Source organism: Ostrinia nubilalis, chromosome 1 (genome assembly GCF_963855985.1).
Source record: "Ostrinia nubilalis chromosome 1, ilOstNubi1.1, whole genome shotgun sequence".
NCBI lineage: Eukaryota > Metazoa > Arthropoda > Insecta > Lepidoptera > Crambidae > Ostrinia > Ostrinia nubilalis.
In genome coordinates, this window is record NC_087088.1 from 175,144 (window position 1) to 420,707 (window position 245,564).

The 245,564-nt window shown below is 38.5% G+C and overlaps 11 protein-coding genes and 2 long non-coding RNA genes across 25 annotated transcripts in view; 7 read left to right on the forward strand and 6 right to left on the reverse strand.

The window, feature by feature from the left end:
* Positions 1 to 432, reverse strand: part of LOC135074699 (THAP domain-containing protein 5-like) — a 4,278-nt gene extending 3,846 nt beyond the window's left edge. Inside the window, exon 1 of the mRNA XM_063969070.1 lies at positions 1 to 432. This exon is cut by the window's left edge and continues 315 nt beyond it. The gene's annotated coding sequence lies outside the window, so the exon portion shown is untranslated.
* Positions 433 to 10,837: 10,405 nt separating this feature from the next.
* LOC135074709 (uncharacterized) lies at positions 10,838 to 11,908 on the reverse strand. Its single transcript, XR_010257882.1, has 3 exons — positions 11,506 to 11,908; positions 11,170 to 11,399; positions 10,838 to 10,987 (listed from the first exon to the last, which is right to left on the reverse strand). It is a non-coding gene; the product is annotated as an uncharacterized LOC135074709 (long non-coding RNA).
* A 44,430-nt stretch (positions 11,909 to 56,338) lies between these two features.
* LOC135074877 (putative aminopeptidase W07G4.4) lies at positions 56,339 to 223,092 on the reverse strand. Of its 6 annotated transcripts, none has more exons than XM_063969413.1 (11): positions 223,005 to 223,092; positions 101,319 to 101,456; positions 99,129 to 99,340; positions 97,445 to 97,533; positions 64,860 to 65,004; positions 64,140 to 64,267; positions 62,691 to 62,884; positions 59,035 to 59,099; positions 58,269 to 58,373; positions 57,657 to 58,013; positions 56,339 to 57,313 (listed from the first exon to the last, which is right to left on the reverse strand). In XM_063969413.1, the coding sequence occupies exons 3-11, from the start codon at positions 99,318 to 99,320 to the stop codon at positions 57,047 to 57,049; spliced, it is 1,542 nt and encodes a 513-aa protein (XP_063825483.1). In that variant the 5' UTR covers positions 99,321 to 99,340; positions 101,319 to 101,456; positions 223,005 to 223,092; the 3' UTR covers positions 56,339 to 57,046. The 6 variants fall into 6 exon arrangements, with proteins under 6 accessions (XP_063825483.1, XP_063825533.1, XP_063825357.1 ...); XM_063969463.1 differs by having other exon boundaries at positions 101,450 to 101,495; positions 222,967 to 223,085; XM_063969287.1 differs by having other exon boundaries at positions 101,319 to 101,495; positions 222,967 to 223,084.
* LOC135074717 (uncharacterized) lies at positions 101,829 to 103,510 on the forward strand. Its single transcript, XR_010257884.1, has 4 exons — positions 101,829 to 102,107; positions 102,203 to 102,360; positions 102,723 to 102,779; positions 103,220 to 103,510. It is a non-coding gene; the product is annotated as an uncharacterized LOC135074717 (long non-coding RNA).
* On the forward strand, positions 109,521 to 114,916 carry LOC135074055 (DNA repair protein complementing XP-A cells homolog). 4 transcript variants are annotated; one of them, XM_063968394.1, is made up of 5 exons: positions 109,521 to 109,596; positions 112,313 to 112,541; positions 112,835 to 113,071; positions 113,139 to 113,340; positions 113,421 to 114,916. In XM_063968394.1, the coding sequence occupies exons 2-5, from the start codon at positions 112,315 to 112,317 to the stop codon at positions 113,652 to 113,654; spliced, it is 900 nt and encodes a 299-aa protein (XP_063824464.1). In that variant the 5' UTR covers positions 109,521 to 109,596; positions 112,313 to 112,314; the 3' UTR covers positions 113,655 to 114,916. The 4 variants fall into 4 exon arrangements, with proteins under 4 accessions (XP_063824464.1, XP_063824577.1, XP_063824524.1 ...); XM_063968507.1 differs by having other exon boundaries at positions 112,313 to 112,524; XM_063968454.1 differs by having other exon boundaries at positions 109,529 to 109,609.
* Positions 117,839 to 120,146, reverse strand: LOC135074348 (zinc finger protein 706-like). Of its 3 annotated transcripts, none has more exons than XM_063968720.1 (3): positions 119,818 to 120,146; positions 118,357 to 118,509; positions 117,839 to 118,232 (listed from the first exon to the last, which is right to left on the reverse strand). In XM_063968720.1, the coding sequence occupies exons 2-3, from the start codon at positions 118,498 to 118,500 to the stop codon at positions 118,143 to 118,145; spliced, it is 234 nt and encodes a 77-aa protein (XP_063824790.1). In that variant the 5' UTR covers positions 118,501 to 118,509; positions 119,818 to 120,146; the 3' UTR covers positions 117,839 to 118,142. The 3 variants fall into 3 exon arrangements, with proteins under 3 accessions (XP_063824790.1, XP_063824713.1, XP_063824861.1); XM_063968643.1 differs by having other exon boundaries at positions 118,357 to 118,528; positions 119,818 to 120,141; XM_063968791.1 differs by lacking the exon at positions 119,818 to 120,146 and adding an exon at positions 119,591 to 119,678 and having other exon boundaries at positions 118,357 to 118,528.
* Positions 131,764 to 137,382, forward strand: LOC135075295 (probable malonyl-CoA-acyl carrier protein transacylase, mitochondrial). 2 transcript variants are annotated; one of them, XM_063969727.1, is made up of 4 exons: positions 131,764 to 132,982; positions 133,720 to 133,925; positions 134,498 to 134,718; positions 136,880 to 137,382. In XM_063969727.1, exons 1-4 carry the CDS (start codon positions 132,627 to 132,629, stop codon positions 137,273 to 137,275), a joined length of 1,179 nt encoding a protein of 392 aa, XP_063825797.1. In that variant the 5' UTR covers positions 131,764 to 132,626; the 3' UTR covers positions 137,276 to 137,382. The 2 variants fall into 2 exon arrangements, with proteins under 2 accessions (XP_063825797.1, XP_063825878.1); XM_063969808.1 differs by lacking the exon at positions 134,498 to 134,718 and having other exon boundaries at positions 131,770 to 132,982.
* LOC135074782 (very long-chain specific acyl-CoA dehydrogenase, mitochondrial) lies at positions 139,067 to 152,012 on the reverse strand. The gene is made up of 10 exons (XM_063969196.1): positions 151,725 to 152,012; positions 150,122 to 150,293; positions 149,276 to 149,425; positions 148,389 to 148,576; positions 147,267 to 147,408; positions 146,145 to 146,303; positions 145,238 to 145,384; positions 141,336 to 141,452; positions 140,410 to 140,578; positions 139,067 to 139,692 (listed from the first exon to the last, which is right to left on the reverse strand). The coding sequence occupies exons 1-10, from the start codon at positions 151,790 to 151,792 to the stop codon at positions 139,154 to 139,156; spliced, it is 1,851 nt and encodes a 616-aa protein (XP_063825266.1). The 5' UTR covers positions 151,793 to 152,012; the 3' UTR covers positions 139,067 to 139,153.
* Positions 165,953 to 177,118, forward strand: LOC135074547 (phospholipase ABHD3). Of its 2 annotated transcripts, none has more exons than XM_063968910.1 (7): positions 165,953 to 166,218; positions 166,983 to 167,152; positions 171,259 to 171,475; positions 171,987 to 172,182; positions 173,116 to 173,306; positions 173,854 to 173,959; positions 175,366 to 177,118. In XM_063968910.1, exons 1-7 carry the CDS (start codon positions 166,114 to 166,116, stop codon positions 175,569 to 175,571), a joined length of 1,191 nt encoding a protein of 396 aa, XP_063824980.1. In that variant the 5' UTR covers positions 165,953 to 166,113; the 3' UTR covers positions 175,572 to 177,118. The 2 variants fall into 2 exon arrangements, with proteins under 2 accessions (XP_063824980.1, XP_063825057.1); XM_063968987.1 differs by lacking the exon at positions 165,953 to 166,218 and adding an exon at positions 166,404 to 166,600.
* On the forward strand, positions 194,220 to 197,669 carry LOC135075420 (leucine carboxyl methyltransferase 1). Its single transcript, XM_063969888.1, has 3 exons — positions 194,220 to 194,671; positions 194,777 to 194,960; positions 196,121 to 197,669. The coding sequence occupies exons 1-3, from the start codon at positions 194,453 to 194,455 to the stop codon at positions 196,672 to 196,674; spliced, it is 957 nt and encodes a 318-aa protein (XP_063825958.1). The 5' UTR covers positions 194,220 to 194,452; the 3' UTR covers positions 196,675 to 197,669.
* On the reverse strand, positions 197,659 to 222,044 carry LOC135076884 (integrator complex subunit 9). Its single transcript, XM_063971383.1, has 9 exons — positions 221,847 to 222,044; positions 221,487 to 221,678; positions 219,181 to 219,383; positions 214,636 to 214,825; positions 213,153 to 213,737; positions 211,590 to 211,876; positions 209,857 to 210,227; positions 208,055 to 208,253; positions 197,659 to 197,779 (listed from the first exon to the last, which is right to left on the reverse strand). The coding sequence occupies exons 1-8, from the start codon at positions 221,853 to 221,855 to the stop codon at positions 208,066 to 208,068; spliced, it is 2,025 nt and encodes a 674-aa protein (XP_063827453.1). The 5' UTR covers positions 221,856 to 222,044; the 3' UTR covers positions 197,659 to 197,779; positions 208,055 to 208,065.
* Positions 200,426 to 205,105, forward strand: LOC135074723 (THAP domain-containing protein 5-like). Its single transcript, XM_063969095.1, has 6 exons — positions 200,426 to 200,549; positions 200,784 to 201,028; positions 201,483 to 201,536; positions 201,946 to 202,098; positions 202,570 to 202,656; positions 202,775 to 205,105. The coding sequence occupies exons 1-6, from the start codon at positions 200,449 to 200,451 to the stop codon at positions 202,930 to 202,932; spliced, it is 798 nt and encodes a 265-aa protein (XP_063825165.1). The 5' UTR covers positions 200,426 to 200,448; the 3' UTR covers positions 202,933 to 205,105.
* Positions 223,093 to 236,860: 13,768 nt separating the features above from the next.
* On the forward strand, positions 236,861 to 242,044 carry LOC135076893 (uncharacterized). The gene has a single exon (XM_063971407.1). The coding sequence runs from the start codon at positions 236,861 to 236,863 to the stop codon at positions 242,042 to 242,044; it is 5,184 nt and encodes a 1,727-aa protein (XP_063827477.1).
* The last annotated feature ends 3,520 nt before the right edge of the window (positions 242,045 to 245,564 follow it).

The following is a 245,564-nucleotide window of genomic DNA, read 5'->3' on the forward strand; positions in this document are numbered from 1 at the left end:
AAGAGTTTAAACTTCTGTAGAAGTTGAAACACAGTTTATTTAAAAGAGTCTCTATCTCACAAAAAACATAACACTGAACAGCAAACTTTATCACGCCCGATACGGAGGAACTTAATCAACTCAACGTAAACGACAGAAAAGTTTATTTACAGTAATATTGCACCAAATCTGAGAAAATAACTTCACACGAATCAATTCGCCGGTTAAAAACTCAAACTCAATTGACAGACATTTTTTTTCATTTGTCAAACTAACAATACTACCAACATAAGGACACTAACAATTATTTTTAGTATGGTGGTATTGATCCGCGGGTTCCCCTGCTATAGTAAAATCAATCCAAAATGCACTTTATTGCTTAAGGGATAAGGTTGTATATCAATTGCTACATATAGAGACTAGTTTTTGTATGAGAAGTGTCTACCCACTGGTTCTGACGTGAAGTTGACACTGACAGTGAGTGACTGACAGTTCGACATTACAGTTTTGCTTGTAGCAGACCTAGAAGCTTCAAATTTGGAATATAAGTAGTGTTTGGTGTATGAATCAAGGAAAAACTAAAATATTTGGGGGCACGGTAGTGCAACCGCCAAGTCGAGTAAAATTTTTCAATTTCGGTCCAGTTTTCTAGATACATAACTGCTGTCTACAAAATACAAAAAGAAATGAGATCCCATCAAAAACAATACTTGTCAAAAAAACCAAGTCTCGCAACTCAGTTGTTCTACGGTAAAAAGTTGTGAGATCCATGTAATACCAAGTCCAGGCCAGGAAATCTTTAACGTTTTACATAAATATATTGACTTGGTCATCGCATGAAAACACGTGTAAATTAAATTATTTAGTGCGATGGCCAAGTCAATAATTTATGTAAAACGTTAAAGATTTCCTGGCCTGGACTTGGTATTACATGGATCTCACAACTTTTTACCGTAGAACAACTGAGTTGCGAGACTTGGTTTTTTTGACAAGTATTGTTTTTGATGGGTACTAATTTTCTCCGAAGACCTGCTAGATCGTGACTTGAAACAACCTAGATCGGTATAACTAGCTACATTATTTAATAATATTCTAAACTATTTCCAGCTGCTCCAAACCGCAACTTAGCCTGTTAAACGATTCCGAAAAAAAAATTAAAATTGACTCTTGTAATTGTATTTTAGTTCTTTTTTTTTTTGAAAAAGCGTCGATTACGGTTCTAGAAAGTGATTTTATCGTTAGGTGACATTGTTATCTATTCTCAGAATATGTTAAACCCTTTCTTTCCTATCAGCACATGACTTTAAAACAACAATGAAGTTACACATACCTCGTAATTAACGTGTTTTGCGAATAAGCAGATAATGGTCAGGGGTGGGGGTCAAAAACAGATAAGGATTGTTTATTTGTTTAAAATTTAGTTTGGGCTGTGTAACGTCACCAATAACATTCAACTTTAAATGCGGTTTTTAACTGTACTGAGTCATGACAGTACTAAATGTATGGAAGAAGGAAACATTGAATTTTTGGATAGATCCAGTTTATTCTGTAACCTATTATTAATACCATTGGATAGAGCTTATGAAGCACTTTTAGAATCAGTAATCAGTTTTACGATATCATGTGTAGTTTTTAAAATAATGTGACTTTACCAAATGTATGGAAGCTGGAAACATTTAATTTTCGGATAGATCCAGTTTATTCTGTAACCTAATTATTAATACCGTTTGATAGAGCTTATGAAGCACTTTCAGGATCAGTAACTAGTTTATTGTTATCTTGTATAGTTTAGAAATCATCGAGTGAGATCACTTATCGTTTCCACCCTGTATAGGTACAGTCGTGGTCAACTAATTAGGGACGTTATATGACTAAAACACAAGACCGTCTCTCCAGTCCCAAAAAAAAAACTTTCACGAGGCTTTGTAGCTTGTGCCTATTAATAACAAGTAATTTGGCTAGTATTCTAAATATTTAAAGGCCAGAAAAGAAACTAGCTAGTTGCGATCAATATTTTTAAAATAAATAAATCATTGCCATCTACACATTTATTGACCTAGGGATGGACAACTAATTAGGGACACGTAACACTTTCACTGTAAATGTAAATAAATTGGAAATTATTTAAGTGTTTATTACATAAAAAGTTTTCATTAATAAATATAGAATACAAAACAAAATCATCAAACGTATTTTTATAACCAATATGGTTGGTTTTGTTGGTTATAACCATTTGACATCGGCGCGGCATGGATGCAATCAAATCATTACAGGTTTCTAAAAAAATATTATTCCAAATACCATTAAATGCCACGAAATGCTGATTTTTAGTGCCAGTACGTTGAGCTGCAACTTTTTCCTTCGTTTCATACCATAAGCTCTATAGGGCTTAAGTCTGAGTTGTTTTCGGGCCAATCTAGTACCGTCACTGACTGTTGCGTTAGGAATTATTAAACAGAGTACGCGGTATGTTTTGGGTCGTTATTGTGTTGAAATGTTCATGAGACTGGTAAGACTTCTTCAGCATACGATAGCATCGTTTTCTCCAATATTTATTTGTATTGGAATTGATCAAGTTTAACTTCAGTTCTTTTTATAGGTTACACTTTATGTCCAGAAAAACAGTCCCAGATTTTTATTTTGCCGCCTGTATGTTTCACCTGCTTCTTCGTTTACTTTGGTATCATTTCGGACTTTACAGGTCTTCGCACTTATTGTCTGTCATCGGATGAAATAAGATTTATCTTGATTTCATCAGAAAACAGCACATTTATCTATTGAGCAAAAGCCTAATGTCCATACTTTCTTGCAAACGCCAATCTTGCTTCTTTGTGTTCCATCTTCAGTAGTGGAACTTTTCGAGGAACTCTTCCTACAAGCTTTGCCTCCACCAGTTGCCTTCCGACGGTCCTCGCAGATACTCCAGCAGTCGGTTCTGGTCCAAAAATCTCGCTCTTGATCAGAACGAAACCCTTAAAGGGGTCTCTCTTTGCGAGAGTGACCATTCTGCCATCCATCTTGTGGGGTTGTTTTTATTGGCCTCTTCCTTCTAGGCATACTTTCTGTGGTTTCATGATTTTGAAATAAGCCACTGCATCGTAGATTCATGTTTTTGGAACATTTCAGATGATCTGCAATTTACCGGTATGGCCATCCACACTGATAAAGATTGATTATAACTTAGCGCATTGTTGCTTTTCTTTCAGCCCATTACCTTTAATAATTTGATGAGTTTTTAACTCGCAAGATAAGAATATCGCTTTTCAAATTGACGCCGAAATTACAAATGAACAGAATAAAAGTTATTACTTTTTATTTTTTTTAATTTAGAAGGAAAAACTTAACCGTCCCTAATTAGGTGGCCAGACCGTCCGTACCATAATTACCGATTCATGTGATTTGATTAAGATTTTTTATTAAGTTAGTAAGTTTTTTTGTTGTTATTGTATTCTGTTAAATAGAGTACTTGATAGTCAATATGTTTACAAAGTAACAGCCAGTAATATTGAATGAAGCTCACAATAATAGGATATGAACACTTAGTATTGCTTAGTATTCTATCTGTCCCTAATTAGTTGACCACGACTGTATATGTCAACGTAAAATTGTGAACTCTGTCAGTTTATAATATAACGCGTTAGATTGTAAACTAACAGTGGGTTAGGTTAGGTTAGATTGTAATTTAACTACGTCAGATTATAATCTGACGGAATTCACAATTTTACGGTGACATAATAATATAGGTATATTACTAGCATTTGCTTGTGACTTTACCTGTATCATGGGCTGATTGTATATAATTCACATCTTTTCGTTCATAGCTTCTTTACTACTTATTAGTGTAATGATTTTAGAATGTATATCGTATTTTATAGGTACGATTGGTTGCTTATAAATAGTTATTGTAACAACTTTAGTAGAATTTAGAAACCCATTATTAAATTAAAATACTTTATTTGATTACTTCCTGGACATGTTACAGATATTAGAACGATTTTTTTAATTAATTCTGTATTGTATTCGATTGTCTCATATTATTGTTTAATTTACATTAATTTTAGAATTTTTATTGTATATAATTTGCTATTTTAGAAATAAAAATAAACTAAATTAATAATTAGGTAATGCAATTGACTACTTCCGGGGCACGCCGTCGATAAGTCGTTTGAATTTGACGAATGGAAGGGGAAGCTACCTTTTTGCTGGCATGCCACCGGACAGACAGTTCGATTTGAGCTTTTAAACAAGATGTACTTATTAGTAAGAAGTAATGTTGTAATTATGTAAATCAGTGGTGTAGAAATACAAACTTGAACAAGTCTTCGATTGGTTTTTGTTCACACATCGGAAGCGGGAGTGTGATCCACATCTTCAGCCCACAGACAAAGGTATGTAGCAATATATTTTCAAAAGAACATAGTAAAAATTTTGTACAAAAGACTTTGATAGTAAGTATTAAAAATTATTATTTTTGGATAAAATATGAAATAGCTTATTATTTAGAAGCAATTACTTATCTACTTCGATTTTGAAGTGTACCTATGTTGGAATCTTGTATGCTATATGTCTCGTATATGGTCGGGGCTATTCTCCGGCGGAACGGACATAATACGAAGCACATTTGTATTCGAACTATTATGTTCGTAAATGATGGAGTTACCCTCTGATGATACTAACATAATGAAACTGGTACCTGTAAGACTACGAAGTGAATGTTCGAATCTTGTGTGCTACATTGTGTCTCGTATATGGTCGGGGTTATTCCCCGGCGGAACGGACATAATACGAAGCACATTTGTATTCAAACTATTATGTTCGTATATGATGGGGTTACCCTCTGATGATACTAACATAATGAAACTGATGCCTGTAAGACTATGAAATGCATGTTCGAATCTTGTGTGCTGTAGTGCGTCTCGTATATGGTCGGGGCTATTCTCCGGCGGAACGGGCGTAATACGGAGCACATTGTATTCAAATTATTATGTTCGTATATGATGGGGGCTACCCTCTGATGATATGAACTTGTCGGCGCCGGACACAGATGCTGCAAATTATTATTGATGATTAATAGTACCAATCTTAATATTATGTTATCTGTATAAATCTGTAGAGCGGAAGGTTTGTGATTCCTAAACGTAACACCTGACTAATGCGCAGAAAAAGATAACTGTCAATCAGTTGTGTCATGTCAAGTGTGAGCAGGCGGCTGCGAGGTTATCTTTGAAAGCGTGTTGAGTTTGGTGGAACGTTAAATTGTAGGAAAAGTGATTGTCAACCATCCAAGATATTATCTCCTTGCCCGTTAACCCACGCCAATGGAGATTCCACCCCTAGAGTTCCTTCTGATGGAGACCCAGTGCCTTTATCAGAAGTGGGATTCGAAGGGCACTATTCAAAGGAGATAAATCTTTCAGCATGCACACCTACGCTACGCAACTCATCAAGCTTTACATGGAGGATGCTGGCTCAGACATTGAGAGTTGGTGCAGGTTGACGGAAATTATTGTGATTGACGTAAACTGGAAGGGCCTTTGTGAGTGAGTGAGTTGAGGGGGCCGGGCCAAGGGCGCCCGGGCCACCCTGTTGCCGTGGTTGAAGGGGCTGTTTACGCCCGGGCCACGCTGATGTAATGTTGGTTTCCTGGTCGCATGGCTGCATGCCTGGATCAGCAGTAGTAGTGGTGCGGTTTGAGGTAAATGGTTGAAGGAGCCTTGGCTTATGCCTTGCGCGTCGGGCCATGTTACCTAAACCCTGGTTTCCTGGTCGCATGGCTTCATGCCTGGATCAGCAGTAGTAGTGGTGCGGTTTGAGGTAAATGGTTGAAGGAGCCTTGGCTTAAGCCTTGCGCGTCGGGCCATGTTACCTAAACCCCGGTTTCCTGGTCGAAGGGGCCTCACGCCCGGGCCAGCTGTAATGTTTTGGTTTCCTGGTCGGGCTTCGCGCCCGGGCCAGCTGTAATGGTTTGGTTTCCTGATCGAGGGTCATCACGCCCTGATCAGCTGTATTTATTGTGATTCTACGATATGATATTCGCACGCTCTGTAGTCAGGAATGGACGAGCTGTGATAATGAGAAATTGAATGTTTACAGATGGACAAACCCTGGACTAAGCGCACGAGGCCGTGCGATAGTCAGGCTGGCCGTGTCGGCGCCGGACACAGATGCTGCAAATTATTATTGATGATTAATAGTACCAATCTTAATATTATGTTATCTGTATAAATCTGTAGAGCGGAAGGTTTGTGATTCCTAAACGTAACACCTGACTAATGCGCAGAAAAAGATAACTGTCAATCAGTTGTGTCATGTCAAGTGTGAGCAGGCGGCTGCGAGGTTATCTTTGAAAGCGTGTTGAGTTTGGTGGAACGTTAAATTGTAGGAAAAGTGATTGTCAACCATCCAAGATATTATCTCCTTGCCCGTTAACCCACGCCAATGGAGATTCCACCCCTAGAGTTCCTTCTGATGGAGACCCAGTGCCTTTAAACTTAATACAATTTTATTATACAGACCGATTAAGTGTGTTGGTTTATTTGCGTTAAGGACTAGTTAAGTGTGCATAAGAAGCCTAGCCATGTAGGTGTGCTAGTGAAGCCGAGCCATGTAGGTGTGCTCGTGAAGCCGAGCCATGTAGGTGTGCTCGTGAAGCCTAGCCATGTAGGTGTGCTAGTGAAGCCTAGCCATGTAGGTGTGCTAGTGAAGCCGAGCCATGTAGGTGTGCTCGTGAAGCCGAGCCATGTAGGTGTGCTCGTGAAGCCTAGCCATGTAGGTGTGCTAGTGAAGCCTAGCCATGTAGGTGTGCTAGTGAAGCCTAGCCATGTAGGTGTGCTAGTGAAGCCGAGCCATGTAGGTGTGCTCGTGAAGCCGAGCCATGTAGGTGTGCTCGTGAAGCCTAGCCATGTAGGTGTGCTAGTGAAGCCTAGCCATGTAGGTGTGCTAGTGAAGCCGAGCCATGTAGGTGTGCTCGTGAAGCCGAGCCATGTAGGTGTGCTCGTGAAGCCGAGCCATGTAGGTGTGCTCGTGAAGCCTAGTCATGTAGGTGTGCTAGTGAAGCCGAGCCATGTAGGTGCGCTCGTGAAGCCGAGCCATGTAGGTGCGCTCGTAAAGCCGAGCCATGTAGGTGCGCTCGTGAAGCCGAGCCATGTAGGTGCGCTCGTGAAGCCGAGCCATGTAGGTGCGCTCGTGAAGCCGAGCCATGTAGGTGCGCTCGTGAAGCCGAGCCATGTAGGTGCGCTCGTGAAGCCGAGCCATGTAGGTGCGCTCGTGAAGCCGAGCCATGTAGGTGCGCTCGTGAAGCCGAGCCATGTAGGTGCGCTCGTGAAGCCTAGCCATGTAGGTGCGCTCGTGAAGCCTAGCCATGTAGGTGCGCTCGTGAAGCCTAGCCATGTAGGTGCGCTCGTGAAGCCTAGCCATGTAGGTGCGCTCGTGAAGCCTAGCCATGTAGGTGCGCTCGTGAAGCCTAGCCATGTAGGTGCGCTCGTGAAGCCTAGCCATGTAGGTGCGCTCGTGAAGCCTAGCCATGTAGGTAGGCTAACTATGATGCAAGCATATTTAACCTTGTAACTGAAGCATGGTTATGATCATTATATTGCAATTTTAAGTGAGACACAGCCAATTATATTACAACAGACCGATTGAGTTTGTCGTTGTCTAATTTCGTTATGGAATGTTTAAGTATGCTACGTTCTGGCAGAGATAATTTAATATATTAAGGTCCAATTCGACCAAACGTTTATCCGATAATAACTCCTGGTATAACTGGCACATTGACAGCTTCAGTAAGGGAAATATGACAAATGTTGATTATCTGATGATTTATTTTGAGATTAATATTTATCCTTGTTTTAGCCGAATCCACACTAAGTATATTAATTCGTTAAGATAGTGTCAACCTTCATAAATTTAGTATTTATGCATTATATAACGTACTGCAATATGGATTGTAAACTGGCTATATGCACCTCAGTTACCAGGCTAATTGCGCCTTCAGTTTATCAGACTAGATGTGCCTTAAGTATACGAGGCTAGATGCGCTTGTTGTTTTCCAAACTAGATGCGCCCACAAAGTACTCGTGCAGCCAGAAGCGCCTGTAATTACTCGTACAAAGTTAGACACGTTTCTAATATTAAGCTAGATGTCGCTTTATTATTAATATTGTAGATTTGATAGATCGATCATTAAAGTACATTTAAGCTGTAGGGACAAGTTTATATTAGCACAAACGACTTGAATAATATGTGATCAATCTAACACTACCTACATTATTCTCGTAAGTCGAGTATTTTATCATACGAAGTGTGATCTGATACGCTTCTTCTCAGCACTTGCCAAATTTTTGTCTCGAAGCGCTGGTAGGGCAAAAGTATGTATAAGGCTCCTTAAGCGCAATTAAAGATTTGTAAGTAATAATTAACCGCTTGAGTCCCAGACGGCATTAATGTATGTCATAACAATTGATTATTTATCTATTGTGTCTAGATTCGCGGGCCTTGAAGGATTAAATTAATTAGTCTAAACGAATAAAGATAATTTTATTTTTATTTTATTTTACGATCCGACGTTTTCCTGAGCTAGTAATAAATAAGGTTCGGTTCATAATTATTGTAGTCATATACAGGCAACAGATTTATGTAGTTCAATACGTAAATGCTATGTAGGATTTAGTGGAGCTATGTATGTTCCACCACTAGTGTAGCGGCCATGTGTGCTGTTATGGAGCTATGTATGGGCTAAGTGTGTCCTTGATTTTAATTAGGTATGATGCATTAGCAGCCAAGTGTGCCAATGGGCCAAGTGTGTCCTTGATTTTAATTATGAAGTATTAGCGGCCAAGTGTGCCAATGGGCAAAGTGTGTCCTCGATTTTAATTATGAAATATTAGCGGCCAAGTGTGCCGATGGGCCAAGTGTGTCCTTGATTTGAATTATGAAGTATTAGCGACCAAGTGAGCCGATGGGCATGCGTCCTTGATCCTTGATTTTAATCATGAAGCGTTAGCAGTGTGTCCATAGTTGGTATTAGTTTCTATTCTTAACTTGACGACTAAATTTTAGCCTTTTCAGTTTTTTTTTTGTAATGAATACCCACCTAATATTGACGGGCTATGTATGCCCATTTAGGAGACTTACTGGGTGTGCTTGCTGACTTCCTGTAAGATTTTGCTGGTATGTCAAGAGAGCCATCCAGTCGTCACTGTGCATAAAGGTTACACTGAGTAAAACACAAACATAAAATCTTTATTTGCGAAGAATCAGTAAAATAGTTAAAGTAACAGTGAAATTACCATGATTTGCTTAGAGAGCATAAAATAATTGTCAAACAATAGATTATTAGATTCTGATCTTGATTTTGGATCAAACTTGAGTTTAATATGATATGAACATAGCCCCATGAAATGTTGAGTTGATGCTTGTCGTACAGTTTATTCCGTCGAGAACTTTATTTCACAGTCGAAGACAATGACGTTTGAAGATGAAACCGGTACACCACCCGGGACGCCCGTCAGCCGACGACGAAATAAGCGAACTAAGCCGATGAAGTTGTCTTCGTCGTCCAGTAAGAAGGCGTCATCACGATCGTCTTCCATGGGACGAAGGTCGCAGGAAGAAGCAGTACCACACGAGGTTCGTGACATATGTATCCCACCAAAAACATTCTGTAAAAAACTAGCCAAGTCTCGATGGAGCTGCTTGTTTATCTCTAAAAAGTAATGAAATCTAGACAAAGTCGTGCCAAGTGTATGGTTCCTTACTGCGATTTCTTTATTATTATAGTTAATGTTGTGGGACTTGGCCGTTGAAAGGTGACAAAACCAGGTGCTCCATGACACCATTGCACCAATCTGTCGCCAGAACCGCTACCCATTGACGATGGAAAATTGCCACTTGGAAAACGTTGATTCAACAATAACCAGTCAATTGTAGGTTTAATAAAGCTGCGTATTTCAATAATACTTATGTATGATTATCTTAATAAAGATTGTTCAACGGCCAAGTCACACAACATTAACTATAATAATAAAGAAATCGCAGTAAGGAACCATAGACTTGGCACGACTTTGTCTAGATTTCATTACTTTTTAGAGATAAACAAGCAGCTCCATCGAGACTTGGCTAGTTTTTTACAGAATGTTTTTGGTGGGATTTCACTTCTTTTTGTAGAAAGTGGCAAAATTATTTAACGTCGTCGTTTAATCGACATTTTTTTACGATATTAAACACAAATAAACTCAACGACCTTTAAAATGGACAACGAATCAGAATTGTTTTAATAACATAACCTTAGCGAACCTTACAATATAATAAACGAAATCAACAAAATGCAAATTACACAACATTCAACTTAATCGACGGGGGGCTCTAGAAAGGAAAAAAATCTGGACACCGCTTGCTAGTGCTAGCGCCATCTAGCGGTGAGCGATACAGGCGAACACCACGGTGCCGGAGTAGTATTGATTATAAATGTGGTGTTACTCCAGATCTTCGATTTTCCTAGTTTTTATTGTTTTCCCTTTATGTGGCCATTAAACCCTAACTCTGTACCAAAGGGTTATGCCCACTTAGTATGGGACCTTTGGCCTGAGGTGGACAGACATTACAGCATGTAATTTGTTATTTATTAAATAGTCTATACCAGTAAGAAACAGAATATAAATATCATTTTGTAACCAAGTCCTTAAAAAGAATTTTTTTTGCTTAATACTAGAAAGGTTAGAAGCAAAATAAAACACCATTTTTTTTATTATTATTATTTTAATCTGACTCATGGGTCAATAAAATATTGTCTAGGAACTAGGCAGGTGGAAATACATGTTCCTGATACCTTGCCCAGCTCAAAAACCACAAAATAGTCATAACATGAGCACAGCAACCTACTGTTATTCGGCCAATATAAGGGCAAATGAATCCTCGTCCCTTTATGTGTTTGTTGGGGCTCCACAGCATGTGTAGCAGCTCGATCAGCTCACTGCCATCAGGGATGACATATTTGGTCAGATCCCCGCAGCTGAAACAAAGAAATTAATTATGGTATCATTCAAAATTCATTCTTTAAGATATTGAGATGTGATGTCCATTTTTATCTATCAGTAAGAAGTATTTGTATAGAAAAAAATATACACTTTGTTCAAATATATCAAGCCAATGTCTTTAATAAAATATAATGAAAATAATTATAATAAAACTTACTTGACGAGGTGAAATCTGTTCCATTATTACATTATTTTCGAATATGTGATTCTCTTTCCGTGTTAATATGCAGTATATGGAACGTATTTGTAACAAAGATAATTCACGTTAACTGTGACCAGTGCTAGTGGTTGCTTCTTCATTTGAAATATTATTTGTCCTTGATTGGTGCAGAGCCACACCGTGGCCACGGTCCAACATGAGTGACAACATACACTGCTGTTATCAATCTAAAAAAAAGTTTTATTAGGATTATGGTAATCTACGGTTAAGGTAGTTGATCAAATACATTGTAAAAGGTATTCAACAAGTCCACACGCTCATTCAATAACTTACCAGCTGAGGAGTCATCCACTGACATTATAACCAACTGAACTTAATAAGCTCTAGGCTATGTCGCCTCCTCTGCATCATGTCAGCTATACAATTGATACATATCTTAGGTTCCTCATGAGATTGAAGAATTGCTGGTTGCATTATCCAAAATCGGGCTGGGGTTAACATTGGGGCTCGGGTCGGAGTCCATACGTAAGCCGTGGTCGGCGTTTAGGCAAGGTTCGATGTCCGAAAGTGAGCCATTGGTCATTGGTTGAGTGAGATTCGTAGTTCGAGAGTATGCCAGTGTCATCAGGAAGGGAAGCATCGAGGACCATGGTCAAAAAAATAAAGTCGTCAAAAGGGAAACTTATACAACACTCTTCTGCTTTTATTTTGGCAAAGACTTGGTTTTGAGAACTAAACAACAATCACGATGAAAAATTCAAAACAAAGCGAATGACAGATAACAGCTGTGACAATATTTTCAGTGTTGCCATGCTAATAATGTGGTGATGAATAAAAATAATCGATATAAAAATCGATTGTATTTTTTGATGACTCGAAATAAGGTGTAGGTATAATAAGGTGTGTGTGAAATAAGGTTTCATTTAGTTATTTAAATATTTTTGGTAGTGTTATGGGAATATTAAAAAGGTTTTATAAATGTCATTTTAATGAATACGTATTTAAAAAAATACTAATTGTCGTAGTCGAAAAACAATCGATATGAATCGATTCTTACCGATAAGATTAATTTTGGCAACACTGAATTGAGTGTTAAAGACAGGAAGTTGTAATTATCACATAAAGTACTATTTGAATTGTATTTTTATAAAGGCAAATTGATACAAAGTTACACTAAGTGAATACTTAAAAAATTAATTAAAAATTTTTGGCAAATTCATATTTTTATTAGCAGCTTGTCCACGCCAGGCCAGAAATGAACATTGTCCCTTAGATTAATAAAACCTAGATGGATAGTCTTCATACAAACGCTTCGTCAATAGTGAGGCAAAAATCTTATGTCATTAGTGTCAATTTTGTTGGGGAGTGTAGACAGTGAAGGCGATTTTCCCGAAAGTAGGGAAATTTTTAATACGTTTTTAATTATTTTATAATTAACAAAAACAAAACGCATCATGTACTTACTTATTTATTGAATTCAAAGTACCTACCTAATAACAATAAGATAAATCGACTTAAAAGTCTCGATTTCATAAAAAAGGAAGTGTACTTGTACGGCGAACAATTGGGAAATAAATTTTCTTGTTACTGGTATTATTCCCGTATTTAATTTTTGAAAGCCAAATTCAAGCAAAATACGCGTCGAATTGTAGTACTTACTTATGAAATGTAACACTGGTCACTTACTTTCGTTTTTCGGATGTATTTTAGACACCCTTTCACAGCACAAACCGTTTTAATTAATTAAAATTTGTCGGACGTGTTTACCAATTTTTCACTTTGACAGTTCATGTGACGTTTACGGGTAAGCCGTGCCGGCTTCCTAAAAACTGCCTCACCTTTCGTGCACTGACTATCTATCTAGGTTTTATTAATCTAAGCATTGTCCTTTCAGCTCTCTGAGTTTATGGGAAGTACTAGTTCTATTTTGATGATCATCAGTGAGTGAGTGAGTGTCGTAAATGCGAAACTTTGCTTTCGCTTATCTTCGGAACTAAATGACCTACAGACTTGAAATTTTGGATTTTAAGTATGTGATTATAGCTTACTAGATGACGAAAATTTCTGCGTTCTGGTCTTATCCAGAGGTTCTCAAATAGGGGCCTGAAAATGCGGCGAAATGGTTCCAGTAAAGGATGGTACGGCAGTGTTTGCTTCGCGCTCGACTTGGCGGGGGCACTACCGTGCCCCCAGATAGACTCTTGTGAAAAAGTTTTGAAATTATTCAAATTCAAATTATTTATTGCTTACTGAATGGCAATTTGTAATAGTGTAAATTACTTACAGGAGCTTAAAAACTTAGTTACCTGAGTGGTATCGCAATAGAGTAGGTGGCTATACTGGCTATACTATAAACTATAAACATTGGTTGTAGTAATATTATTTAATAAACAACTTATAAGATAACTTGGATTAAGGTTGATAGCCGACTATAGTAGTTGTTAGATATTATCATATTTTTATGGTCAATTATTGTATACGTTAAGAAGTTATTCTTTCAATAATACTAATAATGTAATTAATTACTGAATTCAGGGCGTAAATGGATGCGCTGTTAGATAGTTGGAATGATTTTATAATATAGTCCGAATGAGAAAATAAGTAGTACAATTCTCATTGCAAAAGTTAGTTAACCTAGCAAGAGAATCATGAACGTTTGAGGAATTTTTGAATCTTAATTCTTGAAAGAATAAAAGCTTACGTGATTATTTTATGACGAACTAGGATGGATAAATAGGCGTGAAATAACAGAACTCAAAGACTTAACCAGTTTTTGGGTCTCACTAAAGCCAGTTTATTTCGCAAATAATCGATCATAGGATCATTCAGCTCCAAAGATAAGTTCTAAGAAATACCGGTAGTGGCAATAATGGACAAGTTTGCAGTTTACCTATTTTTCTTTCAATAAAACTTGAAAATATAAGTAAAACTAATAATAATTGTGAAAGAATCATGAAAATATATCTACAAATACAAAAGTTACAGGACCCTAAAGTTGCGCATAACAAAATAATATTCGCGCCATTTTGATCGGATTAGTCACTACAGTCATTCGGAGTACAAACAGTAAATCACCCCTGGTCCATATCTGTGCCTGGTCCAGTACTTTTGACAGATCCAATTTTTTTTTTTAAATCTAGTGTACGTTTTCACTCAATTTTCTTTCATAGTAAAATTGTGTAACTTTTTTGATATATCCAAGACCTGACCTTAAATAAAAAGAAAAAAAAAAGACTTCGACATTATAGTGTCATTCTCCACAATGCATTAGGGTGATAAGCATTTTGATTAAAAAACTTGAACAGGTGGCCTGACGTCACGGCACCGCCTATGTTTAAGTTCCACGCAAAAATATGGAAGTAAATTAAATAATTAATTTCTCAGTCATTTCTTGTCTGTATTTCAAAAATAACTTCACTGGCTTTTTAGTTTTGGTCTATATTTGATTCCCATTCAGTGAAATGTAATGTTTTCAACATCACGAAACTTCTCCATTATAACTCTGTGGTGTGTTTTAACAGCCGTTTGTTAGATGTGGCCTATGCAATTGTTTAGATTACGAAAACTACGCCTGTGAGTTTCAAAAGGCCTATTCTTTCAATGTCTAACACTAACCGTATTGAAAATGACACTGGAGAAAAACCTGTGCTTAAATTTTTGTAATAAAAACACTCTTTTACGCAAAACTGATGTTGATGTTTGACGAAGCATATTAATAATATTTTTAATTGTTGTAAAAGATTTGGCCAATTATTATCGTTCTTACCTCTAGATTATAAGCTAATATTATAAGCATGAATGTCGATAAGATTGACGTTATTGCTGTGTTAGTGATCAATAATGTACAAGTATATACAGACCACTGACAATAATCAAAACTGCCATTTCCCACGGTTTTAAGGATAGTTCTAACATTCTATTAAGGTCCTGATCAGAATAATTTTCGAAAACTACGAAGACTTTTTGGAACTTCTTGTTACCGATACAATAGGAATACAATACAAGCGTACTAATTTCAGTTTTACCGAGAGTAGTTAATACATAACGGTGCCGTTATGTCTCCTAGTTCAATAACACTTCAGACAAATATTTTTATAGCTAGAACAATGTCATATCCAAATCACGTTATTGAAGTATAGTTTCACAACAGAATAATAATATGGTAGGTAAGACACACTCTGACACAATCGTAGATGCATTTTGTGAGGGACGTTCGTTATACAACTAAAAAAAAAAAAAAAGCTTGTGCTTGTAGCTTCTGTCAAAGTTCGTTGGTCCCTATAAAGTGACAAATTTAGGAAACGATAAGATAGCTGGTGTTACAAGTTTAAAAAGGGAGGGTAAAGTTTATACGACTGTGAATGCGACCAAAAAAATCGAGCTCATGTTGAGGCCTTAGAAAAAGATGATTCCAATTAAAGTACTTACATTGATAAATAATTAACAGTATGCTCTCTGTAGGAGTAATAGACATTAAGAAAGTTACTATGTATAGTACCCAATCAGGTGTGCATAATACCTAAGTTACTTAGGACTAGTTTTTAAGTACAACAAATAAAATTCAGGATTTTTTTTTTTTCTACTTTTTTTTAAACATTTGCACATGATACAACTTATTATTTGCAAGTTGTCAAAAGTTGTTTAAATATGATTCGTATTGTTTCAAAAATTATTGGTAATGATTTTAGAATATCTATATTAGACGTGACTACAAGGCCGAATGTAATGATTTTATTTTTATGAGACGTGTATGCCAGGAGGCATCACGGTGACGGATGGCCGAATGTAATGATTTTAGAATGTATATCGTATTTTATAGGTACGATTGGTTGCTTATAAATAGTTATTGTAACAACTTTAGTAGAATTTAGAAACCCATTATTAAATTAAAATACTTTATTTGATTACTTCCTGGACATGTTACAGATATTAGAACGATTTTTTTAATTAATTCTGTATTGTATTCGATTGTCTCATATTATTGTTTAATTTACATTAATTTTAGAATTTTTATTGTATATAATTTGCTATTTTAGAAATAAAAATAAACTAAATTAATAATTAGGTAATGCAATTGACTACTTCCGGGGCACGCCGTCGATAAGTCGTTTGAATTTGACGAATGGAAGGGGAAGCTACCTTTTTGCTGGCATGCCACCGGACAGACAGTTCGATTTGAGCTTTCAAACAAGATGTGCTTATTAGTAAGAAGTAATGTTGTAATTATGTAAATCAGTGGTGTAGAAATACAAACTTGAACAAGTCTTCGATTGGTTTTTGTTCACATTAGTTTATTAATTTAACTTTTGTTATTATTATGCGCCACAAATACACTTTCGTTCGTTCGTTCGTTCGTTTCAGCCAAGTGACGTCCACTGCTGGACAAAGGTCTTCCCCAAGGTTTTCCAAAATGAACGGTCCTGCGCTGCCCGCATCCAGGCTCTTCCCGCGACCTTTACCAGATCGTCGGTCCACCTAGTAGGAGGCCTGCCCACGCTACGTCTTCCAGCCCGTGGTCGCCACTCGAGAACTTTCCTGCCCCAACGGCCATCGTCTCTACGAGCTATTTGCCCCGCCCACTGCCACTTGATTTTAGCAAAACTGCGAGCTATGTCGGTTACTTTGGTTCTCCTGCGGATCTCCTCATTTCTGATTCGATCACGCAGGGAAACTCCGAGCATAACCCGCTCCATCGCCCTTTGGGTGACCTTGAGCCTTCTTATGAGGCCCATAGTAAGCGACCACGTCTCAGATCCGTATACCATCACTGGCAACACGCATTGGTCAAATACTTTCGACTTGAGACACTGCGGTATTTCGGACGTGAGTATAATATATGGCGAAGCTTCCCGAACGCTGCCCATCCGAGTTGGATTCGACGATTGACCTCTTTCTCGAAGTTGGACCTACCTAACTGGACTGTTTGTCCCAGGTATATAATTGTCATAGCTGGGCACCGTTAATTAATTAATTTATTTATTTATTTAGGAAAACCAGGGTTTTACAGTGTGTAATAATGACATAAGATAGGCAACGAGTAAACCACTTATAGGTTCCCACAGGTAAAAATAATTTAAAAAATTTAGTGAGCCTTTGCACCAGGGTTACTACATACTACGTACTACACTACTATAATATACTACGTATACCTAAATCAACGTATTGGAAAACATTGCCAAACAGAAAAACAATTTAGCTATCCTTAAAAAAACGGTCGCCTAGCTTTCTCCTCGCCACAGCAATGCTAGTACAAAAGATGTCGATGTTAGTCTCCTTGACAAATTCGTTTAAGTTCCTACTCGCCCGCCAGAGAAAACTATTTTGCCTGTAGTTAGAGTCTACCTTGGGGATGTATAGTGGATCATTATTGCGCAGAATTCTTTTTGGAGCATTACATTGAATGTTAGCTAGGAGTTCAGAGCAGTCAATCTCAGCTGTGATAACTTTTATAAGATATGTGATATCGGATATTTCACGCCTAATGGCAAGAGGAAGGATGTGGTGCCTTTTACAGATGTTAGAGTAGTCCGACGAACTATACTGTGATCTGGTACGGTAACAAATAAACCTTATAAACTTTTTCTGGACATTCTCCAAGCGAGAGACGTATGTTTGGTACCTAGGGTTCCAGATCTGCGACGCATACTCAAGGTGACTACGTACAAACGTGCAATATAGTATTTTAAGTGTTTTTACCTTGTTAAAACAGACTGAGCTACGCATTACAAAACCGAGAGCCCTTGACGCCTTTGCTACTATGCTATTTATATGGTCATCAAAAATCAGTTTGGAATCGTGTATCACTCCCAGATCGCGAATGGATGTCTTCCTCTGTAGAGTTTGGCCACCCATAAGGTATGGATACAATTTAGTATTTAGCTTGCGACTGAAAGTTACAATAGAACATTTGGAAGGGTTGAGATCCAGTTTATTGAACTTACAGTATTCAACCAGACGTGACAAGTCAGCCTGCAGGGCAGCAGCATCCCGTTCCGACGCAATTGCGGAGTAGATTTTCATATCGTCTGCGAAGCAAAGAAGGCGGGAGGAGTGCAGACAAGAGTTAATGTCGTTTACAAATATTACAAACAGTAAAGATCCCTGAGGAACGCCGCTAGGGATGGGTATCCAGCTGGAAATGTAATTGCTCACCACCACAGCCTGAGATCTATTTGAGATATAAGATGCGAACCATCTAAGAAGGTCACCTCTGATTCCAATCATTTGAAGCTTGTCCAGAAGAAGGTTGTGATCGATTCGATCAAATGCTTTGCTGTAGTCCGTATAGATTACATCAACCTGCTCACCATTATCCATATTGAGGGTTAAGTAATCATTAAGCAAGACAAGGTTTGACACGGTCGAGCGCCTTCTCAGAAAACCATGCTGAAAATCTGCACTAAAAGAATTTTTTAGAGCCTCATACACCTGATCGTAGACAACCTTTTCCAGTACCTTCGAAACTATACAGAGCTTGGATATGGGCCTATAACAACTGTCTACAGTATTTTTGCGCACGGGTTATGCATAAGTAGTTTATTTTTATTGTTTATAACCTAGAAACAAGAATAACAACAAAAAATTGTTCTGAATTTGCTTTTATGTGTAAAAAATAGAAAAATTCATATCAATGAATGTATGAAACATAAACATAGAGATGATTTAATTTGTTGCCAAATTTTTTTTTTTCTTTCATTCTTTCTAATTATTAAAACATAACAAACATCCATTTAAGATTCATTCTCACAAGAGAAAAATTAAAATAGAGTCCAAATTATTTATTAAAAATTAAAAGTTCTAATTTCCTGTCATGTTCCATAGAAGATTTTTTTCATAAAAATCTAACCCTATCATGCTTTCAGTATACTGGCCTTGGTAACATCGTTTCTCAAATCCCACTATATTTTGATGAAAGCGTGCCCCTTGTTCTTGCGAATAAGCCCCCATAATTATTTATTTATAAACATATCCCAATGAGAATGTGACGTGCATCTTTAGAGACATTCTACTATGAAGATGGAAAATTCAAATCGCTATAACTTTTTAAAAAGCAAATATTTTCGATTTGTAATCGCACTTTTTTATATACATTTGCTTATATAATCAGAATATAATAAGTAGGTAAAATCCATGCGCAAAAAAAAAATTTTTTTTGTTGACCGGTGTCCAATCCAATGAATCCAAACTCGATGCGATTCTGCCGTTTCGTTTAGGAGTTCCTATGGCCACCTCCTGACTCCATCATCAGACCAGCTCAATGGTACCATAACATTGCATTGTCATCGTACTTACATAAGTATACCAAATTTCAGCTCAATCGGTTGGGGAGAAGTGGTCTTAAATTCAGTTGCAAGATTTGTCCCACACATACTAACAAGTGAAGTCAATATAAAGCTTGTAATAATAAAAATTATAATAAAAATAAACTTTTTTAAAAACAAGCTTTTATTCTGAATTTCGAAAGCTTGTATCGCGCATGGAATTTATTCCTCTTTTTCTCTGTTTGCTCTACAAGCTTTCGAAATTCAGAATAAAAGCTTGTTTTTAAAAAAGTTTATTTTTATTATAATTTTATTTTAAACTTTTTAGTTATATCTTAATCTCAGGACCCTGGACATTATCTAACACTAAAGTGCTCAAAAAGACAAATCCAACGAACCCAAACTCGATGAGTTTCCGCCGTTTTGTTTAGGAGTTCCTATGGCCACCTCCCGACTCCATCATCAGACCAGCTCAATGGTACCATAATATTGCATTGTCATCGTACTTACATAAGTATACCAAATTTCAGCTCAATCGGTTGAGGAGAACTGGTCTTAAATTCAGTTGCAAGATTTGTCCCACACATACTAACAAGTGAAGTCAATATAAAGCTTGTAATAATAATAATAAAAAGACATGACGTATGAACTGTTTCATACGTCGCGAGTTGCGGCCCCCCTAAAAAAGCACGTGTTTTCGGATTTTTGCTTTCACACGTTGATCCATACACATCTCCGCTTCTTTTGACACTTTACCTGGGATTCTTCACCTTCAGAAGCAGCACAAATCGTTGCACTATTGCAAGAAGGGCTTAGCAAGCGGGCTGTCGCACGTCAGCTCCACATAAGCCAGTCCTGGGTTACGAAAATTTTAAGACGCTTTCGGGAGACTGGTGGCTTTATCCCGAGACGCAAGTTCTGAACAGCGCCGGTGCACATAGCAGAGGGATGACCGTTTTTTCATGTCAACCTCTCTATGAAATCGTCATTTGACTGGTATCGACTCCAGCAGCAAGAGCTCAGAAATGTTCGTAGGATAGCTGTTAGCGAGTGGACAGTTCGTCTAAGATATAAGCAATAGAATTTAACTCCAAAAAGGCCTGCCACAGGCTCGAAACTGACGGCAGGTCACCGACAAGCACGCTTTCAATTTACGCAAGTAAATTACATTACATTAATTACAAGTAACCCCCGTAAACAACGAGCAAGAGCTTCGTGAGCGCATTCAAAGGGCAGCTCAAGATGTTCAGCAAATTTTGACAACAAGAGTCACAAAAACAGAAGTGAGAAACAGACTACGAGCTTGTATTAGAAGACGGGGCTCACAGTTTGAGCAGGACTTAAAATAATGTACCTAGATAAAATTAGGTGATACAATTATTATTAAAATACTAAGTTTTTCATTGAGACCCAAGAATAGTTGTTAGTGTGACTTTTTTATTTATTTATTTTTTTATGAAAGTATCTTACTAGACGTTTAAATTCAAATAAAAAAATAATTATGTAGTGTTTGTTAAACACCTGTACCTTTTTGAATAGCTAATGAATCAAGGGACTAAATTCTGTAATTTGTACACAACATTCTATACATTTTTTCTTGGAAATTCTTCGTTTAATTACCTAAACATAATTTTTTTGCAAAATGATACATGGTTTTTTAGCTTTTACTTGAGTAATGACGATTCTTTCTTGCAAATTTTAATTTACAATGTCAATCTTATTATTTAGCTATACGAATACAACAAAAAAGTTAACATTATTCCGTATTCTTTATTACAAGGGTACATTTTAACATAAAAACTGGAGTTTTTTTAAAAAATACTTAAATCTTGAATAACTTGGAAATGAACAAGTTTCGGACATGGTGTCATATGACTTAAATGACTGCAAATAAGCTCTACTTTAACCCGAGCTATCAAGGAATGTATCGCTTTTCCTGTCACCCTTTTTATAAGTGTTGTCAGAGTCATATCTTCTTCCAAGTAAAATATAACGACTTTAATAAAAAAAAAACCGACTTCAAATGCGTGAACACAAATAATAAAAATTCAACAAAAAAATAATCGTTCAAATTGGTTGTAACTATTTTCTTTCTTCTTTCTTTCTAAAGTGGACATAGGGATGTTTACCGGAAAATCGAATTTTAAAAATTGTCAATCGATAGTCCTTTGCTCACTCATTAGGTGGACCGACGATCTGGTAAAAGTCGCGGGAAGAGAGAGAGAAGACTTTTTTCTCCAAAACTGTTTACCACCGCCCTGGAAGATGTCTTCAAGCTTCTGGACTGGAACGGATTATATGAGCACGGAGCATAAATATCAACGGCGAGTACATCACCCACCTTCGATTCGCGGACGATATCGTAGTCATGGCTGAGACCTTGGAGGATCTAGGCACAATGCTCGATGGCCTCAGTAGAGCCTCTCAACAAGTGGGCCTCAGAATGAACATGGACAAGACAAAAATCATGTCTAATGTCCGTGTTGCACCCACTCCTCTGAAGGTTGGAGACTCTACACTCGAAGTTGTTGACAATTATCATAGCTGGGCATTAACTCGTTAATCCTTTAATCGTTAATTAACGAAGTTAACATTTCTATTAACGGATTAACTTTTAAGTTAACTTTAAAAAATGTTAACGGACTCGTTAACTTCCGTTAAATTATCCTAAGTCTGTTAATCGTTAATGAAGTACCTACTATTTACCAAAAAGATACAATAAATAAAGCAGCAATAAAGCAGGCACGCTGAAAAACACTAGAAAAACGCGTTCTGACAAGTACGTTCGGGTTCGGGCTTCCAAAACTTCCAGAACCCAAAACAACAGTTTTTGTAACCAGAACGAAACGTTATAAAAATGCTATTTTTTATTTATTTACAAGCTTTATATTGACTTCACTTGTTAGTATGTATGGGACAAATCTTGCAAATAAAAAAGAACGGTCACGCCCCATACAAAAAAAACCCAGACCCGACAGAAACGAGACATACCTCAGTTTTTTTGTCATGTCTTAATTAGTTAAATTATATATTTTTTATATTCGAAATCTATGTATAACACCAAAATAATTACCCTTTGTTTTTGTTCAGGCGTTATCTATTTATCTATTTATCATTAAAATTGGTAAATGTATGTACCTAAATGTCTATTACAGCTGCTATGGAATGTATCTAGGTGACCTGGAGATACAGCCGTATTATACAGGGTGGAAACGATAAGTGATCTCACTCGATTATTTCTAAACTATACAAGATATCAAAAAACTATTTAATGATCCTGAAAGTGCTTCATGAGCTCTGTATCAAATGGTATCAACAATAAGTTACAAAATCCAAAAATTCAATGTTACCAGCTTTCATAATCTGTAACCTATTATTGGTACCTACCATTTGAAAGAGCCATAGGAACTCCTAAATGAAACGGCGGCATTGCATCGAATTTGGGTTCGTTGGATTTATCTTTTCAAACACTTTAGTACTAGATGATGTCCAGGGTCCTGATGACGGAGTCAGGAGGTGGCCATAGAAATTCCTAAACGAAACGGTGGAAACTTATCGAGTTTGGGTTTGTTTGTTGGCTTTGAGATTGAGATACTATAGACTAAGAGCTGGTGAACGCCAGACCTACGTCATTTTATTAAAGCTGAAAGTTTGTCAGCGTATGCTGTTTGTACCTATTTGAATCATTCACTGTATTTAAACGAGCAAGTCAAAGTGTTAATTAGTGACTTTTTACAAACTTCCTTGCAAATTCTTACTATGTGCCGCCATCTACCGAGATGAATATTAGGGTACGGTTCAGCGGCGGACAAATGGGATGGGCGCGTGGGCGATTGTAGTTAAATAGGATAAGAATTACTTCGTTTTTATTTTCTGTATGTAATTTGTTAATTTTTTGGTAGGGTCTTTATTTTAATTACTTAGGTTGGTAGGTACTTACTTATTTGATTTAAATGATAATTACTATAGGTACGTATAATTTTAGTAGAAAGAAAGGTAATTTAATGACTAAGTGACTCACTCACTCATCACGAAGTCTCAGAAACTACAAGTCTCAAAAGAGTTCTCATAGGGGTTAATGGTCTAATCCACCTGGCTTTGACCACCAAGATGATCAAAGTGGACTCCAGTTAAATTATTTTTTTAGTGTTCTTTGATCACCTATAAATAAATCATACCTCTAAATTGTCACATACATGTCCAATTTGTTTATTGCGGTTTTTAGAAATTATCAAAAATGTTACAAATCAAAATATTTATTACAACAATTGGACATGTGACTATTCAGAGGAGGTGTATTTTTGTTTGTAGATGATCAAAGGACACTAAAATAATAATTTAACTAGAGTCCACTTGGCTCACCCAGGACATCGTATCCGTGGGTGATCAAAGGCACATAATAAATTCAAACGACACTAAATTGTCGCTGTAAGTCCACTTTGATCACCTGGCTGAACAAAGCCAGGTGATCAAAGTGGATTACACCTCCTTTTAGAACGTAGGTAGTCACTAAGACGACATTTTGCAAAATTCAACCCTTATGGGAGTTAAAAAGGGGGTTGGAAGTCTGTATTGCAGTCCTCGGTTTTTAAAGTAAGAGACTTGAAAGTTAAAATGTATGCTCACTATGATCTCTAGATTTTGTGGAGGTGTACATATACTGTTCGGTACACTGTGGTACTGTGTACACATCGGTTTGCCGACGATATTGTGGTCATGGCAGAATCGTTGGAAGATCTTGGAACAATGCTCGAAGACCTTAATCGATTTTCCCAACAGGTAGGCCTGAGGATAAACATGGACAAAACGAAGCTTATGTCGAATGTCCATGTTGCGCCCTACCCAGTTTCAGTTGGGAGCTCAATTCTCGAGATTGTCGACAAGTAGGTATGTCTACCTCGGACAAACGATCCAGCTAGGTAGGTCCAATTTCGAGAAGGAGGTCAATCGTCGAATCCAACTCGGCTGGGCAGCGTTCGGGAAACTACGCAACATCTTTTCGTCCAAAATACCTCAATGCCTGAAGACTAGAGTGTATAACCAATGTGTGTTACCAGTGATAACTTATGGCTCGGAAACGTGGCCTCTCACTATAGGCCTTATACAGAAGCTCAGTTGCAGATCGAATCAGAAATGAGAAGATCCGTAAACGAACCAAAGTCGCTGACATAGCCCAACGGATTAGCAAGCTGAAGTGGCAATGGGCAGGGCACATAGTACGCAGAACTGATGGCCGATGGGACAGAATGGTTCTGGAATGGAGGCCGCGTACCGGAAAACGTAGCGTGGGACTTCCACCTACAAGGTGGACCGACGACATCGTAAAAGTAGCAGGGAAGCGCTGGATGCAGGCCGCTTCCAATCGATCAACATGGAAAGCATTGGGGGAGGCCTATGTTCAGCAGTGGACGTCCTATGGCTGAAATGGTGGTGGTACATGTACTGCAAATGTATCATTAGAAATCAACCACGGGGGCTAAGGAGATAAAAGAAGGGTTGGACTATTAAGTTAACTTTAAAAAATGTTAACGGACTAGTTAACTTCCGTTAAATTATCCTAAGTCTGTTAATCGTTAATGAAGTACCTACTATTTACCAAAAAGATACAATAAATAAAGCAGCAATAAAGCAGGCACGCTGAAAAACACTAGAAAAACGCGTTCTGACAAGTACGTTCGGGTTCGGGCTTCCAAAACTTCCAGAACCCAAAACAACAGTTTTTGTAACCAGAACGAAACGTTATAAAAATGCTATTTTTTATTTATTTACAAGCTTTATATTGACTTCACTTGTTAGTATGTATGGGACAAATCTTGCAAATAAAAAAGAACGGTCACGCCCCATACAAAAAAAAACCCAGACCCGACAGAAACGAGACATACCTCAGTTTTTTTGTCATGTCTTAATTAGTTAAATTATATATTTTTTATATTCGAAATCTATGTATAACACCAAAATAATTACCCTTTGTTTTTGTTCAGGCGTTATCTATTTATCTATTTATCATTAAAATTGGTAAATGTATGTACCTAAATGTCTATTACAGCTGCTATGGAATGTATCTAGGTGACCTGGAGATACAGCCGTATTATACAGGGTGGAAACGATAAGTGATCTCACTCGATTATTTCTAAACTATACAAGATATCAAAAAACTATTTAATGATCCTGAAAGTGCTTCATGAGCTCTGTATCAAATGGTATCAACAATAAGTTACAAAATCCAAAAATTCAATGTTACCAGCTTTCATAATCTGTAACCTATTATTGGTACCTACCATTTGAAAGAGCCATAGGAACTCCTAAATGAAACGGCGGCATTGCATCGAATTTGGGTTCGTTGGATTTATCTTTTCAAACACTTTAGTACTAGATGATGTCCAGGGTCCTGATGACGGAGTCAGGAGGTGGCCATAGAAATTCCTAAACGAAACGGTGGAAACTTATCGAGTTTGGGTTTGTTTGTTGGCTTTGAGATTGAGATACTATAGACTAAGAGCTGGTGAACGCCAGACCTACGTCATTTTATTAAAGCTGAAAGTTTGTCAGCGTATGCTTTTAATACATCAGTAGAATTACAGTCTATTGAATATGTTACGGTCAAAGTGATAAATGTGAAAATTATGAATAATCGCCGGTTATTATGAATAATTACCGCATGATTTGGTAAATGTGATTAATATGAGGTCATATATGTGTGTATAAAACTAAATAGGCGGCTTAGGGGTGGCCCAAGGGCCACCCCCGCCGCACCTTAACCTATTTTTCACTTTAAATCAAAACATTATGTTATAGTAGGCATCATGGAAAAGTAATATTATGCAAGAAACATTCCAAATTCATTTTGCCAAATTATATTAATATATGATATCAAAACGTTCAAAAGTTTGGCTGTACACGAACACGTACACAAGATGTTGTTCTCTTTTATGAAATTTGTTAGTATTAAGGTTGAATTATTAAATAATCACTGTTAAATGTGATTAATTTATCACTTTCACCGCGACTCACTATGTGACGAAAGGCCGATCTAGATGGACAATATTATTTGACAATATTAATTAGCTTTAAAGGCGGTATCTATTGATGATTTGACTATATATAGCAAAAACAGTCATAATTGCATTCAGTTTTGGTACATTTAACGCTATAATACAAAAACCAGTATACGTTGATACACGGTTATAAAGAATTACTACCTGATAGGAGGTCAGCTTAAAATGGACATGTTTCTAAGAAGAAAAACAAAGCTGAATTCTTTATGGCAATTGAAAATAAATAAAAAGGATGAGTGAATAAAAATATAGAATGCCATGCCAGCCACTTTCCAGCCAATTTTTACAACAAATTCGGGAAATGTTCATTTCAATATTTCATAACTCCTCCGTTACCTCGTAAGTTTCGTATTTTATCGAAATATTCATTCCGCTTATTTTTTTTCATTTTTGGGATATTTTATCCATTGTTCGTAGAACTCCCTTCGGGATATAAATATTACGTATTCCGAAAAAAAAAGAACGAAAAAAAAATTTTGGCATCAGCTTTACTAAAAAAATTGACAAGGTTCCGCACCAGTCCGCACTTTCTAATTTACTTTGATCAATAGAATATGAATGAGACTACAACATATATAAGTTGCAGCCATGGTACAACAAAGTACATGTAGTTTCTGGTCCAACAAACACAAAGTTCGCATTAAAAATGTAATATCCATCACATTCGACAGCTATGTTTTCGGCAACTGTAAAGTTATTTGCAATGTGAATGAATAAAAATGGTAGTTCTTACCATCAACCTCACGATCCATCACTAACTTTAGCACAATTAATTTTATAAACACTTAAAATAGCGACAGACCAAATGCAGAAAAGTGAATGATTTCTTCATGAATTCCACCCGTAATGACACTTCAAAAATATTTATTAATTTATTGGAGGGTACTTGCACAAAATTATCACCAGAATTGTGACCTCCAGATTGTCGGCTATCGATCTTGCTAGTATTATTGGAGATTTGAGTTAACCCTTTTTGTCCATCTAGATCGGCCTTTCGTCACATAGTGCGACTGTCGGGAATTATTCATAATAACCGGTTATTATTAATAATTTTCAATTTATCACATTAACCGTAACAAATATACAGAAAAAGCCACCGTAAAAGTTAGGCTTACGTAATACCATAAAAGCTGATTTTTATGTATAATATTTGGGCAATGATTAGAAGTTGTTTCGACATCAGCTACACAGTTTTGACAGTTCCAATTCCTTGCCAGACAGTTTTTTTAGGATAGCTGCCAAAGAAACGATGACCCAAACTTCATAATCCACGAACATTCTAACCTATATTGGCAGCATACGCTGACAAACTTTCAGATTTTATAAAATGACGTAGGTCTGGCGTTCACCAGCTCTTAGTCTATAGTATCTCAATCTCAAAGCCAACAAACAAACCCAAACTCGATAAGTTTCCACCGTTTCGTTTAGGAATTTCTATGGCCACCTCCTGACTCCGTCATCAGGACCCTGGACATCATCTAGTACTAAAGTGTTTGAAAAGATAAATCCAACGAACCCAAATTCGATGCAATGCCGCCGTTTCATTTAGGAGTTCCTATGGCTCTTTCAAATGGTACCAATAATAGGTTACAGATTATGAAAGCTGGTAACATTGAATTTTTGGATTTTGTAACTTATTGTTGATACCATTTGATACAGAGCTCATGAAGCACTTTCAGGATCATTAAATAGTTTTTTGATATCTTGTATAGTTTAGAAATAATCGAGTGAGATCACTTATCGTTTCCACCCTGTATAATACGGCTGTATCTCCAGGTCACCTAGATACATTCCATAGCAGCTGTAATAGACATTTAGGTACATACATTTACCAATTTTAATGATAAATAGATAAATAGATAACGCCTGAACAAAAACAAAGGGTAATTATTTTGGTGTTATACATAGATTTCGAATATAAAAAATATATAATTTAACTAATTAAGACATGACAAAAAAACTGAGGTATGTCTCGTTTCTGTCGGGTCTGGGTTTTTTTTTGTATGGGGCGTGACCGTTCTTTTTTATTTGCAAGATTTGTCCCATACATACTAACAAGTGAAGTCAATATAAAGCTTGTAAATAAATAAAAAATAGCATTTTTATAACGTTTCGTTCTGGTTACAAAAACTGTTGTTTTGGGTTCTGGAAGTTTTGGAAGCCCGAACCCGAACGTACTTGTCAGAACGCGTTTTTCTAGTGTTTTTCAGCGTGCCTGCTTTATTGCTGCTTTATTTATTGTATCTTTTTGGTAAATAGTAGGTACTTCATTAACGATTAACAGACTTAGGATAATTTAACGGAAGTTAACGAGTCCGTTAACATTTTTTAAAGTTAACTTAAAAGTTAATCCGTTAATAGAAATGTTAACTTCGTTAATTAACGATTAAAGGATTAACGAGTTAATGCCCAGCTATGATAATTGTCAACAACTTCGAGTGTAGAGTCTCCAACCTTCAGAGGAGTGGGTGCAACACGGACATTAGACATGATTTTTGTCTTGTCCATGTTCATTCTGAGGCCCACTTGTTGAGAGGCTCTACTGAGGCCATCGAGCATTGTGCCTAGATCCTCCAAGGTCTCAGCCATGACTACGATATCGTCCGCGAATCGAAGGTGGGTGATGTACTCGCCGTTGATATTTATGCTCCGTGCTCATATAATCCGTTCCAGTCCAGAAGCTTGAAGACATCTTCCAGGGCGGTGGTAAACAGTTTTGGAGAAAAAAGTCTTCTCTCTCTCTTCCCGCGACTTTTACCAGATCGTCGGTCCACCTAATGAGTGAGCAAAGGACTATCGATTGACAATTTTTAAAATTCGATTTTCCGGTAAACATCCCTATGTCCACTTTAGAAAGAAAGAAGAAAGAAAATACAACCAATTTGAACGATTATTTTTTTGTTGAATTTTTATTATTTGTGTTCACGCATTTGAAGTCGGTTTTTTTTTTTATTAAAGTCGTTATATTTTACTTGGAAGAAGATATGACTCTGACAACACTTATAAAAAGGGTGACAGGAAAAGCGATACATTCCTTGATAGCTCGGGTTAAAGTAGAGCTTATTTGCAGTCATTTAAGTCATATGACACCATGTCCGAAACTTGTTCATTTCCAAGTTATTCAAGATTTAAGTATTTTTTAAAAAAACTCCAGTTTTTATGTTAAAATGTACCCTTGTAATAAAGAATACGGAATAATGTTAACTTTTTTGTTGTATTCGTATAGCTAAATAATAAGATTGACATTGTAAATTAAAATTTGCAAGAAAGAATCGTCATTACTCAAGTAAAAGCTAAAAAACCATGTATCATTTTGCAAAAAAATTATGTTTAGGTAATTAAACGAAGAATTTCCAAGAAAAAATGTATAGAATGTTGTGTACAAATTACAGAATTTAGTCCCTTGATTCATTAGCTATTCAAAAAGGTACAGGTGTTTAACAAACACTACATAATTATTTTTTTATTTGAATTTAAACGTCTAGTAAGATACTTTCATAAAAAAATAAATAAATAAAAAAGTCACACTAACAACTATTCTTGGGTCTCAATGAAAAACTTAGTATTTTAATAATAATTGTATCACCTAATTTTATCTAGGTACATTATTTTAAGTCCTGCTCAAACTGTGAGCCCCGTCTTCTAATACAAGCTCGTAGTCTGTTTCTCACTTCTGTTTTTGTGACTCTTGTTGTCAAAATTTGCTGAACATCTTGAGCTGCCCTTTGAATGCGCTCACGAAGCTCTTGCTCGTTGTTTACGGGGGTTACTTGTAATTAATGTAATGTAATTTACTTGCGTAAATTGAAAGCGTGCTTGTCGGTGACCTGCCGTCAGTTTCGAGCCTGTGGCAGGCCTTTTTGGAGTTAAATTCTATTGCTTATATCTTAGACGAACTGTCCACTCGCTAACAGCTATCCTACGAACATTTCTGAGCTCTTGCTGCTGGAGTCGATACCAGTCAAATGACGATTTCATAGAGAGGTTGACATGAAAAAACGGTCATCCCTCTGCTATGTGCACCGGCGCTGTTCAGAACTTGCGTCTCGGGATAAAGCCACCAGTCTCCCGAAAGCGTCTTAAAATTTTCGTAACCCAGGACTGGCTTATGTGGAGCTGACGTGCGACAGCCCGCTTGCTAAGCCCTTCTTGCAATAGTGCAACGATTTGTGCTGCTTCTGAAGGTGAAGAATCCCAGGTAAAGTGTCAAAAGAAGCGGAGATGTGTATGGATCAACGTGTGAAAGCAAAAATCCGAAAACACGTGCTTTTTTAGGGGGGCCGCAACTCGCGACGTATGAAACAGTTCATACGTCATGTCTTTTTATTATTACAAGCTTTATTACAAGCTTTATATTGACTTCACTTGTTAGTATGTGTGGGACAAATCTTGCAAATGAATTTAAGACCAGTTCTCCTCAACCGATTGAGCTGAATTTTGGTATACTTATGTAAGTACGATGACAATGCAATATTATGGTACCATTGAGCTGGTCTGATGATGGAGTCGGGAGGTGGCCATAGAAACTCCTAAACAAAACGGCGGAAACTCATCGAGTTTGGGTTCGTTGGATTTCTTTTCGAGCACTTAAGTGCTAGATAATGTCCAGGGTCCTGAGATTAAGATATAACTAAAAAGTGTAAAATAAAATTACAATAAAAATAAACTTTTTTAAAAACAAGCTTTTATTCTGAATTTCGAAAGCTTGTAGCGCAAACAAAGAAAAAGAGGAATAAATTCCATGCGTGATACAAGCTTTCGAAATTCAGAATAAAAGCTTGTTTTTAAAAAAGTTTATTTTTATTGTAATTTTTTTTTATTGACTTCACTTGTTAGTATGTGTGGGACAAATCTTGCAACTGAATTTAAGACCACTTCTCCCCAACCGATTGAGCTGAAATTTGGTATACTTATGTAAGTACGATGACAATGCAATGTTATGGTACCATTGAGCTGGTCTGATGATGGAGTCAGGAGGTGGCCATAGGAACTCCTAAACGAAACGGCAGAATCGCATCGAGTTTGGATTCATTGGATTTGTCTTTTCGAACAGTTTAGTGTTAGATGATGTCCAGGGTCCTGATGATGGATTAGGGAGGTGGCCATAGGAACTCCTAAACGAAACGGCAGAAACTCATCGAGTTTGGGTTCGTTGGATTTTTCTTTTCGAGCAGTTTAGTGCTAGATGATGTCCAGGGTCCTGATGATGGAGTCAGGAGGTGGTGATAGGAACTCCTAAACGAAACGGCGGAATCGCATCGAGTTTGGGTTCGTTGGATTTGTCTTTTCGAGCAGTTTAGTGCTAGATGATCTCCAGGGTCCTTATGATGGATTAAGGAGGTGGCCATAGATACTCCTAAACAAAACGACAGAAACCCATCGAGTTTGGGTTCGTTAGATTTGTCTTTTCGAGCAGTTTAGTGCTAGATGATGTCCAGGGTCCTGATGATGGAGTCAGGAGGTGGACATAGGAACTCCTAAACGAAACGGCGGAATCGCATCGAGTTTGGGTTCGTTGAATTTTTCTTTTCGAGCAGTTTAGTGCTAGATGATCTCCAGGGTCCTTATGATGGATTAAGGAGGTGACCATAGGAACTCCTAAACGAAACGGCAGAAACTCATCGAAATTGGGTTCGTTGGATTTGTCTTTCGAGCAGTTTAGTGCTAGATGATGTCCAGGGTCCTGATGATGGATTTGGGAGGTGGCCATAGGAAATCTTAAACGAAAAGGCAGAAACTCATCGAGTTTGGGTTCGTTGGATTTGTCTTTTCAAGCAGTTTAGTGCTAGATGATTTTTTTTGAAGGGACGCGCGCTCTTAGCTTGAAGAGCTTTTACAGCTTCACCGAGCAGAGTGGCGAGTACAGAAGGTACTATAGCCGTTTGGCGATCGTCGGTGCGCGTGCTAACAAGGCCGAGTGTGGGCTGTTCGCGATCGGGCCGTATCGAGCGCATGAGGCGCCCGATCAGTGGCGAACCCAACTAGAGGGTTGCCCACCGCGGTGTTAGACCAAAGTCCAGCCTACGGTGGGCTCACTCTAGTGGGCCCGATTGAGGGGGACTACGGACGCGGCCTGAGGGCGCCACGGTAGGCACGGACCTCGGCTCAGGCCGTGTCCGGGGGACGGATAGGGGAGAACCGGCCTGGTACATGTCTGTACCGTACATGTCTGAAATGCAGGGCCTCGTACTCGCCGGCGTAACAAGCTACTGTGTTGTGGAGTAGTTGGCGTGCTAAAGTCTGTGTTCAGAAATTCGGCAATAGGATCGTCCGGGTCGTCTAGGACATGCCTAGGTTGTCGGTATTGGGCAGCGACATCTTTCTGGGGTGTGTACGTGGCGGCGCTAACGATAAACGCTTCTTGTGGTTGATCGCTTTATCAAAGTAGCGGCGAGAGGCTTCTTTCATAAAGTGATCAATCGATGGGATCTCGAAATCTCTATGGAGATTCGTGTTACGCACGAACCACGGGGCATCCGCGGCTCGGCGTAAGAATTTGTTTTGGAGGGTCTGGAATTTCTTAAGGACTGTGCAGGAAGTGTGAGCAAACACCGGACTGGCGTAAGTCAACACTGGACGGATGCAGGTTTTGCAAATTGTCAACTTATTTCTAAGTGACAATTTACTTTTCCTTCCAACTAGGTGGTAGAGTCGGTGGGTGTAGTGGTTCGCACGGCTCAAGACGCGTCTGAGGTGCGGAGCGAACGATAATCTCTGGTCGAGGGTGACACCTAAGTACTTGGTCTCACTCTTCCAAGGAATAGTTTGGTCAAATAGGGTGAGATGGGTGGGGACATTAGGACGAGTACGAACCGGAGGACGTTTCGCAGACAAAGCCCTAGAAAAGTACATTGCTGCACTTTTTTCGGGATTTACCTCGATACGCCACTTCCTGAACCATTCGCCTAATTGTGTGACTGCGCGTTGGAGCGCCAAGATGACGTAATTCCGATTACGTCCGGACTTGTAGAGTGCGGTGTCGTCCGCAAAGAGGGCTAAATCCGTATTCGGATATTTGGAAATGTCATTGACGTACAATGAAAAAAGAACGGGTGCTAGATGATGTCCAGGGTCCTGATGATGGAGTCAGGAGGTGGCCATAGGAACTCCTAAACGAAACGGCGGAATCTTATCGAGTTTGGGTTCGTTGGATTCGACTTCTCGAGCACTTTGGTGCTAAATAATGACCCAGAGATTGAGATACAACTAAAAAGTGTAAAATAAAATTATAATAAAAAAAAAACTTTTTTAAAAACAAGATTTATCCTGAGATGCAGTTGCACAGTATGTTATGAGACTGTATAATCGGACATTCTCATTTATTTGATGAACCGTATAGAGCTCAGTTATACAAACATGATAGTAAAACTCCCGTTTGAAAATTCCAAGTAGTTTTTGCGGTATACAAATTCAAAGTTACCTATTTTTTTACTTCAAAATTATGCAAAAATATTCTCACTCGTTAACTAATAACATTTAATTCAGAATTGTTATAATACTTCATAGAGCTCTTAAAACTACACGTAATAAGCGCATTAAGTGCTTCGTAAACGCATTCAGTTAATTAGGAAAAATGATTTTAGTGATTTTTGTTTTTATTTTTTTTCTCAATTATACCTTAATATATGCAAACATTTTTAATTGCAAGATATAGTCTGATATTTAATCTAATTGTATAAAAAAAAACAGCTTTAAATTCCGTGATATATTTGAGGAAAATCAAATTGAAAATATGCGCCATATAGAATTGTAAATTTCCCGTCACTTTTTAATAGCAATATTTCTTTTGGATGTTTAAATATCATCAGCTCAATTGTACGAAATTATTGTATTGACATCCGATTTACATAGGTTTCAAATCGATGAGAAAATTATTAAAGGTAGGCTAAATTCGACTTCCTAGATTTGTTTACATACTTTTTTAGTTAGTTACTTACATACAACTTAAGTTAATATAAGAGTGTTAAAAAAAAAAAAGACTCGACTTGAGAACCTCCTCCTTTTTTTGAAGTCGGTTAAAAATAATGTGAATGTGACTTTTTAGAACCTTCAACACTATGCACATAAGAGGCGGGATTTGAAACTTTTTAGACATGAATTATTCCTTCCAAAATTGTCGACTCTAGACGCGTAAAAATTTTATTAAGACGTTTTATGTTTTTTCTCAAATATATCACGGAGTTTAAAGCTGATTTTATTAATACAATTAGATTAAATATCAGACTATATCTTGCAATTAAAAATGTTTGCATATATTAAGGTATAATTGAGAAAAAAAATAAAAACAAAAATCACTAAAATCATTTTTCCTAATTAACTGAATGCGTTTACGAAGCATTTTATATGCTTATTACGTGTAGTTTTAAGAGCTCTATGAAGTATTATAACAATTCTGAATTAAATGTTATTAGTTAACGAGTGAGAATATTTTTGCATAATTTTGAAGTAAAAAAATAGGTAACTTTGAATTTGTATACCGCGAAAACTACTTGGAATTTTCAAACGGGAGTTTTACTATCATGTTTGTATAACTGAGCTCTATACGTTTCATCAAATCAATGAGAATGTCCGTTTATACAGTCCCATAACACACTGTGAGTTGTACTAAAACGAAATAAATAATTGTATGCTTGGTTCAAATAATTTTGAAAGCTTGTAGCGCAAACAGAAAAAAAAGGAATAAATTCCATGCGCGATACAAGCTTTCAAAATTATTTGAACCAAGCATACAATTATTTATTTCGTTTTAGTACAACTGCATCTCAGGATAAAGCTTGTTTTTAAAAAAGTTTTTTTTTATTATAATTTTTATTATTACAAGTTACAAGCTTTATATTGACTTCACTTGTGTAATAATTTTAGAATTTATATTGTATTTTATACGATTATTGGTTACTTTTAAATAGTTATTGCAACAATTTTAGTATTTGTATTGTATTTTAGAAGAACCCAAAAAGCCATTATTAAATTAAAATACTTTATTTGATTACTTCCTAGGCATTTTGCAGACATTAGAATGATTTTAGAATTTATTTTGTATTACATCCAATTATTTCACATTTATTATTTAATTTAATTATTTTAGATTATTATTGTATACATTTTAGTATTTTAAAAATTAAAAAACAGCTAATTATGAAATAAGTATTGCATTTGACTAGTTCCGGGGCATGCCGTCGATAAGTCGTTTTGAACCGGTCGACTTTCACTGATGGAAGGGGAAGTTACCTTATCGCTGGCATGCCGCTGGACAGTCAGTTCGATTTGAGCGTCCAAAGCAAGAGGTACTATTAAGATGACGTCATAATGTCGGAATTGTGTAAATCAGTGGTGCTGAAATACAAGTTAGAACAACCTACAAGAGTGTTTCATTTCAACTCAGAAGTGGTACGTGATCTACAGCTCATAAGGTACGTTTTTATTTATCTGGTTAAAAAAGTAATTGATTTTAAAAGTTTAAGTAGAAAAACGTATGAATATTTCGTTTAATGCATGAAATAGTTATTTTTAAAACGGGGCTAGACGCGCCTCCAGTTTATCAGGCTAGATGCGCCTTAGACTATGACTAAGACTATGACTATGACCATGACTAAGACTTAGTATAACGAGGCTAAACGCGCCTCCAGTTTATCAGGCTAGATACGCCTTAGACTATGACTAAGACTATGACTATGACTATGACCATGACTAAGACTTAGTATAACGAGGCTAGACGCGCCTCCAGTTTATCAGGCTAGATACGCCTTAGACTATGACTAAGACTATCACTATGACTATGACCATGACTAAGACTTAGTATAACGAGGCTAGACGCGCCTCCAGTTTATCAGGCTAGATACGCCTTAGACTATGACTAAGACTATGACTATGACTAAGACTTAGTATAACGAGGCTAGACGCGCCTCCAGTTTATCAGGCCAGATACGCCTTAGACTATGACTAAGACTATGACTATGACTATGACCATGACTGACTTAGTATATCGAGGCTAGACGTGCCTCCAGTTTATCAGGCTAGATGCCCCATTGACTATGACTAAGTAGGAGACATGTAGAGGCTCCTTAAGAACAAAATATTCGACCATTTGTAAGTACTATTAATTAGACTAAACGAATAAAGATATTTTGACTTTTGGCTTTGACTATAACTATGACTATGACTTAGTATAACGAGGCTAGATACTCCTCCAGTTTATCAGGCTAGATGCGCTTTTGAATATGACTAAATATAACGAGGCTAGACGCGCCTCCAGTTTATTAGGCTAGATGTGCCTTGGACTATGACTATGACTTAGTATGACGAGGCTACACGTGCCTCCAGTTTATCAGGCTAGATGCGCCTTAAGGGCCCCATTGTTTAGGATGTCTCTAGAATAAAAAAAACCTTCTATTGCTGACATAACAAGGAAGCCGTCCAGTTGTCACATATGAGTTGTGTGTGTAGGTCGCACTGAATAAAATACAAATATAAATACAAAATCTTTATTTGTGATGCATAAGTATAATAGAAACATGTCACAATGGTATTTTACTACACTTTGCTCAGGGAGCATAATATTAATTGTCAAACAAAAGATTTTGAGATTTAGATTTTTGGAAAAGAAATAAATCAAACTTTGCTTAATATAACATGAACATAGCTTCCATATGATGTTGAGTTGATGCTGGTCAGACACAGTTTATTTCGTCGAGTACTTTATTTCACAGTTGAGTACAACGACGGCTGAAGATGGAGCTCGTATACCGCCAGGGACACCCGTCAGCTGACGATGAAATAAGCGTGCTAAGCGGACGAAGTTGTCGTCGTCGTCCAGTAAGAAGGCGCCACCACGATCGTCTTCTATGGGGCCAAGGTTGAAGAAAAATACGCGAAGGAGCTCATCTTCTTCCAGCTCTACTGAAAGAGCACTCATGAGGTTCGCAAAATTTCTGATAGACTCTAGTGAAGAAAAGTATTTTTTTTATTGGTAGTTTTTTATTGCGCACACATTATTACGCATACCTACAGTAAAATGGGAATATTATTAGCTTATGTAGTAAATCTTTAATAGTAATAATTAAAGGAACTAATAAATTATTCGATTATAACGTAAAAGGAACGTTAAAGTAAATGTGCTATAAAAATATATTTTTTTTTTAAATATTTTTACACAAGTAAAGTGAATTAATTAATGATTCGTTTATTTTCAAATTGTCATCGGTTCGGACTTTCGGTAGGTTCTTTTGCCAAGTACAATATCTTGTCTATCTATAATTCCACTTCAAAAACATATTTCGAATTATTCTGACCTCTGATTACATTAGTCTGACCTAGATAGGTACTTTCTAGGTGAATTAAGCTTTCTCTTCTAATTTAGTTTTCTCAAAGAACTACATCAGTTAGCAACCTCAAATAAACACAATATTATATTACTGTAAGAAGTCATAAAAAAAAACGTCATGCAATTTGTAACTGTAAAAAGAACTTAGTATCTACCTGTACCAAGGTTTAATAGATAGGTTATGTTAGGTTAGGGTCACTTTAATTCATTTTTTTTGGTAGAGCAAAAGATATGAAACGTCAAGGTTCCATAAGAGCAGAAGTTTAAAGTTGTTTTTTTTAGTAGTCTTTCATTTTTTTATGACAATTTTTGTGAGCGCTATTATAATAGCTAATGCAAATAAGAGAATTTTGTCTTTGACTTAAGTTAATTGGCTTAGCTAAGAGAACTACGGACGTCTGTTAGAGGAAATTTTGAATCCTACTACTTGAAAGGATGAACAGTTTACGTAATTATTTTAATGACAGAAAAAGAAAAAAATCTATGAGACTGTTTTGGTAAATGAAAAATCCTTTTAAATGTTGGTAGTGAGTGCACTTGTTGACGCAAAACCGATGCTGAAACTAAGTATAGTTTGGCGGATCATTTCAATATCAATTCCAATTGTAAAAGTTGTGGTCAATCATCAGTCATACCTCTGTGTATAGAGCTAATATAAACAAAAATGTTGATGAGATTGACGCTGTTATAGAAGTGTTAGTGATTGATGATGTATAAGCAGACTTCACTGACAATAGACGATTTGACACCATTCCCCATTAATTAGATATTACAATTTATTAGAGACATTCTGATCTTGAAAACTTAATTAATCTGAAATGACCTGTAAATTACCATTTTTGGTCGCATTGTAATTAAGAAAAGTAGTTTGATTAAATTCACAAAATAGTGACGTCACTTGCTTGTCGTGCCATACAAAATCTATGGGAGTTTGATGTAACAGTTTTTAAAAGTACGTCAATTGACTGGTGGTGTCAACACGTCTATTGGTCAAAACTTCACGCAACTGCAATTTCTCACGGTTTTGAATACTGACATTCTATAAAATTCCTGGTCAGAATATTTTCGAGAGTCACGAAAATGACGGACACAAGTGAATACCAGTTAACATAAATTTCTAGTTTTACAGAGGATAGTTTCTGGTGTTTAGAGTTGCCTTTCAATTTAAATTTTTAAAATAACTTGACACCTGGCGAGCTTAAGGCCGTGGGTTCGATTCCCGCCTTAGGCGGTTCTATATTTTCAAGTGAAAAAAAATATATACAGGGGATGTTTAGATAAACTAATATTTTATAATGCGAATAGCTTTCCGCCGAGGGTTCGCCCGCGTGGAATTTTGTTTGTCACAGTTGTTTGTTTTGTATGTCCTTCCCCGGGACGCAATCTCTATGCCAAATTTCATCAAAATCGGTTCAGTGGTTTAAGAGTGAAAGCAAGTATACAGAGTTACTTTCGCATTTATAATATTAATATAAATTGAACTGGGGGCCAAGTACCGGGTGTTTAAAAGAGCCTTTTTAATTCACAACGGCAAAGGTGAAATCGTTTTTAGTAATTTGTCGCCTAGTCCAATAACACTTAAAGCAAATGTTTTAATAGCTATTTCAATGCTTTTTGGAGCATGTCCAATATGTCATGTAAATCGAATTGTAAAAGACCCCTCGGCTATGGATACGATACGGATTAGTTAGATAAGCTTTATACTCTTTTGTGAAATTATCGCGATTGTATTGCTATAAATCTGACTGAGATAGGACGTATACGTGCAGTCTTTGATGTCAGGATGAAAAATAATGTGCAAATACCACCATTACCACTTATCTCATTACAAAAGGGAAAAGGGTTCAGAAATCCATAGATGACTAACTTGATCCATAGCTGCTTATCAATATTATTCAGAACTCTAAATCATATTTAAGTCAGATCTTGATGATAAAGAGAAAAGTCTTCAAAGTTCTGTAGCAGTCACTTATTACTTTTGTCGACCCACAGACGACCCCTGAGGAAAGACATCTTCAATGAAAGACAACTTCCATGAGTTAGAGACACTAGCTGTGGTGTGTGTGCTAAAAAAAAGGTGTATATCTTTTAGGACTTAAAAGTTTCTACTGGTTATGCTGCCTTAAGAACCACGTTAAAAAAAAAAAGAGAAGAAAATTTTAGTTCCGCGAATAGTCCAAATACCAAAATTTAGTCATAGAATCTGACGACAACCCATCCAAACATCATAATCTCTTCAAATAGCAGATACAGTAAGGTTGATACCAAATTATTTTTAGTGGTCCCACGTACAGCTAGATGGCAAATATGTTGCGCTAATCGTGATGAAATCGAGCATCACAGACATTCAGAAACGCATAATAAGAACACTGTAATTGTACCTACCTATTGGTTTCAAAAACTTGGAAAATTTGTAGAGAAGAAAATTATGTTAAGGCCTTAGAAATACATAATTCTGACGAAAGTACCTTTAGTGTTAATCATAAATTGTGACCATAATTCATTATTTGCCAGATTACGGTTACAAATGGATATAATTGGATATAATATTAACGTTTTGACATGTTCTTATAAACTTACTAACTTTCACATGGCAGTCATGGCAAGATACACTGTAATTAAATTGATTATGTACTAACATCTAATGGACGTGTATTTATGTGAAATAAAAATTTGGATTTAAAAAGAGAAGTTTCCAATATATTCGATATGAGAAGTTTTGAGAAAATTATAAAGTAAAACGATTAATATCTGAATTTCATGCAAATATCCGTTAATGGTTATAAAATAAGTCATTACGAATAATATAGATTAGGTGAAAATGTATAAGTACCTACAAGATTTTTCTCCGTTTCTTAACATTTGTTACTGGTTTAATATGAAGAACATAGTTTCTAAAATGCATTATTAATGTTAAAACACTTGTTAACAAGTTGTCATAGAATTGTTTATCATTCTACTATATATGCTCCATATTGTTTTGAAAAGTAATATTAATGATTTTAGAATAAATCCTTATTAGACGTGAATGCCGGGAGGCATCACGGTGTCGGATGGCCGAATGTAATAATTTTAGAATTTATATTGTATTTTATACGATTATTGGTTACTTTTAAATAGTTATTGCAACAATTTTAGTATTTGTATTGTATTTTAGAAGAACCCAAAAAGCCATTATTAAATTAAAATACTTTATTTGATTACTTCCTAGGCATTTTGCAGACATTAGAATGATTTTAGAATTTATTTTGTATTACATCCAATTATTTCACATTTATTATTTAATTTAATTATTTTAGATTATTATTGTATACATTTTAGTATTTTAAAAATTAAAAAACAGCTAATTATGAAATAAGTATTGCATTTGACTAGTTCCGGGGCATGCCGTCGATAAGTCGTTTTGAACCGGTCGACTTTCACTGATGGAAGGGGAAGTTACCTTATCGCTGGCATGCCGCTGGACAGTCAGTTCGATTTGAGCGTCCAAAGCAAGAGGTACTATTAAGATGACGTCATAATGTCGGAATTGTGTAAATCAGTGGTGCTGAAATACAAGTTAGAACAACCTACAAGAGTGTTTCATTTCACTTGTTAGTATGTGTGGGACAAATCTTGCAACTGAATTTAAGACCACTTCTCCTCAACCGATTGCGCTGAAATTTGGTATACTTATGTAAGTACGATGACAATGCAATATTATGGTACGATTGAGCTGGTCTGATGATGGAGTCAGGAGGTGGCCATAGGAACTCCTAAACGAAATGGCGGAATCGCATCGAATTTGGGTTCTATGGATGTGTCTTTTTGAGCACTTTAGTGCTAGATGATGTCCAGGGTCCTGATGATGGAGACAGGAGGTAGCCATAGGAACTCCTAAATGAAACGGCGGAAACTTATGTAATGATTTTAGAATTTATATTGTATTTTATACGATTATTGGTTACTTTTAAATAGTTATTGCAACAATTTTAGTATTTGTATTGTATTTTAGAAGAACCCAAAAACCCATTATTAAATTAAAATACTTTATTTGATTACTTCCTAGGCATTTTGCAGACATTAGAATGATTTTAGAATTTAATTTGTATTAAATCCAATTATTTCATATTTATTATTTAATTTAATTATTTTAGATTTTTATTGTATACATTTTAGTATTTTAAAAATTAAGAAAACGGCTAATTATGAAATAAGTATTGCATTTGACTAGTTCCGGAGCATGCCGTCGATAAGTCGTTTTGAACCGGTCGACTTTCACTGATGGAAGGGGAAGTTACCTTATCGCTGGCATGCCGCTGGACAGTCAGTTCGATTTGAGCGTTCAAAGCAAGAGGTACTATTAAGATGACGTCATAATGTCGGAATTGTGTAAATCAGTGGTGCTGAAATACAAGTTAGAACAACCTACAAGAGTGTTTCATTTCAACTCAGAAGTGGTACGTGATCTACAGCTCATAAGGTACGTTTTTATTTATTTGGTTAAAAAGTAATTGATTTTAAAAGTTCAAGTAGAAAAACGTATGAATATTTCGTTTAATGCATGAAATAGTTATTTTTAAAACGAGGCTAGACGCGCCTTCAGTTTATCAGGCTAGATGCGCCTTAGACTATGACTAAGACTATGACTATGACCATGACTATGACCATGACTAAGACTTAGTATAACGAGGTTAGACGCACCTCCAGTTTATCAGGCTAGATGCGCCTTTGACTATGACTAAGTATTACAAGGCTAGATGCGCCTTGGACTATGACTCAGTACAACGAGGCTAGACGCGCCTCCAGTTTAATAGGCTAGATGCGCCTTAGACTATGACTATGACTATGACTTTGACCATGACTAAGTATAACAAGGCTAGATGCGCCTTTGACTATGACTAAGTATAACAAGGCTAGATGCGCCTTTGACTATGACACAGTATAACAAGGCTAGATGCGCCTTTGACTATGACTAAGTATAACAAGGCTAGATGCGCCTTTGACTATGACTCAGTATTACAAGGCTAGATGCGCCTTTGACTATGACTCAGTACAACGAGGCTAGATGCGCCTTTGACTATGACTCAGTACAACGAGGCTAGACGCGCCTCCAGTTTAATAGGCTAGATGCGCCTTAGACTATGACTTTGACCATGACTAAGACTTAGTATAACGAGGCTAGACGCGCCTCCAGTTTACCAGGCTAGATGCGCCTTTGACTATGACTGAGTATAACAAGGCTAGATGCGCCTTAGACTATGACTATGACTATGACCATGACTGACTTAGTATATCGAGGCTAGACGCGCCTCCAGGTTATAAGGCTAGATGCGCCTTAGACTATGGCTATGACTTAGTATAACGAGGCTAGACGTGCCTCCAGTTTATCAGGCTAGATGCCCCATTGACTATGACTAAGTATGAGACATGTAGAGGCTCCTTATGAGCAAAATATTTGACGATTTGTAAGTGCTATTAATTAGTCTACTAAACAAATAAAGATATTTTGACTTTGGCTTTGACTTTGACTATAACTATGACTATGAACTATGACTATGACTATGACTTAGTATAACGAGGCTAGACACTCCTCCAGTTTATCAGGCTAGATGCGCTTTTGAATATGACTAAATATAACGAGGCTAGACGCGCCTCCAGTTTATTAGGCAAGATGTGCCTTGGACTATGACTGTGACTTAGTATAACGAGGCTTGACGTGCCTCCAGTTTCATCAGGCTACATGCGCCTTGGACTATGACTGAGTATGACGAGGCTAGACGCGCCTCCAGTTTATTAGGCTAGATGCGCCTTAAGGACACCATTGTTTAGGATAGTCTCTAGAATGAAAAGCCTTCTATTACTGACATAACAAGCAAGCCGTCCAGTTGTCACATGAGTTGTGTGTGAAGGTCGCACTGAATAAAATACAAGTATAAATACAAAATCTTTATTTGTGATGCATATGTATAATAGAAACATGTCGCAATGGTATTTTACTACACTTTGCTCAGGGAGCATAATATTAATTGTCAAATAAAAGATTTTTTAGATTTATTTTTTGAGATTTAGATTTTTGGAAAAGACACAAATCAAACTTTTGCTTAATATAACATGAACATAGCTTCCATATGATGTTGAGTTGATGCTGGTCAGACACAGTTTATTTCGTCGAGTACTTTATTTCACAGTTGAGTACAACGACTACTGAAGATGGAGCTCGTATGCCGCCAGGGACACCCGTCAGCTGACGATGAAATAAGCGTGCTAAGCGGACGAAGTTGTCGTCGTCGTCCAGTAAGAAGGCGCCACCACGATCGTCTTCTATGGGGCCAAGGTTGAAGAAAAATACGCGAAGGAGCTCATCTTCTTCCAGCTCTACTGAAAGAGCAGTGCCACATGAGGTTCGTAAAATTTCTGGTAGACTCTAGTGAAGAAAAGTGCCTATTTTTTATTGGTAGTTTTTTTTTTATTGCGCACACATTATGAAATATTACGCATACCTACAGTAAAATGGGAATATTAGCTTATGTAGTAAATCTTTAATAGTAATAATTAAAGGTAATAATAAAGTATTCGATTATAACGTTTAAATTAACGTTAAAGTAAATGTGCAAAAAAAAAAATATTTTTTTAAAATATTTTTACACAAGTAAAGTGAATTAATTAATGATTCGTTTATTTTAAAATTGTCCTCGGTTCGGACTTTCGGTAGGTTCTTTTGCCAAGTACAATATCTTGTCTATAGATCTATAATTCCACTTCAAAAATATATTTCGAATTATTCTGACCTCTGATTACATTAGTCTGACCTAGATAGGTAGTTTCTAGTTGAATTAAGCTTTTTCTTCTAATTTAGTTTTCTCAAAGAACTACATCAGTTAGCGAGCTCAAATAAACACAATATTATATTACTGTAAGAAGTCATAAAAAAAGTCATGCAATTTGTAACTATAAAAAGAACTTAGTACCTGTACCAAGATTTCATAGGTTAGGTTAGTCATTTTTTTTGGTAGAGCAAAAGGTATGAAACGTCAAGGTTCCATAATGAGCAGAAGCTTAAAGTTTTTCTTTTAGTAGTCTTTCATTTTATGACAATTTGGTGAGCGCTAATATAATAGCTAATGCAGATAAGAGAATTTTGTCTTTGACTTAGACATTGCAAAAGTTAATTGGCTTAGCTAAGAGAACTACGGACGTCTGTTAGAGGAAATTTTGAATCCTGCTACTTGAAAGGATGAACAGTTTACGTAATTATTTTTATGACAAAAAAATCTATGAGACTGTTTTGGTAAATGAAAAATCCTTTTAAGTGTTGGTAGTGAGTGCACTTGTTGACGCAAAACCGATGCTGAAACTAAGTATAGTTTGGCAGATCATTTCAATATCAATTCCAATTGTAAAAGTTGTGGTCAATCATCAGTCATACCTCTAAGTATAGAGCTAATATAAACAAAAATGTTGATGAGATTGACGCTGTTATAGAAGTGTTAGTGATTGATGATGTATAGCAGACTTCACTGACAATGGACGATTTGACACGGATATTGATTCGATATTACAATTTATTAAAGACATTCTGATCTTGAAAGCTTAATTAATCTGAAATGACCTGTAAATTATCATTTTTGGTCGGATTGTAATTAAGAAAAGTAGTTTGATTAAATTCGCAAAATAGCGACGTCACTTGCTTGTCGTGCCATACGAAATCTATGGGAGTTTGATTTAACAGTTTTTAAAAGTACGTCAATTAACTGGCGGTGTCAACACGTCTATTGGTCAAAACTTCACGCAACTGCAATTTCTCACGGTTTTGAATACTGACATTCTATAAAATTCCTGGTCAGAATATTTTCGAGAGCCACGAAAATGACGGACACAAGTGAATACCAGTTAACATAAATTTCTAGTTTTACAGAGGATAGTTTCTGGCGTTTACAGTTGCCTTTCGATTTAAATTTTTAAAATAACTTGACACCTGGCGAGCTTAAGGCCGTGGGTTCGATTCCCGCCTTAGGCGGTTCTATATTTTCAAGTGATATTTTATAATGCGAATAGCTTTCCGCCGGGGGTTCTTCCGCGTGGAATTTTGTTTGTCACAGTTGTTTGTTTTGTATGTTATGTATGTAAATTAAACTGGGGGCCAAGTACCGGGTGTTTAAAAGAGCCTTTTTAATTCACAACGGCAAAGGTGAAATCGTTTTTGGTAATTTGTCTCCTAGTCCAATAACACTTAAAGCAAATATTTTAATAGCTACTTCAATGCTTTTTGGAGCATGTCCAATATGTCATGTAAATCGAAAAAAGACCCCTCAGCTATGGATACTCTCGATAGAGTTGATATTATGACTAAGCCCGGACTTAGTTCCGACATGTTCTGGTTAGTTATATTATAAGCTTTATACTCTTTTGTGAAATTATCGGGATTGTATTGCTATAAATCTGACTGAGATAGGACGTATACGTGCAGTCTTTGATGTTAGGATGAAAAAGAATGTGCAAATACCACCATTACCACTTATCTCATTACAAAAGGGAAAAGGGTTCAGAAAACCATAGATGACTAACTTGATCCAATGCTATGATTATCAATATTATTCAGGACTCTAAATCATATTTAAGTCAGATCTTGATGATAAAGAGAAAAGTCTTCAAAGTTCTGTAGCAGTCACTTACTTTAGTCGACCCACAGACAGACGACCCCTGAGGAAAGATATCTTCAATGAAAGACAACTTCTATGAGTTAGAGACACTAGCTGTGGTGTGTGTGCTAAAAAAAAAGTATGTCTTTTACGACTTAAAAGTTTCTACTGGTTATGCTGCCTTAAGAACCACGTAAAAAAAAGGAGAAGAAATTTAGTTCCGCGAATAGTCCAAATACCAAAATTCAGTCATAGAATCTGACGACAACCCATCCAAACATCATAATCTCTTCAAATAGCAGATACAGTAAGGTTATCAAATTATTTTTAGTGGTCCCACGTACAGCTAGATGGCAAATATGTTGCGCTTATCGTGATGAAATCGAGCATCACAGACATTCAGAAACACATAATATAAGGACGCTGTAATTGTACCTATTGGTTTCAAAAACTTGGAAAATTTGTAAAGAAGAAAATTATGTTAAGGCCTTAGGAATACATAATTCTGACGAAAGTACCTTTAGTGTTAATCATAAATCGTGACCATAATTCATTATTTGCCAGATTACGGTTACAAATGGATATAATTGGATATACTTAATATTAACGTTTTGACATGTTCTTATAAACTTAATAACTTTCACATGGCAGTCATGGCAAGATACACTGTAATTAAATTGATTATGTACTAACATCTAATGGACGTGTATTTATGTGAAATAAAAATTTGGATTTAAAAAGAGAAGTTTCCAATATATTCGATATGGTAGTTTTGAGAAAATTATGAAGTAAAACGATTAATATCTGAATTTCATGCAAATATCCGTTATTGGTTATAAAATAAGTCATTACGAATAATATAGATTAGGTGAAAATGTATAGTGTGTATAAGTGCCTACAAGATTTTTCTCCCTTAACATTTGTTACTGGTTTAATATGAAGAATAGTTTCTAAAATGCATTATTAATGTTAAAACACTTGTTAACAAGTTGTCATAGAATTGTTTATCATTCTACTATATATGCTTCATATTGTAATATTGTTTGAAAAGTAATATTAATGATTTTAGAATAAATCCTTATTAGACGTGAATGCCGGGAGGCATCACGGTGTCGGATGGCCGAATGTAATGATTTTAGAATTTATATTGTATTTTATACGATTATTGGTTACTTTTAAATAGTTATTGCAACAATTTTAGTATTTGTATTGTATTTTAGAAGAACCCAAAAACCCATTATTAAATTAAAATACTTTATTTGATTACTTCCTAGGCATTTTGCAGACATTAGAATGATTTTAGAATTTAATTTGTATTAAATCCAATTATTTCATATTTATTATTTAATTTAATTATTTTAGATTTTTATTGTATACATTTTAGTATTTTAAAAATTAAGAAAACGGCTAATTATGAAATAAGTATTGCATTTGACTAGTTCCGGAGCATGCCGTCGATAAGTCGTTTTGAACCGGTCGACTTTCACTTAGCACTAATACTATAGGTGTGTAAATAAAACCACCGTAGTACTTGGGCTATTGAACTATATTGATCTATAGATTGATCTCCATACATAATACACGGGTTAGACCTTATAGGAACAGTAAAATACTTTAATACCGCGTTCTAAAGTACTACAACGCCATCTATTGAGAATCTTAATAACTACATTATAAACGTATGCGTCCTTGTAGACTCAGAAAAATACTTCATCATCGCGATGTAAAGTAGTACAGCGCCATCTAGTGACGTTGTTTTGAACTTAATATTATAAATGCATCATAATAAAGTATACACGTTAACATTTCCGCCCACCAAGGACATTTAGTGAGAAATGTACTTCAACAAACAAATAAAAATTAGGAAATCCGCCCACCGTGACCTACAGTTTGGTTCACGGTGACAAAACTCAACAATAACATATTAACCAACTAAACTTAACAATGAACTTAAAATTAATCACCATCAGTGGGTAATACACACAACTTAGAAGTAGGTCTTTTTATTGTAGATGACTTAACTTTAATAGTGACTACACGGGTTACATTATCACTACCCTTGTGCTTTTCCACTATTCTACCCATTAACCAACGACTCGGTGGCAAATCATCCTCCTTGATAAGGACAACATCTCCTATATTAGGCTCCGGAATCATGTTGTTCCATTTATATCTATTTATCAAGTTTGATAAATACTCTTTTGACCAACGACTCCAAAAACATTGTAGCATTCTTTGAACAACTTGCCAACGGGTTAGTGAATTAACATTTGACTCTACAAAGTTACTTGCATCGGGTACCGCTAGCAGTGGTCCCCCGATCAGAAAGTGACCCGGGGTTAAAGGTCTTGGATCATTTGGATCTGAACTATCTACAGTAAGTGGTCGCGAGTTCAGGCAAGCTTCCACTTGTGTTAAGAAGGTACACATTTCCTCAAATGTGAGGGTTGTGTCCCCCACTATGCGTCTCAAATGGTATTTAGTGGATTTAACACCACTCTCCCATAACCCACCGAAGTTAGGTGCGTGGGGCGGTATAAATTTCCACTCTGTCCCATGGCCTTCTAAGTATTCCATAATTTCCCCTTGAATACTATTCAATTCCGCTAACTCTTTAGAAGCCCCAACAAATGTAGTGCCATTATCGCTCCATAATTGAGCACAGTGTCCACGCCGAGACACAAACCGTCTAAACGCGGCTATAAAGGCTTGCGTACTCATGTCACTTACGACTTCTAAATGTATGGCTCGAGTGGCCATACAAATAAATAAACATATATAGCCTTTATAGGAGCGATTGCCCCGTCCCTTGGTCGTTCTAACCTTTATAGGGCCAGCATAATCCACTCCGCTATGTAGGAATGCTCTGGCTGGTGTACATCGCACTGTTGGGAGAGACCCCATGAATTGGGTTTGAACTCTAGCATTCTGTCGAACACATGTAACACATTTACGGATGTGTTGTTTAACGAGGCTTTTAACACCTATTATCCAATATGCCTCCCTTAAGTAGTTTATCATCAACTGGACTCCTCCATGCAGGGTATTTCTATGTGCATCAGCTACTAGGAGCTTTGTGAAATGTGAAGTGTGCGGTAATATAATAGGGTGTTTGGTGTTTTCTGGTAACTGCGACTTCTGCAGTCTACCGCTCACTCTCATTATTCCGTTTGCATCGAGATATGGACATAAAGATTTGAGTTTTGAACTTTTCGATTGTAAACATCCTTTGGCCCGCAAATGTAAATACTCTTCATTAAATTCTTCCATTTGCACTTTCCTGATACAGCAAACTAATGCATTTTCGATTTCTTTCTTAGACAAGTAATTGTTACGTGTCTCTCCGCGGTTATAAAACCGTCTACAATAAGCGATTACTCTTAGCAATCTGTTTAAAGTAGAGAAGCGTTGTAATAATGTATCTTCAGTCATCGTGTTCAAATGTACTTTCACAGCTTCTTCCAGAGTTGGTTTTAAATTCTTTGGTCTATTATATGGTATGTTGCGTTCATGAAGAAATTTTGGACCGGAAAACCATAGTTCATTACTTGCCAGGGCGTCGGGCGAAACACCTCTGGAGGCGCAATCGGCAGGGTTTTCTTTTGTCGGCACGTGATACCATTGTGATGAATCCAAAGTCGTCAAAATGTCAGACACTCTATTCGCTACAAAAGTCTTCCATTTACTTGGGTGGCTATTTAGCCATGCCAATACCACTGTTGAATCCGTCCAGGCCTTAATGTTGCTCTTAGGAATGTTGATAACCTCGCTGATCTCAGACAAAAGTCGTGCTAAAAGAGTAGAACCGCACAACTCTAATCGCGGGATGCTTACTTGCTTTATGGGAGAGACTCTAGTCTTAGCTGCCAACAAAGAGACGTGTACATTGCCTTTGGCGTCTACAACCCGCAAGTAAACAACTGCTGCGTAAGCTAACTTGGATGCGTCAGAAGATCCGTGTAGCTCACGCATGTCTTCTCTACCGGAAGTGCCCAGCCACCGAGGAACTCGAACGGATGTGAGTTTAATCAACAAATCCCGGTAAGTATACCATTCACGTTTCATATCATCGCTGATTGGTTCGTCCCAAGTTATGCCAGCTAGCCATAATTTTTGGATGAACATCTTTGCTATAATTATGCTAGGGGCTAACCAACCCAGCGGATCATATAATCGTGCTATTTCTGATAATATTGATCTTTTTGTTTCAGGTCCAGGCGACGCCGTAGGGAGACTCACCGAGTACCGGAAATGATCTTCGCTTCTATCCCAGGTAATACCCAGAATCTTAGTTATATTATCAGCTTTCATATCAATCTCTTTGTTCTTTTCATTTTTTGTATTATCTTGTTCTAACTTTGTTTTTGTGTCCTGCTGTTCTGTTTTATTTGTACTTTGATTTTCAATTTTAAATATTTCTGAAAGTAGTTGTTTATTGTTGCTATTCCATTTTTGTAATTGAAAACCACCTCGTAACAATAGCTCTCTCATCTCTTTGTACAATGCTACTCCTTCCGTAACATCACTGCATCCTGTCATCAAATCATCCATATAAAATGATTTAACTACCCTTGGTGATGCCAGCGGGAAATTTTTGGCCTCATCAAAACTGACTTGATGTAATGCTCGTACTGCCAAATATGGAGCAGAAGCAGTTCCAAAAGTAACAGTCATTAACTCGAAATCTTGTATTTCAGATTCAGAGTCGTCACGCCATACAATACGCTGAAAAATAGCGTCTTCTTCTGCTATCCTGACCTGCCGATACATCTTAACGACATCAGCCACGAGTACTATAGGGTGCTCTCTCCAGCGCAACACCAAATGACGTAGATCTGCCTGAAGCTTGGGTCCCACCATCAATGTGTCGTTTAGCGATATTCCGAAACTGTTTTTACTAGACGCATTAAAAACTACTCTCACTTTTGTTGTAGTTTTATCATTTCTAACTACAGCGTGGTGCGGTAAGTAGACAGCTTCCTCCTTTTCTGAGTCATTCTTTTTTACAGGTCTCATGTGTCCTAGCTGCAAGTACTCGTTTATCACTTCGATATAACTCTTTTTCAAATCTGAATCTTTCGATAGCCTCTTCTCTAGTGATTTGAATTTTCTTACAGCGATATCGCGTGAATTACCACCCTTACAGCCAGGTTGAGTCTCACGAAAAGGTAACTTCACGATATAGCGTCCTTCAGGTGTTCTACTAGTTGTACTAGCGAAATTTTCTTCGCATTTTTGCTCTTCCTCTGTCCACATATTCTTAGTAGAATGTGGTTGCTCTTCTATTTCCCAGAATCGTTTCAATGCATCGTCTTCATTAATTTGCGCATGCATTACTGATATTTTGGGATTTTCATGACCTATACTTGATGATTTCCTATACTCTTTAACTATCCCCGACACGATCCATCCCAATGACGTATTTTGCGCGATAAGCAAACCATCTGGACTTTTTTGCACTCCCTCTTTTAGTATTTGACTAAAAGCATTAGCCCCTAACAATAAGTCTATTTTATTGGGCATATTGAACTGTGGGTCTGCTAGTTGTAAGTTGCCTAAACCCACCCAACTTAGTGACTCTATTTGTTGCTCTGGTAAATGTGAAATTATGAGATTTCTCATGACGTAAGCTCTAATTTTGACCTGAAACTGTTTATCAATCCTAGACCGGAGAGTTATTGTGACTACATGTTTGAATGTCGTCGATCCTTTGTCTCCTAATCCAGTCACTGTTCCCCTTATTGACTCCTTTTTGAGTTTAAGTAGTTGAACAGCAGCTTCTGTAATGAAACAAGCTTGCGAGCCTTGATCTATTAAAGCTCTTACTGCTTGCTGTCCACAAACTTCAGACTCTATGTTGACTAAAGCAGTGGCCAGCAAAACTTGCTCGTATTTAGGTGCCTTATGAGTTGACGTACACGAAACTATTGGGGAAGGGCCAGCCTCAGAGTTGTTACTCTCTGATACGTCCCTCACCACAGCTCTGGCGGCTTCTGGATGTAGCAGTGAATGGTGACGCTTTTTACAAAGTCTACAAGTCGTCATTTTCTTGCATTCATAGCTACAGTGGTTGCTACCTAAACAATTGAAGCAGATCTTGTTTTTCAATACAAAATTACGTCTCTGATCAGTATCTAGCTTTGCAAATTGTTTGCAAAAACACAATTTATGCCCTTCAGAACAAAATTCGCATCTCATACAATTAGTGTTTGTAGATAATAAGACCTTTGGTTTGGCATGAGGACCACTGCTATGGTGCTGCATAGGTCTTTTTTGATCTACAAATTCCAAAGCTCGGAAACGATTTTCCATGAAAGTTTTAAATTGATCTAACGTTGGCAATTCATTCGAACTTGTTTCAGAATTATGCAACTCCCAATGCTTACGTGTTTCAGGATCTAATTTAAACGCGACGATATGGATAATGATAACGTCCCATGTACTCACATCGATATCAATATTTTTTAACGCATTCATACAATCCATGGTGGTGTCTAATAGCTCTTTTAAACCTGAAGCTGACTCGTTTTGTACTCTTTTTTGTGCGAAAAAACGCTTTAAAATAGAATTAGCTAAAAACTTTTTATTGTTGTAACGTTTTTCAAGAAGAGACCAACATTGACTGTAATTTGCGTCTGATATAGGCGTATACCTAATCAGTTGTTCTGCTTCACCAGACAAATGTGTTTTCAAATAATGTAACTTTTGAACATTATCTAAAGATTCATTTTTATGCACTAGAGATATAAACAAATCACGGAAAGTGGTCCATTCTGAGTAAGCACCCGAAAATGTGGGAATGGTAATTTTTGGCAGCCTTAAAATTTGATTTGACGCGTCACCACAACCTTTATTTTGTACTTGTGGTTCGCGCATTGCTAATTTATTGAGAACTGATTTCATTAAAGATTTGTAAATAAAATATTCTTCTTCTGTGTTTTCATAACAATTATTTGACACATAAATTGATTTAGCTAATCGGTCTGGTTCTGATATCTCACATAATTTACTATTATTGGACCTAAATGATGACCAATCCTTTTCTAAATTTTCAAGTCTGGCCTCCACATACTCTTTAGATATCCTATCTTTAGGACTTTTCTTAAAATTAGACAGACCCTTTTGGATTGAACTTTGTAAATCAGCTTGAACTTTAAGTAATTGTTCCATAGTAAAATCTTTCAACTAAAAGTAACTTAGAAAATTTGTAACTTCAAACTACTGCTAATAAATTTTGTGCAAATTATTCTAAGTGTTTGACACTTCTATACAAAATTGGGCATAGGTTCCCCGTTCCCCCGTTTTTTGAGTTCTTATTCTAAGTCCTTAACTAACATGCAAATTATTCTAAGTCAATGTCCAAATCACGAAAATATTACAAGTCCAAATTATTTCTTCCAAACTATCTTGACTGTCTTCGTAATCACTAAGTTTTTAAACGCGATGAAATAGAGTTCAAAATCTCTTGGCAAAGTTTTAATAAAAGTTTACTCACTTGAACACTTCACTGAACTGAACCTGATTTCCTGGTGTGACGTATTGTCCTTTCCGGCTTGAGTGCGCACACGTCACTCACTGCGCCGGCTGCTACTCCGCCTCCAAGATGGCCGCAAGTCCGCCTCCCAGGTTGCCGCAATTCCGCCTGGCTCCACCCAGCGCCTCCTCCAACTTCAGCAGCTTCAGCCAGCGCTTTACCGCAAAAACGCTTTCCGCTTGCCGCTTGTGGCTGGGACCGCACCTTATCCGCAGTAATCCACTGCGAGCGCGGGGTTGTGGTCTCAATGACCACTGCTCAAAAATGACCTCTATGCAATCCGGCTCGAAGGAACTTGTTAAAAGTCGCACTTCTGGCTGATCTAATTTGCACTTAGCACTAATACTATAGGTGTGTAAATAAAACCACCGTAGTACTTGGGCTATTGAACTATATTGATCTATAGATTGATCTCCATACATAATACACGGGTTAGACCTTATAGGAACAGTAAAATACTTTAATACCGCGTTCTAAAGTACTACAACGCCATCTATTGAGAATCTTAATAACTACATTATAAACGTATGCGTCCTTGTAGACTCAGAAAAATACTTCATCATCGCGATGTAAAGTAGTACAGCGCCATCTAGTGACGTTGTTTTGAACTTAATATTATAAATGCATCATAATAAAGTATACACGTTAACAGAAGGGGAAGTTACCTTATCGCTGGCATGCCGCTGGACAGTCAGTTCGATTTGAGCGTTCAAAGCAAGAGGTACTATTAAGATGACGTCATAATGTCGGAATTGTGTAAATCAGTGGTGCTGAAATACAAGTTAGAACAACCTACAAGAGTGTTTCATTTCACTTATCAAATTTGGGTTCGTTGGATTCCACTTCCCAAACACTTTTGTGCTAAATGATGACCAGGGCCCAGAGATTGAGATAGTTACAACTAAAAAGTGTAAAATAAAATTATAATAAAAAAAACTTTTTTAAAAAACAAGCTTTAGCCTGAAATGCAGTTGTACTAAAACGAAAAAAATAATTGTATGCTAGGTTCAAAGAATTTCGAAAGCTAGTAGCGCAAACAGAAAAAAAGAGGAATAAATTCCATGCGCGATACAAGCTTTCGAAATTCTTTGAACCTAGCATACAATTATTTTTTTCGTTTTAGTACAACTGCATTTCAGGATAAAGCTTGTTTTTTAAAAAAGTATTTTTTATTATTTACTTCTTCACATCAGCCGGGATATCTTTTTAAATACTGGTGTGATTTAAATGAATTTTATATCAATTTAAAGTTAAAAGTTAAATCTTTAAAATGGTGCCACTTTTTTTGTTACTAACAAATTTGTTAGTACACAAGATCGCGCGGAAACAACTTCATGTACGAGTTAAGTTATTCCATACTATTTTGCTCGCGAGTGTAGTTTCGGAAAAAAGTGCCTGTCAAAATCAAAATCAAATCAAATCAAAAAATGTGTGTGATATACGGACGGACGGACAGACAGACAGTATTTAAGAACTAACAAAAAAACTGAGGTATAGCCTGACCAGGAACATAAAAACCCTGGCATAGAGGCGCGTCAATTGCATTTGATAGTGCAACACTGAGTACAGTCGTACGGTCGTACCTGTGTTAAATTAATAGGCTAACTTTATGTATCAGGATTCAGGATTACGGGCTAATTTGATATTTTCATAAATTAACGAAAAAATATTATTATAGGTAACCTGGTAAATAAATTAAATGAAACCATCAATCGAGCTAGTAGGATTTATTTTATTATTGATCAATAATCAAATTCAGAACTTGAATATTCAACTGCAATGTCTGCTCATGAACGCTTCAAACTCGGTACTTCTTTACCAATTCCATAAAATTCAACACTTAAAGTGACAAAAAACTTTGAAATAGGTAGTTGAAACAAACCACAGCTAATTTTCATAGTGGACTGTACTATACGATAAACATGTCAGTCAATTTGACAACCTTTGTTGGAAACATTATTCAATGAAAATATTGTCCGAACCCTTGGTATTTCTCTTCGACAAATACTTTAACACATTGTGAACCACTTTTCTTTCACGACTATAAAAAGATTTTAGAAATTTCATTCACAAAATCAATTGCGCACATTTAAAATAAAGTTTGTTTACACTTTGACAGCAACAGACTGACATGCAAGGTGACATGTCAATGAAGTTTTCAGTTACTGTTGCCATTAAAAGAAATTAGTACCATTAGTTTTCCGCAACATGGCGAGGGTTTTTATGTTCCTGGTCAGGCTATATGTCTCGTTTTTGTCAGGTCTGGGTCACAGATGACCGTTCTTCTTTAACAAAGAATAGGTGGGTAAAGTATCGGAAGATCATGCAGGAACACCGTAGAATCGAGGAGCAATCGGGGTAATGAAACCGTAATCTCAAACAATTTATTACTCCGTTTATTAAAAAAAAACATTTGTGTAATAAAATATAATATATCGTAAATAGTTATAAATCGATAGTATAAAGTATAACGTGTAAAATATTATGCAATATTATTGTACTGTTTCGTTAGAGCGTGCGGACGCCTGGGCGGTCACACGGAGAGCGGCTTGTAGGGCCGGCGGGGGGCCGGGCCCGGCGGGCGGGGGCGGGCCCGCGTCACACGGAGAGCAGCTTGTAGTGCGCGGCGAGCGCCAGCAGCGGGCGGCAGGTCGCCGGCGGGGGGCCGGGCCCGGCGGGCGGGGGCGGGCCCGCGTCACACGGAGAGCAGCTTGTAGTGCGCGGCGAGCGCCAGCAGCGGGCGGCAGGTCGCCGGCGGGGGGCCGGGCCCGGCGGGCGGGGGCGGGCCCGCGTCACACGGAGAGCAGCTTGTAGTGCGCGGCGAGCGCCAGCAGCGGGCGGCAGGTCGCCGGCGGGGGGCCGGGCCCGGCGGGCGGGGGCGGGCCCGCGTCACACGGAGAGCAGCTTGTAGTGCGCGGCGAGCGCCAGCAGCGGGCGGCAGGTCGCCGGCGGGGGGCCGGGCCCGGCGGGCGGGGGCGGGCCCGCGTCACACGGAGAGCAGCTTGTAGTGCGCGGCGAGCGCCAGCAGCGGGCGGCAGGTCGCCGGCGGGGGGCCGGGCCCGGCGGGCGGGGGCGGGCCCGCGTCACACGGAGAGCAGCTTGTAGTGCGCGGCGAGCGCCAGCAGCGGCGCGGCGGTGGGCGCGCGCGGCAGGTCGCCGGCGCTGGCGGCCACGTCGAGGTGCGTGTAGCGCGCGGCGCCGGCGTGCAGCCCGGCGGCCAGCAGCAGGAAGGCGGCGGGCGCCTGGTGGCCGCGCGGCGTGGCGGTGGAGGGCCGCGGGTCGGCCTGGTGCAGGCGCTCGTCGCCGCGCCCGCGGTGCGCCGCCAGGTCCTCGCGCCGGATGGTCGACACCTGCCGGCGGGGATGTCGGTTCAGTGGCCACGCTCGTGCGGTCGTGATGGGGTATTCGCCCCCACCGCTGCACCGATCGATTGACGGTGGGTCAGAAGGGAAAATTTCTAATTTACAGGTGATTTAAAATTAATTAAGTTTTTAAGACCAGAATGAAGCGCCTCGTTAAAAAAGTTGTGCTTCAGAACTGTTGGAGAGTTGGGGCGAATACCCAATTTACATCTTAGCGCTCAAAAACTAAGTTTCGTTTGTTATTTCTAAAAGTTGTCCATAGAGCGTTTCGCCGTGAAATCTGTAATCTAAAAATGAAATTTTAAGAATTCAGAGACGGTCGGCGCGTCACCTCGATCATGTCGCCCAGCTGCTCGCCGGCCGCCTGCAGGCGCTGCGCGTGGCCGCGCGCCGCGTGGTTGTCGAGCGCGGCCGTGTAGCCGTCGCCGTAGGCGCGGTGCGCGTGGCCCGTGAGCGTGGCCACGCTGTAGATGTGCGCGCCGGGCAGGCCGCGCGCGCGCTCGTGCATCTCGGCCAGCAGGTCGGCCATGACGAGCCGGCCCTCGGCGTCCGTGTTGCCCACGCGCACGGAGTCGCCGCGCCGGGAGCGCAGCAGCTCGTCCGCCACGTACGCCTCCTCGCCCACGGAGTTGCGCACCACGCCCAGCGCCGCCAGCACGCGCAGCCGCGGCCGCAGCAGCTCGCACGCCTGCGCACAACGGGCGGTGTTTCAAGACGCGGCCCGCGGGAGTCGTGACCCTTCTGTTTATTTTTAAACGGAACGAATCACACATTTCGCGCCTCACACGCGAGCACGTTGGATGTGAATCTACTACGAAATTCGAAAAAATATTAATTGTGACTGTGGTTTTTGTCATTTTTTCACTTGTCGCGCGACACGCCGGCCGTCGCGCCGCCCGCCTTGATGTCGCACGTCCCGCCCTGCAACACGACGAGCGCTTGCCTTGAGGAAGCCGGCGACGGCCGCGGCGCCGCACTTGTCGCGCGACATGCCGGCCATCGCGCCGCCCGCCTTGATGTCGCAGCCGCCCGTGTCGTACGTCACGCCCTGCAACACATGGGCGTATCTGTACTGTTGCATTACTTCGCAGAATCAATCAAATCTTGAACGTAAATACGGGCACACGACTTTTCAGATAAAGTAAATTCCACAAAAACACCTATATTGAAATATAATCTGAATAATCAATATTTTGTATTCATACTCATACTAATACGTCCTCAAATGAAGGGATTATTCCACTTTGTTCATCTGGGTGAAAATTGAATTTTTAGTGTCCTCATTTCACATCCGAACCATTTCACCCAATTTCATTTTCCAGGTTAATTGAGTCGATTAAAGCAGTCGCTTTTGTTCACTAAGAAATTAATTAACATTAAACTGATTTTAATATTGAGCTGCCTCTTAATTTGAGAATTTAACATAATGTAAGTATGCGGGTGATAAAATCCACTTGATCAATGAAAAAAGTCGCATTTGTTCACCTGAGTGAATTAATTCCTAGATGAACAAAGCCATCTATCCGCTTTAGTAGAATCGATTCACCTGAGTGAAATGGTTCCGAAGTGAAATGAGGACACTAAAAATTCCACTTTCTTCACCCAGCCCAGGCAGGTGAACAATGTGGAATAATCCAAATAAAGTACCATTTTAACGAAGTACTAAACAATTGAATATTTTACTTTATTAGCAGTGATGGTAGACTCACTTTGCCCACCAACATCACGGTCTGATCATATGACTCTGGTTCGTACTCCAGGAAAATCACGCAACCTATAAAAATCATTCAATGTATCATTATTACCCCAAGCCTTAGATTAATGAAGCCCCCAAACATAAACAACTCTCTTAATCGTAGAGCTGTAATAGGGTATTTTACTCAATGTAAGAAAAAAATATAAATGCATGTCTTTAATCCTACTAATATTATAATTGCGAAAGTTTGGTTGTCTGGATGTTTGTTACTCTTTCACGCAAAAACTACTGAACTGATTTTGATGAAACTACAGTATTATTGTCTACTAGCGGCCGCCCGCGACTTCGTACGCGTGGATCCCTTTTACCCCCTTCATCTATCTTTTTTTTTTTTTTTTTATGTGATAGGAGGCAAACGAATGTTTTTCCCGCTAACTCCCGTTCCCGTAGGAATTTTGCAATATCCTGTAGTAACTAAGCTTTAAGTTTACTAAGGTACCTACCTGAATGCCCAAGCGTCTAACTTAAGCGGTTTCGATTTTTCATACAAAAGGATTTTAGTGTCCGACCGAAACCGAAACCGAAAACGAATTTCGGCAACGGTGTCTATTTCGGCCGAAACCGAAACTTCCTTACAAGGCTCATATTTTGAGGGAAAAATAAAGATTAGGTATAATCAGTCAGTCTTTATTGTTTTCTCTTTAAATTGCATTAAAATTGAACTTATAAAGTGCCTTTTTACTCTAAAAGGTATCAAATTATGTATTAAAAAAGAAAAAGAAGGATTTATAGTCTACATTTTTTTTAATTACTCGCAATATTCAGGACGTCTTTTACCTTAATAATTTCTCAAAACAAAATTGGTAGTACGTAAGTTAGTATTTACTGTACTTGCCACTTGGATACCTTGGTGATAAATACTAAAATGAACTTTGAAACTCTGAATCCATAATATTATCACCATGAAATGCACTATAGCCATTACTTACTACTTAACTAATGTTTGTTTACGTATAGCATTTGCGAACCAAAAAAAAATTTATAGGTTAGATTAAACTTGATTATACTTTTATCAGTCACTAGCTGACCCGGCGAACTTTGTTCCGCCTTAATGGCAATAAATAAGCAGACTTTTTTATTTCGAACGGGATAAAAAGTATCCTATGTCCTTCTCCTGCCTCTAAACTACCTCCCTGACAATTTTCAGCTAAATCGGTTCAGCCGTTCTTGAGTTATAAGTGGAGTAACTAACACGACTTTCTTTTATATATATATATAGATAGATATTGATTTTTTTTTTCGATGTTTACACCCGCTCTTATGTTATAACGATATAAAACTTACCAAATTCAAAATAAATCACTCGAAAACTCGCCACCACAACAAAACAAAACTAACAGCAAACAAACAAGCGAGCGAATCACGACATTGGCTCTGATCGGATTCAATCACTCATTCAACGCGCCGAACATGACCGATAACAGCGCGGAAACTCCCGAATGCACATTCGGTTTCGGTCGTAGTTTCGGCAAGTTTGCCGCCGAAAACGAAACTAAACCAAAACTCGTGTTTTTACCGAAACTCAACCGAAAACGAAACCGAAACCGAACATTCCGTCGGACACTAAAGGATTTTCCCGCTAAGTCCCGTTCCCGTGGGAATTTCGGGAATTCCTTGTTGTAACTAAGCTTTAAGTTTACTAAGGTACCTACGTACCAAATTTCAAGCGTCTAACTTAAGCGGTTTAGATTTTTCATACAAAAGGATTTTCCCGCTAATTCCCATTCTCGTGGGAATTTCGGGAATCACTTGTTGTAACTAAGCTTTAAGTTTACTAAGGTACCTACATGCCACATTTCAAGCGTCTAACTTAAGCGGTTTAGATTTTTCATACAATAGGATTTTCCCGCTAATTCCTGTTCCGGTGGGATTTCCTAAGTATACTATAACCTGCCCAGGAGTATGAAGAATAATTGTACCAAGTTTCATTTGTATGAAAAAATCTAAACCGCGTAAGATAGATGAAGGGGGTAAAACGGGATCCACGCGTACGAAGTCGCGGGCGGCCACTAGTCTATACCTACTTATAATAAATCTGTAGAGAGGTCAATTCTGTACATGAAATATATTTTCAAAATAACTATCAGGGGGTGATTAGTGATCGATACTGATGCCAATAATTAACTTTTTTTAAAAATAAAACCGACTTCAAATGCGTGAACACAAAAAAGAACTAAAAATTAAATATATTGCGTATAAAAAAGTTCATCCCCAATTTTCCACCCTTGGGGGTGAAATATTTTCTTCAAATTCGCATGAAACCACCCTTTTGATAATACCTATTCAACAAAAAAATAAATGTTCAAATTGATTTATAATCGGCGGAGATATTGCGTATAAAAAAGTTCATCCCCAATTTTCCACCCTTGGGGGTTGTTATTTCTATTATTAAATTTAAATGGGACCACCCTTGAGGTATTACCTATACGCCGAAAAAAGATTTGTTCAAATCGGTTCATAATTGGCGGAGTTATCGCGTAACAAACATAGAAAAAAAAAAACATACGGGTCGAATTGAGAACCTCCTCCTTTTTTGAAGTAGGTTGAAAATGCAATCAGTAAAATTTTTGTCTGTCTGTCCGTCTGTATGTTCCTTATAGAAACAAAAACTACTCGACGGATTTTAACGAAATTTGGTACAATTATTATTCGTACTCCTGGGCAGGTTATAGGATACTTAGGAATTCCCACGGGAACGGGAATTAGCGGGAAAATCTTTTTGTATGAAAAATCTAAACCGCTTAAGTTAGACGCTTGAAATTTGGCATGCAGGTATCTTAGTAAATTTAAAGCTTACTTACAACAGGATAATGCAAAATTCCCAAGGGAACGGGAGTTAGCGGGAAAAACATTTGTATGAAAAAATCTAAACAGCTTAAGTTAGACGCTTGAAATTTGGCATGCAGGTATCTTAGTAAACTTAAAGCTTAGTTACAACAGGATATTGCAAAATTCCCACGGGATTGGGAGTTAGCGGGAAAAAACATTTTTATGAAAAAATCTAAACCGCGTAAGATAGATGAAGGGGGTAAAACGGGATCCACGCGTACGAAGTCGCGGGCGGCCGCTAGTAAATAATAATTTTGTTATCTTTCCACAAATAAAGCTAGCGACTGGTTATTTTCATATTTTAAGTACGCAAATTAATAAAAATAACTATCGTGACAGCAATCCTATCTATCTATCTCAATTAACTATCGTTTTAACCGCCTCTGTGGTCTAGTGGCGAGACCACCTGCTTTAGACGCAGAGGTCCCGGGTTCGATTTGAATTCGAATCGTACCTCTGGCGCAATATTGTGTAAAGCGATCGTATTCATTTGACAGTTCGAAACGTACGATAAAATATATTAAGCAAAGCGTTTGACAGAATATAGCGTACGTTTTGAACTGTCGAATGAATACGATCGCTTTACACAATCGCACCTCTGTTCTGAGACGATAGCGTCAGACAGAATCTTCGATTCGATTCAAAAGTTTTTACGGCGTCGTCTTTCATCGGTCGTTTACAAAACACCGATCGAAATCTATTCGAAATCGACAACCGAGTCGAAAAGTTAACGATCGAACAAAGCTAAAAAGCAAAACAAAACCAGCGGACGACAGCGACCCTTGTGCCGGTCGACGGAGTCGGCGGCGCGGCTCACGGCGGCCAGCAGCGGGTATTGCGCCTGGAGCGCGCGCGGGTCGTCCAGCACGCGCACGCGCACCGGCCCGCCCGCGAACGCGCCGCGCAGCAGCGCCGCACACGCGCGCGGCGACATGCGCTCCGGGTCCGCGCCGCCCATGTCGCGCGCCAGCCCCCTGCCACAACACACAACACACGCCGGCGTTAACGTCTCGAAGCCGACAGTTCCCGATGTTTTCACATTTTCACGTTGTTTTAAACAATATTAAAGGGTCCTATCGCACACGTATATAGTTATCACAGGGGTTCAGTTGTCATCGGGTCGAACTGTCGTAGGGTCCAGCAGTATTGAAACTATTTGAAGTAAGTCAAAAGTGTTGAGTGTTGAAAAAGATCAAGTTTTCGCAGAAGATGACTTGTCACAGGGGTCGAGTTGTCACAGGGGTCGAATTGTCCCGGGGTCAAGCTGTCGTGATACCCTTTGAAGTTGGTCAGTGATTTAGTATGTATTTTTTCAGGGTTGATTATGAATTTTTATTTTTGATATAACTTTTTTCTGAAACATATTTGACTTGAGCTGTCATATAATAAAATTATAGTATTAGAATGTACTATCATATAAGGTAGGTATTTAAGTGCTACAGTTCTGGGGACGGGGTTCATACAAAATGTCCCATTGTTCTTTGGCTTCAATTTTTTTTCTCACGTGTTTTCAACATTTTTTATATTTGATAATAATATCGAATATGTCTTTAGTCAAATAAAATAAATTTCAGATCCAGATAATGATTGGATAGCTAGTTACGAGCCGCCAAAGTTTAACAAAAGTGCAAACCGCGATAAAAAATTCAACTTAGAATTCAATAAAAAAAAAGGTGATAAGATAATGGATTGCCAATGACCTTGAAAACATCTCTAGCTTCTCTTCTTTCCAATGATATATCACACGTAGTAGTTAGTCAAAGTCAAAGTCAAAATTTCTTTATTTGTTTAGACTAATAAATAGTTCTTACAAATCGTCATTTTGCTCTTAAGGAGCCTCTACATGTCTCATAATCTTTTTACCCTACCAGCGTTTCGAGACCAACATTTGGCAAGTGCTGAGAAGAAGCGCCGCAACAAACTCAGTCACCACTGTCTGCCGGTTAATATAAATAAATAGAAATAGCAGTAGTAGGTACATTCGATTCAGGAGCAGTTCACTGAATTTACCATGCATTCTTGTATAGTGTATCTTATAAGAATGGTATACAAAATTGCGTGGTATATTAAACAAGGCAGTGACGTGCTAATATCTAGACTTACAGATTACATACTTAAATACTAGTAGAAATGACTCGCATACATAAGTTGGAATAGATATTGACATTCGTCAAAAATTCAAAGTTAATGGAAGAAAATGGGATATGAATACAAAAATGATCCTCGCACCTGGCGACCTCGAGCGCGGCGGCCTCGCGCAGCAGCGCGGCCAGCGGCGCCGCGCCGCCCTCCGCGTACACGCCCAGCGCCGCCAGCGCGTGCGCCTGCTCCGGGAACGACTCGCGGATCTGCAGCGGCTGCAACACACGGCGCCGTTAGCTGGGCCCGCCCCGCCCGCCCCGCCCCCGGCCGCGGCGCTCACCCAGTGTTGTTCTTGATACGGCAATTGCCGTAATATACGGCATTTAGGCATCTTAGGCACCATAAATACGGTATACGGCAGCTCTTCCATTACCGTATCAAAATATACGGCAATTCATTAAGGTAGAGTTTTATGAGTTTTTCATGAGTTTTAGTAAACAAAAAAAATATTTCATGTAATGGAACGCACCAATTGTAAACCATATAAAAGAAACGTCAACAGAATTCAATCAAATGCAACCTTATCTCCGAGATATTAATGTCTAAAATGGTTAGTTCCTCATTTTGGTAGATTCTTCACTTTTATTCGGGCAGGTTCTAGGACTAAACTATTCAAAACCTATAAAAGTGAAGAATAAAATAAGTAAGTTGAAAAGTAGTATACGCATAGTTACATAATACATCACCTTCTTCCAAATAAACATTTTGTACAATACAGCAATTTTTCTTAGTTTTCCTTAAAAATACGGCAATTTTAGATTTAGAATACGGCAACCCTAAATTTGTCAGGAACAACACTGCGCTCACCACGTACAGCGCCTCGAGCGCGCCCAGCAGCGCCACGAGCTGCGCGCGCGGCCAGCGCGGGTGCGGCAGCAGCGCCAGCGCCGGCCGGCGCGCGCCCGCCGCCGCCGCGCGCCTCACGCCGTCGCGCGCCGCCTCGTACATGCTCCTGAGCCAACGGAGAGGAAACTTTCGATGCCCGGTTTACGCTCTTTTTAGGTTTCTTCATTATTTTTTGTTTTGACAACATAAACGATGAAAAATTGCAGAATTCCCCCGCAAAGATTGACCCTCCACTGAAGAAATGTTTATTGTATGGCAATAAAAATATTTCATAAAAAAAAACTAAAACCCAACTACGACAAAAAATGACGCTGAAAAAGTATAAAACGAGATTTTCAGAATACTGAACTGAACAAAGTTGCTAATGTAGTTGCATAGTAATTTTCATGTTTGGAAAACCGCAGTCACACGTTGTCAAAGTGCTACGGTAGGTAGGTATATGTAACGTATGACTACGCCTTTCCAAACATCGTTTTTTGTCGTAGTTGGGTTTTAGTTTTTTTCTTTTTAGTATTTGTACTATTTTGGTGTTAAAGTGTATTTGTGGCGCATAATATTAACAAAAGTTAAATTGATGAACTAATAAGTAGTAAAGAAGCTATGAACGAAAAGATGTGAATGGACATGGCGCACAATTTTTATTGAAGATGCCAAAAAAAACTACAAACAATTAGAATGAATACTGTATTTTTACTTTTTTCATATCTTTAAAAATTACTGAAATATTCAAGCTCAAAGTGCGCTCTTCCGCTAGGAGCGATTTTCCGCGCGGATTTTGAAAATGTGACGTAGTAACATGAAAAGCTGCATGTAAGATATTATCTGTGTACAATGGTTAGAATGGTTAGTAGCGGAGCCGAAGCGGGGATTTCACGACTTACTAAAGAGTGGCTGACTAACATACAAGGAAATATTTTGTACCTGGTTGATTACCTCTAAGTATGAATTTTTGATATAAAACGGCATTAGTTCTTATGCCTCTCACCCAAAAAATGCCTCAATTAAGCCCAAATTTGAGACCGCAGCCAAACTTTGAGTGATGATGGAAACTAGCCTAGATGGAGGACACATGAAATTGAACTTCTGCTTCTTCATTGATAAAGACTTATCATTTACCATACCTTATCATTTTGTATTCCATTTTCAAGTCACTTTTTTTCGCTTACTGTTTAAACAAAACGTGGGATTTTTTAAAATCTCAGGTCTTTTGAACGCACATCTGAACGATGTCTGGTTTTAATTTCTTCAGTTACTCCGTGACCATGGCGCTTGCAACAGTGCCGAAATATTTGAAACTCAAAACTAAGGTACATGGTAGCAATCCCGTCAGTAGGAAAATGTCTTGAAAAATAAGTAAATCGTATATTACTTTATGTAACTCATTTTATTATGTATCATACTTATAACTAATCACTTCATTCAGAACTAGAAAACGATTCCAAGGATTCCACTTTTCTTTAATAGATGATCAAGATAAAGAGGTATTTATTATAAATTGCTCTTCCACCATTTCAATTATTCTATCTTACATCTTACTTGATGAAATCTTTTTCAATTTCATATTTACCATTACATAACATTTTCACCATTCCTCTGCACCAATTTGTGAGGTACACCTGAAACCCCCGATAAAGCAGCTATTACCTATAAGAATAATATTAAGAAAAAACCCTCCTTCTGACGCAGTTAGGTAATAAACTAAATGTATCCAATTTCACTCCAACTTACTGTCAACTCAACGACGCGCTTTAAAATCAAATATTGACTTTGAATTATGCCTTATTTTACAATACACATTGAAATCAATATGACTTGCTTGAGCTTTTTCGACTTTTTCACAAAAATAACAAATAGGCATGAAGAGATTACAAAATTTCTGCAGCGGCTGACAGTTCATTTGATTTACTTTGACAGGTGACAATAAAGCCATAGACATTTGCCATATGAAAGACACACTTTTCCAATATTTTTGTTTGCCATGAGATTCTGGTACATTTATACCTATCATTTAATGGAAAGATAAACTAAATTTTTTCAGCACAACGAAAATCTGCTCTGGCGCGTAGCAATGCAACGTGACAACTGCAGTTCGGACTTCTTTATGCGTCCACTACACATACAATAAAATTCGAACTATCGCACATTTTTTCTTTTTAATTCTAATTCAGTAAAAAATGTTTTTGAAACCTTCATTCAAAATTTAAAAGTTATTATCATATGACAGAACTTATGACCAGACTATGTACATTGAATAAAATATTTTTCGTTTTATCATCAAGCTTAGCAGTCTAATAAGTTACTATGACACTCGAGTTAATCCACATTCAGCACCATAGCCTCCCCTTCTACAAGGCCCTCTACAAATGTCAAAACGTCACTTAACCCTTTTAGCACCAGTTCTTTTGTTTTTGAGAAGATTGTACCCAAATTTTTATATCAATTAAATTATAGTCCAGTCGTTTGGTACAAATTAACGTGGTTACCTGGAAATTGTTCCGGGAGTTTTGAAAATTGGTGATTAAAATAGATTTCGCTGTGCTCTCTGTTAGTTTGTTAGTTAAGTGTGATTGCCGCGCTCGTTGCGAAATTGGAAAAATGCTGCCTTAGAGAAGATATTTGATAGTTACATTCTTTCCTATTTCGTCGTTACAGCCAAATGACGTTCACTGCTGGAGAAAGGCGAGAGGCCTTTGGGATTTCCATATGTTTTTCATAATGAACAGTCCTGCGCTGCCCGCATTCAGGTTCTTCCCGCGACCTTTACCAGATCGTCGGTCCACCTAGTAGGAGGCCTGCCCACGCTACGTCTTCCTGGTCGCCACTCAAGAAAATTTCTGCCCCAATGGCCATCGTCTCTACGAGCTATGTGTCCCGCCCACTGCCACTTGATTTTAGCAATTCTGCGAGCTATGTCGGTCACTTTGGTTCTCCTGCGGATCTCCTCATTTCTGATTCGATCACGCAGGGAAACCCCGAGCATAGCCCGCTCCATCACCCTTTGGGTGACCTTGAGCCTTCTTTTGAGGCCCATAGTAAGCGACCACGTTTCAGATCCTTAAACTTTCCTATTTATTTCACGACTAGCTTTTGCCTGCGGCTTCACCCGCGTGATATTTAGTGTCACAGATCGGCATAAATTATAGCCTATATGTTAATCTGGGTTACAAACAATAATTTTGTACAGTTTTAGTTTTTTTACTTTATTTTAAACTTCCAGACATCCAGACATCCAAACTTTCGCATTTATAATATTAGTAGGATACAATTATGTAATATAGAAACAAACAAGACAAAAAAAAATGTATACTTCAGCAACGCGAATTTTTTTATACTTCAGCATATTTAGGACACCCGGCAGCGTGTCCTGCCATGATCAAAGAAAAAAGAACTCGCAATTTAGCAGGTATACATTAATTTGACTGTTTCACAACTCTAAATCTATTTAACACTAGAAAGGCCGCCGTCCCATTTTTGTCCCACTCGCGAGTTTGATCGTCTCTAACTTTTTTATTTTTAAACGAAAGTCCATGAAACTTTTTGACTTTTTCTGATTTATTGAATTTTATCATTTTTTAATGTTTTTGATAATATAACATTAATAGATATTTTTTAAAAATCGGATTTACCTAGAAGCGCCACTGGGTCAATTTTGTCCCACCCTGGTATTTGCCAAAATAATTCGATGAACAGTCCTTTTTTCGAGGAGATACGAAAGTGGAGAGGTGAGGAGAGTTCAGGTGACTCGTGACAATGCAGAAATGTAAATATATTGTACTAGTTTTTGCCTGTGACTTCACCCGTGAGAAATTAAGTTTATCATAGAAAGACCTAATTTCTTGACACTTATCGTTGCTTTTTGACCAAATAATTGAATATTATTCTAAATTATAGCCTATATTATGTTATTCTGAAGTATTAACAATAAAACTGCAAAGTTTTATTAAGATCGGCTTAGTATTTTTTGCGTAAAAGAGTGAAAAAACATCCATCGATCTAACCATGAATCAATACTCACTTAGTTCAAGTTCCAGGCATATATCCACCCATTTATCCTTCCTATCTATTCATCAGTCCATCCATCCTTCAATTCATCAATATTTATTAACTTTTACATTTATAATATTAGTAGGAAGGTGGCTTCTAGACATAAGCCAGTTCATACATTGCATTTACAATTGCATTGATTTGGTACATTTTTAAAATGTGTGACTTATAAATTTTTGAAGATTAAACGTACATACTTTCATTGTAATTGGTAAAAAACTTCATTGTTTGTGTACAGATAACAGAAAAATAACCATACATATAGAAATTCCTAAACACATAGTACACCAGAGAGACAAAAAACCATACAAAAAAACTTTGTGCAAAATGTGCACTATTATTTGTAAGATATTTATTTTTTCTTTAAAAATAATAATGACTAGTTAAAGTAGTAATTTCATTATTTTAATACAGTATAACACCACGTAATAATATGTGACTATTTTTAAATGAAACTAAAAATATCTGACGTTTAATAATTTAAAATTAAAATTGAATACATTTATATTTTTAAAGAAATAAGTACATATTGATTTAACTACATAGATAAGCCTATTTTAAGGATACTACAAATAGTTTTAACCATAATATTCATGCCTGAAACTAAAAAATGTTACAAAATACATGCTGGGACAAAATTGACCCAGCGGCGCTTTTAGGGGGGTCGTAATCTTCGGCACTTCTAGTGTTAACTTACATTACATGAAATTTATCACATTTATCAAAGCTTCTTAGCTTGTCTATGTCCCAAAAATTATAAAATGAAAAAAGTAGTTGTCAAAAACCTTTTTTAAGGCGGTTTTTTTTAATAAGGCGGGCGCGCGCGCTGCTATAAACGAGGTCACAAAATTCGGAAAGAACATAGCGAAATCTATTTATTCACCAATTTTCAAAAATTCCGGAAAACTTTCCAAGTAAAATTAACAAATAACTGGACTATTTACTCGTTATTGAGCACAGAGACACAAACTTGGTTATTTTTCCAGAAAATTTATATTTAAGTGCATAAATGTAAAAATGGCTTCATAGTGCACAAAATTGGCAATAGGTGGCATAATAATGGTTACTTTTTTAGCGCCTAGTTTGAAATGTGATTGAACGATGACAACTAACAACAGTTGTCAGTTAGGTAAAATTTTATTTTAGTTGGTAAAAGACAAAAAGTGGCAAATGGGTTAACGTGCGGGGGCTGCAAAATCATGTTGTGACGTCACGCGCGAATATTGGAAATTTTCAAAAATTTTAAAAAGTCCGTGAACTTCTCGAGGCTCTATCTTCGGTAATACTGGATGGATTGAGGTGAAATAAAAACTAGTGTTATGTGTGTGATCTAAACTTTAAATTAAGTCATAATTTAACTTAATATTACAACTTATGCGTGTTGTCCATTATATGCAATCAGCCCATTAATACAGGTAAAGTCATAAGCAAATGCTAGTAATATACACTCGACATCAAATAAATCGCACCTCCCGCGACAAGCATTTTCAAACGTATGCATCCCCACTTCCCACCAATATTGGCACCATTTAAAAGCCTAGTTCTAACCTTAATTTCATTAAAGGAAAGGTTTTTACCCCAAAAATGTGTCTTTAGAAGGATACAGAGTCACTTCTTCAAAAAATAGGTAGTTACGCTAGAGCCAACTTTTATGGCTATAAAACTGTTAAGTTGGGATTAATCGCTATCCATCTGTTAAAGAGGACACGTGAGATCATTATTTGGTTTTATAACCATAATAATTGGTCTCATTGATCCCATAGGTGGGCCCAAAGTGAGGTATTTTTTCAAGTCACATTTATGGTATATGTTAATCATTTATTAAGAAATTAAATGTGTTTTTCTTTAAGGATATTTATTGGGCTTTCAAATAACACCAATATTGTTGGGGCACCATGATTGTGTCAGAAGAAAATCGTTAAAGTTCGCGTCGCGGAAGGTGCGGTTTATTTGATGTTGAGTATACAGGGTGTTTCTTGTAAGGTGTCAAGCCGAAGGCAGGTGATAGGTGAGGACTAGACCTATCGATTTCACCCCCATGTATGTTCTACGATTTTTCGTAGTTTAGAAGTTATCGTTAATTTTGTGATTTTTTCAAATTTCATGACCTAGTGGCTTAATTTTTTTTTATCTTTTTTTTGGGTTGACTTTTCTCAGATTTCTTTTTTTTGACAGATTCCCTATTAGTTGCAGATATTTGAAAAAAATAATCACCTTCCTATCTTTGATGCAAGATACAAAATTTTTGCTAGAAACATAAAAAATATGCTTTTTGCAGAACGTTCTAAAATTTTCAACTGAAATGTATGAGAAAAAAAAAGAATTTCCATAGGTCCAAAATAATTTTAAAAACTGCGCAGTTTTCTGAACTTTCATAACAACACAAAAAAACATGTACTTAATAGGCCATTATTTTCTGTAATCGCTCTACTAAAGTAGTAAGTCGGAGATTCCGTTACATGTTTTTGACTTTCTTAGGACTAACTAATGTTTGCAATCCACTAAGTGTACGTTACGTAGAACACGTTTAGAGACAATAACTGAACAGAACATTTTTTATCCACAACGAGGAAGCTCTTGCCCTTCATCTGACCTGATGGAAAGTTGGAAACTGCTGGATGATCAGCGAGCTTCACCCGGAATCCTAAACCACAGAGGAATTGGCTGTCCTAAATAGGTAGTCTTACCACTAGACCACAGTGGTGATTGTTACTTTACGATAAAATTTGATAAACCTACCTATTAGAGTGTGAAAGGAAAGAGAAAGAGTTTGTGTATGAATGTGAGTGTGTGTGTGTGTGTGTGTGTGTGTGTGTGTGTGTGTGTGTGTGTGTGTGTGTGTGTGTGTGTGTGTGTGTGTGCGTGTGTGTGTGTGTCTGTGAGAGAGAGAGAGAGAGAGCAAAAAAGGGTGTAATGATTTAATTTAAATGTTCAAAATGTCCGTCGCTGACCGGAATGCACATTCAACAACGACGCAAAACAATTATTCGTAAATTTACAAAAGCTTCTTGCATTCTAATATGGTTTATCATCAAAATTTTCATATTCCCTTTTGTAAATCACATGAAGAGCAAGAGCTTCCACGTTGTGGATAAAAAAAATCTTTTCAGTTATTGTCTCTAAGTGTGTTCTACATAACGTAAACTTAGGGGATTGCAAACATTAGTTAGTCCTAAGAAAGTCAAAAACATGTAACGGAATCTCCGACTTACCACTTTAGTGGAGCGATTACAGAAAATAATGGCCTATTAAGTACATGTTTTTTTGTGTTATTATGAAAGTTTAGAAAACTGCGCAGTTTTTAAAACTATTTTGGACCTATGGAAATTCTTTTTTTTTCTCATACATTTCAATTGAAAATTTTAGAATGTTCTGCTAAAAGCATATTTTTTTTGTTTCTAGCAAAAATTTTGTATCTTACATCAAAGATAGGAAGGTGATTATTTTTTTCAAATATCTGCAACTAATAGGGAATCTGTCAAAAAAAAGAAATCTGAGAAAAGTCAACCCAAAAAAAAGATAAAAAAAAATTAAGCCACTAGGTCATGAAATTTTAAAAAATCACAAAATTAACGATAACTTCTAAACTACGAAAAATCGTAGAACATACATGGGGGTGAAATCGATAGGTCTAGTCCTCACCTATCACCTGCCTTCGGCTTGACACCTTACAAGAAACACCCTGTATATATATATGTCGGAGCGTCGGGCTCTCGGACGGCACCAGAAGGGTCTCTCATTGAATTCATACTATCTACCTATGTGGGCGTATAGGGAACACGTGCGAGTGGACACTAACACTAATTATAATCACTGATTATAAACGACTAACTTTACTATAGACTAGAATGTAAAGACTGGTTCGTAATTTAATCAATATTGTCCACAGTTAAATTTAACAGAAAGATCAAAGTTAATGAATTACTTTAACAAAGCTAGAGACGCCTAAATTAAATAGATTGGGAGCGATTGACGAATTTGTGAACCACGCCCAGTCACCACCACGTCCAAAACCCGAATGTGCAATGACTCTAACACTGAGTCCCAAAATCTCTACGTTCCAGGGCTCTGTACCTGAAGTTTTTGTAAAGCTATTAATTCATCAATACTGCACTTGAACGGGTCCACAACTACGTCAGGCAACATGGAGATTTATGTCACCTTCGTTCCCAGGCGCGCACTTAACTCTGGCATAAGAGCTTTGGCGCTGCTTAAAATTCCATAGCAATAAACTAGCTAACACATTGAAAGTGTTGTGAGAACTATAACATTAAGTTATTTAATTTATTGCGCCCCGCGCGCCGACACGGCGATCCTGACTCTCACGCGTCCTCGTGTGGATCAGCATTTAAGTCGTCATGTAATATGACAACCTCACTCATGTAACATAAAGTACCGTTCGGCTATCCTACAATACCACTATGAGTAGGAAGGTGCATGTCAGTAAAATGTCAGGTCTCCACAGATTCAAATCAAAACTACAAAGTTTTCAACTCAGTCAAGAACAAATCTAGTTTCAACTAGAATCTTAAAGTTATTTCAACCAAAACTAAGGCCAAGGTTAACGTAACTAATACCCGCGACACACTGTCACGCACTATCGGAACGCATCCGACCATCGGAATCACCATCCGATACCACCAGCACTCACGGCCAGTCACAATGGCACTCACGGCCAATCACCATCGGTACTCACGACCGAACACAAAGGCACTCTCATGGCCTCACCATCGGTATAGATGACCGATCACAACGGCACTCTCATGGCCGATCACAAAGGCACTCTCATGGCCTCACCATCGGTATAGATGACCGATCACAACGGCACTCTCATGGCCGTTCACAAAGGCACTCCCATGGCCTCACCATCGGTATAGATGACCGAACACAACGGCACTCTCATGGCCGATCACAAAGGCACTCTCATGGCCTCACCATCGGTATAGATGACCGAACACAACGGCACTCTCATGGCCGATCACAAAGGCACTCTCATGGCCCCACCATCGGTACTCACGACCGATCAGCAGCTATCGAAACAAATTCAATCAACTGCCAAACCCATGACCTCATTACTCATCATCGCCGCGCAGTCTCCGACCAGCTAAACTGGGTTAGGAATATGACCTACGATCGACAACAAGACAAGGCCCTGAGTACTCTTAGTCATGTTAACCAGCCATAATTTTCGTCATAACTAACATTAAAATGTCAAAAGATACTACAACAATATCATCATTATTGATATTCTTTCTTATAATAACTCTTTCAATCTCATTAGCGCCGACAACGGCTAAACCTGACTATTTCTCGCTCTGTAGGGACGTAACATTTCAGCATCACTCGATAGCAATCGTTAGCATATTTATAAATTCTATAAACAACTGACTAATGATTTTAAAATCACATCGGTCATTATCTCAAATCAAAACAAATTAAATAATTTTATTACATAATATAAGTACTCGTACATAAAGATCACACATTACTTACATAGGTTGTAAGGCGTCACTAACCGTGTGGTATGTTGTCATTAAAAATAATTCAAACACGACCAGTCCATAAAATCAAATTAAAACATACTCTAATTAAAAAAAATATCAAAATTCAAATTTAAATTTAATCAAAATCAAAATTTAAAATTTAATCAAAATCAAACTAATCAAAATCAGAATTTAATTAAAATTTAAATTCAATCAAAACCAAAATTTAATTAAAATCAAATCAAATCAAAATTAAAAAGAAAGAAATCGGAAAGTTTAGTACTTGCACACAAACTTTAGATAGGTACTGCTCATAAAAGCCTATCAGTTTTCTGAGAGCGACAACTGATAAAAATTTAATTGAATCAAGAATATTGTTGAACTACCCCATACTATATTGGCATGTCTACAACAGAATCAATTATTTTTTTTATAATTCTAGATCAGAATAAAGAAAAGGAAATGTGTCAAATCTAATATTAGCAATCCTAGTAGTCCTAAATACAAACTACTAACTTTAAATTTTAAAATACTAACGATTTTAAACTCAATATCAATCATCAAGAATTAACCGAGTGTAATAACAATGTCCATAATTTTGAGAATACTCATGCACTTTCATTTTTACATTGCTTCTATGCAAATTCGTTATAACAACTAGAATTCAATGACCCTAAATAGTGAGGATAGTTTTGGTCTAACATGAATCCAGTTATCATGATTTTTTTTTTTATTTAAACAAAATCACCAACATTAATTTTGAAATGCGTCCTTGGTTTTCTCAAATCTCTTTTTATTTTTACCTAAATACGAATTGAAATTCTTATACCATAGTCATTGTTTATTTATTCAATGTAAACACTACAACAGACTCGAAAATATGGCATAGCTAGAAACAATCTGACAGCACTAGAAATGTTTTAAAATTGCATCTTTTCGGTGCATAATACCAGACATTCAGCAACTTTCTCCGAGGCCGAAGAAATATTGAAAACCCACGTGACACCCTGTGACTCGCACTTCTCTTTTAAACATATTACTCCATTAGATATCACTAAAACTTTTAATCTTTTAAACGTAAAGAGTACAACTGATATCTGGGGCATCTCTGTCAAGATAGTCAAACACATTATTGATATAATTTCCCCACAGTTAGCGATAATATTCAATAATTGCATAGAGAAGGGAATCTTCCCCGACCTCATGAAACATAGTAGACTAATGCCATTATTTAAGTCTGGTAGCAAAACCGACCCTGGCAATTATAGACCCATTTCGATCTTGCCCGCTCTGAGCAAGATTTTTGAAAAAATCATACAGGAGCAACTTATGATTCACTTTGGCTCTAATAAACTATTTCATAGTGAACAATATGGTTTCACCAAGGGTCGTTCCACCACCGATGCTGGGGTTGCACTACTTAAACATATCTTCGAGGCTTGGGAGAATTCTCAAAATGCACTAGGGGTCTTCTGTGATCTCTCAAAAGCTTTTGACTGCGTAGAACATCAAACGCTAATTCGCAAACTGCACTATTATGGGGTAAAGGACTCGGCTTTGGATTTAATACAATCCTATTTAAACTTTAGAGTTCAAAAAGTTGACATAAATGGTGTTTTGTCTTCTGGGTCACCTGTGAAAATGGGAGTTCCGCAGGGGTCCATTCTGGGTCCATTCTTGTTTCTTATATACATTAATGATCTACCATATTTTGTTAAGGACTCTTGCGAAATCGTGTTATTTGCTGATGACACATCTTTGATTTTTAATATCGACAGAAGTAAAAATAACTTTGACGATGTAAATAATGCACTAACAAGAGTTTTAAGTTGGTTCACTACAAATAATTTACAACTCAATGCAAAGAAAACAAAATGTATAAAATTCTCTTTGCCTAACGTAAAAACAGTTAGTACTCAAATAGAACTTAATAATAATGCAATCGATCTGGTAGACTCTACTGTATTTCTGGGAATTACCCTGGATTCAAAACTCCAGTGGGGCCCCCATATAGAAACTCTGGCGGGAAAGCTCAGCTCAGCGGCTTTTGCAATAAAAAGGATACGGTCATTAACCGATGTTTCGACAGCTCGCTTAGTCTACTTTAGCTACTTTCATAGCCTAATGTCATATGGAATCATGCTATGGGGCAAAGCTGCAGATTTTGAAACAATATTTATTTTGCAAAAACGTGCGATAAGATACTTGTATAAAATGAAAGCAAGAGCATCCCTTAGAGAATTGTTTAAAGAAATTGGCATTCTCACGGCCGCTTCACAATACATCTTAAACTGTATTCTATTTATTCAAAAAAATATTACTGAATTCAAAAAGAAAAGTGATATTCACCAAATTAACACTAGAAATAAAAATAAATTGGCTATACCCGCTTTTAGACTTAATAAAGTGTTTGCCTCTTTTATGGGACAAGGTATCCATTTTTATAACAAAGTCCCTGATAAATATAAAGAGCTACCGTATAATAAATTTAAAGATATAGTTAAAGATCACATGCTTAAAAAAGCTTATTATACAACTCGAGATTTTCTTAATGATAAGTCATCCTGGGAGTAGGATTATGGTCCTCTCATGCTCGCACTAAAAAGAATTAAAATGAAAAGTAATGTATAAACTCATAATAATTTCTCAAATGTTATAGTGTCATGCTTCTCAATCTGGACTGTTACTTAGCTTTAATATTAGTTTTTTTATTTTAAAGAGATAACTTGGAATTGTCATTCTCACTAAAATGTCTCTGGGGTGGTGGCGTAGTGAGGCGGGTCGTTACATTCCCTCTAATATGGTCGAGTGAAGCGATGGCTGGTTCACTCGTCATGTCTGTGAACAGGCGCTGCTTTCGGGGACTGGTCAATCCAAGTTATTCAAATTTATGTATGCGAGTCATTTCTACTAGTATCTTAATATGTAAGTCTAGATATTAGCACGTCACTACCTTGTTTAATATACCACGCAATCTTGTATACCCATTCTTATAAGATACACCATACAAGAATGCATGGTAAATTCAGTGAACTGCTCCTGAATCGAATGTACCTACTACTACTATTTCTATTTATTTATATTAACCGGCAGACAGTGGTGACTGAGTTTGTTGCGGCGCTTCTTCTCAGCACTTGCCAAATGTTGGTCTCGAAGCGCTGGTAGGGTAAAAAGATTATGAGACATGTAGAGGCTCCTTAAGAGCAAAATGACGATTTGTAAGAACTATTTATTAGTCCAAACAAATAAAGAAATTTTGACTTTGACTTTGACTTTGACTTGATTATTATCAAATTAAGTGTAGTCAAATTTATTGCGAGTATCTGTTAAAAAGTTGCAGTCAGAAACAAGTGTAAAATCGTAGCTAGCAAAAAATAATGAAATGTTTATGGTTAAGTAGGTAGGTAGGTACTTAACGATTGAATTCCTCCACATGAGACCCCAAAGCTCAAGTAGGTACTTCACTTTAGATTTTTTTAAACGATCCCTTTTTTATTGATATTTGGTTTCAAAGCTTTAGTGTTTTAAACAAGGTCTCTTTACAAAAAGTCCCTTGTTCGATGGATTCCAAAAGAAGTATGACATCATTATGTCAACGAATGATTTCCTAGAGATTTGTAAAAATACAGAAAGTGAACTTCTCAAAGGACATTTATTGGAAACTGTATTGCGATTTTCATTAAATTCATAATAGTCAACATACAGTCAAACAGTACCCGTTTAGTAATTACGTTTACCGTGACACCAAAACATTTCATACGATGCCCATATTGCCCATATTTTGTTGCAGTCTTAAAATACATCACGAAAAATATTTTCTAGATTACTTTTGCGTTGACACTAAAACATGCCTTTCCTTGTACCTAACAGTATGAAAAAATCAAATGTAAGGCGTACTGAATTTATACGTGCACTGTGACTTCAGCAAATCAATCTTAATTAATACCCTCAGATCATAGAAGATCTGAGTTAACACCTAACATCTGTGGATGCTACTGTCCACGAAAGTGTTAAATCCGTCTATCTTTTCATCATTAGTGTGGCAAACAATAAATGTATAGCTAGATAGATGAACAATTTCCTTATTTAAACTAGCAATAAAACAACAGTGGTGGTTGTTCACCCTTTAAGCATTAGGAGAGCGCCTCTTCGGGGGACACATGAGTCACAATTCTATTTGAGATTAGGTATCTCATTATTGATACACGTTTTATGACGATAAAACACAAATTCATTCACCGCTCCACCACACCAGCGCTTTTAGATTGGAATTGGATAAAACCAAAAATTTGGAAGGTGGAAAAGTAGTCCTTTTAATAGTTTATAACTTTCAGTGGTAGTACCAAGAATTACTGGTATCATCATTATTCTTTAAATAAGTTAAATTAAATTATCTATGGCCGATCCAAAAAGATTCAGTTTAGTGAAAATATCAACTTTAAATTTTACCATTACTTAGAATACTTGTCTATTCTAAAGTAGGATTTTTTTTATTAATCAATTTTATCCTTCATGTATTTTTGACACAGTATACATCTTTATTTAAATTTCATAGTATATCATTCTGTTTCATTAACTTTAGCACGATCAGATGGTGTGCCTACTTCACACAAATTAACCATTCGTCATTTTTTTAACATCTTTCGAGTTTACAACAGCCGGTGCAACTCGAGCAAAGTCAAGCAAAAAGTGGTAATAATTATTTTATTATTGCCTAACCACGTATCGTGTCAAAGCATATTATTGAGTTACAATCTAAATCTTACGAACCATCTAAATGTACGTAAAATTACGATCAATAAATAATGAGTTACCACCACATAGTACCTATTTTCAGGAATCACACGAAAATCACAAAACAACGTATCAAATCAACAATCGATCACATAAGTATCAAAACAGACTTGAGACTACACGTTACCACATGCAAGTGACCACATACATTATGTGTCATCCAGAAAATGTATTAAAACAACATTTTCTCTATTCAAAGAAAAAGCAGTCTCAAAGTCAAAATAAAAATGGAACGACTGACCGTATGCAGCAATCTCCACCACCGTGCAGGCCCGGTGATGCTACTCAGCTCCTGATGATCATACTTTACCAGAAGCTGTCGTCACCTGGACACGCGACAAACCACTCTGCAGGTGCAGAGGGTCCACGCCATTTCGCACTCGCGACGCGGAATCCCACTTCTGATGTCGGAGCGTCGGGCTCTCGGACGGCACCAGAAGGGTCTCTCATTGAATTCATACTATCTACCTATGTGGGCGTATAGGGAACACGTGCGAGTGGACACTAACACTAATTATAATCACTGATTATAAACGACTAACTTTACTATAGACTAGAATGTAAAGACTGGTTCGTAATTTAATCAATATTGTCCACAGTTAAATTTAACAGAAAGATCAAAGTTACTGAATTACTTTAACAAAGCTAGAGACGCCTAAATTAAATAGATTGGGAGCGATTGACGAATTTGTGAACCACGCCCAGTCACCACCACGTCCAAAACCCGAATGTGCAATGACTCTAACACTGAGTCCCAAAATCTCTACGTTCCAGGGCTCTGTACCTGAAGTTTTTGTAAAGCTATTAATTCATCAATACTGCACTTGAACGGGTCCACAACTACGTCAGGCAACATGGAGATTTATGTCACCTTCGTTCCCAGGCGCGCACTTAACTCTGGCATAAGAGCTTTGGCGCTGCTTAAAATTCCATAGCAATAAACTAGCTAACACATTGAAAGTGTTGTGAGAACTATAACATTAAGTTATTTAATTTATTGCGCCCCGCGCGCCGACACGGCGATCCTGACTCTCACGCGTCCTCGTGTGGATCAGCATTTAAGTCGTCATGTAATATGACAACCTCACTCATGTAACATAAAGTACCGTTCGGCTATCCTACAATACCACTATGAGTAGGAAGGTGCATGTCAGTAAAATGTCAGGTCTCCACAGATTCAAATCAAAACTACAAAGTTTTCAACTCAGTCAAGAACAAATCTAGTTTCAACTAGAATCTTAAAGTTATTTCAACCAAAACTAAGGCCAAGGTTAACGTAACTAATACCCGCGACACACTGTCACGCACTATCGGAACGCATCCGACCATCGGAATCACCATCCGATACCACCAGCACTCACGGCCAGTCACAATGGCACTCACGGCCAATCACCATCGGTACTCACGACCGAACACAAAGGCACTCTCATGGCCTCACCATCGGTATAGATGACCGATCACAACGGCACTCTCATGGCCGATCACAAAGGCACTCTCATGGCCTCACCATCGGTATAGATGACCGATCACAACGGCACTCTCATGGCCGTTCACAAAGGCACTCCCATGGCCTCACCATCGGTATAGATGACCGAACACAACGGCACTCTCATGGCCGATCACAAAGGCACTCTCATGGCCTCACCATCGGTATAGATGACCGAACACAACGGCACTCTCATGGCCGATCACAAAGGCACTCTCATGGCCCCACCATCGGTACTCACGACCGATCAGCAGCTATCGAAACAAATTCAATCAACTGCCAAACCCATGACCTCATTACTCATCATCGCCGCGCAGTCTCCGACCAGCTAAACTGGGTTAGGAATATGACCTACGATCGACAACAAGACAAGGCCCTGAGTACTCTTAGTCATGTTAACCAGCCATAATTTTCGTCATAACTAACATTAAAATGTCAAAAGATACTACAACAATATCATCATTATTGATATTCTTTCTTATAATAACTCTTTCAATCTCATTAGCGCCGACAACGGCTAAACCTGACTATTTCTCGCTCTGTAGGGACGTAACATTTCAGCATCACTCGATAGCAATCGTTAGCATATTTATAAATTCTATAAACAACTGACTAATGATTTTAAAATCACATCGGTCATTATCTCAAATCAAAACAAATTAAATAATTTTATTACATAATATAAGTACTCGTACATAAAGATCACACATTACTTACATAGGTTGTAAGGCGTCACTAACCGTGTGGTATGTTGTCATTAAAAATAATTCAAACACGACCAGTCCATAAAATCAAATTAAAACATACTCTAATTAAAAAAAATATCAAAATTCAAATTTAAATTTAATCAAAATCAAAATTTAAAATTTAATCAAAATCAAACTAATCAAAATCAGAATTTAATTAAAATTTAAATTCAATCAAAACCAAAATTTAATTAAAATCAAATCAAATCAAAATTAAAAAGAAAGAAATCGGAAAGTTTAGTACTTGCACACAAACTTTAGATAGGTACTGCTCATAAAAGCCTATCAGTTTTCTGAGAGCGACAACTGATAAAAATTTAATTGAATCAAGAATATTGTTGAACTACCCCATACTATATTGGCATGTCTACAACAGAATCAATTATTTTTTTTATAATTCTAGATCAGAATAAAGAAAAGGAAATGTGTCAAATCTAATATTAGCAATCCTAGTAGTCCTAAATACAAACTACTAACTTTAAATTTTAAAATACTAACGATTTTAAACTCAATATCAATCATCAAGAATTAACCGAGTGTAATAACAATGTCCATAATTTTGAGAATACTCATGCACTTTCATTTTTACATTGCTTCTATGCAAATTCGTTATAACAACTAGAATTCAATGACCCTAAATAGTGAGGATAGTTTTGGTCTAACATGAATCCAGTTATCATGATTTTTTTTTTTATTTAAACAAAATCACCAACATTAATTTTGAAATGCGTCCTTGGTTTTCTCAAATCTCTTTTTATTTTTACCTAAATACGAATTGAAATTCTTATACCATAGTCATTGTTTATTTATTCAATGTAAACACTACAACAGACTCGAAAATATGGCATAGCTAGAAACAATCTGACAGCACTAGAAATGTTTTAAAATTGCATCTTTTCGGTGCATAATACCAGACATTCAGCAACTTGATTATTATCAAATTAAGTGTAGTCAAATTTATTGCGAGTGTAATGATTTTAGAATTTATATTGTATTTTATACGATTATTGGTTACTTTTAAATAGTTATTGCAACAATTTTAGTATTTGTATTGTATTTTAGAAGAACCCAAAAACCCATTATTAAATTAAAATACTTTATTTGATTACATCATAGGCATTTTGCAGACATTAGAATGATTTTAGAATTTATTGTGTATTACATCCAATTATTTCATATTTATTATTTAATTTAATTATTTTAGATTTTTATTGTATACATTTTAGTATTTTAAAAATTAAAAAACAGCTAATTATGAAATAAGTATTGCATTTGACTACTTCCGGGGCATGCCGTCGATAAGTCGTTTCGAACCGGTCGACTTTCACTAATGGAAGGGGAAGTTACCTTATCGCTGGCATGCCGCTGGACAGTCAGTTCGATTTGAGCGTTCGAAGCGAGAGGTGCTATTAGGTTGACGTCATAATGTCGGAATTGTGTAAATCGGTGGTGCTGAAATACAAGTTAAACAACCTACAAGAGTGTTTCATTTCAACTCAGAAGTGGGATGTGATCTACAGCTCATAAGGTACGTTTTAATTTATTTGGTTAAAAAGTAATTAAGTAATTGATTTTAAAAGTTCAAGTAGAAAAAAAGTATGAATATTTCGTTTAATGCATGGAAAAGTTATGTTTGAAACGAGGCTAGACGCGCCTCCAGATTATTAGGCTAGATGCGCCTAGACTATGACCATGACCATGACTATGTCCATGACTGTGACCATGACCATGACTATGACTGTGACTTAATATAACGAGGCTAGACGCGCCTCCAGTTTATCAGGCTAGATGCGCCATTGACTATGACTAAGTATGAGACATGTAAAGGTTCCTTAAGAACAAATATTCGACCATTTGTAAGTACTATTAATTAGTCTAAACGAATAAAGATATTTTGACTTTTGACTTTGACTTGCAGCATAGAATTGTGGTCAGGTGTCTATATAAATTTCTTTACTGTTTTTAACTTGATAGTTTAAGCAAAATTAGTTAATTCTGTGGATAACCTTTTTGGCCTAATTAGTTTAAGAAAAATATTTGATTTAAGTCTATTATATGTGTCGGCTGTTCTTATTCCAAATAAATAAATAAATAGACTATGACTATGACTATGACCATGACTATGACTTAGTATAACGAGGCTAGACACTCCTCCAGTTTATCAGGCTAGATGCGCTTTTGAATATGACTAAATATAACGAGGCTAGACGCGCCTCCAGTTTATTAGGGACTATGACTATGACTTAGTATGACGAGGCTAAACGTGCCTCCAGTTTACCAGGCTAGATGCGCCTTAAGGGCCCCATTGTTTAGGATGTCTCTAGAATAAAAAGCCTTCTATTGCTGACATAACAAGGAAGCCGCCCAGTTGTCACATGAGTTGTGTGTGTAGGTCGCACTGAATAAAATACAAATATAAATACAAAATCTTTATTTGTGATGCATAAGCATAATAGAAACGTGTCACAATGGTATTTTACTACACTTTGCTCAGGGAGCATAATATTAATTGTCAAACAAAAGATTTTTTAGAATTAGTTTTTGAGATTTAGATTTTTGGGAAAGAAATGAATCAAACTTTTGCTTAATATAACATGAACATAGCTTCCATATGATGTTGAGTTGATGCTGGTCAGACACAGTTTATTTCGTCGAGTACTTTATTTCACAGTTGAGTACAACGACGACTGAAGATGGAGCTCGTATACCGCCAGGGACACCCGTCAGCTGACGATGAAATAAGCGTGCTAAGCGGACGAAGTTGTCGTCGTCTTAAGAAGGCGCCACCACGATCGTCTTCTATGGGGCCAAGGTTGAAGAAAAATACGCGAAGGAGCTCATCTTCTTCCAGCTCTACTGAAAGAGCAGTGCCACATGTGGTTCGTAAAATTTCTGATACTCTAGTGAAGAAAAGTATTTTTTTCATTGGTAGTTTTTTTATTGCGTACAAATTATTGAATATTACGCATACCTACAATAAAATGGGAATATTAGCTTATGTAGTAAATCTTTAATATCTTAAATTAATCTTTAATTTTCTTTAATGATTAAAGGTAATAATAAATTATTCGATTATAACGTATAAAGGAACGTTAAAGTAAATGTGCTAAAAAAAATATATTTTTTAAAAACATTTTTACACAAGTAAAGTGAATTAATTAAGTAATGATTCATTTATTTTAAAATTGTCATCGGTTCGGACTTTCGGTAGGTTCTTTTTCCAAGTACAATATGTTGTCTATCTATAATTCCACTTCAAAAATATATTTCGAATTATTCTGACCTCTGATTACATTAGTCTGACCTAGATAGGTAGTTTCTAGGTTTAATTCACCTTTTTTTTCTAATTTAGTTTTCTCAAAGAACTACATCAGTTAGCGACCTCAAATAAACACAATATTATATTACTGTAAGAAGTCGTATAAAAACGTCATGCAATTTGTAACTATAAAAAGAACTTAGTACCTGTACCAAGGTTTCATAGATAGGATAATATGTTAGGTTAGGGTCACTTTAATTCATTTTTTGGTAGAGCAAAAGATATAGGGGAAACGTCAAGGTTCCATAAGAGCAGAAGTTTAAAGTTTTTCTTGTAGTAGTCTTTGATTTTTTTATGACAATTTTGTGAGCGCTATTATAATAGCTAATGCAAATAAGATAATTTTGTCTTTAACTTAGACATTGCAAAAGTTAATTGGCTTAGATAAGAACTACGGACGTCTGTTAGAGGAAATTTTGAATCCTACTACTTGAAAGGATGAACAGTTTACGTAATTATTTTAATGACAGAAAAAAGAAATATGAGACTGTTTTGGTAAATGAAAAATCCTTTTAAATGTTGTTAGTGAGTGCACTTGTTGACGCAAAACCGATGCTGAAACTAAGTATAGTTTGGCGGATCATTTCAATATCAATTCCAATTGTAAAAGTTGTGGTCAATCATCAGTCATACCTCTGTGTATAGATCTAATATAAACAAAAATGTTGATGAGATTGACGCTATAGAAGTGTTAGTGGTTGATGATGCATAGCAGACTTCACTGACAATGGACGATTTGACACCATTCCCCATTGATTCGATATTACAATTTATTAAAGACATTCTGATCTTGAAAACTTAATCTGAAATGACCTGTAAATTACCGTTTTTGGTCGCATTGTAATTAAGAAAAGTAGTTTGATTAAATTCACAAAATAGTGACGTCACTTGCTTGTCGTGCCATACAAAATCTATGGGAGTTTGATTTAACAGTTTTTAAAAGTACGTCAATTGACTGGTGGTGTCAACACGTCTATTGGTCAAAACTTCACGCAACTGCAATTTCTCACGGTTTTGAATACTGACATTCTATAAAATTCCTGGTCAGAATATTTTCGAGAGCCACGAAGATGACGGACACGGGTGAATACCAGTTAACATAAATTTCTAGTTTTACAGAGGATAGTTTCTGGCGTTTAGAGTTGCCTTTCGATTTAAATTTTTAAAATAACTTGACACCTGGCGAGCTTAAGGCCGTGGGTTCGATTCCCGCCTTAGGTGGTTCTATATTATCAAGTGATAAAAAAGTATATACAGGGGATGTTTAGATAAACTAATATTTTACAACGCGAATAGCTTTCCGCCGAGGGTTCGCCCGCGTGGAATTTTGTTTGTCACAGTTGTTTGTTTTGTATGTCCTTCCCCGGGACTCAATCTCTATGCCAAATTTCATCAAAATCGGTTTAGTTGTTTAAGAGTGAAAGCAAGTATACAGTTACTTTCGCATTTATAATATGTATTAATATATAAATTAAACTGGGGCCAAGTACCGGGTGTTTAAAAGAGCCTATTTAATTCACAACGGCAAAGGTGAAATCGTTTTTAGTAATTTGTCGCCTAGTCCAATAACACTTAAAGCAAATGTTTTAATAGCTACGTCAATGCTTTTTAGAGCATGTCCAATATGTCATGTAAATCGAATTTTAAAAGACCCCTCAGCTATGGATACTCTCGATAGAGCTGATATTATGACTAAGCCCGGACTTAGTTCTGATTAGTTAGATAAGCTTTATACTCTTTTGTGAAATTATCGCGATTGTATTGCTATAAATCTGACTGAGATTGGACGTAGGTACACGTGCAGTCTTTGATGTCAGGATGAAAAATAATGTGCAAATACCACCATTACCACTTATCTCATTACAAAAGGGAAAAGGGTTCAGAAATCCATAGATGACTAACTTGATCCATAGCTGTTTATCAATATTATTCAGGACTCTAAATCATATACAAATACAAATACAAATACAAATTTTTTATTTATGCAAACACACCGTTTACTTAAGTTTACCGTATATTTAAGTCAGGTCTTGATGATAAAGAGAAAAGTCTACAAAGATCTGTAGCAGTCACTTATTTTAGTCGACCCACAGACAGACGACCCCTGATTAAAGACATCTTCAATGAAAGACAACTTCCATGAGTTAGAGACACTAGCTGTGGTGTGTGTGCTAAAAAAAGGTGTATATTTTTTAGGACTTTAAAGTTTCCACTGGATATGCTGCCTTAAGAACCACGTTAAAAAAAAAAAAGAGAAGAAATTTAGTTCCGCGAATAGTCCAAATACCAAAATTTAGTCATAGAATCTGACGACAACCCATCCAAACATCATAATCTCTTCAAATAGCAGATACAGTAAGGTTGATGCCAAATTATTTTTAGTGGTCCCACGTACAGCTAGATGGCAAATATGTTGCGCTAATCGTGATGAAATCTAGCATCACAGACATTCAGAAACACATAATATAAGAACATTGTAATTGTACCTATTGGTTTAAAAAAACTTGGAATATTTGTAGAGGAGAAAATTATGTTAAGGCCTTAGAAATACATAATTCTGATGAAAGTACCTTTAGTGTTAATCATAAATCGTGACCATAATAATTCATTATTTACCAGATTACGGTTACAAATGGATATAATTGGATATAATTGGATAAAATATTAACGTTTTGACATGTTCTTATAAACTTACTATCTTTCACATAGCAATCATGGCAAGATACACTGTGATTAAATTGATTATGTACTAACAGCTAATGGACGTGTATTTATGTGAAATAAAAATTTGGATTTAAAAAGAGAAGTTTCCAATATATTCGATATGAGAAGTTTTGAGAACATTATAAAGTAAAACGATTAATATCTGAATTTCATGCAAATATCCGTTATTATTGGTTATAAAATAAGTCATTACGAATAATATAGATTAGGTGAAAATTTATAGTGTGTATAAGTACCTACAAGATTTTTATCCCTTTCTTAACATTTGTTACTGGTTTAATATGGAGAATATAGTTTCTAAAATGCATTATTAATGTTAAAACACTTGTTAACAAGTTGTCATAGAATTGTTTATCATACTACTAATATGCTCCATATTGTTTTGAAAAGTAATATTAATGATTTTAGAATAAATCCTTATTGGACGTGAATGCCGGGAGGCATCACGGTGTCGGATGGCCGAATGTAATGATTTTAGAATTTATATTGTATTTTATACGATTATTGGTTACTTTTAAATAGTTATTGCAACAATTTTAGTATTTGTATTGTATTTTAGAAGAACCCAAAAACCCATTATTAAATTAAAATACTTTATTTGATTACATCATAGGCATTTTGCAGACATTAGAATGATTTTAGAATTTATTGTGTATTACATCCAATTATTTCATATTTATTATTTAATTTAATTATTTTAGATTTTTATTGTATACATTTTAGTATTTTAAAAATTAAAAAACAGCTAATTATGAAATAAGTATTGCATTTGACTACTTCCGGGGCATGCCGTCGATAAGTCGTTTCGAACCGGTCGACTTTCACTAATGGAAGGGGAAGTTACCTTATCGCTGGCATGCCGCTGGACAGTCAGTTCGATTTGAGCGTTCGAAGCGAGAGGTGCTATTAGGTTGACGTCATAATGTCGGAATTGTGTAAATCAGTGGTGCTGAAATACAAGTTAAACAACCTACAAGAGTGTTTCATTTCACGAGTATCTGTTAAAAAGTTGCAGTCAGAAACAAGTGTAAAATCGTAGCTAGCAAAAAATAATGAAATGTTTATGGTTAAGTAGGTAGGTAGGTACTTAACGATTGAATTCCTCCACATGAGACCCCAAAGCTCAAGTAGGTACTTCACTTTAGATTTTTTTAAACGATCCCTTTTTTATTGATATTTGGTTTCAAAGCTTTAGTGTTTTAAACAAGGTCTCTTTACAAAAAGTCCCTTGTTCGATGGATTCCAAAAGAAGTATGACATCATTATGTCAACGAATGATTTCCTAGAGATTTGTAAAAATACAGAAAGTGAACTTCTCAAAGGACATTTATTGGAAACTGTATTGCGATTTTCATTAAATTCATAATAGTCAACATACAGTCAAACAGTACCCGTTTAGTAATTACGTTTACCGTGACACCAAAACATTTCATACGATGCCCATATTGCCCATATTTTGTTGCAGTCTTAAAATACATCACGAAAAATATTTTCTAGATTACTTTTGCGTTGACACTAAAACATGCCTTTCCTTGTACCTAACAGTATGAAAAAATCAAATGTAAGGCGTACTGAATTTATACGTGCACTGTGACTTCAGCAAATCAATCTTAATTAATACCCTCAGATCATAGAAGATCTGAGTTAACACCTAACATCTGTGGATGCTACTGTCCACGAAAGTGTTAAATCCGTCTATCTTTTCATCATTAGTGTGGCAAACAATAAATGTATAGCTAGATAGATGAACAATTTCCTTATTTAAACTAGCAATAAAACAACAGTGGTGGTTGTTCACCCTTTAAGCATTAGGAGAGCGCCTCTTCGGGGGACACATGAGTCACAATTCTATTTGAGATTAGGTATCTCATTATTGATACACGTTTTATGACGATAAAACACAAATTCATTCACCGCTCCACCACACCAGCGCTTTTAGATTGGAATTGGATAAAACCAAAAATTTGGAAGGTGGAAAAGTAGTCCTTTTAATAGTTTATAACTTTCAGTGGTAGTACCAAGAATTACTGGTATCATCATTATTCTTTAAATAAGTTAAATTAAATTATCTATGGCCGATCCAAAAAGATTCAGTTTAGTGAAAATATCAACTTTAAATTTTACCATTACTTAGAATACTTGTCTATTCTAAAGTAGGATTTTTTTTATTAATCAATTTTATCCTTCATGTATTTTTGACACAGTATACATCTTTATTTAAATTTCATAGTATATCATTCTGTTTCATTAACTTTAGCACGATCAGATGGTGTGCCTACTTCACACAAATTAACCATTCGTCATTTTTTTAACATCTTTCGAGTTTACAACAGCCGGTGCAACTCGAGCAAAGTCAAGCAAAAAGTGGTAATAATTATTTTATTATTGCCTAACCACGTATCGTGTCAAAGCATATTATTGAGTTACAATCTAAATCTTACGAACCATCTAAATGTACGTAAAATTACGATCAATAAATAATGAGTTACCACCACATAGTACCTATTTTCAGGAATCACACGAAAATCACAAAACAACGTATCAAATCAACAATCGATCACATAAGTATCAAAACAGACTTGAGACTACACGTTACCACATGCAAGTGACCACATACATTATGTGTCATCCAGAAAATGTATTAAAACAACATTTTCTCTATTCAAAGAAAAAGCAGTCTCAAAGTCAAAATAAAAATGGAACGACTGACCGTATGCAGCAATCTCCACCACCGTGCAGGCCCGGTGATGCTACTCAGCTCCTGATGATCATACTTTACCAGAAGCTGTCGTCACCTGGACACGCGACAAACCACTCTGCAGGTGCAGAGGGTCCACGCCATTTCGCACTCGCGACGCGGAATCCCACTTCTGATGTCGGAGCGTCGGGCTCTCGGACGGCACCAGAAGGGTCTCTCATTGAATTCATACTATCTACCTATGTGGGCGTATAGGGAACACGTGCGAGTGGACACTAACACTAATTATAATCACTGATTATAAACGACTAACTTTACTATAGACTAGAATGTAAAGACTGGTTCGTAATTTAATCAATATTGTCCACAGTTAAATTTAACAGAAAGATCAAAGTTACTGAATTACTTTAACAAAGCTAGAGACGCCTAAATTAAATAGATTGGGAGCGATTGACGAATTTGTGAACCACGCCCAGTCACCACCACGTCCAAAACCCGAATGTGCAATGACTCTAACACTGAGTCCCAAAATCTCTACGTTCCAGGGCTCTGTACCTGAAGTTTTTGTAAAGCTATTAATTCATCAATACTGCACTTGACCCCGCGCGCCGACATATATATGTCGGCGCGCGGGGCGCAATAAATTAAATAACTTAATGTTATAGTTCTCACAACACTTTCAATGTGTTAGCTAGTTTATTGCTATGGAATTTTAAGCAGCGCCAAAGCTCTTATGCCAGAGTTAAGTGCGCGCCTGGGAACGAAGGTGACATAAATCTCCATGTTGCCTGACGTAGTTGTGGACCCGTTCAAGTGCAGTATTGATGGATTAATAGCTTTACAAAAACTTCAGGCACAGAGCCCTGGAACGTAGAGATTTTGGGACTCAGTGTTAGAGTCATTGGACATTCGGGTTTTGGACGTGGTGGTGACTGGGCGTGGTTCACAAATTCGTCAATCGCTCCCAATCTAATTAATTTAGGCGTCTCTAGCTTTGTTGAACTTATTCAGTAACTTTGATCTTTCTGTTAAATTTAACTGTGGACTATATTGATTAAATTACGATCCAGTCTTTACATTCTAGTCTAGTAAAGTTAGTCGTTTATAATCAGTGATTATAATTAGTGTTAGTGTCCACTCGCACGTGTTCCCTATACGCCCACATAGGTAGATAGTATGAATTCAATGAGAGACCCTTCTGGTGCCGTCCGAGAGCCCGACGCTCCGACATCAGAAGTGGGATTCCGCGTCGCGAGTGCGAAATGGCGTGGACTGTCCGCGTGTCCAGGTGAAGACAGCTTCTGGTAAAGTATGATCATCAGGAGCTGAGTAGCATCACCGGGCCTGCACGGTGGTGGAGATTGCTGCATACGGTCAGTCGTTCCATTTTTATTTTGACTTTGAGACTGCTTTTTCTTTGAATAGAGAAAATGTTGTTTTTAATACAATTTCTGGATGACACATAATGTATGTGGTCACTTGCATGTGTAGTCTCAAGTCTGTTTTGATACTTATGCGATCGATTGTTGATTTGATACGTTGTTTTGTGATTTTCGTGTGATTCCTGAAAATAGGTACTATGTGGTGGTAACTCATTATTTATTGATCGTAATTTTTCGTACATTGAGATGGTTCGTAAGATTTAGATTGTAACTCAATAATATGCTTTGACACGATACGTGGTTAGGCAATAATAAAATAATTATTACCACTTTTTGCTTGACTTTGCTCGAGTTGCACCGGCTGTTGTAAACTCGAAAGATGTTAAAAAAATTACGAATGGTTAATTTGTGTGAAGTAGGCACACCATCTGATCGTGCTAAAGTTAATGAAACAGATATACTATGAAATTTAAATAAAAATTTGTATACTGTGTCAAAAATACGTGAAGGATAAAATTGATTAATAAAAAAAAATCCTACCTACTTTATAATAGACAAGTATTCTAACTATTCTAAGTAATGGACAAATTGAAAGTTGATATTTTCAGTAAACTGAATCTTTTTGGATCGGCCTTAGATCATTTAATTTGACTTATTTAAAGGAATAATGATAATACCAGTAATACTTGGTACTACCACTGAAAGTTATAAACTATTAAAAGGATTACTTTTCCGCCTTCCAAATTTTTGGTTCTATTATTGTTGTGCAATTTACAATTGAAGGACCCAATCTAAAAGCGCTGGTGTGGTGGAGCGGTGAATGAATTTGTGTTTTATCGTCATAAAACGTGTATCAAAAATGAAATACCTAATCTCAAATAGAATTGTGTTTCATGTGTCCCCTGAAGAGGCGCTCTCCTAATGCTTAAAGGGTGAACAACCACCACTGTTGTTTTATTGCTAGTTTAAATAAGGAAATTGTTCATCTATCTAGCTATACATTTATTGTTTGCCACACTAATGATGAAAAGATAGACGGATTTAACACTTTCGTGGCACAGTAGCATCCACAGATGTTAGGTGTTAACTCAGACCTTCTATGATCTGAGGGTATTAAGATTGATTTGCTGAAGTCACAGTGCACGTACCTATAAATTCAGTACGCCTTACATTTTTAGTGTCAACGCAAAAGTAATACGCTAATGGTACTGTCATCTAGCGAATATTTTTTGTGATGCATTTTAACACCTTATGCCAAAAAAATATGGGCAGCGTATGAAATATTTTGGTGTCACATTAGACGTCATTACTAAACGTGTACCTACTGTTTGCCTGTATATTGGCTATTATGAATTTAATGAAAATCGCAATACAGTTTCCAATCCTTTGAGAAGTTCACTTTCTGTATTTTTTCAAATCTCTAGGAAATGTAAGTAACTACATTCCATTTTATAATAATTATGCTGACATAATGATGTCATACTTCTTATGGAATCCATCGAACAAGGGATTTTTTGTAAGGAGACCTTGTTTAAAAAAACACTAAAGCTTTGAAACCAAAAATCAATAAAAAAGGGATCGTTTAAAAAAAATCTTAAGTGAAGTACTTGAGTTTTGGGGTCTCATGTGGAGGAATTCAATCGTTAAGTACCTACCTACCTACTTAACCATAAACATTTTCGATATTTTTTACTAGCTACGATTTTACACTTGTTTCTGACTGCAACTTTTTAACAAATTACTCGCAATAAAGTTGACTTCACTTAATTTGATAATAATCAAATTACTGAATTTCTGGTATTATGCACCGAAAAGATGCTATTTTAGAACATTTCTAGTGCTATCAGATTGTTTCTAATTAGTTATGCCATATTTTCAAGTCTGTTCCAATTCAAACATTGAATAAATAAACAATGACTATGGTATAATTCGTATTTAGGTAAAAATAAACAGAGATTTGAGAAAACCAAGAACGCATTTCAAAATTAATGTTAGTGATTTTGTTTAAATAAGAAAATCATGATAACTGGATTCATGTTAGACCCAAACTATCGTAACTACCTATTTAAAGTCGTTGAATTCTAGTTGTTATAACGAATTTGAATAGAAGCAATGTAAAAATGAAAATGCATAAGTATTCTCAAAAATATTGACATTGTTATTACACTCGGTTCATTCTTGATGATTGATATTGAGTTTAACATCGTTAGTATTTTAAAATAAGTTAGTAGTTTGTATTTAGGACTACTAGGATTACTAATATTAGATTTGACATTTCCTTTTCTTTATTCTTATCTAGAATTATGAAAAAAATAATTGATTCTGTTGTAGACATGCCAAAATAGTATGGTGTAGTTCAACAATTTCTTGATTCAATTACATTTTTATCAGTTGTCGCTCTCAAAAAACTGATAGGTTTTTATGTACTGCTCATAAAAACCTATCTAAAGTTTGGGTGCAAGTACTAAACTTTCTTATTCCTTTCTGTTTTTAATTTTGATTTGATTTTAATTAAATTTTGGTTCAGATTAAATTTTAATTAAATTTTGATTAAATTTTGATTTTAATTACATTTTGACTTTGATTAAATTATGATCTTGATCAGATTTTGATTTTGATTAAATTTTGGTTTTATCTAAATTTTGAATTTGAATTTTGATGATGATTTTTTTTTATTAGAGTATGTTTTATTTTGATTTTAGTCTAGGACTGGTCGTGTATGAATTATTTTTAATGATAACACGGTTAGTGACGCCTTATACAACCTATGTAAGTAGTGTGTGATCTTTATGTACGAGTACTTACATTATGCAATAAAATTATTTAATTTTTTTTTGATTTGAGATAATGACCGATGTGATTTTAAAATCATTAGTCAGTTGTTTATAGAATTTATAAATATGCTAACGATTGCTATCGAGTGATGCTGAAATGTTACGTCCCCACAGAGCGAGAAATATTCAGGTTTAGCCGTTGTCGGCGCTAATGAGATTTAAAGAGTTATTATAAGAAAGAATATCAATAATGATGATATTGTTGTAGTATCTTTTGACATTTTAATGTTAGTTATGACGAAAATTATGGCTGGTTAACATGACTAAGAGTACTCAGGGCCTTGTCTTGTTGTCGATCGTAGGTCATATTCCTAACCCAGTTTAGCTGGTCGGAGACTGCGCGGCGATGATGAGTAATAAGGTCATGGGTTGGGCAGTTGATTGAATTTGTTTCGATAGCTGCTGATCGGTCGTGAGTACCGATGGTGGGGCCATGAGAGTGCCTTTGTGATCGGCCATGAGAGTGCCGTTGTGTTCGGTCATCTATACCGATGGTGAGGCCATGAGAGTGCCTTTGTGATCGGCCATGAGAGTGCCGTTGTGTTCGGTCATCTATACCGATGGTGAGGCCATGAGAGTGCCTTTGTGATCGGCCATGAGAGTGCCGTTGTGTTCGGTCATCTATACCGATGGTGAGGCCATGAGAGTGCCTTTGTGATCGGCCATAAGAGTGCCGTGGTGATCGGTCGTGAGTACCGATGATGAGGCCATGGGAGTGCCTTTGTGATCGGCCATGAGAGTGCCGTTGTGATCGGTCATCAATACCGATGGTGAGGCCATGAGAGTGCCTTTGTGTTCGGTCGTGAGTACCGATGGTGATTGGCCGTGAGTGCCATTGTGACTGGCCGTGAGTGCTGGTGGTATCGGATGGTGATTCCGATGGTCGGATGCGTTCCGATAGTGCGTGACAGTGTGTCGCGGGTATTAGTTACGTTAACCTTGGCCTTAGTTTTGGTTGAAATAACTTTAAGATTCTAGTTGAAACTAGATTTGTTCTTGACTGAGTTGAAAACTTTGTAGTTTTGATTTGAATCTGTGGAGACCTGACATTTTAATGACATGCACCTTCCTACTCATAGTGGTATTGTAGGATAGCCGAACGGTACTTTAAGTTACATGAGTGAGGTTGTCATATTACATGACGACTTAAATGCTGATCCACACGAGGACGTGTGAGAGTCAGGATCGCCGTGTCGGCGCGCGGGGCGCAATAAATTAAATAACTTAATGTTATAGTTCTCACAACACTTTCAATGTGTTAGCTAGTTTATTGCTATGGAATTTTAAGCAGCGCCAAAGCTCTTATGCCAGAGTTAAGTGCGCGCCTGGGAACGAAGGTGACATAAATCTCCATGTTGCCTGACGTAGTTGTGGACCCGTTCAAGTGCAGTATTGATGGATTAATAGCTTTACAAAAACTTCAGGCACAGAGCCCTGGAACGTAGAGATTTTGGGACTCAGTGTTAGAGTCATTGGACATTCGGGTTTTGGACGTGGTGGTGACTGGGCGTGGTTCACAAATTCGTCAATCGCTCCCAATCTAATTAATTTAGGCGTCTCTAGCTTTGTTGAACTTATTCAGTAACTTTGATCTTTCTGTTAAATTTAACTGTGGACTATATTGATTAAATTACGATCCAGTCTTTACATTCTAGTCTAGTAAAGTTAGTCGTTTATAATCAGTGATTATAATTAGTGTTAGTGTCCACTCGCACGTGTTCCCTATACGCCCACATAGGTAGATAGTATGAATTCAATGAGAGACCCTTCTGGTGCCGTCCGAGAGCCCGACGCTCCGACATATATATATTCAAAATGTCCAAGTAAAGCGCTTTCAAATGATACCAAACACGGTATATTTATCTTATCTTTATTTTTTTACTCTGTATGTTTTTTACGCTAGAGGGCGCCACATTAGATTTTGTGAAACCCCATATAGCCTATAACCAGCGGACAATAAAGACGCTTCTAATGATATATAGCATACATACATACATAGCATGTCAAAATCATAACCCTCCTTTTTCTTTGCCGTAGTCGGGTAAAAAAGATTCCATACAGTGGCACAAAATGGCACACCACCATCAAGAAGTTCGAGATGTCCTCGTCGGCTGAAAAATTCATAACCGCTGTCTTCAGGGATATCTACTGAAGAAATCCTGCTGATTGACTACAAATAAAAAAAAATCATTACAACAGGGGATAACTACGCTTTACTTTTAGAAAGGTTTTGAGATGCTGTGAGGGTAAAAAAGTGGGGAAAATAAATTAAAGGTGTGCTGTTTTTACACGACGATGCACCCGTGCGCAAGGTGCAAGTTGTGGTGGCTGTTGTTTAAAAGGTGGGTTTCGAAATCCTGGAAAATCTTCTCTATACAGGGTGTTAGGTAAATGGGTATATGAGCCGACACTAGCCGATGTTAACATGGGCATATAAATGGTATGGTGAAGTCAGACATTTGATATCATCATTTTATTTTTTTTCATACAAAATAAATTTTATAAAATCCGATTTGTATGAAAAATAAAATAATTAAAATGAAGATATCAATTTTCTGACTTCACCATACCATTTATATGACCATGTTAACATGGGCTAGTGTCGGCTCATATACCCATTTACCTAACACCCTGTATAGCCCACATTAAACGCTCAGCTATATTTTTTTTTAAATGAAGAAAAAGCTTAGAATGATGAAATTTTCCAGTGACGAAGTGAAGTGCGCAATTTCGGTCTATTTTGACGATTTTTACGACACATTTTTTTCGAAGGTATCAATTAATTAAATAAAAAAAAAATAATTTTATTATGCTAAACAAAGAATAAACTAAGAAGCAAAAATAATTTTGAGTGAAATTTCTTACTCATTACCCTCCATTCCGCGAACTTTTTGACCTACCCTCGTAAATGTGAAAGTTTTTATGTATGATTTTGATGAAACTACAGTATTATTGTACAGGCCATAATTTATAATTTTCTGTGACTAACTTAATTTCACGAAGCCATGGGCAAAAGCTGGTAAAGTATAGAATTACCTCACGTCGTCATATTCTGTAAGTGGCCCCGTGGGAGACAGTACGAGTCGGCCTCCCGACACGCGAGAGCAGCTTAGAACGGCGCTGTTCTGAAACAAACTTACGATCTTACCGACAATATTTTTACCTAGCCTGTGCTTTGGTGCGGATGAGTAATTAACAAAGAAATTACTAGAGAATACATACATATGTTTGATTTGAACTTCCTAACAGCTCATATAAAATTGAGAACAGTGTTACTAACAAAAATATTGATTACCTACTTTGGGTGCCTCAAACTATATGCTTACTTTGACTGGTTCAAAATCAAAATTTTCTTTTATTTGTTTAGACTAATTAAATTAGTTCTTGCAAATCGTCAAATGCTCTTAAGGTTACATTTATATGATGAACTATTGAATATCAGACCATTTTGGCTATCTCAGACGCTTCGATCTATCCGACGCTGACTATACCTAATAAATAAATAAAAAGACTCCGACCGAAACTGGTTTTCCGGCCGAAACCGAACATTTGGCCGTGGCTTCAGTTTCGGCCGAAACAGAAACTTACGAGGTTGGTACCTAATTAAAAATAAAAATAAAACTGTAATAATAACCATAATACAGCAAAACTACACAAATAGGTCATTGGAATGGAAAACAAATCTTGAAATAAGTTTACCTATACAACGCAATTTTTTTAATGTGACTTGATTTGTTAATAACAACAAAACAAAGTTACTCAACCCCAAGGTTTATAACTTCATATACCGTGTAATGGCTATGCTCACGTGACATTGGCAAACGTGGAAACACAGTAGCCATAGAGGAGAAGAAGAAGAAGAAGTTACTGAATCAATAGTGAACTACATATAGGTATGAGGGGTATTCAAAAAATAATGAGAATGGGGTCAGGTCGCTTAATTTTTCTCTAGAAACTGGTAAAAGAATCATTTAAGTTCACCATTGCGTTTAAGAATTACATTCATCTGACCGCGACCAGTCGGAAATACCTTGTTTTCTGTGGCCAACGTACCCGTTCACAGCCCTGAAGTTGAGTTGATGGGGCAAGAAAAAAATTTTTCAGATCATTTTGAAATGCAATTGCATTTCAAAATGCTTTAAAAAATTTTTGAGCTATCGCATGATATAAAATATTTGCTTATTAGTGTTAAGTTGGCCACGCTATCACTTGTTTTTGAAGGAAGAGGTGAATACTAAAAATTAAAAACTTAAATCCTAGTAATTTTGTGACGGTCAGACTCGGTCGGACACTAAGAGTAGGCGCACACCGTTGATTTTTCGTCGGCCGATAGGTTAGTCGGGCAGTTGATCAACCCACCACCACCCATGGCCATACCAACCTTGCGGTTATACTGGCCGAATCGCGGGAGGTGTGCGCGGAATTGCGGCTGCCTAAGGCAGATTGCACTCCACCGCGCCACACTTCTTGACTCCCTACAAGTTATTTTTCTTCGTCCTTGTCCCTATATTTCAGTTCTTCCCCTTCTGGGGCCTGACAATCACGGCACGGATGGCACCATCTATCGGGCAGTTGATCAGTATGGGCATGTATGGGAGTGCGCACACTACGCCGATTCGATTTGGCCGATTCTTCATACAAATTTTAAAATCGGGCACAACTATCGGCCAACTAAAAATTAACGGTGTGCGCCTACTCCTATAAATAGTTCAAACGGCACCTTCTCGAGCGCGGCGTCGAGGTCCTGCGCGGCGCGGATGAAGTCCTCGAGCGCCTGCGGCAGCGGCGCGCCCGGCGCCAGCAGCACCACGAGCGCGTCGTGCTCGGCGCAGCGCACGTCGCGCACGCCCGCCACGCGCACGCCGTGCACCACCTCCGCCGCCGCCGCCGCCTCCCCAGCGGGCTCGCCCATCGCGCCTGCTCAGCGGGAGCCTGTGCACAGACATCGTCGACTGACGTAGGCCAACTTCGCGAGTGATGTAGCTGAGGTGTTAGTTGAATACGGTTGAAGGTTGGTAAGGAATTGAAGAAGCACAGTGGTCAGCCGTTGCCAGTTTTTTCACCAACTTGATTGAACTTGATTTCACAGCTTCTAGGAACCACGGATATAAGTTACATCGTTTGTTTCAGCCAAAAGACGTGTAGTGGTTCAGAACGGACTACTATGCCGAGAGGACCCGGGTTCGATTCCCGGTCGGGCAGAAATTGAAATGATGAATTTTAATTTCTGTGATGGGTCTGGGTGTTTTCTATGCATAATGTATTTACAAAAAAAAGTATTTAGGTATGTTTACGAGTATTTATATCCCTTGTCTAAATGTCCAATGATATTTATATTTAATGCTGGACAAAGACGATTCACAAGTTACATACCTACTTGATGTTAATTGCAACTTGATACCTCCACACATTAATGATAAAATAGATAAGTAGTGGTGGTGATTGGTAGAAGTTCCTTTGTAATCAGGTTGTTGTAGCCATTGTAGGAATGTGTGAGTGATGGGAAACTGTGCATAATTTCATGAATTTTTAGTCACTATGGAGCATTTAAAAGGATGTTTAATTTTTTTGTTATTAAATAAATGATTCAGATAAGGTTAATTGATATTATACCCTGTTTAACTGATAGAAATTTCTTCTTAGATTAGATTAGAGATTTAATTACATCTTTCTGATAACACCAGTACATTAATAATTGTTATCAGCAGGTATTGAAACAGTTGTGTTAAACTATTTTAAGTTCCAATCCAGTATTGGATGGTAGTTTTTTTACAGATATATACTTATTTTTTTTAAATTTTGACTAGTATCTATCAACCTACCCTCATCTATTTTGTCCACACCTGATTCAAAAAAATGCAGAAAATGATGGCAGCTATTTAACAAAATTAACCTACTAAAAAAATACAGGCTTGAATTTTGTAATGCCCTGAATTTACATACAGTAGTAGCTCTTTCCCTGAAGGGAAAGAGCTCTTAATACTGTATTTAGAAAATTTTACTCAAGGAAAATATTCCTTTATTTTTGAAAAGAAATAAAGGTGCATTCAAAAAGATTTCCAAAAATATGCTTCTTCAAAGATTAGAATTTTCTAGTATTTTCCCTTCAGGAGGCATCACAAAATTCCACACTGTAGCTGTTCCAAAGTGTAGTTTTTATTAGTCTTTTATTTTACGTTTTATTTTAATTGGAAGCACTATATTAATAGTCCATGCAAACAAAGGAATTTTAATTTTCACTTTGACTTGGATTAAACAACTAATGATGATGATCGGTGAGTCAGTCAGTGAGTGACAAAATGAAGTAACTTTGACCCGTTATAATTTTTAAACTACTGGTTCAAATTGAATGAAATTTTAAATATACCGTGTCTTTACAATGCTAATGAAAATTCAGCCTTCTAGTTTTATCCACAACGAAGTTACAGGCGGTCAAAATTGGCCTGAATTGCTTCGAAAAAAGGATGGTACGGCCGTGCCGCTTTTTTGCTCGACTTGGTGGGGGCACTGCCGTGCCCCCAGATAATCGATTCGGTTAAAGATTTCCTGGCCTGGACTTGATATTAAATGGATCTCACAACTTTTTACCGTAGAACCACTGAGTTGCGAGACTTGGTTTTTTTGACAAGTATTGTTTTTGATGGGATTAATACTACCTGTTCGCGCTTAGTTTGCCGGCCCGTAGAATGCACGTCCCCTACCCCAACCGCGATTAAACGCAATTAGTTAGTGATTAAACGCAATTAGTTAGTGATTAAACGCAATTAATGTAAGACACATTAATTGCGTTTAATCATTAACTAATACGCTTCCCTTCGAGTGACGTCATATCGCCAGCGGCAAACTTAAAGCGAACGGATAGTATGTTGTTGAAGTTAAATTAATAAGATGTTGATGGTGACGTACTTACAAGCACAAAATAATCAAATGAATCAGCAAAACTTAAAAACTGCAATCTTTCAGCGTCGTTCGTGGGAGGATCTGCTCACTTTATCACGAATTCACGACTTTAAATTCGAAGAATGGGTGGAAGACACCTACGTCTTATCTGTAATGTGAGCAAAACTGTTGAATAAAAGCTGATAATCTGATAAAAATTGAGAAGTAAATAAATAGAACAATAATACCGTCTGACCCACTGACAGTTTGACTGACAGCAACAGATTACTTATCTGTGCTTATCTCATATCTGACCACGGGGTGGAAACGCCATAGTGTTTGACAGATGGTTAGTCAAATGTCATTTCTAGGAGCATCCACATAATCTCAGCAAACATAGCCTGTAGGATTGGGCCAATTAAAAAAAAAAAGAGCATCCTTTACGTCAACTGTCATTTTAATGACATTGACAGGACAGTATCCACTCATTCATTCGCTGATTTTGCTCGCTCATTCAATCAATCATTCATTCACTCAATTCTTTCTTTTCGAAATTCCGAGAAGAAAATCTTGATTCCGAAATATTCGGAAATAAAAGCAAACAAATAATGGTCATTTTACCGTATTTACATTGTTTACCGTATAAACAAGATGGTTTCTTATTATCACCAAATGCATCGTGACTGGTTGCTCGTCCACCAAGTCCAGGGTTTTTTCTCTGGCACGTGATGAAGCATTGCAGGCTCTAAGGATACAGTACCTCCTGCCTGCAAATCCTTTATCAGGAACTATGACAAAGGAGCAACTTCGTCAAAGAAAGGCAAGTCATATTTTTAGGTTATTAAACAACCTTCCAAATTGCTATAAAATTTGCTGCAATTTCCCTAGGACTGAACTGACTGATTTTTGTTTCAGGTCTGCCAATCACATTTTGAGGATAAATAAATCTAAAACAATCTATTGGTTATGACAATGATGAATGGATGTCCTATTTTTTATTTATCCATGAAGAAAATAATAACATCTCGGCGACCATCCAAGCTGTTGCTGATCAGGTCATCCAGTAAGTTAAAGTAAGTATATACCTAGATTCAACCATAAAGTGTTTTGCAAGTACTAATTTAATTAGTCTATACGAATAAAGAAAGTTTAATTTTTTGATTTGACTAAAAAAGTAAACAATGTTCTTAATAAGTATTACTTTTATTTTAAGATCAATCTACTTAGTCAATAAAACTAAAATAGAAAGAGATATTTTACTACATTTCAATAAAACAAATTATCCTTATTCTATTTGTTTGGATTAGGCACCTTACATAAATTATATTATTAACACGGTAACTTACCACTAAAAATTGAAACATTAATTTTAACATTTAAGATTTCAATACAGGATGTTGCAATAGATGATTATTTATATTTTTTTTCTTTCTAGCTGCTAATAGAGATAACTTCAATTCAATGTTGTTGCCAGATAATGCTGTGAGTGAAGGTATGTTCAACTCAGTTGTAAATAATACCTAAGTACTTTTAAATTGATGAGTCACCTACAATATTCTTTGAACATAATTTATAATTTCAATACGTAATTTAAACTGATTTTTCGTGATAGTAATTTTTCTTTTGTAATGTTTTGTAAGCAATACCTATATTAATTCTGCAAAGAAAACTCTTTCTTGGGTTATTTAAATTATATTGTTTTGTATGATAATTAATTGTACATTAAGTTTTACAGGATTTTGCCAATATATTTATATTTAGTAGAGGTTGCAGTCTTGCAGTATTCTATCTTATAAAACTATCTTTTTAAATTAATTTTACATAGTTATAACACAGGTTATACCATCATACTTTATTAATTTTATAGGTTTATTTTATGCTAATTTTTTAATTGTGTAATAAATTTTAATTATGTTTTATTAAATATTTCAGAAACTATATCCTGCCATCTACATCAGAGCCACATCTGTCATTATGGATAATATTATTGCTGCGTCCTAAGGTATCATAATAATGTATTTAATTTATTTAAATTCCTACGGGAACGGGAGTAAGCGGGAAAAAACATTTGTATGAAAGAATCTAAACCGCGTAAGATAGATCAACGCACAGCGTAAACGGCTAAACCTAGGCACTTGAAATTTGGAAGGGACGTAGCTTAGGTACCGTAGAGATGCACTAAGAAAGGAATTCCTGAAATTCCCACGTGAACGGGAATTAGCGGGAAAAAACATTTGTATGAAAAAATTTTAACCGCGTAAGATACATGAAGAGGGTAAAACGAGATCCACGCGTACGAAGTCGCGGGCGGCCGCTAGTATTCTTCTAAAATTATTAATATTAAGTATTTCAGTTACATATTTTGATGCTTTTTTCAAAGTAGATAATTAATTTTAAGTAAGTGTTTATAATATGTTTAATACATGTATTATACTATTGTTATTAATTATTTCAGGTTCATCTTGCAAATAAACCCATCAAGCAGAGGCGGTACACACAAACAAAAGGTGGACTCTTTGGTTTTTTTAAAACGGAGCCCGAAAGCGTATGAGCTATTGCGCCACATATTTATTTTGCCTAGTCAACGATCAAGAAAATGAAGGTATTGAGTGAAAAAACTGCCGCAATGATACAGCCCCAAATTTGGTAGTATTGACAAACGCTCAATAATATCATTTAAATGTAAATTATGTACAGTCGAGTTCATAAATATAAGTGCAGTGCCAATTTAAAAAAATATTGTAAGCGTTTTAACGATCATACAAATCTAAAACAAATTCAGACAAATGTAATCATAAGCTGTTCATAAATATGTTGCGGTAACGCAGTATTGACTACGCTACTGCTCTATAATCTGTTGATAATGCGCATGTGCATATACCTTAAGTTGTAAAGGCATTAAAGGTTTATTTTCGTGCGCCATAATGACTGTGATTTCATGGATAAGTCCACGCATGCTGTTTTTGATAATATTAAATTATGAAATAAATAAAAAAAATCTGCTCTTTACGTAAATCGATTAAGTTACTAATAATTCTGAGTCGCTCATAAAAAATGGCAACACCTTAAAGAGTCACCCAGTATGTAGTAGTATTATCCTTAATAATATTGTAAATGTTACACCAAATTGAATCTGGTTTAATATGAAAGGAATAAGCGTCGACAAACATCACGTGCCAATTTGAGTTCTTTTTCTATTATTATAAACCGCTTATTCAGTCTGTTATTATTTGTAATAAGAATCATAATAATGTAATTCAAATTGTTTCAGATTCCGGCCCAGTGTATAGTTTTTTTAACTAAAGTTTTTTGTTATTTTTGCCTCAAGAATGTACTTATTGTGAATTTCTTTGTTAATGGCTGTATAGTTTTTGTTTGTTTGTATTGAAGAGGCTCCGAAACTAAGTACTGGACCAATTTGAAAAAATATTTCACAATTAGAATCCTTTATTTACCCTAATGAAGATAGGCTATAACCGGATTTTTACAGGCGGTACGAAGTTCGCCGGGTCAGCTAGTTTCTTATAAACATGCAAATACGGTAAAAATGATTCATTTTGTTAATGGCTGTCTAGTGTTACGCAATTACAGGTAATCATCATTTTTATTGTAAACAGAATTAGGTACCATTTATTTATAACTAGCTTTTGCCCGCGGCTTCACCCGCGTGAAATTTAGTGCCACAGATTGGCATAAATTATACCCTATATGTTAATCTAGATTACAAATAATAATACTGTAAAGGTTCAACCAAATCCGTTCAGTAGTTTTTGCGTGAAAGAGTAACAAACATCTACACAAACTTTCACCTTTATAATATTAGTAGGATTTATAGTCAGCGACAATAGAAATGTTCGCTCGCTTGAAATTTTGTAAACAATTATTGCAAAAAGTTAATATTAATATTATTAATTTATATTATTCTGTTCTGTTGGCTTCAATGGTGGGTACCTATTTATTTCAATAAGTTAAACTCTAGGTAAAATTGACATTTAGTATGGAAATGTAATTTTAAACCAGTGTTCATCCCTTTCATAGAGGAGGTTTAATTCTCTAAGGTTCATCCCGGGCTTAATTTTTTTTTGTAATAATGGGTTTTATGACTGAAATTGACTCAAACAGAGATAAAATAACTAAGAGTCTTTAACATTTACTTACTTGGCAATTAAAGATAGATTTACTCAAATCCTACTTCGTACTATGTAATATTATAAATGCGAAAGTTTGTATGGACGTCTGGAATCTGAATGTTAACAGGTTTGTTACTTTTTCACGCAAAAACTACTGAACGGATTTTGATGAAACTGCAGTATTATACTTTATAACCCAGAATATCTTTGAATGCAGTTCCCTTTCTTTACAAAAATAAAGGAATGTTTCCTTTGAGTAAAATTTTCTATCTACAGTATTAAGAGTACTTTCCCTACAGGTGGCATTACAAAGTTCCACCCTGTATAATTTATGACGATCTTTGACAAACTAAATTTCACGCGTGTGAAGCCGCGGGCAGCAGCTAGTTACTAAATATTATGTTCATAAATAGTTCAGTCTCAATGTTATTGATGAAAATAAAGCCCAACTAGACTTTATTTTCTATTGGCGCGGTAGGTTTTCTTTTATTTTTCTTAAAAACCTGCAGTTGATGATTCTGTGAATTAATGACTGTATAGTTTTACTTACTAATAGTATTTCATAGTTTCCTAAGTTTATGGTGCTTACTTATAATTATCGAGTTCAGCGGATGATTTTTTATTCCATTATTATTTTGTAATTTTCCTTACGGAATAAGAAATCATCCGCTTGGTATATTATCTTCGAACGTGTAGATAATTCTAAGATGTACTTCATGTTCAGACTCAAGTGCTCAAAAGATAGGACCACCTTTGTAATTTTGTCGATAGTTGTATGCATTAGTTTTTAAGTTGTATTTTTATGAAATAAATTTTTTAATAAAACTTATGTATTTGGTTTTTTATTTCTATAAATAATTTGAAATAATAATGTACCCGTACCGTTATTGGTGCGGTAACGTTACTCGTTATAAAATATATTAAAGCGGTACTGTAACATCGCTAAGGCAGTCGTTATTAAAAAGTTACGATCTTTTTTTTTTTTTTTTTAGCGCTACCCAATGGAAGTCCATAGATGCCGGAACTTTTACTATGAACGGACCAATCATAGGGCCGTTTCCTATCTGTCCCTGTCTCATCTGTGATATCTGACAGCCATGGACAGCCAGCACCAAATAATATATTTACTCCATAAAGTTAAGAACGGCGACTCCATAGAAAAATAACTGGACTTTTCTTAACGCCATCTAGTTGGTGACTTTGGTACTAAGGCGGTATTTAATCTGTGCTTAAGGCTACGTATTTTAGGCTATGTTATTATCATGACATAAAATCAATGCAAAAAACTTTTCAGAGGTAACTAAGCCCGTCAATATGATCAAGAAAATGATACTCAAACAATTAGAAACACATTATTCTCTTTATTAAATATGATGTCTCGTGGCTTAAACTAAAACACTAGATAAAAAGTCACTTAAATACCTACTAGAGCACTACTGAGTCTGTATCTTACAATCACACTAGACAATATCTCCAACAGGATGTTAAAACATTATTATCACAATAGATAAAGATTAACACGAAAATCTTTGAATAGCCGTTTTATATTTTAAAAGTTGTGACAAATTAATCACCGACAAACTGACAAATGACTTAAGTGTTGTCGTTTGAGAAAATCCTTATTAGAATTTTTTTTGGATCGGGGAACACACTTAGCAGCCCACCTAATAAAGTCCACGGCGCTGCCTACAAAGTCGGTCAGGCCTGAGCCCCGATTACGGTAAACTTTTAACGTCTACAATCCAGACACGCTTCTCGATTCTGCGATACGATTGGTCGTTCAACACCGTACGTCAGCTGTTTTGACCAATCGTATCGCAGAATCAGAAACGCGTCTGGATTGGAAACGTTAAAAATTACCGTAATCGGGGCTCTGCTCTGGACGACAGCACCACAGATATGGTGAGTCAGGGCACGCTCGTCTTCAGACAATTTTTTGACATTATGCGCTGCATTTATGCATATAGTTCCAAAATACTGAACTGTCCTATCCATGACATTGACAGTGGGGCGCCACCGTCAATACCGGATCGCTGGTTCAGATTTTTGCCATGTTGGAAACCATGTAGTTGAACGATGGTAGCGCCCCCCTGTCATTGAGTTTGGTGGGACAGTTGCGTGGGTCATCTATATCTGGGGGCACGGCAGTGCCCCCACCAAGTCGAGCAAAAAAGCGGCACGGCCGTACCATCCTTTTCTCGAAGCAATTCAGGCCATTTTCGACTGCCTGTAACTTCGTTGTGGATAAAACTAGAAGGCTGAATTTTCATTAGCTATGCAGGCATTGTAAAGACACGGTATATTTAAAATTTCATTCAATTTGAACCAGTAGTTTAGGAATTATAACGGGTCAAAGTTACTTAATTTTGTCACTCACTGACTGACTCACTGACTCACCGATCATCAAAATTCTAAGGCACTTCTAGCAGACCTAGAAGCTTCAAATTTGGAATATAAGTAGTGTTTGGTGTATGAATCAAGGAAAAACTAAAATATTTGGGGGCACGGTAGTGCAACCGCCAAGTTGAGTAAAATTTTTCAATTTCGGTCCAGTTTTCTAGATACATAACTGCTGTCTACAAAATACAATCCCATCAAAAACAATACTTGTCAAAAAAACCAAGTCTCGCAACTCAGTTGTTCTACGGTAAAAAGTTGTGAGATCCATGTAATACCAAGTCCAGGCCAGGAAATCTTTAACGTTTTACATAAATTATTGACTTGGCCATCGCACTAAATAATTTAATTTACACGTGTTTTCATGCGATGGCCAAGTCAATATATTTATGTAAAACGTTAAAGATTTCCTGGCTTGGACTTGGTATTACATGGATCTCACAACTTTTTACCGTAGAACAACTGAGTTGCGAGACTTGGTTTTTTTGACAAGTATTGTTTTTGATAGGATCTCATTTCTTTTTGTATTTTGTAGACAGCAGTTATGTATCTAGAAAACTGGACCGAAATTGAAAAATTTTACTCGACTTGGCGGTTGCACTACCGTGCCCCCAAATCTCATTTCTTTTTGTATTTTGTAGACAGCAGTTATGTATCTAGAAAACTGGACCGAAATTGAAAAATTTTACTCGACTTGGCGGTTGCACTACCGTGCCCCCAAATATTTTAGTTTTTCCTTGATTCATACACCAAACACTACTTATATTCCAAATTTGAAGCTTCTAGGTCTGCTAGAAGTGCCTTAGAATTTTGATGATCGGTGAGTCAGTCAGTGAGTCAGTGAGTGACAAAATTAAGTAACTTTGACCCGTTATAATTCTTAAACTACTGGTTCAAATTGAATGAAATTTTAAATATACCGTGTCTTTACAATGCCTGCATAGCTAATGAAAATTCAGCCTTCTAGTTTTATCCACAACGAAGTTACAGGCGGTCGAAAATGGCCTGAATTGCTTCGAGAAAAGGATGGTACGGCCGTGCCGCTTTTTTGCTCGACTTGGTGGGGGCACTGCCGTGCCCCCAGAAAAGAAATGAGATCCCATCAAAAACAATACTTGTCAAAAAAACCAAGTCTCGCAACTCAGTTGTTCTACGGTAAAAAGTTGTGAGATCCATGTAATACCAAGTCCAGGCCAGGAAATCTTTAACGTTTTACATAAATATATTGACTTGGCCATCGCATGAAAACACGTGTAAATTAAATTATTTAGTGCGATGGCCAAGTCAATATATTTATGTAAAACGTTAAAGATTTCCTGGCCTGGACTTGGTATTACATGGATCTCACAACTTTTTACCGTAGAACAACTGAGTTGCGAGACTTGGTTTTTTTGACAAGTATTGTTTTTGATGGGATTATTTTTACGTTGCGGTAATCACTAAATTTCGCTAAAATGACACTAATGACGTTAAAAAAGTGTTCATACAATTTTTTTTATACATGCTGCATCTATCCATAATCCTTCTGTGGACGTCAATGTTATTATTGGAAAAAAAAACTGTCAGTCACGTCAATGTCACGCACATTTTATGATTTTACATCAACACACGACACACACAATAAATTAAATGATTAATAAGGTCGCCAAAATAAAAGAAGAAGAAGAAGAATTAAATGATTTTATTGTAATAATATAATAATAATTTTTTTATAATTCTTTCCGATTCCTGATTCTTTCATAAATAGATTTACATCAGCAGCAGGATAATCGCACGTATAAGGTAAATCTTAGAGGTAAATATTAAAGATACCCCACAAAAACAAATTAATACCTTTAACACTAGAAGTGCCGAAGATTACGACCCCCCTAAAAGCGCTGCTGGGTCAATTTTGTCCCAGCATGTATTTTGTAACATTTTTTAGTTTCAGGCATGAATATTATGGTTAAAACTATTTGTAGTATCCTTACAAAAAGGTTTATCTATGTGGTTAAAACAATATGTACTTATTTCTTTAAAAATATAATGTATTCAATTTTAATTTGGAATTATTAAAATTTAGATATTTTTGGTTTCATCTAAAAATAGTCACATATTACGTGGTGGTATACTGTATTAAAATCATGAAATTACTACTTTAACTAGTCATTATTATTTTTAAAGAAAAAATAAATATCTTAAAAATAATAGTGCACATTTTGCACAAAGTTTTTTTTTATGGATTTTTGTCTATCTGGTGTACCTACTATGTGTTTAGGAATTTCTATGGTTATTTTTCTGTTACCTGTACATAAACAATGAAGTTTTTGACCAATTACAATGAAAAGTATGTACGTTTAATCTTCAAAATTTTATAAGTCACACATTTTAAAAATGTATCAAATCATACAATGTATGAACTGGCTTATGTCTAGAGGCCATCTTCCTACTAATATTATAAATGTAAAAGTTAATAAATATTGATGAATTGAAGGATGGATGGACTGATGAATGGATAGGATGGATGAATAGGTGGATATATGCCTGGAACTTGAACTAAGTGAGTATGGATTCATGGTTAGATCGATGGATGTTTTTTCACTCTTTTACGCAAAAAATACTAAGCCGATCTTAATAAAACTTTGCAATTTTATTGTTAATACTTCAGAATAACATAATATAGGCTATAATTTAGAATAATATTCAGTTATTTGGTCAAAAATCAACGATAAGTGTCAAGAAATTAGGTTTTTCTATGATAGACTTAATTTCTCACGGGTGAAGTCACAGGCAAAAACTAGTACAATATATTTACATTTCTGCATTGTCACGAGTCACCTAAACTCTCCTCACCTCTCCACTTTCGTATCTCCTCGAAACAAGGACTCTTCATCGAATTATTGTGGCAAATACCAGGGTGGGACAAAATTGACCCAGTGGCGCTTCTAGGTAAAACCGATTTAAAAAAAAGTCTATTAATGTTATATTATCAAAAACATTAAAAAATGATAAAATTCAATAAATCAGAAAAAGTCAAAAAGTTTCATGGACTTTCGTTGAAAAATAAAAAAGTTAGAGCTGATCAAACTCGCTAGTGGGACAAAAATGGGACGGCGGCCTTTCTAGTGTTAAAACAGTGTTTTTCAACCTTTTTCATGTCACGACCCCCCTAGTATGAAAAAATGTTTTGCGACCCCCCGACCGTTCGTTTTTTACCCGACTGCGGCAGAAGGAGGGTTATGTTTTTTCATGCATTTTATAATATTACAAATATAATGTTGTAGGGACCAAATAATTCAATCCATACAACATTTATACATTTGTTTATTTAGATTTCGAATAAATCTCTCCTAACTCCGTAAAATTGTTTTTTTACTGAGGTAGTTTTTACGACCTCTCGCGACCCCCTTAAAGAGGCTTCGCGATCCCCCAGCGGGTCGTAACCCACAGGGTGAAAAACACTGCTTTAAAGGATAGTGCCAGGGTCTGGACCAAGTGTTGCCCAGAATCAACCCATAGTGCATTTTGTTCTTCAGGCCTATACTAATGTGTAAACCGAAGCGCACTGAAATCTATCCCTGGAGTTAAGAGTTTTGTTTTGAATTATTTACATACAAAATATTATGGTTTCATTCTGGGCAGCACTTGGTCCAACTTCCAAACATGGATTGGCACTGTCCTTTATGCCAGCTTTTCAGTCAGGTTCAATGAGAATGTAATAAACATTAATACATACTACTTTCATTAAGTATAGTTTTCAGACTCCGTAACAAAGTATTGTCTTAAACTTTCATGGCCCTTTATTGCGCAGAAGTAAAAAATAAGGTATCTTAAGGGGGCTAGAGGAATGAAGGGCTCTGGCGTGCGTAGCGCTGGTCGCTCTCTCCAGTATTTTTGATTTTGATTTTTTTATTTTATCCCGTCCTTCATAACCGCGTACTTCCAGTCGCGTTTTTGTTATTGCTTTTAATCTTTTTTTTTTTGTTGATTTAAGTTTTTGAGTTTGTTTATTAAATACTTTGACAAGTTTCAAGAGTTTGCTTTTTCCCGCGGCTTCACCCGCGTTAAATTTCGTTTGTCACAGATCGTCATAAATTATAGCCTATATGTTATTCTGGGTTATAAACAATAATACTATAAAGTTTCATCCAAATCCGTTCAGTAGTTTTTGCGTGAAAAGAGTAACAAACATCGAGATATCCAAACTTTCGCATTTATAATATTAGTAGGATAGTTTTTTGTTGTACAGAGTACTTAAGTTAATACTTTACCATTAAATTTATTACAGTACCTAATATCATTCATTATATTTTACGTGCGCGTGAGCAGCAGCTATCCTCCTCCACATTCCGTTCGGCGATAGGTTTACTATTTGACATAATACCCACGCGCGAGACTATCCCCTCTACGTTTCGGCAGGTTTCAGTCAGCGCTAAACCTACGCGCTTATTTTGTGCACCTTGTCAACGATTAGAGCTCTCATAAAAAAAATACTCATTAAATATCTCTCTGGCGTTAGATATGGCAGCCGAAATAAACGGTAGCAGTAATGCAGCAATCACAGACGAGATCGATGCGTGTGACGACGGAGAGGCGCCCCCGGACGAGGTCGATGCGTGTGACGACGGAGAGGCGCCCGCGGACGAGGCGCGCCCGCAGCTGTCGGCGGCGCAGCGCGCGCGCATCGAGCGCAACCGGCTGCGCGCGCGCGCCCTGCAGGACGCCCGCCTCGTGCGTCGCCCGCCCAAGTCACTTATTTATTTATTTTACATTAAAACAAACAGCATATTTTAATGTAATAAATAATACATGAGGCAGTTTAGACCGAATATGCCTTAGAGACAATTTTTACAAATAGCAGATTAATACAATCCAAAACAAAAATATACCATGCGGTAAAATACTAGGATATTAGAAAAAAATATAAATATACCTACTAAAGCCATAAGAAGATATCACAAGTGACTAATAATACGTTATGTTATTTCGTATCCAAAGCGATCCATTTTCTTTTATCTCGATCCTGCTCGATTTCTTTCAGGACTGGAATCGAAGTCGAGGAAAACGTCAAAACCTTGACGGTGGGAGGCACGCGCCTGGTAGATTCGGGCGGCGGGTTCTTGCTGGAGGAGGCCGAGGCGCCGCCGCCGCCGAGAGTCGCGCGCGACGCACCGGTCGTCGATCCCTCCGAACGTCCCACGTGCATGGACTGCGAGCGGACCTTCCCGCAGTCCTACCTCTTCGACACCTTCGGCTACGGCGTCTGCGACTCGTGCAGGTGACACATCCGGCGTCCCCCGAAACGTCGGCAAGTTGGACGTCGTTGACACGGTGGTTGTCGGCAGGGACGAGGACGGCGCGCACTCGCTGCTGACGCGCACGGAGGCCAAGAGCGAGTTCCGGCTCAAGGACTGCGACCTGGACCTGCGGCCGCCGCCGCTGCGCTGCGTGCGGCGCCGCAACCCGCACCGCGGCGCGCGCAGCGACATGCGCCTGTACCTGCGCGCGCAGGTGGAGGCGCGCGCGCGCGAGGTGTGGGGCTCGGAGGTACGGCCGGCGCGCGCTGCGGGCTCGCCGCTCGCCGCTCGCCGCGCGGCGCTCATCGCTCACGGGGCGCTTGTCCGCAGGAGGCGCTGGAGCGGGAGCGGGAGCGGCGCACGGCGGCGCGGGCGCGCGCGGGCCAGAAGGCGGCGGCGCGGCGGCTGCGCGCGCTGCGCATGGACACGCGCTCGAGCCTGTTCGACCGCGCGCACGCGGCGCACGCGCACCGCTTCGGGCCCGAGCGGCACGACGCCGCCGCGGACGAGTACGCGCGCACCTGCCTCGACTGCGGCCACGTCGAGACCTACGAGAAGATGTAGCCTTCGCCGCGGACTGCTATAATGCCGAATCAAGCTGCGACTTTGGCTCCGCTTAACCCCACAAAGTGTAGTGATAAAAAATGCTTTTAAGATTAAGTTGCATGTATTTATTTTATAATCTGTCTGTGTACATATTTCATGTTTTAGTCCTAAAAGAAAGCTAAAAATAAGAACATGAATAATAAATAAATAATTGAAAAGCAAAACTGACTTAAGTATTTACCTAAAGGTCCTAAAGGCTGATTTACATGTATTATGTAGTTAGGTAATTCAATTAGCTCAGTAAGACTAGGCGCAGACCACCGATTTTTAGTTGGCCGATAGTTGAGCCCGATTTTAATTTGTATGAAATCAAATCGACGTAATGTGCGCACTTTCCATCCTTCCTTTACATGCCCATACTGATCAACTGCCCGACTAAACTATCGGCCGATGAAAAATCGATGGTCTGCGCCTAGTCTTACTGAGCTAATTTACCTAACTACCTACATAATAATAATATTTGACAGGTTGTCTTCTGTATTATTATTTATGATTCAAATGCACCAACATGATGCAATAAACATTTGACTATGAAATCAGCTTAAGATACATTATATATTTTTTCCCGTATATAAAAATCGCATCGCACTAAATAATTTAATTTACACGTGTTTTCACATGCGGTGGCCAAGTCAATATATTTATATAAAACGTTAAAGATAAGACTGAATTGCTTAAGTAGACTGAATAAATTAATAACCGACTTGGTATTACATGGATCTCACAACTTTTTACCGTACAACAACTGAGTTGCGAGACTTGGTTTTTTTGACAAGTATTGTTTTTGATGGGATTGTTATGACGGCTATTAGCAGTTCACTGTCCAGGGCCTCGATAACGCTAAAAATTTTATCTTCAACGTGCCCGGACGACGAACGAACATCAGCTGTTTAGACAAATCCGTATCACGGTGTCGTTTAGACAGCTAGTTGAAACGAAGCATAGACGTAAACGTTATGCTAAATATCTCATGTGACAATGAAAATACTAGGAAGGTACTTCCATTACCCGGTATTACGGTAATGATTACCGTAATACCGAATTTGCACCTAAGCTGAAATGAAAAACGGAGCGAAACTGGAGAAGAAGCGCGTATGTATTGGAGACGTTAAAAATTAGCGTAGTCGGGGCACAGGTTCCGAATCGACATCAGCAGGCGTAGTGTGAGTTTACGTCAAACTCATTTGATGTCGACTGCGTAAAAAGTGAAATTAAATAAACGGGACAGTCCATCCCAAAAAAAAAAAAAATAAATAAAAAAAATATGACGGATTGTACAGCGCCCCCATCGGAAACTTTCAAGAACTAAAACTAATATCTTTTTAACGCGCTCGCTAGTTAGTGACGACGTTTAATGTAAAGTCACACTAAGCCCTTCTGAGAGCTTTTAAACACTTTTTTACGCAATCGACATCAAATGCGTTTGACGTAAACTCACACGACGAAACAGTTTATTTGATGTGGAGCTTCAGGGAACAGTTTTATTTAAGACTAGCGGCCGCCCGCGACTTCGTACGCGTGGATCTCGTTTTACCCCCCCCCCCCCCCTTCATCTATCTTACGCGGTTCAGATTTTTCATACAAATGTTTTTTCCCGCTAACTCCCGTTCCCGTGGGAATTTTGCAATATCATGTTGTAACTAAGCTTTAAGTTTACTAAGGTACCTGCATGCCAAATTTCAAGCGTCTATCTGACGCGGTTTAGATTTTTTCATACAAATGTTTTTTCCCGCTTACTCCCGTTCCCGTAGGAATTTTGCAATATCCTGTTGTAACTAAGCTTTCAGTTTACTAAGGTATCTGCATGTCAAATTTCAAAAGTCTATTTTACGCGGTTTAGATTTTTTCATACAAATGTTTTTTCCCCGCTAACTCCCGTTCCCGTGGGAATTTTGCAATATCCTGTTGTAATTAAGCTTTAAGTTTACTAAGGTACCTGCATGTCAAATTTCAAGAGTCTATCTTACGCGGTTTAGATTTTTTCATACAAATGTTTTTTCCCGCTAACTCCCGTTCCCGTGGGAATTTTGCAATATCGTGTTGTAACTAAGCTTTAAGTTTACTAAGGTACCTGCATGCCAAATTTCAAGCGTCTAACTTAAGCGGTTTAGATTTTTCATACAAAAGAATTTTCCCGCTAATTCCCGTTCCTGTGGGAATTCCTAAGTATCCTATAACCTGCCCAGGAGTATGAAGAATAATTGTACCAAGTTTCGTTAAAATCCGTCGAGTAGTTTTTGTTTCTATAAGGAACATACAGACAGACAGACAGACAGACAAAAATTTTACTGATTGCATTTTTGGCATCAGTATCGATCACTAATCACCCCCTGATAGTTATTTTGAAAATATATTTCATGTACAGAATTGACCTCTCTACAGATTTATTATAAGTATAGACTAGCGGCCGCCCGCGACTTCGTACGCGTGGATCCCGTTTAAGGCCTCAGCCTCGAACTTAGCGGGCAGCGGGGCGGCGGCGGCGGTGGCGCGGGAGCGGGGCGGGCAACGCAGACCCGTTCTCGAAACCAGCGGGCAGCTCGCGCGGCGCTTTAGCGGCGAAGTGTTGTGTTCGGGGTTGTGTTGTCGAGATATTTGTTTTTATTCGCGAACGAAATGTCTGAACAACGGCGACAATTTTATTTCGATTCAAATTTATTCCTTACGCTCGATTTATTGTGGGCAAAAGAAGGAGTGCGCTGCCCGCTCGTTGCCCGCTCCCTCGCCGTTGCCCGCTCCGGCGCCGCTACCGCGCCGCTGTTTTCGAGAACCGGTCTATTTGATTTTACGCATAAGATCCTGCCGCTTCCGCCCCGCCGCCGCTCCCGCGCCGCTGCCCGCTAAGTTCGAGGCTGAGACCTTACCCCCTTCATCAATCTTACGCGGTTTAGATTTTTTCATACAAATATTTTTTCCCGCTAATTCCTGTTCCCGTGCGAATTTCGGGAATTCCTTTCTTAGTGCACCTCTACGGTACCTAAGCTACGTCCCTTCCAAATTTCAAGTGCCTACGTTTAGCCGTTTAGGCTGTGCGTTGACATGTCACTAAGTCAGTCAGTTATACAGGGTGTTAGGTAAATGGGTATATGAGCCGACACTAGCCCATGTTAACATATGCATATAAATGGTATGGTGAAGTCAGAAAATTGATATCATAATTTTAATTATTTTAATTTTCATACAAATCTGATTTTATAAATTTTATTTTGTATGAACATTTAAAAAATTAAAATGAGAATATCAATTTTCTGACTTCACCATACCATTTATATGCATATGTTAACATGGGCTAGTGTCGGCTCATATACCCATTTACCTAACACGCTGTATAATACATATAACCAAACCAAACCTGCATGTACCTATTTTATTTGTGACCTAAGTGTACCTATGATATGTAAATTTTATTTTTAAGCTTGTAAGCGCTTTGGACCTGCTCTGTAAGCTTACAAGTGTTTTGCATTAATAAATAAATAAATAAACAAAGCCAAAAACAAAGTTCCTAATATTCTAACAGGATCATAAAACGTGTTTACAATAAACGTTGTCACTAGCGAGCGCGGTAAAAAGATATTAGTTCTTGAAAGTTTCCGATAGGGGCGCTGTACAATCCGCCATAATTTTTTTTTATTTAATTTCTTTTTTTACCACACAGGCTCACCTAATGGTGGAGTTTGTTATCTGTATTTCGAGTTATTATTATTTAAAGGTTGTTTTTTTTGAGGTATACAACTTTAAATTGCTTAACACTGTTTCTAGTGATAGTTTATTTGATAGTTGGTGGTATATTTGTGGTCAGTATGTTTTGAACAACACTTGCAAATTGTGCAAAAATGTATTTTAAAAATCGTGGTTCAGTTTTCCATACAAACATCCATATTACGGTCGACGTAATTTTCGTAACTTTTTATTCCTCAGATGAATGATATTGATGCTTAATTTATGCTATACATTTTATTCAATAGGTCACAATTTTTAACTAAATATGAGAAAGTATCAAAATGTCAAACTCACAGCCAGTTCTTCCACGTCTTGGGCTCTTCCAGACAGCAGTCCCTGCAGCCCTCAGCTTGGACTCTTCTCAGAGGAGCATCACTGATTATCTATAATACTTTTAGGAAGTATAAAATAATACACAAAAGTAAAGGAATAAAGAAATGCATTTAAAATGTGAAAAATTTACAGATTATATACCCTGCACTCACTTTACAAACAGCATTGCTTGTGAAGTAGACATTAGTTTTCCGACAGAGGCCATGGCCTTTGCTCATAGTGAAAGAGACTCAAGATAATGTCCTTCAGCATAGTTTTAAACACTTGTTTATATAATTTAACCATTCAGGCAGGTATTTTTTTATATCCAATACACTATACAGTAAATATAGTGAGTGCAGGGTCCTAAGAATATTAAATAAATGTTTAAATCTACAAACATAATATAAAAATTTAGATAGCTTTTAGATCCTCAGGTAGGTCATTCTTCGGGTGTTTGTTTTCAAAATGTTGCTTGTAGGTCTTGGGGTCAGGCATTTGGGCCTGTAAAAAAAAGGAATGATTTAAGAGAAATGTAAAAAAAAAACAAAATATGGATATAAATAAAAGCCATTGTTCTTTATTTAAGAAAAATATTTAATTAAAAGAGAAGAATGAATTTAGTTACCTTGCAAACAACGCAGACATGCACAAGTGCCTTTTGAGCAGCCTTTTTCTGGTCGGTGGCGCTGTGCCCCTGCTGCTTCTTCATCTTGGACTGCTTCTCAGCAGCCTTGGCTTGGGACTGGATCTTCTGCTGCCCACGTGCCATATCTTAGGACTAAGAACGTTCAATGTACCTGATTAGAAATATTAACAATTATTGATAGCATTTTCTTCTCTCTTAGCTAACATATTGAATGCCACCATTAACCTTTAACCGACGACGTGCGGTCTCACAGACCGCTCCGGTTTTTGAAATTTCTGGATTGCAATGTTCTACTTACTCCCGTGTCCCGAGCGTCTCAGTACCTTCGAGTTTAGTTGCCCGTACGCCATTACAGGTAGTGGTTACATCGATGAGGGCAGTTTTAATAAGATAATTCGATTTAAAGTTTCACAGCGGTCTGTGGGACCGCACGTCGCAGACTACGTAACTTTTTTGTACCATACTATAACTTGCGTTTTTGTTTTAGACAACTGATTTTTGGTAAAAATGATGGATCCTGGGCCATCCCAAGCTAGAGAAAGACATTTCCTAATGATATATTGATATTAGGACATAATATTATGTAAAAGATGGTAGTCTGTAAAAAAATACCACGGAACGGGTGGTAAAGCAAACAGTGACATGTATTCTTGGCTCTGACATGCCAAATCAGCCTGATTTCATTGCACCAGCTGCAAAAAAGTCGTACATTTTAGTCCACCTAAATTGAAAACGAAATTATCTTATAGGTGTTATCTATGCATACCAAAAATGCTTGGCATGCGGTAAAAAAATATGTCCAGATTGGGCCTATTGTTTACCCTACATCAAAATTTTTTTTGTGCATGTAATGTACGTGTCGTTTATTTTTATTTTATTCATAATGTTCACTATATTAAGGAAAAAGTATAGTTTTTCTTGATTTTTTGAGTAAACAGTATAGCGGTCCCACAGACCGCAAGTCGCAGACGACGTGACAAAAAAATCACGTCGTCGGTTAAAGGTTAATAATTCAAAGGGCAATATTGGGAATATTAAACCAATTTCTATAAAAAGTCGAGCATTCACTGTATGATGTACAAAGAATACACCTACAATACAGTGAAAGTAAATTTTCACTGTATTTTATAGGTACATCATTCTATGATGAAGGTTTATTACATGAAATTGACTACACAGAATTTACAGAAGGTATATCTGGTAGGTAGAGTACCTGACTAGACCGTATTTATTTACTTATTAGTGTTTATAATGAGCTGAAATAGCTTAGCATTTGATGTATTGGCTTCGACCGAAATAATATGCCACATGTGTCACACTGACAGCCAATACTACCAGCCATACTTCTCTTTCTGCAAATTAAGTTCAAAATGGCATGGAACTTAGAACACTAACGGATACGAAAGATAGGGTATAAATCAATGGAAGTATTTAACTTACCTTAAGAACACTAAGTTGATTAGTTATTTTCCTAATGACGAAATAATACTCCTTCAACAGTTGGAGTTACTCCACGTAAATCAACGTTGTCACAACAGGTTATGGCTAATGTAATCTAACTGTATCGTAAATTTAAAAAAGATATAACTGCATACAACATATGAATACTTTTAAAACAAAGTAAATAAAACACAGATATTCAGATTTTAGATCTAATACAGACACTCTTTGATACTTCAACCTAAATACAACATTTTTTTTTTAACCTTATAAAAATGGCTTTGTCTTCTTTTGGGCTGGTAAAATAAGATCATACAGCCTTGTACACTTAAGTTAAGACGCACTACGTCATCGTATTGAGCTGCCCCCCTAGACAAAACGCACTTTTTGATCGAATCGAAAATAGAATCCGTCAAAACTCCATACAAAAAAGGGGCTTTTCGACCACTTTTCGACTGGTTTGCGATTATAATTTGCACTTTGTCTAGACCCACTGAGCCGTAGTAACGAACGTTCGGTTCATTCATTTCATCATGAATTTCATGAGACCTTTCAGCGCAGAGTAATAAAATTCAGAGTATTCTCTGTCTACATCGGGACGCTGAATGTTATTATTCTATTGTGTATGTATTGTTAGTGAGACAATAATAAAGAAGAGCATATAGTTCCAAAATACTGAACTGTCCTGTGCATGACATTGACAGTGGGGCGCCACCGTCAATACCGAATCGCTAGTTCCGATTTTTACCATGTTGGAAACCATATAGTTGAACGATGGTAGCGCCCCCCTGTCATTGAGTTTGGCGGGACAGTTCAGCGTGGGTCATCTATAAATCCACAGATATGGATCTGTATATAAATCCATTGATGTGGTGTCCATCTGTCAAAAAAAAAAAGGATTTGACTTTGACACGTTTGTGACATCTGTGGTGGGTGGAGACCATAGAGAAAAGTAATACATAGGAAATAGAGAACCCTCTCTGTCAAATTTTTGAACCTACTAATTGACAGCCTGGTGTTAAATTCCCTGTACTTAACCTACGTACGTAACGCTCACATACATACATAGTCCACGCACACATACATACATAAAGTCCACGCACACATACACACAGTTCACGCACACATAGGCCCTCATAACCTTCAAAGAATTAATTATTGTTTTTTTGATGTACAATGTAGAATTTTTTCAAATCCATTATTTTGAAAGTATTTATCTTTATGGTGTACGTATTGTATTATTTTCAAAACAATGGATTTGGAAAAATTCTACATTGCACATGGAAATGCAAATAAACAAAAACTTTTCAATTTAATAATTTTACTTTATTTATGAACACACATAATATTATACACCAAAAGCGTCTTTTCGCAAAGTTTTCAACAACACTAAAAAAGCATTTGCACTTTGAGAAAACTCAGATCACTTGTGAACATAACAGAAAGTTTCTTCGCGATTCACGAAGGAACGAACAAAACTCCGATGAACCAGAACAGCAGCAGGTACGAAGGAATGAACTTGAATTTGACTCGACTCTTCAATACTTTAATAGGGCCACAGAACTCATAAACGATGGCTAAGAAAACAAGAATGCATTCAACCTAACAAAAACAACACCGGCCATTTTGGAGGAAAAACAAAGTTGCCATATGTTAAATAGTAATTTCTACTACTCTATTATGTAAATTATAACAAAAAATGTCACCGTTCAGTTTTAAATTAAAACAAATTAATTTCATTTTAAAAAAAGTTTTCACATTGTAATTAACAATATTCTGAAATATATTTTAATTAAGAAAAAAATGAAAATATGAAGGAAACAGGAGCAGCGACATCTAAAGCGTTTTAGGGTAGTTAAAAAGTATTGCTTCCTCATTGTTATAGCATTGCTGCAAAATCTGAAAAGCTTTTAAATATTTTAAGATGTGTTTCTGGAGTCTGGTGGGGTGCTCACCCAGCGTCATTAAGACTTTTATACAATGCTATTATAAGAAGTGTACTTGACTATGGCAGTTTCTATCTAGAGCCTTGTAATTTAGTTGGTTTAAGTAAATTGGATGCGATTCAATCTAAAGCGCTAAGGATTATAGCTGGTGCTATGAAATCGAGTCCAATCAATGCCTTGCAAGCTGAATGTGTTGAGCCCCCATTGAAATTACGCCGCCAATATTTATGTGACAAGTATCTTTTCCGTGTACTTCAATTTGCTGACCATCCTATATATAGCAAACTCAACAGACTTAATGATTTAATTGATACTTCCTCTTATTGGTCACGTAAATCTCCTCCTTGTGTGATTATTAGTTTTCGTAAATTTATATCAATCCAAGCCCCAGTCCACAGAACCTCCTTTCTTCCGATATTTTCTGTAAATTTTGAATCCCTTATTCTTACTCCGACAATTCATTTCAACCTAGACATACATAAGGATGACTACAATGCTAACATTAAGTTCAATCAGATCGTAGACGAACACTGGGGCGATTGGCATCATATCTATTGCGATGCATCTAAGCACTCTCCAACGGGTCATGTTGGCGTTGGCGCATACCATAAACAATATCATATTGTCCAGAAAATAAAACTCCGTCCAGAATCATCAGTCTTTACAGGAGAATGTTTTGGACTGTTTAAGGCTTTAGAGTATGCTCTCCTTATGAAATTAAACACAACTGTAATATTTTGTGACTCTAAAAGTGCTTTGCAGGCATTACATAAATTTCCATTTAAGAACAATACTAATTATCCTATTATTACAGAATGCAGGAAATTACTTCACAAATGTAGTCTTAACAGTCATTTAATTAATTTTGCGTGGATTCCTAGTCATACCAATATTCCAGGAAATGATAAAGCTGATAAGCTGGCCAATGAAGCGGTTGAGTGTGGAGATATACATCCGTACACAAATTATTGCCATGACTTAACGGCAGCCCTTCCCAAAGCTTATCTCAAATCTGCCTGGGATGAGAATTGGGAGTTCACTAGCCAATCTAAGGGGAAACATTACAAGCTCATTCAACCATCCATCCTTTGTAAACCATGGTTTGTTAAAATTAATCTTTCCAAAACAGTTACTACCATTTTAACTAGAATGCGACTTGGTCACGTGTGCACTCCAGCACACTTGGCTAAAATTCATGTACTTGATTATGATTCGTGCACTTGTGGTTCTGGCGTCGGAGACTTAAATCACATATTTTTTTACTGTTGCCTATATGATCGTTCCTCTTTTATTAGTTCTCTTTTAGCCATTAAAATTCCTTTTCCTACATCCATCACTTGCCTATTATATACCAATAACATTGATGTTTATAATATCCTAGCCGAATTTATTACCCATAATAATATAAAATTGTAAATAGTAATGTATATTGTACTTATGTAAATATTATTTTATTTTTATTATTTTGTACTTATATCACACCTAAATTGATCCTATGAAAACCATCCTTTGTTCCGTTTCCTTCCGTAATTGATTCGTTTCCCTACCTTTTAACTTTAACCCAATCCCACCCTGTCTAAACGCAATGTCCGCAAAACTTATGGCAAAACTGAACGCAAAAATCAAGAACCCCGTCGTGGCTAAACGCAATCCGCGAGAGCCATAAAGAAGAAAAAAAAAAAAAAGTATTGGAATTTATCGACTGAAGTCGCTGTTTGGAAGCAAGTTTGATCGTAGTATGGAAGTTTCCGTACCCTGGTGGAGACCATAGAGAAAAGTAATACATAGGAAATAGAGAACCCTCTCTGTCAAATTTTTGAGCCTACTAATTGACAGCCTGGTGTTAAATTCCCTGTACTTAACCTACGTACGTAACGCTCACATACATACATAGTACACGCACACATACATACATAAAGTCCACGCACACATACACACAGTTCACGCACACATAGGCCCTCATAACCTTCAAAGAATTATTGTTTTTATGATGTACAATGTAGATTTTTTTCAAATCCATTATTTTGAAAATATTTATCTTTATGGTGTACGTATTGTATTATTTTCAAAACAATGGATTTGGAAAAATTCTACATTGCACATGGAAATGCAAATAAGTAAACAAAAACTTTTGAATTTAATAATTTTACTTTATTTATGAACACACATAATATTATACACCAAAAGCGTCTTTTCGCAAAGTTTTCAACAACACTAAAAAAGCATTTGCACATTGAGAAAACTCAGATCACTTGTGAACATAACAGAAAGTTTCTTGCGATTCACGAAGGAACGAACAAAACTCCGATGAACCAGAACAGCAGCAGGTACGAAGGAATGAACTTGAATTTGACTCGACGACTCTTCAATACTTTAATAGGGCCACAGAAAACTTAAATGATGGCTAAGAAAACAAGAATGCATTTAACATAACAAAAACAACACCGGCCATTTTGGATTTTTTTTTTTTTTTTTTAATTTAAACCTTCCTGGCCTGGAAATTTGTACCATTGGCCGAATACTTGTGAGTTGTCAATAAATATTCTTTCATGTCGTTAAAATAAAATGTTTGCTTCCAGTTTGCTTCTTCTTACACAGTTTTAAACTTTAAACTTGTCCTTTTTATAAATGTCCGACTGTAGTGATTACATATTTATATAAATATTCATAAGTAATAGGTTTTGATAATATTTCCTGGATGTGGCGGGGTATTACATTAACATCTGTATCTGCTTCTGATAAGTGATTCAAATCGGCTACTAGTGTAAGTCTTTCAAGGCCAAATCTTGGGCATTTCATAATCAGATGTTCCAGGTCGGCATCAGCCTCATCACAAAAATTGCATGAACTGCTATTTACTATTTTCATTCGCTGTAGATGGGAGGGAGATCTGAGGTGTCCAAATCGCAGACGATTCATTGTTGTTACAAATCTACGGCTTATATACTCTTTGTAATAATACCAGGGTTTCGTTGGTATTTCCTTTTGTATCCCAGCATACCATCTGCCTTTGGTTTCTGAGCATATTTTCCAATAATTTTTCCATATCTCTTTACAGTTTTCTTTCATAATGGTGTGAAAGTCCGTGAAGGGGACCTTAAAATGCTCCGAGTGGTCTTCATGAGGTTCAGAGTTGGCAACTTGATCCACAATTTCGTTCCCTGGTATGCCTCGATGAGATGGAATCCACTTGAGTGAAATTGGTTTTTTAATTTCATTAATAATGTTTCTTATATTATAAATTAAATAATTTGTTTTAAAGTGCATATTATTATTGTCTAAGCTCATCAAAACACTTTTCGAATCAGATAATATCATAAACTCATTATAACTACAATAGCTTAAAGACTTAATGTAAATTAATGCTTGTAATATAGCATATGCCTCAGCAGTAAATATGCTACACTCTGAATTAATTTTAAAACATTTACTATATTTACATTGTGGATCATAAAGGGCAGATTTGACTGCATTTAAACTTTTTGATCCATCCGAATATATTTTATACACCATAGTTTTGTGACTCATAAACTGAAAAAAGTCTTCTTTGGAATCTACACTACTTATATCAACTTTTATTTTATTCAAGAGCGAATCATATTTACATGTGTAGATAGGCCACAAATTACATCTGTACATATTCTTAGTCATATCATTAATATGAGTTATTATTTTTAACATAACAGGTATGTTACCATTTATAACATCATTTGCTGTAACGTAAGCAGAATTTAGCAAGGTATTATACAGAGGTGTTGGTAAGTGAAATTTTTCTAAAACTATAGGGTCATTCCTAGCTACAATTTTTGAGCAAAACTTTTCTGATAAGTAAAGTCTACGCAGAAACAATGGTTCTATACATGTTTCTACTTCCAAAGAGTTGATGGGTGTAGTGCGCATTGCACCACTAATTATTCGCAAAGCCATATTTTGAATTACATCCAATCTTCTTAATACTACACTATTCGCATGAAAATAGGCAAGACAACTGTAGTCAAAATGACTTCGAACTAAACTTTTATACAACATGTTTAAAATTTTAGGGTCTGATCCCCAAGATATACCAGCAAGAGATCTCATTATATTAATACCCTTCATAGCGTTGCGGCAGATATAATCTATATGACTTCTAAATTGAAGTTTCACATCAACGATAACACCGAGAAACTTTTTCTCCTTTTCTTGTGGAATTTTCATACAATTATATACAATATTTACCGGAGAGCTATCTCCAAATACTAACACTGAACTTTTGTTAGGATTAATATCTAATTTTAATTTATTTTTGTAATAATCATTTAATTTATACAAAGCACTATTTACATTACTAGATGCTATATTTACATTTCTATTAACACTGTACACTAGAATATCATCCGCAAATTGTAATAAATTTACATCTCCTGTTACATATTTGTTTATTTGAGAAGTATATAAGTTGTAAAGTAAAGGGGACAATGAAGAACCTTGCATCAAGCCCTTGCTAGTTGTTTTAGGACCATGTAAAATGTTTCGTTTAACGTATAGAGTCCTATCATAGCAAAAATTAAATATCCATTTTACTAATTTACCTGGCAGACCTATTTCCTTTAGAACTTGTACTAGCTGTTGAAGATTTACATTATCATACGCACCCTGAACATCGAGAAATGCACATACTGCAGTAGACTTAGCTAATACGCATTTTTTCATATCTTCAACAAAGGACACAAAACTTTCTGTACAACCTTTTCCTTTACGAAAACCAAATTGATAATCCGGTAACAGATGCTGGTTCTCAACATAATAATCTAATCGTAACTTTATAATTTGTTCAAATAATTTTCCTAAACAGGATGATAAGGAAATAGGTCTGTATGAATTAAAATCATTTACAGGTTTGTCTGGTTTCAGTATCGGTATAACGCATTGCGTTTTCCATGTTTCTGGAATAACTTGATTTACCCAGAGAGTATTGAAAACCTTTAATAAAACATCTTTTGCAGTCTGATCTAAATGTTGTAGCATTAAATAAGGATAATTATCTAAACCAGGAGTTGTGTGTTTTCTAGTTTTCAAGACCATATCAAGCTCTTTGATACTAAATTCATTCAGTAGAAATTCATTATTATCATCAACATTATCATTATCACAAATATCATTAATATTAAAATCAATTAAGTTCACGTTATTAGAAAGCTTATTTATAAAGTCATTAACCCACTCATCATTTCTATAAACATTTTTACAGGAATTGATTCTCTTAAACCTACGCATATAATTCCACACTACAGCTATTGGAGTTGTTCTATTAAACGAAGCACACAGATTTTGCCACCCATTCCTTTTAGCATCACTCAATACACGCTTTTTAAGAGCATCAATTCTTTTATATTCTATGTATGACTCCATAGTAAGGCAATTTCTATAATTACATAGAGCTAACTTAGAGTCCTTAACTGCTTTATCACAGTCCTCGTTCCACCATGGAGCTGGACTTTTAGTATTATTTAATTGTTTGCCCTTAAAAACTGGCACACATTCCTGCCTTAATTGATTTAAAATATCACAAAAAGAGTTGTAATAATCTAGTGGGTCATTCTTGAAAATACAATTTTTTATTAATAATTTAGAAAGAGCTTGATACTTACTCCAGTCTGTTTTATGAAATAAATATTTCTTTTCCATACTTTCATACTTATAATTTATTGAGGATGTTATTATATCAATAAATGTCGGATAATGGTAGCTACCCAATGGATCATCACCAACTTTCCACTCGCATAATGGAGCGAGGACCGGACTCACACAAGAAATATCAATTGCTGACTGATTTATGTTTGGCCTGCCGACAGTCGTCACTTGACCAGTATTTAGAATACATAGGTTTGTATCATCAATTATTTCTAGTAATTCCCTACCTCGAGATTGAGTGCTATTACATCCAAAAACTACATGGTGTGCATTAAAATCACCAGAAATTAAACAAGGTTTAGGTAAGTTATTGATTATAGTCTTAAGTTTCTGTAATCTAATATTTCTTCTATTATCAGTTCTAGGAGGACAGTAACCACATAAAATAGAAATAGGACCCATTTCAGTTAAAACAGAAATTGCAACATTTTGAACATCTTGATAGAAATTTGTATCAATAATTGAATACTTAATTTTGTTGTTTATTAAAATGCCTACACCACCATGTTCATTATCTGCATTTTTAAAAATAAAATTATAACCAGGCAAAGCAAAATGTTTATTATTTTTAAGCCATGTTTCATTAAGTAGGCACACATCTATATTGTGATTCATTAATGTACTTTTTAAAAGAGACTTTTTATTACATAAACTCTGAATGTTATGCTGCATTATTCTCAAGAAGAGGAAAGATTTTTAATTAATTCCTCTTTTATGTGCGCCGATGTTTTTATTTGGCTTGAATTGCCCAGAGTAATTAAAGTTTTAACTATGGCATCTAATAATTTTGAGTTATTTACAATATTCTGTACATCACCAATTGCTGATGTTGGTTTGCTCTTTGTTTTGTTATTTTGAGATATTTCATTTTGTGTTGCCTGGGACCGTTGTTGTGGTAATGATGGGAAATCATTTTTGCTCAATAAAGAGGCATAAGTTCTATTTGAGTTTTTATTTTTATGCAATTCCTGTTTTTGGGTTTTGAAAGGGCACAGTTTTGAAATGGCCAAGTGCGAACCTTGGCAGTTGCTACACTTAATGACTTCAGAAGTACATTCCTTATGACTGTGATTACCAGAGCACTTAGAGCAGACCTGTTCATTACGACAAATTTTTGCTGAATGATTAAATTTGAGGCATTTAAAACATTGCATTAGAGGAGGCACGTATTTGAAAACTTTATAACGCCAATTGTCTAAATAAATATATTGAGGAAGTATGGTTCCTACAAACGTGACCGTGATCGTTGTTAGAGGAACAAGTTCATCTTGTTCCTTCTTCATGAACCGTCGAACAGAAATGATTTCCGAGTCTGATGTTAACTTTAGAAATAAGTCTTTGTTTGATTGATCCTTCGGAATGTATCGGACCACACCAATTGTCTCTACCGATGAGGCAGGAATGTATGCTTTCATTGAGTTTTCCGTTAAGCAGCTGTGATTCAGAAAGTCGTTCGCTGCGGAAGCCTGTTTAAACACTAACATTATTTTGTTAGCTCTCAATCGTCTGCTTTCATGAATACCTTTCACTTGTTTAAATATCTTTGAGAGAAGTAAAGGATTTTTATTACCGATTTTATCCTCAGTGCGCAGTCCCTCGACGTAGACTGGGAACTCGCCATTAGTAATAGTGTCGGGGTACGTACGCTTGTACCCTGGCTTGGTGTACATTTGGTATTTCATCCTCGAAGATTCGTCCGAGCTTTCCTCTCTTGCATCCTCCCTCCCTGGCGGAACTATCCTGCGTTTTTTGTTCGCCACCATTTCGGCTGAAAAACCTCTGAAACTTCCTCCGTCGTCATCTGACGACATCCCGGTGGAATAATCGCCAGTTTTTGCGATATTTACAACTTTTTACACAATTATTTATTCAAATAAAATACGAGAAAATTTAACTACGCCCAACTCTCAAAAAGCCCGCCACGGCCGGCCATTTTGGAGGAAAAACAATGTTGCCATATGTTAAATAGTAATTTCTACTACTCTATTATGTAAATTATAACAAAAATGTCAATGTTCAGTTTTAAATTAAAACAAATTAATTTCATTTAAAAAAAGTTTTCACATTGTAATTAACAATATTCTCAAATATATTTTAATTAAGAAAAAAATGAAAATATGAAGGAAACAGGAGCAGCGACATCTAGAGCGTTTTAGGGTAGTTAAAAAGTATTTGAATTTATTCACCGATGTCGCTGTTTGGAAGCAAGTTTCACTTCGATGACCGTTGTATGGAAGTTTCCACACCCTGGTGGAGACCATGTGAGACTGACAGTACAACAACCAGGGTACGGAAACTTCCATACTACGATCAAACTTGCTTCCAAACAGCGACTTCAGTCGATAAATTCCAATACTTTTTTTTTTTTTTTTCTTCTTTATGGCTCTCGCGGATTGCGTTTAGCCACGACGGGGTTCTTGATTTTTGCGTTCAGTTTTGCCATAAGTTTTGCGGACATTGCGTTTAGACAGGGTGGGATTGGGTTAAAGTTAAAAGGTAGGGAAACGAATCAATTACGGAAGGAAACGGAACAAAGGATGGTTTTCATAGGATCAATTTAGGTGTGATATAAGTACAAAATAATAAAAATAAAATAATATTTACATAAGTACAATATACATTACTATTTACAATTTTATATTATTATGGGTAATAAATTCGGCTAGGATATTATAAACATCAATGTTATTGGTATATAATAGGCAAGTGATGGATGTAGGAAAAGGAATTTTAATGGCTAAAAGAGAACTAATAAAAGAGGAACGATCATATAGGCAACAGTAAAAAAATATGTGATTTAAGTCTCCGACGCCAGAACCACAAGTGCACGAATCATAATCAAGTACATGAATTTTAGCCAAGTGTGCTGGAGTGCACACGTGACCAAGTCGCATTCTAGTTAAAATGGTAGTAACTGTTTTGGAAAGATTAATTTTAACAAACCATGGTTTACAAAGGATGGATGGTTGAATGAGCTTGTAATGTTTCCCCTTAGATTGGCTAGTGAACTCCCAATTCTCATCCCAGGCAGATTTGAGATAAGCTTTGGGAAGGGCTGCCGTTAAGTCATGGCAATAATTTGTGTACGGATGTATATCTCCACACTCAACCGCTTCATTGGCCAGCTTATCAGCTTTATCATTTCCTGGAATATTGGTATGACTAGGAATCCACGCAAAATTAATTAAATGACTGTTAAGACTACATTTGTGAAGTAATTTCCTGCATTCTGTAATAATAGGATAATTAGTATTGTTCTTAAATGGAAATTTATGTAATGCCTGCAAAGCACTTTTAGAGTCACAAAATATTACAGTTGTGTTTAATTTCATAAGGAGAGCATACTCTAAAGCCTTAAACAGTCCAAAACATTCTCCTGTAAAGACTGATGATTCTGGACGGAGTTTTATTTTCTGGACAATATGATATTGTTTATGGTATGCGCCAACGCCAACATGACCCGTTGGAGAGTGCTTAGATGCATCGCAATAGATATGATGCCAATCGCCCCAGTGTTCGTCTACGATCTGATTGAACTTAATGTTAGCATTGTAGTCATCCTTATGTATGTCTAGGTTGAAATGAATTGTCGGAGTAAGAATAAGGGATTCAAAATTTACAGAAAATATCGGAAGAAAGGAGGTTCTGTGGACTGGGGCTTGGATTGATATAAATTTACGAAAACTAATAATCACACAAGGAGGAGATTTACGTGACCAATAAGAGGAAGTATCAATTAAATCATTAAGTCTGTTGAGTTTGCTATATATAGGATGGTCAGCAAATTGAAGTACACGGAAAAGATACTTGTCACATAAATATTGGCGGCGTAATTTCAATGGGGGCTCAACACATTCAGCTTGCAAGGCATTGATTGGACTCGATTTCATAGCACCAGCTATAATCCTTAGCGCTTTAGATTGAATCGCATCCAATTTACTTAAACCAACTAAATTACAAGGCTCTAGATAGAAACTGCCATAGTCAAGTACACTTCTTATAATAGCATTGTATAAAAGTCTTAATGACGCTGGGTGAGCACCCCACCAGACTCCAGAAACACATCTTAAAATATTTAAAAGCTTTTCAGATTTTGCAGCAATGCTATAACAATGAGGAAGCAATACTTTTTAACTACCCTAAAACGCTTTAGATGTCGCTGCTCCTGTTTCCTTCATATTTTCATTTTTTTCTTAATTAAAATATATTTCAGAATATTGTTAATTACAATGTGAAAACTTTTTTTAAAATGAAATTAATTTGTTTTAATTTAAAACTGAACGGTGACATTTTTTGTTATAATTTACATAATAGAGTAGTAGAAATTACTATTTAACATATGGCAACTTTGTTTTTCCTCCAAAATGGCCGGTGTTGTTTTTGTTAGGTTGAATGCATTCTTGTTTTCTTAGCCATCGTTTATGAGTTCTGTGGCCCTATTAAAGTATTGAAGAGTCGAGTCAAATTCAAGTTCATTCCTTCGTACCTGCTGCTGTTCTGGTTCATCGGAGTTTTGTTCGTTCCTTCGTGAATCGCGAAGAAACTTTCTGTTATGTTCACAAGTGATCTGAGTTTTCTCAAAGTGCAAATGCTTTTTTAGTGTTGTTGAAAACTTTGCGAAAAGACGCTTTTGGTGTATAATATTATGTGTGTTCATAAATAAAGTAAAATTATTAAATTGAAAAGTTTTTGTTTATTTGCATTTCCATGTGCAATGTAGAATTTTTCCAAATCCATTGTTTTGAAAATAATACAATACGTACACCATAAAGATAAATACTTTCAAAATAATGGATTTGAAAAAATTCTACATTGTACATCAAAAAAACAATAATTCTTTGAAGGTTATGAGGGCCTATGTGTGCGTGAACTGTGTGTATGTGTGCGTGGACTTTATGTATGTATGTGTGCGTGGACTATGTATGTATGTGAGCGTTACGTACGTAGGTTAAGTACAGGGAATTTAACACCAGGCTGTCAATTAGTAGGTTCAAAAATTTGACAGAGAGGGTTCTCTATTTCCTATGTATTACTTTTCTCTATGACAACAACACTGTTTTGATTTTTGTCGGAATCACGTCAGAATGAATAAATTCCCTGAATTTCCGTCCTTTTTGCGATTGTAAATAAAAATGTCTTTGTAATTTTGAATTATAACATCTGTAGCATCCGGTATAAAATTTTTAAAAAATGCTCGCGCGACGTGTAATACGCCGATCGCGTGTCTTTTGTTCTTTACACGTTTCGTATACAAAACGATCAAAAGGTACACAAAGTAACAGCGTTGATAGCCCCCTGCGGCAGCTACTGAACGACTCAAGCGGATTCGCCGAAGCTACAACCCTCGAGCCAGAGCTGCAATGGGCGACGCAGCCGTACGCGGCGCGGGCGCCGGGTCAGGCCGAGACCTCGCTGCGGGTGGACCCCCAGGAGACCAGCGTGCTCCTCTTCCCTGGGCAAGGATCGCAAAAAGTGGGCATGGGCAGAGAGCTACTGAAATTTCCTGCAGCTAAAGATCTGTATGATTTAGCTTCTAGTGTTGTTGGGTAAGAAACATTAATTAAAATTTAGTCTATAGCTGCAAAGTAGAATATTTTATTTTATTTATAGTTATATCTATAGCAAGTAAGAGATGCAGCAACCGTAGCTAAGGATCGACTGGGACGAATAAGGATAGGCGAATCCAACTCAAGAGCCTTGACAGGGATATGCTGGTTACAGCTGCCCTTTATAAGCCTTGGGAGCCTGCGGGTGACGAGCTATTGGACGTAGAGAGGGTTGTTAATTATATGTACATTTTCTACTTTGTCGAAGATAAGCACGAGAATGGTTTGTCCAAAACATATGAATTTGGTCTTATTTAATGCAGGATTAAGTGCTCTGCAACCGTCATGAAGACCACTTTTCGATAGGGTAAGTCCTTTACGCGGTATAACCGGAAAACCGAAAAAACGCCCCTTTCGGGGGCCCCCACCACTTAAGCACAACTCCGTCGAAGTCGAAAACCTAGGAGAGTCTTAATGGACAACCAATGAAGCCATTAAAGCAATTAAATCTTTTGTAGAATTATTACCGATTTAATTCATTTTTGTGTTTAATTCTACTGGCCTAACATAGGGGTGCAATCGATAGGTCTAGTCCTAACCTATCACCAGCCTTCGGCTCGGCACCTTACACGAAACACCCTGTATTTATTACAGTTCATGTAGAGTAGAACTTGAGATTCGCTTTAATGTAAATGATTGAGTTGAATCAACGAGTTAGTTTTAGTGTTTGTCGTCAGATGGGACGTGAGGAAGGTGTGCGTGGAAGGGCCGGCGGAGGAGCTGGACCGGCGCTGCCAGACGGCGGTGCTGGTGACGTCGCTGGCGGCGCTGGAGCGCGCGCGCGACGAGCGGCCGGCGGCGCTGCAGCGCGTGCGCGCCGTGGCCGGCTTCTCGCTCGGGGAGATCACCGCGCTCGTGTTCGCTGGCTCGCTGACTTTTGAAGGTGAGCCACAGTCCATTACTTTTGGTGCTCTGCCGCGCATCTGTTCCCGCCCGGGCACGCTATCTCTGTTCACAAATGGACACATTTAAAAATAGCTTAGGCCCTTAACTTCACATCATGAGCTATTTATTTAAACGTGTAAAAAATGGTCAAATTACTGTTTTCTTTTCCACATGGCTGAACACAGATGCGTGTCATCTAATCGTATGGCGTTGGGCACTGAACAGTGTCACGTCATTTTTGCTTGACGCCACAGTTAGAAGCGAAATTGGCCACCGCAACGAATCGGTTAAAACTGAATCCATCAGAGTGAACGTAATGGCCGACTTCGACCTGTTAATTTTTTTTAAAATAAAAGTTTACACAAATTACTAATACTTCCGATAGCCCCTCGTACTGAGCTAAATATGCTCGTATCACGAGTGAGCTCACCACAACAGTCGAGCGGCGGATTATACAACGCGAAAGTTTAAAAATAACGAGTGAATTACCGTCATTCACTCTTTCAAAAATCTGGATCTTCCATCGATCAAGTTTAGAGCTCAGCAGCGATGAGACGTTCTCGTGCACAGGAGCTCTGCGCCTGGTGGAGCTGCGCGCGGCCGCGATGCGCGCGGCGGCGCGGGAGCGCGCGGGCGGCATGCTGACGCTGTGGCTGGCGCCCGACGCGCGCCTGCCGCTGCTGCTGCTGCGCGCGCGCGAGCGGGCGGCCGAGCGCGGCGTGCCCGCGCCCGTGGCCGTGGTGGCCAACTACCTCTTCCCCGGCTGCAAAGTCGTCGCCGGAGACGAGGAGGTGACGTTGTGACGCCCCATTCGTTATATTTAGCTATTCGTGATCCTGAGTTTCGCCCGCTTAACTGTGTCCCTCTGTGATTGAGCCTCCGAATCACTGACACTGAAAATACAGTATTTTTTACTAGTTTCGATGTCAGGGCTTCACCCTTCGTTCGGTCCGAACGTTTAAATGAACAAAATGAGGATCATTTCGATTTTTAGCTGTGAATGCAGATTTATAGGGCTAAGAAATCCTTAATACACAGTCCAAAAATTTTTGTTCTACGACAAAAATTGACGAAGTTATGGCCAAATTACTAAAAAAGTTCACTGACCGCCCGGCGCGGGGACGATGACGTCACTATATCCGATCCGAACGCTGCCGGCGTACTGCGTGGATAGAAAATATTTTTTTCTAGCCAAACTATCAGTTTTAGAGAAAAACTTGTAATGACATTTATTCATCAGAATAAAGTAAGCTATCGATAGGTAATTTATAAAAATAGAAATTGTGAAAAATATCGCAAAAAATCCATACGCTCATACGATTCAATGGAACGCAGAGACGCGATTGGGGTCTCCGCGGTGGTATATTTGGCGATTTATTCAAATAAAGTGTTCCTAAGTGTTTAATACAGTCATATCTTCTTCCAAGTAAAATATAAAAATGTATAGGTATTAATTTATTTCCTTCTAACAATAAGGTATAGCTGAGGCAGATACACTCTGCCTAGGCTACAAGACATTGCTATGAAGATCATTTCGATGTACACGCAATACCTACCTGTTATTTAGTTTTTCTGAGTTAAACCTACGTACCTACCTATCTATTCGCTGTTCCCATGGGCGGGCCAGCTGCTGCAGGAAAGGACAGCTGCACCTTCCTGGAAATCTATTTAATCTTAGCCTAGAAGCTGGGTATGACTCCCCCGCCCCCCTCCTTTCCCCAGGTCATAAGCTGGGCATGACTTCCCCCTCGGCCAGAAGTTGGGTATGATTTACCCCCCCCCCCCATGCCAGAAATGCCAGAAACTGGGTATAACTTGACCCCTCCCCCTCCCCCACGCCAGAAGCTGGGTAAGGCTTGCCCCTCCCCCCAGGCCATAAGCATAAGCTGGATGTGACTCCCCCTCGGCCAGAAGCTGGGTATGACTTGACCCCCCCCCCCCTCACCCCAGCCCATAGAAACTGGTTATGACTTGACCCCCCCCCTCCCCCAGGCCAGAAGCTGGGTAAGGCTAGCCCCTCCCCCCAGTCCATAAGCATAAGCTAGGTATGACTCCCCCTCGGCCAGAAGCTGGGTATGACTTGACCCCCCCCCCCCTCACCCCAGCCCATAGAAACTGGTTATGACTTGACCCCCCCCCTCCCCCAGGCCAGAAGCTGGGTAAGGCTAGCCCCTCCCCCCAGTCCATAAGCATAAGCTAGGTATGACTCCCCCTCGGCCAGAAGCTGGGTATGACTACCCCCCCCCCCCCCCCCCCAGGCCAGAAACTGGGTATGACTTGCCTCTCCCCCCCTCCCACCAAGGCCAGAAGCTGGGTAAGGCTTGCCCCTCCCCCCAGGGTATAAGCTAGGTATGACTTTTCCCCCCCCGTAGGCCAGAAACTGGGTATTAGCATCATATTATGTATTATTATGTTCAATACAAACAATCATTAAGTTACACTCACCCCAACCGCGTCTCCGCATTCCATCGAATCCTATGAAAATGTGGTTTTTGGACCTAGCGATACTTATTTTTCACAATTTTTATTTTTAAAAATTACTGGTCGATGGGTTACTTTATTTTGATGAATAAATGTTATTAAAAGTTTTTTTCTAAAACTGATAGTTTAGCTGGAAAAAAATATTTTCCATCCCAATAGTACGTCCGCTGCGCTCGATTCGGATATAGTGACGTCACGCGGTCCTGCGTACGTTGACTTTTAGCGGCAAAAACGGCCTATGTTTATTACTTAATATCTTCGTAAGTAATGGTCCGATTTGGATAATTCAAAAAGATATATCTTTCTTATGTCTTAAAGATTAACGTAGATACTAGTTTTATTGAATTTTCTACAACAGTACTGATCCTCATTAATATTATTATCGTTCACTTGACCGAAACTGAGACGGCGGCGCGCGAACTCGATCGAGAACTATCTTTCGGCATCAAAAACGTTTCTTTTTCAACGCAGGCGCTGAAGTTCATAGAGAGGAACGGGTCAGAGTTCGGCGTAAAGCGCGCGGCGCGCGTCCGCGTGGAGGGCGCGTTCCACACGCCGCTGATGGCGCGCGCGGAGGAGGCGGTGCGCGCGGCGCTGCGCTCGCTGGAGGTGTGCGCGCCGCGCGTGCGCGTGCTGTCGGGCGTGGACGCGCGCGCGCTGGCCGACGCGGGCGCGGCGCGGCGCGCGCTGGCGCGGCACGTGACGCGGCCGGTGCGCTGGGAGCAGACGCTGCAGGCGCTGTACGCGCGGCCGCGCGGCGCGCGCTTCCCGCTGACGCTGGCGCTGGGCCCGGGCGGCGCGCTGCGCTCCACGCTGCGCCAGGTCAACGCGCGCGCCTGGGACCGCTCGCTGCAGATCGACGCCTAGCGCTCTAGCGGGGCGGAGCGGAGCGATATAGTGTAAGGAAACAGTGATAACGTATGCCGTTGCCGAATGTTGTGTTTTACCAAAAAATAATAAACTCTGTTACGCAATTTGTTGATCGCTTTATTCGATATGCCGCTTTGCGAGCACGATCGTACGTTACGTCCCGCCTGCCGCTTCGTCAGCGCCTGCACTCTACACGTAAAGATTTATCTATACTTATAATAAATCTGTAGAGATGTCAATTCTGTACATGAAATATATTTTCAAAATAAATAACGATAAGTGATCGATACCGATACCAAAAATGCAATCAGTAAAATTTTTGTCTGTCTGTCTCTGTCTGTCCGTCTGTATGTTCCTTATAGAAACAAAAACTACTCGACGGATTTTAACGAAACTTGGTACAAATGTTCTTCGTACTCCTGGGCAGGTTATAGTATACTTAGGAATTCCGACGGGATCGGGAATTAGCGGGAAAATCCTTTTTTATGAAAAATCTAAACCGCTTAAGTGAGACGCTTGAAATTTGGCATGCAAGTATCTTAGTAAACCTAAAGCTTAGTTACAACAGGATATTGCAAAATTCCCACGGGAACGGGAATTAGCGGGAAAATCCTTTTGTATGAAAAAATCTAAACCGCGTAAGATAGATGAAGAGGGTAAAACGGGATCCACGTGTACGAAGTCGCGGGCGGCCGCTAGTCTATACTAATATTATAAAGCTGAAGAGTTTGTTTGTTTGTTGTTACTTTAACGCGCTAATCTCAGGAACTACCGGTCCGATTTGAAAAATTCTTTCAGTTAGATAGCTCATTTATTGAGGAAGCCTATAGGCTATACAGGGTGGAAACGATAAGTGATCTCACTCGATTATTTCTAAACTATTTACTAAATGTATGGAAGCTGGAAACATTGAATTTTCGAATAGATCCCATTTATTTTGTAACCCATTTTTGGTACCGTTGGATAGAGCTCGTTAAGCACTTTCAGGATCAGTAACCAATTTTTGGATATCTTGTATAGTTTAGAAGTAATCGAGTGAGATTACTTATCGTTTCCACCCTGTATACCTACCATCACGCTACGAGTAATATGTGCAGAGCAAAAATGAAAAATGTTGCGAAAACGGGTTTTCACGCGTACGAAGTCGCGGGCACAGCTAGTTAAATATATATTTAGCAATAACAGTGTCTCATGGATAAAGGACTCTCCGCTCACTAGACAAACGCGTTCTAAGCACACGTCATAAGCTCATGAAGGTGAACGCGTACAGTTTGCGAGGCGTAAGTTGAGCTTTGTATTTGTGAGTGGTCACCAAAATACTAAGAACTGGTGAACGCCAGACCTACGTCATTTTATAAAAGCTGAGTTTGTCAGCGTATGCTCCCAATATAGATTAGAATATTGGTGTATCATGAAGTTTGGGTCATCGTGGCTTTGGCAGCTACCCTCAAAAGATTGCCTGGCAAGGAGTTGGGACTGTCAAAACTATCTGGCTTATGAGGAAATAACTTTTAATCATTGCCCAAATACTATACATAAAAATCAGCTTTTATGGTATAACGTAAGCCTAAGTTTTACGGTGGCCTTTGCTGTATATTCATTGGGCTGTAATTCTACTTACGTTGTACCATAAAAGCTGATTTACTTCCTTAGCAGTCGGTAACTGTGAGTCTACGAGTTAACCGACAGAGGCAGGCAGGGAGCGTCCACACCGTACGCGGTACTCATCGTCATACCGCGCTAGAGAATCAGATTCCATCCTGCACCACTCCAAATAAAAAGACGAGGTGTGCTATAAAAATATTCTATCAGCGTAAATAATAAATATAGATCTCATCAATTAGTCTAGTATGTACACGGCGGAGGCGGCGGGTGTCACAGGTTGAGCGGGTTGGGCACGGGCTGGCCGCCGGCGGCCGCCACGTCGGCGCCGATGCGCGCCAGCAGGTCGTAGCGGCGCAGGTCCTTGGGCGCGCGCGCCGCCGCCAGCAGCGCCGGGATGCGCGCCGCCGCCTCCTCGGCCCACGCCGCCGCCAGCCGCGCCTCGTGCGCCGCCGACGGCAGCGCCAGGCGGTGCGCGCGCGACGCGCGGGACAGCACCACGGCGGCGCTGTAGGCGTCGATGGCGGCGGCGGCGAGGCGGTTCAGCTGGAACTGGCGGTCCACGACGCCGCGGCCGTGCGCCACGAGCACGGCCTCGACCGCGCGGCCGCTCTCGGCCACGAGGCGCGCCAGCTCGGCGGCGTGCGCGCGCAGCGGCTCGGCCACGTGCGCGCCGACGTCGGGCGCGCGCGCCAGCCCCACGGCGGCGGAGGCGCGGCGGCCCGCCTCGCTGAAGATGAGCCCGAGGTTCGCCGCGGGGTTCTTGAAGGCGCGCTGCAGCTCCTGCAGGTGCGAGCCCGCGAACTGGATGCCTGCAACGCGATCCCGTTAATTCATCATTAACAATGGACCTGGCGCACGATTTTTGTTGAAGATGCCAAAAAAGCTACAAAAAATTTGAATGAATGCTGTATTTTTACTTTTTTGATATCTTTAAAAATGACTGAAATATTGAAATGTCGTTGACGTTCAGGCGTCCTATCGAAAAACAGTCCTAAATCCGTATTCACGTGTCGATTCGATAAAACGTTTACTCGATAGGATCGCAACTCGGCGATTTGTCATTTAACGTTTAATCACTGTCATCCGATCGAACCATACTTCAAAACAGGTATAGTTCCAAAATACTGAACTGTCCTATCGATGACATTGACAGCGGGGCGCCACCGTCAATACCGAATCGCTGGTTCCGATTATTGCCATGTTGGAAACCATAAAGTTGAACGATGGTAGCGCCCCCCTGTCATTGAGTTTGGCGGGACAGTTCAGCGTGGGTCATCTATATTAGATGACCCACGCTGAACTGTCCCACCAAACTCAATGACAGGGGGATTTTTCCAACATGGCAAAAATCGGAACCAGCGATCCGGTATTGACGGTGGCGCCCCACTGTCAATGTCATGCACAAGACAGTTCAGTATTTTGGAACTATAACAGGCGAACGCCGCGGAGGCGACGATCGAACACGCATAAAAACGAAATCGAAACAAAATCGGGAGATCAACGCGCGAATACGAAAAGCGCCGTACCCGTGAGCGCGACGAACAGCCGCAGGATGTCGTTGGTGCCCTCGAAGATGCGGAAGATGCGCAGGTCGCGCAGCACGCGCTCCAGCCCCGTGGCCTTCATGTAGCCCATGCCGCCCAGGATCTGGATGGCCTCGTCCACCACCGCCCAGCCCGCGTCCGACGCGAACACCTGCACAGTTCATCGTGAACAAAGCCGTTCGGAGGGTGAAGCTGCGAGTTTACATCTGACGTCTAATATATGAACATTTTACTTCTTGAAAGTTTCCGCCAGGGGCGCTGTACGATACGTCGACAGTCATACGTTTAATGTCACTTTTTTACGCAGTCGACGTCGAATGCGTTTAAGTAATCTCACACTTCGCCCCCAGAAGTCGTTTTGGTATAAGAGCAAAATGACGATTTGTAAGAACTATTTATTAGTGTAAACAAATAAAGAAACTGACTGACTTATATTCGCTCGATGGTAATTGATTTATTTACAAAAAACAGGAAAGGAAAACGAACAGCACATATGCAACGAATAATAGATAGAATATGCCTTAAACGGTTGACGAGTTATGTTCTCACTTGATAACTTCGAAGTTGAATAGCCATCCACGAAGACGCGCCTCACCATTCTTCCGCTGATGTTTGAGTCGGTACGCACTAAATTAGCCATGAGTGCACACGCACACTACAATAATGACGCTCGGATCGAACTCCTCGCACCCCGCGCTTCCCTCGACCAAAAATTGGTGGGGCGCGTCTTCGTGGATGGAGATATCAATCGTTAAAATGAGACGACGACCTCGTATAGTCAGCGGGAAGGCGCTGAATGCCGGCCGCTGCCGACCGGTCGATGTGGAAATCATCGCGGACGAAAGCATGTAAAAGTGGTTTTTAAAAGCCTATTTGCAAAAATAAATGAGTTTTATGACGCTCGTGACCTTGGAGATGGCGGCCTCGAGGTGGTAGTCCTGCGCGCCCGAGTCCATGTTGCCCGACACCATGTAGGCCATGGACTCGGTCACGTACTGCAGCATCGCCATACGCGCCAGTTTTTCCTGCACATCATAAACGGCAACATAAAGGTAAATCGTTTCAAAAGTTTCAATTGCACGCCGAATAAATTACATTTCTTTTATCTTTAAATCTAAATCTTCTAAATATCTTTGTAGTATAAACATTAATCGCTCTTCTTTAGTCTCGATTCTCGCTAAAACTCAAGAACGGTTTTATTTTTGTTGTTGAAAAATTTTCCATAGTCAAGAGACAAAACAATATCTATTGGAGCAGTTATAAAGTTATTTAAAGGGTATGTTTCGTTATGCTCTGTGATCACTGTAAGGTATGACGTCAATCCAGTATATTGTGTGAAGGTGTTCCTTTTTAGTTTGCTATACTGGTTTACTGTACTTATACGGAACGCAGTCCATTACATTGTCAACCACATTTTTCGACAGTGTTTTCAAATCAAATAATTTGTCATGTACGGACGATGATGTAAAGATAAAGACTGGATGGCGCTTTAATTCACCGCAATAGGGGCTATTTGCAATAAAAATTTACAGTATGTGCTGTCGCCTTCAACTAGAAATATTATTTGAAAGTGTGGTTTTTAAAATTCAATTGAAATGAAAAAAACACTAGCACAGAGTTCATTTTTAATTGAATGGTTATGTTTTTTGATCTCGTGATCAAAATATCTACTGAGACCACCAGTTCTTCTCAGCACTTGCCATATTTTATGTTTGTCTCGAAGCGCTGGTAGGGCCCAAAAGATAAGGAGACATGTAAAGTGCCCCATAAGGGCTACCTTTTCTTTTTTTATTATTTACATTTTGACGTTCATAAGTGCCACTTGTGGTCTAAACTGAATAAATATTTTTGATTTTTTGATTTAGGCCCAGTTTTTTGATTCATAGTTAAAATAACAAATTGTTAAATTTTGTTACTAATGGTTAAATATTAACAAAATGTTAACTAATAGTTAAAAAATGTACTAAAAGTCAAGCTAACCATTGTTCGAAAATCATTTTTTTCTGATATTTAACCACTTGTCATTTGACATCTGTCAAATTTGACCATTGGTTATTTTAACTACGAATCAAAAAACCGGGCCTTAGAGTGCTATAATCATACTACTTATGATATCATATACAGGGTGTCCCGTAATGTAACGTCAAGCCGGAACTGGGTGTTGAGGCAAGTTGTGCTGGTTATCAGAAAAATATAAAAAAAAATCTATGTGGCATATTTTAAAAATAATAGGCATTTAAAAAAAATCAAAAAATTCTACTCCAGGTGACGGTCCTTTTACTCGTGTTGCCACAAATCTTCACTTTTTCCAAATTTTTTTTTTGTTATGTAACCCTGAATAATGCTTCTCTAAATTGTTATCAAAATTACAAAACCAGCTGCTCCAGCTTGGATGAAAAAAATACATTATTCCCAAAAAAAATTTCAAAATAAAAATTTTGCCTAGTTTAAACTGACTGTACTGAAAAAAAATTGTACTACGCGAGTGTGGCAAGTGACGTCATAATTTGGCGCATTTAGTAAGGATTCCAAAATGGTATAACACTTTGTAAAATGTTGCTGTAATTGTCGACAATTTTTGTTTATTGGAAATAATCCCGTTTTTAACTTTATCTACCTTGGTTAAAAATATTATTCTAATGTACCCAAAATTCAAGTTTCTGGCTTAAGTGAGGTGGAGAAGCCATTTTAAAAGGTATGACCCGGACGGAGAGGGCCATCTTACCAAGCAGGGATGTTATGGATATCCGTAACCGTAACCGAAACTATCGGATATCCGAAATAAAAAAATGTCCATAACCGTAACCGAAACTGATTCAAAAGTTACGGATAGTTTCGGATAAAGGCCAAACTGTAAAACTCTATGAAATCTGCAGTATACACGCCGCAGCTGCAATGCCGCGCTGCCGATTTCATAGTTTTGCAGTTTGCGGTTGCAGTTTGCGGTCTGCGGCCCGTCTTGGAATTGTACCTTAAATCTTAATATTTGTTACCAACTTGTCTGGCATTCGCTGGCACCATCTAATATGCCAGCCTGTTTTACCTTTATCATACATAGGTGTCGTCTTAGTTGGTACATAAAGTAGCTATGTAGGTCACGCTCACGCAGCATCTTGCTATTTGTATTATACCTACATTTTTGAAATTCTAATAATTCCGTAACCGAAATTATCCGAGACTTTCGGATAATCTGAAATGATTTCATATCCGTGACCGTAACCGAAACCGGTAAAATATTATTCTAATATCCGTAACCGTATCCATAACCGAAACTTCATATCCTTATTATCCCTGTTACCAAGTACAAGTGCAGGCAGAGCAGGTAGTAAAGGCGCGCGCGCACGGGTGACTTTTGTCACAGTATGTCATCTACTAATTACTGTCATGGTGACAAAAGTTTCTGTGACTGACTGTACGGTAGTCAGTCACAGAAACTTGAATTTTGGGCACATTAGAATAATAATTTTTAACCAGGGTTCGAGGATATATATCAAGGGATATATATCTTGATATATATCGGATATATATCCGATATATATCAAGCAGGTTTTAATGATATATATCAACTTTTAAAATTTGTTACTGTATTTGTACTTTTTGACATAAGATTTTTATTTTTTTAGTTGATTTTGCCGTATTTAAAAGAAATTTTATGTTTTTGCTTTATTTGTCTGATTTTAAGTTTTAAAAACATTAAAAACATGTTTATGTAACACTTATGCAATAGTATTCATGAATAATACAATAAAATAATATTATGGCTTTCATACAAAATTGATATATATCAAAGTTGATATATATCGGATATATATCATAAATATCCGATATTTTGATATTTATAATAAATATCGGATATTTTCGAACCCTGTTTTTAACCAAGGTAGATAAAGTTAAAAACGGGATTTGTTCCAAAAAACCAAAAATTGTCGACAATTACAGCAAAAATTTACCAAGTGTTATACCATTTTGGAATCCTTACTAAATGCGCCAAATTATGACGTTACTTGCCACACTCGCTTAGTACATTTTTTTTTCAGTACAGTCAGTTTAAACTAGGCAAAATTTTTATTTTGAAATTTTTTTTGGGAATAATGTATTTTTTTCATCCAAGCTGGAGCAGCTGGTTTTGTAATTTTGATAACAATTTAGAGAAGCATTATTCAGGGTTACATAACAAAAAAAAAATTTGGAAAAAGTGGAGATTTGTGGCAACACGAGCAAAAGGACCGTCACCTGGAGTAGAATTTTTTGATTTTTTTTAAATGCCTATTATTTTTAAAATATGCCACATAGATTTTTTTTTATATTTTTCTGATAACCAGCACAACTTGCCTCAACACCCAGTTCCGGCTTGACGTTACATTACGGGACACCCTGTATTCTCCTAGGGTACTGCGGCAGTATACTGACAGTACCTACACAACGGAACAATTTTTTCAACAGTGAGAGCCTATGAAGAGCAGTACTTTCAATTTAATGCATATTCGAACATACCCTATATCAATAATGCATATTGCAAGTTGAAAATATAATTCACCACATTCTCGTCGCTCAGGGTTACGTTCATCTCTGTCCATGGTTCGTAGTGCAGGAGCTCTGCATTACATCATATCACAGGTGGAGGATTTTCAGAGTCCAATGCGATCGTTCTTCGACAGAGGGATTAAGGTAGCTTGGAAACCCTAAAAGGACAGATACGGATTAGAGGGAAGCGAGCGCAGGAGAGGTCGATCGGGCGCATGAAGAAGAAAGAAGCGGGAGGTAAAGATTCATCGGTCGCTCGTAAACTCGGCTCAGTCAGAGTCGGTACCTGCACGGTGCCGAACTCGATGAGGCGCTTGCCGAACTGCGTGCGCGTGGCGGCGTGCTCGGCGGCGCGCGCGATGGCGGCGCGCTGCGTGCCGGACAGCGCCGCCGCCATGCCGAAGCGCCCGTTGTTCAGGATGTTCATCGCCACCTGCGGACGGGAGCGTGAGACACGAAGGGACGCCAGACGTCGACTGTGCCGTCGCGGTGAAATGGTCTTCCGCGTTCGAAATGTCGTCATCGCATCGTCCGTTCGGAGCGTTATCGGTGCTCAGAGCCCCGATTACGGTAATTTTTAACGTCTCCAATCCAGACGCGCTTTATCGATTCTGCGATACGATTGGTCAAAACACAAAAAAAAAACAGCGTACGTCAGCTGTTTTGACCAATCGTATGATATCGTATCGCAGAATCGATGAAGCGCGTCTGGATTGGAGACGTTAAAAATTACCGTAATCGGGGCTCAGGACCCCTATTGCGCTAAAAATTTTCAACTACAACGCGACTGGACGACAAACGAACATCTGCTCGTTTTGAAGGCTAGTTCAAACGAAGCTGTAACGTAAACGCACTGCAACAGAGCCTTTGAGTAAAAGAAAGATACTTTTTTCCAGACTCAAGTCAAACGCTTCACGAACATTTGCTGTTTTAGTAATTTTAATTTTAAAATAAGGTGTTCGGACTTTTAATGAAAAGTGCATAAATCTGTTGTTTCGTCTTTGTTAGCGCGTTAACTTTACCGTAATACCGAATTGAACATCAACTGGAATGAAAATGGCGCGCGACTGGAGGGAAATGAAACGCGATTGAATCAAATTACAAATTAGCGCAATCGGGGCCCCGGTACGGCAAGAAATGACAAACGTATGTCACCGAAAACCGAATCAAAAGAACGCGAAAGCGGATCGTACCTTGAACCCGTTGCCGAGCCCGCCCAGCACGCAGCGCTTGGGCACCTTGACGTCCTCGAAGTACACCTCAGCTGTGTTGGAGCACTTGATGCCCATCTTGTTCTCGGGCGGGCCCGACGACACGCCGCCGAAGCCGCGCTCCACGATGAACGCCGTCACCTGCGGCACACCCAGTGAGTCACAGTGCACCCGACCACATCAATCAATGAGGGCTATCGTTTTAGCGCTCACCAGTTAGCGCCACTGTAGAGTAAGGTCCTGTCACTTGCTAGTAGCGAAGACAGTGGCACCAACTGATGAGCGCGAAAGTGGTAGGAGGACTATCGCATTTGCACTCATCAAGATGGCGCCACTGTAGAGTAAGGTCCTGTCAATCGCCAGGGGTGCCAACTGTTAAGTATAAAAACGATAGCCCTCATTGCCAATGGTTAACTGCACCCGTCCGTCGAGCGGGTTATTGACGGCCGTTCAGTGTAAAGGTTCGTAACGGACCACTACGCCAGAGTTCGCGGGTTCGATTCCCGCACAGTACCACAGAATAATAATAAGTACTACGTACAGAAGTTTTACTTCGCGAAGGTATTTAAAAAAATGTATGCTCAATGTCATTAACAATATGGTGTAATTTAGCTTGTCTCAAGAATCATGCACCATTTTGTTGACAAACGTCAGTGATCGGTACTGCGCCGAAGCTATAGGGCTGACTTCGGTAAAATGATGTGACTTGAGGTGCCAAACTGCAGAAAATGGCGGAGGAAATACATGATTTAGCATGAATTATCATGAATAATATTAACTTCTTATTTACCTCTCAGTGTCTTCAGGCAACTTAAAAAAGTACATTCTGTGTTTTTATTATTATTTAGGCAGTTAAATACTGCACAGTATTTAGTACACCATTATTTTAATTTTTTTAGTACATCTTTATTTTTTTCCATCATACACAAGAATACGCGTGCGTGAGTAAAGTTCGCTCGTATGTGAGGCCTTGTCGAATAGTAATCCTGTAGGGGGGCATCGTGCGTATTTTGTTTTCGATGTGAACTCGCGGAGATGAACAGGCCTGACAGTACAAACATTTGTGTGCATGAACGTGTTTGTTTGTATCGGGACCAGGCTCACCTTGTCGACGGTCTTGCCGTCCTTCTCGATGGGCGTCTGCGCGAAGACGGTCATGATCTCGGCGATGCCGCCGTTGCTGATCCAGATCTTGGAGCCGTTGAGTATGAAGTGCTCGCCGTCCGGCGCCAGCACGGCGCGCGTCCTGCGCACAACACTCGCTCAGCCGGCCGCACCGCCGCACCGGGCGGGCCAGCTTGTCTAAAGCCTGGTCCGTGAGCACGTAGAATTTTGTCCAATGACCTTGCTGTCGCGACTGTGCGACTAGCGCCCGCAGTGAGTGTGCGAGCGCGACAGCAACATATTTGCGCGCGAACGATAAGGATGGGTAGCTTGGGGTCATTAGACAAAATTCTACGTGCTCACGGACCAGGCTTTATACAGGGTCATTGTAAAACACCCGCAACATCACACCGCTCGATAACTATACAACATCACATACGACAACCATTGTTCTGCGAGTTTTAACATAATACGTTAAACTAAAATGATTTTTCATGGTATTTATTGCCTTGTACGTCGTGATGTTTTGTAACTCTTATGTTTTATTATTCATATACGAAAGAACGACGTGACCCTCGCGCTCGCCGATTGACGCCGAACTCGGTGATGCGCGTAGACTCGAGCGGAAATTTTAATTAATATTTATTTTTTTACAGTATAAGTTGCTGGTGTTCTACAAATAACCCTGCTTAACTAAATTAAATACAAATCTATGACGTTATTTAATCTTTAGCGTTAAGAATTGTATTTCACTAAATTAATATTATAAATGCGAAAGTTTGGATATCTGGATGTTTTTACTCTTTCACGCAAAAACTACTGAACGGATTTTGTTGACTTTACAGTATTATTGTTTGTAACCCAGATTAACATATAACTACCTAGGCTATAATTTATGCCGACCTGTGACACTAAATTTCACGCGGGTGAAGCCGCGGGCAAAAGCTAGTCTGTGCTATAAAATCACAATGTTCGCCAACTCTATCGATCTGAGTATTTCCACACTAGAAGATAATATAAGAATTTATATTCTGTGTTAGTACATAAAAGCATCTTAAGCGTAATTTATTTAACGGTCTCGTTGTTTGTGTTTGGTGTCGCGTCGTGGGTACGGGCACTCACTTGATGGAGCCGGCGTCGGAGCCCGAGGAGGGCTCGGTGAGGCAGAAGGCGGCGTACTCGCCGCCCGTGACGCGCGGCAGGTAGCGCTGCTTCTGCTCGGGCGAGCCGAACAGCAGGATGCCCTTGAAGCCGATGGACTGGTGCGCGCCCAGCGTGATGCCCACGCCCAGGTCGTGCGCGCCCACCACCTGCCACGACCACCGTCAGCGCCGTCGCTCGACCACGCGGCCCGACCCGCCCTTGCGTCCGGGCCCGCTCGTGTGGTCAGAGTAAATACAAATGAGTAGCGCAACCACGACTGGCTCCCCGCTAATCCACGCTAAATTTTGTCAGTGTGTGCGTGCGCGACGCATACGCACTCACATACAAACCGCGCCCGTGCGTTTCTATGAAGATGACCTACTCATTTGTATTTACTCTGGTATGGTCGAGCTGTACACACACTTCGAATAGCGTTTGGAGGAAAAATATTTACCTACCGTCATCACTCATTCTTGGTGTGCGAGCGGTTGCAAAAAAAAACAAGAACATCAATATGACGTTGAGCGATTATTACAAAATTTAATTAATTACTATGGCTGGGTTGCACCATCTTACTTTAACAAACGTCAAAAATCTGTCAAATCTCATACAAAAAGCACCGATTATCGTCATAGTTACTGTCAAAATTAGATGGTGCAACCCAGCCTATGAGATGTACTAATACTAGATCAAGTTCAGTATTAATTCTCTAATCCTGGCAAGCAAATTTTATGTGTGCATTTCAGTTAAATCTAACTTTGTAAAAAAAGTATTTTTCTTGCCCCCCCCTAAGCTCGGGGGGCCACTCTGTAGTTACGCCACCGTTGGCAAGATCGAGCGAAGGGTGAGAATAGGAAAGCACGCACCTCGACGAGGCGCGCGTACTGCGTGTTGTTGAGCCCCAGCCCGCCCAGCTCGCCCGGCACCTGCAGCCCGAAGGCGCCCAGCTCCCACAGCCCGGCCAGCGTGTGCTCCTCGATCTGCGAGTCCGCGTCATTCTTGGCGGGGTCGTTCACCTGCCGGACACCCGACACGTTATGCTCCTGCTGTTCTTGTATATCAGGCCTGGATTGTCAGGCCCCAGAAGGGGGAGAACTGTATTATAGGGACAAGGACGAAGAAATATAACTTGTAGGGAGTCAAGAAGTGTGGCGCGGTGGAGTGCAATCTGCCCTAGGCAGCCGCAATTCCGCGCACACCTCCCGCGATTCGGCCAGTATAACCCAAAGTTGGTAAGGCCATGGGTGGTGGTGGGTTGTTCTTGTATATCACCATATCATGATTTTGAATACCGTTATCTAGACATTGCTTATGTTGCATGTGAATTGTTAAATTATTAATTTATTTATTCCTATCAATTAACCGATTGAGTCCCAGACGGCATTAATTAATGTCATAACAATTGATTATCTATTGTGTCTAGATTCGCGGAGCTTGAAGGATTAAACAATATTATTGTACTTATGCCAAACAGGCGAAACAGTGGGGTAACATATAAAAGGGCTTCATTGACATTTTTATTTACATAACTACAAGTCGTACGAGACCATCGGTGTGCCAGTCCAACTCAGTAAAATAGTTTTTTTCTCCATTTTATTCTGTATATCTGCAATCGACTTGGGTCATAATCAGATGTTTTCTTTTTTTTTGTTCTTAAGATAAAAAAGTAAAATAGGTAATAACCAAATTCATGAAGCTCGGCACAGCATTACCTCCTGGAAGAACTTCTCGACGGGCGGCACGAGCTCCTGCAGCGTCTGGCGCTGGTCGTCGGACAGCGGCTCGGGGTAGGGGAACACCTGCGCGGGCTCGAAGCGCCCGCGGAACAGGTTTAGCGTGAACGACGTGCTCTCGCGCGCCGCCTGCGACGCCCGCCCGCGCGCGCTGCACACAACACCAGGGTTGCATCATTTCAATCACGATTTTTATTGCATGATTTTTTTAATAAAAATTTTTTAATAAAAATTTTCTAGACTGAAGAGACATAGCATTCAAAACCTAGCGAAAAGATTCGCAGTGAAAGAATAAGAGATGACTCACTGGACTAGTCTCTTACTGAACGCCTCAAGAACCGGATTGGAATCAGACAGATAATTGGATTATTGTTTCGCGGAAACAGATTGCCAAGTAGCAGATTAGAAAAGGAAAAAAAAATCACTGATTTAAATCAATATCCGAAAATAGAATTAATGTAACGCTGGGAGTTTATATTAATTGACTATAATGTTCGAAAACAATGTTAATATTAGGTGTTCAAGTATGAAATAGCTGTTTAAAAAAACCAGTAAAAAAATATTTTTCCATAAAGATTTTTAGGGTTCCGTAGTCCTGACAAGGAACCCTTATAGTTTCGATATGTCTGTCTCTCTGTCCGAGGTTTTGCTTGGAAACTATTGGCACTAGAGAGCTGTAATTTTGTTGAGGTATGTATATTAATCACGCCGACAAAACGGTAAAATAAAATTTTGAAAAAAAAACTGTTCGCAAATTATTAAAGTACTGTGGACTGCGGTTTTCCAAACATGAAAATTACTATGCAACTACATTAGCAACTTTGTTCAGTTCAGTATTTTAAAAATCTTGTTTTATACTTTTTTAGCATCGTTTTTTGTCGTAGTCGGGTTTTAGTTTCCACCCTGCACAACACATCTCCGTGCCACATCACCCGCACCGGATTATGCATATGCCGATGCGTTTGCAGTAATCCTCTGATGTTAGGTGTTATTTTTTTTTGTTTTAAATTATATAGGCTATTATTTCAATCATCAAATTACTTTTAACTGAAGAATAAAATTGGGTCAGAGGGAAAGGTTAGTTGGCCTATTTCTGTATGAGAAATATGTTGAAATGTCAATTTTATTCTTGAGATAAAAGATATTCAATGGTTGAAAAATGAGGCCTTATTAGGCAATTTAAAGATAAAATTGAGTAAAATCTGATAAAAATGACTGTTGAAACTAAACCTGTGCCATTTAAAAGAGCCTTGCCATCTTGGAGCAATAGTATCATTTTTATCTGTCTTTTGTTTGTTTATGTAATGTGTGAATTGTTTTGAATGCAATAAATTGAGATTGAATGAAATAAACTCATTTATTTGGATATGAAATAATTTAAAATAGAAATCTATTATGTAAGTAATTGTTAAAATGCAAATTTGGGACAAGAAGAATAATGATACTTCCTCCAATTGATAAATCTAATACGATAAAAACACATTGAAGGTTGTGGTACAAAGTCCAAGGAGAGCGTCGAAAGGGCACTTGGGCCCACGCCATGGCGCCCGAATTCTGGGGGCTGGGGGCTTCTTTGGCTCACCTGTATAACGGCACCAGCTTTCCAGAGACGCAGCGGCTAGCGCACATAAGGAGTTTGCCACTATTCATCTTCGAGGATTATAAAACTTTCGAACAATACAATAACTATAAATATTATTATACAATTCAATGTTTATTCTACGTCTAGCATTGCATTTTGTAAACTGTTCTCAAAAAATATAGTATTTATTGTTTAGTTTTTTATGTATAATATTAAAATTGTTCACACTTCTCATTCACGACACGAAAATACCAAAATGCATATTGCATGCATACGTCAAAATCAGCAAAAAAGTTACCTCCCCCCACAGATATGGATTAGAGTAGATACAGCAAGTTGATCGTCAAAGCGTGCCATTCCGATATGTCCAAATGGACATACATGGTCGAGTGATGTTCATGTAATCCGATTACAACAATCGGATACGATGATTTTACGAGGACAGTAGTACGAACACGGTAGAAAGAAGAAATTATTTACGGATTGAGAATTGTAATTAACAGCACAAGTAACAAATAATTAATTAGAATAAAGTAGCAGTAGAAGAAGTATAAAGTAGCATTGTTTTTAATACATATCCTGCGATGTACTCTTAAGAGTTAAAACTATGGTCCCTGTATGTGGTGCACTCATACCGATCCCAAGGAACCGTACTTACTCATAACAATAAGACACACACTGATGCATGTATTCATGCACTTGACAAATTTATGTCTTGAAACGCTGCTGGTAGGGTAAAAAAAATAACGAGATTTGACGATTTGTAAGAATTAATTTATTTTAAAAAGGTAAATAAAGATGTTTTTGGTTTTGTATTTAACAAATTATCAGTTTTATCGGAATTAATTAATTTTCGAATCGAGTCGCACGATATCATTCGATGACTTTGCAAATGCAGTACGATGATACGATTACTTTTACGTTGCGGCAATCACTAAAATTCGCTAAAATGACACTAATGACGTTTAAAAAGTGGCACGCTCGGCTTCATACAATTTTTGACACATGCTGCATCTATCCCATGAAGCTACAGATAAAAATGGAGGGCAGAGTTTGGAACAAAACTTGAGTCAAATACCTACTTATATCTATCTCGCTCTCTGCGGCCCTACCTCTCTTTTTAGTGTGAACTGTAGTATTGCTATCTTCTGATTTAAATCTCCTTGTAAATTCTTCGAAATAGCCAATACACTAACCAAATCAGAAGTTAAACAAATAAATAATTAATATTTGAAACTAAGATTACCTAGTTAAATAAAAAATCACAAAATTGTCGGCCATTTAGGCTCAATGTGTTGGCGAATCAGGGAATTACAATCCCAATTCCTGGGTAATCGGTACCATGTGGCAACATCGGCCCAATCCGGCCCATCATGGCGGCATTTGTTTATTAAGCAGTTAATTTCGTTTGAGATTGTTTACAGGAAATAATCATTGTTTTATCACAAGAATTGGTGCAAAATTTTGTAGTGCGTGGTTGCGGTAGTACGTGCTGTCCTGGAAGTGACATAAGATTCCACGCGTAAGTGTTTATTTCGTGATTTCCGACATTGGATCATTGTAAACATTTTTCACATTTTTTACAGTAATTTCTTCCTAAAACGTTTTACCAGTAACTACACTTATCATTTTTAATGATACCTATGTCAAGAAATAAAGATTTTACATTGGTTTCATTGAATTTGAGCAATTTTATATTTTTTGTTTATTTAGAAAGAGCAAGTCTGCCCACAGAGAGCGAGATACTGATACTTAGTTTGTGCTTCAAGTAGGTATTGGGAGTCTGGCCTCCATTTTTATCTGTAGCTTCATGATCTATCCATATCTGTGCCTCCCCCCCTCACCACACCTTTTTTTTTAATATAGTTTTACGGCTTCGAATCACGTCCAACAGGCAGTTTTTTTTCTTCTTCGTTTTTGATGTTGGCAATACCGTCGAAGCCGACTTGATTTGTGCCATTTTCAAGTTTCAAGTTAGACGAGTTGCAATTAGTAGGGAATTTAGTGCAAGAACCCCTCCACTTTGGTATAGAAGGCTCATTTTTGCACCAGTTGTTCTTTGGGTGCTCCTGAGTAGATTTCCGTCGGTAGACATCGGGAGCCCCCCCTGTGGTAGCAGGGGGAGGGGGGGCAAGTTTCCTTCTGCCGCGCTTCACTTTAAGGCCCATATCTTCAAAACTATAGGTATTAGGGCAAGTGTGGTGTCATTTTCGGATAATTAAAGGATGGCGAATTCATTTCTAGAACAAACTTTTTGCCTTTTCATACAAAAAAATAGAAATATTGAGAAAAATTCACAAAAACCAAAAAGTATTTTTTTAAATAAACGTCGTTTACTTTTAAACCATTGGAGATAATCTAATAAAAAAAATATGTACTGAAAGCTACATTTACCAGGATTATAAATATATACCATAGTATGGTACTTTTTTCGAAAAAAGTAGGTGAAAAAAAATTTTTCTTCAGGACACAGCGGGCGAATATTACTGCGCGTCGGAAAAAAATATTTATTTTATCCATGAATTCATACTATTTGGTTCATAAGCAAGTAAGGATTATTATTTTAGAATTTATTTAGAGTTCCTGGCACATCAAGCTAACATGATTTGTATTTTTTCTTCAATTAATTTTGAACTCTATGCGTAACACATAAGGTTGAAAATAGCTTAAATACATTTTAATATTGAAAATATCATAAGAAAAAAGCACTAAATAAAAAACTTGAATTTGTCTAACTTAACGTCTAATGATTATTATTATTTTAATTAACACTTATTTCTACATACTATTGTACCAGTGATTTAACGGAAAGGTAAGTGTGAGGAAAGTGAGGATAATCATAGTACGGGAGATTATTTTTAGCACAAAAGCTACGGCTGTGACCATTATAGTTGTTTGTTCAGACAGCACCAGCTTCTGCACTACTTCTTGCACTAACATCTCACCATTTCCAGGCAAGCTTCGGCAGCTACGGGCAAATCGGTCCATGTAGGCTCCATGTTGCTATCGACTCTGGTCCACCCCCAACCAGTCGGGTAAAGGGAAGACTGAGTCGGTTGCTTGCAACTGACCCTATACGTGAACCCCTTGATATACCTACTAAAGGATGATGGGCACAAATGTATGGAAAGTGGTACCCGCTCCAATAGCCATAACCAATATATATTTGAAAAGGCCTTTAGATGTAGGAAAATGTCTGCTATGGGGCCAGTTCTAATTCACGTTTTGAAAGCAGTAATTCCACTAAGTATTAGAATGAAAGTATAACACAATCATCCATGTATACGAGTATGTATTATGACTACAATCTATTAATATAACTAAAAGAAGCATTGAAAAGGAAAGGATTATACCTACGATGAACTACCCAAGCTATTAGCCCTTTATTCGCTTTCATCATCATCATCATGATCATTTTAGCCATAGGACGTCCAGTTGAACATAGGCCTCTCCCAATGATTTCCACAATGGCCGGTTGGTGGCGGCCTGCATCCAGCGCCTTCCCGCTACCTTTATGAGGTCGTCGGTCCATCTTGTGGATGGACTTATTGGGTCTTGTGGGTTTATTCGCTTTAGCAACCCATAATAAAACCCTTAAGAAGTAATAAAACTTTAACCCCTTTATTAATATACAAGTTACACCCTAGTTGAACTCTGGCTTAAATTGTCATTTGGTATGGAAATGTCATTTTAATCCAAGGTTCTTCCTAGGTGTAACTTTTTATTAATAAGGGGGTAGTACTTCTTTAAATAAAAATATATATTTCACAATTATCCCCATCAATAATTATAGAGTTAAGGAAGGATGCTGGAGCAGTAAACCCTTCCTGCCTCGCATAACCCAAGTACCATACGATGGACACGTATGATACTTCTTCTTCTTCTTCCTCGGTCCCTCACTGATGAGGATCGCGACCACAGATAGTGTTCCTCCACAGACTGCGGTCATAAGCTGTGTGGACCGCACGATGCAAACTCCCGCCCACCGTCTTCCTCACCGCGTCCGACCATCTCGTCGGTGCCCTGCCCCGAGCGCGTCCCTTTTCATACTGTATGATACTTAGGTTACACAAAAAGTATCTTTATCTTCGAACGCAACCAGATCTGAGGCTGGTGGCCATAGTAAATGTTGTTCGTCTTGGTAAGACCTTTCAAATGACACTACAAACATAACTATTGGAGCCGGGTACCATTCTGCAAAAAAGTATGTATATCTTCGTACACAACCAGATCTGAGGCTGGTGGTCATAGTAAAAGTTGTTCATCTTGGTAAGACCTTTCAAACGATACTAGACTCATATCTATTGGAGCCGGGTACCATTTTGCCCATTGTCCTTTTAAATAACTTGAAAAAATCATAAGGACATGATTACTGCCCTTGTAATACTGCCCGTAGCCGATTCTGATACAAAACTGCCTAGGTTTGTGGGCACTTACAGCACTCGTTCATAGTCAAGCATGTAGTAATAGTAGGAGGTACTTGATCTAAAACAATACCAGTGGATTAATATGATAAGTGAGAAAAAAACACAGTGGATTGAGCTAATAAGTGGATAGATCTTGAACAAGGGACGACTAGAAAAGAGGACCAAAATCCCGACAGAACAGCCTAATCTGGTTTACTGACAGCTCCAAGCCAAGATGGCCTTGGGAACGGGAGCGGGCGTCTACTGTAAATACGAACACAGTGAACGTTTAAGGAGGTTTGCTACAGTATTTCAAGCTGAATTCTACGCTATAATTATGTGTGCACTAAAAAACAGGGGTATAAAAAACGCAATATTTACATCCTGAGCCACAGCCAGGCAACACTTAAACAAAGCCATCGCCTCAGTGAAGGTTGAGTCTAGAATTATTCTAGATGCAATCTTAAAGATGAACAAACTCGGAAGGCATGACAAAGTGTAGCTGATGTGGGATACCTGGACATACAAGGATCGAATGCAATGAGAGAGCCGACAGTCTAGCGAGACAAGGGTCAGAGACGATACCTATTGGGTCAGAACTGATAGTATCTTTATCTAAAAGCATACCTCATGGCCATAATATGGCCATATCCAAGAAGCACAGGGCTGAATGGGAAAGCTCCAACGCGATATAAGCCTCTCCAAATCATTCCTAAAGGGAAATACAGGTCATGGAGAAAACTCATCAAAGGTACGCCCAAGCAATTACAGGCACGCAAACTGGGGAACAAACCACATGTCCCACAAAATGGGCCTAACAACAGAAGCTCTCGAGCATTTGGAATACATGTGGGGTCCATGAAACACTTAATACTGTAAGGATGTGTCTGCTTGGGTCAGCATATCCGGCATCAGAATACAATTAGCTGGCTTTCACTCAGACTAATGCATAGGATTTTGGATGATAGGGAATAAAAAAGGGAGAATAAAGATCCTAATAGCTCGCTGTGGACTACGCTTAGGTGTGGCCCTACATAAGATAACCCAGACAGCTTTGTATCAGCATTGGCTACTGGCAGTATATCAAGGGGTTCGCGTATAGGGTCAGTTGCAAGCAATCGACTCAGTCTTCCCTTTACCCGACTGCTTGGGGGTGGACCAGAGTCGATAGCAACATGGAGATGGAGATGTAAGTTCAAGAAGTAGTGCAGAAGCTGGTGCTGTCTGAACAAACAACTAGGTATAGTGGTCACAGCCGTAGCTTTTGTGCTAAAAATAATCTCCCGTACTATGATTATCAATCCTCACTTTCCTCACACTTACCTTTCCGTTAAATCACTGGTACAATAGTATGTAGAAATAAGTGTTAATTAAAATAATAATAATCATTAGACGTTAAGTTAGACAAATTCAAGTTTTTTATTTAGTGCTTTCTTCTTATGATATTTTCAATATTAAAATGTATTTAAGCTATTTTCAACCTTATGTGTTACGCATAGAGTTCAAAATTAATTGAAGAAAAAATACAAATCATGTTAGCTTGATGTGCCAGGAACTCTAAATAAATTCTAAAATAATAATCCTTACTTGCTTATGAACCAAATAGTATGAATTCATGGATAAAATAAATATTTTTTTCCGACGCGCAGTAAAATTCGCCCGCTGTGTCCTGAAGAAAAAATTTTTTTCACCTACTTTTTTCGAAAAAAGTACCATACAATAGTATATATTTATAATCCTGGTAAATGTAGCTTTCAGTACATATTTTTTTTATTAGATTATCTCCAATGGTTTAAAAGTAAACGACGTTTATTAAAAAAAATACTTTTTGGTTTTTGTGATTTTTTCTCAATATTTCTATTTTTTTGTATGAAAAGGCAAAAAGTTTGTTCTAGAAATGAATTCGCCATCCTTTAATTATCCGAAAATGACACCACACTTGCCCTAATACCTATAGTTTTGAAGATATGGGCCTTAAAGTGAAGCGCGGCAGAAGGAAACTTGCCCCCCCTCCCCCCAGGGCCGCGCCGCCCCTGTGTGCGATGTGTGCGGCGCACACAGGCGCCAAGACAATAGGGGCGCCGCGCCGCTACTGCCACCTATTTTTTTTTTTTTAATGGAGTATCGATAAGTAAGTAGGTACAGTATGCGCAACATAAGCCTTGTACACAACAAAACAAATATTATGCTTATTAAACAAGTCTCTCAATATTTATATGTTTATTATGATTCAAGTTTATGGTTTCATTTATACGCTTAGGCTTAGATTAATAAAACCTAAGCGCTTAGGGTTTTAGTTTACATTACTTACGAGCTCAACGTAAAACGGCGGCAGTTCTTTTGAACCTCAAATAAAGTATAGTTATTTTGAACCGTAGAGGCGCCGAGTTTGTAATACAATTTTTTTATGACTATGAGTGAGTTTATGAACGCAACCCGATGCGATGCGTGCGAGTTGCGACACAAGCGGGATGGGGTCCCGGGGATTCCCCGCCACGGGGATTTTAACGAAAGAGATAGCCAAGTCAAAACCACAGTATACAGGGTGTTTGGCGGAAGGTTAGACAAACTACGTGGGTGTATAGGTAAGGTCATTTTAAGAATACAAGTTCGCCCATTTTACCCTAAGTGACCTACTTTTTTATTAATTGATGTTTTTGTTTATATTTATTTTTTTCCAAAATATGACCTAAAACCTGCTTCAATGTTTTTTCTTGCATGTTTTCAACCGCATTTTTTATTTGATATTAATATCGAATATTATGTCTTTAGTCAAAAATTTCAGATCCAGATAATGATTGAATTAGATAAGTAACCCAGATAATGATTGAATTGATTGCAATCAAATTAGATAAGTATTTGCCTACGCAAAACAATGTAATTTTTCCATACAAAAAATCAAAATAATAATAATCAATATCCCGTAGCTGATCTTAAATTTTCCAGCTTTTAAGCTAAGGTAGAAAAAGCACAAACTATAAGTAATAAAAGACTATTAAACACACAGCAAAAACATAAAAGTAATAAAATAAAAGAAAAAAGTGTGATAAAAGGGCGCCCGCTCAGTTTTAATCGGGACACCATGTTAGGATGTCCCGATTAAAACTTTAATTAGTACTTTTGTTAAACTTTGGCGGCTCGTAACTAGCTATCCAATCATTATCTGGATCTGAAATGTATTTTACTTGACTAAAGATATGTTCGATATTAAAATAATAAAAGCGATTGAAAACACGCGAGAAAAAAAAAGCAGTTTTTAGGTCAAATTTCGGAAAAAATTAAATGAAAACAAAAATATCAAATAAAAAAAAATTACCACTTAGGGTCAAATGGGCGAACTTGTATTCTTAAAATGACCTTACCTATACACCCACGAAGTTTGTCTAACCTTCCGCCAAACCCTGTATTATAATTTAAGTATGATTAAAATATTCTTGCAAATGTTAGACTTGCTGTTTTTTTAAACATAGCATAGGTAGGTATAATAGTCATATTAGTATTATTATGATTAGAAAAAAGTCAGCTTCTTTGTTATTAATATTTAAGTATACAATTCTTTGTATTAAGTATGTAAAAATTTAGTTCGAGTTTTCCTTTTCGTAGTAATTGGCAAGCAGAACGAACGGGATTTACCTATTTAGTATCCTAATTCCTAAGTGGTTTCCAGTTATAATACACTTATGATAATATTATCTAAGGGGCCGTCCATAAATTACGTCATCGATTATTTCAGATTTTAGACCCCCCCCCCCCCCTACAATCATCCTAGCGTCATTTCTTAATGACCCCCCCCCCCCTTCTCCCAAAATTGACGTCATTACCAGTTTGACAAAATTAAAACACTTGTAGAATCACCTTTTTTTTTTTTTTAATAGATAGAGTGATTCTTAAGGAAGGTTTATATGTATAATACACGTAAGTACCACGGGCGAAGCCGGGGCGGGCAGCTAGTATTATATGTAATCAGTAGCGGGGGGCGGTGGGGGCGGTCCGCCCCGGGTGCCAAGCATCAGGGGGTGACACAAGTCGCGCAGATTAGTACTCCCTGGCACATCTGCATGGCAAATCTGCGGTCTATGTCATGATACGGGGGGGTAGGGGGTGCGATTGTCTTTCAATCGGTAGGAAACCCCAAAAATCCTGGGGGGGGTACCAGGGGGTGCCATAGGACTTGTGACGGGGGGGGGGGGGGGGGTGATCGCCCCGGGTGCCAACCTAGGTGTGCTGGAAGAAATTTCTTTTTAGAAATAATCTTTTTGTAGGTGAACAATAAACTATAAATAAATAAATAAGAATGACGTCAATTTCGAAACACCCCCCCCCCCCCCCTATCTATCATTTACCGTCATCCGCAGACCAACCCCCCCCCCCTAATTTAGAATGACGTAATATATGGACGGCCCCTAAGTACTGTAAAACTGGAGAACATTTATTTTAGTCAAAATTAACAATTAAAATATTCGTTAAAAATTTAAATTCGTTTTTTTATGACGATTCATTAGAAAAGAGGCGCTTCATAGGTTCCGCACACAGGCGCTGGCGGCGGTCGGCGCGGCCCTGCCTCCCCCTGCTACCACAGGGGGGGCTCCCGATGTCTACCGACGGAAATCTACACAGGAGCACCCAAAGAACAACTGGTGCAAAAATGAGCCTTCTATACCAAAGTGGAGGGGTCTCCATACAAATCATTGCACTAAATTCCCTACTAAATCCAAAATGGGACCAAGCGGGACTGGCATGGGACTTGGGTTAAGGCCGGGTAGCAGTGAAAATGGCGAAAATGAGGTTTTCATTTTTCATTTTTGAGGTACTAAACAGTAAAATTAAAGGCTAAGATTTTATTTGGGCATAGTTGAGGATATTTTCTAGGGCTATTAACGGATGGAAACACGATTTGATGAAGTTGACTCGATAGAATAAATTCCCAAAGTTACCTCTATTCGTTTTCTATTTATGGTTTTATTTTTTAAATAAGCGATTTGAGATTCTGAATCTTTTACTAAACTAAAGTTCAGAAATAACTTGAGGGCTTTTAACGGATGAAATTTTTATATTGGCTCTTATTTAGTTACTATGTTAAAAAATGTGGAAAAAATCGCCCATGACGGCTTGGACAATCTCAATCAGTCGCGCGGTGGCGCTTACGGAGGACGGACGCGTGTCAGTTTTTTGGTCGTGACAGTTCGCGATTTGTCAATATTTTTGACAATGATGACTTTGATGAGTCACAGTATAATAACATCAGTGTTACTGGAGAAAGCTAAAATTTTTTATAATTAAGAATATTATGAATTTTGTCTACCTATTGAAATTTAAATCGTTGGCATCCTTTTAAACTAAGATAAATCACAATTAGAGAACAAGCAAACACAAGAAACAACTAACGCATGCACACATTCACACAAACCCACACACACAATATCTCATACTCACACAACTTTTTGGTACGAATTAATTTGTAAGTAAAAAATCATGTAATTTTATTTATTTTCTTATTATATAAAACTGATCGAAAGAGCGGGCGTCTCCTAATACAGGTTTTCTAAACTTAAAAGGAGACACCCAACCCCTGTAAATGTGTCTTATAAGAAAATAAAGAAATTTTGAATTTTGAATTTTGAATTTTTTAAACTAAGACCCTACTCATGATACATAGTACATTCCTCAAATATGAGACAAAACCAATGAGTTAAAATTACATTTTTATAGTACCTACATATAATCGTCTTACACTCTTTAGAAGAGCACAATGACACAAATAAATAATAAAAATTAGGTCAAATATAGGGGCAGCTGCACGTCACTGAAAGACGATTCTGTACTCGGCATCTGGGCTGGAGAACATGAATCCTTGCTTACAGATGCAGATGTAAATAGAGTTATAACTGGACAAATTTTACATGAAATGTTTAACAGAAATCAGTTAAAAGACACATACATGGAATACCAATAAGGTTGCGGAGGGAAAGCTACCTATTATAAACTAGCGGCAGCCCGCGACTTCGTTTTACCCCCGTTAGATATGATGTTTTACTTCGTTGTTGATAGATGGCGTTTCACGGCTTCCCCCGAATAAATATTTACGAACGTCATACCGTAGTTTGTCCAGTGCTGTAGATTTTAACCAATGACGATAGATGGCGCTTTTTAGACACGTCTTATTTATTTATTGAAATTTATTTGCCACATATCGTCATAATGTTAATCTGGGTTATAAACAATAATACTGTGAAGTTTCAACAAAATCCGTTCAGTAGTTTTTGCGTGAAAGAGTAACAAACATCCAGACATCATGACATCTAGACACCCAAACTTTCGCCTTTATAATATTAGTAGGATATTTCACAATCCAAACTAATATTTACTATTTAGCATTTACTTACAGTAAATATTAGTTTGGATTGTGAAATATTTAAAATAAAAAAAGAATAAAACAAAATAGGGTTTCAAATTACCTATCTATATCTAATATTATAAAGAGGTAAAGTTTGTGTGTTTGTATATTTGTTAAATTGTAAGGGGTAATCTCGGGATCTACTGAACCGATTTTAAAAAAATCTTTCACCAATAGAAAGCCACATTATATCTGAGTGTAATAGGTTATATAAAAACCGAAAAATTCCACGCGGGCGAAGCAGCGGGCGGAAACCTAGTTTATTTATAATTATGTAAGAGCATAATTATTAAAGTCGAAGTCAAACATTATTTATTTGTGTGGACCTATATTAACGAGAGATTACAAGGCGTCAAATATTTCAAGAAAAAAATTAAAAACTATATTATAATGCTAAATTTTGCTCTCATGGAGCCTTTACCTACTCTGACAAATTAAGACTTAGAGAAGAAACTAATAATAAAACCATTTAACTGTCCTGCAATGAAAAGCTTGATCGGGTACAACACCTCAAGTTATTTCAGAACTTGATTTCATTAAAAGACTCCGAATATCAAATCACTTAGGTATCTAAAGTCAAACGATTCTGAAATGTCAAGTGGCATAAAGTTGGGACTAATGAATAACCCATTAAGATAGTTAGTAGCGCCCTCCTGTCAATGACATACCTGGAACGATAGAGTATTGGACAACTAATGAAAATGCTTTGTCCTAAATGACTGACGGATATCGTAGAGACCTGAAAGTTGGAAGGTGTGTTCTTTGTATGACGTAGGCATCTCAGAAGAAAAGATTTTCCGAAATGAGGTCATGAAATGAAGGGGGTGAAAAAAGGGGGCAAAGTTTGTATGGGACAAAATGATTCCTTGGTTCAATCTACTTGAAATTTAGCTTAACAATTCCTTAATATAATTCATGAAAGACGTGTGGAACGGGTAGAAAGTAATTTTGGCAGTCATTTTCTTCGAAGTTGATATCAATACTACTTAGTGCCTTTGATTTAATTACTTTGTATTTTTACAAGTGTTTGAAAACTCCATGTCAGATTGTGTTCAATGTCAAGTGAAATCTCAAATTGAAATGTCTCAATCTCAATGAGGAGACTCTGTATTTATTCCTAGAATTCCCCTAACACCGTCAAATTGCCCTTTCGAATTCAAGACAGTGCAGTTTCCCATCAGTCTGCTTCGTAATGACTATAAACAAAGCTCAAAGTCAAACTCTAGGGACCTCTGCTTAAACTCCCATGAGTGCACAGAGGTAAGCAGGTAACCGCGTGTGATGCTCATAGTAATTTTCGATACAGAACCCCGTACATACGTCATACATATTATAGAAAGAAAACACCCAGACCAATACAAACAAATATGTTTCTGCAATTTTAGTATGATATTTTTATTTATTAATAAACAAAGAGACTGAACAAAATTAATGCGTGTACTGATTAATGTTATTAACCACATGCAAAGCTTCGTGAATTGCAATAACTATAATTTATTATCCAAGCTCTAAATAATCGCTACTAAGAGTAACTTATCATAAAATGTTTTTCCAGTCGCTCAAGCTTCCAAGGGCCTACCGATAGGTCGGGTGACGTTATCTTGAAATTCTTTAAGCCGGCGCAGAACTTCCAGAAGGTCAGGCGACGCCACGGCCACTTTGAACCGTGTTTACTTCTGCAGTTATATTTCATATTTATTCGATTCTAGAATATATTCCCAAAAAGTCTGTAAGGTGTTTTAATTTGTATCACTTGGATATGATTTGTATTAGAAAGTGTTGTGAGTGTGACGCTTGAAGGGAAGGAAGTCGACCTAACCTAACCAACTGCGTATTTCTATACTATGTAGCTGGAAATTGTGGCGGGAGCTCTTTGGCGCGCTGTCTTTGGCGAAGAATTGCGCGCGCAGATTTTGACAGCGCGAAATACCTACTTTAGCAGAAATACCAAGCCTTAAATAATATAATGAAGGATGATAGATGATACCCCTTCCCACCCTTTGAGTCTCAGTAAAGTTGTGGTGCTTTTAGTTAAGTTTCATCCCGGGTGCCAAGGCCAACCCATGCTACGCCGCCAGTCCGCCCACTGAGCTCAATGCTAACAACTACCTTCTTCTTTTATTAATATCACGTGCGCAGCTTTTACACAGTGTAGGTATTTTGAGAAATTAAGGTATACTAAGCAAAATAGCTAAAACAAAGAGACATCACAAAAAAATAAGACAACACAATCCATACATAAAAATAACACATACAAGATGAACACAAATGGGGAGGTTTAGTTTGGGAAAAGTTTACTGCTAACTCTTGCTTGTAACAAATTAATTTTGTTAATTTTAATGAATTTAACTAGAGATTTATAAATATGGGGATTAGTAAAGTTAACAACTTTAGACAAGTTGCACTTTTTGATCGAATTGAAAATCAATAGATTTTTTTAGAGGTATTGTTTTATAATTATAATACGGTTAAAATCTTAGGTTAAAATCGGTTGAAAGTCGACGTGAATTGCCAACATCAAAAAAGTTAAGTTTTGTGCATGAAGCTACAGATAAAAATGGAGGGCAGAGTTTGGAACAAAACTTGAGTCAAATACCTACTTATATCTATCTCGCTCTCTGCGGCCCTACCTCTCTTTTTAGTGTGAACTGTAGTATTGCTATCTTCTGATTTAAATCTCCTTGTAAATTCTTCGAAATAGCCAATACACTAACCAAATCAGAAGTTAAACAAATAAATAATTAATATTTGAAACTAAGATTACCTAGTTAAATAAAAAATCACAAAATTGTCGGCCATTTAGGCTTAATGTGTTGGCGAATCAGGGAATTACAATCCCAATTCCTGGGTAATCGGTACCATGTGGCAACATCGGCCCAATCCGGCCCATCATGGCGGTTGTTTACTATTTTGTTTATTAAGCAGTTAATTTCGTTTGAGATTGTTTACAGGAAATAATCATTGTTTTATCACAAGAATTGGTGCAAAATTTTGTAGTGCGTGGTTGCGGTAGTACGTGCTGTCCTGGAAGTGACATAAGATTCCACGCGTAAGTGTTTATTTCGTGATTTCCGACATTGGATCATTGTAAACATTTTTCACATTTTTTACAGTAATTTCTTCCTAAAACGTTTTACCAGTAACTACACTTATCATTTTTAATGATACCTATGTCAAGAAATAAAGATTTTACATTGGTTTCATTGAATTTGAGCAATTTTATATTTTTTGTTTATTTAGAAAGAGCAAGTCTGCCCACAGAGAGCGAGATACTGATACTTAGTTTGTGCTTCAAGTAGGTATTGGGAGTCTGGCCTCCATTTTTATCTGTAGCTTCATGGTTTTGTGTGACAGCTGATCACAGATAACTGTGCAGCTGATGCTGTCATCATCATTGACGCTGTCATGTTCATAACTGCTGTCATTGTCATCTGCGTGCTTGCAGCAGTGAGTGAAAAGAAAAGAAACAGTCGGCATCATGTGTTAGTGTAGATTTAGGCATTTGTCTTGTTTAGATTTATTTTACTATCTAGTTGTTACTTTTGGTAAACTTTAACTTTATTTTGGAATTGTTTAATACATTTTAAGCATGTTTGGTTTGTTTATGTACATTTTTGAGGTAAAAAAAGAAGTTTTGGTGGGCCTATCACTATCCGTAATATACCTAACCTACTATCTAGTGGAAGCTGTCAAGGTAAAATGAATTATCTTATCGAATAGGTACCTACTATACATGATTCAGACAAGTGACTTATAGTGTTAAAATACAATAAATTATTGATTTTTATCATTCAAATGTTTAGGCCCTAATCAAGGCCAGCTTTTGTAGTAGATACCTACCTACTAGACTTTCAAGATGAGAATAACCCATTGGTGACTAAACATTTACCTATTTGGATCGGGAACAACACTTACAAGAACAGGAAGTTCTTGTTTTGGATCTCACTACATGTGGGTCCACTAATAAGGAAAAACATCGTGATAACTATCAAGTTAGGTTGAGTGTCCCACTTGGCTAGATGCATGTAAAAATTACATACTTCCATTTGTTCATCTATGGTCATAATACATATATGGTATGTCTTGATAACATACTACAATTGTTATTAACTACATTAAGTTTCATTAACTTGTATTTTAATGTTGCATAGTGCATACCTACTTTCATCTATGATTAGTAGAAATGGAAAAGTATGCCTGCCTTAAACAAATCTTTACATAACAGTTATAATTATGTGCCATTTTTATGTTAAACATATGATATCTATTATCCATTACACTTGAATTTTTTATACAGATTTGGTTGATTTACATACTTTGTACCTTTAATATCCTTTATATTAAAACAGTTAAAAATATTTAGATATTAATAAGTTTAAGTAGAAAAGTTTCATTGAAGATGCTGGTTCCAAAAATACAGAATTAACCATGGAATTAACATGCTGATTTTATTTCCAGAAACCTATACTGATATGCCGAAAAGGTGAATTTCGTGAATTCCTAGAAGAGAATGTGCCGTTATTGAACGAGCATTACTGGCCCACACCTTGGTGTCTGGAGTCACGCTTGCAGACAGTCATCGGGTCCGTGCTACGTACTCGACTGCTGCCTGCAGTCAAATATCGCCGGTAGCTCTCAAACTACATTTTGTACAGAAAAGCTATACTAATTAATTAGGGATTGATGGTGAAAACAGGCACTAGTCCCTTTTCAGCCCCAGTTGATTTTAGATTGCTCAAAATTTCACTCAAAATTGACCATTGAACTTGGCACCCATTTAGATCTCATTTTTTTGTTGTTGAAGTCAACAACCAAGGCATGTATCATAATATTGAACTTGGCTCTCATTTCACATTTATGTTTTTGATGGGACACAAATTATCATAATTAATCACTTTTTAGGGTTCCGTACCTCAAAAGGAAAAAACGGAACCCTTATAGGATCACTTTGTTGTCCGTCCGTCCTTCTGTCAAGACCCTTTATCTCAAGAACGCGTGAACGTATCAAGCTGAAATTCACATGAAATACTCAGGTCTATTGTCCCTTTAAGCTGTGAAAATATCAAACTTCTAAGCCAAGCCAATCAAAAGATACAGCCGATTATGTCGATATTTTCAACAAATTTTCGACACTCGCAAAGGAATCAAAACCTACAGGATACTTCCCGTAAACTCAGAATCTTGAAATTTGGCATAAAGCATTGTCATATAATGCAAATATAGGAAAAATTGCGAAAATTACATTTTTTTAGTTATATAATATAATAAAAATATTTTAATAAAATGAAACTTACTACCTTATTTCTCACGAACGAATAAAGGTATCAAATTGAAATTTATACCAAATACCTAGATCTATTGTCCCTTTAAGAAGTAAAAAAATCAAACTTCTAAGTTAACGCGATCAAAAGATACAGCAGTTTATACCGACACCTTAGACGAATTTCCGTCACACGCTAGGGAATCAAAACCTACAAGGTACTTCCTGTGAACTCAGAATCTTGAAATTCGGCACGAAGCAACGTTATATATATAGTACAGATAAAGGAAAAATTGCGAAAATGATAAATTTGAAGTTATATAAAATTTAAAATATTATTTTTGCTTACATGACATAAAATATTTTTTTAATAATTATAAACTTACTACCTACCCTTTTTCACATGAACGCGTAGAGATATTAAAGTTGAAATTCATATCAAACACTTCTTAAATCTAATTGCCTCTAAACTGTGAGAAATTCTAAATCAACGCAAAAATTCAAAACGCTGAGGTAGGTACCTACCTATAATGCAAATATAGGAAAAATAAATAAATAAAAAATAATCATACCGCATATTTTTTTTTATAAAACTCCGGACTTTGACGTAATTTTGGTTTAAGTGAAATGAATGGTGTCCATTGGCATAGCTACAGGTTTTACCTTAGAATACTTGTTTTATATAAGGTGTTATTTTTTGTACTGATCATACTTTACCAACGCATCTAATAAAATCATACAAATACAACCCAAGTGTTTTAAAAAAAAAATTCAGGCTAGTTTTTGTTTTTACTTTTCCTAACAAAAAAAAGATATTATTTTTACAACCATCCTGTCTTCACTCACTGCCTCTCTCTCTTTCTTTACTCATTTCATTCATACGAGTACGAACAATGGCCGCGCGCGTTCATTCAACGTTCACACACATTAAGGTTAGATTACACTAAACCTACGTTACCAAAAATTATCACTCGTGAGTATGTACGATGTTACGTCATGTTAATAGGTAGGTACTACGCGCTGGGAGAAACAAAATCTAGCCACATAAGTAGGTAAATAAGTGTATTTTCATTAGTGTAATAGCGGGGGATTTTTCCAACGAACCGAGGCGAATCATCCGCGTTAAACTAGAAATTTAAAAAAGGATAGAAATTGGAATTCAATATCTACGGTTTCGTAATGCCTACGCAATTTATTTAGAGACGTAATAAAAAATTGATAGGTACATACCTATTACTACTTCGCTTCGCTTCAGTGGAAATGCACCCTAATATTGAATATGAATAGGTGTTGTAAATAAAACTCACTGATTAATTTTCCTGGTTTTAATTCCTAAATTATGATTTGCCATCACACTTTAGATTCATTGATTTTACTTATTCACACATTTACCGATTTTGAATGTTGTTATTTAAGTTCCTAGGTTATTATTACACTAATCACAATACATTTTGAACGTCAAGCCTTTGTTGTACTTTGTTCACGTAAACACTGTTTTGCACTGTCTAATCTAGCCACGATCGAATTGAGGTAATGCTTCCGGGCTGCACACTTGATTGCTGTTTACTAGACACCACGTCGGATGTTGTATTCACAATTCGCGCACTAACTTTTTTACGGAAAAAGTCCCTTTCGCGTAAACAAGCACTCATCTGTCCAAATCACACTGTAGGTAGGTATGTACCTAGGTAGACTTCCGCAATATCCATCGATAGAACACGGTCGCGGTCGTGGCCCTCTGGCAACAACTCCTTGATAAGGCATTCAGTATTTTTACGCAAAAGCCGCCGTCTGCGGCGCTCGCATCTGGGTACCGCCAGCACTGTGCCGGTGATTGAAATTGAAATCCAGAACTTCGTCCTCGAAGCGCACGGGATCTCATCAAGTCAGGATACGGCAAGGTGTGAAGGTTTTCGATTCGTCAATGTTTCTCGTCGGCCAGTCAGTGTGCCCGAAACATAATTTCACCTGCGTTTTGTTATTTATCAAGCGCGGCATTGTAATAACTCGCACATACACTTCAATACGTTAGAGGACATTGGGCGGACTGGGACGATTGTTTATGTTGTAAGTTGTTGCGCTTCCGCATGCCGATCGGCGGCTCGGCGCGGGCTGTGGGCGCGGAGCGACTGGCAGCGATATCAATATGGCCGACTCACGCGGCGCGGCACGTGGCAGCGGTCGTTGCCCTCGGCCGGCTACTACGATAGTGCGTAAACGAGTAGGTACTCACCGCGCTCAAAGGATGATTTATTTTTAATTTTTTTCGAAACATTTTTTGTCGTTTTACTCGAAAACTAGCCTGAATTTTTTTGAAAAAACACTTGGGTCTTATTTGTATGATTTTATTAGATGTGTTGGTAAAGTATGATCAGTATAAAAAATAACACCTTATATTTGTAGATAGTTACCCTGCCTAAAAAAAAACCCTAGCTACGCCAAAGCTAGCGTTATTTGATAAGGATCAGATATAAACACAAAATAATCTTGCGTGCATACCAATGTTATTTATACCATTTTGCAAGGGGAAAGGGATTTGTGGTTAGCCCTGACTACTTAAGGACAGGAAAAAATCAAATGATACCGCGAGCTAACTACGAACAGCGCCATCTATTGACAACCGTGCGAACTACGTAGTGTCGTTGCTCGGTGATAGGTGTTGCTGATTGCAGCTCATTGTTACAATACTTTTTATTAAAATCGGATTTTATTCCGGAGGTTTTACAATTTCGCAAATCATTACAAATGAAGAAAGGAATTTACGGTGTGGTACCCTCAATGTACAATTAGATTTCGAGCGATACCACTTTTGGGCATTCTCCTTTTAAGTAGTTACTTTCCCCATTGTAATGTTATGAATTTCATTTTGCAATAAAAATACCATAGTTATGACTCGATTGTCGTAATGAACGAACTTTGTAAACCTTGCAGGTTTGTACGGAACCCTCGGTGCGCGAGTCCGACTCGCACTTGGCCGGTTTTTTTTTAAATGATATTGTTTCTTTGGGAAAGTTGTTGCATTCGAGCAGTAGAATCAATCCTTTTTGTTTGATCCATACTTAACCTTTTCAAAACCAATGACGGATACATGCGTACATCAGGTTGACCGCCAACGACGGATTAATCCGCCTTAAAAATGAATGTCATTTTAAATGGCAGCGTCCAGCGCGTGTTGTCGGCGCCGTTCAGTGCTTATCGGCGCGCGTACATATATTTTCCAAGCGCTTATAAGTTTCCGGCTTTCTTTCTGTATACGGCCTACCACACTAAGCTGTATTTACAGAGCTGTATTACATGGAAATGCATTGATGGTGACTGACTTAGTAATTCAGTCAGAGGACAAAAATGGTATTCAAAAGAAGCCGGTTTAATTACCACTCATTTAAATATGAAACCTAGGTAGTCGAGTTGTTTTTGGAATATTTTTTTGTTTTGAAATAGTATTCTGTACACAAGATGATTCGTCACCTGCAGGGAGATACTGCAGCTGTCGGACGGCGGACAAGTGGCGCTGGACTGGGCGGAGGGCGCGGCGGGCGCGGGCGGCGAGGGCGCCGTGCTGCTGGTGCTGCCGGGGCTGACGGGCGACTCGCGCGCCGACTACGTGCGCTGCCTGGCCGCCGCCGCCGCCGCGCTGGGCGCGCGCTGCGTCGTGTTCAACAACCGCGGGCTCGGCGGCCTGCCGCTCACGGTCAGTGGCCCCGCCCCGGTCCGAGCGAGACGAACTGTGGTAGACGGTGGCTCGTCTCATTGAGGGAACTCGATGGGCGTTGTGGGAGCGTTGGGTTAATAATGAGCGCTATCGTTTTTATACTTAACAGTTGGCACCCCTGGCGATTGACAGGACCTTACTCTACAGTGGCGCCATCTTGATGAGTGCAATTGCGATAGTCCTCCTACCACTTTAGCGCTCACCAGTTGGTGCCACTGTCTTCGCTACTAGCAAGTGACAGGACCTTACTCTACAGTGGCGCTAACTGGTGAGCGCTAAAACGATAGCCCTCATTATTAGCTTGTCTCTGTGTTCTTCCCTCTTTGAGCACTTCCGTGACGCTCGTGAGAGTCGTCCGCCTTCCGTTGATGATACGGCTCGACGACGCCGCCACTCTCGGTGTCACCGACTCACCGTCACATAGGATTCGTAATAACGTTGCGTGTCTGTATGAAACCGATCCGTCAGTGAATGTTTGTCCGGCGCGCAGACGCCGCGGCTGTACTGCGCCGTGAGCCACGCGGACCTGGCGGAGGTGGTGGCGGCGGTGCGCGGGCGCGGGCCGCTGCTGTGCGCCGGCGTGTCGCTGGGCGGCCTCATCCTGGGCCACTACCTGGCCGAGCACGGCGAGCGCTCCGGCGTGGACGCCGCGCTCGTGGTGTCGTCGCCGCTCGACGTCGTCAAAGGTGAGTGCGGCGCGGACGCGACGGGAGGGGGCGGCGGTGTGCAGCGGCTGAGTGCTGACTAGTGATGTACAAGACTCGAGGCGTCGAGTCCTTTTTTTGAAGCCTCGAGGCGGAATGGCAAGGCTCAGTGAGCTCGGTAGGCTCGGTGCCCCGAGCTTAGCCGAGCTGCGAGCTCTCTGAGCCATGCCTCGAGGCTTTAAAAGAGCTCGAGCCTTCAAAAGAGCTCGAACCTTCAAAAGAACTCGAACCTTCAAAAGAACTTGAACCTTCGAAAGAGCTCGAACCTTTGAAAGAGCTCCAAATTAAATAAAAAAAAACATCACCAACATTAATTTTTATTATAAGATTTTTAATAGTCATTGTTTAATTTGTAAAAAACGTTTTTCAAATATGTATTTTATCAGAATTCTGCAGTTTTATTTAAAAGAACGATCTTAACACAAAAGTTAACTGGGCTTTCAAAAAGGCTCGAGTTTTCAAAAAGGCTCGAGTTTTCAAAAAGGCTCGAGCTCTCAAAAAGGCTCGAGCTCAGCGAAAGACTCCAAGCTTCATACAAACGAGGCGAGCCCCGAAAAAGGCTCGAACTCTAAAAAAGACTTCCGAGTCGTCGAGCTTCATACACACGAGGCGAGCCCTGTAAACGACTGAGCTCTCGGCAAAAGGACTCGGAAGCCTCGATCGAGCCTTGTACATTACTAAAGCCTGGTCCGTGAGCACGTCGAATTTTGTCCAATGACCCCAAGCTACCCATCCTTATCGCTCGCGTGTTATTATGTTGCTGTCGCGCTCGCACACTCACTGCAGGCGCCAGTCGCACAGTCGTGACAGCAATATAATTACGCGCGAGCGATAAGGATGGGTAGCTTGGGGTCATTGGACAAAATTTTACGTGCTCACGGAGCAGGCTTTAGTGCTGACGCGTGTGGTCCGCAGGCTCGGAGTGCATCGAGCGGCCGCCGCTGAACGCGCTGCTGTCGTACCACATGGCGCGCAACCTGCGCAACACGCTGCGCGCGCACGCGCCGCTGCGCGCCGGCCCGTGGGACTGGGCCGCGGTGCAGCGCAGCCGCTCCGTGCGCGAGTTCGACGCCGCCTTCACCACCAAGCACTTCGGCTTCGGATCGGTGAGCGTTGTCTGCGCTTTGTTCCTTCTTATACTGGTAGGGCGAGCTTTATACTGTTTGGGATACTAACAAACAAAATTAATTTTAATATTAATCGATTTGAAGAGTAAAATATCTCGTTGATATTTTATTTTACACTTTATATTTTTTCATATTTTATTCTAAACATAGCACTATAAATAAATATACAAATGAGTATTTAACTTATTTAACATACTTATGTTATTTCATTAAATTAAGTATATCCGGTACGCGGCCTCCATTCCAGAACCTGGGACGCAGGACCAGGAAAACGCAGCGTGGGACGTCCACCTACAAGGTGGACCGACGACATCGTAAGGGTAGCAGGGAAGCGCTGGATGCAGGCCGCTACCAATCGATCAACGTGGAAAGCATTAGGGGAGGCCTATGTTCAGTAGTGGACGTCCTATGGCTGAAATGATGATGATGAAGTATATCCGGAACTTAAAAGTTGTTGAAGTTATCACGAACGCAACAAGTCGATAGCGACTGATGGAATCCGTGTTTTTTTTTGTTTACTTGACAGGTGGAAGCGTACTACCGCGCGGCGACACTGCGCGATAAGTTGTCGAAAGTCCGTGTGCCTCTGTTGTGCCTATGTGCTGCTGATGACCCTTTCCAGCCACTCGATGGTGAGTTAATTATAATTATAACAAGGAAAGTAATATTAAGTAATCATTTTTATAGTCTTTTACACCTTAGATGATTCCTGTGACCAAGTCTGGAAAATTTTCCGTACGACACAACTCTTCTACTAACAAGTGACGTCAATATAAAGCTTGTAATAATAATTATAATAAAAACGAAAAAAAAAATCGTAAAGAAAATGGTGATACTTAAAAAATATTTTTTATAGATGGGTATCGATTACTGTATCATCTCCTTAAGTTTGGCATGCTCTTTACGGGACATTCTGTATAGTTACATGACTTTAACCAAATTAAAAATCGCACCATACTAATACGCTCACAAGAGTGCAACTTTTTAGGGTTCCGTAGTCCTGACAAGGAACCCATATAGATTCGATATGTCTGTCTGTCTGTCCGAGGTTTTGCTTGGAAACTATTGGCACTAGAGAGCTGTAATTTTGTGGAGGTATGTATATTAATCACGCCGAGAAAACGGTAGAATAAAATTTTGAAAAAAATTTTTTTAGGGTGGCTCCCCTACTTGTAAAGTGGGGATGATTTTTTTTCATCTTCTACCCCGTCGTGTGGGGTATCGTTGGATAGGTCTAAAATGGCTTAGGGGTTTCTAAGACAATTTTTCCATTTAGCGATCTGTTTGCATATTATTTAAGTTTAAAGTGCCAATTTTTGTTCGATTAGGGCGGTCCCCCCTTCTAAAAACTAAACTGTTGGCTTAAAAAATATGGAAAAATTCATGATAATAGTGCTTTTTATGAACTTTCAGGAAAACTATAACGGTTAAGATAAATCAGTTAGTTTAATGCCTGTTTTCACCATCAATCCCCTATTTTTATGTGACCCCTATGGAAACAAATAACAGGAATTTTGTTTACATAGGAATCACTTAAAAATGGGATTGATGGTGAAAACGGGCATAAGAGTAGTATTCGTTTAACTCAATGTATTATAAAATTTCTTACTTAATAAAAATTCCTTAGAAGAAAATAGTAAGTGACTTTAGATGAAGAAATTGCTTGCTTCTGAAATATATTGTGGCAACGACGGACAACTACGGAACCCTGCGCGTGGCACGACACGCACTTGGCCAATTTATTTGTATTCAGAATTTAACGGCAGCGCAGCTCAAGTGCTGCTGGAACAATAAACCTTGATTGCGACGACGATCGACCGAGCGTGTATAGGTGCGTGTCGTCGCAGGCGCGTGGCGGCCCCGCACGACTGATTTGCAACTCGCAGTTGTCGCGCGCTGTAGGTAATTACCTCGGCCGGCATAGGCGAGTGACGGAGGCCTGCTTTAGCTTCGTACTTTTCTATTTTGTGACGGCGCGCGGTGTGTCATGTCCAAGAATTTTACTATAGTCATTTTCATCGTCAATTTCTTTTACCAGCGATTCCCGTTCGCGAAGCCGAAGAGAGTCCGAGCGTGGCCCTTCTGGTGACGGCTCGAGGCGGGCACATCGGCTTCCTCGAGGGCTGGTGGCCCACCAGCGCGCCGCCCAGCCACCACTACATCGCGCGCCTGGCGCAGCAGTACTTCGCGGCGCTGCTGCGGCGCCCCGGCCCGCTGCGCGCCCGCGACCCTGCCCTCTCCTAGGGAGCGCCACGATACGCATTCTTGTGCAACCGTATCGGAATGCCGTTTATGAGGATGTGCTCTGAATCACGGTAATACTATCATACAGTATTATAACTTCATGTAAACGGACGAAACGCGAGCTTTACTTCGAAATTAAAATCTCGGTATGCGCTCGACATGCAAAAGTCGGGGGTGTCGCGAATGTGCCACAGTAATAAACGGACGATGTGTTGCTTTTTAAACAGTAAGCGCTCTTTTTTTATAAAAATAATTACAAGTACCTATTTATACAGGGTGTTAGGTAAATGGGTTTATAAGCCGACACTAGCCCATGTTAACATATAAATGGTATGGTGAAGTCAGTGATATCATCATTAATTCTTTTTTAATTTTCATATAAAATAAAATTTATATAATCAGATTTGTATGAAAATTAAAATTATTAAAATGATGATATCAATTTTCTGACTCACCCATACCATTTATATGCACAATATGTTAACATGGGCTAGTGTCGGCTTATAAACCCATTTACCTAACACTCTTTATAATAATAACGCATTTTGTACGAGACGCATACATTTTACGGTCGTTTTATAAGATTTGTTACTAAATCTTAACACAAATATTTTTTTTTTTATTAAATCTACTAATCACAAAACAACATGCATCTTTATCCTATTTCATTCGCAAAGTATTTTGTTTGTCAAAATAAAATAAAAATTACAATCACAAAATACATTCACAAAACTAGATAGAAATTCTAAGTAGGCAGATGTAATGAAAATAAGGTCTGCGGGTGGGCAGCCCTATCGCATGTTGTCATACAGTGACGTACCGCGCGACATTTATTTCAAAAATATGGCCGAGTTAGAATACTGTATAGATAGTATTACCGTGTCTGAATTCCTCTTCGGAGCGCAGCGTCATCGCTGTACACTTGGAATTCCGCGCCCCTGACTCGTTCATACGAAGTATTTTAGAAATATTGAGGGCCTACCGCTGTGAGCGACGATTTCTATTTAATGCATCTGTTGATAAGACCATACTGAGAGCGGATCGCGGACCGGACGCAATATAAATGAATTAAGGGCGTAGTTTATCCATTGCGAACAACAATAATATTGTGATATCATAGTTTAAGGGTTTGAAGTTCGAGACTTCGTCTCTTGGGTGTAAGTTGCGTACGCTGTTAAAGAAACGATCCTGTACAAATAATGTTGGTGAATAATCAAATCCAGCAGTAATTTGATTATGCCTCTCGGTTCTTGAATATTTCATGGTTTAGTGTATTCTGGAATTTGAGGAGAATACATCCTTCTTTCAAAGATTTGTTGTTTTCACAAAAACACTTTTTGTCAGTAGCTGAGATGCATAATTAAAGCATTCGTTTTTAGACGGTAGTCGGTAACTTTTAAGTAAGCTTAAAATGATTCCATAGTTTATCATAAAAATAAAATTCGATACTTCGACATGATGCCATACAATAAGTTGCTGATACCGTCCATGGCAAAACTTAATGATAATAATTAAATAAAAAGAGTTAATATTATATGGAATTACGAGCCGCTCTTCTTTTCATCTGTTTAAAATTAAGTACTTTTACGCCCATATTCACAAACATCACTATGATGTCTCACGGTGCGCGTAGACACATGAACCAATCGCAGAGCTCTATTCAACGCTGTGCGTTCGATTTGCTGCTTTACTTAAGCATCATCGTTTGTGAATACGGGCGTTAAATTAGCGTTATGAATCACGCACAGGGAACGAAGGAATCGAGTGAGAGTATTATATTTACATAAAAATAGTTTTAGTTAGGAATATTGGTGCATTTCAAATGTTTATACAAGTTTAAGCTAATTTTATACTCGTTAAATATTAAAAAAATAAGACGAGATTCATACAGCGTTTATTATAAACTAGCTGACCCGGCGAACTTTGTTCCGCCCTAATGGCAATAAATAAGCAGACTTTTTTTTTTATTCGAACGGGATAAAAAGTATCCTATGTCCTTCTCCTGGCTCTAAACTACCTCCCTGACAATTTTCAGCTAAATCGGTTCAGCCGTTCTTGAGTTATAAGTGGTGTAACTAACACGACTTTCTTTTATATATATAGATAACGAAATAAATAGTTAATTCAGAACCATTCGATAGTAATGGAACAACAATCGCTACTCGAGCTATCGTAAGTTCTGAATCTCGAGTATGAACGAAATAAATCTGAATAAAAGTTCATTGACCCCGCAATAATTTCACTACTTGTCACGTGTCATTTTATGACCTTCGCCCCGGCTTGCGACTTGGTCGCCATTTTGTTTTATGCCAGACATAGGTAATTCGGATTTTTTCACTTCACTGTCGGTTGATTTATTATAGTCTTTTTCACCTGATTCCTATGATATAGTCAAATTTTGGCGAATTTTCCGAACGACGCTTAACTCCGCAAATATTTTGAAAAATCCTTGACTTTATTGTAAATATCATTTAAGAAAATTTAAACTACACCTCTTAAATAAATAGCAAAATCAGTGTTTATTAATTACCTAAATTTTAATTATTGAATATAATAGAAAAATAATTTTAATTAATAAAGTATGAAATGTGTTAAACGAAACAATAGTGATGGTTAACATTGTCAGCTTAAAAATTACATAAAGATGCACTTTAAACAGTCGCGCACCGGTTACATGTAGGTACACTATTAAGCAAACGTCGATGGTAGTACAATTTCATCTGAAACAGACGATTAACAAAGAAACAATATTTTGGTTTATAAATTTTATTTTACCACATAAATATCACATTTAATACTTTTAACCGTTCCATAGTCCTGACAAGGAACCTTTACACTTGTTTCGTCATGCCCGTGTGTCTCTTAGAAAAAATCGATTTTTCTATATCGACTTCCACCACTGAGCTTTTTATTAATGCTTTGCATCAAAGTCAATGACCTTTTATTTAGCGATATCTTTTTACTTTTAAATATTTTTGTGCTTCTAACAGGAATTGAAATTTTTGCCTTTATTTGTAAGAAAATAGGTGAATTTCAATACTTTTGGTGCATGGAGACTATTACACAGCGCCGCTCGAGAACATTATGGAGTAGTTATTATAAACTGTACGACTAGCACGAAAAACTTTCGAGTTCGAATCGTTTGCGTATTCGAATCGCCATCAAAGAATTTAGTACAAAAACTACAACAGCGCCCTTGTGAACGTGCCGTAAAGTGAACTTAGTATGAAAAATGGTGGCACGGAACTTATTTTGAGCATCAAAATTGTCACGTTATCTTTTAATTAGAAGGTTGAGTATCGAATTTTGTCGAATACGCAAACGATTCGAAGACGAAAGTTGTTCATGCTATAGTCTGGTCGCCGAGCACGTAGAATTTTGTCCAATGACCCCAAGATACCCATCCTTATCGCTCGCGCGTAATTATATTGCTGTCGCGACTGTGCGACGGGCGCCTCCAGTGAGTGTGCGAGCGCAACAGCTACATAATTACGCGCGAGCAATAAGGATGGGTAGCTTGGGGTCATTGGACAAAATTCTACGTGCTCAGAGACAGGACTTTAGAGGTAGGTACTGCTGTTGTTTGTTAAATGTTTTTTAAAATGACAAATTTTTATGTAAATTGTTGAGTTTATATTATATTTATATAATTTTAAAATGAATTTATGTATTAACATTTTTTGTGTCCTTGAATGTTTCGCCGATGCAATGTGTGGAATGTGGATATTATTAGATACAAACAAGTGATATCTTGAAGGATTAACATGATTTGAAAAAACGAAATCCTCGATTGATTCGGGAGTCGGGACCCACAAGTATTGTAATAAGTATGTATGGTTACATATTTTGTAAGTTTTTTTTACGTATTTTAACAGAATGGATTCTGTAACCTAACCTTTAAAATAAGCTAACAAAGGCATCGCCTTGATTGTATTTGGAAATAATAATAATACTTTCAAAGTAATATTTTAGGCCTTTGGATGTCAAATTTATCAAGATTTAACAAGTGTTAACTAAATCTACACAATTATTAGTGCCTTTATTTGATATCAATTCTGTAAATAAACTTCACATATCATACTTACCTACCTACATAATTGCCTAAACGCTTTTATGGAGAACTTTAAGACCGTGTCAATTAAAGGAATCTTGGCTCCATTGCAATTATTTTTCTTAAATCATGATCGTAATAAATAAACAAATTTAAAGGTCTATCACATTTATATGAGTGCTGTGGATGTGGGTGGATCCATCTCATGTTTACATGAAGCCTAACATCCATTATAGGGAATTGAATATCAAGTCGAATTAAAATAATTTAATCTTGATACATTAATGTATGTTACATTAATTCGGTATCGGGAACCCGAACTAACCACTATGTCTGAGGGCAAAGCGATGTGATCCATGAATAGGTTTGTATGGTTGTAAGTGCTTAGCACAAATGCTTCATCATACGCGCTCTCAAAACCACGCTGAAATTTCGAGCTTACACGTAGGATAACTTCTCTTTAGCAAAAGCTTTAGAATTTAGTTTAAAATAGAAAAGGTCGAAGTTACCCGACTCTTAAGTTTGTTGATATAACGCTGAGTTTGTCTTTATCAACAGGCAGTTCTGTGGTATTATGTTAGTGAATGCTCCAAAGCAAACTACTGACAGAGTAAATACAAATGAGTAGGTCATCTTCATAGAAACGCACGGGCGCGGTTTGTATGTGAGCGCGCCAACACGTATGCGGCGCGCACGCACACACTGACAAAATTTAGCTTAGAATTTTGTCAGTGTGTGCATGCGCGCCGCATACGTATATTGGCGCGCTCACATACAAACCGCGCTCGGTGCGATTCTATGAAGATGACCTACTCATTTGTATTTACTCTGCTACTGATGTTTGGAACATTCAGTGCCGACATGCCTCTTATACATCATGTAATCTAACACAATAAAACGATGATTTTAGTTTCTGTGTTTTATTTGTTGCACGATTAATTGCTGTCCACGTGTGTGATATTTAAGTAGGTACTGTAAGAAGGCCAGTAGATCTATTCTCATAAATAAAACACTGGATATTTAACTTGTACATATACATATTGCCTCATTTACAATACAAATAATCACTATAAAAGCCCACGGAGCTCTATTCTGACCATTCTCTATAAATCGGTGATTCTGACGTTTCTATTTATTTTATTTATTTTTATTTTTCTTTATTCAGAAAACCACAGCTCTTTATAATAATAATACAAACAGGTATTTTTGTTCTTCTATAGTTCATTCAACTTATGATGGTGATTTAGACAGATAAAACGTTTCGTTTTATGATTCTAACTTTCTACGATTAAAAATATTGAGTTGTAAAAATCAATTACTTTTGTGTGTTTTCATCCTTCCAAAATATCAATCACTAATCTTTCTCAATTAACCTAAACAAGAATTTCTAATTATTTATTAGTTTATTATTTAGAAAAAATTGTGAAAAAATATTAAATGAATTGCTTCTGCGTTAGTCGGAACTTTTGCTCATAGGGATGGGACATAAACAATCGCAATAAATCAGTAATCGGCATGGTGGTCATCTTACCATCGAATCACGATTATTATCTCAGGCAGGTCAAAGCTAAGTCAGTACGTGTGCGTTTGCCTTTGATGACGGTTTTGTTTTATGCGATTTCTCCACGTATTGTTTGTTATTGTTATTTTGATGTTTTATGGAATAAAATGCATATATTTAATTCTTTGTGATTTATTTTGTACCACTAAGAATATTCACGTTTATTCCATTTCCAGATAGTTCAAATTCATAGATATAATTTTGATCAAGATTAAAAATCAAACAAATAAAAGGCGATTAGATTTCTATAGAAAATATTCTCGATTCTAAAAAATATCGATTAGGTTTATAAGGAGCGCCTCACTAAATAGAACTGTCATAATCACCATCTTACGCTGAATGGACTATAGGGTGATATTGAGACATTACTTATGTAAATGTCACTGTGACAGCAGCTCATTGGCTGTAACGATACCAGTATTAAAACATTAAGAACTTAAGAGATTAAAAAATATATATTTAGCCTTTATAGGCAAAACCGTTTGTATATTAAGCCCACTCCACCGTTTGTATATTAAGCTAATATACAGAGGATTCACTCACTACAAGTGGTTAATCAAATATCTGGCCGCGTAATAAACACCTGCGGTAGTCAATCAATATAAGAATCACAATCGACTCACGGAATAAGAGAGTTGTATAAAATGACATAACTAACGTCAGTCCAACGGAGTGCCGAGGGCGCGACAGAAGGCCGCGACCAAGTTCTCGGCGCGCGCCAGGCGCTCGGCACGGTCGGCGGGCAGCGCGCGCGCCGCCGCCGCCGCGCCCGGCAGCGCCGCCAACGCCGCCGCGAACGCGTCCTCCGCGCCCGGGCCCGCGCACCACTCCGACCACTCGTCGTCCGACTCCGCCGCCTCCGACTCCGCCGCCGAAGGGAGGTCGGGCTCGCGAGAATCTGTCATGAAAATTAAATGCCCATAATCGTCGTCGTCATAAACTGTCGTCTGCGGTGTTTCCGGACGGATACGACCTGCAAGCTTTCAAGAGGAGAGCGTATCTTTACCTTAAAGGCCGGCAACGCACCTGTAACGCCCCTGGGTCTGCGGGTGTCTATGGGCGACGGTAATCACTTACCATCAGGTGATCCGTCTGCTCGTTTGCCTCCTATCACATAAAAAAAAAAAAAACGAAATCGCATCCAGGCACCTCCCGCGACCTTCACCAGATCGTCGGTCCAACTAGTGCGAGGCGAGGGGCGCAGGACCGGTCTTTGTGGAAATCCTTGGGGGAGGCCTTTGTCCAGCAGTGGCCGTCTTTCGGCTGAAACGAACGAATCGAAATCGGTTCCATGGTTTACCTAAGCATGAAAAAAGTACTTAGATTAGATACTTTAGCTTGTAATTCAAGTATGTACCTACACCGATTATAAACGCATTATCCACAGAAAAACAATTATTCTATTCTATTCTATTATAACAAGTAGGAATTTCCTAAACAATTGGTTGAAAAAATTATAAACGAAAATGGAATTTTTAGCGAATATTTTCCGTGCGAACTCAATACTGTGGTTCTTCTTTTTAGGGTTCCGTAGTCGCGACAAGGAACCCTTATAGTTTCGATATGTCTGTCTGTCTGTCGGTCTGTCCGAGGTTTTGCTTGGAAATTACTGCCACTAGAGCTGTAATTTTGTGGAGGTATGTACAGGTTGTTAGGTAAATGGGTATATGAGCCGACACTAGCCCATAATTAACATAAGCATATAAATGGTATGGTGAAGTCAAAAATTTGGGAAAAATTCCAACGGGAACGGGAAAATCCTTTTGTATGAAAAATCTAAACCGCTTAAGTTAGACGCTTGAAATTTGGCATGCAGGTACCTTAGTAAACTTAAAGCTTAGTTACAACAGGATATTGCAAAATTACGGGAACGGGAATAATCCGGCAAGCAGTCGTGTCGTACGATCGCACGCGCCCACATACTCACCGGCGGGCTGGCGGGGCGTGCGCACGAGGCCGGGCCACACGTGCGCGTGGAAGGCGGCGCGCACGCGCGGCAGGCCGGCGTCGGGCTCGCGCAGCGCCACGAGCTCAAGGCGCGCGGCGGCGGCGGCGCGCGCGAGCCCCGGCGCGGGCTCGGCCGTGTCCGCCGCCGCCACGCGCACCTGCGCCGCGCCCAGCCCGCGCGCCCGCGACCGCATCAGCTCCGATGCGTCGCCGCCTGCACACTGCGAGCGACCAACGAAAACTCATTATTCAGTAGCTCAGAGCCCCAATGAGGGCTATCGTTTTAGCGCTCACCAGTTAGCGCCACTGTAGAGTAAGGTCCTGTCACTTGCTAGTAGCGAAGACAGTGGCACCAACTGGTGAGCGCGAAAGTGGTAGGAGGACTATCGCATTTGCACTCATCAAGATGGCGCTACTGTAGAGTAAGGTCCTGTCAATCGCCAGGGGTGCCAACTGTTAAGTATAAAAACGATAGCCCTCATTACGGTAATTTTTAACGTCTCCGATCCAGACGCGCTTCATCGATTCTGCGATACGATTGGTCAAAACTGCTGACGTAACTGTTTTGATCATTACGCTGACCAATCCAACCAATCGATGAAGCGCGTCTGGATTGGAGACGTTAAAAATTACCGTAATCGGGGCTCAGGTGCTACGTTTAGAAATATAAATAAGCTTTTAATAATACAGGGTGTACATGTAAAGTGTCAAGCCGAAGGCAGGTGATAGGTGAGGACTAGACCTATCGATTTTACCCCCATGTATGTTCTACGATTTTTCGTAGTTTAGAAGTTATCGTTAATTTTGTGATTTTTTAAAAATTAAGTAGGCTTTAAATATTTTTATCTTTTTTTTGGGTTGACTTTTCTCAGATTTTCTTTGACATTCGTTATTAATTACAGATTTTTGAAAAAAATAATCACCTGGCATATCTTTGATGCAAGATACGAAATAAGTGCATGTGTGCTCTACAAATGTCGGCATGTAAAAACTTAACAAGAATGTCACATAATAAACAAATCAAAAATAAAAAGATGTCTACTACTAATAAAATCTAATAGTACATGCTGTACAAAAGAGTGTAGGTAGTTAAAAAATGATTGATGGCAATCAGCATTTAAACAAACACTGCACAATATCACATTGCTCATTTGCTTTCTTTTCCCATTTCTATAAAGTTGGAGAACGAGTGAATACATGTGTCACTGTTTAACATTAATCAAGCTAAAGTTACCTCGTCTGCAGTCAGATAAATGAGGTGTGCTTCCACAGCATCTGCAAGTTGGGTGTCTAGTTCTTGTCCGTCCAGGATTGTGTGGAACTGCACATCGGCAGTATAGTACTTGTTAGCCAGCTTCCATACACGCTTAGCGTTATTATCTCCATCGGTTCTATTTTCTGAGTCATCGCCGATAATTTCTTTAACAAATTTGACAGAAGTCTTAAGTTTTTTTCATATGAATATATACCTACTCTAAAGCAATCAAGACAATGCATTATGTATAAAGTTAACTAATTAAATATAATAAAAAGATTGCATAAGTCAGAAACATAATTTGAATAAAAAATCATTGGTTGGAGTATAGGAAACGGGGCGCTATGGGGCACGAGACTTAGATTTTTTTTTATGAAAGCATTACCTGATATTATAATATTAGCAGAATTCTGATCCTTTGCACTAACTACTAAAATAGGTAGGCACTCAAATTTATCTGCCATTTTATTCAGTTTTTATGTAGTATCTTAATCGTTATCGCACAAAAACATTGTTTTCTTAGTAATAGTGTTATAGAAGAACGACCAAATTATTTTTTTAACAAAGTTTAAAGAATTTAATAATACGTATCTAATCACAGATAAGGATAGATGCAGCATGTGTCAAAATTTGTATGAAGCCGAGCGTGCCACTTTTTAAACGTCATTAGTGTCATTTTAGCGAATTTTAGTGATTGCCGCAACGTAAAAGTAATCGTATCATCGTACTGCATTCGCAAAGTCATCGAATGATATCGTGTGACTCGATTCAAAAATTAATTAATTCCGATAAAACTGATATTTTGTTAAATTTATAGCTAGTCTGACTGTGGATTAAAATAATTATGTAGCGGTAGACGTTATTCTACAATTCTACATTATTAATTTGCAAATATATTTTTGTTGTGCCTAATGTTTATGAAAGTAATGATCGTTATTCCATTATGTTAAATAGTACTACTAGTAATTCATACTTAATTTCATACTTTTAAATATCCTAGTAAGTAAATGACCTACTTTCATAAAATAAAGACTATTTTACTCAAGCTATTTATTTTTAATAAATGTAAAAATGCGTAGTTTTGCCAATACGTTTTTTTTTCATAAAGCTAAGTCAGGTACCTAGTTTTGAAGATATTTCTAAACGACAAAATCTCGGGCGTCGTATACAGTAGTAATAGTGTATACTGCGATCACTGACCTAACTTCATGATTTGTATATTTCGACGTTATACAGTGCACTCTGTTTTCCGCGATCACTGATCTAACTTGTTTTATAATTCTTCATCTGCTACTTTATTCTAATTAATTACATATTTGTTACTCGTTGCTGTTAATTACAATTCTCAATCCGTAAATAATTTCTTCTCTCTACCGTGTTCGTACTACTGTCCTCGTAAAATCATCGTATCCGATTGTTGTAATCGGATTACATGAACATCACTCGACCATGTATGTCCATTTGGACATATCGGAATGGCACGCTTTGACTAGCAACTTGCTGTATCTACTCTAATCCATATCTGTGTATGAAGCCGAGCGTGCCACTTTTTAAACGTCATTAGTGTCATTTTAGAGAATTTTAGTGATTGCCGCAACGTAAAAGTAATCGTATCATCGTACTGCATTCGCATAGTCATCGAAAGATATCGTGTGACTCGATTCGAAAATTTATTATTTCCGATAATACTGATATTTTGTTAAATTTATAGCTAGTCTGACTGTGGATTAAAATAATTTTGTAGCGGTAAACGTTATTCGATATTATTAATTTTCTTATTAATTTGCAAATAATACTTTTGTTGTGCCTTATGTTTATGAAAGTAATGATCGTTATTCCATTATGTTAAATAGTACTACTAGTAATTCATACTTAATCCCATACTTTTAAATATCCTAGTAAGTACCTGACCTAGTTTCATAAAATAAAGACTATTAACTCAAGCTTTTTATTTTTAATAAATGTAAAAATGCGTAGTTTTGCCCATACGTTTTGTTTCATAAAGCTAAGTCAGGTACCTAGTTTTGGAGTTATTTCTAAACGACAAAATTCAGTGTGGTAAAAAACGTTCGGAGTAAAATGAAACACAAAAGATTTTTCTTCATAATTATATTATAAGTACAAAGAATAAGTATTGTGCTTTAGATGAGCCCTATAAAATAATCAAAACAATTAAATAGGTTTGAATAAAATTGTTCTTCCGCCGTCATTTATTTTGTTATGAGTAAGTACGGTTCCTTGGGATCGGTATGAGTGCACCACATACAGGGACCATGGTTTTAACTCTTAAGAGTATATCGCAGGATATGTATTAAAAACAATGCTACTTTATACTTCTTCTACTGCTACTTTATTCTAATTAATTATTTGTTACTTGTGCTGTTAATTACAATTCTCAATCCGTAAATCATTTCTTCTTTCTACCGTGTTCGTACTATTTTCCTCGTAAAATCATCGTAACCGATTGTTGTAATCGGATTACATGAACATCACTCGACCATGTATGTCCATTTGGACATATCGGAATGGCACGCTTTGACGATCAACTTGCTGTATCTACTCTAATCCATATCTGTGGGTTTGCTTTACACTCGTTTACACCATTCGTTCATGTTTGTAGAAGGTCCATCGCCATTCATTCATTTCCTGCTTTCTGCCTGCCTCTCTGCTGTACCCACCACAGATATGGATAGATGCAGCATGTGTCAAAAATTGTATGAAGCCGAGCGTGCCACTTTTTAAACGTCATTAGTGTCATTTTAGCGAATTTTAGTGATTGCCGCAACGTAAAAGTAATCGTATCATCGTACTGCATTTGCAAAGTCATCGAATGATATCGTGTGACTCGATTCGAAAATTAATTAATTCCGATAAAACTGATAATTTATTAAATACAAAACCAAAAACATCTTTATTTACCTTTTTAAAATAAATTAATTCTTACAAATCGTCAAATCTCGTTATTTTTTTTACCCTACCAGCGTTTCAAGACATAAATTTGTCAAGTGCATGAATACATGCATCAGTGTGTGTCTTATTGTTATGAGTAAGTACGGTTCCTTGGGATCGGTATGAGTGCATCACATACAGGTACCATGGTTTTAACTCTTAAGAGTACATCGCAGGATATGTATTAAAAACAATGCTACTTTATACTTCTTCTACTGCTACTTTATTCTAATTAATTATTTGTTACTTGTGCTGTTAATTATAATTCTCAATCCGTAAATAATTTCTTCTTTCTACCGTGTTCGTACTACTGTCCTCGTAAAATCATCGTAACCGATTGTTGTAATCGGATTACATGAACATCACTCGACCATGTATGTCCATTTGGACATATCGGAATGGCACGCTTTGACGATCAACTTGCTGTATCTACTCTAATCCATATCTGTGTATTTATTTGTTGAACTGACAGTTAAGGGTGGATCCGCCGATTTGATTCCGCGAGATTTATTTTACGTTTTTTGAAAAACTATACAGGAATGCGTGCAAACTAGCTTAAACTGAAAGGTTAAGCAATGAGCTTTTTAGATCAGTGTGAGGCCCTTAGATTCAATCGTTATTTTAGAAGTAACAAGCGTCCAAATATTTTTTCACAAAATGGTAATGACGTTTTCCCAATGGTAATGATTTTATTAAAATGGTAATGATCTTATGTTAATGGTGATGACGAAATATAATTTTATAGTAATACATTAAATTAAAATAACTTGAAAACTAAAATTTAGATATAATTGTTCAGCTAAACACCAATTTTATCTATGTTATTTTCCTAGCTAAGCACGTACCTATTAAAGAATGGGTTGGAAATAAAAGTAAATGTATTCAATAATTTAATGAATTTATTGAATTTGGAACAATACGGACATTAGTTAAAATTTTTTTACGTTCCTAATATTATTCAGAATCAGAAAAAATATATATTTACACCAATGAGGATTTTGATTGAAAAATATGCCAAGCTACTCTTACTTAGACTTACACAATAGTCAACATACAAGAAATGAATAAAAAAACGTCTTTTCGTAAACTAATAAAAAACCTTCTCATTTAAAAACAAAGCTTAAAGAACAATGGGACAAAACGTCCCCAGAACTGTAGCACTTTAATACCTACCTTATATGATAGACCATGCTAATACCCGACCGATCTCTCTAGCTACAATCACGGCAAAGGTCCTTGACAGTGTGCTTGACTCTCTACTAGATAAATATTTAAAATCACATGATGCTCAATTCGGGTTTAAGCCTGGACTGTCGACCGAGAGCGCCATCCTTAGTCTTAAGCACACTGTCAGGTACTACACGGATCAGGGGACTCTCATTTACGCATGCTTCCTCGACCTCTCCAAGGCGTTCGATCTTGTGTCTTATGACATCCTTTGGGATAAGATGAGGAGGCAGGGCATCCCGTCAGAAGTATCACAAATATTCCATTATTGGTATGCTAACCAGATTAACAGCGTAAGATGGGCTAACGTTTTTTCTGAGGAGTATGGGTTGCAGTGCGGGGTGAGACAGGGTGGGCTGACGTCTCCCAGGCTTTTCAACCTATACGTAAATGACCTCATTGTTGCCCTTAGCAGTATGCGTATCGGATGCTGGGTAGATGGTGTTTGTATCAACAACATAAGCTACGCTGATGATATGGTACTGCTGGCGCCAACAATGGGGGCTCTCAAAAAGATGGTGGGTGTGTGTGAAGTGTATGCTAAATGCCATGGCTTATTGTATATTGTGAAGAAGAGCGAATACATGGTATTTAAGGCCGCCAGTAAATGTCCAAACGTGGTACCCGACCTCTTGCTTAATGGGGTAAAGTTAAACAGAGCCACTAAATTTAAATATCTCGGACACTACGTTACTGATGACCTTAAAGATCATGTTGATATCGAGAGGGAACGAAGGGCGCTGGCAGTAAGGTGTAATATGTTGGCTCGCAGGTTTGTCCGATGTAATGACCATGTCAAGATCACTCTGTTTAAAGCATACTGTCAGAGTCTATACACGGGAAACCTGTGGACCACGTACTCGCAGAAATCGCTTAGCGTCCTTCGGGTCCAATATAACAACGGTTTCAGGATGCTGTTGGGCTTGCCTCGCTTCAAATGTTTGCTCAGTCGCACACTGACGGCTTCTTTGCTGTCCTATGCAAGAAGACTGCCTCGTTGCTCAGTAGGATACGGGCGAGCCCCAACAGTATCCTGAAGACCGTGGCGGAGAGGTACGACTCTCCTATTATCCGACATTTCCTTCGGCTACTTCTTACCGAACGGGTTGGATAATTAGTGGTATGTTATAATAAGTAAATTACTAACATAGTTGTATAAGGCACCCATTTACTAACCATGTGGATCATTGTTATCTTTAAATGAATAAATTAAATGGAATACTATAATTTTATTATAATTATGACAGCTCAAGTGTGACATGTCTCAGAAAAGTTATATCAAAAATAAAAATTCATAAGCAACCCTGAAAAAATACATACAAAATCACTTTTGACCAACTTCAAAGGGCACGACAGCTTGACCCAGGGACAATTCGACCCCTGCTACAACTCAAACCCTGCGACAACTTGATTTTTTTCAAAACTCAACACTTTTAACTTACTTCAAATGGTTTCACGACTGCTGGACAGTGGCGGCGTAGCATGGGTTGGCACCCGGGGCATAGCACAGCACAGCACCCCCCGTCATAAGTCCTTAATGTAAGTAAGTTGGGTATACATATAGCGGGGAGGTAAGACACCCCAAAATGGTCCTCCCTTACGCCGCTGGTGGCTGGACCCTACGACTGCTTAACCCTACGACTAGGGTTTGTACCCGGGTAATCCCGGAACCGAAAGAACCGGGAAAACCCGGGTTTTTTCGACAGCTTAAGAACCGGGTTTTAAAAATTCAAAACCCGGTTCTTTCGGTACTTTCGGGTTTTGCATATTTATCTAAAAATCTGTTATGTATTAGGCATGAAGTCGTAACAAGAACATTGCGAACGTATAGAGAACCTAAAGATATCAGATTAGCTACTAATAAAGATTACCTACTTATTGGTTTTGTATTTTGTTTTTTTTATGAGATATGTAAATATTTTAAGCATTTTTCTTACAATTTTTTAAAATCACTGGCATATTTTTGTTTGCGACAGGTTATACAGAAGATTGACGAGTATAACTTGCCACTATGCTTGGCGTTCGTAGACTATGAGAAGGTCTTCGATTCGTTCGGGTCTTGGGCAGTGCTTACAGTCTCTTCAGCGGTCCCGTATTGACTATCGGTATATCGAGGTGCTGAAGTGCTTGTACAAAAACGCCACCATGTCGGTCCGAGTACAGGAGCAGAGCACGAGGACGATTCCTCTGCAGTGAGGCGTTAGGCAGGGAGATGTTATATCTCCTAAACTGTTCACCACTGCATTGGAAGACGCTTTCAAACTCCTTGAATGGAAAGGATTCGGCATAAACATTAATGGCGAGTACATCACTCACCTTCGGTTTGCCCACGATACTGATTGTGGTCATGGCAGAATCGTTGTAAGATCTTGGCACAATGCTCAAAGACCTTAATCGAGTTTCCTAACAGGTAGGCCTGAGGATGAATATGAACAAAACAAAGCTTATGTCCAATGTCCATGTTGCGCCCTACCCAGTTTCGGTTGGGAGCTCAATCCTCGAGATTGTTGACGATCCAGCTAGGTAGGTCCAATTTCGAAAAGGGAGTCAATCGTCGAATCCAACTCGGCTAGGCAGCGTTCGGGTAACTACGCAACATCTTATCATCCAAAATACCTCAGTGCCTGAGGACGAAAGTCTACAACCAATGTGTGTTACCAGTGATGACTTATGGCTCGGAAACGTGGCCTCTCACTATAGGCCTTATACAGAAGCTCAAAGTTGCACAGCGTGCTATAGAGAGGGCTATGCTCGGTGTTTCTTTACGAGATCGAATCAGAAATGAGGAGATCCGTAAATGAACTAAAGTAGCGACTTTAGTTCATTTACGGATCTCCTCATATTTTCTATGTCAGCGGATTCAGCGGACATAGCCCGACGCGGACGCAGAACTGACGGCCGATGGGGCAGGAAGGTCCTGGAATGGAGGCCGCTTACCGGATAACGCAGCGTGGAACGTCCACCCACAAGGTGGACCGACGACATCATAAAGGTAGCAGGGAAGCGCTGGACGCAGGCCGCTACCAATCGATCAACATGAAAAGCATTGGGGGAGGTTTATGTTCAGCAGTGGACGTCCTATCCTATGGTTTAAAATTAAATGATGATGATGATGATATTTTTGTGTGAGAGTTGGCAACACTCCTCCTTTATTTGCTTTGCATCTGACAGTCAATATATAAATAGTCAAATATATCGATAAGTTGGATGAAAAAGACTGATTGTGGTACCTCAATTGAAAACTAATTATTATTTTACTTTTTTTTTATTTTTGGGAGTAGAATTTAGTAAAAATAGAAAAATATTGTAAATCATGTTTGTTGATTATTCCTAGTCTATTCAAAGAAGTGTTATTTCAATAAAAAAACATAATCAAAATATTGTTTTTTTGGAACCGAAAGAACCGAAAAAACCGGGGCTCCCGGTTCTTATGACCACCAGACTCGAAAAACCCGGTTCCTCAAACCAGAACCGATTCTGCATTCCCTACCTACGACCACTCGAACCCTCCGACAACTTACACTTGTGACCCTGTGACAAGTCGAACACTGCGACACGTCAACCCCTGCGACTACTCTGAGCATTTATTGTAGATACAGTTCAGGCATTGATTGATGGAGCTAAATGGTTTACAATAAGTATCATAGTTGAATATTTTGGACATGTCGTAGGGGTAGAGTTGTCCGGGTCAAGTTTTTGTAGGGTCGACCTTCGTTTAAAGTAGGTTAAAATTAATTTAATCGAGTTATCACAGGGGTCGAGTTGTCACAGAGGTCCAGTTGACCCCGATGACAACTATGATACTTATTGTAAACCATTTAGCTCCATCAATCAATGCCTAAACAGAATCTACAATAAATGCTCAGAGTAGTCGCAGGGGTTGACGTGTCGCAGTGTTCGACTTGTCACAGGGTCACAAGTATAAGTTGTCGGAGGGTTCGAGTGGTCGTAGGGTTAAGCAGTCGTAGGGTCCAGCCACCAGCGGCGTAAGGGAGGACCATTTTGGGGTGTCTTACCTCCCCGCTATATGTATACCCAACTTACTTACATTAAGGACTTATGACGGGGGGTGCTGTGCTGTGCTATGCCCCGGGTGCCAACCCATGCTACGCCGCCACTGTCCAGCAGTCGTGAAACCATTTGAAGTAAGTCAAAAGTGTTGAGTGTTGAAAAAAATCAAGTTGTCGCAGGGTTTGAGTTGTCGCAGGGGTCGAGTTGTCACAGGAGTCGAATTGTCCCGGGGTTAAGCTGTCGTGATACCCATTGAAGTTGGTCAAAAGTGATTTTGTATGTATTTTTTCAGGGTTGCTTATGGATTTTTATTTTAGATATAACTTTTTTCTGAGACACGCATGTCACACTTGAGCTGTCATATAATAAAATTATAGTATTATAAGGTAGGTATTAAAGTGCTACAGTTCTGGGGACGTTTTGTTACATTGTTCTTTTAGGAAACCATTCATAGTCATCATTACCATATACAAAGTGTCATCACCATAAGCCTAAATGATATGGTAATGATGTTAATGGTAATGACGAAAACGATTTTAAAATTATATAAAAATAATTGTCACCACTATTGGGACACCTCAATATCGCCATTTTTTTATTGTAATCACATGCTACAAAGTGCTAATTATTAGAAAAATATCGATATATTAAACTTACTAAATCGCACAAAATGGGAATGACGCGAGCCGATGACAAACTGCGAGTGTCTCTCGTTTTCGGAGTTTAAAAAGTCTCGGAGCTGCGTAAATTTTACGTGCATTCTGTTCTGTTACGAGCAACGAATTGAAGAGTGGGACGCGCGGACACAAGCGGGGATAAGTCGCGTCGCAGCCGCATTAAAGAACCTTTGATGCTGCCGCGATGGCTATGACGATTTCTCGTGACAATATTTCAATTCATGATTCCATTTTATTGGCTAATACGATTTCAATATAATTTTGTTATTTTGTCACGGTAAATATGTACATTTTAAATTTATAATCAAAATCTGGTCTGTGTATAGGTAAAGTAAAAAAAATTAAAAGACAACGGCAAAGGTCAGTACTTTTACTGTGATGGTAATGACGTTTAGTGCGTGTTTTCTTGATTATCGAAATAACTTGAAGTATTTAATCAATATGGATCATGGCGCCTTATGTGGAAACTTGTATGAATCGTTATTCAGAAGTTTAATTTACCAGAACTACAACAGTTTTTTTTTTATCGATCGGAACATAAGTTTTTTACTGTTTCGCGGATTTACCCTTAAACAATTTGTTTTGATTGATCTGTGTCAGTCAAAAGAAGTTTTTTTTTTCATAGAGGTTTTAAAAAAAAAATTCGTGCCAAGGAAATTAGGCAAAATCGACCATTATTGGCGAAATACACATTAATAGTCGCATTAGTCGCCCAAACACATAGAGTAACTCTATGCCCAAACACGAATTTATAAAACAAAACCGCTAACATTGGCTAACATCAGAGAGCAGAAGTTATTTCTGCTCTCTGGCTAACATGAATGTATGACGCTTCATTTAGAAAGCCTTGTTCACACTAGTAATGTCTGAGCTCTAAACACCTATGGCATAATGCCTTTGCCTTTACCTGAAAAAGCAAAACATTAAAAAAATATTTAATGAAAAAAGGAAAAAATTCTGATAATTCTGTCTCATCTGTGAATTCTGTGATGAATGGAAAAAAATAAATTACCGACCGACCAAAGAAACTCAGAAACAGAAATTTCGGAATCAGTTTAATTTATTTATCTCTGTAATTCTATTTCATGAAGTGCATGAAATATTCTGTAATGGTGTGAACTTTTGCTGCCTATCAAACTAAAACTGATACCTCAGCTCAGTGTTTTGTAATGTTCGATGCCAAATGAATTGTAAGCCGACAACATGAATAACATAATTTCTTGGTCAGCTGAAGACGAAGCTATCATTGCTACAAACACCGACGCTTCAGAATGTAAGAGATGCGCAGTGGAGCTGGGCTATTGGAAAGATGACTATATTTCGTATTTTGTAAAGCATTGTGACAGGAAGGCCCCGGAGATCAACCGTGGCTATTACGCCAGAGTCCGAGCTATGGAGATGTTTATCCACCAATTTTTAGAGGTTAGTAAATCTACCATGAAAACTAAAAAAATAATAGTGGGAGGAAGGAGAACATAAATATAAAATCTATGAAAGTACAATACTATATTATACCTTTTGTTTCAGAGGTGTGGTACCAAGTGTCAGATAATCAACCTAGGCTGCGGATTTGACACACTATACTGGCGTCTTAAAGACTCTACTCAGGCAGTTGCTAACTTTATTGAGTTGGATTTTCCTTCAGTCACAGCTAAGAAGTGCCACATTATCAAGCGTAATAAGCAGTTGCTAGAGAAGATATCTAATGAAGGTAAATAATATGTCTATTTATGTATGGCTCTGTGGTCTAGCTAAGAGAGAGTGGGCTGTGCTGAGAGTTCTCATAAATACTCAATTTTTATGGTGTTAAGTGCTAGGCAGTCTAGGATGGTACATATCTAATGGTACATTAATTGTAGATTAAAAGTACCTACCCTACCACATGAAAATTTAATATTTTCTCATTTCTTAACAAATTCAGTGCCACCAACTCACCTAGTCGTAAATCTTATTCCAGTGCACACAACTAGCCTACCAAGTTCAGTATTTTTCGCTAAAATTAAAAAAATGCATCCATATTTTCTGCTTCATACTGTACTGTAGTATAGACTAAATATTATAAGCTAAACTAAAGATTTACATGGTGGGCTAGGTGTGTGTATCTTATCTGTTACCTACATGCTTCAGCTACATTTGTAACCGCTTCTAGCTTCTTGTGGTTGTTGCGTGAAGGGGCAACCTTATATGGGGGGGTGGAAGGTGTAAATAAATAAATATCTTTGGACATTTTACACTGCGCCTCTAGTCCCAAACTAAGCAAAGCTTGTACTATGGGTACTAGACGACGGGATAAACATACTTATATACTTTTTTTTTTTAAATACATACATGTTATACATACATGTTATACATACATGTTATACATAGAAAACACCCAGACCCGTCACAGAAATTAAAATTCATCATTTCAATTTCTGCCCGGCCGGGAATCGAACCCGGAACCTCTCGGCATAGTAGTCCGTTCTGAACCACTACACCAAACGGCCGACAAGTTTAGTAGTGTAGTTATTCAGTTTCTAAAAAGCAGCTAAGCCCCGGTTTCCACCTAAGCAGAGTTTCTGCTCCATCTGATTCATTCTCTGAGTAATTCAATCTGAATGAAATTGACAGAAGAATGAAATTTGATTGTTATAAATAACTTGATTGTGGTGCATGCTTCCACTAATGTTTGAGTGTTATCGGTACACGCTAAATATCCAACTTTGCTACAATTTTATAATTTTATTCAAAAAAAATCTACGCTCTCTCTGCCTTGGTGGAAATAGAGCTGATCATCGATGGTAAAAGTAGCACGTCCATTGTGGCCTTAAAGTCGGCAGAGCGGTCGAGGTCAGGCAAACGGTTAATAACGCGTCCACACGCCCCGCGCAGACGGCGAGGTGATCATCCGCGAGGGCGACCTGCACGCGGACGGCTACCACCTGCTGGGCTGCGACCTGCGCTGCCTGGGCGAGGTGAAGCGCAAGCTGGCGGCGGGCGGCGCGGACGGCGCGCTGCCGGCGCTGCTGCTGGCCGAGTGCGTGCTGGTGTACCTGCGGCCCGACGCCGCCGCCGCGCTGCTGCGCCACCTGGCCGCCGCCTTCCCGCGCGCCGCGCTGCTGGTGTACGAGCAGTGCAACCTGGCCGACAAGTTCGGCGAGGTCATGCTGCGCAACCTGGAGGCTCGCGGCTGCGCGCTGGCCGGCGAGCGCCTGTGCCGCGAGCCCGCCGCGCAGGCCGAGCGCATGCGCGCGCTGGGCTTCGAGCACGCGCGCGCCTGGGACATGCGCGCCGTGTGGCGCGCGCTGCCCGACGACGACCGCGCGCGCGTGGAGCGCCTGGAGCCGCTGGACGAGCAGGAGCTGCTGCAGCAGCTGCACGCGCACTACGCGCTCACCGTGGCCTCGCGCGGCGACATGTTCGCCGACATGGACCTCAACGCGTAGGCGCCGCGCCGACGTCTCCCGGTCGCGTTCGTATTCTTTTAATTGTCATTTTTGATCCGAGATTGAGGTCGGTGGCACTACCGGAGTTACCTCTGCGCCTTCGATGGGCGAATATGGTGACTGTGTGAAATCGTGCATTTCTTTGAAAACACGTTAAAAACTGTTGTAATACACCGTTGGGGAGCCTTTTGTCGGTAGCGATTTTTTAAATATTTTTGATTGCCTGTTATGGCCAATATGTTTACCGTCGCCCATCGACACCCGCAGGCCCGGGGGCGTTACAGGTGCGTTGCCGGCCTTTAAGAAGTAAATACTATACTAATATTGTCTTATCATATTTGCCAAGTTTCAAGATGATACAAGAATTAGAAGTGCGTGTAATTCAGATTCTTAGATAGTGATAGTGTTAATGACAATTCTTGAAATGTTATATTTTTTAACGACATTCTATATTGTTATTTAATTTTTAGCGTTAAGGGTTCGAGTCCCGCTATAGGCAGTTCGATTTTTTCAAGTTATTTATAATTTTCAAACATTCTATAATTTCAAGAATTGGTCATTAAAGACTATGTTAGTCATTTCAAGAATCGGTCATTTCTAGACTAAAACGCGGTTTCTCACATGACGCTTGCCGTAAAATCGCTCGTTTGAAAAGGCTCCTATCTTTCACTTTTATCATATTATAGTAGTTATGCTTCTCAGTTTTTTTTTTGTTTTGTTTTGGGCAAATTGAGTGATTGCAGTATTAAAGGTCACATGTATTATATTTATTTATGTTGCTATTTTTATTAAACGTAGATGAGGCATCTAGTGTTTATCTTCAACGAGGATTTATTTTATAACAAGTAGACACTGAAATTAATGTGATAAAATTATATTTTTAGATTAATGTCTGAATGTTGCATCTAATCAAGTTTCAAAAGTGAAATAATGTAGTTTATAGCTGTTCAATTCTAAATAATCACTATTTAAAATGAGTAAATATTTTATCTTTATCAAGTCTTTTATTAAACTTATACTTAAATATATACAAACATTAAGAATAGTAGATCCAGATATAATTCTACAATTTAAAAAGTCTTGTAGTAACACCCTTCCCGATCATCTGAAAAACAATGACATTTAGGTTTCATTATCATATTTAAGCAAAGAATCACAACAGGCATTTCTTAGTTCCACCTTTTCAGGCGTATTAGTTAGGTACTATTAATGTTATGTAACTGTGAAAACAAGTATTTTATAGTACCTACTAGCTGACCCGGCGAACTTTGTTCAGCCTTAATGGCAATAAATAAGCAGACTTTTTTTTTAATTTCGAACGGGATAAAAAGTATCCTATGTCCTTCTCCTGGCTCTAAACTACCTCCCTGACAATTTTCAGCTAAATCGGTTCAGCCGTTCTTGAGTTATAAGTGGAGTAACTAACACGACTTTCTTTTATATATATAGATTTACCAATTTAAAATGTTTTGAGATCGGTGGTGTTTGTTGTTGCCTAAGATATTTTTTTTTCTAAATTACTACTTAGATTTAGCCCTTACTGGGCGTTAGTTTCATAAACAGTGGCGGCGTAAAGGGGGGCGGGGCTGTGAAGCGGTCCGCCCCAAGTGCCAAATATGTCATAAGAGCGAGATTATCATATCTATAGCGAGATTACCTATAAATGGCTAAGCAGATACATAATTTAAGGTCCCATTATTTGTATTGTATTGCTGTTGCTTTTCCGAATAAAATAAATAAATAAAATAAATAAATGATGACTTCGTTCTAACATCTGTCGTCTTCGAAACGCCCCGCTATTCCGCTATAATATGTATACCCAACGGACTTATGAGGGAGTGTCGCCCCGGGTGCCAACCCATGCTACGCCGCCACTGTTCATAAACCCAAAAAAGTATGAACTAATTACCTTATGTGTTAGTAAAAAAATAAATGTAATGGACAAAACAAATTGTAAACAAGTCGGCTGCTCACTCCCATCTTGCCTTCCAGGTAAGATTTATGGAAAGAAAAATGAAAAAATGGATGAATGTTGAATAAAAAAATTGTCACCTATAAAAGCCCACAATTTTTCGCCTAATTTATTATGCATTTGGCTAAAATAGACACTTAATGTAATTTATTACCGTATCGTGTGAACGTTAAACATTTATTTATGATATAAAGTTTATATTATAAACGATATTAAGGCCGGGTAGCAGAGAAAATGGCGAAAATGAGGTTTTCATTTTTCATTTTTGAGGTACTAAACAGTAAAATTAAAGGCTAAGATTTTTATTGGGCATAGTTGAGGATATTTTCTAGGGCTATTAACGGATGGAAACACGATTTGATGAAGTTGACTCGATAGAATAAATTCCCAAAGTTACCTCTATTCGTTTTCTATTTATGGTTTTATTTTTAAAATAAGCGATTTGAGATTCTAAATCTTTTACTAAACTAAAGTTCAGAAATAACTTGAGGGCTTTTAACGGATGAAATTTTTATATTGCGTCTTATTTAGTTACTATGTTAAAAAATGTGGAAAAAATCGTCCATGACGGCTTGGACCAGTGTTGTTCTTGATACGGCAATTGCCGTAATATACGGCATTCAGGCATCTTAGGCACCATAAATACGGTATACGGCAGCACTTTGATTACCGTATCAAAATATACGGCAATTGAGTAAAGTACAGTTTTTAGAGTTTTTCATGAGTTTTAGTAAACAAAAAATAAATATTTCGTCTAATGGAACGCAAAAACTTGTAAACCATAGATGAAGTAGAAGCGCCACGAAAAGAAACGCCAAAAATGCAACCATATCTCCGAGATTTTAATGTCTAAAATCGTTATTTCCTCATTTTGGTAGATTCTTCACTTTTATTCGGGTAGGTTCTTGGACTAAATTATTCAAAACCTTAAAAAGTTAAGAATAAAATAAGTAAGTTTAAAAGTAGTATACGCATAGTACATAATACATCACTTGTATTTTTTTAAATTTAAACCTTCCAAATAAAAATTTTATACAATACGGCAATTTTCTTAGTTTTCCTTAAAAATCCGGCAATTTTAGAATTAGAATACGGCAACCCTAAATTTGTCAGGAACAACACTGGCTTGGACAATCTCAATCAGTCGCGCGGTGGCCAGTGGGTAGACACTTCTCATACAAAAACTAGTCTCTATATGTAGCAATTGATATACAACCTTATCTCTTAAGCAATAAAGTGCATTTTGGATTGATTTCACTATAGCAGGGGAACCCGCGGATCAATACCACCATACTAAAAATAATTGTTAGTGTCCTTATGTTGGTAGTATTGTTAGTTTGACAAATGAAAAAAAATGTCTGTCAATTGAGTTTGAGTTTTTAACCGGCGAATTGATTCGTGTGAAGTTATTTTCTCAGATTTGGTGCAATATTACTGTAAATAAACTTTTCTGTCGTTTACGTTGAGTTGATTAAGTTCCTCCGTATCGGGCGTGATAAAGTTTGCTGTTCAGTGTTATGTTTTTTGTGAGATAGAGACTTTTAAATAAGCTGTGTTTCAACTTCTACAGAAGTTTAAACTCTTATTTACTTTTCTGTTTAATGGGTATGTTATCTACTTACTTGAAATATTAGATCTATTACAAATCTATTTTTCATTAAAAACAACCCTATGTGATGAAAATGTAAATGTACTTTCAAAACTGGTAAATGCATGAACCAGGGCATTGACACTGGTTGGAGAGAAATTATAGGCTTTGTTTAATTAATACCTATGTATTTCATTTTAGGCTTCTACTGATAATGGAGAGTAGAAACAACAAGAAGTGCGTTATTTGTAATAAGAGGCGAAGTCGTGGTGGATCACCCTTACTTTTGAGTAGGTTTCCTCTGGATTCTGACCGGTAAGTTTCTAATAACACTCATTTATTACAAGATAATTTTACTGATTGTGTAAACTTAAAGGCTGGGATTAATATTTTTAATCATACAGTAAATAACCATAACCAATTTTTAATTTCAGTATATTGTTTCGTACTCTGAAAATGAATTGCATAACAATACTAAAAGAAATTAGTTGATGAATAAATTTCAGTTTGTTATTCTTTTTCTTTTCTAATAGGTATTTCTTATTTCAGTTGTCGAATGTGGGTTAAAAATGCTGGCATAAAAGACTTAGCATATGTACCTATTGAAAAGTTACACCAACTGAAGTTTGTTTGTGGTGGGCACTTCACTCCTGAATCCTTCAATGCCAAAGGAACTCGGCTGAAGAACTCAGCTATTCCAACACTGGAATTGAGCAATCCCATCTTGCCAGATGAAGTTTTGACAGAGTTTCCTCTTCATGTAAAAGACTCCAATAAAGAAAACCTCAAGACAGGTATGATGATGACTTCAATTATTTTTTTTAAATGTAATTTACTATCTATCAATTTTTCTGAATTATTTAGATGTCTTAATTAATTTTCTTTGGTTTCCAAAACAAACCAACCGAATGCAATTTAACAAGGTTCTTTCTTTGTAACCACAAACATGTGTTGTATGCTTATCAATCCCAACTAATATTATAAATGCGAAAGTAACTCTGTCTGTCTGTCTGTCTGTTACGCTTTCCCGCTTAAACCTCGCAACCGATTTTGATGAAATTTGGCATAGAGATAGTTTGAGTCCCGGGAAAGAACATAGGATAGTTTTTATCCCGGTTTTTGAAACAGGGACGCGCGCGATAAAGTTTTTCTGTGACAGACAAAATTCCACGCGGGCGAAGCCGCGGGCGGAAAGCTAGTAAATAATATATAATTTCAATTATTAATTATATCTATACTTTGTTACAGTTCTTTATGATCATTCATATTGCATTCCAAAGAAGTCAAATCCAGTTGAACGAGGTATGTTTATCTAAAATTATACTAATAATATAAAAAGGAAATATTTAATTGTTTGTTTGTATTTGATCGGCTCCGTAACTCGAAGCCAAGATAGCCTAAAGTGCGGGTTAGAACCCCACAGCTTGAATATTGTAGTAAACCCACTCGTAACACAATTTAGCTTAGAATGTGTGTTGAGTTAGAGGGACTTTAGTAATTTGTGTAATACAAATTCTTCAAAAAAAGTACCGGACCAATTTGAAAAATTTTAGGCAATCTACATTAATTAGCCAGGTCAGCTAGTTTAATAATATTTATAAGCTAGTAATTTTTAATGTGAGCAAGACATGTACTAGACTGATTGTACCCTAAAGTTGGGTAAGAACATGACATTTTATTACCTTATTCACATTTCATTATCTGCTTTCAGTTCCCCTTACAACTACAACCAAACAACTAAATTCAACATGTTTGGGAGCTGTGGATATACCAGATTCTGGTATTTCTGCGAAAACAACTTTTGAACCTCTTCCTTCTACTTCCAATGCACCAGAACATATGACCTATAAACCCATTACTCATGGTAAGTGTACAAACTAATTATTTACCTTCTTAAATATGCCTTCCCTCAAACTAAAGAATGCCACCCTGGATGCGTTCTGCAGTCTGCAGTCAGGTCAAAATGAACTTATATGTACAACATTCTAGGTTTCTGTACATTTTATATTAATGCGATTTGACCGTGCGGATACGAACAAAGAACGCAAAGCACACGTGACTGATTGCCTTATCACGACCACTTACAGATTGTCTTGACATACCCGCAGACCGCATCCAGAATGCAGAACATTAAAACCTCTAAATGCCTTTAATTTAATATTATGTCATTGTTATTGAAGGTGGGCCCACGCTTCATATTTTATGAGAAGAGCTATCATTATCCTGTCTTTGCATTTTTTTAAAACTTGATAATGATTGATTGATTTGGAAATAATATGTTTCATAAAACAACAAAATAAATTTTAAACTAATTTGCATATTTATAATATTTCAGATGATAAAAACATTTGCCATCAAGATGCACAGGCAGAAATATTAGTCCACAGTTATAAAAGACCTAAGAAAAACATTGAAATGAAAGGTAAGATAAAATATACCTAATTTAAAAAACTAAGTAAAATTGCTGATTAATTAACCAATATTCAATTCAATTTGCTTTAATGTTGTTTTTTTTACTAATGGAAATGTTTTTATTACAGACACTTCATCAACATTTACAATTAAAGAGAAGAGGCTTTGGCGACAGTTACAAAATGCAAAAAAAAACAATAAGGAATATAGCGAAGTCAAGAGTGAATTTAGACAAGTTAGATTCGGAAGTGCTGACATCGTTAGTAAAGGATGTAGTGCAGAATAACAAAAAAAAGTCACAAGGAAAAAGGTGGACTTTAGCCAACAAAATATATGCTTTGGCTATATTTAAACGGTCCCCTAAAGCATACCGCTATATGCAAAAGCTGTTTACGCTACCAAGCACTAAAACGCTCCAAAGGATTTTAAAAAATATACCAATGGAGCCTGGTATAAATAAAAATATAATTGATATGTTAGAGGCAAAAGCATCAAGTATGCCAAAGGAAAATAAATATTGCTCGTTAATATTTGACGAGATGGCGTTAAAGAAACGGATAATTTATAACGAAATTGCTGATAAAGTGGATGGCTACGTGGATTATGGAGAGGGCGAGAACATGGGACGAGAAAAGAAAATTGCAGACCATGCGTTAGTGTTTATGATACAGGGTGCTAAACATAAATACAAGCAATATATTGCGCACTATTTTGTGGAAGGCACAATATCAACAGCAAAACTGGCAAAAATTATATCGGACATCATCAAAAAATTAAAAGAAATCGGATTTATGGTTCTAACAACAGTTTGTGATCAGGGATCTACAAATATAGGAGATCTTAACATGTTAAAAAGAAACTGTGGACAAGGCATAGATAGCAACTTTTTCTCTGTAAATAATGACAAAATTTTTATAATCTATGACATCCCTCACTTGTTCAAATCATTACGAAACAATTTCTTTAAAAGTGGAAATATGTCTTTCGATGGAAAAATTGCACAATGGAGGCATTTGGTAGTTGCAGAAGAACACAACAGAAATTTTTTAAATTTTAAAAAACTGAATAGTACCATTGTAAATCCAACATTCAAAACTAAGATGAGGGTGAAGTATGCTGCGCATGCTCTGAGTAATACCGTGGCAGCTATTTTAAAAATGATGGCATGGAAAGAAGTTTCTGATTGCAATGATACAGCATTTGTGATTGAACAGTTAGATAAACTATTTGATTGTACAAATGGTCCATCATCTTTAAATGACGTAAAGAAAGGGATCCGGGAAAATGTTTCCACATCAAGTAATCACATTGAGTCTTGGACCTTTTATACTGATAAGTTAAAAACCATAAAATTTATAACAGCAGAAAACACGATACTAAAAAATGTTAAATGCGTAAAGGGATATCAAATATCTATCAAATCCTTAAACGATATTTGGGAAAAGTTAAAGAATGAAGGGTTTAAATATATGAACCTTAGACAGTTTAACCAAGACTCTCTGGAAAACTTATTTGGAATCATTAGGCAACACAGTGTAACCAATAGAAATCCCACTATCACGCACTTTACTGCAGCGCTTAAAACAAGCATGGTTACTGGGCTGAAAGTGCCTCATAGCAGAAGTGCTAATTGTGAAGCAGACAACAATAAACATATGCTGGAATATAAAGACATTTTAAAAACTAATTTAAAAACAACAGAAATAAAAATTAATGTTCAAGATTCCACAGACACTGAATTTTATCCTGTGTTGTCTATCCCGGACCCTGAAAACTTAGAACAGCCCATTGAAAATTTGTGTAGCCTTGAAAACCAACCAGTAGTATATGTAAGCGGGTATTTAGCTGCCAAACTATTACAGAACAGTTCTTGTTTAATTTGTGAAGAGTGTTTGAGCGTGAAAACTCCTGTTGACAATGATTTGTATGCATATATATCTCTTCGCGAATGGTGGCATGATAAAAAAAGTCTCGTTTATCCAACAATTCAATTATGTACCACCGTAAATGAAGCTAAACAATTTTATCATGACCATATTGCCGACCAGATATATATGGAAAATGTTGGAAAATTCATTTTCTTAATGTTGAGTACAAATTGTAATTTTAGTTGGTTTAAATGTCAACAACATAATAAAGAAATTTATGATAAGATGTTTAAAATATTAAGTTACCTTTTTCTAAGAAAAAGTTGTAAAATCATTAATGACAGCTTCATAAAAAGTGAAAACAATTTTGCTGACAAAAGTAAAAAAGCACAGCAACAAAGCATTGAAAAGTAATCTTAGGGCTGAGGTTCGATCAGCTGATAAGAAAATTAAAGATGTTTATAAATAAAAATCCTATTTTTTCTTAGAAAAAGTTGTGAAAATAAAAGTTTACAAAATTATCATTTCTGTACTTTGTTATAATTTTCAATAATTCCTCATGCCTACAACTGCTATGTCATGTTCAATACTTATTGTAATATACCTATTTTATTTCGAAATAAATAATTTACGTTACAAAACTTCGTTTTACTTACACATAGTATAAAATAAAAATAGTAATCATTAAAATATTGAAGGTTCCTATACTAGATATCGATATGCAATTACAACCCTAGCAAAGTATCGATAATCGATAAGTTATTACGAACGTCACTAATACTGTCAGAAAATAAGGCATTATGTTGGTAGCTCCGCCTGTAGTTTGTGCGGTTGGTAAAGATTTGCGGGTCGTTCTCTAAAATGCATATGTGTGCGTGAGCTCAAAAAATATCTATGGAGTGCCGTCTCTTACTCTTTTATGCTCTTTGGCGGTGGCGCTTACGGAGGACGGACGCGTGTCAGTTTTTTGGCCGTGACAGTTCGCGATTTGTCAATATATTTGACAATGATGACTTTGATGAGTCACAGTATAATAATATCAGTGTTACTGGAGAAAGCTTAAATTTTTGATAATTAAAAATTGTCAATTTTGTCTACCTATTGAAATTTAAATCGTTCGCATCCTTTTAAACGAAGACTCTACTCATGATACATAGTACATTCCTCAAATATGAGACAAAACCAATGAGTTAAAATTACATTTTAATAGTACCTACATACAATCGTCTTACACTCTTTAGAAGAGCACACTGACACAAATAAATAATAAAAAATACTGTCTAAGGTCTGTAGCTAAAGGTCTAAGCTGTAAGATAGAAGAATCTTCTAGCCAAAAAGATGGCAGATGCAGCAGATGTCAACGGATTTAAAACTGGAGTTCATATGACTCCTTGTAGACTTGAGTCTCTAGAGCGTCCCTTCCTCCACCATGTGTAAGAATTTTCACAAAAATACTGTCTAAGGTCTGTAGCTAAAGGTCTAAGCTGCAAGATAGAAGAATCTTCTAGCCAAAAAGATAGCAGATGTCAACGGATTTAAAACTGGAGTTCATGTGACTCCTTGTAGACTTGAGTCTCTAGAGCGTCCCTTCCTCCACCATGCGTAAAAGTTTTCCAAAAATACTGTCTGAGGTCTGTAATAAAAGTCTAAACTGCAAGATAGAAGAATCTTTTAGCCAAAAACATGGCAGATGCAGCATATATCAACGGATTTAAGACTGGACTGGCACCACCTTGCAATGTCATCCTCTCATTGTTATTTTTTTTTTTTTTTATGTGATAGGAGGCAAACGAGCCAACGGATCCTCTCATTGTTATTTGTAATGTAAATTATTTTTAAAATGTATTTAAAAAATAAAATGTTCGTTTTATTATTTCAATAATCTGACCTCTCAACTCAACTACACTACACAAACACCTTTGTTCGCAACTGTACTGACGAAACCTCGATATTATACTGTGCGTTCATTTAAGATGGCAAGCTTTTTGCTGCGGTAATGCACTCCAGGTAACCGTGTGTGATGCTTATTGCTCATAGTGATTTTCGATACAGAGCCCCGTACATACGTTATACATAAATTATGGAAAGAAAACACCCAGACCAATACAAACAAATATGTATGCAATTTTAGTATGATATTTTTATTTATTAATAAACAAAAAGACTGAACAAAATTGATGCGTGTACTGATTAATGTAATTAACCACATGCAAAGCTTTGTGAATTGCAACAACTATAATTTATTATCCAAGCTCTAAATAGTCGCTACTACGAGTAACATAACTGATCATAAAATGTTTTTCCAATCGCTCAAGCTCCCGAGGATCTACCGATAGGTCGGGTGACGTAATCTTGAAATTCTTTTAGCCGGCGCGGAACTTCCGGAAGGTCGGGTGACGCCACGCCTCTTTGAACCGTGTTTACTTTGGCAGTTATATTCTATATTTATTCGATTCTAAAATATATTCCCAAAAATTTTGAAAGTTGTTTTAATTTGTATCACTTGGATATGATTTGTATTAGAAAGTGCTGTGAGTGTGACGCTTGAACGGAAGGAAGTCAACCTAACCTAACCAACTGCGTATTTCTAAACTGCGTATTTCTATACTGTGTAGCCGCGAGAGCTCTTTGGCGCGCTGTCTTCGGCGAAGTATTGCGCGCGCAGATTTTGACAGCGCGAAATACCTACTTTAGCAGAAATACCAAGCCTTAACTCATGACATTTTTTATTCATTCGTCGACCTCCACCGTCGCCCTAACATGAAAAGCCAGGGAACAAACAGATAACAATAATTATAAATTTTAATCTACTATACTAATATTATAGAGGAAAGATTTGTACCTATTTTTGTATGTTTGTAATGAATAGGCTCAAAAATCACGGATTTTGATGAAACTTTACAGTATTATTGTTCATAATCCAGAATAACTGTACGGGCGGGAGGCAGTGGTTGTAAGGCACCGCTCCCGTGCCCGGGATATGCGGTCAGGAAGGGAACTAACTCCCTAGTGAGCCTAGAGTCCCTATTCCCTAAGACACTAAGTCCCTAGAGCCCTAGCCCTGCCTAATAATAAATACTTAGACATAATAAGGTTTTGATAGGAAGGAAGCTGCGCCCAGGTCACCCAGGGTAGCAGCGTTAGGACGGCAGGTAGGCGGCGGGGACCCGCTGCCAGCCCGGCAGACTCACCGGACTGATCATAGCGACGGCTAAGGGTGTCTTGGCCGCAGCGGGGGGAAATGAGACACAACGACGGACGGTTGATATCTGTTTTATTGGTATTGTGTTATGCTATTTATACATGGTTTATTTACTATACACATTCAAAGGTATTTGTTAGTGTGCCGTCGGTGTAGAGAGCCGACGGTGCACGTTGAGGGTTCATGGGTCGCCCGGCGGTCGATGCTGACGGTGCAGCAGGATGTACGATCGTGCTCGTACAATAACATATAGGCTATAATTTATGACGATCTGTGACAAACGAAATTTCACGCGTGCGAAGCCGCGGGCGGAAAGCTAGTAAAAAATAAGAGTGTACCTTTATTAGCGTCACACGTGCGGCAGCGCGGCGGCCAGCGCGCGGCGCAGCGCCTGGCGCACGTCGGCGCGGCCCTCGCAGAACACGTGCGTGGCGTGCCGCTCCACGTGCAGCAGCGTGTCGTGCCGCGGCAGGTGCACGATGCAGCTGTCCGCGCCCGCCGCCTCCCCAGCGCTTCCAGCGCCCGACGCGCCGCCCTCTGTGCACGACCATACATTTTTATTTTGGACGAGGGAAACGACGGCGACAGAATTGACAGCGGAAAAACTTCCCGGGATATCGCTTTGAAAATCGACACTCGATCAGTTCGGCGGCTATGTTTAACGCCATCTCTGTCGCTCGCCGATCGGTCACTTTCGTAACGCACTCGCCCGACCGCACGGTCTGAAAATGAAGCTCCCATACCATAGAAACTTAATGTCAGAAATTAATAAATAAAAATATGTATTGTGTTTAGTATACCTCCCTTTGTTTTACTAATATAGTTTGAAGGGTATGAGTAGCTTCATGTGTGAGAAAAAAAATATTAAAAAAAAATTTGTATGAAAAAAAACACTTAAAGTGGATTTTTATAAAACTGAATAGAACTGAAGGGCTGGTACTCACATGAGCTATTGCACCATACACGGCGATCAAGATGATATACAATTCTTGTGCCTTTGGGTGCCGCTTTGCATGTACCAAGCTTTGGAAATTTTGAATTTTCGGTAGGTGATCTTTCAAGTCTTTGATGTTATTTTATGAAGTTACTAGCTTTCCGCCCGCGGCTTCGCCCGCGTGGAATTTTGTCTGTCACAGAAAAACTTTATCGCGCGCGTCCCTGTTTCAAAAACCGGGATAAAAACTATCCTATGTTCTTTCCCGGGACTCAAACTATCTGTATGCCAAATTTCATCAAAATCGGTTGCGAGGTTTAAGCGGGAAAGCGTAACAGACAGACAGACAGACAGAGTTACTTTCGCATTTATAATATTAGTTGGGATTAACCGCTTTCAATACGAGAATAGTATGTAAATTAATACTCATATAACTAGGAATATACTAGGGATATTTTTAAATAATTTTTATTTTGAAAATATAAAAAAATAAAACGTTTAATCATTGAATGAAGTAACCAACCAGTTGGTAACTGACATTGTTATTAGTTACTAACCTGCTAATGACGTTTTAATGAAAATAATAAAAATCAATATTGATTAAATAAACAACTTAAAAAATCGAACTGCCTCCTAATAGGCCAGTAGAATTACATTTGAAATCGGAAATAATTCCTACAAAAGATTTTATTGTTTTAATGGCTTCATTTGTTACCCATTAAGACTATCCTAAATGGCAATGCCAGATTTTGTATGGAAAGTGGCGTCTTTTTTTTTCGCGCGGCCATCGACCAAACTTTGTTTTTTGATTACAAAATAGTGTAATAAACCAAACTTACTATGACATGTATACCTCTAAACTCAGTCTGAACTGAGTTACGAGCATTAGAAGTTTGATGATTTTCATACTAGATTTGCTTTTTGCGCGCAAAGTTTTGTAAGAAATTGCAACAAAATAGTGAGATTGTATGTGTAAACAAACAATACCATCCATTAAAGGCTCCAAACATCAGTATGGAGCAGAATCAGCGCAATAAAAAATAGCGCAATATTTTGTTCCCCATTATAAGCTCCAATTGGCGTTAACGGGGATTAAAAAAATCACTTATCCCCGTTGACGGGGATTGTCAACGGGGAATAGTGGAGTAAGCCCGAAAGATCCCAAAAGGAATCCGGATACCGCTCGGGAGCCGGGCGTACACGCACCTGCGGCGGCGCCGCGCTCCACGCGCGCGTCCGTGATACCCTCCCTCGCCAGCGCGCGCACCAGCGCGTCCACGTCCAGCGAGCCCCAGTGCAGCCGCGGCAGCGCCTCGGCCGGCCCGGCGCCCGGCGGCGGCGGCGCCGGCAGCAGCTCCAGGCGGCTGTCGCGTAGCTCCAGCGCGCAGGAAAGCGGCGCCAGGCGCAGCGCGCGCTCCTCGCCCGCGCCCGGCCCGCCCAGCGTGCGCGCCGCCGCCGCCGCCGCGCCCGCCAGCGCGCCGCCCAGCACCGCGCGCGCCGAGCGCCGCCGCACGCCGCACGCGCGCGCCGCGCCGCGCCGCACCACCACCGTCGGCACGTCCGCGCTGATGTGCGCCCTGCCCGTAGTCGCCGAACAAAGTCAAAGTTTCTTTATTTGTTTAGACCAGTCTTTCCCAAAGTGGGCGATAACGCCCCCTTGTGGGCGCTGCAGGCTTAAAGGGGGGCGGTAAGAGACCCAGAAAAAAAAATCGGGACGTTGTGTAGAGGCTTGGGAGGCGTCATCTACTAGGAGGACTCTTAGACATCGACTGAGCTCGACTCTTGACTACAAAAATGGGGGGCGCTAAAAATAATTTATTCTCAAAGTGGGTGGGTAAATAAGTTTGGAAACCGCTGGTTTAGATTAATAAATAGTTCTTACAACGCACGTTTTTGTAATAATACTGTTCAGACCTAAGCGGTATGCAGTAATAATACTGTTTAGATCTAAGCGGTATTCGCTACCGTTTGCGGCAGAGAAAACCCAGTGGATATGCGGTAATGATACTGTTCAGACCTACCTAAGCGGTATTCGCTACCGTTTGCCATGTACCTCTACCCACAGCGGCAGCGAATATCGCTCAGGTCGCTCTAGCCGCGATACTTGATACTGAATACCTGAGCGAAACCCGCGCGGTATGTACCACTACCCACAGCGGCAGCGAATATCGCTCAAGTTTGAATAGGCCTTAAGTCGATTAAAAACGTTCGCACCGTTAGTGACGCTGTCGGTGTGCATAATGAATAGAACGAAACAAACATCGGTAGTTAAGATTACCACTGTCACGGGATTTTTTGCCACAAAAATACATAAATAACAATAATAAATCCCGTCACAGTGATAATTTTATAGTAAAAATACAACAAAATATACTGGTCATCACAAAAATCGGCCCACCTACGTTTTACAGGAAAACTCGTTTCTACTGACACAATCATGGTGCCCCAACAATATTGGTATTATTTGAAAGCCCAATAAATATCCTTAAAGAAAAATACATTTAATTTCTGAATAAACGATAAACATAAACGCGATATACAACAAATGTGACTTGAAAAAAGACTTCACTTTGAGCTCACCTCTGGGATCAATTAGACCAATTTTTATGGATAAAAACCCAAGTAATGATCTCACGTGTCCTCTTTAACAGATGGATAGGGATTAATCCTAACTTAACAGTTTTATAGCCATAAAAGTTGGCTCAAGCGTAACTACCTATTTTTTGAAGAAGTTACTCTGGATCCTTCTAAAGACACATTTTTGGGATAAAAACCTTTTTTTAATGAAATGAAGTTTAGAACTAAATAGGCTTTTAAATGGTGCCAATATTGGTGGGAAGTGGGGATGCAGACGTTTGAAAGTGGTTGTCGCGGAAGGTGCGATTTATTTGATGTCGAGTGTAGTTTAAAATGTAATATCGGAAGTGAAGGGTGTGAACCTGGGCGCCTGGTGGTGGTGCGGCGGCGCGTACTGGTCGGGCAGCGCCAGCTCGCGCGGCCGCAGCTCGCGCACCAGCTTGTTGGCCTGCGAGTAGTTGAGCGACGTGTCGATGGGGCAGTGGAAGGCCTTCATGCTGAGCGGCTGGAAGGGCGCCAACGCCTCCGCGTGCGGGAAGTCCGGCTCCGTGAAGATGATCGCGTGCGCCGGGTTGCCGGCCCACAGCTCCACCAGGTGCACGGCGGCGCCGAAGCGCAGGCTCGGGTGCCCGCAGAATACCACGCACGGCTGCAAGCAAACACTTCATTACACAGATTCGTTCGACAGGAAAACTCTCGAACCGAAACACAAAAATTAACTTTTTAAAAAAAATAAAACCGACTTCAAATGCGTGAACACAAAAAAAAACTAAAAATTAAAAAAAAGTTCTACCCTTGGGGGTGAAATATTTTCTTCAAATTCGCATGAAACCACCCTTTTGATAATACCTATTCAACAAAAAAATAATCGTTCAAATTGATTTATAATCGGCGGAGATATTGCGTATAAAAAAGTTCATCCCCAATTTTCCACCCTTGGGGGTTGTTTTTTCTATTATTAAATTTAAATGGGACCACCCTTGAGGTATTACCACAGAATAAGTAATAGTACAGGTACAGAAGGATTACTCCGCAAGACGATTTAAATAAATGCGAGTCTTGCTACGACGCGATACAGTGGAATTCAGCTCGCACAGCACTACGTACCTACAATTTTATTCACCTACAAGTTTTGTCTCTTTCTATCGCGTGCCTCTGAACTCTTTTTACGCTGTTAGGGTTGCTGTCTAGTGAAAAAATAATGAATCTACTTATTTGTAATGAGGTACGTATGTAGGTAAGTATGCATTCATTATGGAAAACCTTGGGAGAGGCCTTTGTCCAGCAGTGGACGTCATTTGGCTGAAACGAACGAACGCATTCTGAGCAGTAGTCATAGTAGGTTAGGTTCCTATACTATCCTAAGAATTATTGATTACCTACATGGCCAACATACCTTTCAGCATCTTTGGGAAGCGAAAAAAAAAGATAAATCCGGTAGATTTCTTTTCGAATTTAAACACCCGAACGCCGCACAATATTTCTTTCTCTTTATGTCCATTTTTAAATAATACTTCGATCATAGAATTATAATCATACTACGCCAGCGTCCTGACGGGCGCGCGCATGCGTGACACTCGACTGATATAATACCCGCCGGCGGGGCGCTTCGCTGTAGGTAATTATCGGATGTACCGCGCGGAGTGAGCCAGGCCTGGTATTACCTATACGCCGAAAAAAGATTTGTTCAAATCGGTTCATAATTGGCGGAGTTATCGCGTAACAAACATAGAAAAAAAACATACGGGTCGAATTGAGAACCTCCTCCTTTTTTGAAGTCGGTTGAAAATGAAGCGAATCGGGTTGGATTGCTGCGAAAGGCTTCGACTTTGCGGACGGTCACGTCGGACGACGAACGAATTCATCGATACGACGAAGCTTTCTCAGAAATAAAATCCCGTTTCGGTTTCGATTCCACCGCTCACCTGGCGGAACTCGCCGCTGAAGGCGTCGTCGTGCAGGTGTCGCGCGTGGCGCAGGCGGCCGGCGCGCGCGAGCGCCGCGTGCGGGAAGGGCTCCTCGGGCAGGTACACGCGCGCCTGCTTGCCCGCCGACACCCACTCGGCCAGGATGTTGCTGTAGGCCAGCGACGAGTCCGCCACCGGCGACACCACGTACAGCGGCACGTGCTGCAGCCCGGCCGACTCCAGGTGCGCGCTCAGGCACTCCAGCAGGTCGTACAGCACGCCGCTGGGGTACACGGGGCACAGCACGCAGCCGCCGCCGCGCAGCGTCACGGCCGCGTGCACGCACAGGTCGCCCAGCATGTGGTCGGGGTTGTGCGCCGGCGTCTGCGTCAGCGCCGCCAGGACCAGCAGGTCCGCGCCGCGCAGCGCCGCCTGGTTGATGGGCCGCGGGTGCGTCGTCAGCGTGGACGAGCCGCTCACGTACGCCACCTTCTCGCGCGCCGAGCGCAGCACCCAGTTGGCCGAGCCCAGGCAGAAGCCCGAGCTGACGGCGGTCGCGTCCAGCGCGCCGTAGATGTCCACCTTCTCGTCGTAGCCGACCACCTTGAAACACAAAACCAAAAGTCATGAGGCGGCACCACCGGGTGCGATGGTGAGGGACCTCCGCGTGGTCTGTTCACGCGGGCGGCTAACTTCTCACCAACGCGGCAGGTCTCGTCAACTCGGCGGGCCTGTCGCAACCCGGAACCCACGATTGAGTGGGCCGGGGGCCGTCGAGGCTTTTTCCCGGGCCACGATGCATAAACAACTGGAGGAGGGAATTGGGGGTTCCCTCGAAGTCGGAGAAGCTCGTGAGCGAGCCTCTAGCCTGAGGCGGAGCTGCGGACGAACGTCCGAGCTAGGACAATAACTCGCGGTTCCGTTTATTTGGGCTCCAGTGGGCAGGCGGGTAGAGTCCCACATAATCCACTGGCCGTCCCCATAGAGCGTTTGTTAGTCGTACGTAAACCTCGAAATAAAAAAAATCCTTGTAGCTTTTCACCTATTCGCATTTCACCGTGATAGCGTTTTTTGTTGTAGCGTGTAACATCGGTAGTATATTTTGTTACTAGCATATATTTTTAATAAGTAGTAAATTTTGATGTAGCATGTATTATCAATACGACGCCCGACAATAGCCCGACGGATTAGCAAGCTGAAGTGGCAATGGGCAGGGCAGTATGTGTTTGACGAAAAAAAAATTTTTGAGTTTCAGTTCTAAGTATGGGGAGCCCCCAATATTTATTATTTTTTTATTTTTGCATCAAAATCTTAATGCGGTTCACAGAATACATCTACTTACCAAGTTTCAACAGTATAGCTCTTATAGTTTCGGAAAAAAATGGCTGTGACATACGGACGGACAGACGGACGGACGGACGGACAGACAGACATGACGAATCTATAAGGGTTCCGTTTTTTGCCATTTGGCTACGGAACCCTAAAAAATGAGAAGACTCACCCTTACGCGCGCCAGCGAGCGCGCCACGGCGGCGGGCGCGAACAGGCGGCGCCACGAGCGCGGGCGCGCGGCCAGCGACAGCGGCGGCGGCAGCACGTGCAGCAGCTCCTTCCAGCGCCGCGCCGCGCCGCCCGCGCCGCCCGCGCCCCCCGCGCCCGACACCCACTCCGCCAGCTCCTCCAGGTAGAACCTGTGTCCAGGGTGGATAAAAATCACGATTTTTTTATTTTAATCAAAAAAATCACGATTTTTTTGATTAATTTGATTTTTTTGATTTTTATTAGGTTCTGCGATCATTTCTTTAGTTTTTCTTACGGAATACATTTTTATTTACGTAGAATTGATGTATGGAGCAGGCAACACCGCCAAAAAAAATTAATTATGTGGTTATCTGAAAAATCGCAAATGTTATTGTATGGAAAAATTATTTTTTTCAGATTCTCCATACAAAACGACAATTTCATACATTAACACCTAATATTAACATTGTTTTCGAACATTACAGTTGATTAATACAGGGTGACTTTTGTATCAGTATCCAAATTTTAATATAATAATCTATGAAGCGAAAGACAAAACACGTATTTTTTATTTTTGTATCGTCCAGTACAAAAATGTCAAAATAAAGCACCCAGAAACAGTCTGAAAAAACACTTACACCGTGGTCACGGCTCACTCGCTTACGCACGCACACACGTACGCGCCTGCCCGCGCCCCATTTCATTCATTGCGATACGATTTATAAGTTGTCGATTTTCCCTTCATACTTTCACGGGCTTAGGACCGTCAAAATGCAAAAGATTTCAAAGTGGTAATTAGTTTTAATTAAACAGACTTACTAATTTATGGTAGAAAAATTAAATACCTACGACAGTAATTACGCTATCAAAAAGAAAATAAAATCACCGAGAGCGGTAACACTACTTTTCTTGTGTACCTATTCGGGGGTATTTATCGTTATTTTCATGTGCAATAATTGAGATTGCTTACCAAACCTACCTAACCTAACAACAAACTAACAAATTATGAGTAGTTATTTTAATAATTGCCCAAAGTGCATACCATTTTTCTTCAGACAGACTTGCACGCTTTTGTACATTGTCTTTGAGTTTATTTAAAACTACAGTGTCATTTCGCACTTCGCGTCTCGTGTAGGTACTTACCTACTTGCTCGCGGATCTCGCTTCAGTTTGCCGCTAAAATCGTTCACCGGTTTGGCACTGTTGGGTTTAGTCCTTGGTTACGAAGTCGAGGTATTCCTCTGGGCCCGGTTCAAACTCTCTCCACTTAAAATGTAGCACCGAATCATTTCATAACACTCGCGCTGCGAATACACCGTTACGATGACCGCACGACGGAACGATCGGCGCGCGCAGCGATACGCGCGTCTCGTAATGGGTTGCGCGGGCGACTGATTGTGATTGAAGCGCCGCGCGCGCGGCCAGGCCGGCCGGTCGAGCGTTGCCACACGTTGCCAGCTCTCCGCTCGACCAGCTCTCCCGCAAAATGTTTACGCGCTAAGCGCGGTAACCACACTACGTGATTAATTGGTTAGGAAAAAAATTGTTGATGTTAAAATTTGACCTACCTATTTTTTATTAAAAATGTCATCTATAAACGATACCTAATGTCAGGAAAAAATTTGGATACTGATACAAAAGTCACCCTGTATTAACTCCCAGCCTTTCATTAATTCCATTTTTGGTCATTGATTTAAATCAATGATTTTTATTAAAAAAATCATGTAATAAAAATCGTGATTTAAATCAACTTGATTTAAATCATGCAACCCTGCCTGTGTCGCACTGCTCCATTGAATCAATGCAGGTTGTTAGGGTCCTAACGAATATTAATAAGAAATAAAATAGTGGACTGTATAACAATAGGTTGATGTAATTCTCGCCAGTCTAATTACAATAAATTATCTAAGAAACGCGGTAATCGTACGTCGACGGTGGTGTCCCAAGGCGAGTGTGTGACCCGAGCGCAGCCGATGATGACGCTGTCGGCCCGAGGTGACGTTAGTCATCGTACGCCGCCCGCACGTCTCCTCCCGCGCGTTGTTGGCTTCCCAACACAGGTTGCAACCACGCTTCTTGTAATGCGATACTCGTACCGTTTTTTGTCATAATTTAATTATGTTGCAACCTGTGTTGGGAAGCCAACAACGCGCGGGAGGAGACGTGCGGGCGGCGTACGATGACTAACGTCACCTCGGGCCGACAGCGTCATAGAACGTTAATCGTTAATCCGTTAACACGTGATAATGAAACGAAAAAAATATTTGTATGCAAGGTTCAAATAATTTCAAAAGCTTGTATCGTGCATGGAATTTATTCCTCTTTTATGTTTGCGCTACAAGCATTTGAAATTATTTGAACCTTGCATTCCTATGTACAATTATTTTTTTCGTTTTAGTACAACTGCATTTCAGAATAAAAGCTTGTTTTTAAAAAAAGTTTTTTTTTTAATTATAATTTTATTATACACTTTTTAGTTGTATCTCAACTCAATCTCAGAGCCTTGGTACAATTACAATACAATTTAGCACCAAAGTGCTCGAAAAGACAAATCCAACAAACCCAAACTCGATAAGTTTCCACCGTTTCGTTTAGGAATTCCTATGGCCACCTCCTGACTCCATCATCAGGACCCTGGACATCATCTAGTACTAAAGTGCTCGAAAAGATAAATCCAACGAACCCAAATTCGAACGATGCGATTCCGCCGTTTCATTTAGGAGTTTCTATGGCCACCTCCTGACTCCATCATTAGACAAGCTCAATGGTACCATAACATTGCATTGTCATCGTACTTACATAAGTATACCAAATTTCAGCTCAATCGGTTGAAGAGAACTGGTCTTAAAATTCAGTTGTAAATAAATAAAAAAATTGCATTTTTTATATCTGTCGTCGGACAATATCGTTGCGTTCGACGAATCTGGTTACAAAAACTGTTATTTTGGGTTCTGGAAGTTCTAGAAGCCCGAACGTACCTACTTGTCAGAACGCGTTTTTCATCGTGCCTGCTGTATCTTTTTGGTAAATAGTAGGTACTGGATTAACGATTAACGGACTTAGGATAATTTAACGGAAGTTAACGAGTCCGTTAACATTTTTTAAAGTTAACTTAAAAGTTAATCCGTTAATAGAAATGTTAACTTCGTTAATTAACGATTAACGGATTAACGAGTTAATGCCCAGCTATGTTTATAACCCTGAATAATATACACCACTAAATTTTTATCACCGAAAAAATTTTAACAGGTTATGTAGAAACGTGTGAAAAATTAAAAGCAAAAGAAAAATAAATGTTTTTCATAAAGTTGTTTTTTTTATTAAATTTTCTTTAGTCCATATTTTACGCGTCACAGCTGGGTCACTCCGCTGCTCGCTAGAGTAGTCGTACGCGCTCGCACGTTGCATCGATCTGTCTGTCTCGCTCACGCCTCGATCACGCTTCCAGTGTTATTATTACATACTTAGCTAACTTAGACCCTTTTGGAATTCTAATAAGTGTTACATTATCGTACGTAAATAGTGCTAGCGACGCGTGTGTCAATAAATTACCAATTTTAGGAGGATATTTTAAGTCACTTTATTTTACTCTTTTTTTTGCACAAATGGGATCAGTATCAATAACTCATTAACCAGAATTTTTTTTTTCGGTGATTAAAATTAAGTGGTGTATAGGCTATAATTTATGACGATCTGTGACAAACTAAATTTCACGCGGGTGAAGCCGCGGGCAAAAGCTAGTTATCTAATAATTCCTAAAACCTCTCTAAACAATTCGATATTCCTAATAATTGAGTTGGCTTTCAATTTCAATTGAAATTCAAATAAATAACTTACTTACCTCCCCGAATCAACTGGTAATTTAAAAAATGAAAATTCGGCATTTAATGATGAGTTTAAGCAACCAAATACCGAACAATTAAAATACGACTTTTTCTGTTCACTCATTTTCGTCAATTGCGCAAAACAAAATAATATCACAGGCGGTTGACCGGCGCGTGACTCAAGCGAACCACAGGGAACGTGTGGCGAACGTCTGTCTGTCGCGCCACGTCGCGCTTGCATTCGTCCAAGACAGTCTTGCTCGAGCGGTGTCTATGTGTGCGTGGCTCGAGCGCGTTTAGTATGGAGTTTGTCTTCTGTTATATTTTGTGGTATAGGGTACGCGGGAGGGGTAGAGATGCGCCGGCACGCGTAGCGACGTCATAAGGTCATGACCTCCAGCGTATTAAAAAAAGCCGCGCGGCGACAGTCTTAACGCTTTTTGAAAATTTCCCCGTTGTAGGGTAAATCATTGCTAAACTTATCGACATTAAAAATCGATAAAAAAATTGTTTTTATTAATTATGTAATTTTGATACTTGTTTTGGTAATGTTGTTAAAGCTACTTTATGACCCTTTCGGATCGGACGGTGTTTTTGTTACATATTGTATAATAATAATACAAACAAGTATTTTAGTTCTTACAGCCAATAATGGATTCTATATATTATTACAATCTCGTAAAAAACAGTCATAGACATACCTTCCGATTTGCAAAGTGGGTTCAGTGGCATACACCTGGCCCTTGAAGCCGGTGTCCTCGGTGATGAAAGGCAACGCCATCATGCACGTGTAGTTAGATATGAGGATAACATCGAGCTGAGAGAAGTCCACCACTTTGTCTAGTGGCGGGCAGAACTCAGGTATGCTGTCTACAAACACACGCCCACAGCATTCCTTCAGCTCCTGAAAAGAATTATTATTCGTGAATAAATTTTTTAAATAACACTAATGCCCATTTTCACCATCTATCCTTAATTTTTAAGAGACCCCTATGGTAACCCATAACAGGCATTTTGTTTTCATAGGGGTCACTAAAAATTAGGGATATATGGTGGGCATAACCCCTTTATTAATAAACTAGCTGACCCGGCGAACTTTGTTCCGCCTTAATGGCAATAAATAAGCAGACTTTTTTTTTAATTTCGAACGGGATAAAATGTATCCTATGTCCTTCTCCTGGCTCTAAACTACCTCCCTGACAATTTTCAGCTAAATCGGTTCAGCCGTTCTTGAGTTATAAGTGGAGTAACTAACACGACTTTCTTTTATATATATAGATGTTACACCCTAATTAAACTCTGGCATAAATTGTCATTTTAATCCAGAGTTCATCCTTCCAACTTTTCAAAATCAAGTCACACTTTGTGTTTACAATTTTTTTTACCTTTTGTAACCTTATTTCCATACACAATACAGAACTTACTTAGATTTTCTACTAAGCATTTTTCAGTTCCAATGAATAAAATGATTAATAGGTATATTACTACTAATATTAGTAATATATAAAGGACCTTAACCCATTTAGCCCTACCGTACCCTATGTGGTACGGTATCTTTTTGAAAATATTTCGAAGTACCAAACTGTTATTAATTTGTAAAAATGATTGTGACAGTAAGCTTAAAGTGATTATTTTACATAAAAATATTTAAAAATATGTTTTAACAAGTGGTTTCGGAAATATTTATGAAATTCCTCGACAGAAAACAAAAAAAATATTTATACAATGTATTTAAGAAGGTGTAATTTCTTATTATTCATGGTAAATTATGTTATTTATCAATTTTATTTAAAAAATAGAGTACAATAGATATCATGACTACAAAAAAAATATTATTGAGATTATATTTATACGGTTTATTCCAGTCTAAAATAGGTGTACCGTATAAGGTACAGTAGGTCTATGCAAGAGCAAATCGTGCGAAAAAATATAATTTAATTTATATTATTTTTATTTGTTTGAGGCAATTGATGCTTCATTTTATTGCCACAAATCATGAAAAATTTGATAATTTCAGCAAACATAAAGCAATTTTGGTATTTTTCTACTGCTGTCTTGTCAGATGACCGCTAATGATGATCAGACTGACGAAGATTTAGGCGATAAAGATAGTGTCAATGTAAATAATAACCCTCAGAGTTTTCTTCGATGAATTTGCTAAATGTCCATCGTCGTGTTATTAAATGCGATGATGGATAGCACTAAACGTAACAAATCAGAAGAAGCCAGGTCTTCTTCAGCTATCCTCACTAACTTCGGAGAAGGTAGGAAAAAAGAACCAAATGTGGTTAGTATCACAGAAAACGTCTTACAAGATATGCCATGTGTGATACTAGTGATTATATTATTTTATTTTTATTTTATATCATACAAAAATAAATAAAAATCTTCTTTGAACAACAACTATGTTTTGCTTGCTTATAGCCCTACTGTACCCTATATGGTACGGGCTCCCCACGGCCCCCTATTTATGGATAATTTTTTTAAATATTTTTTTCATGATTTTTAGGCTTCCCTTTGTAAGTTTTTGCTGAAAAATCAATTTTTATTTACAAAAATAATAATCGGTCTAAATGGGTTAAGCTTAGCATTAAATCATTAATTTTTCAAGACGCTCTCGTCAGTGGAACCAAGTCCCTCCATTCATAGTCCAATACCACTTTAAAATTACTGGCATTGGTTTTCTCTCAAACGTTCTACATATCTTTTTCTTTTCTACATCATCAACTCAGGAGGATTTGATGAGTGCTACTGACAACGCCACTCTTGTGGCGGAGTTTTGGGCTGACACTGTGTAGGTTTGTTGTCGACACGAAAAGAAGAGAAGAACTTTGTTTTCTAGAATTGTTATTAAAACAACATTCATTAGGTATACACCAACAAATTCACATACAGTTCAATACATTTTAACATGGTTAACTAACACATGATGTGTATATGACCTCAATTACAGGTATACACAGCATTTGTTTTAGCAAGGTTAGGGTACTTATATACTAGAACTGACCCCTTCCAAGAGCGGGTCGTTGACGTGCGGCGGCGTGTAGCCGGGCAGCGAGGCCAAGCGCGTGCTGGGCACGGGCGGCAGCGGCAGGAAGCTCAGCACCGAGTGCGCCGACAGCCCGCAGTCCAGCATGATCAGCAGCTCCTTGAACGACAGCACGAAGCATGGCTTCGCCGCGTCGCTGCTCAGGCAGTACTGAAAACACACACACACACACAGGTACTTTTACTTTACCCGTTGTTTACACGCAAAATGTCCCATTCATGTGATGATATGTGTGACTGCCGCGTGCCAAAACATGAGGTATGGGCGAGACAGTCAGAAAATTAGAGAATAATGCTTCAAAATTGTCACAGAACTCACCAGTTTCATTGTGCCTGGATCTTTTATTCTAACCTATATTGGGGTGTCATAGATTTATCTTATTAAATTTAATCAATCTTGTACAATATTTAGACAATAAGTAGATTTTTTAAACCAAAAATAGGTATGATGAATACTAAATTCACAACTCAACAAAAACATCCGAAGACAGATGATGCCGATGCCGATTATTTGATAGATGACAGATGTCATTTTGACATTATTGTAATGACTTTTTGGCTCGTGCGTTCTGTTCCAAGTTTTAAGTGTGCTTTAATAAGTTATAGTTCCAAAATACTGGACTGTCCTGTCGATGACATTGACAGTGGGGCGCCACCGTCAATACCGGATCGCTGGTTCAGATTTTTGCCATGTTGGAAACCATATAGTTGAACGATGGTAGCGCCCCCCTGTCATTGAGTTTGGCGGGACAGTTCAGCGTGGGTCATCTATATAACCTTTTTAAAATTAATTATAAGGGTGGGGATAGTAATAAAATGGAAGGAAATTATGGTCAATTTAATAAAATTATTTAGGTTAGTTTAAGTAGGAAGATTAACACCGACCACATCTGTGGGTTTGGAGTCACAATCACAACAGATTAAAAATAAGTTAAATTTGACATTGATTGACAGCGGGGCGCCACCGTCAATACCGAATCGCTGGTTCCGATTTTTGCCACGTGGAAACTTTATTACTTGAACGATGGTGGCGCCCCTCTGTCAATGAGTTTGGTAGGAAAGTTCAGTTTTGATCATCTAAACTGTAATAAAAAATATTTATCCAGTGGGTCTAGACAAAGTGCAAATTATAATCGCAAACCAGTCGAAAAGTGGTCGAAAGCCCCTTTTTTGTATGGAGTTTTGACGGATTCGATTTTCGATTCGATCAAAAAGTGCGTTTTGTCTAGGGGGGCTGTTCAATCCTTTGTTTCGATTTCATTCGTGTAAACTTGTGGGTCTAGACAAAGTGCAAATTATAATCGCAAACCAGTCGAAAAGTGGTCGAAAGCCCCTTTTTTGTATGGAGTTTTGACGGATTCGATTTTCGATTCGATCAAAAAGTGCGTTTTGTCTAGGGGGGCTGTTCAATCCTTTGTTTCGATTTCATTCGTGTAAACTTGTGGGTCTAGACAAAGTGCAAATTATAATCGCAAACCAGTCGAAAAGTGGTCGAAAAGCCCCTTTTTTGTATGGAGTTTTGACGGATTCGATTTTCGATTCGATCAAAAAGTGCGTTTTGTGTAGGGGGGTTGATCCTTTCTTTCCCCTACCCTTAGATTAATAAAGCCCCCTACCCGTTTCCCCTATACCCATCGTGGCCAAACGCAATTTGTGAGAGCCTGTAAGAGCCAGAAATACATGAAAAAAAAATAATTGATAGGAAAATCGCGGCACTCGAAAAAAGCGCGGGAAACGTCAAGCTAGGCGGTTGTCTCAATTTTTGCTTTTGCGATTTTTATAAATTATCTAGTAAATAGAGATCAGTTAAGTAGTGGAGTGTAGTATATTTATGTTTATCTTTCTATTTATTTATTAGTTAGTGATTTTGGCAGTGCTCTGGTAAGTTTTTACCTCTTTCTCTGGTTACATGAACGACCCAGACGAACCTGGGGGCTCCGTCCCCCAGGTTTCGTACAATGTCACTATAGCTAATAATTATTCAGCATTAGATACTGAAAGTTCATGCACGGATGGCTCCGAACATTCTCAAAACAAATCCAAACGTTTAAAACGGGCCTCTGTACCTAAGTATTGTAAACACTGTAATAAAAAGAGGAGACGTCATCATAAAAGCTCTACAGTTCCTTCACTTGACTCATGTGAATGTCACTCGGAATCTCATTCCGACGTATTAATTCAGTCAAAACAACAACCAAACAAATTCAATGATAGGTACTACTGCTAAAAACTCTGTGCCAGTGTCAAACTCACCAAACTCACTTGATGTTGATTTTGAGAACAATAATTCCAATTCTCAGCGGCTACCAATTGGCAGAAATCTTTACCAGGCATCTGATGTTTCTCCTTATGTCATACACATACAAAAAGAAGAGATAACTTCCAATCAAAGTACCTCAATTCACCCGGTTACTCTTGGTTTGTTTTTGAAAAAGCATGGTTTTAAAAACATAATAAATGGCAGTTTAAAACGTATTGGCAGAAATCGTGCAGCTATTTCCTTTTGTAATTATGAGGATGCCAATTCATTCTTAAGTAGTACTGTCTTGTCCAACAATCGCTATAAAGCATTTATTCCAACATCAAATGTTACTCGCATGGGAGTAGTGAGGGGCATTCCAACCAACTGGACTGATGAGGAAGTCATACAGAATATTACAGTCCCTATAGGTTGTGGCAACATTCTTAAAGTAAGGAGATTGAAAAGGAAAACTATTGGAAAAGACACAGTTGAATACATACCTATAGAGACTGTAGTTCTCACATTTGATGGACAGGTACTTCCAAAGAGAGTATTTATGTGTTACAATTCTCTGCCTGTGGACTTATACATTTTCCCCACTATACAATGTTACAAATGCTGCAAATATGGTCACATTAAGTCACAGTGTAGATCTCTTCCCAAATGTTTTAAATGTGGTCATGACCACTCGGGTGACAGCTGTTCAGTTGATGAAGAGTATGTTAAATGTTGTCTGTGTACAGGTTCTCACTTTGCGACTAGCAAAAAATGTCCTGAGTTTTCCCGTCAAAAGCAAATTAAAGAGACTATGGCTAAGAATTGTATTTCTTATTCTGAGGCTTTAAAATTACACCCTCCTCTTGGTAAGTCTTATGCTGATGCTTTGACAACAGTAGCCCCAGTGAACACAAATAGACCAGTTTTGAAAAATACATCTGATAGTATTCCCAGCAGGAGTTCATATAAAAAAACAGTATTTCTTAAGCCTAGATCACCTCCAGTAATTAGTCCTGGATATGATAAGGCCTCTCATGATGCTCTTATTAAAGATTTCAACATAAACTTTCCTTCATCCGGCACTGCTTATAAGGATTCAAGTAAAGACTCTTTACTGTCTGATATTATGTCTGTTAAAGAACTTATTATCACACTTATTAATTCATTGTCTCATTATAATTCAAACTTCACACCGCCCAACGCTGCCTCATCCCAAAACTCTGTAAGTAATAAAAATAATAATTTGCATGATAGTACTTTTAATAATAATTTTATAAATAATAATGAATTCAGTGGTAATTCAGTGGAATTGCCGCAGTATTTACAGTAAAAAATCAGATTTGTTTCATTTAATTAATAAATATGACCCTTTAGCCATTTCTCTCCAAGAGACTTGGCTTAAATCTAGTAGTTGTTTTAAGGTAGCAGGCTATGCCTGCATTAGAGAGGACCGTCTAGATGGCTATGGTGGTGTTGCACTGCTGATCAAGCATTCTTGGCCTTTCAAACACATTCCCATTCCTATTCATAATGATGATTATTCCATTATAGCAGTTTCTATAAACGGCATTTGTTTTGTTTCTATTTATATTCCACATCCATCCTCTATTATATATGATGAAATTTTACTGAGTATTTTACCTTCCCTTCCAAAACCCATTTTAATAATGGGAGATTTCAACGCCCAGCATGCTTCTTGGGGTAGTTCTTCCTCTAATTATTACGGTTCAAGAATCTTAGATTTTTTAGATGTGAATAACTTATGTTTACTAAACTCAGGGGAACCTACACGTCGCACTGCTAGTTCTGAAGGATTCAGCGCTCCTGATCTATCCATATGTTCTCCTTCCTTAGCATCATCTTTAACTTGGCACGTACTTAGTTCTTCATATGGCAGTGATCATTATCCTTTAGTTATTACTTTACCATTTTCTGACAAATCAATCCCAATCCGTTCCCCTCGATTGAAGTACCAATTGATTAATGCTGATTGGAAACTTTTTAAAGAAAAAGTGGAGGAAAGATTAGAGTCACTTCCTTCCTTACAATTAGACAATCATAGCAATTGTGCTGATACTTTCACTCAAGTTTTAATTGACGTGGCGGACAATATTTTTCCTGTTAAAAAAAATAGTAGTAGATATATTCCTCCTCCCCCATGGTGGGATAAAGAATGCGCTGAAGCTATTAAAAAAAGGAAATTAGCGGAACGTGCGTACAGAGCATTTTCCTCTTCCGAAAACTTAGAAATTTTGTCTCAACTTATAAACAGCACCCGTAAGTTATTTAAACAAAAAAAATGGGAAGGATGGAAGACATTTTGCACTTCGATTTCACCAGACGTTTCCCCATCTGAGGTATGGAAAAATATACGGAGATTTAGATCTTGTTTCCGAGAGAGTACTCCCTCGTTCATAGATAAATCAATTGCTGATAGCTTTCTAGACAAATTAGCACCTCCTTCTGTGCCTCCTATAGATATAGTATATCATGAATTAAACTATCCTATTTGCACTGAAAACCTTACAGATTTAAATGCTCCATTTACTTTTTCTGAATTAAAAGGCATTTTGTCGTACGTGAAAGATTCGGCTCCAGGTATTGATGGTGTTCCTTATTCTTTTTTCATTAATTTAAGCGATTCTTGCCTTTCATATTTTCTATCAATAATTAATTCCATCATGATTAACGGTAATATTCCTCCATCATGGAAATCTCAAGAGGTAATACCAATCCTCAAACCGAACTCTCCTGTAGGTAACTCCACTTCGTATCGGCCTATTGCTTTATCGTCTGTTCTTCTCAAAATTGCAGAGCATTTAGTTAAAAATAGATTAGAATGGTATTTAGAAAGCAAAGGTATATTAGCTACCAGTCAATTTGGTTTTAGAAAAGGGAAGAGTACTATGGATAGTTTAGGAATTTTTACTACAGATATTCGCTTAGCCTTTACTAATAATCAATGTCTCCTCGCTGCTTTTCTCGATATCACAGCCGCTTACGATGGTGTTAATTTATCTATTCTTAAAAATAAACTTTTAAAGCTACAGGTACCGATAACCCTAATCAATTTCATTATTAGTATGTTATCAGAAAGATCTATACACGTTACTACTCAAGATTCAACAGTCCTGACCCGAGTTCTTTGGAGGGGATTACCTCAGGGGTCTTTTTTTTTTTTTTTTTTTTTTTTTTTTCGTCAGGAAAATACATTGATTTGTATACCCACCAGCCGCGGGGGCGGTTAGTGGGTTATGTGGGGTTCTCCCTGCCAGAAGGGCAGGGCCTACCCACTAAAAAACCTGACGTTGCCCTCGGTAGCCATATGAGTCGGGAACGCGGGCCATCACTATCGGCATTTTGCCTCAAGCATTCGTCCGCGTTCCCTGCTCGGCATTTCACTCGCTTAAACCAAGCCCAGCCCAACCAAGGCGTTATTACGCCTTCAACCTCCTGCGAGCGGCACGCAGGACACGTGCTGCGCCGTCGCGGCCTCTTTAGACGCCACCAGACACCCCCGTATCTGATGGCCGAGGCCTATTAGGAAGGGGCAGATGGAGGTCATAGAGCCTCCTTTTGTGCCCATGACGTCGGCGGCGGGCAATGGGTGCGTCGGGTGATGCTTCCCGCTCCCTCTCCGCCGCTTCCTTCTGTGAAATGACTGCTTCACAGAAGGTGAGAACTCCACGCCACGCCTCCTCTCCGTTGGTCATATGGTGGACTAAGACCGGTAGAGAGAGGTCATTTCCTATACATATATTGAGGGCCGCACGCTCATCCGCCCAAGCTGGGCATTCTTGGAGCGTGTGCTCAGCTGTATCCACAGTGTCAAGGTTGCAGTGATGGCAGCCTGGTACCTCTTCTCGGCCTATTCTGTGAAGGAAGGCCCCGAAACACCCGTGGCCTGTCAGTAGCTGGGTCATCCGGTAGGTTAGACGACCATGCCGACGTCGCAGCCATTCCGCTAGGACAGGCAGAAGTGCCTGCACAGTGCGACGCCCGACTTGACTAACGGCCAAGCGTCCTCTCCAGCATTCTAGGGCCATCTCCTCCAGCTCTTCTTTTTTAGCCTCAACCTCACGGGGTGCAGGCCTTTGCCCTTCAGATTTTTGGTCTCCCCGCCACTGGTATACCGCGGCGAGGACCTTGGCGTTCAGGTCCCAAGGCATGCTCCCAGCCAATGAGAGGGCTGCGTCTGCAGATATTGTGCGGTACCCGCGGACCACCCTCAAAGCAATCAAACGCTGTGCCTTCTGCAGAAGTAGGGTACTTTTTGCTGAAACAGCTTTGTACCATACTGGGGCTCCGTACAACGCCATTGAGCGAACGACTCCAAGATATAGACGACGACTCGCCGCAGCAGGCCCACCTATATTTGGCATCAGCCTGCTAAGAGCACCAGCAGTCGCCATTAGCTTCGGTGTAAGGCGCTTGAAATGCTCGTCGAACGTCCATTGTCCATCCAATTGGAGCCCCAGGTAACGTAGGGACTTCCCAACTGGGATTGTAGTGCCTCCAACGACGAGATGGGTCCCAGCTGGTGGCGCCTGCCGAGGCCCATGGAAACACAGAGCTTCAGATTTCTCGAGCGCCACTTCTAATCCTAGTTCGCGTATTCTGCGGACCACGATCGCTACGCCGGCCGTAGCGCGTCGTACCGCCTCTCGGATATCATCCCCGCGGGCCGTCACGAGAGTGTCGTCGGCGTAACATGTCACACCGACCCCCGTAATTAGACGCCCGCGGAGGACCCAATCGTACCCCAGGTTCCACAGGAGAGGCCCAAGGACCGACCCCTGTGGAACTCCACACAAAGCTTTCTGGCGGAGAACTCGCCCATCTTTCCCTTCCAGAGTAACCTCTCGGTTGGCCAGATAGTCGGCCACTACGTTTTGGAGGTATAACGGGACGCCGTGGTGTACAAGAGCCTGCCTGATGCAAGCCCATGGTAGGCTATTAAAAGCATTTTTAATGTCAATAGACACTGCCAACAGTACCCCTCCTCGGGCCACCGCTTTTTCAGCTAGCTCTTTGACCCGTAAAATGGCATCTACCGTCCCTCTTTCGGCTCTAAACCCAAACTGGGTGGTAGCTAGGTTCGGCCCTTGCTCTTCTAAATGCTTGATAAGACGCCTAGCGATAATTCGCTCCAGTAACTTGGCTATCTCATCAAGCAATACTATAGGACGGTACCCGGAAGGGGAGTCTGGTGGTCGCCCCTCCTTCCTTAATAGGACTAAACGTCCACATTTCCATTGCGCTGGAAAGCGCCCCTGCTCAAGACAGGCGTCAAAGAGCCGCTTTACTCTGCCCCCAAGGGTCTCTTCGGCCAGCGCCCATGCCTTTCCCGAGAGTCCGTCTGGACCCGGGGCCACATTCTTCCGGCGCATTCTTAGATAGGCTGCTCCAAGTTCACCCTCTGATATAAGCTCAGGTGCAGCTGTCGAGGCCACTGGGTGGGGCCTCATGGCTGGCGGAGTATGTTCTGCGCGCGCTGGAAAAAGACCTGCGACGACCGTAGTGAGCACGGCCGGTTCCAATGAGAGCGCTACCGGAGGAGCCCATGGTCGGAGTTTTCCCCTGACAGTTTTATATGGCCGTCCCCATGGATCACTGGTAAGCGTGGCAAGCAGATTTTTTCGCGCCTCCACTTTAGCTCTGGCTATGGCAATCTTTAGAGCTTTTTTGGCCTCCTTATAGGCTTCGCGAAGTGGATCGTCCTGGTCTGGATCACGGACACGTCTCCGGTGGTGCCGGTAGGCTTCGCGGCGTGCTGCGTTGCACGCTCGACGCAATACAGCGATGGCCTCTGACCACCAGTAGACTTGTCGGCGAGGAGGCAGTGGACCAACGCGAGGCATGGACGCATCACACACGTGCGTCATAGCTACCCGGAGCCATTCCGCCTCCTCATCCACCTGGACGGGTCCAGCTGGTGTTGGGAGCCAGGCTTTTACAAGGGCTGCTGCCTGAAAGGTATCTCTATCTAAAGCACCAAGTTTCCACCGCGGATATACGGTGCCACGCCCGGCGAGACTGGGTGTATTGCTGTTGGGTGAGGCGGCTATATCCCATCTAATGTATAGATGGTCGGACAGTGTTTCCACCTCAGTAAGTACTCGCCAGTCAGCCGCGCGGGTAGCAATCGCAGGGCTCGCCAGGGTTATGTCCACAATAGATGTCCCCTGTGGCCGAACGCATGTTGGTTCGGAACCCGTATTTAAAACTACGAGCCCCAGTGCTGTGGCCCACTCTAAAACTAAGTCTCCTCGGCGGTCTGTGGCGCGAGCTCCCCAAGCTATTGATTTGGCATTAAAATCGCCACCCACCAGTGCAGGGAATTGAGACTGCCGTATTATAGCACTCAGTCTGTCCAGACTAGCCTCAACTGCAGCAGTGCTTTTACTGGGAGAAAGATAGACCCCTACTAACAGTATATCACTCCATTTTCCGACAACAAAGCCGTCTCCTTTCTCTACCACCGCAATTTGCAACCCTTGTGCCACTTTTATGGCAACTACACCTTCCAGATCCGCTGCCCAATCGTCTCGGTCGGTGGGGACCCAGTACGGCTCTGACACAATCGCCACGTTCATGGACCACTCCATCATATGCTGTAACAATAAGTCTTGAGCACCGATGCAGTGGTTAACATTCGCCTGCATGAATTGTAGAGCCATTACGGGCACTCCACCTCAAAATCCATCGCCGGTCCACTGCTCTGGACCTGAGTGTTGACAGCCGGTAGCGTTGGCTGGCCCTTTATTCCTCTCTTCGGCTTCGGTGGGGTGCAGCTTTTGCTCCCCATCTTGTGGTTTGCTCCTTGGCCGGCTTCTGCACAGACAGGGCAGTGTGGAGGAGCAGTACAGTCTCTTGCCAGATGTCCCGACACACCGCAGCGGTAGCAGTTTCCGCTGCGGTCTATGCCAGTCGAGCACTGTGCACTAACGTGACCCTCCTGCAAGCACTTAAAACATTTGAAGGGCCGCCTCTCTAAAATTTTAACGTGGGCCGATACCCAACCCACAAGAAGTCGTCCTTTAGCCAACTTTTTAGCGACCGCGACGGGGACCTTTATGACGACAGTCCCACAGCCTGAGAAGTTTTCTCTTATAAGGCCCACCTTTACTGACTCAGTTGCGCAGCAGCCAGCTTTAGCCACGGCGGCCACAATCTCCTCCTGCGTTGTGGAGTCATCTAAGCCTGACAAACGTACGTCTACTGTCTTAATCGGCCTGGAAACTCGCACTGCATCCTCTGGCAAGACTTCTTTGAGTTTTGCAGCAAGTGCATCTGCTCTGTCACCACAGGATTCCCCTGGCACCTCCAGGAGTTTGGCACCTGTTTTGGTGCTCCTAAACCGCATGGAGGTTATATCGAAGTCACTAATGTCAATTTTAGACCTTGCTTCCCGCATAACTTCTTTGTAACCTATTCCCTTCCCTACTGCATCCGGCTGTAAACTGAGCACGATGGCAGCCGTGCGAGGTGGGCGAAGTTTGGGAATCTTGGCCTTCGTTTCAGATTTACGAACCTGGGGCTGGATTTCAGTGAGTTCCTTCTTCCTACGGTTTGCTCCTCGCCTAACCACTGTAGACCACCCTTCGTCAATTGACACAGGAGGAGGCGGAAGTGGGCGTGACTCACGCGCAGGTTCTGGGGCCGAGCGTTTAGCACCCTTTCTGTTTTGGCTACGTCTGGTAGCAGGCATGGGCTCAATGGCCGCAGGCTTGGGGTCAACAGGTGGAGCTATTTTACTTGCAACTTCTGGTTTGGCTGGTATGACCTTTCTAGGTGCGGGTTTTGGAGCGGACTGCGGCTTGGCGGCTGCCGTTTTAGCTGCTTTCTTAGACTGTGGCTTAGAGGCAGTTTTTGGTGTCATTGCCAGAGGTGGAAAATCAGTGTCCATCACTGTCTTCTCTCTTCGCCTATCCGCCGCTAATGGGGGTCGGAGACGTTCTTCAGGCAGTAGCCTGGGCTGTAGTGCCTCGATCCGCGCATTCACCATGGTCCCGACTTGGACCATGATGTCACGCGTAAAATCATCCCGCTCCGGCTGCGTCTGATTCAGCTGGGTGGCGGGAGCTTTATTGCTCTGCTCCTTTAAGAGACGGAATTCCTTGCGGAGTTCTTCCAATTCCTGGGACATTTTCTTGTTTGCGGCTGTTAGCAGCCGAATTTCCTCCGTTGGGGACCGCGCAGAAAGGACCTCAAGTGCCCCCGCAATATTCATGGCGGCCTCTTTGAATGTCTTTTGAATGGGACCCGAAATGTTGCCGCTCTTTTTAGAAGCAAGAACGACGGCATCCGTGCTGGTGCGTATCTGCTGCAGCAGTTCTTCTGTTGTTTGTTCTCTTGCCGAGTACTCGGCCCGGTTGCGCATCCGGATTAATTTGCTCGTCCAGAGCTCGGCCTGCTCATCGGTCTCCATTTCCCGTTGTTTCTTACGCTCTCGGGCCTCTGTCTCTTCGATAAGTGCATGCTCGGCGCTTGCGCCAGTCTTGGCAGGCCTTCCACGACACTTTTTTCCTACATGTGCTTTGGCTTTGGGGGGTCGTGCTGATGAGCTAGCAGAATCCGAACCCTCATTTGTCTCGTCTCTATCAGGCATATGAGGCCTTTTTGTTGCCGCCAACCGCGAGGCAATGCGCGAGCTGGCCCGCGAGCTCAGTCGCGACCTCTTTGATGCGACTGACGCGAAGGACACGTCAGATGCACTTCCGTCCTGTTCTGAGTCATCATTCTCGATGCTTTTCAATGTATCTCGCCTCACAAAGAAGCGGGAGTCGTATCCAGTTTTATGTACATTTTTGGCATTTGAGCCATCGCCGCTTTCTACCATATTTACATTGTTTATACATGTCGGTTCATGCTCAACATCACCGCCCTCTTCGATATTTACAATACTACAACTTTTTACAATATCTACGGCATCGCCGCTTTCCTCATCTCCTATCGTACTATATACATTATTTACATACGCAGTTTCCTGCGGAACAGCGTTGGCCCCCCCGTATACATAGGGCCGACTGCCTTGTGGGCAGCCACGGGATTCCCCAGCATGGCTGGGACCCGCCCGGGTACTATTTTTCGTTTGACGACTGTTCATTTTTATAAACTGCTTGCGGGCGCAGCTGCCCCACCTTTCCTCCCCGGGTGGGGTAGCGGCCAACGATACTCCGTTGACCATATCGAATCTGTTAGGACCCGATATCGCTCTTCGACCCCCACCACACCTTGGCGTTTGAGGGTTTTAAAGACTTTTCCTTGTCTTGGCCCCGACTTCCATAGCCGGGACCCCCGGTCCCCCTCCATTGGGGGATTACGGGTTGCCCGACAGGCCCGCCGAGTTGACGTAACCTGCCGCGCAGATGAGATGTTAGCCGCCCGCATGTACAATCATGCGGACGTTGCCCAGGATGCACCAACGTGGAGGTCTCTCACCATCGCACCCCTTACCTCAGGGGTCTGTTTTAAGCCCATTGTTGTATAACGTATATACGTACGACCTTGAATCTGTTTTTATGAATAAAATTAATATTCTACAGTATGCTGATGACCTTCTTTTGTACGTTTCCGGTTATTCAGTAAGCGAATTATGTCATTGCTTAACGGCAGCTCTAAGTTCCCTTAAAATCTGGTTAGATAATAACTGTCTATCATTATCGGTCCCAAAAAGTTCTGTGGTTCTTTTTAGTAGAATGCGGATGCCACCTCCTGTTTTTGTTTACTATGATAATATTACTATCCAGGCTTGTAAGGAAGCAAAGTTTTTAGGAATAATTTTAGATGACAAACTATCAGGGGTTCCTCATTGTTATTATGTCACGGCCAAATGTGAGCGTTTATTAAATATTTTGCGCTGCCTCTCAGGGGTCTGGTGGGGTGCTCACCCTTCCTCGCTAAAACTTCTCTATAACGCTATAATACGTAGTGTTCTTGATTATGGAGCTTACTTCTTAGAACCTTGCAATCTAGTCGGTCTGAAAAAAATGGACAGCATCCAATCAAAGGCTCTCCGTATTATCTCTGGTACTATGAAATCTAGCCCCATTAATGGGTACTTCTCATTTACACTCAAATTTGATGGTCACACAATAATAGTTCATAAACGGTATAAGTTAGAACAATAACTTTGAAATCAGATGATAAAATATCTATTTAGCTACATACAAAATAAATTTTATCGTAATAGAAGCAAAAATAATACGAAAAAATCACATGAAACGATAAAAAACGGGGTCATTTTTCGCGTTCTCATCGTGTCACACCTTCGGTTGCAATGAAACATTTGGTTACTGCATTCACAATTTTCATTCAATTTGTGTGTAGCATATACTAAAATCATCGTAATTAAATACACTTTCCACACAATAGTAAAAAAAATATCTTCTTATAATTATTTTGAATTGAGAAAGCGAAATACGTTGGTCACACGATTTTAGGTACCTAAAATTTTGAGTAATAATACAAGATTGCCATTAAACCGAACACCAGCAACCAATCACAGCGTTCTATTCGGTTAACGTCAGTCGCGCTTCGACCATTGGGGAGGTGAGATAGGTCGATCGTCGCTCCGCGAAAAAAATACGTAACTTTTTGTGATTATCCATAGACATACCGTCGCTTGCTTGAACAATATTTTCTACCTCTAAAATTTAAACAATTTAATTGAAACTTTACCATTGAAAACTTAACATGTTAGACTTATTTGTGTAGTATTTAACTTGAACCGTTAAATTAAAATTTAAGGATAATTCATAAAAAACTAAAATTTTCGTCACCTTCGTGGCATCACCTTCGTGGTGTTTTGTACACGAAGGTGATTTTAGGCCACGAAAGTGATTTCTTGCTTCGGTTTATTTTAAAAAATATAGTGACTGGTGTTTACGTTTTTACAATATTTTAATAACTAATAAATTATACGTGGTAAGTAGAGATCAGTACATCAATAAATAAATAAGGGCCTCGTATTTTTGTTGTCTGTCTGTATGACTGTATATATGTCTGCACAAAACTGCCCTACAATTAGAGCACTGACGTCATTAAATGCGCTTCTCGCGAAAAAACCCCATATTGACGTGTTTGTTGACAGTATGGCTCAGTATATTTTGGAGGTATACAATTTTCTGTCGCATAGTATTTAAGCACCTATTTATGTAAATCGTGTATTCTGTACTTCTGCCGCTGATGGACGTCTTCGGTAAAATTGTAAGTCCACAGTGAATTATATAAATAAATAAATAAATATGTGACTGTGTATCTTTTTGTAACATAAATTTAATCTGAAGTTTGAGTTAAAAGTTGTACAACAAAAATACGAGGCCCTCTGGCCTTAATAAAAATATATTTTTGTTGAAGGACTGATAATCAGTTAGAGTTATTTTTTATTGAGGTACTGATAATCCGTTTTTTGCTTCTTTAGCATTTCAGAATGCCACCAGTGTCACCCTTAAAACCAATTGCGTAGAATCTTGTAACTTAGTAGGTGACGTAATCGGTAAAATTTTATCTTGTATTTAAGTAGGTACCTATTCATATTATGTTATAGCTATTTATCTATGAAAATAAGACAAAATATATGTTTTATAAACACTTAAGAGTCATTTACAGTAGTAAAGTTTGAAAAAATTATTGCTGTGAAGTACAGAATCACTTTCGTGGCATCAAAAAATTCAAAACGTTAAAGCTTCCAAACGAGACTCACTATTTGACTGATTTACTGAGAATACAATCTTCACATCAAGCGCTACTATTTTTGTTTACAAAAAGTTGAAATAAGTTAGAAATAAAATTCGCCACGAAGGTGACGATGAGAACCGTGGCGATGAGAAATACCCTAATACTTTACAGGTTGAATGCACTGATCCTCCTCTTAGACTGCGCCGTCAATTCTTATCAGACAAATTTTTGTTTAGAGTTTTACAATATTCAAATCACCCTCTATTTTTAAAATTACAACTTTTATCTGATTCTATTGGTACATCTCCTTACTGGGCTCATAAAAACCTTCCCTGTTTAGTTTTAAGTTACCGTAAATTTATATCTTTTCAAGCTCCGACTCACAGAACTCCAAAATTTCCCATATTTTCTGCTACTTTTGAGTCGTTAGTTCTTTCTCCTGAAATAATATATGATTTAGATATCCCTAAAAATTCACTTGACGCTAAATATAAATTTAACTTAATTATTGAAGATAATTGGGCCGATTGGCATCATATATATAGCGATGCATCCAAACACTCCAACGATGGTGTGGTCGGAGTAGGGCTTTTCCATCATCAGTATGGTATTCATGAAAAGGTCAGATTACCTCCTGAAACATCAGTTTTCACCGGGGAGTGCTGTGGAATTTATAAAGCCATAGAATATATCCAAATTATGAAACTGAAAAAAACAGTAATTTTCGTAGATTCTAAGAGCGCTTTACAAGCCTTAGAAAAATTTCCCTTTAAATGCAATATTCAATACCCAATTGTAATTAAATGCAGAGAGTTGCTTCATAAATGTTCTACTTTGGGGTACAAAATAATCTTCGCCTGGATTCCGAGTCATAGCCATATTTTCGGTAATGAAAAGGCTGATAAATTTGCCAATGAAGCTGTTGTGAATGGTGATATGATTAGTTATAAAAATTACTGTCATGACCTTTTGTCCCTCCCTAAGTCCTACTTGCGTGAATCATGGGAATTGGATTGGGCGCACACTAGTGCAACTAAAGGAAAATGGTACAAGATCATTCAACCAACCATTCCTTTAAAACCATGGTGTCCGATACTTATATTGAATGTATTCACAAACATTTACTAGTGTAAAATAAATAATCATAGCGAGTGGACGTATCGTTTCTTACATCCCTGCCTTCATACAAATTTGAACCATAACTCAATAGACATAATGGCCATTACGAGCCGGATTAGTTGAAGGCACGGGAGACGGCTCGGCTGCGCGAATACAATAGGGAGCCGCATTCCTTAGATAACGCCGGACCTTTTTTGCATCTATTGAATAGTTGTTTACGTATTCGTGAACTTATGTGAATAACATTATAACTGACGTGTTGCGGTGTTAGTTACATCAATTAATAGTGAAAAATGTCTCTTCCGACTCCGGAACAAAGTAAGATCTTATCTACATTGGAAGATTTGGCGAAAATGTTACAAAAAGCCCAAATAAACATCAAGAAATGTCCTAAACAAAGACTAACAGAAGGTTACATAAAATCAAGATTAAAGTCTATCGGAGATGACTGGATAGCATTCAAGCAAGCACATAGCAATCTTACAAGGTGTACACCGCGCGAACAACGGACAGATTTTCCATATTTTCATAATGAAGAATATTTTGAAATTGAGGAATTGTATATCAACATACGGGCGGATTTAATGGATATTTTGGCTGGAATAGAAGGTCAACGACGTTCCGTCGAAGCAGTAAACTTTTCAACATCTACTCAAGACAGTCAACAGCCGTTCGCAAAGTTACCAAGAATACAATTGCCTACATTCTCCGGGAAATATGAAGACTGGCCAACATATCAAGATTTATTCGAAGCACTTGTTCACAACACGTCATTAAGCGATGTACAAAAACTACATTATTTGAAAACAAGCGTATCTGGGGAAGCTGAAATGTTATTACGTAACATACAAATAACCGGAAGAAACTATACACAGGCATGGAATATTCTCAAAGAGAGGTTTGGAAATAAAAGAATAATAGTTAATTCGATTTTGAAGAGGTTGTTCGCTCAGAAGAAAGTTATTAGTCAGTCGGCAAGCCAAATGAAAACATTACTTGACACTACTGCGGAATGTATTACAAGTTTGAATAACTTCAAAATAAAAACAGATTCTTGGGATCCAGTAATAGTATTTCTGGTGGGGCAGAAATTGGATACAGAGTCGTTAAAGGAATGGGAACAACAAGTTCACAAGGATAACTTCGATGAACTGCCTACCTGGGCTGAAATGAAGAAATTTCTCGAGTTGAAATTCCGAACCTTAGAACTAGTTGCTCCAATTACATCAAATAGTACTAGAGAGAGGTCTACAAATCAAAAATCATTCCACATTGCGTCTGAAGATAATGAAATTGATGAAATTCAGTCTGCACATTCGAGTATCAATTCAAAACAAACTTGTTCGTACTGCAATGAAGTTGGTCACTACATCTATAGTTGTAAAGAATTTGTGAAGCAACCTGTGGACAAGAGACACGAATTCGCTAAGAAGAGAAACTTATGTTTTAACTGCCTCATTCCAAACCACAGTGTATATAAATGTAGACAAAAAACATCGTGCCGAGTTTGCCAAAGAAGACACCATTCGCTTTTACACCAAACAAAGAACACAAATCAAGAAGAAAGCTCACAACCAGAACAGAATATCACAACTGCACATTTCTCCAATGAACAACCCGGTCACAAAGTATTATTAGCAACAGCACAAGTCGAGGTCTCAGGGAACGATGGTAATACACACCTGCTTCGTGCTTTAATCGATCAAGGGTCAGAGGCTTCATTCGTTTCTGCAAGAGTAGTTGAACTGTTAGGCCTGAAACGGACTAATATCAACGGTGTGGTCTCTGGAGTAGGAGAAAATACAAATGTACCGATCAAACACTTAGTCGACCTGTCAGTCAAGTCGCAATACAATGATAAGGAAATTATACAAGTGAAGGCCTACGTTTTGAAGAAAATATCTACATGTCTTCCCTCGAGAAACATTGTGGCTGACTGGAAAGAGCTCCAAACGTTACAACTGGCTGACCCTGCCTATCACACGCCTGGTAAAATCGACCTATTACTCGGCGCAGACATCTTTTGTAAGATAATTGAAGAAGGGCTTGTGAGGATGCCAGATGGGATAGTTGCTCAAAAGACAAGTTTGGGGTGGATTCTCTCGGGTCAAAAGGACAAAGGAAACAACAGTCACAATTTGATTTCACTACATGTAACAAGTATGGTGGCTGAAGATAATGATTTACTAAGAAAGTTCTGGGAAATAGAAACTGATTTGTACAAAAAGAAGAAACTACTAACAAAAGAAGAAGAGAGATGTGAAGACATATACAAACAAACAACTAGAAGAGAAAACACTGGAAGATACATAGTACACTTACCTCTGAAACAAAGTATTGAAGAAACAGTAAGACTATGTGGAGATACAAAACAACAAGCAATAAATAGATTTAGAAGCTTAGAAAGAAAATTTGAAAACAACAAACAATTTAAGGAAGATTACAAGAAGGTAATTCAAGAATACAAAGAAATGGGTCACATGAAGAAGTCAAACAAGAAAGATGACAAACACGCAATTTATTTGCCTCATCATGCTATAGTACGTGAAGACAAAGAGACAAGTAAGGTACGAGTAGTATACGATGCGTCTGCGAAAGGTACAAATAATCACTCTTTAAATGATACCATGATGGTAGGACCCGTTTTACAACCTGATTTAAGAAGCCTTATTATCTCCTGGCGCACACACAAGATATGTGTTGTGGGAGACATTGAAAAAATGTACAGAATGATCAATATGACAGATGAACACACGAGCTTGCAACGCATTATTTGGCGAAATGAACCTGAAAAAGAACTTGAATGTTATGACCTAACAACAGTAACTTTTGGCACCGCAGCAGCTCCATACTTGGCTGTGAGAACCTTAAATCAACTTGCTGAAGATGAAGCACAGACATTTCCCGACACTGCACCTGTAATAAAAAACTCGTTTTATATGGACGATCTCATGACCGGAAATGACAATATTGAAGCAACAATAAAAATGTGTGAAGAAATAAGAACTATACTTAAAGGAGGAGGATTTAACATGCAAAAGTGGTCAAGCAACTCTGAAGAAGTTTTGAAATATTTACAAGAAGGAGAAAGCAGTACAAAGGATAAAATAGAAATAAAACTTGACAAAATTATAAAAATTCTTGGTTTGACTTGGGATAGAAAAGATGATACATTCAAATTTACCGTAAACTTACCTGAGATGAGATATCCTATAACAAAGAGATCTATTCTCTCTGATGTGGCTCGTCTATTCGACCCATTTGGATGGTTGTCACCAGTCGTGGTCACTGCTAAAGTTCTAATCCAGAAGTTGTGGCTGTGTAGTCTGGGCTGGGACGACGAATTACCATTGGAGTTGAGGGAAGAATGGATTGCATACAGACAAGAGCTAATACATTTGCAAAGCATTGAAATACCAAGATGGTTAAAAACTACAACAAAAAATCGCAAACAAATACAACTACACGGCTTTGCAGATGCATCCACTCAAGCGTACGCTGCTGTTACTTACCTTCGAGTTGTAGAAGATGACGAAGTACACGTGATGATGATTGCGTCTCGAACTAAGGTTGCACCTCTGAAGCAAATCTCTGTCCCTAAACTGGAGCTTTGTGCTGCTGCGTTACTTGCTGAACTCATTGAAGATCTGATGGAAATCCTAAAGATAGACAAAGACCAAATCTTCGTATGGACCGATTCAATGGTTGTATTGGCATGGCTACAGTCTCAACCGAGTCGCTGGCGAACCTTCGTAGCCAATAGAGTGGCAGATGTTATCCGTATCTTAGACAATAGCCAATGGCGTCACGTTCAGTCTGCTGATAACCCTGCTGACTTCGCTACAAGAGGCGTTAAAGCATGCGATCTAGCAGCTCTAGAGAGTTGGTGGACTGGACCTAGATGGCTAAAGGAAGAAACATTGGAGTTACAAAGATACAGTATTCCACAAACAGACTTAGAAGCAAAACATTCATTTCACAATACAATCACGGAGGAACCAATTTGGGAGAGATTTTCGACAATGTCAAGAATGAAGAGAGTACTGGCATACTGCAGAAGAATCCTGAAAGAAAAAGAAACAATAAAAAGAGAGAAACATCTAACAACAAATGAAATGGAAAGAGTAGAAGAAGAATGCATAAAATATTATCAAAATTTAGTCTATGGAAAGGAAATTGAAGCATTGAAAAAGGAAGGAAGAGTCAAGAAACGAAGTTCTCTAATCACGCTTGCGCCTTTCTTAGATGAGAAGGGATTGATAAGAGTGGGAGGAAGGCTACATAATGCTTCTATGGCTGAAAATACTAAACACCCTATCATTATACCAAACAACCAACATATTACTAAATTATTGATACATGAAGCTCACATCAAAACACTTCATGGCGGCATTCAACTGATGATGACATTCTTAAGAAGCAAATACTGGGTGATTGGTCTAAAATCAGCTGTAAGAAAATGCATACGTACCTGTAAAACCTGTATTGTTGACAAAGCCAAAGGGAAAAATCAATTCATGGGTCAATTACCAGCAGTAAGGGTTAACCCACATCGAGCATTCTCAAACAGCGGAGTCGATTACGCTGGCCCAGTATTGATCAGAACATCTAAGGGTCGTGGACACCATGCTACAAAGGGCTACATCTGCTTATTTGTGTGTATGGCCACACGGGCTATCCACCTCGAAGCTGTGACAGATCTTACCACTCAAGCATTTATGGCGGCGTTTCGAAGATTTGTAGCTCGCAGAGGTCAATGCTTGCACTTGTGGAGTGACAACGGCACAAACTTTGTGGGCGCTGCCAAAGAGTTAAAAGAACTTTTCCAGAAGGGAAAGGATAATTTGGCAGCAGAAGTAGCAGAACTCTTAGCCAATGATGGAACAACATGGCATTTCATACCACCAAAAATGCCAACATGTGGAGGTTTATGGGAGGCTGGAGTTCAGTCAGCGAAAAGACACCTGATTAGAGTTAACAAGGACACCAAATTGACTTTCGAAGAGATGACTACGCTATTAACACAGATTGAGGCGTGCCTTAATTCAAGACCGCTTTGCCAAATTGATAATACCTCAGAAACACCGCTGACCCCAGGGCATTTTCTCGTTGGTGAGCCTCTGATAAGTGTCCCTGACCTAAATTATGAGCACAAAAACATTTGTTTATTATCCAGGTGGCAAATGGTACAAAAGATGACACAAGAATTTTGGCGTCGCTGGAAAACCGAATATCTCAACACATTGCAACAAAGATATAAGTGGCAAGTAGCTATTTCAACGCCAAAGGTGGGAGATATGGTGGTAATCAAAGACGAAGATACACCCCCAACAAAGTGGTTACTTGGCAGAATCAAGAAAGTACACCCTGGAGCAGACAACCTTGTAAGAGTGGTCACAGTACAGTGCAAGGGTAACCATGAGTTAAAAAGACCAATATCAAAACTTATACCACTACCTGTTGAGAGTTTGAATTGATTCATGGTGGGCGGTGCACAGTTGGTGTTGTGTGTGTTGCATTGTAGTGTGATTAAAGTAATTTTTTGTTGAGTGAAAATTAATTACATATTTATAGAAGTGCATAGTGAATTTAATTTGAAGTGAATAACAGTGATCAGTGAGTGTCATTTGTGTGAAATTACCGGTGTTACTTTTTGGAAATTTGTAAGTTACAGTCCATTGCATGATTCATTGTTAAATTTCATTGAAAAACTGTTGTTTTTGGTGGGCGGTATGTCCGATACTTATATTGAATGTATTCACAAACATTTACTAGTGTAAAATAAATAATCATAGCGAGTGGACGTATCGTTTCTTACATCCCTGCCTTCATACAAATTTGAACCATAACTCAATAGACACATGGTTTTTTAAAATGAAACTGGGAAAGGTCTCTACCTCTAATATTATCCGTATGAGAATTGGCCATGCCTGTATACCTACGCATCTTTTTAGACTTAAAATTGTGAATTCTGATTTGTGTGAGTGTGGTACTGGCACAGGTGACTTAAATCATCTGTTTTTCATTTGTCCATTACATGACCGATCCTCTTTCATCGAATCCCTTATATCCTTACGAGTACCATTCCCAACTTCCATAGCCTGCCTCCTTAATATGCATTCTATTGATATTTATAATACCCTATCTGTTTATATGAGTAATAATAACATCAAAATTTAATCTACCTAATATTTTGTTTTCTCCTTAACTTTCCTGATCCTATGCAACCTTTTTTTTTCCGTTCTCCATTTTTACTTTCCTATACGTTTCCCTAACTTCACCTTACCTCGTCGTGGCTGACGCACAAGCCGTGCATGCCATCATAGGAAAAAAAAAAAAAAAAAAAAATCGCGGCACTCAAATCTACCCCAAAACTCAAAGTACATACCTAACTTAAACTTAAAATATTATCTATTTTCATCTTTTTTAATTTGAAGTGGAAAACAAATCTATCGAACATAATATTCAATTAATAAATATAACCAACCTACCCTACATTTTAGGTTACGAAAAAGCAGAGGTAGGTCGGTAGTTAGACATTTTATAGTACCTATGGTAGAAGTCAATGGTTAAAATTTCTTGTGTTAATTTGAATAAATCGGAAGATTAAGACGTACGAAGCGTTAAAAGGATTTCACACTTATTGTTAAAAGTGAGTAAGTAAAAGAGCAGAACTTGCAGCATCAGTGTAGCATCCAATCTAAAAAAAGTACTATTATAACCTTAACTTACCTACTGTTTTTTTTTAAATGTAGGTAGGTAATCGGCTGGTTTTTCTAGTTGTAGAACTTGCCTCGGTTTGAAGTGGTTGGATGTCGAGTTCAGCTGTGTGTGTGACATGAGCAGGCATTGTACATTCTTATGAAATCTACATTCCGGGACATTAAGAGAGTTCAACTGCTTATTGTGTTCCAGCAGGCAGGTAGGTACTTACTAATTTTGAATATTTACAAAATTGTAGGTAGCTACTGTGTTATTTTTTCGACAGTGCGAAGTGAGTATAATTAGTGTATCAATTTACAAAGCAACATCAGATTTAAAGGCAATGTATGTACTTATGTTAGTGTGAGGGTGGCGGTACATTACTACACATTAAACGAAGGTGGGCAGTATACTCACTTACGTATTATTTTGTTATTTTTCAAATTATCAAGAGCAAGAAGTTAACATTTCTTTGTTTCTCAGTACCCATCAAGAAGAAGACAAAAGCGCCCGTCAATTAAAGAAATAGTGGAAGCTGCGAGAAGTACTACCTACCTACTACATGCATATAAGTTGCTTTAATTAATTATAATAAATTATTCGTACGTAGCTCGTAGCCTCGTAGGACCTCGGCTAGGCATACGTTTTAGTAAAACCATTACCATTACTGTCTTTTGCATGCGAATTTTTCGCCTGTTATGTAAAAGGCGAAAGGCGAAATTCAATAATGTAGATTCTCCTAGAATATTGGAACGACCATTCGTTTCATTTGTTTATTCTGAGGCTGAGTTTCATTTAGAATATATTTGATAAATGGCCGCCATTTCGGGGCCGGGTGAACACCTGCGGCAGGCGTCCTTACGTTCCTCGAAAGGTACCCACCATGAAGCTTATCTACGTGGTTAGCGTCTGCATCTGTACCTTCTATGAGGCGATCAAAAGGCTGAAAGGCGATACATATTCGTTTTCTTTACGATCAATTCTATCTATTCGATCTAATTACCGTGCACTAGGAGGTCCATATTGATCATAAATATTACACCTATTTATAGTCTTTTTCACCTAAGATGATCCGTATGACGTTTCGAGTTTGAAAGATTTAGAGATGTCACATAACTAAACCATAGCGATTTATCTATCGATTTTTTTCGAAGAGTTAGTAAAACCTACTTTTAGAGAAATATTTTGTATAGGTGTTATTTAACAAAAAACATATTTTTTTAATTACAAATATTATTGTAACACATTTTTATTGATAATATTCAAATTTCATGGTTCGTGTTCAAAAAAACGATTCCTAAAAAGTACTGGTTCTGTTTCTTTAAATTAAAAACTATTAATTTATTTTCAATGCGTTTATTAAAGTCAATAATCGAAAAATATAGTTGATTTTTGTGATGTTTTTAATAACTAAGTATTCACTGCAATCGATTAATGAACTGCGGAAATATTCGATTTTATTATACAAGAAATACCCCAGCACTAAATCTATTCCGTTTCACACATTGCGTACATTAAATAAAAAATATTTTTACATCGTATTTAATTAAAATATAATCAATAGACTCAGATTTTACTATATATTTCAAGACAAGTAGTTATTTTTTTTTATTATACTGCTAATAAAATACAAATATTTTTTCAAAAATGTAATGTATGCGTAATATGGATAACCTTGAAGTGTCATACGGATCATCTTACGTGAAAAAGACTATAGTAGGTAATGTATAAATCTTGGTAAAATGTGTTGGTAGGCGACTCCTGTGGGTCTAGACAAAGTGCCATTATAATCGCAAACCAGTCGAAAAGTGGTCGAAAAGCCCCTTTTTTGTATGGAATTTGACGGATTCGATTTTCGATTCGATCAAAAAGTGCGTTTTGTCTAGGGGGGCTGGACCAATTTTACTAATTTTTTTTTAAATGTTCATTGAAGTACAAGGATGGTTTTTACGACGAGAAAAATTCGAATTTTTTTTTCAGGAAAAGTCCTAAAAACAGCCCTTTTCTTTTTCTCATACAAACGTTTTCTAACTGGTATACATTATGTCTTTACTTTGGACTAAACCACCAATCGAATAAAGGTAACCATTTAGATGTTACCTGCCTTGGATTCATGTACGCTTAAACGAACTTAATATTAACTCTGTAGCATGTGTGTAAATAGAGATCTTGTTAGGTTAGGTTACCGACCTCCGGGGAAATCTAAACTTGTCTCAGCATTTACAATCTGGGTGGTCGGAGCAGCCGCCTACTGGGTTCCTAAGTAGACCTGACTACTGTAATCTGTATTATTTG

Bases quoted from the DNA above. Each gene is read 5' to 3' on its own strand.
- LOC135074877 (XM_063969413.1), bottom strand. From the start codon at position 99,320: ATGGGCGAGCCCGCTGGGGAGGCGGCGGCGGCGGCGGAGGTGGTGCAC. The intron at 97,534-99,128 runs GTGCCGTTTGAA...AGTTTGTTTCAG, and splicing joins TCGACGCCGCGCTCGAGAAG to AACAGCGCCGTTCTAAGCTG. The intron at 57,314-57,656 runs GTGACGCGCCGA...CCCCGCCGGCAG, and splicing joins AGCTGGGCGACATGATCGAG to GTGTCGACCATCCGGCGCGA.
- LOC135075420 (XM_063969888.1), top strand. From the start codon at position 194,453: ATGAATAACATAATTTCTTGGTCAGCTGAAGACGAAGCTATCATTGCT. The intron at 194,672-194,776 runs GTTAGTAAATCT...CTTTTGTTTCAG, and splicing joins TTATCCACCAATTTTTAGAG to AGGTGTGGTACCAAGTGTCA. The intron at 194,961-196,120 runs GTAAATAATATG...CGCCCCGCGCAG, and splicing joins AGAGAAGATATCTAATGAAG to ACGGCGAGGTGATCATCCGC.
- LOC135076893 (XM_063971407.1), top strand. From the start codon at position 236,861: ATGTCTCTTCCGACTCCGGAACAAAGTAAGATCTTATCTACATTGGAA.
- LOC135074782 (XM_063969196.1), bottom strand. From the start codon at position 151,792: ATGAATAGTGGCAAACTCCTTATGTGCGCTAGCCGCTGCGTCTCTGGA. The intron at 148,577-149,275 runs GTGCGTGCTTTC...TGGTCGTGGCAG, and splicing joins AGTACGCGCGCCTCGTCGAG to GTGGTGGGCGCGCACGACCT. The intron at 146,304-147,266 runs GTGAGCCTGGTC...GGTGTGCCGCAG, and splicing joins ACGGCAAGACCGTCGACAAG to GTGACGGCGTTCATCGTGGA.
- LOC135075295 (XM_063969727.1), top strand. From the start codon at position 132,627: ATGCTCGCGCGACGTGTAATACGCCGATCGCGTGTCTTTTGTTCTTTA. The intron at 132,983-133,719 runs GTAAGAAACATT...GTTTGTCGTCAG, and splicing joins TTAGCTTCTAGTGTTGTTGG to ATGGGACGTGAGGAAGGTGT. The intron at 133,926-134,497 runs GTGAGCCACAGT...TCTCGTGCACAG, and splicing joins TGGCTCGCTGACTTTTGAAG to GAGCTCTGCGCCTGGTGGAG.
- LOC135076884 (XM_063971383.1), bottom strand. The intron at 219,384-221,486 runs GTCAGTTCTAGT...AATTCTTTTCAG, and splicing joins ACGACCCGCTCTTGGAAGGG to GAGCTGAAGGAATGCTGTGG. The intron at 210,228-211,589 runs GTTCACACCCTT...GACTACGGGCAG, and splicing joins CACCACCACCAGGCGCCCAG to GGCGCACATCAGCGCGGACG.
- LOC135074348 (XM_063968720.1), bottom strand. From the start codon at position 118,500: ATGGCACGTGGGCAGCAGAAGATCCAGTCCCAAGCCAAGGCTGCTGAG. The intron at 118,233-118,356 runs GTAACTAAATTC...TTTTTTTTACAG, and splicing joins ATGTCTGCGTTGTTTGCAAG to GCCCAAATGCCTGACCCCAA.
- LOC135074723 (XM_063969095.1), top strand. From the start codon at position 200,449: ATGGAGAGTAGAAACAACAAGAAGTGCGTTATTTGTAATAAGAGGCGA. The intron at 201,537-201,945 runs GTATGTTTATCT...ATCTGCTTTCAG, and splicing joins GTCAAATCCAGTTGAACGAG to TTCCCCTTACAACTACAACC. The intron at 202,099-202,569 runs GTAAGTGTACAA...ATAATATTTCAG, and splicing joins CTATAAACCCATTACTCATG to ATGATAAAAACATTTGCCAT.
- LOC135074547 (XM_063968910.1), top strand. From the start codon at position 166,114: ATGTTTGGTTTGTTTATGTACATTTTTGAGGTAAAAAAAGAAGTTTTG. The intron at 166,219-166,982 runs GTAAAATGAATT...TTTTATTTCCAG, and splicing joins ATCTAGTGGAAGCTGTCAAG to AAACCTATACTGATATGCCG. The intron at 167,153-171,258 runs GTAGCTCTCAAA...CGTCACCTGCAG, and splicing joins CCTGCAGTCAAATATCGCCG to GGAGATACTGCAGCTGTCGG.
- LOC135074055 (XM_063968394.1), top strand. From the start codon at position 112,315: ATGGCAGCCGAAATAAACGGTAGCAGTAATGCAGCAATCACAGACGAG. The intron at 113,072-113,138 runs GTGACACATCCG...GGTTGTCGGCAG, and splicing joins GGCGTCTGCGACTCGTGCAG to GGACGAGGACGGCGCGCACT. The intron at 113,341-113,420 runs GTACGGCCGGCG...GCTTGTCCGCAG, and splicing joins GCGAGGTGTGGGGCTCGGAG to GAGGCGCTGGAGCGGGAGCG.